Source organism: Pezoporus flaviventris, unplaced genomic scaffold, assembly GCF_033815535.1.
Source record: "Pezoporus flaviventris isolate CSIRO_AGI_PZ_B2104156 unplaced genomic scaffold, CSIRO_AGI_Pfla_v1 ptg000036l, whole genome shotgun sequence".
NCBI classification, from domain to species: Eukaryota; Metazoa; Chordata; class Aves; order Psittaciformes; family Psittacidae; genus Pezoporus; species Pezoporus flaviventris.
This window is the reverse complement of record NW_026892584.1, coordinates 26,139,662-26,365,420: the sequence shown is the minus strand read 5'-3', so window position 1 is coordinate 26,365,420 and position 225,759 is coordinate 26,139,662. Positions and strand designations below refer to the sequence as shown.

The following is a 225,759-nucleotide window of genomic DNA, read 5'->3' as shown; positions in this document are numbered from 1 at the left end:
GGAAGCTGTGAGGTCATTCCCTGTGCAACTACATGTGCCTTAAATTAGCTATGATAATCGCCCTCACATGCACACAACAGTTCAGGCTTTTAGCAGCCGCCAATGTCTGATTTACAACAGCAAGTGACTGTGGCACAGAGAGGAAAAATATCACAGACTTTGGTCATAAAATAGTTCGGAAAAAGGAGATTTTGCTGGGGTGTGAGTGCGTGGAGTTATACGCATTTCCAGCACAGGGAGTTGGTTGGCACTTCAATCACAAACACACAAGTACCATCAGTTCCAGAACTGTCATATTAATATCTACTCTCTATAAGGAATCAGCAAATAAGCTGCATTTATTTTTAGCACTAAAATACTTGCACAGCAAAATGATTCTCTAATTGTAGGTTCGAAAAATTATGGGAAAAAGAAAAAAAAAAGCATTTCAGTTCTGAAGTGCTAAAGCAGCCCTCTTGGCAATGACTTATGTTTACATTATATGCAAACTGCATACACTTCTGGCATCCACAACATAAGAAGGAAGGCCAGAGGAGGGCCACAAGGATAAAGGGCCTTGAGCATCTCCCATACAAAGTCAGGCTGAGAAAATCTGGGCTGCTCAGCCTGGAGAAGAGAAGGCTGCATGGAACAGAACTTCCAGTATCTTAAGGGGGCCTGCAAGGGTTCCAGAGAGGGAATATTCATCAGGAACTGTAGTGACAGGACAAGGGGCAATGAATTCAAACTTACACAGGGAAGATTTAGGTTGGATATAAGGCAGAAGTTCTTTACTGTGACGGTGGTGAGGCACTGGAATGGGTTGCCCAAGGAAGCGGTAAATGTTCAGTCCCTAGGAGTGCTCAAGGCCAGGCTGGACAAAGGCTTGAGCAACCTGGTTTAGTCAAAGGTGCCCCTGCCCATGGCAGGGGTGTGGAACTAAATGACCTTAACATCCTTTCCAACCCAAACCATTCTATGATTCTATATGACAGGTTCATCAAGAAGTTACATTAATCCTGCTCTGCTGTAATGAGCAAAAGTCTTGTGCTCCTGTAGTACCTTTCAACAACAAGGACTAAAGCTACAACAAAATAAGTTTCATTAGGAAAGCAATTACAGGTTCAGGTCTTAACTAAATGCGCTGGGACTAAAAGCCAGAAGACATACTGGGGAGGCATTTACCCTCAGCAGGGTCCCTCAGACCACAGAGATACGCGGAGTATACATAAAATTTTCCTCAAATCAATGTTTCTAATTGGGAACACTCCTTCTGGGGAAGGTAGTCGGTGCGAGCATCATTCTGCAGTCCTAAAAGCTGTGGAAACCATGCCATCAGCTTGCAGTGCTTCTCAGCTCCGCCCCCAGACTGAAACAAAGACCTTGAAGAGAAACAATCAGGTAGAGTAACAAGTTTCCTTATCTGCCATTTCACTGTATGTGTCTCCAATTACAGCTACATATCTACCTTTCTGTGAAAAACATTCATGTTTTCCCTACATCCTCCCACACAATTTCAGGATGACTTGGAGGTAGTTTACCAAACACTGCAGTCATGAGGATTCCTCCTGGAACCTTGCCTTTACAGTGAGGTAAATCCTCTAAGCTGCCAGAGGTCGCTTAGAGTGGTAACACAGGCAGTATCTACAGTACCAAATGAAACAGGGCTGAGAACTGTTCTGTGGCAGAAGGGACAGGCAGTACACTCACCACATCCACACTATACAGTACTTGGCCCGTGCTCACTTCTGAACTACATACAGGTGTCACTGTAGCCCTAAGGCATAACTCTTATTTGAGTGGTCTTATTTCATACACCCAGAATTGAAGACACGAGGGCTGCACTCCAGCCCAGAGGGGAGATTTACAGCATGAAGCAAAAGAACTTGCCATATGCCAAAGCACAGAGGTGCACTGGACAGTCTGAAACATGCTAGGATATTGCTGGATGACCCAGTAGAGTGGAGGGAACCCGGTTTCATGTAGTTTCCCACTGCCCATTAGACACATGCTACCCTCTGAGCTACACCCAAACACCGTCTTGGAGATTATTAGTTGACACAGGCCAAAACTCAGAGACCTGAATTGTTACTGTATAGTAGAGCAGGCTGGAAAATCAGCAGTCCAATGCCCAAACTTGATACCCATCCCCTTCTGTTTAGCAGCACAGGCATAGCCAAAGAACCCAGACTTGTGGCACCTGAAACTTGCTGACAAACAATAGAGAAAAAAGGGGGAGAGGATCTGAGTCTCCCATGAATAAAGCTGTGAAGAGCTGAATTCTTTGAAAGTCTCAGAATAAAATCCTTATCTGTGCCGAAATCCCATTCTTGGCTTTGCACTCAACTCTTATGTAATGCCAGCAAATTACTTTGGTTTCTCTTCCATGGTGTCCTCAAGGTTAGTGACACATCACCATTAGGTTATGTTACTATTTTAATTCAATTGCCATACCACATGCTTAAATGCTGTAACAGAGCTTGTCCTTCTTTCTACTGTGTGCTACTGGCAACTGTCATTTCTCCTACAATTAGAGTTCAAATGCTTCATAGCAGGAATTGCATCATTCTTATGCTGAAGCACCCACTATACTTCAGAGGACTGTCAAAATAGTGTTTTACTTAAAAACCTTAATAACCTGGTAATATTTGAATCCTGTACCTTCCAGATTTCATGCTTTTAAAACTGACACTGCTACTGTATTTCATGGCCTTTGCAATACTGTTACTTATTCAAAACAAATACTTAGTTTTGCAAACAAATCCAGATAAATACTATGTTACCCACTGGTTTCACTTCCCTTATTCCCTCATGAATCATGAAAAGATTCAAGATGGCTATTTAAAAAGAGCTAGATCCTCACCAAATAGAAGATACAATGCAATCAGAATTAAAATGACTCTCTTACTGCTGATGATGATTGTCTTTAACAAACAGGACCAAGTTACAAAACATTTGTATAAAAGGAGAACTCAAACATAATCATACAAGAGGAGCTGAAAATCTGTTGCTCTGCAGACTGAAGATGTGAGGAAGGCGGTGGGGGATGGGACAGCACAGGAGCTCCATAATTGGAAATAATAAAGATACTCTGTCCACATGCTAGTTACGGCCTTCTTTTGTTTTCCCATGATATCCTGTTGATATAATATCCAGGTCCCTTGTGGACATCCGGTGTTTCCAAATGAGAAGAATGAGTTCAGCACCTCATCGGGTCACCAGCCTACCTACTATGCCTGGAAAGCCTACCCAGAAGCAGTGTCAAACCACCTTATCAGCAAAAGATCTGAGCGGGTGAGGAGCACGGACACATGAGGTCACATCTTGTGGCAACTGAAACAAGTTTCAAATACCATTACCATAAGGAAGTACAGAATAAGAGCAATAGTTCAGCTACGTACTTAGAAACCCACACAGTTGTCCACAATAGTCATAGTTGGTCCGATCAAACACATTCTTTTCCCCTCTCTGCTGCCAGCCACAGTCGCCTGACACTGCCTGACAGCGACCACCCAAAGAAGACTGTAGGGACAAAGTCAGAGTGTAGTACTGCCCCCCCCCCCTCCCCCCCCCGCATTCCCCAAGGCCAAAAATCAGGAATTCTGCAGCCAAAGGAAATATTTTTCTATTTAATAGTCCTCATTAGCTTTTTGTTCTGTTGATTTCCTGGACTGCTTTTCAGCTCAAACAACCCAAACCCTCATAGTATCCACAAAATCATGCACGAGTAACCACAATATGGAACGAGCAACCTCATCAAGTTTGGGTTTATCCCGCATTTTCCCCAGGTTTCATTTGATGCACATTATTCTTGTGTTGAAAGAAACCTCCCCTCACTCATGCCTGTGTAAGTCTGGAGAGTCCTAGTTAATTTATCCGTTTCTCGTGCAGGCAGAAGCTGTTCCACACTGCAGAACACCCATTTACTTCTCTGTACCTCTTACAGTGCTCTATGTCCTTCCGAAGGTAAGATCAGAGCCATACAGGGCATTCAAAGCACTGGCACACTGCAGGCTTAATGATGCTCTCTGCTTTGTTCTCTAGCTCTTCTTTCTTACCTCTTAACATTCCAGTTGCTCACTTACCAAGCCTTGAGGTGATATTTTCACAGAACTATTATTATTCCAAGATCTTGCTCCTAAGTCATAAATCAGCTTCCAGGCTGTTTCTGTACATTTGAAGTTCAGATTGCTTATCTCCCACTAAAACACTTTACATTTACGTACATCCAATTGCATCACCTTACTTTGTACTCAAGTTCCTCTCAGGCCACAGGCTCTAATTCAGATCCTTGTGGAACTTCACATATCAACTCCTTCCACTGAGACAATGCTTCTTCTCTGTCTTACAGCAACCTGTCTTGAACTCAGCGTCATATACCCATGCGAGAAGCCCTCCTCTTATTCCATAGATTCTTCAGGAACTTTTGCTGTTAGGTTTTGTTGAGCGGTTTTTAGAAACCCAAGTAGGGGACATCAGCTCGATCTCTCTCATCCACATGCTTTTCCAGCTCCTCACAGGATTCCAAATGAGGTGTGAGGCCACGCTTTCTGTAGAGAAGCTCTTACAGCTCTCCTGGTACACCATTTTCTCCACATACTCACTAGTTCACCTTTTTAAGCAGTTTTCATTAACTTGCTTGGTACAGATGAGAGGTCCATTGTTCAGCAGCTCTCCAGAACTTTACAAGCCACTTTTTTCTAATCAGCATGTTAACCATCTTTCCATTCTCTTTTACCAAAGCACAGTGTTACACAAAACCATTAGTAAGCAGCTCAGCTGGTTAAATCTTGACTTCTCGCAGAACTCCTAGTAAGTATCATGCAGTCCAACCGTTCAACTTTTAACTATTTCTCTCATGACCTTTTCTACAGATACTTCAACTTGAGACACACCCTCTGATAAATCATTCATATAATCAAGCATAAGCATAGGAATCGTCTCAATTCCTCTATAGTGAGCACTGAACAAAACACTAGCTGAAGTGTTTTCTAGAACCTTATCTGCTCTGAACAATCCATTTATTTTTGACTGTCCATTGGCTCTGACGACTTTTTTGGCAGGCTTCCCGTTCTATTTTGACTGAAAGCAGAGGAGTTGGATTTAGGGGCAGAGCAACCACAAAAACGAATGACAAGCAAAGTGGCAGAACATGTGCCTGGTCACCTACCGCACTGCAGTCAGGTTTCACAGGGTAGCTATTTCCTTTCAACTAATTCCGCATGGAAATAAAAGCCGATTGTTACTATGCTTTTGAAGTTAAGCTGAACTGGATTACTTCTGACTCCCCACCATCGCAGGTGAAACTCCTCCAGCCAGGAGCCAATCACCAAAGGGAACGTCCCTACCGTGGACAGCTACAAGCTGTTCCACATGAACCTGCCTGAACTCAGGGTCCAGCGCTGCGGGGCGCCGGGGCACCTTCCCCCCACCGGGGAAGGGGAGAGTGGGAGGAGGCATAACGGAGCCCATCACGAGCATCTTCCCGCGAACAGGAGCTCTGCTCCTTCCCCAGGCCGCGGCAGGCACCAAGCGGCAGAACCCGGAACGCCGGGGCCGCGCTGAGGCACACAGCCAGGCACCGGGCCCCGTTCTTCTGGAACCTTCCTGCCGCAGGGCCGCACGCGCCAACCGACGTACCCACACCCACCCCGGGAAGCTGAGCGCCGCCGCTCTGCCATATATGGGCACGGCCGGAAGTACTTGCGTCATGGCGTTGGCTCGCAGCGTCCCCGCGGGGAGCGGGACGTCACGTCCCTGACGTACCCGCCGCGCGGCGCCCTGGCAACCAAACAGTAAACACAGCGGCGGGGAGCGGCTGCCGGCGCGCAGGCGCGGTGGGGCGCGGGCATGGCGGCAGCCGCGCAGGAGCAGGCGCAGGGACTAAGAATGGCGGCGGAGCCCGGGCGACCCCTCCGGCCGCCTGTGAGGGGAGAGCGGCGGGGCGGGCCCGGGAGCCGCGGCCCCAGCGCAGCGCGGGGGGTCCGGGGAAGGCCCGCCTCAGCGCCGCTCCGCCGCCAGGCCTTCGCCCGGCCCGACGCCGGGAAGCTCGGCCGTGATCTCAGGTACCGGCAGCGGTGCCAGCTCGGGGCCCTCCTCCCGGCTGTCGGGGGCAGGAGCGCTGGAAGCGAGGGGTGGGGGTGGGGGCGCGCACAGGATCGTGCGAGGCCTCTGCCAGCATGGAAGCAGTCCTGGATCCGCAGCACCCTCCCGTGTCTGAGGTTGCTTTGCTGTGGAGCCCTTCTTTATCCTATTGTAAACGCATTTAAGGCTCTTCGTGTTGCTTTACATCTCTACAGTTTGTAATTCACAATAACAATTGCACTGTTCCGTGGCATTATGTTGCAGTTTCATTTCTAAGAGTTAATTACACTGCTGCCCTGGATGGGATCGGGAATATAGGAGGCATCAGTAACACCTGATTGTCTTATCTCATTCCATTGTTTAGTTTCACAAAGCTTTGTACCGATATCTGTGTGATGTATCAGATACAGCTTATAATTGAAGCACATGCATGTAATCCATTACAGAGACTGCTGCATTATTCCCTCTCATGGTTCTGTTGGAGTGAGTGGCAAGATTCCCTCTGATTTAACTGAGATTTCACCACAGACCTCTTCAATGGTAAATAAATCATATTTGTGACATGCTGTAAATTTTACATAGCATATCCTGAATTCTGGATCATCCCAGGGAGTAGGGCTGGGGCCTGGGGTAAAGCACATTGTGTCTCACATAATGCCACCCCTGAGCTGGACATCGTTGTGTAATAAATGCAAAAGCTGACATTCGTGCTTGGCACTTGCTGGCACTCCTGCTAGCAAGGAAAGCCTCAGTTAAGCTTCCTCAGAACTCAGCACTAGTCCTTGCTTCAGCCTGTCCAGTGATCATGAGAGATGATGGGGCCAGGATCACTCCACCTTCTTTGAGGGGACCATATTTTCAGTGACTGTTTTGGGTCTCTGTACACCCCTGCTCCTCCCAGCCTCTCTGCTGAGCATCTGGTGATTTCAGTAGCATGTGTGGGCTCTCTGAGACCCCTGAATTCTCTGGCTTTGAACCTGATGGTGTTTCAGCAGAAGGCGGGTTGTGATTCCAGATTTACAGACTTCACAGGGTTGCTTGTCACATCAGCTTTAAACTCTTGCAGCTACATCTACATGACTGCTTCAGGGGTCAGCACTACCATGCATTTGCAGCGCCTGGGTGTTGCCCTTGTAAACCCGAGCAGCAATGTGAAAGCAGCTGCTTCTCAGTGGGTGGCATCTCAGTAGCAACTGGGGTCATTCTTCATCAGTTGTCAGTGCTGCCTTCAGCTTAGTGTTGAAAGACGGGAAGCCAAGCACGTAATATTTGTTTCTGCACAGGGCAAGCCTTGTTGAGCAAGCTGTAAGCTGCAATACACACTGCTGAGATGAGATACATCCTGTGCATGTTCTGATTAGGGAAGGGGTGAAGAAAGCGGAGCCTGCTGCAGTGACCAGGAAATGTGGAGTTACACAAACCCAGACCTGAATGCCTGCCTTCAGAGATTGCCTGAGAGGACAGTGTCAAGGTGGCCTTCAGCAGGATGTAGGTTTCTATACATGGAGAAAGGGGTTCTCAAGAGCTGAAGCAGTGGGACTGGAGGCCATTAGGGAGGTCTTACTGCTCTGCTGGGCCTCGTCACAAGCAAGCATTATGGAAGGAGCTCTGCACTCAGGGGTAGCCTGGTAGAGGCAGGTGCCATGTCACAAGCAGCAGGAGCAGCAGAGGGTAGCAGCCCCTCTAAAGTAAATCAGAGTAGTAAATCTGCATAGACCCTGGGGAGGGAATATATTCACAGAGCAAGGGGGACATACGCCATATTTTGCATTCAAAGGCATGGACAGCTTTAATAGTAACTAAGAGGCAAGGGAAAGGTCAGCAGTTTGCCTTATACCACTCACCCCAGACTGAGAAGAAAGTACATCAGTATTTTGTCCTCCCCTCATGGCCAAAAGAAGATATCCCATAGCTGCTCCTAGAAGTGTCAGACCAAGTACAGGGTAGTGTCCTCCAATACCCACCCTCCTGAGGCAGGGGGGTCTCATGCTTTTGGGCCTGTGCCAGTGAAGAGGTAGGAGATGACCTCCTTGCTTTGGAGGCATGAACGCACGTGCCCCTTTTACCTCCTTTCCAGGAAAGCCTCCAGCTTGCTGCTGAAAGGCCATAAGCAGGTTACAGAGGGGAGCAGGAGAGGACCAAACCCTGACAGAGAAGTGAGATAAGCCACAAGGATGGGTGGGAACAGTAAAGCCACAGCCAACCTGTACTAGCACCAGGGCAGGGACAGGCCCAGCCTGAAGTAACTCCTGCCCTGACGCACCCTATACCTCGGGCCACTAGCACCAGTCTGCTGTTAATACAGTCCAGCTTGAATTAGAGGTTAGGGAACCCCTTTAAGGTCACAAGGGAGTGATGCAAAAGGTAACACAAGGACAGCTCCAGCAGTCAACTTAAATGCTTTTATTGACAATGTCTCTGAACAATAATAAGCAAACAATGCTTAAGTTTCATCCAAATTCACTTTCCACATGTCAAAAAAGACCTCAAGGTAGAAAAAAATAAAATAAAAATATAAATATCTGAGAATCCATCTTCATAAATAAATTAAAAACACAATAAAAACGTTTTCATGGAAAACTTATGTCAAAACATTCAGACCACCTCAACAATGCATGATCAGTAAAGTTACAATGAACATCAATGTAGAACTACAGTACATGGATATAGCTATTCACCTACCTACTATAAAATAAAATATAGTCTCTTTCCCCCCACGTAAGATGGGTCATTGCTAAGTCATCAGAACACGATATTGCCAGGAACACAGTAGTTATTGTTAATCAGCTGCACTAGATACGAGTTGGAGATACCCAGCACCAGGTTAAATTCCAATTATTTAAAACCAAGAGATTAATTAGTTAATGCTAGTGATACTAAGGAGGGGAGGGAGTCACCTACCCAGCCATGTGGCACATGCTACAGACTACCAGCTCTCATGGATGGGCCATTGGGGACAAGACAAACTCCATGCGATTTGCTACATCTCTGGAAGAGGTACAAGGCCTCGGTGCAGGGTGCTCTGCCAGGCCCCAGGGCACCAGGCCAGGGGGTGGTTGCGACGGGGCCCTCCCCAGGCCCGGGGAGCCCCATGGGGCGCAGCGGTGAGTCCGTGGGGGTGGCAAGGGAGGGGGCCCGGCAGGTCAGTCAGTGCTGGAGCCCCTCACAAGGCCAGGAGGGTGGGGGAGCTGAGAGAGTCGGACGAGGGCTCGTTGCTGCTGCTGCCCTTCCGGTGCGCAGCAGCACAGCTGGGGAAGGCGTCCGCCTCGGGGTAGGTGAAGACGAAGGTGGAGGTGTAGGTGCTGGGGCACGGGGTGCACGTCACCACAGGGGTGCAGAGCGGCTCCAGCTCAGTGCTGGTCCCAGCAGCCAGCGACTCCCAGTCCGAAGCATAGAAGGACGAGGCCCCAGGCAGGTCCATGTCAGGCACGGAGCGGGAGGCCTCCCGCGGCCCCGTGGAGAAAAGCAGCTCGTCAAAGGGCTCAGCCTTGAGCTCCAGCCCACTGCTGCCAGTCTCCTTGGGCGGCACTGCCGGCGGCGCCTCAGCCATCAGCGGCAGGGCAAAGGCAGCCTCCTCAGTCACAGCAGGGCTGGGAGTGCCCAGGTCAAGCGCGGTGGCAGCTGCCAGCTCCTCAGAGAAGCACAGCTCCTCAGGCATCTTGCAGGCGGGCCGGTGAGCCGCCAGGATGAACTCCAGCTTCTCCTTCTCCTTCAGCAGGTTAGCTATCTCTGCCTGCAGCGCAGACTTCTCCTCCTCCAGCTGGTCGGTCTCCTGCAGAGAGAGAGCGCCGGGCTGTCAGCCACGGAGGGCACCACCGCCGGCGGGAGTCCCGCTCTTCTTACCACTACCCCCCCCCCCCCTTCCCGAGTACACACACACCCCACACACACGCCCCCCCATCCCGGCCAGCACTTACCGCCTGCAACGTGTCAGTGAGCTCCCGCCGCCGGTTGCGGCACTTGGCCGCTGCCATCTTGTTCCTTTCCCGGCGGATCCTTCTCTTCTCCTCTTCCTCAGGGGACAGCTGCGGGCAGAGAGAGGCCGCTCAGTATCACCTCCAAGCCCGGTGCCTCCCGGCAGCCCACCGGCCGCGCCCCCCTCCCATACCCCCAGACAACCCCGGTCCCCTCTCACCTGCTCGACTTTACCCCTGCGGCCGATGCTTTGCCCGCGGCCGCCCGGCGCCTTCAGCACGGCGGGGCGGGAGTAAGCAGCGGGGGTGGGTGCCGACACGCCGTAAGGGTGCCCGCGGCTCTGGGAAGGGGCCACTGAGGAGATGAGGGTGGGTTGCACCAGCCACTGCAGGTCGGGACTGGTGGAGATGGCCGTCACCGTGGGCACGAAGCTGGCGCTGGAGACGGCCAGATCGGTGCAGAAGTCCTGCGGGACAAGGATGGAAGGGGCTGCCGTCAGCAGGGCGCCCAAGCCGCTCCCGCGGCCCCCGGGGCCGCGCCGCGCTGCCAACGCCGGCTCCACACGAGAGAGGCTTGTTATAAATATCTCTGACGTCCGCGCTGACGCAGACGCTGCTCCGGAGTCTCCTCAATGAACTCGCGTTTTATCAATGAAGCCGCTTTACACACCCGCCGCAGAGCGCGGCCCGGGCCACGGCTCCCCCCGCCTGCCCCGCCACGGCACCGGAGCCGCTCCCTACGGCCAGTCCCCAGCCTGAAGGAAGCCCGCCGCGGCCTGCCCTCCTCTGAGGGCACCCCCGGGCCCCGCGCTGTCCAGTCCTATCCCGCGGTCCGGTCCCGTCCCGTCCACTCCCCTCCCGGGCGCTGCCGCCCCACGGCGAAGGCGCAGCCGGCGTGCCCAGCACCTCACCTGCGGGTTGACGGGGGAGCCCATGCTGGAGAAGGAGTCCGCCGGGGAGGGGTAGTAGGTGAGGCTGTCCCCAGCCGGGGAAGCGCTGCTGCAGCGGGAAGAGGGCGCCTCGTACTCTCCGGTGAAGCCCTGGTACATCATGCCGGATCGGTGCGTGTAAGCCGGTGGTGCGGAGTGACGCGGCGGTGTCGGAGCGTCCTTGGGGAGGAAGCGAGGAGGGGCCGGCTGCGAGCGTCCCTCTGCCCGGTGCAAGCCTCACGTCCCTCCGCTCCACTGCTGGGGCTGCCTCAGCTGCTGGAGTACCGCGCCGCGCCTCCGTTTTATACCCTCCCGGCGACGTCACTGGGGACGCGGCACCCGCGCCCGTGGGGGGGGGCAAACGCCCTACGCCCGCCCCATGCCGCCTCCAAGCCGCTCCGCGAGCCACCTGCCACTGCCTTCCTCGGAAGAGAGCCGCGACAAGAGGCGGGAGGAGGTTGCTGAGGGGGAAGCTCCACGGGAGGAGCGGAGGGGGGCGGCAGAGGGGATCACCCCCCCGCGCGGAGTGGTACGGCCGGTCTCGGGAACCCACTGACGCAGATATCCTTATATGGGATACATCCTGTGAGAGGGGGCGTGACTGACGGGAAGCGCTCCAGGCTGCAGCCAAGTGCGGCGGGCGGCGCGCGGGACGGGACGGGACGGGACAGCCCCTCCCCCCCTCCTTTTCCCCTCTCTCCCCCACGCCTGGCGAGACCCCGCCGAGGGCCCCAGCTCTGCCCCCGTGGCCGCCGTCCCGCCGCAGGTGACTCCCACCTCGGGGGGGCGGTGGTACCCGGCGCGGCGGGCCCCCACGAAGCCCCACCGCGGAGCAGGGTGCTCGGGAGTACTGCAAGTAAAACTCCCGTCCCCAGCACGGAGCAGGGCCTGCCCGTAACTGGGCACAGGGGCAGGGTGGGCCCTGCCTGCAGAGGGCTTGATCTGCCCCCCTCCCTGCGGCCAGGAACGTGTTACGCTCCTGTGGCACTATTTACTTGTCTATTATGTATGCAGAGGAATAGTCCAGAGCGAGGGTAATGGCACAGGGTGTTGGGAAACCCTGCTAGGGAAGCCTGGGAGGCCGCAGCCCCCCCCAGGAAGGTTGGGAGAGCTCAGGCTCAGGGGTGCTGGGACACCTGCCAAGGGCACAGGCAGGGGGCCACCGGGAAACCACTGGCGAGGAGTGAAGGGTGAGGCTCGTCCTTTCCTCCAGTTTGGGTTTTGTTTTGATCCTTGTTTCAGCGAAGCCCGGAGACACCCACCCACGATGGGGTTGTCAGGCAGCCCTGGCTCGGGTCAGGCTAAGGTGGGAGCCAGACCGCAGACTCGCCTTGCACGGGAGCCAAGAGATCGCGGCTATAGATAGTAACAGGGAAGCTGCAGCAGCGAGCGTGTTTACAGCAACAAACAGAGCCTGCAGCGCAGTCTCCAAGCAGGAGCGTCACCCAGCCATGCTGGGATCCTGCTGGCAGCTTCTCTCGCTGTTTGAGCTCATGGGCTAAATGCAGTGCCTGATGCTGCTGCTGTTGCTGTTGCTGTGCGAGCAACCTCCGTTCTTCGAGATCTGGGCCACGGGGGCGGGAGAACTGGGCCAGCTGCTATTTCTGAGCTGCCCGTCAGAGCGGGGGGGGGACAGCCAAGGACTTGCCGCAGCTCACGGCCTGCACCGCACCCTGGGAAACGACCCTCCGGGGCCAGGCACTGCCTCTGCCCAGCACAGCCCCGGCCCGTGGCAGCCGTCAGCCACCCCAGGTCCCTGTGCTGCCGGGGGCTCCCTGCCCTGGCCAGCACTCCCCCATGCTGGCTGCCTAAGCAGTGGCGTGAGCATCTCCCAGGCTTCGGGCAAGGAGGTTCCCCCTCAGCACTGCACATGGCAGATGTGCCAGCAAATTAGCAAAGACCACCCTGCTGTCTCTGCCAGCAGCCCTTTCCCCAGCAGGGACTGGGTTGACACACTGGTGCCCAGCCTGGGTGAAAGCCTCTAACACAATTTCAAGTCCCAACCATTTGCCAGCACATTTCAGTAAATACCCACTTAGCCCCACTGCTGTCTACAGACTGCCCCAGGGTTCCTCTAGCCAAACTGCCCCCCTCTAGAAAACAGGGTCTGGAAATGAGAGGGACCCGCTTCACCAGAGCCCAAAATATTTTCGTGGTGCCCATGCAACCCATCTGTTGCCATCTCTGCTGGCGACCGAATGCGCTCTGTTTGTACCAAATGGAAAGTGCACAGATGCTGCACATTTCTAACACGTGGAGGCAAGGAAACAGAGAAAGCGAAAACATGACGTGGGTTTGTTTGCTCCGAACGTGGGGTACACACGTTTTACCGCAGCCTGTGTGAGAATAAAATGAAAAGGGAAGCAAGCAGTACCGCAGGGACAAAGCAGAGTCAGAGCACAAACCCTCCTGCCCGAGTGACGGGGCTGCCCTCACCCGTGTGCTGCTGGAGCTTGACAAGGCTCCTTGCCCCCATCACCAGGCAGGAACAAGCAGACGTGTTCAGCCCTTCCAAATTAGCACAACCTGAGGACAGACTATGACTCTATCGAGCACTACATTATTAAACCTGTACATCCAGAGCCAGCAGGGTTTTGCCACGCTCTGGCAGTGCTCAGCTGGGCCTCAGCCATAGGGATGCACCACTTTAGGGACTGGGATTCTCCTCAATCCAGGGGTAGGCATTCCCCATCCCAGCATGATTGGCTCTGCCAGCTCCAGACAAGTCCATATCATGGCTGCATCCTGTGCTGGTGAGGAGGAGGTGGCTGCTGACCGCCCTGGCAGAGAGATGGCTCTTCCCATGTACCTGGGCAGACAGAACAGGCCATGCCCTCTGCACTGCCTGAGTATCGCAATGGTGCTGTCAGGCAGTAGGACAGCACCCATCCAACGAGGATCTTGTATTGGGTACCAATGGGCCCCTCCATTTGCCTGGCCCCCACTTTTCTTCCTGCTAAACAGGGAGGTGGTAAAGCTTGCAGCTCCTGGGCTTACAAGGTTGCAGTGAGCTTCCCAGGCACTGAGTGCAACATGGGAACTTGGCCCTGCTCTCACACACCTCCTTCAGCTGAGATTGTGACTGAGCCTGTGCTTAGAAAACCACAGCAGATAAGTGCCTGAGGCATGTGGGCCAGTGCAATCTGCACAGCCAAAACCCACTCTGGGGGCAGGAGGTGGCTGTGCCTAAATTTGGCCACTCACCAGGGAAAAGTTCATACCAGCAGTGTGGCACTTTGGCAGCGATGTGACAGCCCTGACCCACCCTCTGTCAGTAGCACTGACCACAGCGTGGTTCCATGTTCCCTATTTGGGCACATACTGTGACAGACATGGGCCTCCAGCTAACCAGGGGCTGCTGGTATGGGTGGGAAGGAGACATGGAGGCCAGAGCCTAGCAGCAGGGCTGGCATGCAGGGGACGCTGCTGCAGGGACCAAAAAATAGCTCCTCACTGTAAAATACCCCTCTGCACTGAGAAGCCACCACTGCCTGGCCACACACCACGCCCATACCATCAGAAGATCCATGCAATAGCCTGAACACCCACTGTGGTACAGACTTCACGAGCAGGCACCAGAAGCATTAGTGATATTCCACCTGCACACCTGCTGTTCTCAGTGTCCCCTGCCACGTACACTCCCAGTGCAGAATGAGGGACCCCCTCTGCCTCTCTGGCCCCAGAAAGGCTTGTGAAGCTGGGAGGGAGCAAATGGGATGGAAAAACATGAAAGGGGGCTAATAAACCAGTGGTGCGGCCCTGCCCCCTCTCTTTATGTTGCTGGGGAGCAGGGGCTGGAAGAAGGGCTTTTAGTACATTACCCAGGGGCCTGAGCTCCCCACACCAGGCCTGGGAGCCTCCATGAGGGCAGGGTTCCCACCTCTGCTGGTCTTTAAAATGCAGCGCATAGCCAAAGCAAAATATAAACAGTAATTAATAATCACAGCCGCTGGGTGTGTGACAGGGACATCCTAAAGAATAAACACTGCAAGCAGAGACATCCCGGCATCTCGTGGTCGTGCAGCCGCATGCCATGGGCTGCCAATTACTGCAGATGATGCTGTCGAGCCCTCCAGCCGTTCTCACCACTCTGCCTTCTGCTTTCACCCGCACCATGGTGGATGTAGATCACCAGGCATGGCTGCACCTCACTCCACATGCTCACAAAACCCCATGCCACTCACAGCCAGCAGATCAAAAGGCAGCTTCACCCACTGTGGCACTCTCTCTGTACCCCATTGCCCTGGGGCCAGGCTGGTAGCTGTCACCCCACAAGCAAGGGTTCATAACCCAGAGTAATTCAAGCACAAAGTTCTCCAGCTACAGCTCCTGCTGCTGCCGATGCCATCCCTTCGTGTGGTGCAACAGAGCCAGAGCAATGCCGCTTATCTCCCAGTTGTCTCCAGTGCCATAGGCCCATCCCAGGGCATTGTGCGTGCTCATGGTTATAATCCGAGGGCACCAACCCACCAGGTGGAGAGGGGAGGAGAGGAAAACAACTGACACTAAATGACCCATACATCTGTGGAACCACTAGATATTTAGAAGTGAAATCCCAGAAATGAAAGGCAAGAAGCTTGCACTTGGTGAGAGGTAGCACGTTCAAACCCAGTGACAGACAGGCTGATGCAGGTCTTTTCTGATAATCAAACAAAATCTAAATGAGGCAAGCACAGCTGTGCTTTCCTCACTGGAACCCCACAAGGAGCCTGCAATAAAACCCCACACAATCAAGAGAAAGCTTGGGCTTCTCATTGCACCCAGGAGCTTTCTGGAGGGGGCAGCTGGACACTCCCGTTGCACAGGCTGCTTCCTCCCCACGGGGCTGGGCAGCTGCAGCAATGATTGTGCCATGGCACGGGCTGGGGTCTGGGTAAAGGGGTCCTGCTCCTCCATTGGTGTGGTGGCTCTTGAAGAAAATGGGCCAAGGGTGGCAAAGGAGGAAGTGCTGAGATGAAGGAGGAAAAAGGCCAGTGTGCTTAGCTAAGGAGATTTTGTTACAGGCGGGGAACAAAGCAGCAGAAGTGAAGTGAAGAGACAGGATGTCAAAGACTGTTTGGCTCAGAGCAGAAAGAAACCTTCTAATTATTATGACTGGGGAGTGCTCTGGGGAATGGCTCAAGGGGACGCTGGACAAACAAAGGATCACAAAGCTGACGATAGCCTGGAAGGGAGTGGCACAGTCTGAGGCTCTGCCACTGCCTGGAGAAACAGCCCTGCTTCACTGGAGGTAGTCTCCAGATCACCTTCCTCCTGTACCATTTGGTGTCAGAGACCAGTACACAGGGAAGGCTGCCCCAAAGGACAGCCACTAACCCAAGCAAGGTCTTTTCTTGAGTCCTCAGCTCTCTCACAGTGATGGGGCTGTTGCAGGGACTCACAGAGTCTCAGCCCTGGTCTGGGGAGAGTCACGTTCAGTTGCTGCTGTTGAAAGGAAATGGTGATATTTAAAAGCAAGGTGTTTGCTCCCTGCTCTGGCTGAGCTGTACCTTGGGCTGGACAGTCAGGCTGCACACAAGGCAGAGCCAAAGGAATCTCTGTGGAAAGATGTTGCCACTGCAGGAATAGACACTTCAGTAATGAAAGAGAATAAATGACAAAGCATGGCTACATGGAGAGTTGGCCTCTCTGCCCTAGGAACAAACACTGGGAATACCCCAGGAAACTGAGGTTCCTTAGACGGTATTTAAGAAATGTAATAAATACAAAATTCAATACTATTAAATAGTCTGGGGTTAACAGAATGTGCCATGAATATACATACATGTAAACAGCATGGATCACTGCCAGCCCAGCCCCGAGGCTTTGATCCTCCCCAGGGATCCAGGTCTACCGAGCAATTTGGTTTGGCTGGGGAGAACTGCTGGGAGGGGGAAACATCTTTTGTGTTAACTCATCCCTAAGTATCTGCGCAACTTCAGCAAGAGTTAAGCATATGCTTGCACAGGGAGACCTGGGAAGACTGAGATCTGCAGATCAGGGTGCTCTGCTCTCTCTCTGGGTCCAGAGGAGAGTCTCTCAGTTGCTCACTGCTCCCAGCTCGCAGTTCATTCCAAGTCAAGGAAAGCACCTGCCATTACCCAGGTCCATACCTAAAGACATTGGGCATTTCCTTCCCTGTTGAGATCAGATGGAAAACATGCAGACAATAAACAGGGCAGAGAGTACAGGACTGAAACTCAAGTACCCAACCCCAGAGAAGAGGCACAGCAATCCACTTTGAGACCGGGTTTGACGGGATGGTTGCACATGGAGGGCTTATCCTCCTCTGTACTCCTCTCTCAGAGAGCTGGGCTGCCAGTGGGGAGAGGTTAACTTGCTCTCACCCTGCTTGATTTAGGATCTCAGCAGGGCTCAGTGGGCTGCAAAACTGGCACCTCTCACCTGTATGAAATGCCCTTTGACAGCACTGGCGTCTCCGGGCACCGAGTGTGCCAGCACGGGTGTGGGCCGGCACCGGCTCGGAGAAAAAGGCACCCTGTGCTCCAGCACAAAGCCCCAGTCAGCGGCCAGGAGAGCTGCCCGCCCCCAGTTCCTGCACACAGGGATTCCATCCTGCCTTCCCCAGGCAAGCCCTGTCTCCCGGGGCCTGGAGACAGCCTGGAAAGCGTCCCTGACCTTGGGAGGAAGTGGAGGCTCGAGATGTGGGTTTGGGGTCACGCAGCCGAAACACAGCGCCGGGCACAAGGGGGGCACGGCAGCCTCTCACAGCACACACAGCTCTCTCAGGGCCTACTGCCTCCCTCCGCCTCATCGGCGGGGCTGCCCGGGACCCCTCCGGCCTCCCCCCGCGTTGGCCACTGGAGGCTGGGGCGGCTGCTGAGGCCAACGCTCCACCGGGACAGACACGGGCCCTGACGGGCACGAGCCGCACAGCCGCGGGTTGTGGGAGGGCCACCGGACCCCGCCCCCGCCCCTGCCGGCCAATCGCGGCGCTGTTGCTGGGGCCGGGCGGACCGCCTGACGTTGCCATGGAGACGGCGGGACGTTGAAAACACACAAACCTGTTGACGTCGGTGCGTGGTTTCCGTAGAAACGGGACGGTAACGTCACCGCCCTCCCCCTCCCTCCTCTCCCCGCCGGAGCTCGCGGGCGACGCAGGCGGCGGCGTCAGCCGCGGCGGGAGGGGTGGAGCCCTGTCGCTATGGCAGCGGCAGAGGGTGGTGCCGGGTCGCCATGGCAGCGGGAGCGGCTGTTGTTTGTTTGGGAGCCGCCGGCGACGGCCCCGGACCTGGTCCTCCTCGGGCGTCCTGCCCACGCTCCTGCCGGCACACGGCCCGAGCCTCCGCTGCCCGCCCAGGCCAGGGAGCTCCCACGGGCAGAAGGCAGCAGCCCGGGGTACGGGTTAGCAACAATCCGTCAGCCGGCAGTCCTGGCTGAAGCAGCCGCTCTTCAGGCATCTGGTGTCCAGGAGGGCAGGGGTTTGGTAACTGAGAAGGGCCCGGGGTTACAAGTAACCCTGCTGGAAAGGGGCATTGACTTTTAACCCGGACCAGCTGTGCAGCCCACCGCTCTGGGGAGCCTGACTGTGGGACTAACAGCCTGGCTGGAGTAGAGCTGAGATGAATGGACAGATAGACAGCCAGACTGATGCATGGACAAGACGGATGGACAGATGACTGGCCAGCGGCCACACTGTAGGCACTGCTCTGAGAGGAGCGGGCACAAGCTCTTGCACCTCTGCACGCATGGGCACACGCATGTGCCGCAGGCCTGCCATGTTTATTGCCTGGGGTGCTGAGTGGGGTGTGCATGTGAAGTGTGTGTCCAGCAGTGCTCAGAAATGTGGCTCCAAAACAGAAAGAAGGGAATCAAAAAGTGAACCACAGATGTTGCAGTGTGTTCTGGTCCATCTCTTGACGAGTGGTCGGGTCCATCCCAGCAGCATCCTTTGCAAAGCCTGCTCTGCCAAAACCACCCAGCAGCTGCCTGGTGCCAGTGTGTGCTCCTGAAACCTGCAGCAGCGGTACCCAGCAGAGGCCAGACAGACCAAATTCTCCTCCTGTGTGCCAGGGCAGTACAGGCTGCTCCAGGGAATCCCACTCCCACTGCCCTGCCTCCACCCCAGCTGCCAGCCTTTGGGTGTGCTCTGGGTGTTCTTTCCTCTGACATCAGCTTCCTCCCCTGCAACACACAGGAGCCAAAGCCCTCCCAGGTGAAATGCTGTCGAGGAGAGTGGGGTGGGAGGGCACCCACCCACTGGCATTTCCCCCCACGCCAGGGCTGGGGCTCCCCTCAAACCCAAAGGCTGTCTTCACACCGGGGGTTGCACAAGTGCCGCAGGGAGATGGGAGAGGAGAGAACCTCGGGGCCGCCCTGGCCTTGGCATGGTGTCGGGTGCCTGCGGGGTGGGAACTCCCAGCGCCTGTTCCCGCCGCCGCCATCTGCTGAGGCCAGCAAACTGGAAACCAGCTGCTTGCCCAACCCTCGCCAGCAGCCAGGCTGTTGTCATTGTTGCTTGCTTTACATCAGCTCTGTTTGGTTTGGCAGGCGGAGAGCAGCAGGTTCAATGCGGGCAATTTTATGAGGGCTGGTTCCTGTCCCACACCCCTCACTGGTGAACACGGTGTACATTGAGGATACCCTTGCCCTGCAGCCCCGGGGCAGGAAAGGGTGTGGCTGAAATTAGTGTTTGCTTCTCAAGGGCAAGCCTGAAGTGCCTGTGTTTGGAAAGGTAATCACTGGGCGTGAGAAAAGGCCTTTTGCATGGTCACGGCAGCTCCCCGAGTGCTTTGGGTGCTCGGTCACTGGCACCCAGGGACCGCCGGCCGTGTGGGAAAGGGGTGGGCAGATGTCAAAAGGCAGGGATCACACCTGGCATTTGTCCAGCTGTAGTGCAGTGTGCCCAAAGTTATCTACTGGGGTGACTGAGGCCAGACAGAGGGATGCCCCACCAGGATGTGAACCCTCCCCCAGCCCTTGCCCCAGGCAGCACCTCTACTGACACTGGCACATGGGGTGTTCTCCATTTCCATCTGTGATGCATCTTGTCCAGGCAGACGTCCAGGTACCTATAGTAAGGGGGGTGGTTTCTCCATGTTTTGTGCTGAAGTCAGGAAGAAAAAGTGCAGCTAGTTATTCGTGCTGCTATCCATCCCAGGGAACAGGCAGCAGGGCTGCTGGCATGGGTGCTTACAGCTCCTAGACTGCAGGGAGCCACAGAGGCCAATTAGCCCAGTGTCTTCCTCCTCGCTGACTCCTGCCTTATCTCAGTCAACCAGGTTGCCCCAGTGCTGAATCCTGACAGTCTGTGACCCCGCTGGTGCTGGGGTGTCCATCTGCCTGCTGCAGGCCCTCACCTGAGGGGAAGGCGCGTAAGGGCAGAGGACAGGGAAGGAGCAGTGGGGCAGAGGACAGAGTTCAATGCATGGCAGCAGTTACAGTTACCCAGCCCTGCCCCTTCCCAAACCTGTCCTGCCCGGCAGCACACAGGCCCAGCTGAGCAGTGACACAGCATGAGAGCAAGCGGCTGGAGATCTGGGGTGTAAGGAGGGTGGCCCTGTGTTACCCCTGGTTCCTTCCCACCAGAGCCACCTATTTCTTTCCCTTGTGCTCGCCATAGAGGCACACAAGCCAGTTCAGATAGGTGACCTGGCTGGAAACAGAGCACTATTTCAGAAGGCTGGAGGTCAGCTTGGGCTACTGGCTGCTCAGACTTGCCATGGGTTGAGCTTGCCCCTCCTCACTGGGGACCCCATTCCCTCTCCTTACTGCTGCCCCAGCAGAAAACCTTTTGCTGCTTGCTGTCAATCAGTCATCCACGAGCTCAGCAAGGTGAAATGGCTGGGAGCAAAGTCAGGAGTCAGCAACCGGTGCAGGGCAAAGGCTGGGTGCCGTGCCAGGAGGAGTGGGAAAAGCCAGCCTACGGCAGCTGGGCTCGGACTGTGGCGGAGCTGAAACCTGGGTGGCTGGGCACTTGCTCATCATGTGCCAGCATGATGCAGGGTGTGGTGCTGCTCAGCTCCCTCTAAATCAGCTGATCCAAATCTGGGAGGAACAGGCGGCGCCTCCTGAGCGAGCGATGGTGCATGGTGCTGTTCTGGAGCCCTGTGATGAGCTGTGCTGGCAGACAGCTAACCCCTGCAAAACAAAAGACGTTGGCTTTTCTGTTGGATCAACTCCTGGGTATGATTTGCCAAGCAGCGGTGCATAGTGATGTACTGGCACAGAAGAGAGGATGTGGGCAAGTGCCGAGGAATTGAGATTGCTTGGGCCTCTGAACAGCCCACGGCCACGTAGATGACCTGTCGTGGTTTAAACCCAGTCAGGTAACTCGTTCACTCACTTTCCCCCCTTCTTTCCCTCCCCCTGCTCCCGGAGGGACGGAGAGGAGAATCAAAAAGAATGCAACTCCCATGGGTTGAGATAAGAACAGTTTAGTAACTAAGGTATAACACAAATCACTACTGCTACCACCAGTGATAATAATGATAAAGGAAATAACAAGGGAAGAGAATACAACACCTCACCACTAGCCGACCGATAACTTACCCCCCAGGCCCGACTAAGCACCGACCCATACCTCCTCCAACCCTGCAGTCTCCCAGCCCTTCCGGCTAACTCCCAGTTACATCCTGGGCATGACATGCTGTGGTATGGAATACCTCTTTGGTCAGTTTGGGTCAGGTGTCCTGTCTCTGCTTTCTCCTGGCTTCCCCTCCTCCCTGGCAGAGCATGAGGCTCACAAAGTCCTTGGCCAAACCAAAACATCATTGTTATCAGCTCTGTTCCCAGGCTGAAAGTCAAAACACAGCACTGCAGCAGCTACCAAGAAGGAGAAAAATGACTGCTACTGCTGAACCCAGGACATGACCCCAAGCTAATAGGACTCCAGTTACCTGGAAAGCCTGGCTCCAAGCCTGGGACAAATCTTTACTGAATGGCCTCACTAGGACAGGCTTTAATGAGGTCTGGAGCTGAGTTCGGGGGGGGTGGGGGGGGGTGGGGGTGGGGGGGATGTCACCTGCCCTTTTGCACAATATTTGAATGCATTTGCAATTTCCTGCAGAACTGAGGGGGGGTGGTTGGCTGCTCTCCCATTCCAGTTTATCCTAAGTCTGTAACATTGTCACTCCCTGAAGAGAGTTAGTTTCTTTGTGCATTTCTTTGTTGCTCTGGAGGTAGTTTAGTGGCCTCTGTCCCCCCCCCCCAGGAGCATTCACAGGGCGGTGCATCCACAGCAGTATTGCAGGGGGCTGCATAATAGCATCACACCGTGAACACACGCTGCCTGACCAGCACTACAGGGGCCTATGGAGTGGCTGTGCTCTCTACGCAAATCCTCTCCTTCTACACACCTCAAATCCATCTGCATAATCTTCAAGATTCTCCCCCATATCCCAAGATGGGTAACACTCATCTTCCTGGTGCTGATTGTCCTTTTCCTCCCCAGCAGCAGGAACACTTTGGAGTGAGCCGCTCGCTGTGATCATGACTGTTGTGAAACAGTTTAACATCCTACGGGAGCGGCAGCCCTCGCCTGTCAGCCTGTGCCTAGCGCTCACAACGCCTCCAGCACTCACAGCCCTGCTTCCTTCTCCCTGACGTGCACGCATGCATGCTCCTGCACGCACACCCCATCCCTCCTCCGGCATGCCATTTCCCAAGGGCCTGCCCCGGGGAGTGTGCTGGAAAAGGGGATGTGGTGACGTGCTGTGGGATATGGGACTCCCAGCACCAGTGTGGGATGCATGAGGAAGACGGATATGGGTCCTGCTGGGAAGATGCCAAGGAGGCAGCTCTTTCAGCCCAGCCAGCAGCTCCTTGGGTGGGTGGGTGGTGGTTGTACATGGACCACAGCCCCCTTGCCCTGTGGGTTATCCTGCACTCCAGGAGCGGCCAGGCAGCAGGCACAGCTTTCAGGCAGACACATGCCAATGGGGGGATGTTGGATGCCGTGGCTGCTGCAGAGGCTCGGCAGTGTTCCCAGGAGGTGACTCTTTAGGAAGTGGGTGCGTCCCGCCAGTGCAGCCACGGTAGGCCCAGCGGGAACTGCGTGGGAGCCAGGAGAGCCATGGAGGAGGCTGGGCCCTGGCCTGACCCCCCAGTCACTTGGGAGAAGGCGGCTTTGACATGAGTCAGCAGCAGAGCTGGGCACAGCGTAAGCTGTACATGAAGAGTGGAGCAGCAGGGAGGTGCCAGTCGGCATCGTGGCATGTCCTAATTACTTTAGCTTTCAAATCCACATTGTACTATTAAATTTGCTTGCTTGCACAAGAAACAAAAGCAAGAGGCATTCCCCAAAACTCTCTCCAGGCAGTGAGCTCTAGCATGTTGGCAGACCCTGCCCATGCCAGAGGAAAGAGTCCTAGTCATTCCGCCTCCTGCCAAAAAATTCCCAAACTGGCATGCTGCCATGCCTTGCCAGCCTGGCACCGGAGCACACTGACGAAGCCACAGCATGGGAGGGCCAGGCGTGGAGGAGCCACAGGCCCCACATGTGAGGAGCCCTGTGTAATGCCTCCACTCCCCCCAGTTGGGAAATAGCTATTGCGTGGAGGCTGGGCATTGTGGTCAGCCAGCATGGGACAGGATCACCACTGGCTGCTTACCATGCCACGCGGTATGTGCAGGAGGTCAGCCCCTGGGATCTCACAGGGGCTCAGCCAGTGTCAGAACAAGGTAGCCCAGAGCACCAGGCAGCTCAGGCAGTGAGGGCAGGAGCCCCCCCACATTTCCCCCAGCACACTGCCTGGCTCCCAGCGCCCTGGTGCTGGGCTGGCTGTGTGAGCTTCTTTCATGGCCCCACTGGCCTCCTGCACACCCTCTGAAGTCCCGTAGGGAGAGCAGCCTCTAGCTGCTGCTGCTGCGCCTGCTGTGGCTGCTGCCACCTAATGGAGCTGCTCCTGCGGCCCGGGTGAGATGAGAGCATCAGCGCTCTGCACTGGCAGGCCAAGGCTCGCCCAGCCCTGGGCAGGCTCTGCCTGGGTCCACGTTGGCACAGAGCACATGTGAAGTGCAGGCAGTGGAAAGGGTGAACCCCCTGAGCGCATCCAACACCGCATGGCAAGGAGAAGGTCCATCTCCCGCTATGGATGGTTGCCCTTGGATCTCATTGCCACTCTCCCTCTGTACACAGGGCACAGCGGGCCCATGCAGCCTCCGCGCGTGTGGAGGTGTCGGCTGCTGGGAGCGAGCATCCGAGCCACTGGCTCGTGGTGCCTGAGACAGGGAAAGCGACGCAGCTCCCGCGCGACGCAGGTCATGGCAGGATGCTTTATATAACCCACAGCCACAGAGAAAACCAAAATAGCTGCCTCCCTGCTGCTCAGCTCGTCTCTGCCATCAAACATGGATAAAATTAGAGCAGTCGGTGACGTGCACCTACGTCTGCGCAGGGACTCCAGGGAGACAGGGGGAGCCGGCTCCGGGCTCTGCCATTAGCAGCAGAGCCTGCCGGAGCTTTCAAGTAAAATCCGTCAGTGAGGCTAGTGTGTGGCTGCAGGGGATGGATGTGAGGAAGAGGGGGCGGCGGCGGGGCACGGCTACTGAAGGCGCTCAGGGACCGCTCCACGCCTCGTCCCTGCCTCTTGGGAACACGGGCTGGGTGCTCACACGCAAACCAGCCTTCTGAGCTGCGCTGACCCTCGCCTTGCTGCCGCAGACACCACCGGCGCTGGAGCAGGGCTTCTCCCAAGGCTCAGCTCTCCACTGGCACGTCTCAGAGGGCCAAACCCCAAGCAGGGGAGTGCCGGGGTGGGAAAGCTGCCAGAGCTCTGAGCAAACGTGCCTCCGTGGGCTGGGACCCAGAGCTGCGGCTTTCCCCTGGGAGGCGACCCGCAAGAGCTGGCCAGCCCCCCTCTGCCTCTGCTGACTTTGCATCCCGGTGGAGCCCCAAGCTCAGTAACACTGGAGGGTGAAGAGCTGGTTCAGAAAACACTGCGTGGAGCTCAGAAAGAAATTAACGGGGAAAAAGAGCCCGCAAACAGCCTAGGCTAGGAGCTGGAAAACAGTCACCTACATCCCTGTATAGAGACCCAGATAAGGGCTGAGCCTTTCCTGGATGACACATGCTCAAAGCCTCTGAATACTAGGTAGAAATAATAGTGTCATTGTCCAAAGCACACGCAGATGGAAATGTCTAACTTCAGATCTTTCTTTGTATTCACTGGCTTTGATTTTTATTGTCTGGTTCACAGGTCTGACCAGAGGAGAGGGAGACAGGGATGTGGTTGTCCACTATGCTGTGACATTGACCCGGTCCGTATACTTCCCTGATGTCGTGGTTTAAACCCAGTCAGGTAATTCATTCGCTCACTTCCCCCCCTTTCTTGCCCTCCCCCTGCTCCCGGAGGGACAGAGAGGAGAATCAAAAAGAATGCAACTCCCATGGGTTGAGATAAGAACAGTTTAGTAACTAAGGTATAACACAAATCACTACTGCTACCACCAATGATAATAATGATAAAGGAAATAACAAGGGAAGAGAATACAACACCTCAGCACCAGCCGACTGATAACTTGCCCCCCTCAGCCCGACTAAGCACCGACCGATACCACCTCCAACCCTGCAGTCTCCTAGCCCTTCCGGCTAACTCCCAGTTACATCCTGGGCATGACGTGCTGTGGTATGGAATACCTCTTTGGTCAGTTTGGGTCAGGTGTCCTGTCTCTGCTTCCTCCCGGCTTCCCCTCCTCCCTGGCAGAGCACGAGGCTCACAAAGTCCTTGGCCAAACCAAAACATCATTGTTATCAGCTCTGTTCCCAGGCTGAAAGTCAAAACACAGCACTGCAGCAGCTACCAAGAAGGAGAAAAATGACTGCTACTGCTGAACCCAGGACACCTGATGTCTGTGTGGTTGCTTTGGTGTCCCATCCTCTTCTCTAGGGCTAATGTTCTCCATTTGCATTCAGCTGACAAGGTAAGGATTTGGGAAGATGAGCGAGTCAGACACTGAACATGACAAGAGCCCTGGAGAAAATCTCCTTATTATTCTTTATTAATGGAAAAGCAACTGATAAAATAATAATAAAAAAAAATAATAGAAAAAGGCCAAAAGGTTTAAACCTGCCTTCCTGGTCTGAGGAATATGTGCTCACTTGTGAAGGTAATTTTTGCCCTGTCCCCTGGAGCTCTGCCAGTGTCATGCCACAGTGCTGGATGCCTCTGCTCTTGAAGAGGTGGCTCAGATCCCAGCCAGCTCCTGGAAACAGGAATTGCAGATATATATAGCAGCATGGCAAGAGGTGAGCTAGGCAGCCACAGCAGCAGCTCCTCATGCTGGACTCAACCTCCTTCCCCCAAAACTACACAGAATTCCTGGAGTTGAATAGCTTGATGGGGGAGACATGATCAGATGGGAGAAGGAATCTGTGTCATGCCACGGGTCCCTCCTCACTCAGTCCTGCCCTCAGCCTGCGAGGCCAGCTGGAAGTTGTTCACATTTCCCTGGGGACATTGTTTAGTGAGTATCCATCCCTGCCTGCTATCTTATCTCACTGAGTTCTGAGAAACGGCCCTGCAATCCAGATGTCAGCCATAAGGTGCAGAACAACCAGCATCTTCCTGCATCCTCTATTATCTTCTCCTTTGGCCCATGACAAGGCTGCCGGACGTATGTGCACCCACAGCACACCTGGGTCAAGGGCATCCATCCTGTGATTGCCCAGACGACCAGGTTCCTTTATTTGACTCAGTTTAATAATAGTAGAAAGCTCTGAGGGAGCAGAGAAGACAGAGATGGAAGGGACTAGCAAGGATGGGACAGGCCAGAAGGGCCCACACAGCATATCCCTTCCTTACAAGCCACAAGTCATCCCCTGTCAGACCATGCTGGCTGTTCCTGAAGAGTTAGGAGACCCCAAAGGCAGGTGAGGCAGCCACAGACCAGCTGCTGGGAAAGAAGAGAGAGGGTCGCACAGCTCCATGGCATGGAATATGGAAAGCCTTTGGTGCTTCCACCACACTCACACCCAGCCCATACCCTCTCCTACACGCTCTTAAGGGATGAAAGAATGAACACGAACATCAAGCATCAGACGTATGCATTGCAGACAAGGGCAGGAGAGCACTATGATGCAGTCTGGGATTCCCCTGGGGCTGTTGGAGGACTGGTTTTTACTATCGGGATCTCTGCTGGGATGAGGTGAATGGAGAGCAGGATTAATTTGCAACCCCTCTTACGTCACTTGACAAAAGCTTTAATGACTGGGATTTCCCTCTAGTTATCCTGGGGGAATTGGAGCTCATTTTACAAGCTCTCGGCCAGCGTCAGGCAAGGAGTCATTCTCAGGCTGTTTGAGTCTCTTTAGAAGATGTCAGGAGTGAAAATTGTTTCCTGTGAGCAAGGAGCAGCCTGGCACAACTGTGGTCTGAAAAGGAGACTTACAACAGGAGCATTTTTTTCCTCAGACCCTCCTCACATCGCTCTTTCATAACTGTTCTGTAGCCCTAAATAACCTGTCCTGGCAGCTGGTGTTAGCTGCATAAAGAGGAAGCTGAGGCCCTCTGTGAGGTCAAAGGGAAGAGCACCCTGTCTAGACTAACATCCCTGGGGATTTCAGCCCCAGGCTCCTGGAAACCCCCTTCGTCCAGAATTGCCCTGGTGAGTCAGAGCCACTTGCACAAAGCCAGCACCAAGACAAACTCCAGAGCTATCCCACCACTCTGACACCTCACCTGTGACCTGCTCCTTTAGGGAAGGCTCCTGCATGGCAAAGGAAGTTTCCCCCTTGCTTTGCCTCTTGATAGTTATTATCTCTTCCTAGCCATGCTGCAGGACAGATTAGAACCTGTGTTTGCACATCTTATCCATCTTTGTTGCCTGGTTTTCCATTCTCTCCAGCTAGAAGGCCTTTTTTGTGCTCACCAAATAACACTGTATCAGACTTACATACAGTGGTCAGTTGCCTTTGGTATTCACTAGCCCGGCACTCCGGCAAGGCTCTCAAGGCCCACCAGTCTTTGGTGTGATGCTTAGGAGTGAGTTCTTGCCCGTGGCCAGTACTGAGAAAACCAGAATACCTCTTCCCTGGGTTGTGGGGTGCCTCCTGCACACCCAGCAGTTCAGTTTGCCTTTGCAGAAGGAACTCTGCAATGCAGAAGTTGCCCATCTGCACTGCGTGGCCACAGAGGCTGTGGTTTGGGTGAGCCATCCTGCCCCTCAGAAGCCTTGCTGTAGAGGAGTTATTAATATTCCTGTTGCCCACGTGCCATGCTGACTAGCTTCCAGGGATAAGTGCTCTCCTCATGTGCCTGTGGAGAGAGGGGACTTCCCAGGCCTAATTCAATGCTTCCCATTCCTGCTTTCTTAAACACCAATCTCTGCCGAGGCTATGAATATGTCCTGCTGAATCAGTGCTCATCCAGCCAACTTCCCCTTTTCACAAGGGGAAATATTTATAATCTAGCACTCAAGCCACCACACAGTGCAGCTGGTGGAAGACATCCAATAGACATCCCATCTAACTGCTGCCTTTGCTGCCAAGCCTCCTCCCAAGAGCTGGTGACTTGAGCAGCATTCAGCTGCTCTGTTGTTGATGTATACGAGGTAAGATTCACTAAGCCATTCATTAGATGCTGACCACTCTGAGGAGCTGCACGAAGGAATGTTCTTCGTGTTACTCTCCAAATAATCAGCAAGGCTGCTCTGAACTGGGAAAAAATCCCATCGGTTTGGAAGCATTCATTAATGTTTGGCTTCAGTGGAAAACCTGGCTTGGAACTTTCCATTGCATCTAGCATGAAGATGTCTTAGAAATACATAGTGTCCCTGTGCATAAATGTCCTCAGTATTACCAGGTGATACGAGAATAATATAATTCAGAAACAGTAGCTCCACAGCTACAGCTGAGATTAATTTTGTGTTTAAAATAGGGAATAGCGCTCTCTCTATCTTGGTGTTCCCTCCCCAGCACTCTTGTACTTAATTGCCATGTACAAGAAGGAGAGACCCTGAGAACAGACAGATACAAGTGTTAAATAGCTGAGAAGTTAAGAATAATTAAAATTAGCTCTTGAAGAAATAAAACTTCTAGTAAAAAACCTTTTTGACGTTTAATCATCCCCATAGTAGAATAATAGAAAGACTTCACACTTCCTACACAGTAAAAACTTCCTGGTATCATGTGCAAAGCCTACACAAGAATATGTTTTCTTACTTCTTGGGTATTTTTCCCATTCCTTTCAGCCTGTGGAAGTCTCCCTGCATGGTTACATTGAGAATTTTTCTTTTAAAAATGCAACTGAAGTCACAACTCATTTTAACTAATGGTTGTTTAGAAGAGTTACACTTCAACACACTCATTCACAAGCCTTTTCTCATACCTACTCCTGTATTTCAGTTGCTGTTTTCCCACAGCTGGGGCAGCCATCTTCCTTGATAACAGATTTGGCTGCATTCCCATCAGGTACAACTGAGGACAAGTTTTATGACAGATAAGCTTTCAGTTATTGAAACACAACTGGATTTATGGGAATACCTTCACAGATATTGGACAGCAAGTCTGGAAGGCATTTAGTTCAAGAAATCAGTGGTGTTAAAGAGCATTGTCATGTATATGGCTGATTGGAACATTCAGATTTTTAAAAGGCAGTGTATATTTTATAAGGATAGTGAGTCTTCTTCCAAGGTCCTCTGGCTAGCTCTAACTCATAAAGATTTGATGCTGGAGTAAATATGTCCTGTCTTTCTGCTGTGGGCTTCCCCATTCTCCTCTATCATGTCCATAACTAAATATTACCAGAGACAGGACAGTGGGGGAGGTAGTCTGAGGGGGTATTGGAGCTGATCTGTGGGTAACCAGCAGTTGACAGGGATGAGGTGAGTGAGAACTCCACCTGATCTGCAGGGAGGGAGGGTCATCTCTTACTTAAGGTGCTGTTCATTATAACTCGGCTTTATCTCTCCATTTCATTGATTTGCTTCATGGGTGAGGAGACTGCCCAGTCAGACTTGTACAGAGGAGCAATACACAATGTAATTGCCGATTAGACCTTGATTTCAACATAAATTCAGTTTGAAGAAACATGGTGTGGGATTTACCTCACCAGATTTAGATGTCTGCTTCAGGATAAGATGAGCTTCTTTTCCTCTAGAATAACCTCTTTCTCTCCATTGCTTGGAAGGGGGATGCAGCCCCTAAGACGGATCAGGTGGATCTCAGCTCTAGGCTTTAAGAAAGAATAACCATAAAGTTATGCCCCAAACCTTGAAACATATTCTCTTTTGTGTTGCCCTGAGCTTGCACTGTGTTTCACAACTGGAATTAAAATAATGGTATGACTTGGAGAGTTTGCCTGTTAAGACTTGACAATACCCCAAGCCTCTATATTTTTTTTTTTAGAGCTGTGGCTCAGATAACACAATCGAATGCAACCTTTTGTAGAGCTTCTTGAAAGCCTGTGTACACAGCAGTTTCTTACCCTCCCTGAGCAGAGGCATGTTTCTCACAGAGGTCAGGGGAGGACAGGACAGGGGCTGGGATGCTGAGGGGAGCTAATAAGCCAGGTGCTTCTTGTAGAGGGTGAAATTTTCTAGCTGGACTCTCTATTGGTGTTTGCTGGGAAAGTTCATCCCAATGCAGCTGCTACTGAGACAGGGCAGCCATCAGGACTATGCCAGCCGGGGAGCTCGCATGGTGCACACTGCTGGGCTGTGGGACAAGCAGGGCTTCGGCTGGAGCCCCCTGTTGGGCATGGGAATGGGAACTTTGAGCTCCAGGAAGGCAGTAGGTGGAAGCTGCTGGGAGGTGCAGTGGGAGATTTCCTCAGAAAGCTTGGAGGGAGCCTCGTGAGCCTGCCAGGCTGTTGTTTGAAAGCTGACAACCTGCCTGGCAGCAGGCAGAGTGCTGGGGAGAGACGAGAGAAGCATCGTGAATGCTTGCTTCCTCAAAGTGGTTTGTGTGTGATTGACCCTGGGTTGTCTTTGATGGAGGATGTTTCATTTCCCTAAACCAACTCATGTTGTAGATCTAGCCCCATACACTTCATTTCAAACAAACCCATTCACACTCATGCAAGACTTTTAATTACTTCAGGTACAAATAACTTCAGTCACTGGATGAAATGGAAACAGATACGTATAAATATATTATAACAATAGTTTTTCTCCTCAAAGGAATTACCTTATGCTTCTGATGCCTTAAAGGTTGGGTTTTTTTCCACACCTCTTACACAAACACTATATAGTTTAGCTTGATGGACAGCACACAGTACCTGGGGTCTCTGGGACAGATTACAGGGGAGGCAGAGCAGCACAGTGCTGGTTTATGGCCGTTTAGCCAGTGACTTATTTTTAGTTCACTGAATAACATCCCTATCTGGATTGTGATCACGATGGTGACTGTGATGGTTATATCCCAGCAATGAGTTCAAATATAGCCCCTTAAAAGAAGAGGCCTTGCAATTTCCAGAAGAAGTGGATGAATAATTTTGCATGCTGAGTAAAAACAGCCATTAGCATTGTAAAGCCTGTGTAGTTTTTATAGAAGTTTCCCAGTAGCCTGTAGTGGATTGCCAGGTGCAAGGCAGAAGGCAGAAGGATTATAGCATGAAAGTAAGTCTAGAATAGTTTTTAAGAAGAAAATTGTTTTAACTTTTTATTATCTAAAAGAAGAAAATGCAGAAATGCCACAGCATCTGACGCAGAAACAGCAAAAAAACAGCCTAATTACATCATTCATACACATCCATACACGTTGTTTCATGGAGACAGCAAGTTAGTGTTGTTTTCTGCATTTACCATAGATAAAAGATGCATTTTGGTATGGCAAAAATTGCCTACTGCCAACACTCTGTGGACTTCTTTGCTATTGGAGAAAAAACTATTTATTTGTTGGGAAGGGGCATATTTTTCTCAGTGGCCATTGCTGCCCCAAACTACAGAGATACCCGATGATTTCCAGCACTCCTTTGTTAACACAGGGCTGAAAGCCGAATAATTAATTGCTCTCTCCATAATTTTCAAGACAGCAATGAAACTGCATTAGGGGTGCTTGGAAATGTGAAAGGTGTACACAAACAAAATGGTTTCAATTTTGGCAGTGTTTCATGATTAGCAGATGAAAGGGTAATATTTACTTTGGGGATACACCCATTTGTCTCTGGGTTAGAGGCAGTGAAACGAATACCTGCTCCCAGCTCATTGCGAAGCTCCCACAACACTTAACACAGCAACCAGGCTAAAATAGGTCATCGCTTCATCTGGTCAGTTGTGTAACAAGTTATCAATCTCTCCTTCTCCTCTCTAAGTGTTTCAGAATTACGGGAAGCATTTTGCCAGCCTCCACTATGTGGAAACGTTAAGGCATGTCCCTGCAAGACAGTTATTTCTAAACCCGCAGCTGAAAGGATCTTAGAATGCTCTCCCTCTGCTACAGATTACTTTGCACGCTCAGGGAAGATTGCCCCATTGCATGCTCAAGTGCTTTAAAAAGTGAAAAGCTGGGGACTGTGAAGAGGCTCATAACAGCTCCCTACTATTTTCTTTAACAACACGCTGAAGCATCTCTGATAGGGTTTTATAATTAGATCTGAACTTGTCTGCGCGGCAGTTTCTGGCATAATGCATCCACACGAGAGAAGCTACAACTGATCTAAAAATGTACTGTGACAGAACAGCCACAATGGGAAGCGATTGTAGGCAGTTAAATATTTGCTCTTTGATGGTTGACTTCACACTTTGACTTTAGAAAATCAGGCTACTTCAACATGAACAAGCCACTTGCTCTGATATTTGCCCCAGAAAACAAGGCATCATTGAATATTTTAATTGTGCTAGAAGGCTGGGTATGTATCATTGGCATTAGGAATGTTCTTCACAGAGAGATTTGTGGTGTACGTGTTGCATCAGGAATCTTGTGGTACAACATTACAACATTTCATATCTTTAGATTCTAGTAATCTAGGTTTCTTAAAGCTTATGAAATAATAGCTATTTCTGCCTTAAGTGCTGCAATGGAAAGAATGTTTTCATTGTGCAAATATACTTTGACATATTGCAGAAAGAGCTAAATATTTATTTTGTTAAGTTTCCAAATAATTTAATTGTCCAAGTAAGGAAAAGTTGGTGAACTGATTAGAAAAATAAAGATGTCGTGAAATGTGCAATGAGTGAGCAGCAATCCCATTTCAGACAATAAACCAGAGCTTAATGAACTCAATATTTGAGCACAGTTGACCTTCACTTAAAAGATGCTCACCTGCTCTGCTAAGGAAAACTGTGTTTCCCTAAAATGCCATTTAAATGAAGGGCAAAGGTCTTGTGTTGGAAGGTTTGGGTTTTTTTGTTGAGGGCTCTCTTCATTTCCCCTCAGGCAAAGAGGTCACTCCATCACTGTTCAGTTGGGCTTAGTTTCTGTTCCCTCATACAGAGGGCCTCATCATATTGTCTTGGTAAACACAAGCACAAGGATGTGAAAGCACAGAAGTGTTCTTAAAAATGCTCTGTCCATGATGTGGCCTGTCTGGATCTGCACATGAACATCCAAGCATGAAGTTTGCGGCTTTAAGCCTCTTAAGATTGAAGCTTGTGCTGATTCCTCGAACTGCTTGTCATCAGAGGCATGTTTTGCCCAGAGAGAGAGGACCGGTGATGTTTATGAAATACAAGTGGAACAATGTTGCAACGTTTGTTTTTACTCAATGTAGCAGAAGTGAGAGATCTTTTTGTTTTCCAATGATGATACTGTTTTTTTCTTCCTGCGTTTCCTTACACCTTAGCACACCCAGCTGTTGGCATCTGTTGTGATCATAATTGCGCACCCGGGAAGCCTTGCTCCTCCCTGTCCCTGTGTGAAGCCAGGTTACACCACAACCTAAGTTCCTTCTCCCACTTGTGCACATGCTCCCTGGTGGTGCTGACAGGGGACAGAAGCCAGTGGTGGGTGCCGGGGAAACAGTGGTCCAAAGCTGATTGATGGGTTATTTAATGCTGTGTTCCTAAAGAGTAAAATAGACTAATGGGGAGGGAGTGGGGTGCGTGTGAAGAAGAAAGAGTAGACCTGAGCATATGCTGGAAAAGGAGAGAAAAAAATAAACCTCTGAATATCTTTAAAAATCATCATATTTTTATCTGCTGCCAAAACCACACACATCCCTCTGCCACTGCTGTATGGCATTTTGCAGGGTGCAGATGCAAAGTGAGGCATCTGATAAAACTACTTTTCTTGGCTGACGAAGTCAAGAGGGAGATTCCTCAGAAATTAAAAACAAAACAAAAACAAACCCCAAAGCAACACATAAATTAAGCAGCAATTGCTGAAGGACTTTGTATGGAAGGCTCTATGAAATCCAGGTTGCTCGTCCATCCTCAGCACGCTCCTCTGCCTCACACTACGGTTTATTTCTTCGATCAGAGAATCACAGAATGGTTTGGGTTGGAAGGGGCATTTTAAAGCTCACCTAGTTCCAACCCTGCGACTGGGTTGTCGTAGGAGGTTGTCCCTGAGGCAGGGACACCTCCCACTACACCAGTGATTTAATGAAAGCAACCACTATTCATCATTGTCACCCAGCATTAACGAATTCACCGCATTAATAACTTACTTCACAGCTACACAGACCCATCGGAGCACCAACCTACACCACGGCACCCCGCAGGAGCGCCTCCCGCCTCCCCCTCCGCGCGCACGCCACGCGCCTCGCGCAGCCCGAGCCTCCGTCCCGCCCCCGCCGTGACGCGCTCCGCGGCGCGGGTCACGTGTGCCGGAGGCGGAGGCCCGGCCCGCCGCACCCGGAGCCGCCGCCATGCCGCTGCCGCTTCCCGGCCGCCCCCGCCTCGGGCAGGCCCCGCTCCCGGCGCTGCTGCTGTTGCTGGCGGTGGTGGTGGGCCCGGCGAGGCCCATCTCCTTCCAGCTACCGGGCAAGGCGCGGAAGTGCCTGCGAGAGGAGATCCACCGCGACACGCTAGTCACGGGCGAGTACGAGATCGGCGCCCCGCCGGGCTCCTCCACCGGACCTTCCGCCAACCTCAAGGTGTGACCGCAAGCGGCGCCCGGACGGGCGGGGGGAGGCCGTGGGTGGGGGGAGGCCGTGGCGGGCGGCGTGTCCCCGCCTCCCCGGTCGTGCAGGGGCGGGGCGTGGGGAAGGGTGACGTTCTCACGCGTGACACGGGCCACGCGTGGGTTCGCGGTGGGCCTGACGTGCGGGGAGAGATGGGGCAGGACTCGCTTCGCGCTGGGGCCCGCCTGCTCCCCCGGGGCTCTGCCGCCGGGGTATGGGGTAGCGGGGAGTGAGGCAGGAGTTTGAGTTGAGCCAAAACGTGTTTTTTTTCACCCCAGAGATCTGGTGGCGTCCGTTCAGCGTTCGGATTCTACGGCGTCTGGCAGGCCACGCCGCAGCGATAAACTGCTGGCAGGGTGTGAGGAGGAAGGAGTTACGGTGACGTGGCTTTAAGGGATGGAGCGGCTTGGTGCCAGGGATAGGGCAAGGTGGGGGATTAGAAAGCAGGTTTTGGTACACAAAATGGATGTTCCCATCTTAATTTATCATGTCTCACATGGATTTTAAGGAGGCGGGTGTCTGCTGCAGAGAAGAAAATGATCTTAAGGGATCTTTAGGGAGCATAGGTGGAAGGTAGCAGAATATATGTGACTAATACACCTATGTGACAAGCAGCTTTTAAAGCTTCAATGGCTTCACTTTAATTCTGTCCACAGTTTGCCTTCCCCAGGCTGTCTTCAAATTCCCCACCTAGCTGAGTAAGGGCTTTTTATTTCTCTCTGAGCTCCCAAAGGCTTCCAAAGTGAGCATACAGAGATAAAATAGCATCAGAGGTCTCTAAACTCGGTATTATTGGGATCTGAACTCAAGTTGGCCTTCCAGCATCAGCCTACAGCCACCTGAAGGCCTTGTGTAATTGGCAGTTGTGCTTGGGAATGGCTAGAAAAGTCTGTTTCTGCAGTCTTGCTTTTTAAAAAACCTTGTTCTGCTGCTCTTACATCATTTGTAAGAGAAAACTTGTCTCTATATAGGCAGAGCCAAGCAGCGCTAATGCTTTAACACATTTCTATAGTATTTGCGTGGTAATGTGCATGTATTTCAGATCAAGTACTGTGTTCCCAGCTGCCTCTTACCACCTGGTGATCACGCCTCCTGGTTCTCTGGTTGCCCACTCTTAGATCAACCCATCCCACAGTCTCATCCAAAACCTCACTTTTATGGCAGGACTTGTCTAGGGAGGTGGTGAAGCAATGAATCCCACTCTTGGGTTTTAGTCTGGCTTTGCTGCTGAAGCTGGTATCCAGGTAGGATTGCTCATGGAAGCTCTGTTGTATTCTGCAACATGGAAGCTCTTTATTCTTTCTGCAAAAGAAAAATAGATTAAAAGGAAGTCTTGTACTGGTTTTAAAAGCTGCAAAGGGTAAACAGTAGTTTATGCAATCTTGCTTTTCTTCTTAGTGTTCAGGTGTGCTGTGGCATCCCAGCGTGCTGGGTTTGTTTCAAGTGCTGTAACCCCTCTGCTAGGTGCCTGCTTCCTGTCTGTGCCTGTGTGGGGCAGGTTAGTTCAGGACATCATGACTGCAGGTTGTCTCTCCTTCTGCACCTCATGGCCTGTTCGAGCCACCTGCATCGAGACACCAAATGTAGGAGGCTGGTAGTTAGTTCTGGCTGGGCTTGGTTCGGTTCCTGCCAGTGAGCTCAGTTGTGTACGTGCGACACCCTGCGCTAACAGTGGCACCCTCTGTGCTGGAGGAATCCACAGGCCCTGCCAGCTGGCTGCCAAGGGATGGTGTTGGGGCGGCGGAGGTCCTGCTTGGCCCTGCCACGTGCCCCTGCCCCATTGTCCAGGCGGGTGCTTTGGGGAACTGTCGGGTTGTTTGTCAAGGGCAGACAATGCCCTGTCTGTAGGGGACTGCGTTACCGTAAATAACGTTAGAATAGGATAAAAAATCCCTTTCAGGTCAACTCCCCCACAAGTGTTCTGGCTGGGCTATTCGCAGCATCTCCCTCCCCCGCAGGCCCGCCTGAATGGGCCATGTTTTTGGCTGATTTGGGTAATGCTATTCAGTTCTGATGAAAGCAGCAGAGCTTTTACTGTCCAGAATCCTGTTCATGAGCAGGCTATTGCTAGAGCTGCAAAGGGCAAAAATGGATCAAGCTACGTAATATTCTCTAGCTAAAGATTAGCTCTGGTGTCTACAAAGCCCGAAGGGAATGGTGCTCAAAATAATAGCGACATTTGAGAGCTTTCTTTATTGTGTTCTTATGACCACTTCTTGGGGTGGAGAACCCAGTGTGCAGATGATACGGTATCATACTCATGAAGCTAACATCTCAGTTAATCAGGAATGCCCCATTAAATGGTGTGTGCCATATGGTGGCCAGAACACATGCTTTTGCTCTGTGTTTGTGTGGTCAAATGTGGACAGTCCTGTACTCCAGTGGGGCCTGCTCACTTGAGCTGTGTGCCTCCAAAAGTCTGGTGGTTTCCAGACACGAGGTGGCTTGTGGCAGGGGGATGGCAGCACAGCTGCCTGTGTCTGACCGCGCAGCATGCTTTCATCTGCTCACCGCTTGAACACAGGTAGAGCTCTGAGAGAAACTACAGTGCGGGAGGAGAATGGTGCTCCTCGTTGTTCTCAGATGCTGACAAATACCATATGGTGCAGGGGCAGCTACAGCAAATCCTGCAACAGACAATTACTGGATAATCTACATCTAGAGGAAGCTTGTTCTGGTTTGCTGCCTGCTATGGTTTATATCCTGAGGCACGAGGATTTATATACTTTATTTTTCCTGCCTAATGCAGCCACTCTCATCCATGTGATAGTCTTTACTTGTTCCCAGTCCAGCAGGCTACTGGCATCAGTGGTATTCCATGGCAGGGAGTTAATCTGGTATTCTAATAAAAATAGTGTTTCCTTAGAATAATTTTGTGTACATAGCCCTTTTGTGTGGCCTTTGTACAAGGAAACAAGGCTATTTTTCTGTTGCAAAATTGAGTAAAAGAGAATGTCTTACTTAACCTTCTCCATACCACAAATAAGTTTGTGTACCTCCATCTTTTATACCTTTAACGTTCCCAAGCTTTTTAGTCTCTTCACCTCTAAGACTTTCAAAGACCCCTACTAACATCAACATCCATGTTTTTCCGAACATACCTGTAGAAACATAAAGTTGAGGAGGACTGGGAAGCATTACAGTGGAACACGCACTATTGATTTTCATGCAGTATTGTAATACCTTCACTTTTTACCCCTCTCTGTGGTCAGAACATTTCAATTGGACAGAGCTTTTAATTGAGCACAAAGTGTGCACCATGAAACGTGTCCTTTCGGTGAAGCATTTTTGTAGACCCTCTGCAGTTTTTGCCTGTTCTTGGTAATTTCTCAGATTTAGCACAACACAGTTATTATTCTCTCTGGGTAGTCTGAATTGTTCTCTGAAGTGGCCACTTCTATGGATCTTGGCACTCAAACCTTCCCTGTATAACTCGGGGCCACACTGATGCCTCATTTCTAGAGAATAGATGTGTCCCTCTCCATTTTGTCTTCAGGGGAATTAGTCTTTTTTTGTCCCATAAGGCTTTTCCATATCTCTGTTGCTATGGAAATTTATGAATTTTGTTATAAAATGAAGGCAATGAGTAACTGTATGGTTTAGTGAGAGTTCCTAAATGTGGTCTCTGCTCAAGGGTTACAGGAGGAAGAGGTATTAGTATGGGTTTTTGGTGTTTTATGTTTTTTTTGGTTGGTTGGTTGATTGCTTTTTAGTGGGTTGTTTTGTTTTTTGTATAAGAGTCAATAATCCCCTTAGCGGCACTCTTGACTTTGCCAGCTCCTGGAGTGGGGATGAGGAGGGGAGGAATTGATACGGTTGCAAGGAAGGAGGGAAAATGTTGAAAGGAGAAAGCAGCAGATCCAAAGGGAAGGGTAGGAGAACTCTTCCCATACAGGCAGCGTGAGCCCGCAGCAGTGAAGCACTGTGTTTCTTACCTTCATTGTCTCTCTTGCAGATAACCGATTCAGCTGGACACATCCTGTATGCCAAAGAGGATGCCACTAAGGGCAAGTTTGCATTCACCACTGAAGACTACGATATGTTTGAGGCCTGCTTTGAGAGCAAGCTTCCTGTGGGTAAGTAAGGTGGAAGGTCTGTTGGCTGCTCCTAGCTTCTGATCACCTAGATATGTGGATTTAGGAGTATGAGTAAAGTGATCCTGAGTGCGGTCCACAGAACACTGGTTGACTTTTAAAGCTGATCTTCAGGAGGATGTGAGCAGTCTCACTGCAGAATATTTACTGTCACTGTTGTGTCTGAAGTAATCCTCTGTGGCTGTCATGTAGAGTGCTTGGGTTTTTGCAAGGTGAATCGTGTGCTCCTCCTGCAGAGGTCATCTCAGTTGCAATGAGTGGCAATACCTGGGAGCAAACCAAACCTTGTTTGCCCTTTTCATGCTTCTGCCCATCTTGCAGTCAAGCCAGGATACTCTTTCTCCCCAGCTGGTTGTCACTCCCCATTTGGTGGAATGTAATCTCTCCATAGTGTATACTTGGCAGGAATCCTGTGTTAGGTTAGCAACCATTTTCTGGGGTTGGGGGTGTGTGTACAGAGAATGTGGCCTTGGTGTGCACCCACAACTGCTCTCTAAGTGGTCAATAAAGGGAAGGGGAAATAAGCAGGATGTCAGCCTTGCATTTGCGCTGAGGGATTGTTACCTAATGAGCACCGAGGCTTATTTCCTGTGAGTGACGCATGTGCTGCTTTTGAGTGGCTGGGCTCAACCTCAGGACAAACGTGCTGGAAATGGCAAACGTGGGCTCTAGTCTCATTTGTGGTGGTGTGAGCATGTGCAGGTTTATAGGTGGTCGTATCTTTTCACAATCGTTGTCAAGAGTTCTGCTCCCTGGACCCAGTTTTTCTTAGTTCTTATCCTAAAGATCCCAGAGCCTAAAGATCCCAGAGCAGTTACTAGCAGCGTTCCTCATACCTGTTGAAAGACAGTCTCTGTTTTGTTGTTCTGCTCCATGTACAAGATACAAATAGTTTGTAAGTTGAAGAGAACTTTCCAGAAAGAGAAGGCTATCTTCTCTGCTGGGATTAGGAAGGCTCTTGCTTATAACACCTCTTCTATAGTATTCTACAAATAAGACAGTGACCTCAAATGCTTAGGATTTTGCTTCAAAGGTAGGGCTTCCAAATGCTCTTTAACACATAGAGACATGTAGGCACTAGTGAGTCATCTGGGAGTAACTCATGCTATTTACTGTCCAACACCTGGATATTTGGGAAGTCTCCAGACAGTTCCACAAACCCTTTCATAGCTTCCATGTGATCACACAGCAAAGTGGGAAAGGCTTCTTTCTTTAGTTGTGTCTAGACTCTTTATTTCAGTGCTTGTGACTAGAGGTTTCTCGCCTAGACTGAGTCCCTTATAATTATTTTGATTGTAGCAAATGTTTATTCCCTGGCTCCTTTGTATTGTTGCAAGTTTATTTTAAAACTTTCATTATTGATGAGGATAACGTATTTCTAAATGCAGTTTCTACCTGATGACCAGTGGGATGTTGAGGTGCCAAAATCTAGAGCTGTTCAATTGAGCAGCTGCATCCTGTTCTGGAGGCTTCTCTTTAGGAGCTTCCAAGCTGCCAGTTTCTTTTTGGACCCAGATGCCCTAAACTCATTGCTGAAGAGAGATGCTGTATAGGGAATATCTCCAGATTTTCCATCCCTCTGCTGGAAATCAAGGAAATATTTAGGTAAGGGAGGTGGCACTTTAAGTCTCAATCACCTGCAGGACTTGGTTAAGGTAGGCGGTAGGAAGTAGCCACATCACACATCACAAGAAGTGCCCTGTTTCCTCTATAAGGTCAGCATGGGAATGGGGAAACTGACCAAGTGCTGTTTTATCCCCGTGTTTCTCTTTAAAGGGTTGGATTTTCCTTTTTTTCTTCTTTTACAGTTTTATCAAGAAAGTGGTCAGGACTTGTAGTGCATCAGTCAAGGAGGATGTTGGTGGAGTACTGGAAGTGGAAAAACTGTCGGTAGAGGAAGCCCAGAGCCGTTGGGACCAGAAGGATCTAAGCAACTGGGATTTCTCAATCCTTAACCACAGAAATGAGGAAGGGGAAGTGAGAAGGACTTTTTTGAAGGACTATTTGAAAGGTCTACCTTGTCAGAGTGGAGTTCTTAGGGTGCTTCTTGGAGCTGTGAGTGTTAGCGCAACAGGCTTCTTTCCCCTCTTCCAGGGTAGAAGGGTCCTGTCTCCCTGACCAGTGTTCTGTTCTCAGGCATACTTACTTTCGCACCATATGCTAATCTTGGAGATGAACAGCCTGGCCTTACTACATGCTCCCCTGAAGGACTTTTCTTGTGTGCAGATCTTTAACCTCTTTGACCCTTCTGTAATCCTTCTCTTCCCAAACTTTCTTAAGAGTGTTATGGGTCATTTTCTTCTGGTTGAACTGTCCACCTGGCAGTTCAACTATCCTGGTTTTCCAATGACTTTGCAGACTAGGAGCTCCTCTAATCCCAGGAAACAGTTCTGTGCTCATGTGAAATGACCTCTTGAAGACCACCTGGGGGATATAGGGATCAGTTTAGTTTAAGATCTCTGGGACTTAACTGTTTTTCTCTTTGCTGTTGATCCAGTCTGCTCTGGAGAGCCCAGGCTGCACAAGACGCAGGGAGTTACTGAGGATCTGATAAGTGTGAAGGGAGCTGCCTAGTGCCTTGGGCTTAGTAAGCCTGTAGAAGAGCAACTTGAGTTTTTCCAGGCCAGTCCCTGACAATGTTAACCTCTTGCAGAATGTCTGCTTTCCATCCCTTTGCACCCAGCAGCAGCTCTAAGGTTTCTGCTTTCTTACTGCTTCTTGGTAGCTCTCTCTTCCAGCCTGACGAATTAATCCTTCCAGTTCTGTACGCCTGTCCACCAACTTTTTCATTTTTCTCATCTCTTCCTGGAAGTTCCAGCTTTCCACCCAAGTTGCTGCAATTTAAACAATGCTGAAACAACCCCCTCACTAAACTGTGTGCTTTGAATTTTCCTCTGCAGCTACTGTTGGCTGTCCTACCTGCCAGTCCCTAGGCATGATGATATATGTATGGCCTAAGTGGCCAGAACTTGTGGTTGCAGAAAGGAACATTGGGTGGTTGTACACAGCCTGTCTGTTGAAGAACAGTGCTGGGATTTTAGTTTGTTTTCACAGTAACAAGACTTTTATAAGAAAATAAAAAAATCCATCCTAATCCTAATTTTCCCATTGGGCTCTTACATACCTGGGTTTGAATTTTGAGCTCCTGTATCCCTCAGGAAACTGAAGAAACATTTTGCAGTTGATATGGACCATCTTGTCAGTAGGTTATTCCATGTTCTCCTAGCAGTAGAAGGTGGTGGTGGTGATTCTGCTCTGGTGTGTTGAAGAGCTGTTTGGTGGGTAGAGAGAAAATTTGGGGATATTGTTTTGAAGATCTGGAGTATCTTATTGTTCTGATTGGAGTGACCCAGTGTAACCTGTACACTGAATTTGTTTGTGGACTGAGGGGAATATCCACCTGGCAGCCTCCTAAGGCAAAGTGTGAGTATTGGACATGCTCCTGAATAAAGACTTTGAAATTCGTGGTGTAAGTGAATTCAGACCTTGTGTTTGCTGGCAGCCAGCTGAGGACAACTGTATGCCCCAATGTGCAGGGGTTTCGGAATGTGTTATGTACAGATATTTCTTTGGTGGGTGGTATAGTAGAATACTGTACTCAGCTCTGCTGACATGCTGCATTCTTTAGGGTATATCATATGCGTAGCCTAAATACAGATATATATTTTTTTCCCCTCTTGTGAATGTTCTCAGATGTGACAGTTTGTAGCAGTTAAAAGAAGCTATTAGCTGTAGCTGTCCCTGGCTTGGAGGCTACAGCCTTAAAAGATACCTACTGTGCTGCTGACTGCAGCCCTATCCTCCTTGCTGTTCATGCAGCTCTCGCTGACAGTTCTCTGAAGTGATGCTTTCTCAGCTTCAGAAGCCTCTTCCCATCTCAGGGTTTTCATTAGCAGTGTGGGTCTCAGACTTCTGGGCTGTTCTTTTCCGAAAAGATGTGTTGGTAAAGGAATTGCTTTTGTTTCTGCAGATACTGCAGCATCTGAGGGTCAGTAGTCCCCATATGCCATATTCCTCAATTCAAGCATTTAGCTTCTGCTCCTTTGAATGTAAAACCATTTTACAACCCCGGTAACCTTGACAAGTTGCTGGTGTACTTCCTGCTAGGAGGAATGCGGGCTTCCCAATTGAATATTTGTCCCTCTGGTGACTTGTAGGCTGTCTTGTAGCAACTGGTATTCATCTTCTAATCTCTGCAGTTTTTGCAGTGATTTGCATCCTGTACACACTTAGCACTTTTAGTTACAGCTTGTTCTCATTATCTTTGTGAGGCTCTCCAGCCAGGATTTATTGTGAAGTCTCTGTATTTTTAGGCTGTACTGTGCTGCCTCCGCACTTAGCTGCAGACATGGAGGGAGGGGAGTGATATTGTGAGTTCTTCCTTAGTGGTGGGGAGAGCTGGTGATTTCCTGGCAGGCTGAATGCTCCACACAATGAATCCTTTCATTATGTTTCCAGGAACAGGGAGGATGCCGGACCAGCTCGTGATTCTGGATATGAAGCATGGAGTTGAAGCAAAGAACTATGAGGAGGTATGTCCCCTGGCTGCCTGCACTGCAGGCTCCCTTTTCCCAGCACTCACGTGATGCCATTTGTGGATCTGGGGCTCATGATGGGAAGCTCTTTTCCCAGCGGTGATGAAAGCCGGCTTGCAACCTACAATTCCAGTGAAGCTTTGTGTATTAGGGGAGAACAAAAAAAAAGGACAGACATCAACTAAAATTAATTCTGTACTCTGGGGACTGGAGCCTAATATGTGAATTTCTTTGCTAGAACAGAGTGACCCAGCTTCTGGGCATAGGCATCAGAAGCAAAAAGAGACAGATCTAAAATGCCCAGCAGTGGGGGGCATTTTTGGTTAATATCGGACCATCCTAAAGGTCAGGTTATGTTGTTCTTGCTCTTCCTGACTGTAAGTTGTACTGGCTTAACAGCCCTGAAATAGCACTTGTGCGTTGCTAAGAACTGGCATATGTGTAACTGCATCAATGTAGTGGTGTTTGGCAGAGTAGTAGCTGGTGTGAAATGAGTATTTGATTTGAAGGTATGACATTGCAAGTAGGCATAAAGCCTAAACATTTATGTCCTAGGAGGACATGCCTTTCTTAGACTCAAAAGCCAGCTGTGTGGAATAGCAGTTGCTTTGTGGCTGGGACAGTCCCGGCTGGTTTAGATGATGAATTCTGATAGCTGCTACTAATGCTTTTGGCTCACTAGAACTGGGGTCAGTCACTCCACAGCACAGAGCTTGTGCCTGAGGAAATGAGAGCTGTTGGTGGAGAAAGATTCCTGCAAATGACTGCTGGGTCCACTGCACACAATAGTGTGGTAGATGCCTTGGGGAGGGCACTGAGTGGCAGAGGAGCCTGTGTATGGTGTCAGTTAGGAAAAGAATTTCTGAGATGGTCATGCTGGATTCTTATAAGCTTTTGAGCTTTGGGCTAGCTGGTCCTGTGTGGCTTACATCACTCTAGAGCACATCCTATGTGGAGAGTAAGAAAGTGCTTGGGGTCAGGGAGGAGCAGAGCAATTGTTGCCTAAGTCAGTCTAGAGCACATCCTACATGGAGGGTAAAGCAGCAGTTGGGGTCAGGGCAAAGCAGAGTAATCCTTGGGCCAGCTGTCTGGCCACCAGCTACTGCAGGATTACAAGATGTTGAAATCTCATGGGATGACTCCTGACAGCATAACTGGATTATGATGACTTACAGGTAAAGAATCTCTTTAAATACAACCCCGCAGCATACTCTGAGTTATTTTATTGTAGTGCTACCTAGAAGCATTGTCCCTATGCAGAAAGGTTCTCTTATGCTCATTTATCTGCATACTTACTGCTTGTACTTGTAAAACTTCTTGGAATAAAAGTAATTATCTGTTACCCTTGTCACTGTAGTGAGATGGATGGAAAAGGTCCATGTACAAAAAGAACTTAGACTTTCAGTCCCACCTGATATCAAATGCAGATCTCGGCAGTACTGGCAAGCCTCCTTGGCTTGTGAGGACCTCTCAGAGTGGAAGACTGTTAAGCCTTGTTGAGCAGCGTGTCTCAGACTGGGTTAGTGTTTATACAGCTGCTGTGGATGTTTAGCCACACTGCTTTGGAGTGTGTTTTCTTCTTTTCATCCTCTCTCTCCCAAGGTTGCTCTAGTATTCATGGGTTTTGACTTGACAGGTTGCTATAAGGCCTTGGAGGGCAGGACTGTTGCTTGGTTGTCTTTCCTGGAATTGCTGCATTTTTGAGCCTTTTGCTTGTGATGCTCATCTGTTGTAAGGTACCAGTGACCTGTTGTCCTGGGTTCAGCAGTAGCAGTCATGTTTTTCCTTTGTGTTAACTGGTGCAGTGCTGTGTTTTGACTTCTAGCTTGAGAACAGTGTTGGTGAAGCCAATGTTTTCGGTTGTTGCTAAGTGATGTTTACCCTGACCAAGGACTCTGTGAGGCTCATGCTCTGCCAGGGAGGAGGGGAAGCTGTGAGGAAGCAGAGATGGGGCGCCTGACCCGTGCTAGCCAGGGAGGTATTCCATACCACAGCACGTCATGCCCGGGGTGGGGGGGTAACTGGGAGTTACTCGGAAGGACAGGGGCTTCCGGGTGGAACTCGCTTTCTTGGCCAGTGGTATCGTATTCTCTTCCCTTGTTATTTTCCCTTATCATTGTTTTAGCTGATAGTAGCGGTGGTGATTTGTTGCTGGACTGTTCTTGTCTCAACCCGTAGGAGTTGCACTCTCTCGATCCTCCTCCCCGTTCCTCCGGGAGCGGGGAAGGGGAGAGCCCCCATGCGGGGGGGGGGGGAGACGGACACAGACCTCGATTGTTGTCAGCTCAGCACCACTCACTGGGAGTGAGTGAACAAGTTACCTGACTGGGTTTAAACGACGACACCTGTCTTTTCCACCCAGTTCTTGTTGAGTTACTGCAAGGAGTTGAACAAGGGTCACCGATACTGTCCTGCTTGTGCATGGATACGTGCAGTGAGAAGAGGGCTGGTGTTCAAGTCTGGCTTCGTAAGATTCAGACATTCTTGAGCAAAGCAGCTGGGAGAATGAGCTGGGTTAGAAAACCTAACTGCATGGCAGTGTCATACCTTAGTTCTCTGGGGCAGGGAATGACTTTATCCATTCAGTAAGTGGAAATGAAATTAAGGAAAAGGATAAGACTTTTCAGAAGGCACAAAGAAGGTTTGATGATCTAGGTTCCTTTCCAGATCAGCTACTCCATGTCAGTTCTTGGTTATTGGCTATAGCATGGCAGAGTTAGGCTTTGACAGATCGTTTGAGTTGCCCCTTAGAAGTTTAGTGGCATTTTTGTCTCAGCTGTTCTGGTGGTCCAGATGTTCCTTCTAGGATGATGGTGTTCTTCCATCACAGATGGTGGGCTTTTTACAAAATCCTTTGGAGCAGTTGTGCATATTGGTTTCACTAGGTATGAAAGATGTTCCAGGTATGTCTTGGAGTACAAGTAGGACTAAAAATAGCCATCAGATGTTTCACACCTATTCAGAGCAGCTGAAGGGATGCACGACAGAGCAGACAAGCCTTGTTTTTTCCCAGTGTAACCTTTGTAGCTTTCTGTGAATGTGGAAAAGTGCCCTCCAGGAAGATAATGGAGCCAGTCAGTGGGGGTTAACTTGTCAGTATAGCTGCCTGAGACCTTGTGTGTTACAGATCCCTTGTTCAGGGACTTGTAGAGGCCCCTTGTATCAGCAGTCAGGGCCATAGGCATGCTTACACTGGTGGCAGCAAAGCTCTGAGGGCAGATAGGTGTCCAGACGACAGGACTTACTTAGTGCAACCTGTTGGCTAGAAAGCAGGAGGGGTTTAACTTTGTTTCCTACCCCTCCTCACAAATGCACTCTGAACTGACACTGCTGTGCTGGCAGAGCTGTGACATACAGCTTGCCTCAGCACAAAAGTCCTCAGATGACTGCTTGGTGGCCTGTAGCTTGCCAGGATATGTGTGTCATGTGAAGACCCTTCAGTCAAATGGCTGATGAGCTAGCACTGGTTACAGCATCTCTTCAGATGGGCTCTGATGCCCAGGCAGCTGCCTCTGGAAGTGATGTTTTGGGGATGCCTGCACAGTGAGCACCCTGTTGCCTTCCTGTCAGCATGGACCACTAAGGGATGCCATCCTGCGGCTTACGTCTGAGGAATCCTGTGTGGCTGTGGGACTGGTGGTGAGCTGCATGTGCTCTGTGTGTTTTCTGTAGCTGCATTACTTAGGGACACAGCATCTGACCTTCATGGTGGGGGCCTGTCACATGTTGGTAATGGTGACAAATTCTATCCCAGAACCAGAGTTACCCAAACTCTACGCTGTAGCAGTGGCAGGAATTGCAAGTTAGCTTCCTTTGAGTAACGTCGTTGTCACAGATTTTATGTAACGTAGTCAGGTTACAGCCAGGGCTGGGGAAGGGATATATGTTCAGCTTTCAATAGTTGCTGTTGTGGACTGTGCCTTCTAATTTAATTTCCTCTGGATTCTTACTTTTGGATACAAGTCTGTGACTAGTAGGACTGTGGGTTGCATGTTCTGCACAAAAATGGTGTCCTGTAAAACCCGTTTTTAGGAGGGAAGTATATTTTTTCCTTGACGCTGGCTCAACGGGAGCCTGTCCCATAAGTATTCCAGCAGCGTCACCTGGTGGCTTGAGGCAGATGGAGCACCTCGTAGCTGCGTGAAACCTACCAAGAGGATGTGCTGCCCTTGAGGTTATAAGTCTAAGTGATAAAAGTCCTGAGCTTTTGTGGGTGTAATCAAACAACTGCCTCTGGGAATCAGACTTTCTGGGGCATGTGGCAACTGTTAGCAAAGCGAGTCTCAGTGCTAATATCCTGTGTGCCTATAGAACAATGTCATATGCGTATGTAAGTTAGTCACCTGTATCTCAGTCTCTGACTTGTATTCACTGGAGCTTTAGTCATGTGGCAAGCTCTTCTACCCACTCCTCAGAAGCCAACTGTGAATAAGCTAACATTAGGCCGAATAAGGAAGAAATGTGCTTGTGTGCATACTGTGCTTCTCTGTTGTGTAGGAGGAGTAGTAGGAAAGTGTGTTTCAGAGAACAGGTGGGAGAAGTGATAGTGTTTTATGCAGTGGTAGTTTCTGGCTTGTAGAGGTGTTTCCCTAGGGGAAGGATGCCCCAAATCTGTACTGTGTGAGGAGGAGTGTTTCAAACTGGCAGTAAAAACCCATGTGGGAGCTTTTGGGTTTGGCTCAATGATTGCCTGACTCTTCTGTTTTCTAGATTGCTAAAGTAGAGAAGTTGAAGCCTCTGGAAGTAGAATTGAGGCGCCTGGAAGATCTTTCAGAGTCTATCGTTAATGACTTTGCTTATATGAAGAAACGAGAAGAGGAGATGAGGGATACAAATGGTAAGAGACTGTGTGCCCCTTCAGAGGCATGGAGCTCTCTCTGACTCCTTACTTTTGCTGAATGTATTTTTAGGACAGAATTTGAAGACGAAGCAATTATAATGGTCTTTCCTTGTTCTGTTCCGTAGTAAGGGAAACCTGCTGATATTTCTCCTTCTGAAGCAGTCACTGAGTCTTGTGTGTCCCACCTCTAGAAATAATTTCTTTCTGTCTCCATTCTTAATATGAATTACTCCATGCCATTTAATGTTGCCCATTAACCTCAGTTTCACCTTGTTATCCTCTTTTTGTTTCCTCTGTTTTTATTCTCAAGTATTGCTAGTGCTTCAGTGCCCTTGCCTTCATGCTGTATGATCTAGAATCATAGAATCAACTAGTCTGGAAAAGATCACCAAGTCCAGCCTTTACCCCAGCACTGCCAAGTCCACCACTAACCATGTGACTAAGGGCCTTATCTGCATGGTTTTTGAACACTTCCAGGGATGGTGATTCCACCACTGCCCTGGGCAGCCTGTGCCAGTGCCCAGCTACCCTCTCTGAATAAATTTTTCACAATATCCAATCTGAACCTCCCCTGCCACAGCTTGAGGCCCTTACCTCATATCTTGCCTTTGATGGGTTTGAAGAGAAAATCATGGGAGCTTTGCCCTCTGGAGGCGCATCCTGCAACGTCAGACTCCCGTTAATGGTTTGTTGTCTGTTTCAGAGTCGACGAACACCCGGGTTCTGTACTTCAGCATTTTCTCCATGTGCTGTCTCATTGGACTGGCCACCTGGCAAGTTTTCTACCTGCGCCGCTTCTTCAAGGCCAAGAAACTGATTGAGTAAAGGAGCAAGTCCTCCTCCCCCTCCTCTCAAGACCCAGCTGGACACCGCTGGGACGCAGCTATGGCCCCTGGAGCCATATCACAGATGATACCCACTGATCGGAGCTTTTCTTCAGGAACTTGGACCCTAAAGGGGAGGGGAGCCTAAACATTGGAGGCAGCGGGGGACTTGTGAAATCCTGTTGGATGTTGAGGGTGGGGGAGGTTGTGATGGGTTTGGGTATTCCTGGGGCAGCGATTAAATAATAAAAAAACGATGTTTCCATGACAGCTGCAGTAAGATTTTTGCGCTGTCTGTTCTCCTTTTATAATCTTGGCTTGATGATGTCTCCCATCTCTGTGACTGTAGTGTTATTCTGAGCCACTTGACCCTGCTGAGCTCTTTAGGTGCCATGCAGCTAGCATGGGCAGAATGGGGGATCCCTTGTTCTGACTGGCTGGGATCTAAGCCTCGTGTAAATGGAGGTGAATGCAAAGCAATAGGATTCATCTTTCCAGCAGGGCCTGAGGATAGAGGGAGGTCCAAGGTTTGGTCCCTGTTGTGGACCTCTGTGTTTCTCCCTGTGGGAGCTGGTGTCTTTGTGCTGACAGGTCAGGGCACTTGAGTTATGGTGGTTCAGTCTGGAGGAAGGGGGGAGCCTTGGAAGGAGGGCTTGGGAGCATGTTTGAGTGTGAAAAGGAGAAGCCTGCTTTGCTCAAATATGCTGTCCAGCCTTGGTCCTGCCCTTGCTCCACGTGTTTGTCTTTGATTTGCCTCTTGGTCTGAAATGATACAGCAGCTTTCCTGAAAGCCTTGGTCTGGGATGGTCTTCTTAGCAGACAGGAGGCCTCAGTCAGATACAGTCACAGAGCAAATAGGAGCAGGTTATGCTAGGAAACACGGTCTTTCAATGAACAGGAGACTTTTCCCATCTAACTGGGTAGTTTTTATCCAGCAGGCAGCTGGCTGAATCCTGTTTTCTGAGACCTCAAAGCAAGGTGGGATGCTGCTCATATGAACCCTGAGGACCTGTACCCTGCATTGAGGTCTGAAGGGTGCAAGGTGCTTTGCAGATTGGCAGAGGAGACAGAAGAATGTGGATGAACTCAATGAAGCAGCACAGGGTAGGAATAAGCTAATTCTGCGTTAGGGGAGTCTGAACTGTGCCCTGGACAAAATTGTTCTAATTTTATAATCCTATGCGGTACTACAGAGAGAGCAAGCAACTTGTTGGATCTCAGCTGTCCAAATGGCATGATGTTAAATAAGCCAGGTTGGGAAGAAACAGGCAGGTTCACTTCCTGGACTGATGTGCTGCAGTTTTTAGGCAGTGATTGAAATTCTGTCACCTTCTTTGCATTGCTTCAGAGCAAGTGGTTCAGCAGCAACAGCATTGTGGTGTCCTGTGCCTAAGACACTTCTGGCTGGAGAAGGGGTTGTCATGGCACTGGACCCAGCCTATCATTTTGAAAAATAGCATGGATTTATAATTTCAGATCTGAATATGATCTATTGCTGTGAAGGAAACAGTTGCCCAGGGTGAGGCAATGGGAAAGAGGACGGAAAGATGACCTCTTGTCATCTAAATACATCAGTACTTTGCCTCCCCTTTGCCATTGCCAAGTTCCTGGAGTTTAGTTCCACTGGCAAGTGCTTAGATTGCTTTTAATTTGTTTCTTTTTTGATAAAGCCATATTAAGAACCCAAGCCCACTCCTCTGCCCTTGCATCCATTTTATCCTTGTATGTTTTGAAAGCTGTTACAGTGCAGAACAGCAGCGATGCCACCAGAGTGAATTACAAAAGTCATTTGAAGGTAATTTTAGGTCCTGCAGTTTGAACCCTGAGATCTGTTAAGGTTTTGCTTTTGTTTTTATATAACTTGAAAGGACAGTACAAGAAAGGGACTTTTCCAGTCTTACTGTTTTGATATGCTCTCGCTGTCCTTATCTGAATACAAAGATATCTTTATCTTAAAAATGGTGGTGAGGCCTTAAGTTCCCCAGGTGACTGTTACGCTATCATTGTCCTGGTGTTACATTTTGATCTCCACTGTACCAGTGTGGTTACTGGGGAGCAGGTGAGGGGGCTGGTGTGGATTTATCTGTAATGACTGTAATGGTTGGGGGATTTTTGTCAATTTTCTCAAATAAAGTTTCTTTTGGGAGAACCAACCTGCCTCGGTTGTCTGTGTGAGTCTGTCCTCTTTGTGCACGTTCCTCTGCAAGCTATTGTATTGCAGTATGCAGCCCCCCCTCGCAAGCCTTTGGGTTTCTGTAGCCACAAATTTCAAAGGAGTTTGAGAATTCCAGGCTTTGGAAACCTACTGGCTGTTCCAGCTTTTTTGCTGAGCTGGGACCAGCACAGCAGAGGAGGTGCCTCAGGTTACCATTTGTTGCCTTTCTTTGCCCCTCCTTGTAGTTACATACCTCTATGTGGAGGAATTTAGAGCCTAATAGTGAAACAGGGCTGGTGCTCTAGAGCACAGATCCTGGGTTTCTCCATCAGCTCCTATGTAAAATTCAGCTCATTAAGACAAATGGTATTAACTGTTGGGTTTGTGCTTTAATGGGAATTTTAAGTTGTTGCAAAAATGAGTTGGGTATGCGTGAGGGACAGATGCTCACTGAAGAGTGGCTAAATATTTACTGAACTGCTGTCAGATCTCTGCTGAGCCTGTGAGCCTTTGTCATGCAGTAACCAAGTAACGTATGCCACATAACAGGACTCTGGGCACGTGAGTGCTACGTAACTTGTTAGTATTATCAGGGAGGATTTAAAGAAGGGAAATTCCCAGATCTTTGGATAAGGATTAGCCTTCGCAAGTTCTTTCACGAATGAATGTTTGAGCATGTGAAAACCTACAGCTGTTGTCATGTGGTAGGTTTGTGGTGTGTCTGGGCTGTTTTACAGCACTCTGCATGAAGAGCTAGTGTCTTCGTTCCATTTCACTTCTGGGAAGCAGCTTAAAGTTGAGCAGTTGCAGATACTTGGGTCTGAGCCCATCTTTGTGTGTGACAGATGCATCACTGCTATAACTGCCTGTAGCAAACTGCATCAGATGTTTCCAGCCTCTTCCACCCACTTATCAATGTGACTAACGATGTAATTATCATACTACTTAATACCACAAGTGAGCATTCCTGAGTAAGGCTTATCTCCATGTATTCCCCCTCCCGCTATGCCAGTATAGGCTGTACCCTGTACAAAGTACCTGCTGCAGCTGTCTGTGTGCACGCATGAGGGGATAAGCATTTTACACATTCTGTTGCTCATTTCTTAGAAGCTGCTCAGGTATGTGAGAAACAGCCCACCACCTGTGTTGTTTCCTGACTGGCACATCAGGGACTTAACAACTCAAACTAGTTTGGCAACTGGCTGGTGAGACCATGAGGGGGATTCCTGCCTGTGCACTGCATGGGGTCTTACAGCAGAGGTTTGAAAAAGCAGTGTGGCTTCTCCTCACCCCACAACCCAGTTCATGGGATGTATTTCTGTTTCTCTCATCTCTACCTGTATCCCTCTGCTGTACTTGTCTTTCAGCTGCCGGGGAAGGCCTTGCCTTTAGTGAACAAAGTCTCTTGGAAATTAACTTCCCACACGCTGAAGGTGACTTGTTGGCAAAGAGCGAGCACAAACCCGAAATGGGTATGTTTTTCACAGGAGAAAAATGCAGGGTCTGGTGAAGACTGCAAGAGTTCAGGGTTGGGAGTTTCATCTGCTGCCCCTTCACCTGGAAAATTTGTCAGGCATGTGATTATTCTGCTGTTCCTCCCTCAAATTACTGCAGGCTCTGGCAGGCCTGCCCTTCTCTGAGGAAGGTGGAAGGAGCAGAGGATTTATGGGAAAAATTGCCTATTGGCATTTCTTGGACCTTTTTATTAACTTGAAACGTGTGAGCCCAAGCTTTTGCTGTTAACACTAAAACACTTGCATTTGCCCAGCAGTGTTTGAAGGAAGCCTGTTTTGCTTTGCACTGGCAGGGACAAGGAGTTGCTCTGTTTCAGCTGAAGTGACTCAAATTTTCTCCAAAATGGCTGTTACAGATGCCTGGTTGCTCCTTCTGTTGCGAGAGGTCCGTGTGGTTTATCACCTTAAGGCATTAGCTTCTGCACTTCCAGCTTGCTGACGCAGCCTGCCAGAGGACCTGTGATCTCCAGGTGTGTTCTAGTGATCTTTGCTATGAGGATCATTCCTTTAGCGCATGCTTGGAAAAAGCTGCCATGTCCAGAAGGACCCATCTGATGTTTATTTGTTTTTGCAATAAAATATGCAGATTGAATAACTTCCTTTGGGGGCATGTTACTCAAAAAAGGTAACGACAAAACATGCTCACGTTGCTCTGTCTCATTGCTGTGGTTTCCTGTCACTTAATTTCCTTTCGGGGCTGATATTCCTGAGGTATCTTTTCCCTGAGCTTTTAAGTCAGACACATTATACAATCTTTGCATAAGCTGCACCAGGATGTTCTGTTGGAATTGTAATGAGATGAACTTGGCCTTTCTTGGTTATGTGGGAATGCTGTTCTTACAGCTATCATGCAGGTGAGGCAAGCAGAGAGGAGGGCATGCTGGTGTCTTCCAGCTCCCATTGCAGCTCTGGTCTGATCTGCTGCAGATCTTTACCCTCTAGGGTTTTCTCACCTTGGTGAGCTGCTTGGTCTTTTATTTCCCCCTCAATATACTTTCTTTGTATAATTTTCTCTCAGCTGTAAGGTAGTTGCTATACATACGTAACTGGAATCTCATGGTGGTGTTTCTTAATTATAATTTACCATCTAGATGCCTTGTCACTTCTTACTTTCCAGTGTGGGCTTCTCTTTCCTTGTCTTAGTAATATAATCAATATATTGTCTTAAGTCTGAAAACCATGAATGAGATCTTTGAACTAGGGCAGACAGTTGCTACGATTTAGTTTAAATAACTTTAGTTTAAAGTGTTCCTACCCTTATCCAAATTCATGCTTGAGCAATGATTCTGTAAGAGGCAGAATGGCACACTGCCTCTAGGTGGTGTAATTTCTTTAGATGCTCAGTAAAAACTTCCCTTAGGAAGAATCTTGCTGTGAGAGTTACTGCCTTGCATTTTAAAGTGTAGTAAAGGCAGCACTGTGGGGTGGGTAAACTTGTTTGTAGCTGCTACTGTGATAATTTTATGGAAGTATTTGTGTAGTACTGTAGATAAAATTGGTGAGATGATAACTACTTTTCAAACTGGAAAAATGAAGCTTGACCTTTTTCAATTACTATTCTGGTTTTCTACAACTGGTGCAGATTCCTTAGTCCCATTTCTGTCAGATTTTGCCATCTTGATTACCATGATTATTATTAGCCAGGTACTCCCCTCACAGTGGAGAGAAGTCCTTAGCAGAACATGTCTGAGCTTTTTCATATGTTCCTGCAAACCCCTTCATTCTAAAACTGACATGCTGTCTTTGCTGCTTGGAAGGACATCTTTGTACAGAAATAGTTATGATGCACAGTAAATAAATTTTGATGGGTAAATTACTTTTAAAACAGGATCATATCATGCTGAACAGTTCTTTAACCTTCTCCACACTGTAAGGAACCCTGCCTGTTATTTCATGCTCTGAGCAATAAAGTGTCTTCCTGAGGTAGTGGGATAAAAGCTAGCTGGGCTTTGCTGTACCTGTCCTTAGGGGTTTCTTCTTCAGGTCCTGCCATCTCCTGCAAATGTCAGATCCCGTGTTCTGAAGTGAACATTCTCCATTGTTCCACTCCGCTTTCCCATCTGTGGTTGTGCTGCTGGCCTTTGAAAACAAAATATTGAACTGATGATGATCTCTGAAGAAAATCAGTCGCTCACTGAAGGCTAATGTTGCTGGTACTTCTTTACAACAGAGAAGTTATTGCAGCTCCAGATAGAAAATGTTATTTCTGAAGTTTTCATCTTGGTTAGAGAGAAAAGTCACAAACCATGAGTGTCAAGGTAAGGGACACTGCTACCTTTTATTAATGGTGTGAAATGTCTATCCACTGCAGGTGCCTTCATCTTCCCAGCAGACCTCTGAGCCTGGGATACAGCCGTGGTGTTTGTTGGGGTGTTTCAGTAATGCATATAGTGCGTGGTACAGTTAAGCAACAAGAAAAATTAACATCTGTGTGCTAAGAAACAGTAATGACTTTTTGGATGGAAATCAATTACTTCAGGCAGTTTTCCATAGATACCATAGAATCACAGATTTGGGTTGGAAGGGGCCTTGAAGATCATCCAGTTCCAACCCCCCTGCCATGGGCACAGACACCTTCCACTACACCACGTTACTCAAATCCCCATCCAACCTGACCTTTTTGATTATCGAAATATAAACTGAGAGCGTTTAAGGAAAATAACCTTGAACTCCTGACTTCTAGGGAAGTAAAACAACGTCTCTGTTTAGACCTGAGGTGCTGGTGCAGGCTTCTCGCGGTGGCGGGAAGGGGCAGGAAGAAAAGGTGGAGGAGGCTCCGGCAGCCTGCGCTTCGTTCTGGGTTCCGACGATGCCCCGTGCCCTACTACCGAACACGAGTACCGGACACCCCTCTACCTCCAGCGCATTTTGGAGCCGCTCGCGGCAGGCGGGGCCCGGCGGCCTCGGGAGGCGGGAGCACGGAGGTCGTCGCGGCGGCAGGAAGCGGTTCCGGGTCGTGGTTGGGAGCCAGCATGGAACCTGTCGGGCCTCTCTGAGGGAGAGCCGGGCCGTAGCGGGGCCGCGCCACCGCCATGTCGCTGGGCGAGTACGAGCGGCACTGCGACTCCATCAGCTCTGACTTCGGCAGCGAGTCCTCGGGCAGAGGCGGCTCCCGCGGCGGCGGCGGCTTGCCCGGCGAGCAGGAGGAGCTGCATTACATCCCCATCCGCACCTTGGGCCGCGGCGCCTTCGGCGAGGCCACCCTCTACCGCCGCACCGAGGTAGGCTGCCCCGGGGGCTGGGCGGGCCGGGCCGGGTTGGACCCCCACCGGGCAGCGGGAGAGAGGCCTTCTCGCCCTCTCCACCTTTTCCTTCTCTTTCTCCCCCGAGGAAGGGGTCTCGGGGGCTGCTCCGAGGACCGCTATCAGGGCGAGCGGGGCGGTTTCCGGAGGATGGGTGCTTGGAGGCGCCGGCGTCTGAAGAGTCGCAGAGGGGCTCCCCCCGCGAGTGACAGCCCCGGCAACAGAGCTGATGCGGAGCGGTGACTTCGGCCCTCAGTGTCGAGGGGCACAGGGTTTGGGTTTTGGCATACTTGAGTGCCACCAGTCTCTTGGTCACCTTAAAGTTTCATAGGGACATACGGAGGCTCTTCCGATGCTAATAGATTCCTCATTTTTCTATGTTTTATTCCAGTCACAGAGGACATGGGGGCATCTCATACAGGTAATTCTCTTGCGTGATCAGCATTTCAGCACAGTCAGGGGAAACTGACTGAAAAGCCAGTCCTCCCATTGCTCCCAAGTCCTTTAATCGCATTCAGTTCAATTGTAGTTGTGGTTTTTAGTGGCTGTCAGAGAAGAGCACTTGACTTGATTCCCAAGGGAAGTTCTTCAGGCTTTTTCCTGGGGGAGGGCCACCCTGAGGTGACACAGCTCAAACAGTTGTAGGTGAACACTGTTCCCTGGGCAGATCACTCATAGCGTGTCTGACAGTGTGGATGGGCCCAACAAGGTCAAACTAAATTTGTTCTAGTTTCCTTTTTCTTTCTTTCTTTCTTTTCTTTTTTTTTTTTTTTTTAAAGATTACCTGGGTATTTTGGGGTACTTGTAATGGCTTATGGCCAGGTACAATATCTGCAGATTTGGGATTGGAAATACACTGTTTTCCTTTTATTGAACTGGAGTATGTCTAGTCTTTATTGAAACAAAGAAAACTCTGTGTCTTTCCTTGGAAACCTTGTTATACGGCTTCTATGGTGAATTTCCTCCCCAAAGAAGTGCTGGCCAGTTAGAAAGATGGCTTCAGGCCATTGCTATTCCTAGCAACAAAAAAAACCCTTAAAACTTACTGTTGTGAAGAATCTCTGTCTGAAATCTGTAAGAGGTAAAATCTTTTTGCCTTTCCTGAAATTTGAATGCCCTGCTATAAAGGCACATACTGTTCTTAGTGGCGTGGTTTGAATTAAAAGATGTTTTTGTGTTTCAGGATGACTCACTTGTAGTGTGGAAGGAGGTGGACCTGACGCGGCTGTCAGAAAAGGAGCGTCGCGATGCCTTGAATGAAATTGTGATCCTCGCGCTGTTGCAGCATGAGAACATCATCGCGTACTACAATCACTTCATGGATAACACCACGCTGCTGATTGAGCTGGAATACTGTAATGGTGAGACCCCCTAATCCCACTTACAAACAGGCGACTGCCACATTGCTGTGCCATCCTCCTGCAGAACCTGCAGGGAGTATTCCTGGGGTGTCCTCTAGGGAGCAGAGGAGAATTCTGCTGCATAGCTCCTGAAGATGGGATTGAGAACCCTTCTGACTGATTGGTGCTTCAGGTGCCAAGGAAAGAAGCCCAGTAGTTAGTGCAGGCAGTTCAGGCATTAGCTGATTTCTGGGGTCGGTGCAGTGGAAGAAGTGGGTTATTGGAATATATATTTCTACTGCATCTTGCTGTGTTCTTTTAGGAGGACAGTGGGAAAAGACTCTGAGGGCCATGCCAGTACAGAGTACTGGGTTGAGTAGGGCTGTTTCTCAGTAGCATCACTTAAAAAGACCCCTCCATTTGGCAATTATAAATCAAAGCTTAAAAAAGCTGTAGTCAGGACTTCTTCCTGAGTTGTGGTATCAGCTTCTACATTTACCATAAAAATATATATATAAATCTGGTCCTTCTGGTGGTGGAGAAAACTTTACAATTCCATCCAAGAGTAATTCACATGGTATTGTTTGGAGTTTGCAGCGGAAACAGTGCTAGCTGAGATGGAGAGGTACAAGGATTTGATGTGAAGGTGTGAGTAGCAGCTGCTCTTACACAACTGGAAGAGGAGGTGATATGCAGCTGGTATGGCTGAAACAGAATACCTACCTAGAAATGCAGTATAGTTCCTATTTGGATGAGTGGGACTGAGTATCCTCTGTGTGTTTGGGGGTTATGTTAAGCCTTGGCTCATCAGCAGAACCTTTTTTTTTTGGTGGAAGTGGCTATCATCATGTTGTAATCATTTTGAACAGATTGCTTTCACTGGGAGAGGTTGGAAAGGACAGTGGAGTCGTGCAAGGTATTCTAGAGGGGTGTCAAACACCCTGTTTGGCAGGTTAACCAAAGCCGTTTCTGCTTCTCTGCTTTTTGGTTTTATTCACGGTGCAATCCGGTGCAAGAATAAGGGAATGTTAGCTCTTCAATGCACCATTTATTGTAGGAGTACTCTGTGCGAGTTATTTAGCTGCTTCAAAAAGACTGTATGCTTAGGGCCATTATAAGTTTCTTTGAGGTCGTAGAGAGAAGCTGCATAGTACTGATGTGTGTGCGTGTTTGCTAATGTCTCTAAACAGTTTGTTTTACTCTGGGACAACAACCAAGACGTGTATATGGCCTGCATTGCCTGAATATGCCTAAGTGGTGTAGAACTAGAAACATGAGAAAGAGGGAATCACATTTAGACTTACAGATATTGGTTCTGCCAATGTGTTAATAGTTGTTTACGTGGCTTTTCTTAAGGTGTACAAGTCCAAGATATTTATAAGTCATTTTTAAAGTAAAGCTGAACTAGTCACTGTCAGACACCCTCAGAATCCAGAGTTCTGACTGTTTAATTGGCACATCTGTCTTGGATACTTAGAAAAGACTTTCAAATTTAAGTAGATTTTGTCCCCGTTTTACAGGGGAGAAAGTCAAGTTACTGATTTATTTGCCTATAGTTCTGAATATATATATCATGGTACCATAAGACTTGGATTTATCATGGGATATCATCAGTAAATACATCTGAAATCTATTTGGGAATAAATATCGTACAAAATATGTTTGCTGAAGAGAGAATCATGTGAAAGAAGGTAAGATGTGATTAGACTAAAGAAATAATTGGTTCTTTTTAGTATGTGTGCGTAGACGTATTGGTTATCTGAGTCGAGCTAATTTGCCTCCTTGTGTAAGATTTTGGCAATGTAGTACCTGTTGTTCTGCTCTGGTTCAGAAGAGCTGTGAAAAAGATGGCAAAAAATAATAGATGAGGGACAGGATTCACTGAAAGCCTGAATAGCCTGAATTGCTAGGAAGAGGGTTCAGAAGAAGAGGCAGAAGTGAATACTTTGGTTAAATTGTCACTGTGATTTGTAGATAATTTGCAAATGTGAGCATAAGTCAGAAAAGAGAAATGCTGAGAGGTTATAGCAAGGCTGAATGAGAAGAAATTAAGCAAAGGGAATCTTAACTAGAATATAATAAAAATCTCACTAGTACAGAAAAAAATCCCCTGAAGAGGAAAAGGAGCCATTGCAACCATTGCTTGGATGTTTTCAACTTGACAGGCCCATGGAAATACAGCAGAAAGCTGTCTTGCACCATACCCATGGGAGTAGAAAGGGCCTGGCGGTCTGTTAGTATTAGAATATAATATATGATAATTGGAAAATGGAATAGCAACAGGATGTGATCAGAGATTTGGGGTTTACTGGTAGGATACTAATCTGACAAGGAATCTTGCTGCCTGGAGCTCTCAGCATCATTTCTTTCAGCTCTTTGATATTCAGTCTGCCATCTTGAAATTATGAGGTGCCCCGAAGAGTCTGCTGATTCCAGGCTTCTGTCAGTGATGCTGCTGTTGCCAAGGCCTTCTGAATTCTGCACTGATGTGTTTGACAAGGCAGATGAAGGAGAGAGGCGGGTCAGAGCTGGGCAGTAAGTGGGGAAAGGCAGCAACTTGTGCTTTCAGGGACTATCTGAACTTACAATTATTTTCTTTCTCCTTTTTAATGTATTACATATTTATATATAACGCTGAGCAGGACAATCTCGCATAACTTGGTGAACAGGTTATAAATGTTAATGTATTACAGGAAGCACTTACAGGTAAAAAGTAGGGATTGCTAGCCTGTTTTACAGATTCACTTTTCGCATAGTAATGAATGGTGGTGTTATAAAAGAATCATCTCTGCTTAAGCTTAGATATGCCAGTGAAGTTCTTAAAAAAAATCTTAATTTTGTGAGTGCCTGACCAGTTTAAGTGAGAAGTGCTGAGGAAGAGCTGTTGTGATTCATCAGATCCCTTAGGAGATTTGATTATTCCCAGTAGTACCTGAGCAGAGTAATTGCTGCCATTAATCAAGATGAACCTCTCTGTCTTCTCATTCACTTCTAATTACAGGAGGGAACCTCTATGATAAGATTCTGCGGCAGAAAGACAAGTTATTTGAAGAAGAGGTAATTGGACTTGTTTGAGGGAGCAGTGGGGCTGGACTAATTAATGTTCTGGGGATTTGCCTGGTTATGCAAGTATACAATATCTTTTCCATGGTGCTGGTAGGAAGGAATTTCTGTGTATGTCTCAGACTGGCATCCTTCTCTCCTGTTGAACATTGCAAGCATTTATGGACTAATGAAAGGTTTTTTATTTTCCTTTTTGTCTGTCCATAAGCAGTATAAGCTTGGAAGGGAGGAATAACGAATGAAAGCGCTCAACTGACTTTGGTTAGCTTCTCGTCTTGGCTAACATTTAACTTTAAAACTTCTTCCTGTGTTTGTTCCTAGTTGGTACTCAACTTCTCTCTCTTCTTAAGCATGTTGTAGGTTCTTTTCTGAGTAATTACCTTGAATCTGTCCCACCATAGACATTTATTTATCCTTGTTCCTTTTTCTCTCTATTTTTTTAAACTTATTTTCTGCTATCTGCTTCCACCTCAAACTGAGGTGGTTAATGATTATTCTTATTTATCTTACATAATGACTTTTAAGGCCTTCTGTCTCATGGGGAATATTAAATGGTTACAGTTCATATGCCAGAAAGCCCAACTGTAGATCTTTCCCAGATGGTTGTCGGTTGTCATTCATAAGTCTTTTCACTCACTGAATCCTGTGACGCTTGTCAGGACAGACACTATGAATGGCACTAAGACAATCTACCTTTGGAATGTCTTTTCAGAGATTTCCAAACCAGGAAATTCTGTATTTTCATACTTATGTAGGAGCATCTAAACGGTCCAGTTAGGCCTTTCTGCTGTGACTCTGTGACAGGGACATACGGGGTTTGGTATTTTGTTGGGATTTTGCAAGCCTCAAATAATGCTTTTCTTTCGACCTTTGCAGATGGTTGTTTGGTATCTCTTTCAAATTGCATCAGCTGTGAGCTGCATTCATCGAGCAGGAATTCTTCACAGGTAAGTGTGGCATGCAGTAATGCTAAGGTAATCAGTGCTTTCATTGGAGTAAGTGCAGAAATCCTTTAAGTAGCCTTTGCTTCTCTGTTTAAAGCAAGCACTGGGCATCTCTCCAAAGCATAACTGGACTGCCCAGATGTTAAGTATCCCTTTTGTGAACAAAGAGTTAATACATGCAGGAAGGAAATAAATTGGCCCTTTATTGCCATAGCACATACATGATGTTTGCTAAAGTGGGTAGAAAGAACAGTTATCCCAGGCCAAAGGTACTTCCTACCCTCTCTGCAATAAATAGCTTCAAACCAACATGGATGTCCTTCTGTAATTCCTAGAGGCTAACAGTGATGAAGACTTTGCATTGGTGCATTGCTGTAGTATAATCACAGATTTGTCCTGCATTTGGCTGAATCTCATTTCTTTGGCCTGTTATTTAAGGAAGTAATACATCTTGTTAGCTTGTAATGGTAATTTTGACATTGACTGAGATTTCAATGAGGATGTAATTACCTTTTTCTGTTGCCCTTTTCTGTTTGGGAGGGATAAATTTTATGTCTCATGTGTGCTTCAAGGAGGCCATGATGTTCTGTGGAGTACCACGTGTGGGCAGCTCTTCCCAGCATGGTTGGATTGTGTGCCTCACAACATCCTTCTCTAACTGAGCATAGCCATGTGAGGAAGTTTTCTGTGGGATAACATCCTGGTTGCTGCCATGCTGTATCTTTGCTAGTTGGAAGCCTTCCTAATGGAGGGTTGGTACCCTACACTTGACAAAGTAGTGCCTAAATTTTTGGCCTAAAGCAGATGTTGTGTCTGTCCTGCTTTGCAGTGATTTCCTGCTTACCACATCTGTTGCCCATCTTCACAGCAGGGTTCACAGTCTAGGAACTTGTGTGGCCCCAAATCCTTCCATAATAACAAATTGAACAGTTATTTAAATGTTTGCAGTGATTTCCTTCTGCTGCAGACATTGTCAGAGTGACCCAGGACTTTGCGATGCCCCAAGTGGATGAATGCAAAGTGCTGCTTTACTTGATGTCCTGATCTACACTGGGAAGTTGTTGGTACGTTAGGAAAAGGGGGTGTTATGAGGTGTTGGCCATGGGAAGCATATCATACTGCAGGGGCTTCCTCTCCGTATTTACAGCCTCTTTATTGATCTCTGAAACTACATATAAATTATTCTGGCTGGGAGAAAGTGTTTTCAAGGAGTTTCAGAATTCAGCATTTTTGATCGGTGTTTTGATTTTCTGGGTGTAGTATGTCATGTTGTAAAGAGTTGTTCTTGAGGCTTGAGGTAGAGGGATGTTATGTTTAAGTTCTAGAGTGTCGTCTGTTTCACACTCTCTGTCTTTTATTTGCATACTTACATATTCATGCGTACATTTATGTTTTTGGTGAGCTCAGTGACACCTGGCTTGGGTCTGTTTATAAAACAGGAAAAATAGGACTGCATAATGACCTTCATACAAGATGAGACTGAGAGGGGGGAAAGAGCTATCTTTGATCTGTGGCATTTATATAGGCGTCTGGAGCCTGAGCTGTTTAGAGTGTGTCGAGTTTGTTCAGGGGTTCGATAAAATATGGATAACTACAGTTACTGCGCCAGTACTTGGGATCAAATTGCCTTTGGAGAGCTCTGTGTGTGTGAGAGAAAATAGAGTAGCAAGTGCCTCGTTTTGGGGGGAGGTATAATAATGTGTGGAAAACTGAAATCTGGAGATACATTGGTGTGTCTGCATTTCTTTTTCTTCTTTCAGAGATATAAAGACATTAAATATCTTTCTAACCAAGGCAAACCTGATTAAATTGGGGGACTATGGGTTGGCGAAGAAGCTGAACTCTGAGTACTCTATGGCTGAGACTGTGAGTATCTGCTGCCTTTGTGTGCAAACTTGAGGTGTGTTTTTCCTTCATCTCTGCATGCCTTGCAGAAGATCAGGGATGCTGTACATTCTTGCTGCTTGTTTTCTGTAGTTTTCCTTTCACTCTCCTCTCATTTCCCTCAATGTTACCTCACTAACATTGGCATAATTGCTGGCGTGTTGCAGCCTGAAGTTATCCTTGTTCTCAGGTTGCCATTTGGAGGTTTTTGTCTGTGCAAAGCAGTAGTAGACAAAGATAAGTGCCACTTGTGGGCATGGAATTGTGCCAATATAGCCATGCTAGAGAGCACTGCTTTTCTTTCACTGGTACCTAGGCTTGGTACTTCCAAAGGTGAATCTACATTATATGACGGCAGTGTTGCCAGAGGTGCAGGGAGAGCAGTACAGTCATATCAGTATGGCACTATTCCTCTGGGTGAGTTAAGCCCAACTTAGCAAATTAAATTAATTTGGTCATGCCCCTGTGCTAATAGGAGTATTTTACCTCAGCTGGATCTTGGGTAGTTCAGATGTGCTTGCCTGTCTTTGCACTGTGCCATAGATAGATCTCCTGTCTCTTTTAATATTTGGATTCTGAGCTGAATTACAAAGAAGCAAGCAAGGCAGTTGTGCTTCTTAGAGTAACCACAGATATAGTCTATTGGTAATGCTCTTGGAGGGGGACAAAGCTTTCTTAGGAGAGATTAATTCTACCAGAAGGCTGTCAAGCCTGGCTTTGTTCCAGACCCTTCCAGAAAGTGTTTTTGCAGCCAGAGTTAATAATACAGGATGAACTCTGTTGCAGGCACCTGAAAGGCTTGGCTTGGATTTCCCAGCTCCATAAATTTCTGTGATGAGCTCTAGGCTTAAAAAAGGAGATATTGTCTCAAGCTCCTATCTGCTAGAGGCCTTTATTATAGTTTGGGATGCGAGACAGCTTGCACTTCCTCTTACCAGACCCTATTATTACATTTAAGGCAAGCTATTGGTGTTCTGTTAGGATGTGTAGTTAAATACTTGGCCAACCTCCTTCCAGAACATGCATGCTACTGTATAATTGCACAGTCAGTGGGAACTCAGGGCTACTGCATAAAGCCCTTGCAGCAAAACAACTTATGTTTTGTCATATTTTTCATGGCCACCTGGCTTTGAAAGAAAGTGCGGTCTGTGCTGTGAATTTCCAGGTTTGGTTTTGCCTGGTTTGTGTGTGCATCTGCACATGCAAGCTTTTTTTCCCCCTTTTTCACTTCAGAAAAATTTTGAACGACTGATCTAAATCATCTTTCATTTTGTATGTGCTGGGTGTGCTCTGGGCTAGTTGCTCAATTTGCTATCTAATGGCCAGTGGCAGTCTGGAAGTCTTCTTTTGTGAAATGAGTGCAGGGCATGTTATTGTCCCTATCTGTAACAGTCAGATTATGATTTTGTAAAACGTTTATGTCTTGCTCACTAACTTGGATTTTTCAGTTTATCATTCCTTCTCCCATTTACCAAAAAAGATACAGAAAATATGTGTCAGTCTTACAGAAAGCTTATGTAATGCTTTGCTTAAAACAAGGCTTAGGTGCAGTGTCCTAGTTCTCCATGTTATACTGTGCTTCTAAATGTTCCTGTGGCTAGGACTCCTCTAGCTCTGTGGCTGTCACGCTCTGTAACAGGAAATGGAAGGGAGGTAGCAGATTCTGAATGTACCCATTAGGTATCTAGTGTACTAGAAGAGCCTAATGAAGGGCAAGCTTCCCTCAGAGCTTTGCTGAGAGACTTGAAAAGAGGGCAACTATAAATTTTTCCCCTTCTTCTGAATTCTTTCTCATTTTACTTTGCTGTCTAATTCCTTGCTAGGGAATGAGCTCTGTTCATCCTGCACCTTTATTCTTGCACCTGTCATGTTTGTTCTGTCTCAAGCAACATCCCTATTTCAGTTGTACCTGGGAAGTTTTCAGTATTTAAGTGCCGGATTTGGGGATTTTTTGTGTGGTGGGTGTTGTTTATTTTAAACCAGTGGTTTTGGAAAGCCCACTTCTGAAGCCAAAGCCTTTCAGGTGTGACTCAAGCCATTTTTTAACTTACTGAGCCAAAAGTAACCTCTTTTTCATCAGAGACAGAGTAGCCTTTGTTCTGGCAGTACCTTGTGATCAGGAAGCGTGTCTTCAAATCCATGGTTGGAAGCTTGGAAGCTTTTCTAGATGCTGTTTTCTTCAACCGCTTATGAGGGTTTCCATATGCCTGGTCAGTATGTAAGCCCCTGGTTACCTCTTAAATGTGGTATTTTTAAGAGAGGGGCAAGTCCTTGCTGTGTTCTTAAGACTATTACTTCATTGAGAAATACATAGCACATCAGGAGCTGAGCAGAGATCCAGGATCTTCTTAAGAAACAGAGGCACAGGCTTGTGGATGAGAAGGGAAGAAGTGTGCTTCTTTTTCCCATCACTCAGCATGTTGGTGGGGTGTGTCGTATGTGTCACTTCAGTGCAGTGTCAGGGCTGCATCTAGCTCTGATGTTCATGGGCCTGTGTGAACATGATGGATGCAGAGCTCCTGAATTGAAGGCTGCTGGATCATTTGTAATTTTTGAATGTTTTTGTTTTGTTTTCTTTTCTTAGCTGGTGGGAACTCCATATTACATGTCCCCAGAACTCTGCCAGGGTGTGAAATACAACTTCAAATCAGATATTTGGGCTGTGGGCTGTGTCATCTTTGAGCTTCTTACTCTGAAGAGGACCTTTGATGCTACTGTAAGTCTGCAGCCCAGGATGGACTGCATAACCTCATTGTTTATCAGCCAGAGATTCACACTTGGCTCATAGCTTTCTTAACTCAAGTTTTTCTTTCATTGTTGTTTAAATCTGCTAATTAAGAAGGCAGTGGCCTGGGAGTGCCAGAGAAAATGCCTGCATGATTTCTTTTATCCTGCGCTGCAGGTGCCTCTCTAACTTCTGCCAAACCCACCATAGTCTGCAGCCACAAGCTGTGCTAATCTGTATCATTGGTGTGAGTGAACCATCCTTTTCTTTACAAGGAGGAAGTTTGTGATTGTAGTTGGTTGGTTTGTCTTCCCAGCATTACTAGCAGTGAATTTTCTGTGCAGGGCTCTGTAGCAAAAACTTGCAGCCTTCTGGTATTATAGGATTTAATCCTGTTACCCTTTCTTGAAGTCTGGGTGCAAGAGAAGTGTGGTCAAGCTGGCATCGGGAGGGTGAAAGGAAGCATTGCTGGCTGGTGTATATGATTTGCCAGCTTGTGCCATGAGATGGGAAAAGCTGCTAGCTACCACGGTGCGCGATGTGGTAACCGTTAAAGAGACAACGTGAAAATGCCATCCTTTCCTGGCTTCCTCTCATCATGGCTACCAAGTCCTCTGTAACTTTGCTGCTTGTGGGGCAATACGCTGCATAGGAGATTCGATGCGGAGAGAAACCAATCATCACCCTGCTGTTAGTGAGTCTGGTGAAAAGCTGGACTTTTCCACCGAGTCCCAGCTATCAGAGATACCGTTCCTGCAGGAATTATTATTAGGTTTCTGGAGAACTGCTAGGCAGGGAAGAAGGATGTGTCCAGATCAGAGGAGCAGGAGGAAAATAATAGTGGCCTGTAGCATCTCTTCCCATTGGACACCTTACCCAACTCCATGGTTTCTGCCTAGAATCCCCTGAACCTTTGTGTGAAGATTGTTCAAGGAAATCGTGCCATGGAGGTTGATTCCACTGTCTACTCCCGGGAACTGATCCAGATGGTGAATTCCTGCCTTGATCAGGTCGGTGAAATACTTTTAATTTTCAGACACCCCTTTCCAGCTGCCTGAGCCGTGGTGTTCAGGGTGAGGGGGAGCAACATGCCTATTCCAGCATGAGGGCTGTTGATGCAGGGTAATTTCTGTGAGGCCTGAGGCATCACTAAGGCTTCCTCCCATCCTCTGAGAGCCTTGTCTCCAGATGCCATTCAGTCATGCGGGCTCTGGAGGAGTACTGGGTTTACTCTGATGACAATTACTTAGTGGGCTGGCAGAAGCAATTATTTTGTGATGCAGTGCTGAGGAGGTGGAAGCATCATGTCAGTACAATCTCTTAAGGTTCTGTCATTCTGACTTTGACTCTTGTCTTTCTGAAGGGAATTAATTTCTTGAAAGCAAACACAGTATTGATACCTTCAGAGCCTGGAGGCCCCTCCTGCACATCCCCGGCATTAATTCCTATTCATCCCAAATACTTGAATGAATTCCTTTCTCTTTTGAAAGGAATCAGGGAAGGAGGCCCATGCAGGCCTGAGTGATGTCTTCTGGCCCAAGATTTTGTTGTAGATGATGAGCGTTTCCGAAGGAATGACTTGTTGTTTGCTTCTTTTAGGATCCAGAGAAGAGACCCACTGCAGATGAATTGCTTGACCAACCCCTTCTCAGCAAACGCAGGAGGTAATTAGATGGTCTCATGTGAAACTTGGAACCTGGTGTTGGGGAGAGCAGGAGTGTTTGTGCAGACTAGTGGTGTTTATCCTTCTGTAGCAAAGTCCTGAAGTTAATTTGGCCTGATGTGAGGCAGTTACTGAAGTACACTGCGTCCTCTTTAGGGGAGAAGTGCCTTCTTGCTGTCCTGTCTTCTGGTCCAATGTTCTGTTGGTGCATGGGTATGGTAAGAAAGGTCTCTGCACCCTTTCTCTTAGAAGCTATTGTATTGAGAACCTTGAAGCATCCCTTTCTGAGGCTCCTTTGAGGAATGCTGGTTCCTGCTCTTTAAATCTCTTTGAAAGAAGGGTCACAGAGATCCTCCTATAATCACGGGACAAGGCCTTTCAAAATACACACATCATGCAATACAGAGACACTCGCTTTCCCCCTTTGTTGTCTCCCTCTTCTGGAGAGAGTTGCATTGAAAATGGTCCACTTTAGCTTGGTTTGACCATCAGCCTGCACACAGTGTCTTTTTATGAAAGGTGGAGTGTTTGCATCCCACATTGGTTGCTTTGGGAACCAGCAGACTTAGTCCTTTATGCCAAATTCTTTTACTTAGTGGTCAGCAAAGTTTGAGTTTTGTCTTGCTGTATGCAGGGGTGAAAGCCCAAATCCTGGTAATGTTTAGCCATTTAAGGTCATTCTTGTGCAATCTGGGTATTGGTTGGCACCATTCTGGAATATGTGTAGTTTGTTGTTCTCAGCTCTCTTGGAAGCTTGGTAGCTCTATGGTACATTACTTCTGCCCTATTTACTGTCTATTGCTGTGAGCTGGCAAACAGCTGCCACATTTCCTCCAAGAGGGAGCAGCTTCCCATTGGAAAGGAAAGCAGTCTGTGTGTGCTGCTTGTCAGAAAATTGCTTTGGGCAATGTTACTGTTTCCTAAAACGCTTTTTCTCCTTTGGCAGGGAGATGGAAGAGAAAGTCACACTGCTTAATGGGCCAAATAAGCGACCAAGGTAATTATTTGGGCATGTGTTTGAAAGGAAGTGTGGAGAGAACAGGTCCCCAGAGAGGAACTTTACTGAGAGTGCTAGTCTGTGGCAACCTTAATGGAATAGTGTAGGTTTCTAATTCCTAAACGCTAGGAATTTGACATTGTTGTTACATGGTAATTGTCCCATGTTTTATTCTGTCTTTTATATCCTGCTTATTTGTGTGGCTGGAGCCTTACCTCAGCAGGTCCAATGCAGCTCTGACCTGTCCTACTGAGGTTGTAGTCTTTACAGACTACATACCTGACAGTGTGATGTAGATCCCTCCTTTCATGCAGGTTACCTTCAACAGGAGGGATATGACTGTCTGAATGTTGAATATCAAATGAATATAAATATCTTTCATAAAACCGGATATATGCAGAGGTTGCTCTGTGAAGCAGGTAGCTCCCATGACATGTATAGCTCTTTCTCTGTTGAGCTGTTAGATAGAATTTGTTATTTTTTCCTCATAAACTTGGAAGTAATATCTGAGCACTTTATGTGAAGTGTTCCATTTCATGAGTTGCTTGCAAACAGTCACAGCTTTGGTCACAACTTCCATCTTGCAGTCTGCTTGTGAATTGATTCTTAACTGGATTGAAGAGTTATGGTTTTGCCCTTGGATAGAAGCCTGTCATTTAAATATAGAGGAGAGAGGGAGATTAGAAGCTTTTAGATGCTTCTGTAGTTTGTGCAAGATTTTGTGACTGTTGGTAAAGCTGTCATGTCTCACAAATGAGAACAGCTCCATGGCTATTCCATGGAAGCCCATCATTTTTAAATAACATCAAACTGGATTGTAGGCTTTTTAAAATGCTTCCTGGAGGCTGCTTTCTCTGGTGCTCTGGGGCAGGTTAGATCCTGAGCTCTCTGTATAGCAGTTGAGGCCTCATGGCCACTCAACAAAAAGGAACAGTTGGTGAAGATAAAACCTGTAAATGGTTGTGAAGGGAAAACTGCTGGACAACAGTAGGAAAGTAAGTGATGACAGTGAATGCAAACTCATTATTGCATGTGTGTTCTGGGGGGTCTTGTGCAGGTCAAGTACCGTGAATGAGGCTCCCATTGCAGTCGTGACTTCGCGCACTAGTGAGGTGTATGTCTGGGGGGGTGGGAAGTCCACCCCCCAGAAGCTGGATGCTATCAAAAGTGGCTGCAGTGCACGCCAGGTGTGTGCTGGTAACACTCACTTTGCTGTGGTGACAGTGGAGAAGGAACTCTACACCTGGGTGGTAAGTGAGAGAAATTGCAGGAAGGGGTAAGGGTGGGAGAGTCCAGATCCACTGCTAAGCATTGATGAATTTGTTAGAATCAGATGAGCCAAAAGCTTGGAAAAGGAGCAATTTGATTGCAGTGACACAGTGAGGCCATCTGCTTTAGGACCCGAGTCTCAAGGAAGTTGTGTTTTGGAGAGAAGTTTTCCATCATGACATTTCCATGACCATCCAGTTTTTGAGGATTGTAGACGGTGGAGTGGTAGGCTTAGAGACTGAGTCAAACATCTCTTCCTCCCCTTCCTGACTATTAGAGATGCACCGGAGGCTTTGTGGTGCTCTGTCGGCTTTGTGTATTTTAGAGGAAGGTTGTCAGAGATTAGAACGGATGGGGTGAGTGACCCTGTTGTAATACAAGTCATCTGAGAGGCAGCTTGTGGATGAAACCAGAGATGTCTTACATGAAACAACTCTGTTTTTTTTATGATGAGTGGAAGTTCTGTGATAGTTTAAAGCGAATAAAAAAATGTTGGTATGTAATGCATTTAAAACAGTTGAATCTAGTCTTCTCAGGCTTAGATGATGTGTTACATGGAGGGGTTCTGCACCTCCAGGCTTCCACAGGCTGTTGTATTGATGATACAGAATATGTGAAACCAGATTAGAAAATACTGGTAGGTGGCTGAGAGGAGAAAGAGATCCAAACAGGAGAGCAATTTAAAGTCATTTGGTAGGTGTTACTGCAAGAATGGCCAGTGAAAACTTCCAGCTGGCTATTAATATTTTAGTTTTAGCTTTAACACTACTCAGAGTTGTTTTGGTTTTCCTGTGGAATTGGTAGGTCTGGCCACTTCTGTGGCATTTGTTTCACGTTACGGATTTCTTTGCAGTCGTTAGGATTTAGAAAAGTTGGTCACAAAACTGAGGGATGAATTTCAGTCCTTCCGGCAGGGAATGGGTTCTGTAGCTTGGCAGATGAGAAAGGAGCAGGGATTCCTCACCATCTGGTGACCAGAGATAGGATCACTCCCTGCTAGTGCATAACAGGCTTGAAAGCCTGCGCTGCCATTTAGAATGTTGCCTGCTGTTATCCCACATAGATAGCAGTCTATTCCCTGGAGTACCTAACACGCTTTCTCTTTGCTGTCTTCCGTTGCTTGTTCGAGGTGCTCTAACTTGGGACCACCTCTGGGGTCATGGATACATAATCTTACCAGATGCTTCTGTCTTGCAGAATATGCAGGGGGGCACCAAGTTACACGGGCAGCTGGGACATGGAGACAGAGCCTCCTACCGGCAGCCAAAGCATGTTGAGAAGCTCCAGGGAAAAGCCATTCGCCAAGTGTCCTGTGGAGATGATTTCACAGTGTGCATCACAGGTGAGAGCTGAAGGGCACCGCTGTCCCCTGGCTTTGCTGCATGGTGGAGGTGTTTGCTGTCACAATAACATTAGCAGAGTGCACAAAGGAGATAGTCCCATATGGTTCTCAGCCCTTAGTTTTGAGACTAGTAGGTGCAGGAGTGGAGCTAGATCAATGTTATTATACAGAGGAAGATATTGACTCCCAGGAAGACTGGGTGTTTTACTAAGGATGTGCTCCTTTTTGGTGATGAAGCTGGGTGTTGAGCACAGCTCCCCTGTGGCTGTGCAGAGTCCCTGCTCTTACCAGTGCATGCGTTGCCTCCGCACATGCCTGTATTAAAGAGAGAGGAGCCTGAAGTGAAGGATGTAAATGTGTTTGAAACTCTTTCCAGACTCTGTGGGGAAAGACTCTCTCAGTGATGAAAGATGATGTGTATCTGAGATCTGCTGTTTAATTCAGAAAGCTCGAGACCTGGTAGCGATCTCTATTTCTAACTCTGCTCCTAGACTGAAAGATGTGTTGTCAGTTATGGAAGAATTTGAATCTTGCTTGTCCCATAAAAACAATTCTCAACAAGGTAGTTTCCATATTATTTTGCCAGTGCTAGAAAAGCAGAGGTTTCACAGAGATAAGCTCAGATGCTCAGTGTGCTGGAGGAGCGACTTAGGGAGCCACAGGATAAATTTGTGGGTTTCTGTTGAAAAAAGTGGCAGGTTTAACCCAAGAATTTTTGACACTGGTGGCCTGAAATAGGTGCAGGTTGTAGTGTAATGTCATCCATCTTAACGTGAACAAGAAAGGATTCCACAGTCTCCTGATGACATCTTCTGCACTGAAGAGGAGGATACTTAGAGAAAAGAGGTTGCTCTGGCTGTGTCAGAAGAGGTTAATGTGCAGCCTAATACAGTTTGTGTGTGTGACCAAGCTTCCATTGTGTCCTTCAGATGAGGGCCAGGTGTATGCCTTTGGCTCGGACTATTATGGCTGCGTCGGCGTTGACAAGGCTTATGGCTCTGAAGTGCTTGAGCCTTTGCAGCTGGATTTCTTTCTTACCAACCCTGTGGAGCAGGTCTCTTGTGGAGATAACCACGTGGCAGTGCTGACCAGGAACAGAGAAGTCTATACGTGGGGCTGTGGCGAGTACGGTAGGAACGTAAAGGCACTGGGGCATGCCCGCTTCAGAAAGCGGGTTGGTGCAGGTGTGTTGGTGCAGGTGTGTAATGCAGGGCCTAAGTGGGGGCTGTCTGGTATACTCTGGGGATATATAGCAAAAAACATTGCTTCTTTTGGGCTTTCTTCCCTTGTAAGGATGGGGACCTGAGCCCTTGGAACTTTATTCTGGGAAGTTCTAGGGTGCCACTTGGCTTCTTTGTGGGTAGGGCACTTGTAGTGTGAGTGGGATTGGGTCACCTTGGGACTTGGCAGGCAGTGATGCACGTAGAGGAGCAGGTTTCTAGTTCTGTAGGGAGATTACTTTGGGGCTGTGGAGAGGCAATACCATTTCTTAGGGATGGGCACGTTGTAAGGCCTTTCCTCATTGCAGTGTTTTCATTGATGCAGGGCGCTTGGGCTTGGATTCAGAAGAAGATCATTACACCCCTCAGAAGGTAGGTCTGTGACTAGTTCTTAACATCTGCATGGGCATAAACTCTGATTAATTGCTGACTGTTAATATAAACTGCCTGATGCTCAGGTGTGTTCTTCTGGCACAACTGAGAAATTAGAGTTTGTGAGGGTTTTAACTTTGCTTCCTCATTTCATTTTGCTGCATTTCTTCCTAGACATCATAGCAGAGGGGCATACTGCTCCCAAACAAGCCAGCATCATGACTTGGAGCTTCATTGCTCTGGTCTCCACACTGGAACTGGAAATGCCAAACTTAATGTGGTCAAAATCATAGCAGGAAATACCACATGGCATACCTTAAGTTTGTAGATGAAAGCTGCAGTAGTGCAAACAACTGGGAGTCTTTGAATTTGACATAATGAGTTAAAGATGAGTTGAAAGTAAAATCTTCTTGAAATGCAGTGGTAGGGGTAATGGAGGTAATCTAACCCAGTGGGTGTTAGAAACCACCAAGGATTTGCCAAATACCTGTGGTCACACAGTATCACAGACCCAGCCCTGCTCGGTGGACTGGGGCTGGTGCTTGTAGACCCCAGCTGACCAGGATGCCTGTGCACCACGTTGCTGGTTCCTATGCTGGCTTACTGGTGTCTGCTCACAAGATCTAGAATGCCTGGAATTTCTGCATTGTGACCAGAGTTTCAGAATGCTGTAGACTTTCTGATATTCTTGTGCCTTCATTCAAAATAACTGCATTGGCTGTTGTCAGTGCCCAGACTAGCTAAACCACTGCTCTAACCCCATGTTTCCATGTTCCAGCTTCTATGCAGTAGGTGTTGGGGTTTTGATTTTCTTGGGATATATTTCTTCCACATAGGTGGATGTTCCAAAGACCTTAAACATTGTGTCCGTTCACTGTGGCTGTGATGGAACTTTCCTGCTCACCCAGACAGGCAAAGTACTGGCATGTGGACTCAACGAGTTCAACAAACTGGGCCTGAATCAGTGCACATCAGGGATAATCAACCATGATGTAAGTTCATTTGAGTGCCTGGCTCCAGCTCCCAGCTGTATATCGAGGGAATGGAGGTTCTGTGACAGAGACGAAGCGTTCATTAGCTTTTGTGCCAATTTGGTAGTTCCAGTCCAAGTCAGTGGATACTGGGATTGTGGGAAGGGGAATTTGTTTCTGTTTCCTGTCTGCCCTATGTCATACCTGGTAGTGAAGCAGACAGTGAGCTGCTCCAGGGTGATTTAGCCAGTGACACGGATTCTGGCAGTTCTTTACCATACCTGTGTTGGGACTGTCTAGGTTAATGTTGTGGTCTGCCAAGACATGCTTGAGTAGATTTTAGCTGATGAATGTGTGTATTTTCACTCTGTGTTTACCCACATGTCGTTTCTCAGACATACTGTGAGGTGCCATACGCCACTTCCCTTACTCTGGCCAAGCAGCTGTCCTTCTACAAGATTCGTACCATTTCTCCAGGGAAAACACACACAGCTTCCATTGATGGTGAGCCCTGTATATTAAGAAGTGAATGCTGGTTGCTGGATTACTTTGCATAAACTTAGCCCTTTCAGCCTGGCCCTTGACACGGAGGGTTGTGCTCTTGGTAGCAAGGCTTATGCCTGCTCCAGGAACCCAGGATTCCTGTTTCTCAGTAGTGTGGCCTCTTGGACAGTTGAAGCAACAACATCAGCTTCTGGGCCAGCCTTCCTGTTTCTTTAAAGGGGCAAAAAAGAAGAAAAAAGCTGGGGGCAAGAATCGTGCTGTGGGCTAGTGGAGGAATCATTTATGACTGAGTTAGGCATTGCTCAAGTGACACCAGTGAGAGGGCTGTGAGGAGTCCCAGCGTCAGAAAAGGGGAGCAATGGGAGAGGGAACTGGGCAGGTGTTCCCAGGCTGAAGCCATTCCTCTTGGTTGGCACTGTCCCCTCCCAGCCTGGCAGGCTTCTCCCCAGAGTCCTTCCTGGTCATAGGCTGTTACTGCTGGTTCTGTGCATGCATGGCTGCTTCCAATATTTGCTATGGGCCCTTGCTGTGACTGTCTCCTGGTTCCTCCTCTCAGAGCGAGGCCGCCTGCTGACCTTCGGCTCCAACAAGTGCGGACAGCTTGGTGTTGGGGACTATAAGAAGCACCTGGGAATTAACCTGCTGGGAGGCCCCCTGGGGGGTAAGCAGGTGATCAGGGTTTCATGTGGAGATGAATTCACCATAGCTGCTACTGACGGTGAGTGGGACTTTGCAAAGTTGTGGTGGTTTCTTTGAACTAGATGTGCAGGGTGGTTAACTGACTCCCACTGAGCATTTCCTACACTACCCCTGCGGCACTGCACTGAAATAAAGAAATCTTCTTAGACTGGGGCTGTCTGGCCCTGTTAGTCCCAGTGCAGTGTCAAGCATTTGCTCTCCCTGGGGCTGCAGAGTGCTGGCTTGGTGGCTGCCTTTTAGATTAGTTCCAAGTTTGCTCTCTCACGGGCAAATGGAGCTGGTGGGTTAGATACTTTGGGATAGCAGTTACAGCAGAAAGGTTGTGATCCTTGTAGCAATTCCAGGCCAAGAAAGTGTGGGAATCTCTCTTTCCTCAGACAACCATATCTTTGCCTGGGGTAACGGTGGGAATGGACGTCTGGCAATGACATCAACCGAGAGAGCCCATGGCTCAGATATTTGTACCTCATGGCCTCGGCCAATATTTGGATCGTTGCATCACGTCCCAGACCTGTCGTGTCGTGGCTGGCACACCATCATCATTGTTGGTAAGTGTAAGTTTAGAATGAAATTTTGGGATCTTGTTTATGACAATGTATTGCTTGTCAGGACCTTAACTATAAATCCTGCCTGGGAACAGGCCAAGTTGCTGTGGGAGTACGTGGCAAGCTCTCTTAAGCTCTAGACCTGCAACACTGGCTTTGTTGTGTGCCTTTGGAGGAGTTGTCTCGCTTTCCATATGGCACTCTTAACTGAAAGTGTGCTTCTCTCCTTGCAGAAAAGGTGTTAAACTCGAAAACAATCCGATCCAACAGCAGTGGCCTGTCCATTGGAACTGGTGAGTAACGTGCCCTGGGGAGCTGCAATTTAAGTCCATTCAGTGGTTATTTGGAGGGGGTGTGGTTTGGTGCTACAGCATGGTTTCTCTGCATTTGAAAGGCTTCACAGAAGAGCTGAATGCAGGAAATCTGGTTGGCGCTGTGCATGGGAAGGGATGGACCGAAGCTGGGAAAGAGACAGCTGAAACAGAGGAGAAGAACATGGATACGGAGAGGCCTTTGTAGTTGAGGAACTTCAATTTGACAAGGAAAAGCTGAGAGGAATTCACTGAAGGGAGCTGATAAGGAAAGGGGGGCTATGGGGCAGCTGCTGGAGAAATGGAATCTGGTTTCTTGGACCTGTGGGAGGGCTGGAGCTGAGAAGCTGTAAAAGGCTGCTGCACACAAGCCCTTTTGGGAGGCCTGCAGGTAGTGTTAACGGATAAGCTGTTGAGGGAGATGTGGCTAGCATGTGCTCTCACTGTGGCCATAGCGCCCAAATGTCTGCATTTTCTCTGCTCCAGGTGGTGTTTGGCAACAGGAATAGCAGAGGTGGGAAGAGTATAAAGTTTTCATTCTTGTTTGTTAGTGGCTCAGAGCTGCACAACTGGAGGAGGAGAGGAAGAAGATAATGAACAGGAAGTGGAGACCCCCAATCCCAGTGGAGGCTTTCGGGGAACCATGGAAGCAGATCGTGAGCTGGGGGGCTGGATCAGCACTGCAGAAGCTAAGGGAGGCAACAGTGCTGACAGCAGCTCCTGCCCTGGCTGGCTGCGGAAGGTAATGTAATTTCAGAAATGCCTTAAAATGGGGACCTAGGCTGGGAAAAGCACGTGGCCACTGCCACCTGTAAGAGATGATCTGAAAGGTTCTTAGCAATGTGCTACAAGGGGAGCCCTTTAGTCCTCTCAGCCTTTTTAACCACAAGAGGGGGTTGGTGTGATGATTGAGGAGGTTAAGCCAGCTGCAGGAAGGCAGGCAGGCCTGGCAGTGCTGCTTTTTGTGTACCCAGGAGCTGGAGAACGCTGAATTCATCCCCATGCCTGACAGCCCCTTTCCCTTGAGCATGGCATCTTCAGAGCCAGAGAAGGAGACTCTCCCATACCAGAAACTTCAAGGACTCAAAGTGGCCTCTGAGGAACCCGTTGGATTAAACAAGCCCCAGACGGAGCCCTGGGTAATGTTACCCAAGTGAAGGTGTGCCTGAAGCTCTCAGGGACTGTAAATGGCAATGTCTGAATTATGGGGAGAGCTGAGGAGAGAGTTTTGGATTGGCCTAATTTGTCTGGATGAGGAAGAGAGAGCTGTTGATATCAGTGATGGTGCTGCAGAGAGAACAGTTCACAGGAATCTAGAACACAAAGCTGGGGCTTGGCCAGATTGAAAAGAAGGAGATCAGTTCTTTGGAAAAATGTGGTTAATGAGATTGGAAAAAAAGAAAAAGGAGGAACCTAGGGCCCAGACCCCTAACAGAAGAGAAATATAGAAAGCAGCCATTGCTGTGAGAACTAATAATAGGAAACTGCTGAGAAATTACAACCTGTGACACTATCTTATTCCAGGAGATTTCTGTCCCAAGAGAACAGATCCCCCCCAGCTTAGCAAAAGGGTGGTAAACCAGGTGGGTGTTGGTTGTAGGAGTACAGGAGCAGCTTTCTCAGAAGAAGGAGGACGTTAGTGGCACTCACCACTGGCCTGACTTCCCTCTGTCTCTGCAGCCTACTTGCCTGAGTCCAGCTTTGCCGTGCAGTGAAGGGAAGGCTGCACCTCCTGCTGCGGGCTGCATGTGCAGTGCTCTGCAGGTGGAGGTGACTCACCTCCGAGCCCTGGTCTTACAGTGTCTGGATGAGCAGAAGCAGCTGCAGCAGGAAACCGTTCGTCTAAGTGCCCAGCTCCAGCAGTTCTGCAGCAGGACAGAGGGAATGCAGCAGGTGAGGACTCCTCTGGGCTCACTGCTTGTGCGTAGATTGTGGAGGCTGTGCAGAAGGAAGCAGCTCTTAAGAAATGTCTTTCTTAGAACAGAAAGGGGGGGCTTGAACATGGTGCCCGTCTCTTATTAGAGCTGCTGATGCAAGCTCTGGTAGTAGCTAGAGGAATGAAGTCAAGACCACAGTTTCCTGTGAGGAGAGCCCAGCTCTTGAGGGACTTGGGATCCCCCTTTCTTATTCCACATGAGAAAGGACAAGTAGTCAGATGCGGAGAGTCCCAAATGGCTGTGGAGAACAGTAACTGTGCCATGTATGGCTCCTGGCTTCTTTGCAGCTAGTCCTAGAGCTGTTTGGATAACTGCTGTGTGTTTGGCAGGTGGAGTTTCATTCCAGAGGAACGCAGACAGCCAAAGAGGAGATGGAAGTGGATCCAAAACCTGACTTGGATTCAGATTCCTGGTGTCTCCTGGGAACGGACTCGTGCCGCTCCAGCCTCTAGTCTCCTGAGCCCACTGGGATTCATCTAACTTCACAGCACACTAACCGAATGCAGAGAGCGGCTTTCCTGGCTTCAGGTCACTCGCAGGCAAGGAGCGAGGCTGGAGGCTCCAGGGCAGCACCCATGTACGTCTGATATGAACTAGGACTGAGTTTGAGAGGGGAAAGGCCGCTGAGCTCTAGGCCAGCTCAGTGATTGAAGCAGCAGCAGCTCCTCTTTGTACCTTATCTGTCAACTGCACATGAGGCAAAATGGCCCCATTATGGCGATGGCTCCAGTAGTGGCTTGTGGCCCTTTCGTTGTTTCACTGCTTCCTGGGAGCTGCCTTTGGGACCCCTGTATTCATCACTGCATCTCTAGATGAGAGGAGGAGACATGGTTTGTACTTAAGATGGCTGAACCCTAAGACTTGCCACCTTCGCTTCAGAGGGGTGAAGGACTGGGATCCTCTCCTGACCACATGGTAAGGCCCAGCTGGTGAGACTGCTCCCCTCTGCTGAGGGGCAGAGGGGGCAGAGAACTTCTCATTCTGGAAGCAGTGGAGATCTTCCTCTTAGGGAGATAATGGTAGCCACCGTGTCCCTGGCCATGAGGCACAGCTTCTGGCCATGTGGCTGTTTCTAGTGGCCTGTATAGACAGAGTTTAAAGGCTTTATTCTGGGAGCCTAGAGCTTTCCACCTTCTGGGTAATGCAGCGAGATGTGTGAATCGTGTCGTTTTCAATAGCAGTAACAGGAACTGTCTGAGATGGGATCTCTAGCTCTCAGACTGCCTGCTTCCCAACCAGGTGACAAGTGGCTGGGCCTCAGACGAAGTCATCCCTTTCTTTCTCCAGCTGTTCAGCTTGGTTTGGGTGGCAGAGCATTCTGGTTTCTTGGCCTAAGCCTGTAGCTGCTCCCTGCTTGGCTTCTGTTCTGCTCAGCCGCTGGTGCCCACAGTCTGTGTGGGTGTGGGAAGAATCGGTGTTTGTCCACTCAAGTGTTTTGATGAAGCTGGAATGCAGTTTCTTACCCAGAATAGGTCATTAATGCCGTAGTCACAGGATGCAGCCTACCCCAGTGACCATGAATGATCAAGTCTCTGTCTGGAATTCACCTTCTTTCTAGAAGCGAGAGGGTTTCCCAGGAAACTTGAATATGGGAAGAGCCATGGTCTGATGATCAAGATTTCCTCATTTCTTGATAGAAAATGAGGTTAAGTTTTGCTCCCCTGAAATGTATTAGCAGATTGACTTCGAAGTAAGCTTATGGGCTTAGTAGGATACCTGGGAGCAGCTAGCCTCCCCTGCCTTATGTGGAGCCTCTAAGGAGTCCTGAGTACCTCTCACCTTCGCTGTGAGAGTGGTTTTCATGAGACTGTCCCCATCGGTGACATGTCACTAGAATTGCTTCAGGGCTGTTGCAATTGGATATGCTTTCACCTCTCCAGGACTGCTTCTTTCGGGAGACTGTTCCAGGAATGCCAGCATTCCCCATTTGTCTCTAGAGGTGGATGCCGAGCTATTTGCTTTTAACTTACCCTCCTTAAATACTTCTTTGGTGCCTATTGCTAGTATCTTGAAGCTGAATCAATTGCAGTCTCTCCAATGCAGTGTCCAGAGCAAGGATCGTACCTGTGTGCCCATCCGTTGTTACTGAAGGCAGGGCAGGAGGACAGCCCTCCTGGGGGGTGGTGAACATTGGGTGTCCTTGCCCGGCCATGCCGCTCTGTTGGCCTTGAGACTCTGCTCTCTTTTCTGCTGTGTGCATTGGAGCCAGTTCCCAGGTCAGGGTCCCGGCCTGAGAGTTGTTGAAGTTGGAAATGATGGAGTTGGTCATGTTGTGGCAGTGCCTTTGAGGAATGAAGAGTTGAGCGTGAGCCATGTCCAGTAAGCAAGCATCAAGCTGATGGGAGTCGCTCTCCTGCAAGTGCACTGCTATCCTCATTTCTCAATGCTCTGCAGTTGGGAAGCTAGGTGCACAGACTGGATTCCCTTTGGATCTAGTGGAGGATGAGGGTTCCTGACGGAGGATGCCCTGTGCTCTGCAAGCTCATATGTGCCTTAGAGGATTCACGCTATCCAGGTTGTGCCTGTTACAGACCACAGATTTCACACCAGCCAGCTATGCAACCAAAAAAGCAGTTTAAAGCAGCACCTTTGTCTTGGGCTGGAAATAGAAGGGCAAGTGAGCAGAAGTGCCTTTTGAGCAGTTTCAAACGCTTTTTACTTCTCCCCTTCTTGCAGTGCTAGCTCCCTATATGTTGGTCTCCTGCTAGTATTGCTACTGAGTTGTTTCAGTGGAACACAATTTATGCCTGCTTTGACACTGGCTGAAAACTAGTTTGTCATTGTCGGTTTTTGTTTTGTTTTGTTTTTTAAGGTTAAAGGGTGGAGTGGTTTGGAGTTTCTGTTTAAATAAATGTTTAATCTCATTCTCCTGTGTGCAGGTGTCTTTGCTATGGGAAAAAATGTCAGGTTTTGTGTCCCTTCATTAAAAGCCCAACCAAACAACACAGCAACTCTTTTCTCTTGCTGCAGCATCTCTTCCTAGTGACATCAGGGAGTTCTTGTGTGTGTGTTTATTTCAACAGTGTGAGTGCCAAGTGGGAAATGAATAACAGGAAGAAAGAGCTTCAAAGGGAAAAAGTACCTGTTCTCTCCAACAGCTTCTAGTAAGCATTAAGGCCTACAGAACGGAGAACATGCCTGACACCTACTCAGCCCACTGTTCCTATATTTGATGTCTGTCACTTCTCACTTTTTGTTGGGGCTTCTAATAAGTATTGAAATGTCTTGAGAGGCAAAGCTGGGCTAAAGACTTAAAATTCACCAGAGATTTGGATTGAAAATGCAGCATGTCTATGAGAGGGGGATTGTACTGCAGTAACAGAAGAGGAAGCTGAGCTGGTTTGAACAACATAGGCTGAGTAGTGCCAAGGAACACTAACCATGATGGCTAAGTGGCAGGATAAATATCTGTGCTGAGCCAGTTTGTACTGCTCTCTTGGTTTGTACACTCGTACCTGGCTGGCACAGGGCAGCACTGACCCTTTCTGGGACCTTCACACTTTTCTAGGGTGTGCTAAGGGCACGTATTTATAGGACAGAAGCTCTCCGACTGTTTTCAGGAGTCAGGTCCCTCCACTGAAGGCTGGAGTGTTTCTTCGTGCTCAGCTTCTGGCTAGTCCAGTTTAGTAGTGTTTGATCTTTTCTAGGTTCCCAGGAGCTGCTGCTGCTGCTGCGTGACTGAAGGACTTGCAAATGGAGCTGATGGAATTTTTTTGTTCCAGGTTTGCTTCCTGTTGCAACTTTCTCATACAAAGTGTTCATTTTTACTTTTCCTTGGCTGCATCAAAAGGAGCGTGACCAGCAGGTCGAAGGAGCTGATCTTGCCCCTTTACTCTGCTCTTGTGAGACCTCACCTGGAGTACTGTGTGCAGTTCTGGTGTCCTCAACACAAAAAGGACATGGAACTCTTGGATCAAGTCCAGAGAAAAGGGCCACGAGGATGATCAGGGGACTGGAGAGCACCTCCCGTATGAAGATAGGCTGAGAAAGCTGGGGCTGTTCAGCCTGGAGAAGAGAAGGCTGCGTGGAGACCTCATAGCAGCCTTCCAGTATCTGAAGGGGGCCTATAGGGATGCTGGAGAGGGACCCTTCATTAGGGACTGTAGTGATAGGACAAGGGGTAACGGGCTAAAACTTAAACAGGGGAAGTTTAGATTGGATAGAAAGAGGAAATTCTTTACTGTTAGGGTGGTGAGGCACTGGAATGGGTTGCCCAGGGAGGCTGTGAATGCTCCATCCCTGGCGGTGTTCAAGGCCAGGTTGGACGAGGCCTTGGGTGATATGGTTTAGCGTAAGGTGTCCCTGCCCACAGCAGGGGGGTTGGAACTAGATGGTCTTAAGGTCCTTTCCAACCCTAACTATTCTATGATTCTAAGAATAAACAAACTACTCTTGTGATCATTTGAAAATAACTTTTCCACAACAGAACTAGTTTAATACAGTAAAAAGCAGAATCACCAGATACAAGCAGACAATCAGCATCTACAGTTGGGGCAGGGAAACATAATCTGGGTTTTTGATGGGAGGCAATGGGGGGACTTCAGACATCTCTCTCTTGCCGAGTACTTGTGGCACCTCACACACCTCATGCATGGTCTGGATGAGAACTGCATGCTTCTATTTCCAGCCGTTCTTTCTGGGTGGCTTGCTCTGCAGAAGGGAAAGGCAGTCAGAGCAACTGGCACCACCATCAGCCTCCATTCGCAGTCTTACATTTGGGGCCCAACCCAGGCCACCCATCCCTGGGCATTCCCCGTTGATGTAAAACACTTCCTGAGAAGCTGAGTCCTACACTGGAGAACAAAAAGACCATCACCAAGGAGGATTTGAAGGAAATACTGAGAGAGGCATCAATACTTGGAAAGAGCTTGAGTATAGCCAGAAAAACAAGCAGCAAGGCCAAGGAATCAGAAAGGGTAGCTATAGCTGCTTTGCAGAAACTGAGATGCATGTTTCCGTTGCCTTCCTTTTCACACCCTGTGTTACTACCTGCGTTTTCAGTCAGTTCCGTGCATGCCACAGAGTTTTACTGCAGCAGACCCAGTCTGCATCCTGACTACAGCAAGGAATGAGCCTTATCCGGGAGTACACCTGTGACGCATTACAGAGACAAGTCAGTTAGGACCCCAGCCCCCTATCTGTTAGATTTAAAATGGATTTATTTATCCATTTGGCAAGAACATTTCAATAACTGCATTGTATCCCTTAGCCTTGTGTACATGTGAAGGCACTTGCCTCTCATCAGAATTAGATATGGGGGTAGAAGGAATGTGAGCAGTAGGTGTGGATCAGGGGAGGCAAAAGGACTGCATGTTACCTCAGGCCCTTCCGAGTCCTTCAGCTGCTGTTACTTTTCCAGTTCTGTGCCTTTAGCTCTGACCATGCTGCAGTTAAACACTTTCCTCCTGGAGCCTTGGATTTTGCTGCAGATACTTACATGCTTCTCAAGCCTGGTGCAGAGGAAGTTAGGTTCACAGATGCTGCACTGTCCAAACTTCCCCTGCTCCACAGCACTGCCAGCCTGCATGCATAGCACCTTTGTGGATGGATGGTTACCAGAAACTTGCTCCGAGATGGCAGAGCGAGAAGAGCCACATTTTGGGGCTGGCTTTGAGCAAGAGGCTAAATGCTCCATTGGTATGTGGCCTTGAATTTTGCTGTTGCTGGCTACCAGCCTCTCCTTCTTGTGTTTCCCCATAGCCAGCTCCTAGGGGCAGAGGGTGGTGCCAGGCTTGAGGATAACAGCCTCTGCAGACTGCACCCCATGCAAGACCCCATCGTCCGGCCTGGCTGCACCTCTGAAGACTCTCTTCAGGGTACTTTGCAGCCATTTGCTTATGGGTCCTCTCCACTTCCAGGTACCTTCTCTTCCCTGTCTCAGCAAGCTATTTCTTTCTTTGAATCCTCCTAAGTGACTCCTTTGTTCTCTCCAGCTTCTCTCTGAGGAGGGCCTTTTGCTTTTGGATTTTCTTTTCCAGCTTCCGTCCATCTGCCTCCAACTTTTGAATGTAGGGCAGCTGCCCCCTGTATGGGGACGCTGACTGTTTAGATTCTGCTGGCCAAGGAAAGAGCACTGCAGCTTGTTGATACCCCCCTTCGCTCACTGAGCTAGGGCTGCTGTTTGCAGCTTCCTCCGTGTATGGGGCACTTCCAAACTGTGCTGTGCTGACCACTGGAACTCTCATACCCTGCTGGTGAACAGTTGGTTTCGGGGGATATGCACGGTCCACCCCTTTCCGCCTGGCTACTGATCTAGATGGTGGAGTGCTGGTCTGGCTGGTGTTCTGCAGTTCACCTAAACAGAAATCTCTGTGCTTGGATCTGTATTGACTGTTTTCTGGGGCAAGAGAATAGGAATATTTTTGGCTCTTGCAGGCATAGAGATCCTTTAAACCTTCCTCTTTGCCAGGTACGAGTTTATGCTGAAAGTTGCTCTTCTGGTGTTCCAGCTGGGAAACAGGAACAAGCTTAGTAGCTGCCCTCACAGAATCCACTGGTGGAGACCAAGCTGTTCAGTGCTTGAGAAAGAGCCTGAGGTTAAAAGCAAAGTCATTACAGACTATCTTCTCCAAAACTGGACAATTTTTTCCCCAACAGTCTATACCTGGAAGCTACAATGAGAGGCTATGATAAATATTAGCAAAGGTTTTGTAACTCTTCTGGATTCTGTAAATCTTTACAGTCCTTCCATCTAGCAAGCTCCCATGATGCCAGTCCCAATTGCTTATGCAGCCAGAAATAACGTATGATTGTATTTTACTTTCTGTGTGAGCCCTGCCTTACCCTAGTAGCAGCTGAAGTATGCTGTACCGCCAGAGAAACACCTTCGGGGAGCGTTGCTATTTCCCATAACGCATGCCTTCAGTTCTGGCACTGTAGAGCTGTCAGTGTGGCTCTGACAGGCACTATCGGGTAAAGCTCAGCCCAGTCTTCCTGTGGCTCGTTCTCCCACATCCCCCGGGGAGCATGAGGTGCCCTCACACACCGTGGGGCTGAGCGCTCCGCGGGACCCTCGGCGCTGCCACCCACCCCGCTTAGAGTCCTGACACCACCGCAGGGACCCGGGGAGCCCGCGTCCGGCCCGCACACAGTGCGCGCGGGGACCAGCTCATGGCGCAGCTCTGGCCCGCGGGCGGGCTCCCGATGGCTTCTCGGTTCTGAGAGCTCCGCCTCTACGGCCGAGCAGGAGCGGCTGGCGGGGGAAGGGGGCGGGGCGAGCAGGAGTGCATAATTCATGAGGAGGTTTAAGAAGGGACCGACCCTGGCTCTTTATTGGTCCGAAGGGACAGCGAGGCCACGCCCCCAATGCCGGCCGCTCCGCGCCGGCGCAGAGGATTATGCGGCAGTTGCGGCTGCCGCTGGAGGAGGTGGAGGTTGATGGTGGTGTAGGCGCCATGGCGGATGGCGAGGGCTTGCTCTCCGTGGACTACGAGGTGTTCGGCAAGGTGCAGGGCGTTTTCTTCCGAAAGTACACTCAGGTGCGTGGCGCGGTCTCACGGCCCGCTCCTTCCTGTGCTTGTCAACCGGGTGCTAGTGCACTCCTCTGTCGGGGCCTGGCCGTCGCCACGGTATGGGCCCTGGCTGCTTCTGTGGCGGGGTAAGGAGGCGTTGGGGCTAGGGGCTGTCGTCTGTCAGCGCTGCTGGTAGCCTGTGCTGCGTTATGGAAGCACGACTGAAAAGTGTGTTTCAGCCCCAGCTTTTAATGTGGAATAATATCGTGAGGAGTTGACTGAATGGTCTGCTGCTTCCCTGCAGCCTGAGCTGTAGGAAACTCCTCAGGGGACTGCATCTGTAGCATGAATTCCTGGAGGTGAACGTCCTGTCGCTTTCTCGCAGTTTGGATTAATCTCCTTTTGCTCTGTGTTGTTTTCTCAGGGGGAGGCTAAGAGGCTCGGCCTTGTTGGTTGGGTCCAAAATACCAGCCATGGCACTGTGCACGGGCAAGTTCAGGGCCCAGCTGCCAGGGTGCGGGAGCTGCAGGAATGGCTCAGGAAGACGGGAAGTCCCCAGTCCCGCATCAGCCGAGCAGAGTTCAGGAACGAGAAGAAGATTGAGGCGCTGGAGCACGACAACTTCCAGATCGTGAATTAGGTTTGTCCAGGAAGAAGCAAAATCTGGATCATGAGCTGCTCTCACAACACCTGTACTTATTCAGGCAGTTTTAATCTCTGGAGAACTTTTATTTTATTGAATTTCTAATTTATTGGCTTGTTGTACTCTCAGTCTAACTCTCAGCCTTTCACAAAGCTTTGGCAGGTGGAGGAGAGTGGGCTTTCTTTACTGAAGGGGCTGCCTCATGGCACAACCTCTCGTTCTGTCTTTCCAGTGCTGGTTTTCAGTGGCTGTACCTGGGCAAAATTTACATCTGTGCAGTGTTGTGCTTGCATGAAGGACGGCATGGGAGTTGCTGAAAGATGTTATTTTGTGCTCTGAATGCCTTAGAAAGAATTTACTTTGTTCCAGAGTTTATTTCTTTAGAATAAAGCTGCTTCGAGCATGTTTCCTGTGTGGAATGTGCAGGCTGAGTGGGTCGCAGCCCTTGGATTGTCATCCCGTTGACAGTACCCGGTGTCACGAGCCGCCGCTCTAAGGGGCGTAGGGGGACGGTGCCGTTTCCCTGTCTGCGACCGCGGTGGAACCCGGCAACTACATCTCCCAGCATCCACCGCGCGGCCGGGTCCCAGCTCTCCGCAGCCTTCCGGCTCCGCGGCCGCGCATGCGCTCCCTGGCCCGGACCGTCACTGGCTGTTGGCCTCTTGCAGGACCCGCGTGCGGGAGCCCGGCAGCCCGCGGCGGTTGGTCTCGCGCAGCGGTTCTTGGTGGGGCCGCCCGCCCTCAGGCTGGCGGGAGCTGAGGGGGTGAGAGCGGAGCGGGAGGCTGTGGGAAGGGCAGGGCGGCAGCGGCCGCTACTCCTGCACGCCGCGGGGACAGCGTGTGGTAGCGAGCCGGGCGCGGGGGGTCGTTGCCCTCCCGGGGCCAGGGAATCTGGGTGCTGTCACAGACGGAGCACCAGGTCCCTGGAGAGGGCCTGCAGCACTTGCAAAGCTGCGTGGGGAGCTCTGCGTGAGGGGTGCGAGAAGAGTGGTGTGTCCCTCGAATACCACTAGGAAACCAGTAGGCATCAAGGACTGGAAAATAGCAGGTTCCCTTTCTCATAAACAGCTTGCTCAGCGTCCCGCACCCATTCCCAAGCGCAGTTTGTTGGTATCTTAGACAAGTTGCAGCAGATGCTCCTTCGCCAGAATGAGGCATTGTGGACATTGAGGTACAAATGAGAGGAAGGCAGCTTTCTGCCCAGTTCTTGGTGATGCTTACTCTGTATTTTTGATATAAATGGAAGCAGAAGCCTTTTGCTTGCAGGTTCTTTGAGTTTTGCCTCATCGTGGTTGGAGATTGGGTATATTAAGTTTGAGAATCAAGTATGTTGTTAGTAGGGGGCATAGACATGGTGTTCTGGCCATTGAGCCTGAAGGCACCAGCAGTATGTGGTCAAAGCCTAAACAGGAAAGTAGTCATCAAAAAAGCCTCAAAATACCAGGGAAACTGAGAAAGGTGTATTTATGAGGGCAATGCAAGAAATTAAAGTTTTTTCAGGCTTTTCTATTTTTTGCTTTGTTTTTTTCCCTTCGCAGGTTGTTGTTTTAAGGAACACGGAAGAGTGAGCTCTCTGCAGTTTCTTCAGTTCCTCATCTGTCTGATGTCATGATCGAACGTTTGGTGGAAGATGTGCGAGCCAGGCTGCGCTCTGGAATGACTGTCAGCTCACTGGGGCAGTGTGTTGAGGAGCTTGTCCTCAATAGCATTGATGCCAATGCAACATGCGTAGCTATAAGGGTGGATTTGGAAGCTTTTAAGGTCCAGGTGGTGGACAACGGCTCTGGGATGGGGAGAGAGGACTTAAATGCAATGGGAAAGCGGTACTTCACCAGCAAATGCAAATCAGTGGGAGACTTGGAGAAGCTGACGTTCTACGGCTTTAGAGGGGAGGCTGTGGCAAGCATAGCCAATGTGGCCAGCATAGTGGAAGTTTCATCTAAGACCAGCAGGACAGCAAAAACATTTGTGAAACTCTTTCACAATGGGCAAGCACTGGAAGTCTGTGAAGCTGAATTGAGCAGACCAAGTGGTGGAACTACAGTCACTGTGTGTGATCTGTTCCATCAGTTACCAGTAAGGAGGAAGTGTATGGATCCTGTGTTGGAGTTTGAGAGAGTGAGGCAGAAAGTAGAGGCTATTTCACTGATGCATCCCTCTATTTCACTGTCTTTAAGGAATGACGTTTCTTGTTCTATGGTGCTTCAGCTACCTAAGACAAGAGATGTGTATTCACGGTTTTGTCAAATTTATGGACTTGGCAGATCCCGGAAGTTACGAGAAATAAATCATAAGTCTGTGGGATTTGAGATAAATGGTTATATCAGTACTGAAGGGCATTACAACAAGAATATGCAGTTCTTATATGTGAATAGAAGGCTCGTTTTAAAGACGAGACTCCATAAACTAATTGATTTTTTATTAAGAAAAGAAAGTGTCATTTGCAAGGCAAAAAGTGCCCCTGTAAGCAGACAGGCTAGTCCTAGTTGCCACCGTTGTGGCCCAGAGTTGTATGGGATCTTTGTTCTCAATGTGACCTGTGCGTACAGTGACTATGATGTGTGTCTGGAACCTGGAAAGACTCTAATTGAGTTCCAAAACTGGGATGTTGTTCTAACTTGCATAGAGGAAGGAGTGAAAATATTTTTGAAACGAGAACATTTATTTATTGAACCATGTAGTGAGGACATCAGAGAATTTAATGAAGATAATGACTTTAGTTTGTGTAATGCTCCAGTTCTGAAGCCCTCACTCCCTGATGAGAAGAGCATCCAGGACAGTTTTAAGAAAGCATGTGATGAAATTGTGGATTCCTATGAAATGTGTAACTTGCAATCAAAAGATGTCAAAAGGACATCTTTTACTCGACAAAAATCTTCAAGTCTTATAGAGTCAAATAAAAATCTACAGGAAACTGAAATCACCCCACATCAGAAGATTGATGAACCATCTGATCCATGCAGAAACAATAAAGCAGAGATTCCAGTGCCCAGCAAAGATGACACAGCTTCTGATTTCCTTATATCAGATATCTCAGAGCAGGGGCCAAAACACACTAGCAGTTCCCAGAAAGCACCTGATGCTCATCTGAAACCTTCAGGAAATCTTTGTTCCTCTTTCAGTGAAGGGGCCAGGTCAGAAATAAGAAAAATAGACAGTTGTGATGACCTGCAGCATTGTGCAGAGAATTACATAAAAGACATGGGAAGCCAGCAAGGCAAAGTAGTGCAGAAGAGCAGTAAAGTCTGTACCTTAAATAATGATGTTACTCAGTTGTCATCTGAGAGAGGAGACTCTGCTGAAGTAGCAGTGGGGTCTGGAATTGTCTCTGGAAATTCACTGATGAGGCTCTGCAATGCAAGAAGAGAAGACAGGGAAACAGCGGACTTGACAGATAATGCTGGAAGACAGGCTGTTAGTTCAGTACCATTAAAATTGTGCTCTACAGGCCTGATAACATGTGTTACACAAAAAGAGCCCCCACAAGAATGTGAACAAACAGAAATAAATCTTGCATTGAACATGCAACGTAGACCTGGCTCTGTCAGTGCCAAGGATGTGTTTGGCCAGAAAGTAAATTTGCAGTCTTTAAATTCTAAGGATGCTTCCAGTAATACAAATAAAGAATATGTACCTCTTTACACCAGGGATGTAGGCATAGCTGATGGTAGTGAGTGGTTACAGAACAACACTTTGTCAAAAGAAGGGAGTAAGGAAGCAGCTGTGCCTATTGCCACCAGTAAAATGCATTATGAGACATCAAACATTTCAGAATTGCCACTGGCAACCTCTTCAGGTATTCCTCACAATAAGGTTATAAAAAGCAATAGAAGACAAATAGCTGTGCCAAGATCTCAGCCCTCTGTGAAGCTGAGCTTGTCCACACAGCTAGGTTCGTTGGAAAAGTTCAGGAGATATTATGGGAGGGACAAGTGTACGCTACCAACACCGTTGTCACAGCAGAGTGAATTTGATCTCCCCGTTTTTAATTCACAAGCTAATTGTGACTTTTCAAGGAATGATAATGACCATCATGGTAACTTGGGCACTTGTGAAACTCCAGCTGTGGAAGACACAGATTCTGATAGTAGTAGCGAAGTTGTTTCTTTAGGGTATACTTTATTCTGCAGTGGAGCAACTTCAGAGGACAGACAAGCCCTTTATCAGAGTCCTTTGACATTGTCTGATTACTGTCAGGTTAGTAACAACCACACAAGTTGTAAAAGATCTCCTGGATCATTGTCATCTAAACTGTCCAGAATGAAAGGTGACCACAAGGAATTAGAACAACTTCATGAACAATTCCCAAGAGATTCAAGTAGAAAAGATGACTACTCTTTTGTTCCTGGACCTTCAAATAATGATTTTTCATATAATGCTTGTCAAACATATAAATCCTCAGTGGAAACAATGGGGGACTGTAATTACAGCGTTTCTAAGGCGGATGCATGCTGGCAATCGGACAATACAAGGCTGGAGTCCGTGAAAAGTACTGTCAGTGCATCACCTCTCAGCAGCATAGAAGAGGAGTACACAGTCCCTTCAAGCAGTGTTTTATCATTACCTGCTAAAAAGGATTGTACTGATGCCATCCATAAAGATAAAAGTACATTAGATGTACCCTCCGAACAAAATTTGAAAGATACTGAGGCTCCCCACACAACCTTCCTAAGTAACTTGGAATTCTCTGCATACAACACAAGCACAGGGGATCCCAGGAATGAAGTGTGTTCTGACTGGCTGCAAGATTTTGATGTTTCATTGGGTAAGATGATATACATCAATAAAACAACTGGACTGAGCACCTACAGCACTCCTCCTGTGGCAGGATTTCAAGCTGCCTGCATTCAAGATATAACAACAATGGCTGTGAATGTTGTTTCAGAGAGCGGTAAGAGGGATGGTGGTTGTTGTAAAAGTAGGATGAGGAGAACTGTTTGTGTTATGGAAGGTGCATAAAATATTTTCCTGGCTATAAACCGTCAGGTTTATAGCCACTGCCTTACAGGTAACAGCTGTATGGAAAACAGGAAAATGTTGGGAACTATGGAGACAGTAAAACATTAACCTTCAAGATATTAAATATATTTTTTTATAAAACAGTAAAAAGAAATGTCAGCAACTTGTCAATTAGCAGACAGCTGTCAAGTTTCCACCAGGCATAATGACATTTAGGATCATCACAGTTACATGTAATTGTCATATGGAAAGTGAGAAACATACCTCAAAGTAAGCCTACCGGAAAAATATTGTGGGTTTAACCATTTTGTCCTAACTAAGGACTATGTTATTTTCCTAAGAATCTGTTGTTACAGAGAGCCCCATGTTAAAATGATCTTTTTTTCAACCAGCATTCCAAAATTAAAACAACCCTTGAAAATGAACAAAAATCTGACTCTTTGTTGAGAATGTGTAGGCTCCTTTCTGCAGATTTTGCAAGGCTGTTTCTTCATACTTGGCTTTGTAGGAGCTGTGGTGCAGCATCGTTGGTGGTTCAATGGTGGAGCTTTCCAGGGGTGAGAGGATATTACATTGTATTGTTTTTTCAGGGGTGTGGTGTCCATGAGCCCTCATTGATATATGTCAGGTTTGGATTTCTGTGCCTTCCTGGTCTGGCTCAGCAGAATACTGTCTTTGATAATTTTTCCTTCCATATATGTGCATCTGTGTTCTAAGTTGTTCTTCATTCTGTCTGTAGTGACCGAAGATGCAGTCATTCCACATGTAGACTATATTTTCTACTGCATAGTTTGTTTTGAAAAAGCAGTTTGGACTTCTTTCTAGATGGTTCTTCTGTGACATGTTTGCCTAGTCAGTCATGATAGATGATGATTGCGTTTTGTTCCATTTTTGTCTGACACTTCCTGGTGCAGTAGGTGTTTCAGTTGTTAAGCTATTCCCTTTTAATTACAAGAATTTATGCCAATAATTCTTAATATTTGTTGTGTTCCATTGAAGTAGATTTGTTACAAGGTGAAGACCATCTCTGTTTCAATTAGGTAAAACTACTTGCAAGTGCAAATATACACTCCTTGTTTAACACTTTTAATTTCTGTGGTTTACCAACTTCAGTTGCCCACAGTGCTGTTTAGTAGAGAGCCAAAACACTGAGATGAGGAGCTTGACTTTCTGTACAAAATAGTTTGGATAGTGCCTTCATTTTTATGAAGAGAATACCTCACATACCCTTACAGTTTCAGATGATGTGTGGTCTGTAGTCTTTGAAGATGTATATTGTGTTACATGCCCAATGGCAATATTCTTTCTTAGCCTTATCATTGGTGTTACTCTCCATTGTATCAATGTTGCCACTCTTTCTTAACTCTATCAATGGTGTTATTCTTTGGTGAGATATATGCAGCCTTTTTTCTTTTCTTAGGTTGAAGGTTGGACCTCCCAAACCTTCACACAAGGTGTTTGAACTGTGGCTAGACCCTATAGATCTTAGATTTTCAAAGTTCAACAACTGTGTTCTTTCACGTGTTTCCAAGCAAATTATATTCATTCTTTTATAGCCATAGGAATAAACATAACTGTGTCCTCACACAGCATTCATGTCTCTCGAAGTTGAGCGCTGTTTTGGCCTGCTGTTAAGACCTAGAAGAGGGATCATTTCTTCACTTGCTATTGTATGCTTTCATTTTGCTTTTTAAAGAAGTATCAGTAACCCTATGGTATTGACTTAGAATTTCACAGCTCCATGATTTAGCAATAACAGCATCTCATACACAAGTTTAGGGAAATTACATTTGTTTATGACAGATGAATAATGCATTTTCCGTGTTGATAACGGCCATCTGCCATCTTTTCTAGTCAGAAGCCATGTACTCAACAGAAAAGCTAGATTTTGAAGGTTAGACTCAGGCACCTTTGTACTGGTTAAAATGAGTGCTACAGGAAAATTTATCAAGCTTCATTTCACCATCAGATGCCTTTTTGAATAATCTAATACTATGCATTTGTAGTAGGCTAACATCCCAGTTCCACTTGGTCTTCATTGTTATGCCAGTTGTGTTTGCATTTGTAGTTACCTTTGTTACATTATTGACTGATGTATTGTTACAGTAGTGTGTTTTAATGATCTAATTGGAGCAAGTGAAAATGAATACTCAAATATGGTAATAGTATGTGGTTTGCATGTATAAAGTAGATACATTATTATCCTCAGCACTTTTTCTGATGTTATGTGTTATGTTAGTAACATCTCTGCCAGTTTCAAATCCTCAGTGGCCTTTGGACAAGAGAATCATAGCTTTATGTCCTGAACAAGGATTTTCCCTGCAACAAGAAGCAGGGAGATGACTCTATTACATGTATAAAATACTGGACTTCATATAGACAATAGCTGTTTCTGTGAACTTGTGAGAGGATACCTTTCCGTGACAATATCAAAGTTCTGTTGAAGTCTGAATGCAGCGGCATTCTTCAATTTGCCAGTTTGCTAGGATCCATGTCAGGCCATCTTGACTTCTGTTCTGGGGTTTGTGACAGTGTGATGCTGAGTTACTCTCCCATGCTGGGCTGCCAGTTTGGATTCTGGAAAGGATTCTCGGTCCCCAGGGTACACCATCATTGGTCCTTACTGGAATAGAGCCGACAGTCAACAATCTACGGACCGGTCTAGGATCTCACAGAGCCTTTTTACAGTGAGCTTATCAGCACGCAGCTGGTTTTCTTTGGCCTTATCACTCTGCTGCTTTTCCTGAATGCACACCCTTAATTTCTCAGTAGAAAGGAACTTTATTGATTCATTATTATTTCACAAAGAATAGAAGTCTGAATTGTACCAAAGGAAGGGTGAAATGTTTACCACTGTGCTGGAAATCTGAGCCACTTTGCCTAATAATCTTGATAACAGTGCAAGTTTGTAATATCCTTAAATCATTTCTGGGTGGGTAGGAACGTGCTGTTAGGCAAACACTGGTATCTCATGTGGTCTCACTGACTTGTAATTTTCAGTTTCACAAGATCCTGATAACTGTATTAAGTATCAGTGATAGACTGACAGTTTTACCACTCAACAGAGAGAATTCAAGAGTATTTTGATATCTGAGACTCTTATAGGCCTTCTCTTTCTTTGGGGATAACACTTCTGATTGCACTAATTCTGGAAATAATAGTTACATGTTTAAAGCAGCAGGAAATTTTAAGGACAGTCCTGCAGAAGGCACAGTAACATTTAAAAATACATTTCCTGATGCAGGTGTGTCTGATAATTCTCAGCTTTTTAAGTATGTGCTGTTCTTCCTCAAGGTTAGATTGCAAATTCTGTGGGATTCTCTAATTTGTGCAGGGCTGAGCAGATGCTCGTTTATCAGAATGTAACAATTGTATGACTTTTTGTAATTTTGCGTGCTGTTGAATCTGCAGCAGTAAATTTATATTGTGTTTAGGCATTCAGTTCAGGTGCCATCCGTTTAGAAGTGAGATTGTGCTACCCTTCCTTCCTAGACCTCAAAAAGAGAAGACTCTAGCAAGCCAGGATCTGAGAGGTAGGGCCAGCTTTCCAGGACATGGTGTTCTGTGGTAAAAACAAATCAGAGAATTCTCCCAGATGTCCCAACAGGAACCCAGAATTACTCAAGGTCTGTTAACAATGGGACCGTGTGAGTCATCTCAAATCTAGAACTGGGAAAAAAATCTTTTAGGGTTGAAAGCAGGTTAGGGGATACTTATTTACAGGATGAAATAGCCAGTTCTTTGTTGAATTATGTCAGCAGTTTGAAGAATAATTGCCTACTCCCCTCTTTGTACTCGTTCCAACCTTGGAATGTGAAAAATAGCTTCAATCCTCACTTTTTTTTTTTTTTGTGGTGGAAAGAATGAAATCATCTTTTTGGTATGTGGCTTTGTCCAGAGGAAGTGGGTAGCTAAACAGGTCTTTCTTTCCCTTCCCTTCCCTGCGCACCCCCCCATCCATTTCCAGGGCCTGTTGAAATGTGCTGTAGCATGTTTAGGAGTCAGAAAGCTGCAGTGTCTTTCCTAGTTAAAACAGACTTCCGTTATTTATTTGTACATTCAATCCTTTTTATGAAGAAAAAACCCACATACCAACTTCTGTGAGGTAAAGGTACCCAATGCATCTTTGCACCATCTGTTGACGGATAGTCTCTGTGTTATCCTGTGCTCTTTCCTAGATACTGAAGGGGAGTCTCTCCAGTCATTGCTTTCAGAATGGGATAATCCTGTTTTTGTTCCCTGCCCAGAGGTAAGTGTTAGCTCGCATCTCATGCTAAAATAGCGATTGTTTTAGCCTTCTGTTATATTCTGACATGGGGATCAAAATTGCAGATATTGTAATTGTTGCATGTAAGTCATTCACTGATATCTTAGACTGTAGACCTTCTAGTTATATTTTTATATATTGTTTATATGTAAGTCATTGTCCTGATTTATTCAAAGTCAGAGAAGCAGATATAAGCCTAACCTTTTGCCTTATGTCATTTCAAACACAAAACATTATTGTAAGATGTCTTTCCCTCTACAGAGATAATAATCTCTAAATTAAAAGTTTTTGAATGGCAAAATTGCAATATAGTGTCTGTCATCTTTGTGGACAGAGCTTTCTCATCTGGGATGCAATGAGTCTTAAAAGTGCATTTTACTATAGTTGGTTTTATAGCTTGGCAGGATTATAGCATGTGAGAGGGACACAATGTTTGAGCTTTTACAAAAAATTCCTTTGTTGTCATGAGGCAGCATTATCTTCAATCAGCATGTTGTGTGTGTGTAAACATACGGATGTAACCATGTCCACCTGCAAACAATAGGGATGGAGTAGCAAACCACCTGCTGGTGAGTTTCTGAAAAGGAGCCATTCTATTCAGTTGTTGCTGTGACGTGTACTTTGACTCATTTCAGGGTAATACATCTTTGTAGTGCAATCCGTTGAGACCCCATGTAAGGTGAGAATTAACTTCAGCTTTTGTGATAAGTACTTGAAATCAGCTGGATGCATTGAAGTTAGTAGGTAATACCCAGGTGGGAAGGTATGTGGGAAGGAAAACAGGGATTGCTGAATGTTATCTTTAGCTAGTGCTGTTCTTGTGGAAGCTTGGTTTGTCAAAATTCAATTATTTCCAGTTTTTCTTAAAGCTGGTTTGTTTGGGGTATTTTGTGTTTGTCTGGGGGTTTTACAAAATCCTTTATAGCTTGCTTGATCCATAATTCTGTTTTTACAGATAGCCATTGATGTGACCAGCAGTCAGGCTGACCATCTGGCTGTGAAAATTCACAACATCTTATATCCTTATCGTTTCACCAAAGACATGGTTCATTCAATGCAGGTACAATATGATCTATTGCTACTTTTCACGTGCAATTTCCCACTCAGGAGATGTGATTTACTAATGTTTCTGACTGGTGGGAAAGAGGTACCTAGGGAAATAGTATCCTTAATTTTCACAAGCACAAACGGCAATTTTTGTTGCTGTGTGATAGCAGCAGGCACATATCATGTCAGATCTTAGTATCATCTCATGGTTGATGACTTCCTATCTGCAAGTGACTCTAAAATTCCTTGACTGTAGGGTTAAATCAGATCAAGAGGCAGCCCTGTTGCCACTGCTTAGAAACAATGTTAACTAAATGATATTTCAGTGGGCAGTTTTTTATATTTAATGTAGGCATTTGCATAGTTTGTATTCTTCTGAAATCTGTCTTCTGTATCCTCCACTTTTATTGACCTTAGAAATTTAATTCTTCAGCAGAGTGATTTCAAAAGCAAATCCCAGATTTCATGGAAAGACTTGAAACTCTACTTTAAGATTTATGTCTGCCCTCAAAAGTGATTCTTAAAAATGGCATCAGAATATCAAGTTTAACTGTTTTAAGTGCTTCTTTATAAAATGCTTTAAATGTTACCTTAAAAGTTGATGTAAACGTATAGCTTCAACTTACATTCTTTGATGGTTTGCCTGGATAGAAATGCTGAAGTGGATTCTTCCCGTCTTGCATCCCAATGACAGAAGGCCTGCAGGCCCCAGGCAGCATTATTGACTTGCAGTCAGGCTGCTGACCTTGAGATTGCAGGTTCTGACTGTGTGGGGTATGGTAATGTTGATCGCCAGGGTGAACATGGATCCAAATGATTCCCTTACTTATGTTGTGTGTGTAAGAATAACAGGAATAAATAATGTTATTACAGTAAACAGGTTATGTTTCACAAAGACAGAAGAGGAAAACTAGGAAATAGAAGGTACCATTTTTCTGTGCACTCATAAGAACTGTTTTTTAAAACTTACTGAGTGGTTCTGTGATTAACTTTACTTTGTGTAATGTTTTCCTTTGTATGTTTTTAAGAAAGTAAAGCTAGAAGAAATTACCACTTCCCTTCTCTGAAGAAGCTAAATACTGCCTCCAATACCCTATAGCAATTTTGAGAATCTCTCAAAAGATCAAAAGCAAAAAATGTTGCATCATGCTACAGGAAAAGAATAAAAATAATCATTAGCATCTTCCATCCCTGCAAAGAAATAGGATCATCTATTCATTTTTACCTAGAAGGTGAACAATACACATGTTGTAAGACAGAGAATTCAGAGTGAGCTCTAACTATGTGACTCGAGGAGAAATTCCTCCCACATCTATTGATTTAAATCTAGCAATAAGATACTGAAAGCATTGTGCATCCCTGCTCAGTATTCCCTGTAGCTCTGGTTTATTTCTGATGCTTGAGGGGAAGGAGGAATCAAGTCACAGGGGTAAATTCTACATCAGAAAATGAGGGGGATTGAGAAATGCTTCCTGGCTCCTGCAGATGATTAGTCCAAGTCCTTAAAGACATATCAGGTTAAAAAGATTATTTACATTCTCTTTTGGTGATACCAGCAAATCAGATACTCGGAGTCATTTTGCACGGCTTTAACTCTCAAATCAAGGAGGCTTCTACATGAGCACTTAATCTGTTCTGTGAATTTCCAGCTCTACCTTAGAATTATTAGAGTGCTTTCCTTTATGATTCTCTTTGGGGAAAAAAAAAATAAATCCAAAATTATTTTACTGCATATTTTGAAACTTTCTTTTAGCTCCGGACTAAACTGTTTCATGACCAATTTATCATCATTTGACTGTCTGCCAGTATTGTCTTTTAACTTAAATAATTACTGCCTTTTCCATATTTTTTCCCCTCACTGTTTATGAAGAATAATTACATACCTTCTCAGTCTCAGTTTTGCTAGGCCAAATTCTTTAAGCCTTTGTGATTAGAAAAGCTGTGGTTTCCACTCTCTTAATCATCCTATTAGCACTTCGTTGCACTTCATCCCTTTTGATTGTCATCTTCTTTTGTTTATCTTCATTTAAAAAATGGTTTACCATTGGATAATGATTTTTCTGAGTGTCTTACAGGTTCTTCAGCAAGTGGACAATAAATTTATTGCTTGTTTAATCAACACTAGAAATGAAATGGATAAAGAGGCAGGTGAGAATGGTTATTGACATGAAGTTGAGGTTTCTGTCAAGCACAGTTAGATTGCAGAGAGAACCCTGTCCTTGTTTCTGTTCTCTTCTTGCCTTGGGATGATATTATGAGTAGAGAAAATGTTAGTCTTCCTTTGAAATTTCCTGGATCTTCTTTATCTTTATTTTGGACATTGTTGAATGTTCCTAGTGCCTTCAGATTAGTGTTATAAAAATAGATTGTACCTGAATCATGGATATCTTTCAGACTGCTCACAGTATCTGGATATATTCATTGTTGAAGCTTACTGAAGCTGTACAAAAAAGGTATTCAAAACCAGTAGGTTTTGTAACATTTTTAAAGATTGTATTAAACAGACCCATTTGTGGGTAACCTCAGGTCTCATTCTGACGTTAGATGAACATGTCAATAGACAAGAGTTCCTGACTCAATCTAATTACCTTAATTTAAATGCCAGTTTGGATCACTGCATTTCTATTCTGTAGTGAGTGATTTTATGTTCTGCCAACTCACCTTCCTCCTCACTTTATTTCTGGAAAACTGGCTGATAGTTGTCTTCTAAATGTGCCCTCTAGGGAGCAATTAACTCTTCCTGATCTGTGCAGTTGTCTGGTATGAAGTTGCCTATTTCTCATCTGTTGTGGTGCATTTTTAGATGGAAACCTCTTGATTTTGGTGGACCAACATGCAGCTCATGAACGGATCCGCTTGGAGCAGCTTATTGCAGGTGAGGATTCAGATTGTCTTAGGAAAAAAAAATAAATCAGTGCACAGAAAAGTACATATGAGCCATCTGGAATATATGGAACCAATAGGATATTCATTTGTCATCTTTATCCTGATCCCTAGGAGCATGCAGGCATTCAGTATCTGTAGCAGTCATAGTATTGGCAGCTGAGAATTGTTACAGTGTTTCCAGAATTAGAAGGTACCCTTCTTACCCACAGAACTATCAAACTAAAATAGTCCTGACGTAATGAAAGAGCAGGAAGACTGATAGGAAAAACAATGAAGAGGAAATAGAGCAACATCAATAAGATTATGTGGTTATGCTGTGAAGAATAAGACATGGTATGCAGAGTAAAGAGCATAGTTCATTTGGTTCCTTTTTAGCTGAATACTGTGCTCAAAGCCTAAAATTTCCACAATCTGAAACTGTTTGCAAAGGGATAATAGTCTTCTCTGTGAGCTCATTAGCCATTGGTTTCAGTGTTAAAAAGCACAATAGTCATCCATCAAGTACTTAAAAATCATTGACCTTCTGTTTCATCAACAAATACTGCACAGTTCCTGCAGAGAGGGTTCCCAGAACTCTGCTCCTTTTGGTCAGGTACTGAGAAAAACTTAAAGACTAAAGGGAGAAATGCTTAATGAATAGTATTTTAATGCCATTTATATCAGATTTTTCTGTGGAAAAATTGCTCACTGTGAGTTGGGCTAAATATATCAGTAGTTTTTTTGCTATTTAGGGTCACTGTTTTTTGGAACTGGTGGGAAAAAGCAAAGTGGCATTAACCAGCCCTTCCCCAGAGACTAGATGTCTAGTTTGTGACATTCCCAGTCCTCCGCAAGTTTCAGGAGAAGGCATTCTGTGGTCACTTTTTAATCCAAACAGAGGATTACTGCCAAACTGTAGGGTCATTAAGGGTAATGCCTGTGTAAATATTCTAAGAGGGGATACTTCTAAACAATTCATTCACAGATTCCTATGAGAAGGAAGCTGCAGCATGTGGTAAGAAGAAATTACTGTCTTCCTCCATCTCTCCCCCTTTGGAGATCAAAGTTACAGAAGAGCAAAGAAGAGTTCTACGGTTAGTAATGGCCAGTGGCTCTAAAGTTTTGGGGATGGTCTCTTGACCAGGAAGATCTCTCTATGTTGCTAAGTTAACATAAAGCTGTTGGAAAAGTAGCTGTTGACTCTTTCCTGAGCTGAGACCAGTTAGTTTTATCTGTGCTGGGGAAAAGAGATATGCTTCTCAGGCACACTGTTACAACATCTCATGACAAAACCATGTGGTGCACCATTTCTGTACCTCAATATGCTGTGGTTTCCCTGGGAAAGGAAACCTTCACATGTGGGCCAGAAGAGGGCCAAAGCTGTCTCCAGTAGATGCTGCTGTCTGGGGCTCATGACTTGGGAGTGTGTGCTGGAATGCAGTGCCCATAGTGACAGTCTAGTCCACTGATTTAACAGGCACTCTTTGAGAAAAGAAGGATGTGGTATGGAAAGTTTGTATTGTGAATCCTTCGAAAATGCATTCCTTAATCCTAGGTACCTGCCAAGAGTAACTAATGAACACTGTTTCCCAAATGTTTCAGAATGGTGGCCTGGCAACTGTTAAGATACTTAACTTCTGTACTGAAAGAGTTTAGATACAGTTTGTTGTTGGATTATGGCAGACCTGTTGGATACTAATCAAACTTTTTTCCCCAAATCCCTGTCTCATCTGTCACATGAATTTGTGAGGGTATTTTTTTCCTTGCATTATTCTTCATTTTCAGGTGAGGCTCCATCATAATGTTCACAGGACTACTTCATTATTCTAAACCTGCTCTTGTTTGTTATGCCTGTGGCAAACTCGGCAGCTTTTAACTCACTCCTTGTTAAGATTGTTGCCTCTTATAGGGAATACACTTGTTTGTGTAAAGCCTATTTTGGGTGTATTCCAATCATAATAGTATCACTTCTGTATCCATTTGGTGTATTTGTGTGAGAGTGACCAATGCCAGAAATTCCAAAGGAAAGTGTAAAGCACCAATATGTTCCACCTGCCCTAGGGAAAAATGTAAGAATGTATGTATTGCTGTTCATAGTAATATTTGAATGCCTTTGTTGCTCCCACCTCTTAATCATCTTCTTGCTAACATCACAAAATTTGTAATGCCTCTTGTTCATGAATTATTTTTGCACTCATCTTTGAATGTCTCATTTCTGATATCTGTGCTTGAGACTGGATGGCCAAAATTTAATTCAGTATACCAAGTGAGGGCATCCCATTGATTTGCATCGGAGCTTTGCAGTTGTGCCCGTATTTTCTGTCTATAATATTAACACCTGATATTTTGACTGCTTTTTTGGTTACTGCTGCTTGCATGAGCTGCTTGTTTATTGAATGGTCATGACAATTAAAGAGGTTTTTTTTTTTATTATTATTATTGCTGTTTATGTAGAAGCCAACAAAATATATAAAGAAATTAAATTATTCCTAATAGTTTACATTTATTTGTCTTTGGGAGCAGTGAATTCAGTTTTCCTATTTTTCATTATAGCTTTTTCATTTGTTCTACTGGTTTCCTTCACCTTTTTTCTACTTGTTTTAAGTTCTGATTGAGTTCAGTGTTGGCTTTAGTCTCAGCTGACCTAAGTAATTTTCTGCTTGACCATGTCCCTTCTTTTCCACATCATTAATAAACAATTATGGAGATACAGATCAGGACTCATGTCATGTTGAACACTGACCATCTGTTGCCAGTATACCTTTTTCTTCTGTAGTCTCATGACAAATGTTACTTCTCTATCCATGATAACTTTTTGCATTTGCATTTCTAGCCGCTTTTAAGAGGTCTTTATTTGAAAGACCAAATAGTTTGTGTGAGCTAATTTTCTTCATCAGCTAAATCACAAACATACTATGAAAATCAGTACTATAAGGAAAATGAGAGACATGGATTTCTTTTAAGGACACTGCTTAAATTATTCAGCACAGTGGATGCTGCTTGTGATTTTCAGTTATCACCCAAGGTGATGCAAGAGCATTACTGGTGCTCCCATATACTGATGTTGGCTTACTGGTGCTTTAAATGTGCTGCTCTTCAATTTGTCAGTGTTATTGGCAGCTCATTTCTTTGCAATCACTTTGTGAGATTATCCTTACTAAAAAGTTGAGAAGTACTGTGTAAAAATAGGAATTCTGTTATTGTGTTGGCAGAGCATGATTGTATTCTGTGGTAAAGTTGGATGTAATGAGATAAATTAACTTCCCCAAAAGACCTTTCTCTTCAGCTATACTTGCTGTTTAATAGGTCAGCTGAACCTCTGGTTCACCTGCAGCTTTGCTTCTGTTGTCTGCTAAGCATTGTAGTAATGCATTGTTCTGGTGACTCTCTTGAACTTCCTTTCTTTAACCTCTTAAAAAGAGAAAAAAAAAAGCCTGTTTGACTTGAATGGCTGCTTGGATTCTGTCATTTCACCACGATGGGCTTTTTCTGCCTTTCTCTGCTCTTGCTGAAGGCTCTACATTTCTTCTTTTTTGGGGTGGAATTGCACAAGTCATCTCCATATGGAGTCTAATAATTGTATTATTCTCATGACTGACTTTAGTAAGTGTAGATTAGCTTCTTTTTTATTTAATGAATCTGTTCTCTGAGATTGACCTGCAGCACCTTCAATTTAAGTGACTATTCCCTGAGTTAATAAACTATGTAGTGTTACAGTTGTTTTCATTTTGAAGGCAAGTTCTCATCTGACAGTGAAGTCCTGTTTTTGTGTGTATTTTTCCATCCACAGGATGATATGTCAGGTTAAGTAAAGGTCATTCTTTCCTGGGTTCTCTTTGCTTAATGGGATGTAAAGTTCATTAAAATTTCTTACAATACTTTTTTCATTGTAAGTATTTGTTATTGAATTGATGTAAGAATTTGTTATTGATGTCAGTTGAAATCGCAAATTTTTAGGTTAGGCTTAAAGGAATTTTTTTGCTGTGTAATTTCAGTGTCTGGAATGTTTGTGTATTGAACCAGACCCCTTGTGCATCTTTAGAAAAGATAGATTTATAAATTTAGACATAAAGTTTCTCTTCACATAACACAGGAAATCTTAGATCTTGTGGTTGTGGAATACAAAATATACCAGTTGACTGGAGTGAAAAAATGTGGCTGCATGTAGGCTAAAAGGGCAGAATTACTAGAACCTCATGATGCATGGATTTTGAGATTGGGAACTGTTACAAAAAGAAACATGTATGTGGAGTACGGAAATGTACGCCATGGAGACAGAGCTACGGTGGTTGATGTCTCTTTCCTGATTTTTTTTTTTTTTTTTCCCTCAGATGCTGCTACAAAAATCTGGAGGACTTGGGTCTTGAATTATCATTTCCTGAGACCAACAGGTCCTTGATTCTAGTGATGAAAGTGCCACTGTGTTTTATAGAAAGAGAAGCCAATGAATTACGACGGAAAAGACAGCCTGTCACTAAAAGCATTGTAGAGGTCAGTTGTTGATATGAGTGAAATTGTGTTACTGGGTCTTGTTCTGTATTAATGGCCCAAGGTATTAGAGTATCTCTGTTATGAGGGAGACAGTGGATGAAATCCCTTGGCAAATGTGGGTGCCATCCCTTTTAAGTAGCTAAACAGTCCTTCAACTGAAATCCCTGAACTCTAAAGAAGCAATAGGAAGCTGTTCCAGACTTGGACAGTGGAGAAGCTGAGAAAAAGAGTATCTAGTACAGATGTTTCAACAGTTCACAGCTCATGAATGCTTGAATGAACAGTGTAATGATTAATATTGCTGATACAGAAATGTTGTTTATTAGGGTTTAAAGTTGTTTTCCTGAAATCTCTACATTCACAGTACAGCTTTCTAAAAGCTCTGTTCCAGATGTTCTGAAGTTGGAGGAAGAAATTGCTGAACTGATTACTTGCAGTTTCCACTGCAAACAGTTCTCCACAATCATAACTGCTTCAAGGACTGCTTAAAAATTGTTTCTGGAGTACCATAATCAGCCACCAGGCTGAGCCACTGTGAACCAGGCCAGTCTTGCCATACATCTCTTTTAATATGAAAAGAAGAAACAAAAGAAGATGCTTCATCAGATGACATTTTCTTTTCCAACCTTGTTACAATTGGGAAGAACTCAAAATTCACTCTTTTGGTGTGATTTAGGAGCCAAGAGCACTAGAAGTGGTGGAGGAGGGGATCAGGTCTGTGCCTCACGAGCATTCATTCTTAGCTGATGCCTCAAGATCTCCTGAGCATTTTGGCAGATCTATTCTGCAGTCTGTTTTATTTTAATTAGGACTAGTAGGGCATATTCATGATTGATTATGAATTCATTGCATGTTAGACACCAGAAATTAGATCCACATAGACTATTATACAAAGGAGAAAGTGCAGCTATTCAAAGATAACAAATTCATTGCATTAAGAGTTCCATTATACCCATTCTACAGATAGGGAACTTGTGCAGAGAGGAACCAAGTGATTAGTGTAAAGTCTGATAAGATACTTGTGAGAGGTCAGGACTTGCACCTAGATCTTTCACACTGTGGTCAGTGTACTCTCAACAGCATATTTTTTCCTGGTTCTGGCAGCTACACAGTAAATTACACACAGATGAGGACAAAGCAGGGTATGGGTAATGAAAGAGAGAAATAGCAACTGATGATACTACTTTTTTCTTTCCAGGAGCTTATTCAAGAGCAAGTTGAGGTGAGTTGCCATTCTCTTTTCAAGTTGACTATAATAATGCAAAGTTTACTGCATGAACCAAAGGGACCAAGTGTGTTAAAACTCAAATGAGAGAGATGGAATCCACTAGCTTTTCCTCAATTTTAATTTCCTTTGTGTTATGGTTCTTCCTTTTTCTTATATTAAATGGAAAGTAAGATGATGTTCCCTTACTGCTTTTAGCTAGTGCAGAGCACAGGAGGAAGAACACGAGGGACACTGCCTCTGACATTTCTGAAGGTGTTAGCTTCCCAGGCCTGTCATGGTAGGGAAACTATACTTTTCTTTTTTTCTTTTAACCCTTTTTTTTCTCTACACAATATCCTCCCTGGGGAAGTGGTTTCAAATGTCTTTGCAGGAATTCCAGGACTACAGACTGTGTAGGGATGTCTACATAGTGATGAAGAGAGAATGTTATGGTCAGCACTGTGAGGGACAAGCAGTACTGCTTTGATTTATCCATGTATGGGCCTAATGTGATTTCCAGCCCTCACATGAAACACAAATAAAGTTCTGAGATACACTCATCCATGTGAGTTCTGAACCCTTCCAATAACAGCTCTGTGAAGGGGCAAGGGGAGGTGTTAGAATCTGCTTGAAAGCAAGCAGGAAAGAAGACTTAGACACTCTACCCAAAAAATATTTTTTATTTCATATAAGTATCAAAAGTACTAGTTTAAGTGTGCCTGGGATCTTTAAAATATTTTTGGAAGGAGTGCAGTAAGAATTTACATCTTCTAAGGGACTATGCCTTTCCAGCACCTGGAAGTGAGCACTTCTTACAGGTATAGACTGCAGTAGCTCTAGCCTCTTGTGGCAGTTCCTGTGCCATATAAAGTATTAACAAGATTATGCTGAAGGGGTAAACATAAGCCAAAAGCGTCTATTTTCAATGCATCCTACAAATGGCAGGTAATTTATAAAATATTAAATATATTAATGTTTTTATCTAAGGAAGTCCCATGGCTGAAAGGCAGATGGTCTTGTGTGTCAGCAAAGGCTAAAGATTGCAAAACCATCTGAAATTACTCTTTAATATTCTGTTTGGATTTCCTCTGTATGCCATTAATTGCTCACATGTAAGAAAGGATTTATTGGCAGGGCTGGCATTCGATCTTGGAACTGATTCCTGTCAGGAGCTGGCCCATTGAACCAGTAAAACCTATGGAACTGACGTTAGCCATCCTCTTGGTTTCATACTTAAATTTGTGAACTGGTTGTGTCTTCAGCCATAACACACACACAATTAAAAACAAAACGAAAAAAAATTTTACCATCCATCAGACTTGGGTTAGGTGAAAGTTTAGGCCATAGCAAGCTGATACTTACACAGCAGGCTGGTTTAATTTTGCTAAGCCAGAAGTCTGCCATACTGCAGCTTCCCAGGTAATCTTTGGGAGCTGCCTTGTTTTCTATGAAGAGCACAGTGTGGAGGGAAGGCTGCTGGAGGCTTGCATCCTCTTTGGCAGCGCCTGCAAGAATTTGTATCTTTTTTTCAGGCGCTATCAAGTTCAATGAGCATTTGACTTTGGAGGAGAGCTGCAGGCTTATTGAAGCTTTATCATCTTGCCAGCTTCCCTTCCAGTGTGCTCACGGAAGACCTTCCATGATGCCTCTTGCAGACACAGAACATCTACAGCAGGACAAGCAGGTACTATGCAGGACACAGATATACCTCTGATAATCCACACTCTGGATTAGCAGAGGCATGTCATGTATGCACCTGTTGAAACTAGAATGGGCCAGTTTGAAACCATCACCACTGGCTTTATCTTACTTGAATATTTTACACAGCTGTTATCTGTAAGATAAAACTTCAGGACATAAAACCTCTGTCCTGCAAATACTTTAGCAAGGATCTTACCGTATTGCATTTGAATAGTACATTGACTTAAATGGCATCCACTAATCTTAATCAAATACTTAAAAGTGTTAGCAGATTTTAAGTGTAAAACCTGGAAAACATAAATTCTGATACTCTACTAGTGGCAAACAAAGATGCTAATTAAACAAACACCTACTTCCTCAAAGTTTAAGATGCTATGATATGGGGGAAAAAAAAGAAAAAAATAGCAACATTAAAAAAAAAGTCATTACTCCTTCCCTTTTGCTATTACTGTGCTGTAATAAGTTATGAAATTGAATTCTTTTGAAAGTCAGGTGGGACTTTGAATTAGATATTAAAACCCTCAGAAATTACGCTATTAGGGCAAAGAGTATGAAAGCATTGAAGCTCATTTACTTGGTTATGATTTAATGCTTCTTAATTTTCCTCCCTCCAGCCCAAGCCCAACCTGGCTAGACTGCGGAAGATGGCCCGAGCATGGCACCTCTTTGGAAAAAAAAGAGCCTAATCAAAAAAAGCAGACTGTAAGCTGCAACCACCTGGTATTGCTGTTGGTATGAGCCAGGCCCCCTGTTGTTAGACCTCAATGCCCTGTGTGGAGCCAAGTTTCTGAGCCACTGCAGTCACTGAAGTTCTGCTCCAAGTACTGACCTAAGCAGCAGAGACCAGCCAGGAGAACATGACAGGAGGAGCCCACCCTTGTAGCTTGAAGAAGTGTCTTCACATCGAGGAACTGCATCATAAGCCGGCACCTTATTATCAGTGCCATTCACAGTTACTAAAGTGCTTTTTTTTTTGTCTGCAAATGCAGCACGATTCTGTATAAGAGAGACTTTAATTTATTTTATAGTGCTTTGAAAATGGGGAGGTATTTATTAATAAAATTAACACAAAGCTCTTTCCTTGGGCTCATGGCAGTAGTTGGAATGAAGACTGACCAGCTTCATAGTATGTGTAGGCCACCTCAGGAGCAGAAAACATTCTTTTTATTTAACTAGGCAATGAATGACACACCCAGCCATTTTCTCCAGCTCCTTGCTGTTTGCATTCTTGAGTAAGAGATTTCTAAATCCTAGCACAGCCCCATCTTCTGAGGGTACAGAAACTTACCCCACAGAAGTAACTAAATAGCCCATGGCATTTTTCACAATAGGCAGACATTTTTTTTTACAGGTTCAGTTCTTTTTACTGTCTCAGTCTAAGGTAGAGGAGTAGAGTTCATTTCAAAATGGAAAAAGATGATGTCTTTGTTTAATCACAAACATCCAACTTAAAACCAAATCAGAGATATACTGACACCTGCTCAATCAAAAGCAAAACAAGGAGTGGAAACTGCTTTCATCTGATGCCTTAACTGTCATGTAGTGTATCGCCATGCACTGATAAAAGGGACTAAGGAAAAGTGATCTGACTGACCTGCAAGAGCCTGATATTTCTAAGAAAGATGTTCCATGCTGCCTATCACAAAAATAAAAAACTTCCCAAGTAAGACCAGATGCCCACCTAGGAAGATTAATCGCAGTCACCCAATTAGTACAGGAGAGGAAAGACCCCCAGACTACAATCAGTGAATCAAGAGCTTGAGCTCCGCCTTCCAACATAGAGGTGAACGCGCTGGCTGATGGAACTTCTCAAGGTCTGCCTTTCATCAAGAATGGAATTTCCGTTCCAGCATTTACAAAAAAGCTGGTATTTCAGCAACTCACCAAAAATTGTCAGAAAACTCTACCCAAAACATCCCTTTTCAAGACAATTGCCAATGAATTCATATCTCACTCGTATGTGAAAGCACACTTTAAAGCCTGCTACTGCATCATGGGTGCAGGCAACTCACTACACTGGTAAAATGCCTGTTTGTTAGTTAAAGAAACAAATAGGGAAAATATGCTAAACACTGTAAACAACCTTTATCACGGCATATTTTGAAGTAACAGGTTAGATGCTCCAGTTACACGTAGGCCTTGCTGTTTCAAAATGGAAGTGGGTTTTCAGAGCTCCACATGGCTTTTAACACAGCACAGATCAAAATCTGTGTAAGAGTTCTGCCTTTGTTGCTTTTGGGTAGGAAGGACATTGCTGAGCAAATTCCTCACAGCAACACGTCTTTGCAACGTACACTTTAATTAGCTGTTGTATCTTTCTAAAGAGAAAGGAAGAGTCTGGAGACTGACATGCTTTATGGCATTAGAGTTCATAGTCATCTGGATGGTAGAGCTCACTCATGAGGCGGTAGATGTAGGAAGGTGCATTACCCCCAATGTTAGAAATGAAGAGAGTAATGAGCTCTGGAGGGACGTAGTCAAACACTGGGCAGTGAACGTTTATCTTTGCCAGGATCTCCCCTGTAAAGTGAACAGCAGCAACATTAGGCAGAACAACTCAAAGGAGCATTCAGTCTTCTGCACATCTTCCCGAGTCCCTGAAGAAACTGGCTATGCATATGCCACCCTGCCGTCAGTGATGGAATTTCCTGAATACTTTCCAACTTCCTCACTGATGTCACTGAATTACAGGTACACAGCAACCTTGGGTGGATGGCAGCACTTCTTTTGATAGGTTTTACTGATAAAAACTCCAGATCCTCCCAATTTACTAACTGCCAAAAGAAATGCCAGTATGTAATCAGAACGCAAGAATCCCAATGCTGCAAAAGTTATTCTTTAAAGAAAAGCTCAGAAGTCTGAACCAAAAAACCTTTGTCAAACCTGGTATCTTAATTTCAGAAGTCTCTGTCACATAGAAATGGGGCTCTGAAAGAGACTGCTGTCTGAAAACAGGCTTGGGAGCTGATGCCTTTCTAAATACGGTGCTTGTGTGGAAGCCCACTGCAAAGATACTGGGTTTCAACCCAGTACCTCATAACCAAGTTTCTCATAACCAACTTTCAAGAAGTTAGCATGAGTTGTAGGAAGGAACAGAAACCTTCATTGTTGGGCATCTGTTCTGTCCCACAGGAAACTGCCTGGCACCATTGTGACAATCCTATAATAAACCACTATTTCAGAGCAGAAGCAAAAGTGCAAAGATAGTGTTCAAAGGAAATCCTTTTTCTGTACTTTCTGTAATGGAAAGTTACATATAAAACAGAATGGTTCCCAACATCTTTTTTTCCTGTGTAAGAAAATAGGAAAGGATTTTCTGTCTTGGGCTACAGGACAGTCTCACGTTTAAATTTGTGTGAGGGTCTAGTGGAGAGTGTCCCTGCCAACGGCAGGAGGGTTAGAACTAGATAAGGTCCCTTCCAACCCACACCATTCCTTGATCTTATTACAGAAAAAAAAATAAATAAAAGTTATAGTACCTTCTGTGAATGGCAGCACTTCCTGTGGTGACACAAACTTGTAGAATGAATCTTCTTCATTAGGGAACTGAAGGAGAAAGAGTACAGAAAGGTCATGAAAAGGAGACCACTTCGTTATCCTAGTGAAAACATATCCTGGGTGCTGGAAGGAACTAAAGCAGAGGAAGATGACTTGCCAGGTGACACTACATCTGTCTACAATGATTACACAGCTCCTGTGCCTAGAACCTCTGTAACATCTACAAGTGAAAGGTTTTTCCTCAGGGCTTTTAGAGCCTTCTATGACCTGGCTGCCCTTCTGCAAAGCCTAGGGAACTGGAGCAAAGAAGTGACTTCCTCATCTGCAATTTCACCTGACAATACTGAGAAAGTACTGAGTGTAAGAAACAGTTTAGAGCATTTCTATCTCTACCACCTCTGTCAGTACACAGGGTCTTTCAATGCTGAACATGGAAACTGAAATCCATTGTGGCTGAACAGTAAGTATAGTGATGTCAGTCTCTACTAGGCAGTGGTCTACATCCTTATACCCAATGCACTGCTTACTCAACATGTGTGGCAGAGGAGGGTGCTTCAAGGAGATCCTGAGGTGTGCCAGATATGGGTGACAATCTCCTCTCTGAAGCAGCAGCACTCCATGTGGGAGATGGCACGTTTACCAACCTCACCTTGGGACAGATTGTGCTCTCCAATGTAATATCCCATAAGCATAAAATCACCCCCATCTCTATGTAGAGCAGGTGCAGTCCTGCGGAGCTGCTGTACATACCTGTGGTGAAAGCTTGAACATGGGGGCACACACGATGAGCGGAGTGGAATGGTGCTTAGCTGCCAGTGCCAGAGTGTGTGTCCCACTCACAGCAATCAGGGCGCCGTTGGCCAGGATTGTCTTTGTACCAATGATGACCTTAAAAGGCAAATCAGCATTAGCTAACATGTTCCACAGCAAACTGGGGAAGGAAAGCTTCCTGGCTTGGATGCTGCCGGATGAGCTGGAGGAGGAGTCTGTCAGAACAGCCAGCCAGCCAGCGGCTGGAGTTACAGGGCAGCTGGATGCCTCATCTGTTTCATCTGGCACTGGCTCTGCACCGAGGTGTTCCCCTCTAACAACAGCATGACTCCAGCATGGTGAGGCCAGCACAGAAAACTTGAGAGGACAAATGTATGTTCTACTGCAGGGAACACCAAGCAGAAACTGGGTTGTGTTCCCTCCTGTTTTACAAGCCTGCAAAAGTAAGCTTTGTGCAAGTAACTTGACTGCTGGCTGCAATCTCAATGTAAAATGGTGTGGCTGGATTTTATTATGTTACAAGTACCTTTTTGGTTGGTGGTGATTGGCAGGTTTGGGTTTTTTTCTTTGTTTTTTCTTTCTTTGTTTTGTTTTAGTTTGGGGTGCCAAGTTTTCATCTCTAAAAGTACAGAAGAGAGGTCTGTTCAAAAAGGCACACTTTGGTGATTCCCTTCACCACCCATCTTGTGTTCCAGGCAATGGGTTTCTCCCCTTTGGAAATGCTGCTTCTTGTTCTATTTTCTTTAAAAACTGAGGCTAATCCTTTGAGGGTTTTGTGGCTTAGTGTCTTGTAACTGTGCTGCCTGTTAGCCACTAAGGCAGAAAAATCTACCAGCATGCAGTTAGTCACCATCATACTGACTCAGGCTTCCACACTGAATCTCCACCTCAGCTGTAAGCAGGGCCTATTACAATTTTGAGTCTTCAGTGAAGAAATGCATCCATCACTGCTGGGACCTGCAGCTGGTTTGGGATTCCCAAGCACCAAGCCTGCTGTGAACTCCCTCCTCCAATGGAGCGCTTCTTACCTTATTGACTCGGGACATGACAGCAAAAATAGCTGCATCACTCATGACAGTAGTTTCAATGTTCTCTTTAGACAGTCGGACAGCCATTTCATGACCCTAAAAAGAGGAATAATCCAATTGGTCCCCTGGACACAGCTCCTGCAGCGCAGCTGTAGAGACATTAGCACTCAATTCTTGTCAGAACTGCAAAAATAGTGAGTGACAGCACAAACAGAGCCCTTTCCCTGATGGACATGGGGTAGGCCAACGAGTGGTCTTCAGTCTCTCAACTGCAGAAGAATTTCCATAATGCTCAGCTTGCCTCCAGAGACAAGAGCTCAGTAAGATCACATGGCACAGCGGAGCACCTGAAGACAGCCAGCCTGGGCCTTACCTGGCAAAACGGTGCACACTCCGCTACAATGACCTGGAACTTCCTCTTGCGAGCAGCTTCCTTCAGGAACGCCTCAACAGTGCGTGAGTAGCCAATAGTCATGATCACCTCATTGGAGTGGATGTGCTCCAGCGCCTGCATAGCAATGTTATCAGTGGTGCCCTCTGTAACAGAATTAAGCCATAGATGGAAAAGCAACACTGGTGCTGCTAGACCTGTCCTGCAAGATCATTTTTTACTAAAGCAATGCTATAAGCACTGGTAGAGCCAGAGCAGCTTTTCTCCTTGTTCTTTTTACCAGTGGAGAGGGACCACAAAGCTGGCCCTTCAATGCCCCATGCTCCCTAGCTATTCATAGAAATAGCTGTACTGAATGAGGGGGGTGGACTGTGTCAGCGTTGCTCCAGACAGCACCATGCCCGCACAACTAGTGGCAGAAACTCAGTGATTTTACAGTTCAGTAGCACCAGAACCACATAGAAAGGAGAAGCAGAGCAACCTAGGCCTCCCCAGAAGAAGGGTCAAGTGCCTGATCTATCACAGGATCACAGAAGAACGTATCGCCATGCTTTGTGACAAGGGCCAGGTCACATGCCCATGGATTAAGTCCAACCTTGGCATATTTTTGATACTCTTTTTCAGAGAAGTCAATTTAAGACTTCCCAGAAGACCAAGAGCACATGCTAACTTACCCTCCACAATGTCCCACCCATCTCCCTGCAAGCCAAAGAGGATTTAGTATTAGTCCAGGGAGCAGCAGGACTTCTATTTCTTAGTTCCTTCAGATTAAGCCTCCCAGAACCTTGCTGTTTAACTTCCACCTAAGAGGAGGTGGAAGCATCAGTCCTATCCCACAGAAACTCCACTCCTGGGGCAGTTCAGACCCATCCCTACCTAGCTCTATTAGTAGCTCGTTAATAGCTTCAATAACATTAGCTCTGAGGGGGGGATAAGGGGTGCTGAAATCCTCGCTCAGTCCTCCAGAGGTCAGGAGCTTGTGTAGGGATTCTTGCTGGTCGCTTTCCTCACTGCGCCCATGAAGCCTGCGGGGAGAAGCAGCCCTTGAGCCTTGGGAGAGAGCACAGGGGCATGGCCAGATGGAGTACCATCCCCACAGCACACCTGGATGTGACCAGAGAGGAAGGAAAACCAGGCACAGCAGGCACATCACACCACAGAGCTTCCCTAGCTGTCTCTGGCAGACAGGCACTGAAGATCTGCCAGAAAGCACCTTCCTAAACTGTGTGCAAACACTGCAGCCCATAGGTAAGGAGCAGGATCAAAGCTGCTGCTCCAGTAGGATGGACCCTCCCAAGGTCAGGGCACATACTGTTCTCATGCACTCGCAACACACATGCCAAGCAGAGTTTCACTAGAGGAAGTGTCATCTGCTACGCTGAGAATGACTGGTTTCCTTTGATGTCAAACTCACCGAACCCCCCTACAGGAGAGTTGGAAAAGGGAGTGATGGAAACCAAAGGGGTCTCACAGAAGCAGCAGAACACTGCACGGAAGGGCTGTTCTGAGCTCCTTGGAGGGGTACAGGCAGCAAGAGAAGGGTGCTTCACCTGCCATACTCCTCTCGAATAACCTTCAGCACTCGCCGCACCATGTTGCCCACAGTTGTCTCAGATGGCTGGGCTGCTGTCATCCTCTGGCCCTCTGTCCGGATCAGTTCCATGAGCTCCCCTGAAAGAGGGGAGGGCCTTGGTTACTGCTACCCAGAGCAAGTGTCAAACCAGCGCACCCACCCCACAACAGCCCAATGGCTGCGGCTGGCTCTGGTGCTGGGAACACAACCCCCAGAGAGAGCACGGAGGCAGGAGCAAGAAGCCACCTGCAGAGCAGCTCGTTCCGCTGGGTTTTCTGCCCATGAGTCACATGGACGCGACACAGCCTCTGAACTTACAGAAGCCCATAAGCAGGAAGGTCAGTGAAAGGAAACTGACGGCTGCTGGAACAGCCAGCGCTGGGGCGGACACTCCTCAGGGGAGCGCACGGCTGTTCCAGTGGCCCAGTTCCTCGCCCAACGCCGCCGGGAAGCGAGGCAGGCTGCAGACGGCTGCGGTGCGGCAGGACAAGCACTGGGAACCCAGACCCCGCTTCCCCGGGCCGCTCCGCTTTGCTGCTCCCTCGCAGCTGACGGCCGCGACCGGCGCGCCGGGCTCTGCAGCAGCGCGGCTCGACGGCCTCGAGGCCTCCCCACCCTCCAAAGCCCATCCCCGCCGCCGGCCTCTGCCTCCGCGCTGCTCCCGCTGCCGGGGAGAAGCGCGCGCCGCAGCGCGGCCCTCACCGGCCCGGCTCCATCGCCCGTGAGCGACGATCTTCCGTAGCAGCGACAGCGTCTGCCGTGCAGTGTCCTCGGAGCGCGGCCGCTCCCCGCCGCCCCGCAGCCGCGCCACGAAGGCCTCGATCTGCTCGGACAGCTCCGAGCCGCGCTCAGAGGCACCCGGCATGGCGGCAGCTCTACGAGAAAGCTCCGCTCCGCTCCGCCGAGCTGTACCGCTTCCGCCGCGCCGCTTCCCCATTGGCGGAGCCTCCGACGTGCTCCCACCCTCCGGAGGCAGCACTGCCAATGAGAAGTGCGGTCGGCTGCGGGCCGCGGCTCGGCGGGGCTGGCGGTGGCCGCGCTCGGAGCTGGGTCTGTCGGGGCGCGGGCGCGGATGGGCGCGGGCGGCTTCCCCAGGGACGTGCCCCCGGGGTGGGCGCCGGGCCCGGCGTGACTCCGGGCACAGCTCGGGAGGCGTGTGCCGGGCCGCTCACCTCCGCGCGCCTAGCCTGCACGCCGCCGGTGACGCCTCCCTGCAGGACAACGCTGCGGGCCGGCGCCACGGCGAGTCTGCGGCAGGGAACGCAGCGTCAGTATGCTGGGCAGTACGGGAGGAGCCAGCCGGCTCTGCGGAGCAGCAGGGAGAGCCCGTCCTTGTGCAGTAATTTACTTTGGACCGTGCGGTGTTCTAGACACAAAGAGCCAAAGCAAATGGGGTGGGAAAGGCGCAGTTCCTGGCAGTCCAATTGTTCATGCTGGCAGAGCCAGAACCGGCCCTGGATAAGGCAGGAATGTAGCTCCTTTGTATCTAGTTCCTGGAGCTCTGTGTTCAGGGAGCAGGCAGGAGCCACGGAATTCTCACTGCGGTGCTGCTTTGCTCCGTGTCTCTGCTCTGTGTCCTGTTGTTTTAGATTAGGAAATCAAAGCAGACTGGTTTATGCTGGAAGCTTTCAGTGGGTGCTTCACGCAGGGGCCTGTAGAGCCTTGGGTGCTCATCGCATCCTTTTTGTACTTTGCCTGATGCTCTGGGGACTTGCCCTGCAGGCAGCTGCCACCCAGGGCCTACTGGGTCTCAGCAAGATACCAAGATACCCTGGTGCACAGGGTCTCAAGGATGCACTGATGTGATTCGTCACCCAAAGCCTGGGCTGGACTGAGAGCCCTTCCACACGTCTCTTCTCCTGCCACTTCCCCAAGTGCCACTGCATGCCTGGAAGTCAGAGACCCTGACAGCCTGGGAAAGAAAGCTCATTGCATCCCTCTAACACCTGGTGAAAAGCCACTTGTCTGGGCTTGCCTGGGTGTGATTTGGGGGTTGCTGCTGCCCTGGCTGGAAGTCAGTTTCCCTCCTTCGTGAGCTTGTCTCGTCCTTTGCCTTTGGAGAGACTCAGAGGGTTACAGCATTTGACCTGCTGGTGGTTTGGCTGTGCTGGGCCCCACTGTGGTGACCAGACACATCCTTGTTCCCTGCTGCCTTCTCTTCCCGCTTCTCCCCAGCTTTAGGGATCTGTCTTCTTCCATCTTGCGTGAATTGGAGGCTCCCTGGAGCAAGGTCTGCCCAACCCTGCATTTGAGCAGGGTAACACAGTTTCCCCTTTGCTCCTCTGTGCAGCTCATTGCAGGCAAGGCAGGGGTGTGCTTCCTGCGTCCACTGCCGGCTCTGCCTGTGCGTGGCTGTGTGCCGGCTGCCATGGGGTGCCGAGCCTGGTCCCACTCTGGGGGACCCGCCCTGGGATCGGGGCATGCAGTCAACTGGCAAAATAAAATAAATTAAAAATCATTGCTTCAGAGCTTTCCTTTGCTTGTTTACTTGTCTGGGTAGTAAACAGAGCAGCTCCGGGAGATTAGGCAGGAGGGAGAAGAGGAAGGGAAACCGGACTCTGAGGTTATGACCTCCTTGTGGATGCTGGGCTGTTTACATTCCCTGCTCTGGTCCCAGTAACTAATGCAGGCCAGTTTCTTCTCAGGGCCTGGCCTGACTGCAGAGATTTTTCCCTGCTCACACTGTTCCTGCCCTGTCCCCACAGCACTTTCTGCTGGGCACTGCTGCCACAGCCAGCCAAAGACAGCTGGCAGTCCGATGTCCCTCGGGGCAGAGTCCTGCACTCGGTCTGCTGCCTTGTATTTCATGAATGAAAGCTTCTGAATGGGGATTTCAGGCGCTATTAGCCCTGTCTAACTGAGCTGAGCCAGAACCTGTGGCTCTCTCAGAGCTGAAAGGCAAATTCCAGGCTCTGGCTGCTCGGAGGGACTGTGGTTACAAGACATCTGGTTGTTACTAGCCAGCAGCTGCCACCAGAACCCAGTGAGCTAAGCAAGGAGTGCCCAAGAGGGCTCAAGAGGAGTGAGGACGAGGAGTGGTACTGTGGGGAGCATGGGGCAAGTGGGGAAGGCAGCTGGAAAGATGCATGTTGGTGTCCTGAGCTGAAATCTTGCCTGGAGTGCTGACATGGTCGCTGTGGCAGAGGCAATGGGGTGGGGGGGGGGTATGTGTGTGTGCACCATTGGGCAGCTGGAAGGAGACTCACCTGGTGGTCCTCAGCTGCTTGGTGTTACGGAGTGCGACCCCCCTCTCCTGCAGTGGCCACAGGCAGCTGACTCCTGCACAGCATGCTTCCCTTCCCTTCTCGGGTATATCCGGGTCCCCTGGGGCAGAGTTGGCCTCTGTGGCTTCCCAGCTGGTGTGTGAGCAAGCGAGGAGGCTGACACACTGCAGCCGGTGCTGGCGCTGTGGGCAAAAGAGCTGAGCAGGGATGAGCTGGCTGGCCGAGCAAGGCAGCACGTTTTCTGGGCCTGCAGAGGAGCTGAAGTCTGGCTCGTCTCCTCGGAGAGCTGCCAGCCTGGCCAGGACAGTGTCCTGCTCTGTGCCAGCAGGGATGACTGCTGGAGACACTGCTTCCCTCCACCCAGTGAATTCTGCATCCCCAGGGGCTGAATGTTATCCTTCCAAGTGCTTGTGTGAGGGAGGAAAAGGCAGGATGGAGGCTGGGTAGAGCCTGGGAGCACAGGAACATCGTGTGCTGGGAGGCTGTTTGGATTAGAAACTCTCGGTGGATAAGTGGGCTGGATGAAATGCCAAGGAATGGAATCAAAGTTTGCTGAACTCTAGTAATTGGACTTGTCTGCAACACCCGGGTAAGCAGTGAGCTGCTCACACTCAGTGCAGGCGAAGGGAAGGAGCCATCAGGAGAGAGCCAGCAGAGAGAGGAGCAACAGCAGGCTGTCAGGACAGCATAGGCTGTGAGGACTGGGTAGGTGCCGTGGACAGAGGCACCGTAGGGTTGTCGCTGTGTGCCTAAGCCACTTGTTGAGCATGAGTGACTGAGATGAGGATGGCATGGTGCATGGCAGGAGGGGGCACATGACCACAATCTTAAGGAGGAAGATGCACCAAAGGTATCTTTGGTGTGACTGGCTGCTCTTAGAAAGTCTATGCTAAAAGACCTGAAACAAAATTGGAGGGGTCAACTCAAGCCCAAAACTCTTAGAGCCCTTGTGTGGAGGCTGGGCTGTAAGGGGGCAGGAGTGAATCTGCTGAAGGGCTGAGGGAGCCCAAACCAGTGCTTTCTGTGTGCTACAGGGGAGAAAGTAGGTCACTTAGTAAGTGAAGGTGATGGAAGTGGTGGGCTGAGCTGCGTGCTGAATGCACAAGCTGAAAACTCAAGCTTCTAGGGAAAGAAGACAAAAAACTCAAACAAACAGCTGGTGATCAAAAGCAGGTATGTGAATAGTTGGACAGCTCAGCTCTGTGGGTCTGGAGGCGCACGCACACATTGCCTGAGTCATCGGCAGTTTTAGCATGCTTAAAATTCACAGCTGACACTGCAGGTATCAGGGCACGTGTTCTGCTGGTCTTTGCTGATGACCCTGGTAACAACTGTCCCCTAAACTGGTCATCCTCAGGGAAGCATGGCTACTGCAACTGCCTGGGTGGCCAAGGGCTTGCTATGGGGAGTTATAGGATGGATTCAGCACCTCAGGTTAGTGAAGGATTTGATGCAGCTCCTTGCTCAGCAGCCCGCATGTACGTGTGCCTGTCTGCCTGGAGAGCGGCTGCTGGCTCATCCTCATGTCAGCACAGCACCCACAGGCAGCCTGAGCCCATAGCCAGACCCTTGCAGTACTGACAGAGTCCACGCTCCCTACGGGAAACGAGTAGGTGGTTCTGAATCTGGCTCAGGACCATCTTCTGACAGCAAGTTTGCCATTCATGCCCCCCTCCTTTATGGAGCCTCAAAAATAGAGACCAAGGCTTGGAAGCAGGAGGGGTTTTCTAGGGCTCACTGTGGAAGCAGCCCAGGCTGGGGGGTCCCTCACCCTTCCTGGCCCCTGGGAGAGGCATGGGAAGCTGGTGTTCATCACCTCCCCTGGATATGGAGCTTCACTTGTTGCTTCGTTCATCTATGGCAGTTCCCCAGGTCTCCTCTCGGGATGCAAGCAGCTGGAGAAGCCGGTTCAAAGGCCAGGCTGGTCAGGAAGAGGCGAGGGAAGTGTGGGAAGTCGCTGCGTGTCATGTAGGAAAACAAGCCCCAGCGAGGGACGAGGCAGTGCAGTGTGGGGCTGGACAGGAGGTGCCAGCCCCAGCATTGCTAATGGTGTGTTGGGCCTGCATACATGGGAAAGGTGTTGGCTTTGCTTAGTGCCACCAAAGGCACCGGTGGTTCGGAAAGCTCAGTGGCACCGCACCGGTGTTGGCTGTGACACTGTCACCGCTCAGAGGGCATGTGGCATGCTGGCCGGTGATGCCGGGGCCCGTCCCTCTAGGCCGGCTTCAGAGAAGCCGCTGAGCAAAGCTGGTGTGGCTGCAGGAAGCCAGGTCCTTGGGGCAAGACAAAGCACGGCCAGCCGCTTTATGGTTACCAAGGGGTCCATGACACCAGCAGTCTGGGCTGCTTCCTGGTCACCGGCCAGCTCCCTGCAGTTCCTCTGCCTCCCGGTGCTGCAGCTGGCCCCGGGCTCGCTTTGCTCATTGTCTGCTGCGGGTGATGGCATCTATTCAGCGGCTGCCAGGTTTCATGGAAAGGGAGAGATGAGCCACTCCTCCGCCCACATTCTGGGAAAGCCTTTGGGGAGAAGCCCTGCCGATGCACACGTTCGCTCCTCGAAGAGGGGAGCGTGCTGCAGAGCCTCCATTCCCCCGAATCCCGAATCCCAAATCTGCCCCCCCTTATTAGGCATGATGCTGGGAAGCAGTTTGGAAGCAGCCCGGGCTGCTGGCTCTTTCCATACAAAAGTGGAGCCTGCTGCTCCCTGTCTCCTCACTTGTTTGCCTTCCAGATGCAGGCAGAGTCTCGCCATCACTATTATTTTGCTTTGTGTCAATATTATGACAGCTAAAAGCAGGAGCACTGCATCCACACGATAAGCAGCCAGAAGCTCTGGACTGGGTGTGGAGCGGGTTCGAGTTTGGCAGGGGAGAAAAGTGCCTGGCAGCCCCTGCCCACCGGCTGGCTGGGCCAGGAGAGCTGGGAGGCGAGGGGCAGTGGCAGAGCAGCGGGTGATCCGTGCCCAGGCCTCTCTGCTCTCTGTTCAATGCCTTTTTTCCCGGGGAGATGAAATATGGTAGATGTGCAGAGTATGTTTGGTTCTCCAGTGGAAAAGTAACCTCTGCCTCTTCCCTGGGGAGAGGGGCTGCTCTGCTGGGAGAACCCCATCTATCCCAGAGCTCTCATACCCCATCCCTCCTGCCCCGTGTGGGCCTGAGGTGTTTCATCTCTGCTAGTAGTAGAGGGTCACAGAGACTGCTGCACCAGCCTGTCCTGGCCACAGCTTGTTTGGGCTTTCCCAAGCAGAGAGCTCTGCAGCTGCCAGAAGGAAATTCCCATAGGTTTCCTGGGGCCTCTGCTCCCACACAGGGCTCCAGGCGAGGAGCTCATACTGAGCCGTGCCATGGGTGCTGCATGTCCACCCCAGACTCTCAGCACCTTGTGCGCACGGGGCTGTTTTGGCACAGTACCTGCCTGCCCTCAGGAGCCCGCTGACAAGACGTTTACCTGTAGGCACCCACGTATGCTTGGGGCTGCGGTTCAGCTCCCAGTGCCTCACCCTGCTGCCGGGCTCTGCTCCCCTGCAAACTACCTTGACCTGGATGGTCCCTGCCACATGGGGCTGCCCATGTGGCCACTGAGCATTGTGCCCAGCAGCGTGTGCTCTCTGTCACCTCCCCACTGGGCAGCGCTGACTGAGGGCTGGTCATTATTAACCCTCCCATCTGCTGCTGGCACCTACCCGCAGCTTTGCCCTGGTGGGGAAGCCACTGCCCCAGGCGCAGGCTCAGCCTCAACACTAAACTAGCCCTGCACTGAAAGATGGAGCGTTAGGCTGAGCAGCACTGGGTCAGCCAGCCATCAGCGTGTTTCTGGAGCACAGGCTGGCTGTTGAGGGCTGCGGCTTCCCAGGGCTTGGGTCTGGTGGTCTCAAGGACTTCCTCCTTGGTGCCATTGTCCCTGTGTCGCTGGGGATTTAAGCTGTGCCTGGGAGTAGCAGCCAGGCCTTGCCACAGGTTCCTCTTGCTCAGGTCTCCTGCTTTGAGCCCTCCTGGGCAGTGCTGGTGCCTGTCCCATGTTCTCCAAACCTTGTGCCTGACCCGGGCCAGCCCTGGTGCCTGGAATCCAGGGAGTGCAGATCCCAGTCTCCCCAACACGGGGCCGTGCCGTGCTGTCAGGTGCCTGTGGTGTTGGTCACCGGCCCCTGGGGAGGCCGAACTCCCCTCCTGAGGAACCAAAACAAACAGCAGAGTTCCTGCCACGTGCGGCAAGGGCTGACTAAGGCCGGACGCTTCCTCCTGCTGCGGGCAGCAGCGGCCGGGGCTGCAAGCCACCATCATCGGAGTGAGCAGCATGGCCCATTTCCCCCTATTGTCAGCCTGCCCCTCGACAAACACATCCCCCTGCGCACCTGGGCCGGGAGGAGGCTCTGACCCCACAGCCACCAGGAGCAAAGGATGTGCTGCCACCACAGCTTGGCTCCGGGAGCTCTTCAGGCCCCGGTGTCATGCAGGTTGTTTGGAGGTTGTTTCCTTGAGGAGCAGTGCTGACCATTCAGGATCACTGGTGCAGCCCTGCGTGCCTGCAAGGGTGCTGGTGAGCCCCGAGTTTCCTGGAAGAAATCAGCATCAATCCGCTGGCAGAAAGGCCTGGGTTTCCCGGTGCGGAGAGGCTGGTGCCAGGAGAGCCCCTCCCAGACCATGCTCATCCCCATTCCCATGTGCAGGTACACCCAGCTCCAAGCAGCCAGTCTCCAGCCCTCTGCCTTTTGCCTTCCATTCCCACTGCAGAGACACAGCCTGCAGAAGACTGAGCTGGTTTATCTCAGCCTGAGCTACAGACCAAGTCCTCAGTGCTCACTTACTGGGGAGCTTAGGAGAGTCTAAGGGCTGGGGAAAGCAATCAAATGAAACAGTGGGTGTGAAACACAGGCATTTTGGGACGAAAGGCATGCATGGGAAGCCCAGTGCTTTACGTATTAATGCTGCTTTGACCCTCGGATTCCCATCACAGTGCAAGATGTAGGCAGCTGTAGGTGGGACTCTGTCTTGCTGGGCAGGAGTGGCAGCAGAAGCCTGAGGGGGTGGCTGTGCCCTGCAATGGAGCACAGGGATACAGCACTTTTCCTGGCAGAAGCCTCTGGGCTTCTGACCAGATTCCGGTGTCCTAAATAACAGCAGCACAGAAATAATGCCCAGAGGATCTCAGGGGTTTTCCCTAAAACCTTTAGGGGTGTCATAGGAGGTCCTGGCTACAGTTGGCTTAAGAGCGATGCAGGGATGAGGTTTTGTTGGGCTCTTTTCATCTGAGATGCTGAGCGTGGGATTTTGCAGGGAAGAAGGTGCCTGTGATGGGATTTTGCTGCTCAAATATGGCAGATTAATGGAAAAGAGGACTTAGAGGGACCTCACCCGTGGTGAGCAGGATGAGGTTTCGTGGGGCAGAGCAGCTGCCTGTGTGGGGCTCCTTCAGGGCTTATGGGCAGCCCAGGGCCCTCACTCAGAAGGTGCAGAAGACACAGAGGTGAGCCCGTGCCCTGGCAGGGCTGTGCCACGGTGAGGTTCTAGCTAGCTGGGTGTCTGTCCCCACAGGACTGCCAGTACTCACCCAGAGCAAGGACACCCATCCTTCCCCACTCGCTGCCCTTGCAGCACTGCAGGAAGGTGGCACAGGCTAGCAGTGGCATATTCGAGGTGATGCTCTCAGCCCGCAGCTGCCACACGGGGCTCACCACGGGGGAGGCATCTGCCCTTTAAGGGAATGTCTCTATTTGCCTTATGTCCCTTGAGCCTCCTCTGTCCCTTGTTCCCAAAGTGCGTAGCTCTGCTCCCCAGGGCCAGGTGGGAGGCAGTGCGAGGGACGCGCTGGTGCATTTATAGCGCTGACCTCCAGCCTCGTCCTGCAGCTGCGGAAGGGTGGGCTCAGCCCCCGGGGAAGGAGCATGGCGGAGGGGAAAGCGAGCAGCCATGGCCCCGGCCAGCTGGGTGTTTCTCCCATTTGCAGGAGGATGTTGCTGGTCACAGGTTACCAGTTTCCAAATATTATTTCTCTGCTCCTGTCTCTGCTGCGTGCTGCCTAGAAAGGGGATGCTCATCCCAGGAATGTAAACTCTATCCATGGCCTCTGAGGAAATAGCTTCAGACCAGGAACAGGATTGCATTCAACAATTAAGGGCTGGTCTCCCCAACCACACGGCTCCCAGGGGAGAGCCCTTTGCTCCAGCGCCAGAGGCTGGCCTTGTGTCTGAGAGGTGGCCCCGAGGGACCTTTCAGCAAGGACAGGCGTGAGGCCCCGTGTGGTCACGGTCTTCACAATAACAGGATTCTGTCTGTCCAGTGAGTTGGCAGCAGCTGCTGCTCAGGGCAGCCTCTGGTCCGGGCTCTCGAGTGGAAGGAAATGCTCTGTTCGTCCTCCATCTCAAAACCATCCCTGGGGAGGTGGTGGTGGGGTCCCTTGGCCCAGGTGGGTCCATGGGGTGGCAGAAGGAAAGCACAGGTACGCTCCAGCCCTTGTGGTGAGGCTGTTACCTGCTCCTCGCTGTCCAGCCAGGGGCAAGAGCGTGAACAGGCGCCGAACGCCTCCCCGGCAGCGCTGTGTTGTTGGCGCTGAGTGATGAACTGCAGCGCTCCCGGACCCCCGGCGGGGCCGGCGTGTCTGTGCGCTTATCTCCACTGCATCTCCCTGCTAATTTGCCAGGCCCCGCTCCAGCAGCTTTCTCACACACTCAGCGCTCTTATCCAGAGCCGAGCTCCCGCTGACGCCTGAGCTGCTGCCACCTGCATGGCTCGGCGGGGCTGGGGACAGGCAGCTGGCGCGTCCCGCGTTCCCTGGGGACAGACCCCACAGGGCTGGGGACAAGCCACTGGCGTCCTCATGCTGCAGGGACAGACCTTACACAGAGGTGGGCACGGAAGTCCTGGAGCAGCCTCCCTGCTCTCCCAGAGCAGAAACGTGAATCCTGGCAGGGACACACATCCCGTTATTTCCCTGGGACCCGCTGGCACTTCTCTTCCCACCTCTCATAGCTCCAGCTTCCCTGGCCTTTGGGACTTAAAAATAGAACAGAAAAGGCCATAGAGTTCCTTTGGGTTTACCCTTGGCGGCAGGGTTTGGACCTGATCTGCTCCAGGGAACCACTGTGCCCCCTTTTCCCCCAAGAGAGAGGGACACCCCATGGCAGACAGGACGGGGATGTTGTCCCTCGGGCTGAGGGGCCGGAACCCCCTGCTAGGGCTTCGACGAGCTGGCTAGGCAGGTGCAGGGCACCCTGGGGGGAATGGGGCGGCTGGAGGGACAGGGGGCTGCTGGGTGGGCAGGGGTGGACCGACCGGCATGGGGCAGCGCACGCTGAACCTGGGAGAGGCAAACAGGGTCCGGGGAACCCAGCGAGCGGCGAAGCCCCGACAGAGCGCCGGTGCTTCCCGCCCTCCGGGATTGCCCCTGTCACAGGCCAATCCATACAAGCGCCGGGACAGCCCCCTGGGCCAATGTCCGGTGCCGGGCACTGGCGGCAGGGGCTCCACTGCGTCGGGGGGCACTGGCCGTCCCCGGGGCCGGGCACCTGCTCCCGCCCCGCGGCGGGGCCGGGGCGGGCGGGGGCGGGGCGGCAGCGGTGAAATAGGGCGGCTGAGGGGAGCGCGCTCCTATGGCCCGGCGGCGGCGGAGGCGGCACGGTGGGGCCGGTGGCCCGGCGGCGGGGCGGCATGCCGGGGGCGGCGGGGCGGTAGCGGCGGCGCGGAGTCGTTGCCGGAGCGGCGATGCGGCTGCTCGGTGCCTTCCTGAGGCTGCTGGTGGCCGCGACGCTGGGGGCGCCTCCTGCCCCGGTGAGAGCCGGGATGAGGGAGTGGGGTCGGGGCGGTAGCAGCCTGGCTCGGCCCGTGCCGCTGCCCGCGGCGTCGGTGGTCGCCGGTGCAACGGCTCTCGGCGCTGGGCGGGGGGGTGGCGGTGGGTTCCCCCGTGCAGCCCAGCCAGCGCCCGCCTTTCCCTCCCTGCAGGCCCCGGAGGCGCTGGGGACCGCCAGCGCGGAGCCGGCCGGTGAGTCGACAGCGGACGGCAGCCCGTGACCCGGCAGCGGGGGGCGGGGGGGGGGGGGGGGGGGGGCTGCGTGCAGGGCTGGGGCGGGTTTCGGTACCGCGTGGGGCTGTTATCCCTCGTGGAGCCCCGCGGCAGCGCCCGGGCGGGCAGCGGGCAGCTCTGCCGGGGCTCGGATCAGCCCGCGCTCCCCGCTTTCGGCACTCGGCACCGCCGCGGGAGCCGAAGAGGAGTGTTCCTGCCCAGGAAAACACCCTGGGCGCCGGGAGGCGGCAAGTCTGGCGTAGGGCTGCGCTCTGCTTCGGCTCCCCTCTGCTCTTCCCTCTGGGAAGCCGAAGGGACGGTTCTCTGCCGCGCTGCTGGGCAGGGAGGCGAGGGGGTAGAGCGGAGAAGGAGGAGGCAGAGCTGGAGGGCAGGTGAAGACCGAGCCCATGGCTGTGGCTGTGTCCCCGCCAGTGAGGTGGTGGACTTTCTTGGAGCACAAGGGGGTCCTCTTCATCCCTGGGTGCCCGTGATGGAAGGACCCCACCGCGGCTGCTGCACCTGCCCCGGCAGCGACCGGCTGGGCTCAGCCTCTCTGGGTCTCTCCTTACAGCCCCTCACCCCGGTCTCTTGCAGTCCTGACCTTTCGGGAGATCTGGAACCGTAGTTTCTGCCGGCCCCTGGAGCAGCTTGTGGACGTCATCAGCGAGTTCCCCAACGAGGTGGAGTACATTTTCAGACCCTCCTGCGTCTCCCTGCAGCGCTGTGGAGGCTGCTGTGGGGATGAGGGTCTCCGCTGTGTCCCTGTGGAAACAAGCACGGTCACCATGCAGGTAAATGTTGCTGCTGTAGCTCTGTGGCTGCACCAGGGATGTGGTGGCCTCCTGGCCAATAACTGGGAGGGTGAACTTGCAGCTTCACATCCTCCAGGCATCGTAGCAGCATGGATAGCAGGGGCAAGGCTTATTCACAACATGCCAAACCAGGAGGGTCCCACTGCCTGCTCTTTGGGCTTCTCCCTGAGGCCAGATGACATCCCTGGTGGCACTGGCCTTGCTTCCTGCTTCCTTGCCCTCAGTGTGGTCCCTCTTGCTGACTGTTGTCACCTTTCCAACCTTCCCTATCCTGCAGTGGGGTTGCGAGTGTCCCAGGTACCCATGACTCTGCCTGGTGAGGTAAAGCAGATGCTGCCCCTGAATCACAGAGAGAAGCAAGGGTCTATGTGTCAGGAGATGTCTGTGGTGGTGCTGACAGAGAGTGTGTGCTGGGGGCATGGTGAGCATGAAGGGCTGCACCAGCCACGTTTACAGCCCCCACTGTGCGAGCTGTGTGAAGTGGGGTGGGAGATCCTGGACTGCAAACATGCTGCTAGTCACCTTTTCCCAGCGTGCCAGCAGCCATTGCCCTCACACTTCAGTCCTTGCGTTGTGCTGCCAGGGATCAACCCACTCCTGCTTCAGGTAGCAGAGAAAAGCTCTGCTCTGCCCATGGATGATGGACTAGAGAGTGCCTGCAATAAATCACCAGTGAATTTGGCCCCTTGGAGGCTGAAAGAGTGTTTGAAGGAAGGTTGGAGTCTCCAAAAAGTCTCCACTGAAGTGGCGCAAGAGCCTGGCATAAACGGAGGCAGCTCCCCATGCACAGGTCTCCCTCCATGGAGATGGCTGTGTGAGGGATGGCAAGGCCAGGTACTTCCACAAGAGCTACCATAGATCACAGCACTGATGAGCATACCCTGTGAAGCTCCTAGATGTCCAACCCAAACTCTGGGCTGGGTCATGGACTGACATGTAACAGGGCAAACACTGCAGCCCTGGGCTGGGAAGGCATTGTGGTAATGATTCCAGGCTTGGTGCTGTGGTAAGGAGGGGCAGGGGAAGGAGGCAACAGCAATGGGAATGGTCTGGAAAACATGGGTGTTCCCATCGGAGAAGGGACATGTGCAAAGTGGTCAAATGCGTGAAAGCTCTCCACAAAGGCAGGGACACAGAAATCTCTTCTAAAGCTGAGAAATCCCAAAAACATAAGGCTTAAATTACAGCCCTGAAGACACGGGGCAACACCAGCAGAGCTTCCTAAGCTGCAGGGGCGGCTGGGCCTGGCCGGTGCTGCCTGCATGTAGAGGTGGAGCCTCTGCTGCCGGAGGTGCCGGGGAACAGGTTAGACATGCGTCTGCCCGAGAGGCTGCGGTGATGAGGCAGCGCCGTGGGAGCCCTTCCAGCCCCCTCCTGCCGCTGGCTGGGAAGTAACCTTTGCTCCTCTTTCAGCTCCTGAAGATAAAGCCGAATGGGGAGGCTCCCTACGTGGAGATGGCGTTCACCGAGCACAAGCAGTGCGAGTGCAGGTAGGAACCCCCCTGGCTGGTTTTGCACCCCTGTGCCCCTCCAGCGAGAGCAACCCTGCCAGCTCACCCTGTGTGAGCTGAGGGGGGCACCCTGGCTCTGCTGGAACCCCCTTCTCCCTGCTGTCTGTGTTTCCTGGTGCTTTTGGCCCTTGCTCAGGTGCAGCCTGCACTGAACTTCTGCAGCAGCCTCCCTCCACCATGCTCTGCCTGAAGGCCAAAGCTGCTGGTGCACCTTGGCTCTGTGAGCAGCAGTGTCTGTGCCTTCCAACCCCATGGCTGCCTTGGTGTGCTTGGCATGTAATCCTCTGGCCTGTGGGTAACAGAAAGGCTGGTGGCTCTGAGGCAGGTGCCTGGTGGTGGCTCAGCAGAGACCTCCATGGCTTGCCATACCTAAGCATGACTGTGGCCCAAAGAGAAAGCTGAAGAGCTGGCTGCCCCATCCATCCATCCATCCATCCAGGGAGGCAGAGCAGTGGCTTACATCCAAACTAACAAATGAAAGCTTGAAATGTGCAGTGCCAGCCTGGTATGGATGTGCAGCACCAACCTGCCACAGACACCACCTTGGGGTGCTCACTGTTCCCAGAAGCGGTGAGAGCTTGGGCAGGATGGGGCCCCTGCCTGGGGTCTGCAGTGATTTGGGAGCCAGGAGCAGCTCCGGGGCTGCTCACAGATGGTCGCTGCCACAAGTATGCTTCAACCCCACCTCCATGGGGGGGTCCTGGCTCTTGCTCTCCATCATGACCCCAGGGTGATCCAGTATTGCGAAAACTGGGGATTGAGTGTCCTGCTGGGCAGCTGTTAGACACAAGATGCTTGCCTGGAAGAAGAGCCTGAGGATCCCAGGGCTGGTATTCCCCTGCAGCTGTAAAAGCGGCTGTGCTGGAGTAGACCCAAGGCTTGTCCATTTCTACTCTGTCTCTGAAGCATCTGCTGGTGGATGCAGAAGGGAGAGTAGGAAAAGGCACATATGTTACTTCCCCCCTCTTGCTCTGCTTCCAGCTATTTTCCATGCAGGGAATTTCCTGAGCCTGTTGTGGTTTTCCTACCTAGGGTAACTCCCAGGGGATCTCCTACAAGCACTCGTGCAGGCTGCCTTTGAATCTCTGTAAACTTCTTGCTTCTGCAGCACCTTTTGGCTTCTCCCTAAGCTGCCTTCCATGCCTTTATAGTGCTTCCCTTTGAAATGCAGTGTGGGTGCAGTGGATGTCCTGGCCTTGGCCATCTATATTGAATGCTTAAGCCAAGTATGTTGTGGCTGTTGTCTGAGAACCACTACTGAGGCTTTGCAGCAAATCCCACATGTTACTCAGGACGTTGCATGTTGTTTAACCAGCTGAGCTATGAAAGCTGTCACTGAGAGCAGCTGAAACTGAATCTGTGCTTCCCAACTTCATGGGCAGAATGTCACTTCCCTGGGGGAGCTGCCAAAGCTGACCATCCCCCTGCCCCTCTGCTGTCTTTGTCTTCTCTCTGTCTACTGCAGTCAGTTCCTGTCTGAGGGGATGATAACATGAAAGGAAGTTGTATTTGGTCTGGTTCAAGCATGAATGATAACAGGTAGATTGTGCTGCACACTGGGGAAGCAGCCTGACAGCCAGCATTGCCCTAGTAACTGCTTCACTGTCCTTTTCCTATCCCACAGGCCCCGTCAGGACCTGATGAGGCTGGGAAGGTAAGTGATGTCAGGGGCAGTGTTACGGGCTGGGGTTGTGTGTCTCATCACACATCAGCCTTTCTTGTGGTCCTTTCCTTTCAAAGGAGAAGACCTAAGGGCCGAGGTAAGAGAAGACAAGAGAGGACGAGACGTAAAGGCTGTGAACTGTAAGTGAGCATGGGCAGGTATGGGTGGTGTCTTGTGGGTTTGTTTCTTTGGGATGAACAGTTTCATTAAGCCTTTAGGTCTTTACTGACACTGTAAGCAGTGAGGAGTTTGTGAAGAGCAGGCACAGGAGAAAGCAGTACAGCAGGGACAATGAGTGGCTGCAGGGAAATGGGCCTCTTACTGAAGGCTCAGTAGTTTCCAGGCTCAGCTGCTCAAAGTTGGCCAGTCCCATCCAGGGTGGGGATGGATGGATGGAGTTACTTGCTGGTATGTGGCTCTATCACTATCACAGACCACACTGGATTTCCTGGATCCCTAAATTTCCAGTTTTAGCCTCATCCTGCTGTCAGCTGTGTCCTTCCTGCTGTCCTTGGCTGGTCATTGTTTGGGTTACTCTGCCCTTTCCCTCCTTACATTTAGCTGACTCTTCAAACCACTTGCTGTAACAAAGCAGGCTGGACTCTCACTGCATACATTTTTGGGGTGTGGTACCTATGGCTGACACTTCTACGTTGTATTTCCCTGTTGTTTTTTTTTCTGAAGCCTGCTGCTCAGGTCTCAGCCAGCACCTACAGCCCCATTCCCCTTGCTCTTCCCTGTTAAGGGGCTGCCTGTGGTCCCTGCTGCTTTGGTTTGGTGCAGGAGGTGCTCAGCACAGAGAAGGGGGAACCTGGGGCACAGCGGGTGAGCCCAGAGGTCCTGGCGTTCCTCAGTCCCAGCAGTGCTCACCTGTGCCATGCTCTCTTTACAGATGTGGCACACCACGCAGGTAGCCTCCGCTCTGCCCCTGGCCTTGCCCCTGTTGCTTGGGTTTGAGCCAGCAGTGTCTTCCCCTGGTGTGAGGAACTTGTGGAGCTGTGTCCTGCCATGCAGCAGTGGGGAGCAGGACTCCAGCAGGGAAAAGCTAACTGGACTCTTGCCTGGCCCTGGCTGGAATGCAGCCTACAACTGAGGACCCGCTCACCCCATCTGCACCATCAGCAGCAGGACAAAAGGACCTGTGACCAGGCCTGGGGCTGAAGATGAGGAGCTCAAGCAGCATCTTGGTGTTTGAGGGCATCCTGCGGGCAATGAGGAGTGGAGCTGGTGGATGTGCTGCTGGAGCTGGCTGGGGACAGCATCATGGGGATGGGTGGAGGAGGCTTGGAGGGCTGCAGCTGCAGAACTGCTCTGTCCTGCCAGTGCCCTGCAGCTGGGGAGGAAGGAAACCCGGGGCAGTCAAGACTGCAGGGCTGTATCCGTCTGAGCCTTGGCATGGGGCAGCTCAGGAGGGTGCCTGGAAAGCCCTCTTGGAGGGGAAGGAATGGGAATTGGGCTTGCCAGGGCTCCTCACATACTTGCAGCCACATCCTAGCCTTGCCCTGCTCAATAAAACCTGGTGGGGGGATGCAGGCGCTGGAATTGTGAGCACTCCTGACTGCTTCTCAGCAACTGCCTGCAGGCAGGGCTCTGTCCCAGGCTGGAGGAGGGCAGTCCTGCCATGGCCCAGGGCTTGTCCCCAGCAGCAACTCCTGCAGCATCCAAGAGGCTGCCCTTGTTGGAGATGGGCAATCAGTGGGTCCAGGACCAGGCTGCTTCCCAGGCTGGGGGATACCCAAGTGCTGGAGCTCAGGTGGGTACTGGGAGACCCTTGGGGGAAATACCCTTCACCACACTGTAACGTGGAGATAGTACCTCTTATTCATCATACCTCACTTGCTGTCCTGTGGCTTTCCTTCTCCCTTGTTGGGCTGATGGAAGGTTAGGGTAGGGGGTGCAGGCTGCTGTGGGCCTTCCCACCCAAGAAACATCCCACCAGGTCTCATTCACTTGGCCTGGGGGAAAGGATCATTCTGGGGTTTGGAGAGGGCTGGTGGCCCTCACCGAGGTGGCTGTGGCTGCTGCCATTTACTGCTTTCCCCACTCTGCCTGGGTCTGGCCAGCCCCTGTTTCCGTGTGCCTCTAGCAGTGCTCCTGGGGATCCTCTTATCCCCTTTCATGTTCCTACAGGGAACTGGTGCTGGCTGCCAAATGCATCCTGTGCTGCTCCTTGCAAGTTGCACCTGGGCAGTGCCCATAGCTGGAAACCCTAAGGGCAAGCTGGACATCAGCATGCTTGTGAAGCACCCCTAGCATGGGGTTAAAACAAAATCAAGGGTTATTATTGAAAGCTTCAAGCAGAGGGCAGGAGGGCAAGATGTGCAAAGGCTTCAGCATTACCATCAAACAAGGTGACCCATAGTCTATCCTGCGCTGAGGAACAAGGGAGCCTGATGCAGCAGGTGTTAGGATCCAAGGCAGCTCTTCTCCGCTTCTCACACAGCAGCCTGTAGTCAGGGCAGTCTCCCTCAGAGCTGTAATGCTGGTGCTGCTTGTGGCTGGCACAGGGCACAGGGATGTGGGGTCTGGGGCAGTGATACCCTGGGAGGAAAAGGGTGAGTGTTGAGGTGATGTGAACCTCTGTGCTGCCAGCATGCATAGACTGGATAAGTTGTGCCTGTGCAGCTGGGCGTATCTTCCAGGAAGCTTCTCCTTGGCTGCTTCATGGATGAGGGGAACTTGCTGTTCCCCTTCCTATGCCACTCAGGGGCCATGTGGCATCCAACTGCAATGGCCAGTCCTGGTCTGTGCAGGCTCTCCCCACACTCGCATGCTGTTTCAGCCTGGCTGGTTGCACTTTGAGGCTAAGGAGAAGTGTGCAGCGCTTGGGGGATTTACATGATGGTTTCTGCATTGGTTTTAACAGTAAAAGTTTTACCACAGTAGTATTAAACCTTTAAAAGAGAAGTTACATAAACCCGAGGATGTTAATTAATAAAAGTAAGCTTGTCAAGAGTAGTGATTAAGGTTAAAAAATAATTCAAATGAACTCCTGCCCAACAGCTTCTGGTATTTGGCATCACTTCTTTGGCTGCTGCTTGGCAGTGAGCGTTTTCAGGCATGGAGTGTTGGGGTGCACACTAAGGACGTGGATGCCTGGGAGGGATGTGGCTGTCCTGCTGCAGCAGTGATGAAAGGATCAGCTCTGGCAGGGCAGGAGCAGGAGAAGTTACTGCCAGCATGGGAGGTTTGGGAGCTGCATCTCCAGGTGTTGGGGCTCCCTCCAGCTCCAGGGGGTGTTTCAATGTGGCTTCACTGGCAAGTGAAGGCCCCTGTGTGTCCCTGATGGAGGGGAGAGGGCTGGCACCCTCCTAGTCCCAGGGACTTCCAGTCAGGCATTGCAGGCATTGTTGACATGAGGGTCAGGTTGAGGCCCTGCTGCTCTGAGGAGGAGAATGGGGCTCCTGGCCCTTGAGTCTTGTGGCCACCACCCATTCACCCTCCTGAGCGGACCAGCAACTGTCTTGCCTGTCCTTGCTCTGTGCTGCTAGAGAGGGGGATAATTACACCCTTTGACCTGCTGGCCACACTTCTTTTGATGCAACACAGCATACAGTTGGCTTTCTGGGCTGTGAGTGCACATTGCCAGGTCATGTTGAGTTTCTCATCAGCAATACCCCCAAGTCCTTCTCCTCAGGGCTGCTCTCAATCCATTCTCAGTTCCAGGTGCACGATCTTGCACTTGGCCTTGTTGGACTTCATGAGGCTCACACGGTCCTACCAGCCTGTCAATGCCCTTCTCTTTGGCATCCCTTCTCTCCCCAGCATGTCAACCACACCACACAGCTCGATGTCATTGGTAAACCTGTCGATGGTGCACTCAATCCCACTGCCTGTGTTACTGACAAGCAGTGCTGGTTCCAATACCGACCCTTGAGGAAAACTACCCGTCACTGATCGCTTAGGCATTAGTGCATTTGTGCTAGCTCTCCCCCCTCCATAGATCTGAAATAAGTATGTAAAACTGAATGGGCCTGCGGGAGTTGGTACAATGGACAGCCAAGAGCCCAGGGCTTTGGAACAATGACACCCACCTGCAGGATGCAGGTCAAAAAGAATCACCCGTGGCCTGGGATGGGAAATGATGGGTGGGTCAGCAGGGAGCTGCTGAAACAGGCGCACCAGGTAAAGGCAAAGCCTATTTAAAGCGCAACTAATTACGTGTTACGGGAGGAAGGAAATACGGTGGCAACGGCAGTGCTGAATGAACAACGGGAGCTTTGTTAATTAAGGACAATTAACGGTGAATAACGACGGCAATGGAGCAAGCGGAGCGGCGGCGCTCACCGCACCTCAACCCAACGGCGAGGGCCCGGCCTCGGGGCGGTACAGCAGCGGGACCCCCCCGGTCCGGTCCGGGACCCCAGGTGCCGCGCCGGGAGGGTGGGGGGTGATGACATCATCCGCAGCGAATCAGCGCCGTTCCGGGGCCGCGGCCCCGCCCCTCCCTCCCTCCCCGCCCGCCGGAGGATGCTGCCGGTCCCTGTCTCCGGTGCGGGACCATGAGCCGGGCGGAGGCCGAGCCCTGCTCCCGGGCGCTGGCGCAGGCCCGCGTCTACCTGGGCCAGCTGCGGAGCCGCGTCTCGCCGGCGGGCCCGGAGGGCGGCGGGCGCCGGGATTACCTGGTGGAGGCGGCGCGGCAGCTGCGGCTGGCGCTGGAGCGCGACGTCAGTGAGGACTACGAGGAGGCCTTCAACCACTACCAGAACGGTGTGGACGTGCTGCTCCGCGGGGTGCAGGGTGCGTGAGGCCTCCCCGGAGGGGAACTGGGGCATCCATCCGGGGAGAGCAGCCAGGGACCGGGGCATCCCTCCAGGGATTGCGGCCATGGGGGCCAGCGATCCCTACTGGGAGAAGGCTGGGGGGACCACGGCATTTCTCCGGGGAATGTGTCAATGGGACCAGGGCATCCCTCCTGGAAGCGTGTCAATGGGACCAGGGCATCCCTCCTGGAAGCATAGCAATGGGACAGGGCGTCCTTCTGGGGAGCGTGACCACCGGGGCATCCCTCTGGGGAGCGTGGCCAGGGGACCAGGGCACACCTCTGGGGAGCATGCAGCCTCTCATGCCCGCCCTCTGCACTGCCCGCAGTTGACCCCAACAAGGAGCGCCGGGAGGCCGTGAAGCGGAAGATCACGCAGTACCTGAGGCGTGCAGAGGAAATCTTCAACTGTCACCTCCAGCGGGCTGCAGAGGGCAGCAACCCCGCCGCCACGGTGAGGGGCTGGCTTGGGGTGGAGTTGGGTGGGATGACAGCGGATCTGTGGCACTGGGGCACCTGGGACACACACACACATAAAGCAGCCCCAGTGAGCCTCTTTGACTGCCTCTGCCAGATGCCACCATAAAGTGGTGTAGATAAAATGGCAGACATGTCAGCTGCAGTGTCCTGGCATGCTGGTGGCTGTGAGGGAACTGACAGCCCTTCACCCTGCCTGGGTCAAAGAGCTGAGGTGTGCCTAGCTTGTCTGGGGTGCTCCCAGGACCCCCACCCTCTGGGGTGTACGTTTAGCTTGTTGCCACCATAATGAAAATGACCATTTTTGGTTGGACTGAAGCTGCCGGGGGGAACCACCTTGTAATGTATTAAAAATATTGTCTTTCCCATCGTTGTTCCCTTCTGGATGGAAACTAAAGAGGGCTCCTTGCTGCACCGTGGAAGGAGGTGGTTAATGAAGTGAGAAGGCAGTGAGGCAGGTAGAGTTGGGGCCTGGTGAGAAGGACGAGGGGAGAAAGGCAATTTCCTTCTATATCCATACAGATCCCCTTAGTGCTGAAGCAGTCTCTGTCCAGGCCCAAATTTTGGAGTGATTTTACATCTGCTGCAGGTGCAAGCTTTCCCTGGAAACTTCAGAAATCCAGGAGCTGGCCAGGAAAATGGTCCAGCTGATGTTAGGGATCAACCATGGCCATGGGAGCATTGCCTCTGAATGTTGACCAGCCTGGCAGTATTGCTACCTTCCCTGGAAAATGCAGGGACTTCTCCTACCCGCTGCCACAGACAGTAACATTTCTATGTCCCTCATGCTCTTCTCTCACTGCCTGCAGGGTTACAGCAGCCTGCGCTTCCGGCCCATCAGGACCCTGAGCTCAGCAGTGGAGAACCTGAGACGGTGCAAAGTTGTGGGAGTGATCGATAAGGTAACGACTCAACCTGGAACTGGGGAGGTGAGGCTGGGCCTGCCCCAGTGTGAGCTGGATCGTCCTGGCAGCTGGGGTGGGGGTGCTGAGACCCTGCACACCCACCAAGGAGCATGAGGGTATACATCCACACCATTCCCACCAAGGAAAATTGGCAGGCAAGGATGCAAGACCCTTTAGGAGTTAGCTGGAAAATCTGTTAATGTTCCCATTACTTTTGCTTACCAGAGCTCCCAAGATATTCACAAGGAGATTAATGCACCCAGTTCTTTCCCATGTATGGAATTGTGCTTGATGCCTAGGTACCTCAATGGTGGACTCCTATGGACAATTTAGACTTCCACAGAATACAAGCTATTTGCATGAATAAACTAATGCTCTTGGAGCAAAGATGCCAGGCTTACCATCTCCATACACATACTGACACACTGCTCTGCTCTGCGTTTACACATCTCAGTTTGTGAGGGCTGATGTGGTCCTCCTGTCCTGTCCTGTCCAGATCCAGGTGGGTAGCTTAGCACACCTCACAGAACCCACCAGGAGCAGCATGAAGCCCTCCTTTGTGAAGGAAGCAAAAGTGGTATGGGAGCCACCTCTTGGTTTTATTAACTTTCTGCTGCATGGCTGCCTCATTGCTGCCAACCTGTGGTTTGTCTTTCAAGAGTAGGGGTTTGAGCACACCAAACTTCTCTAGCTGGGTAGGAGTTTGTTTCAGTTCCAGAGCTGAGTCCCTTAGGCCATTCCTGTAGGCTGTGTGCTGGGGTGGGAGCAGTCACTGTTTCCGACCACCATTGTATATACCACTCCCAGGTGCAGATCGTCCAGGATCCTGCCACTGGTGCGACCTTTATACTTAAGGTAGGTGCTTTCAGTTTCATCTGCCTGCTTGTCCCTGTCCTGCCAGCGCCTCCTTGCCCAAGTAGATGCCTGAGGCGGGTGGGATGACCAAAAAATAGCAGCTCAGAGAGGTGGTGAAGGAAGTTCATGTTCATAAAGCTTCCATAAGTGAAGTGGTTCTCCTCAGTCATCTGTTTCTCTGCCTTGTAATGCTGCCAACCAAGCCTTATGACCATGTGAATCTGGGCCAGTCCCTGAAACAGATCATGGGTGAGGTGGGCAAGGTGTGCTTAGTACAAGTCATAGGGCATGCTACCTTTTCGGCTGGCCTCCTGCCCTGCCATGTGCTAGGTTGCAGGGAGTCCCTACCATCTACTTGTACCTCCTCAGAGCCTCCCCAAATCCCATATTGAGACCCGTGAGCGACAGACCATCATCCCTCATGGGGTCCCCTTCATGGTCAAGCTGTTGTGCTACTCTGTGAGCGAGGACTCCATCTTCCTCCACCTGGAGCACGTGCAGGGTGAGTGGGGACAGCATTGCTTTCCGTCCGTTGAGGCATCCTGCTCTTGCCCCCAATCTCCCTTTCTTTAAAATCTCAAATATATTTCTCCTGCTGCTTTGGGGCTGGTTTTATAGTGACAGCACAAGCTGTCTTATTCATAGATAGGTGGTGGGTATCAGGGCTTGGAGACATCGGGGAAGGAGCTGCTCTGCTGTACTGGGGATTTTGGGGGGTTGGTAAGAGCTGACTGGGGAAGTGAACTAGAAATGGGCCTGTAGAGACCTACAAGGAGAAAGGGGGTGGCGTGTTATATGGAAACTAGCCTTAAGGACAACTGACTCCCATGGGAGGGAAAGGTCATGCATTGAAGTAAAGGGGTTCATGGGGACCAGAGTCTTAAAAAGAAAAACGTCTTCATTTTACTGGCATTGTTTGACCATGACAGGAGGGTGATAGAGGAGAGCCAAATGAGGTGATTCACTGGGCTGGTGTAGAACAAAACAATCTTTTTCTAAGAGCTTTATAAAACTTTTTTGTTTTGTTATAAGAGGTCACACTGGCTTTTGAGTTCACACCAAAGAGAGGAAATGGAGAACTGGGGCATAAAGGGGTTCTGGTACAACATGGAGGTAAAGTTGAGGCTTGTCCCAGATCCTCGTAAAGAAGTTTGATCATGTGGAGGTTTGTCCCAAGAAGCTGCTTCACTCTCTGCTGGTTCAATGGATGTGTAGAGAGCAGCAGCTGGAGTCCAGCAATGACAAATGCAGGCTGATGTGCTGGAGAACAGCCTCAATCCTTGTGCACTCCTGTAGGATGAATTTGCAGACAGCAGCTGAGTGTAGTGAGGTTGGGAAGCCCTGGCACGGTGCTGCGGGCTCAGGGTTCGCTGCTCTCTGGCTCATCGCTGACCCATGGACTCTGTGCCGTGTGGTGGGAGCTCTCTGGCACCTCTGTCACACAGGAGGAAAGTGGGGATGGCAGTGGGGTCAAGGGCATGTATTAACATGTGGTGGAAGTGGTAGAGCTGGAATCAAGGAGACTGTGTAGGATGGGCAGCAGGGCTGCTACAGTGGTATGCTAGGTCCCAGGGGAGGTTGAGCATGGTGTGTGCGTGTATTCTGCATGGACTTGAGCTCTGCTGCAAGGGAGATTAATGATGCTTGACCATGTCCCCAGTGTGTGGACCATGGCCTGTCCCTGTCCCTGAACTGGCTGTGTCTGCAGAGGGGGAACCAGGGATGCTTTCTGACTGTTACTTGTTCTCCTCTCTGCTTTCCAGGAGAGACGTTGTGGTCTCACCTTCGCTCCAAGTACCATGTCCAGCAGGGCTCTGCAGATTCAAGCACTGCTCAAGCCCTCAGGGACCTCGGCAGGGAGGACGGCGTGGGAAGCTCCCAGAGCAGCAGCCAAGTCTCCATCTTCTCTGCTCGGACAGGCAGTGGTTTCCCAGGCTCCACAACCCACCGAGTACCGGGAAACGCTGACGCTTCGCCCCCTCGGGAGCAGACTCCCATCCCCACGGACCGTGTTGCAGCAGCACCAGCCAAAGGCCCCAGCCACCTCACCAGCCAGGGCCCGGTCGTCTACCCCTGGGACTCCCTAACCAGCAGCACCGGCTGTGTGTCAGAGAGCGCGGCCTCCCAGCCAGGCCCCCGGCTCCCCCAGCCCGTATTGAACACTGCGAGAGAGGCCCAGCCGCCACCTCAGCAAGTGCCTGAGGTCCCTGGGGCTCGGTCCCTCCTGACCTCGGGTCGGAGGCAGCTTCGTGCAGGATTTGCTCCGCCCGGCTCTGTGCAGCCCCGCGGGCCTGGCCCGGTGGCGCGGGAGCCCTCGCGGGAAGCCTACGGAGGGCTGGGCCAGCAGCCGCCATCAGAACAGTGCCGGGCTTTGGCTTCCTGGGGGCAGGGGCGCAGGGCATGGGCCGTGCGGGAGGAGCAGGTGCGGCTCTGGGCAGCTGAAATCCTCCTGGCCCTGGAGGGGCTTCACCAGCAGGGCGTGCTGTGCCGAGACCTCAACCCCAGGAACCTGCTGCTCGATGCGGCGGGTAGGTAGTGCGAGGCTGCTGCCTGGAGGAGGAGGTTGGCTTCCCCGCTGGGAGACTGCCGTTTGCTCCATTTCCAGGGCACATGGGCTTCCTTCAGTTTGCCTTGTGGGAGGCGGGGAGCCTGGGGAGGTTTGGGTGTTTCCGAGCCTGGAAATGTGGTCGTGGTTGGGATTTCCAAGCAGTTACAAGACTTGGCTCTGCAGTGAGAGAGTCGGGGGCCGTAGCCACAGGCATGCATTGCCCCTGCGCCCAATTAGGGGCTGGCTGCTGGGAAATCCCAGCATGGGCAAGACAGATGAAATCGGCTGAACTGTGCCTGAGGTTAGTGGAACTGCAGTTCTTCCCTGCTTGTAGTTACGATGGGGTGTTTTGGAGCTGTCTCATCACTGGGAGCCACGGGTACCACTGTCAGAGCAAGTTCCTGCTCAGCTGGTAACACCTGGGGCAAACTGCAGAGGCACAAATTGCTTGAGAAAAGAAAAATGCAGGAAGCTTTGCAAGGGTCAAGTTATCCCCTCACCCCCGTAAGAGATGACTCTTTCCTCACTACAGCCTGTACTGAGGTCTGTGGGCTTGCTTGGGCAAGCACTGGGAGTCCAGGGGATGTGCAGTGCCAGGGGATGTGCAGTGCCTCTGTGCTCAGGGCATGGCAGGGGCCCTGCCTGTTCCCAGTTGCTGGGATAGTGCTTAGCTTTGTGCTCCAACCAAAGTCCCTGGCTTTGTGCTAATTGCCCTGCTTTTGCCTCTGGTGCTGCCTTGTAGGTCACATCCGTCTCACCTTCTTTGGCCAGTGGACAGAGGTGGAGCCCCAGTGCTGCAGCCAGGCCCGGGAACAGCTGTACAGTGCCCCAGGTAAGGGCAGCAGGAGGTGCCCTGCACAGTGCAGCCACTGGTGCTCCCTGCCTCCAGCTCTAACGCCTCTCTGGCTCTTTCTGCAGAAGTTGGGGGGATTGCAGAGCCCACTGAAGCAGCTGACTGCTGGAGCTTTGGCTCTCTCTTGTATGAGTTGCTGACAGGAGTGGTAAGAGGCAGAGGAGCTGTGCAAGGAGAGGGGAGGAGGAGGTGATGCTGTAGCTCAAGGGCTCCCTGCCATGCAGGTACCGGGAGGGTGCCAGGTTGCTTCAGGCATGAGATTCCAAGTGCCTGTGCCTGGTCTCGGGGTGTTCAGGGCCCTGGGTTTTAAATCCTGCTGTGTAGGACTGGGGATGCATGGCCATGAGGGTACTCCTACCCTCCTCAGTGCCTCTGCTCACCATCACCCTCTGTTTCCTGCAGCCGCTGTCCCAAAACCACCCTTCAGGGATTCAACCTCACACCCAGTTGCATGTGCCAGAGGGGCTCAGCCTGGCTGCTACCTCACTGCTCACAGAGGTGAAGGGCTTGAGTGGCTGGGAGGGAGGACAGGGCTACTAGCTAGTGTCCAGCCTGGGTCACTTTTCCAGAGTCCCCTCTCTCCTCATCCTGCTGTCCCATCCTCTTTCTCTGCAGCTCCTGCAGTACAACCCAAAGCAGCGCCTGGGCTCTGGAGGAGGTGGCATGGCAAAGCTGAAGTCCCACTCCTTCTTCAGCACTATCCTGTGGAACAAGCTGGTGGGCTAGGCAGGCCGTCCCTCCTGTGGAGAGCTGCGCACAGCCACTGTCCCTGGTGGCACCGGGAGCTCTGTCTGCAGGGGCTGCCCTGGGGAGGGCTACACATAAGGTTTTGCAGCCTTACATGTTGTCTCTGCCTGTGTTTGTTGGTGTCTCCAAGGAGGCTGTGGTCTGGGCCTGGCTGTCTTCTCCTCCAGGTCCTCCCTGGTGGAAAAGGGAGCCCAGGTGCTCACCCCTGGAGAAAGGCCATGTGCCCTTTTTCTGGGGCACCCCTTGCTCAGCTTAGCACCGTGCCCCAGGGCGCCTCACTACAATTTTTATCTCTGCTCCTACCACAGTGACCCCCCCCCTTGCCCTGTTATATTTTGTGGCTTCCACGTGCATCACCTCTGGGCCCTGCTGGCTGGAGCCCAAGCCCGGGGCCTGCCCATCCCTGACTGCATGTGCGTGTGGGTGGTGCCTGCTGTGGGAGGGAGTCTCTGCACTTCTCCTCCAGCCCTCTGAGGAAAATAAACCACTTGTTATTGCTTGCAGAAGTGTCCTTTTGTTTCTGACCTAGATGAGCCAGGCCTGGGCCCAGTGTGCTGACTGAGGGAGAGCCCCAGATCTGTTCTCAAACCTACTCTGAGCCCTGGGTTGGTGTTGCCTACTGGCTGTCAGCACCCTGCAGCCACAATGCAGAAGATGGCATCAAGTGCCTGTCCAGCTTCCCCTCGTGCCCCTTCCTACCCATGGCCTCTGGGGTCTGCATAGCCATGCAGCTGCAGCTTGGAGCTGGGAAAATGGCACAGAGTACCTGTATCTTCTTCCAGCCTTGATTTTTGTCTTCATCACCCATGCTAGCTCCAGTTAGCACTTGTGCCCAAGTGCTCCTCTCTGCTGGCAGGATAGCAGTCCCACTGCCCTCCTTGCTCTGTTTTCAGTGTGGTCATCCATGTGATGGTTTAAAGGGATGATGAACTATTGAGAGCCAGCACAGATGGGAGGAAGATAAGAGTAAATACAAACTGTGACAGAAGAAGCAGCAGCATGAACAAAAGGTGTCCGCTAACAGCCCAAAGCAGGGGAGGCTGTGCTCATCAGTGCAAATCAAAACTGTAGGCTGCAGGATGAGCTAGCAATGGCAGTGGTGTAGTTCTGGCCCTCCCAGCACTCACTCATCCCCAGTAAGTAGTAAGGAATAGTGTAATGCACGGGTGCCAGTAACAGTGAGGAATTACTGGCACCAGTGAAACTCTTCTGTGGCTAGCTGATTCCAGCACCCGCTTGCCACAACCACCAGCAGAACCACTCTGCTCCTGGCTGACTCGGCCTGGCTCTCAAGCAGCACCAGGAGCGCTTGTCCACCAGAGGGAAGCAGAGCCTGGTCGAAACTCATCTCCACCCAGCAAAGGCAGGGGACACCTCAAGGGACGTGCAGAAGCAAGTGGGCTAACCAGGAAGCTGAGCACTTATGCCTCAGCAGGAGCAGCTAAGCCTGGGGCCTCCCCTCTCTAGTGCAGCATGCAGCGGCTGAACCCTCGAGCAGCAAACCTGCACCTTCGGCCACCAGCCACCTCATCCTGTGATTCAGGGGAGGTTCAGTAGAAAGCACACCTGCCTCCTTGCAACACAGTGGCATCAGTGTCACCCAGAAAGGCCAAAACCAATGAAGCTCCAAGCATGGCAGCTGCATGACCCTCCTACAGCAAGCAAGCCCCAGCACTGCAGAGTAAATAAAGCTGTTTGTTAGGCTGCATCATTTTAAGAGCTTGACTGTACATTCACTCTCCGGGTAAAGACCTCATTTAGTGCAGCTCCAGACAGAATAGAGGCATTGCCCTTCCCCAGGCTCATATGCAGTCAAAATGGGCCCTCTGTACCCTAAACCGGCATGGAGGGCTGGGTGTTAATAGCGTTCTTAATCAGAACATTCTCTTTCACTCCATTCATTCATGCAAGAGCATCTAGAGTCTTTGTCCTTCCTTTTCAGCAGAGGGGTTTTTCCTCTCCTCCCAACCTACTTCAACCAGGGACAATTGGAGGAAAGCTGGCTCCACACACAGTTTCGTCCATAGCTGCCAGGAAGATGCAGGAACCAGTCCTAGGCACTACTCTCCCTTTGGCCAGCTTGCCAGCTGTGAGTGCAATCATTTTCTGTTACAAGGGGCTGCTTTCTTCACTCGTAGCTGGAAAGGGCAAACCACCCTTCAAAGTTCATGTCAGAGCTGGAAAAATCCTGCTATGAACCAGGAACAATTTCATACTGTTCCAACAGGGACAGCTCCTTGGGGAAACACTCTCAGCACCACAGACAGCTTTTGCTTTACAGTTCTTAGATATTCCCTCCTTCCTCCCTCTGCAACCCAAACAGCCTTTTTCACCATTTGCATGATTTACAAGTCTCCTGTTGTAGCAGGGAAAAAAACTGGCTCCATACCTGCACTTTAAAGAGCCTATCCCAGGTCTCCCTCTTGGCCACCATGCTATTTAGCAAACACTGGGATTTCCTAACCATCTGTAACAGTTCTGTTGCTAGACCAAGAAAAGGTTGATTTCCAGCCCTGAAAACCTCATCTATGCTGGGAAGAGCCAATTCTGTGCCAAAGAGGGTTTGAGGACAGTAGAGTTCACAGCCAGAGAAGCCTCAATTTAGTACTACTAGTGATGGGCCCAGCCCCAATTTTCTCTTTTCTCACACCACCAGGTAACAGGCTTCTTACATCACACTAGGGATGCAGCTGGTGCCCCTCACCCAGGAGCTGCTGCTCACACCACCCCCCTCCAAACACACCCCACCTCGCAGTCATTGCCCAGTTTTATTTCATTTAAAATCCGCTGTGTTAAATATTTTAGTTACAAGTTTTGTGTAGAGGGTAATAGACTCTGCAGGCACTAGCAACTCCCTCAATCCCCCATACATGTGTGCGCTATCAGATTAAGGACTGCCCCCCTCCCCCCAAACCAGCATCCTCGGGCTGGGATATACATTACAGTTAAAGCCCAAGCCCTCCCCAGCGCTTTCTGTGCTGGTAGCAGGCCAAGCCCTTGCACACAGGAAGCCAGCAGTCGAATCCACCATCAGTGCGCTGTGATTCAAGGACAGCTGCTGGGGGCTGGTTCTTACCCCCGTGTCAGGCATGTAATGGTGAAAGTGTTGTCCCCCCACAGGGAACAGTGCTACCTCCACAGAGGTCATGGGCTCTGCCCACCTGGACATGAACATTCATGCCACAGTGACTGGGCTGGAGAGAGACAATCAATCTCCAAGGGAAAACAGGGGAGCTGCCACCACTGCGTGCCTGTCTGCAGAGGGCACTGCCAGAGGCAAGACACCTACCTCAAGCCCAGCTCTGATCAAACTCTCTGCTGCAAGCAGCAGCCTGCCGGTCCCCAGACTGCCCTTGCAAGACCCATGAGTGTGAAATATTTTAAAGCAAAACAGGGACATAAGATCAGCCTTTCCTCTCCTCTCCCCCCCAGGAACCTCAGTGCTAGGAAATACAGCTGAACCCACGTTGGGGTGGCAGGGAAGGGTACCCTAGCACAGCAGCAGCGAGCAGTTTCCAGTGGTACAGGACAAGCCAGAGGTGAGAGTTTGGTGCTGTGAGGGAGAGGAAGCCATACAGACAGCTCTGGAAAGGCAGTGCCAAACAGCGGTCGGCCCACTGCATAGCAACCCTCATGAGAAAATGAACCTTTGCTAAACAAAATAGGAAAGGAGGTAGGAGCTATCCCCACAATTCCCTCTGGGACAGCTCCAATCACAGCGGAGGGAGGGAGACTGGAATGACCCCTGCCAGTTCCTGAATGCCCTGCATTGGCCCTGCTGGTGCTGCGGCCCTGCCCTGGGTGAGTTGCGTGGGGGTGAGGCTGCTCTACAGGTCGAGCAGCAGCACGCGGGGATCCTCCACCGCTGCCTTGATCTTGCGCAGGAAAGTCACTGCCTCTCTGCCATCAATGAGCCGGTGATCATACGTCAGCGCCACGTACATCATGGGCCGCACCTCGATCTGAAAGGGAGGAATTAGACATCAGTGAGCTCAGCCCTACCGCAGACACGATGCCCTCCACAGGCTTTTTCCTACCCTGAATCCAGATCTCAGACCCTCTTGGAGGTATCCTGCTTGGCAGGATTACCTATCCACTCACCCAGGCACTGACCATCACCCAGCCTGGGTCCACAGCATACAAGACTAGGTCCCTTTCTGGAGCTGTTCTCTGTCACAAAGGCTACAGCATCCTCCTCGCACCTAAGCAGATTATCCAGTTCTCCACATCACAGACAGGATAAGCACACCCTGCACACCTCAGGCAAGTACTTGTGCCAGCAAAGCTGCCCTACATCCATTAGTCTCTGCTCCTCGTTCACAGTACAGGCTTTCAGAAGTTGACAACAACCCCCTAGAAAAAGCATGCGGGCTACAGTCCTTATACCACTGAGCCTTCTCTGTTCACTGACGCCTCATGTGCAGTTCCACCTACCTTGCCTCCCACAGCCACAGGCCTGTCAAAGATGGCATGCATGCCTAATATGGCAGACTGGGGTGGGTTAATGATAGGTGTCCCAAAGAGTGACCCAAAAACCCCTCCGTTGCTGATTGTGAAAGTGCCACCATCCATGTCTTCAATGGCCAGTTCGTTCTTCCGTGCCTAGAAGAAAAAGTAAGGTCTTAGAAAGCCACACAAATCACAGAAGGCAAAGCATGAGCGTTTGGACATTCACTCTCTCCAGGAATAAATGCTGATGGCAAGAGCTTCACTTATTGATCTGTTCAGATGAAAACTAGAACCAATTACTTGAAAATGTATCCTGTTGTTAGGTCTGAATATTTACTGGCTTTGGGGAAAGATTCTCTCCTTCCAACTCCTGCTTTTGCAGGAGACAGACACAGAGACTTCTACCCCAGGGCAGTTCAGCCACGGCCTCTAAAGACAGATATGAAGACACTAATGCATAGTTTGCGGTCTTCTGGAAGGGCAACAAGTAAATAGGCCTGTCCTGTGAGGCACGGGCACAGCTACAGATGTAACTGGATCACTCCCCACAGCACAAGTCAGTGTGTCAGAGGTCAGAGATGACGACAACAGAGGGAGCGAATCAATTCATGCCTATCCAGCACCCTCAATTCTTCCCACTCCTCTCCACCATTTTCAGAAAAAGCTCCAACTTTCCTTACCTTCTCCCCCAGCTCGTAGATGGCACGCTCAATGTCAGCATAGTTCATGTTTTCTACATTCCTAACAACAGGGACCACAAGACCCTACAGAGAAGCAAAGTGCATAATCAGCTAATTCACTGTGGTGCCACACAGACAACTGGCCTCAGTCCAGCAGCATTCCTGCCTCCTCCTCAGCACACAGCAGGTAGTTGGCAGAGCTGCCTTGCACCCTGGCAGCTGGCTGGGAAACTGGGCATGACACACACCAAGGGCTGACTCCATAAATGAGACTTCATCTTTGCCTTGTAAGCCTGTCCCGTAAAATCAATCAGGTCTGTCTGGATCCAGCTCCATGTCCACAAACGCAGGTGAGGCTCTGGGCAGAATTCAGCTGCCACCTCTTTCTCTGTGAGAAGAGTGGAATCCCTTTATGCTGGTACTTCTCTAGACTTCAGGAGCAGTGACAGTTTCAGTCCGGGCCAAACCTGGCCAAAGCCTCACAAAAGAACTAATTAATTCAGTACCTGCATCTCCATCCCATACTCTACCTGGACAGGAACATCTCTGAATCAGCAACTTCATTTACAGAAAAGGGGGAACAGCACAGCAGCATTAGCCTTTGGACAGGACATGCAAAGCTTTTACTGTCTATTTCACATCCTCATTAGTCCATGAAAAAAAAACAGTTTCCCTAACTTGGCCCTACTCATAAGCCACTGAGATCTTTATTGACCTTGTTACTATATCTCCTACTACAGTGGAAGAGTATTCTTGGTCCTCCATCTTCTCCCAAAACCCATCTCAGCAGTCCACAATGTCTCAGATGCATCATTTAGAAAATCAGCCTGCCTCATCAGTAAATTTCTGCTGCAGCAGAGCTCAAACTGAATTGGCTCAAACTACATGACCAACCTAGACCTGAGGCTGCAGGAAGCACAGCCAAAGCAGCCAAGGTACCTACCCGGGGAGTTGCTACAGCAACACTGATGTCCACATAGTCCCTGTACACAATCTCTTTGGTTGTGTCATCAATCACTAGAAGAAGAAAAAAAGATGTGTCACACATGCAGTACACAAGATCAAGGGCTCAACAGGCCAGAAGCAGCCATGAAACCATAACTCATCTCTAGCTCTAGTTACGTTTAGCTCTAGCGAAACGTATCTCCAGAGAAGCATGAGCCCTCACTGCCTGTGGGAGAAACATCAGGACAGGCAGAAAGGAAACACAGTCACAGAATCCAAGAATTGCCAGGTTTGGAAGGGACCTTTGAAGGTCACCTTGTTCAACACCCCTGTCCAAGGCAGGGTCACCTACAGCAGGTTACACAGGAATGCATCCATGTGGGTTTTGAATGTCTCCAGGCAGGGAGACTCCACAACCCTATTTGGCAGTCTGTTCCAGTGCTCTGCACCCTCAGACATCCCCTTGATTATTCTCTTCTGTGTTGAGGAAGTCCCTCGACACCTCCCAGGAACTGCACTGCACCTGCAGCAGGTACCTCTGCACCAACCAACAGAGTCTGCTGGCTCTGCCTTCTGCAGGCTGCACATGCACAGCCCCAGCCTGACTCCAGGCAATCCCTATCTAATAGAGCCCCTCTTGGCAAGCTGTGTTCCCCCTACATAAATGGCTTTAGCAACATCAGCTGCAGCAAGTAAGACTGTCCTCCTTTTTCCTGTCTATCTGACTTGCTTGTCCAAACTACTGGCTTCACCATGGACTTGGTTACCTGCTTTCCCCCACTCTGCCATGTTCACTGGTGAGATAGGCAACTCACCTGCATTCACAATGGGCTGGTCCTGCAGAGCAAAAGCTGCAGCTTTCACAAAAGCTGACATGAAACCTAGCTTCAGGTTGTGCTTTTTCAGGAAGGGATCCCTGTGTATAGCTCTCATCTCCCGGATGTTGCTGTAAAACACATGGTAACGCTGGATAGCAGGGAGTCCAAGAAAACACTGTTCCCTTGCTCTGTAGTAAGATTTTCAGTGCCATCCCCAAGGACTGCAAACCTCCACCAACCAGCAAACCTCAGTCTGCAGAAATATCCTTCAAGTATCATAGCTGAAGTGGGCTGAAGGTGGCTCTAAAGCCCCTGCCAAAGGATCTAACAGGAACTGGACCTGGACCACAAACTCAACAGGACAGGGTTAGCCTGCATGGCCCACATTCCTGAGCACAAAAGCAAGATGAGACATGGCCTATTTCCTGCTTAGGCCTGATATTGCCACCGATTCTCTGGAGACACCAGTGCTGATAGTGTGGCACCACAGACAGCAACTGCAGCTGTGGCTGTGCCAGCCCCAGAAGGGTGAAAAACCAGGAAATGCCAAGAGCAGAGAAGACACACACGGTGACTGAGTGAAAGGACTTCAGTCATCATTCAAGTCCAGCACCAGCCAGAACAATGATGCCTCCATACCCAACTCTCTGGCTTTGGGAGTTGAGTGAACATGAAAGAATCTTTCCAGCTGCTACGGCAGTGGGTGCCAGCCAACTCACAGCCCTTAACCAGACTAACTGTGGTTCCCCACTGTTTTATTTATGAGAACTGAGGCCATTTACAGAAAGTCAACCAATCTATGGCTACAACCTCTGTCTATTCCGGGCTAGTGCCAGATGCTTTGGAATTGCATGGTCCCTCCCCCCTCTAGAGACCTCAAGTCTTTGAAGAGACAATTTCAGCTAGGGGCAGGGTTCTTCATGGTCTAGAGTGTTTGTTTTCCTGCACCTAACCTTGTTTAGGGCTAGGATTACCACCCAAAGACATTAGTGCCTCCCAAGACACAAGGACTGCAGCAATGGGGATGAGGTTTGCTACAAAACTGGCTCATTATGGCTTCCTTCTTTCAGACACTGACCCCCAAGGGAAGCAGAAGGCCCCAGCACAGGTCCTCACGAGTCAGCCTCACAGCAATCAATCCAAACCAGATTACCAGATGCAATGAGAGCCCGAGGCCAGCGTAAAGTGACACCTCAATGAGCCTCTGAGAGGAGATAAAGCTGCAGCACTTCCCCTCCAATCAAGACTATTTTGCCAACCTTATTGTTCTGAGACACAAATATTTACATGTTTTGTCTTAAGGAGCAGAATAGGATTTCACAAGGCAATTTGATTTGGGCACAATTTCCCCTTAATGCACTGTAACATAAGCTGCCCACCCTCCAAATCCATTAGTGCATTCAGTCCATGCAAGCACTTGAGTCAGGAGACCCCCCACCTGCCCAGAGGGGATGTGGAAGGATGCTAGCCTGCCTCTGGAAACCTGCACCGTCTGACAGCAAAGGCCTCAGACCTATGTAATGCTCACCCAAAAGGCTGATGAGACCTGGGGAATCACTTTATTGGAACCTAAATATGCCCACCTCCAAAAGCAGTAATCTGGTGGGGTGGCAGAAAGCAGATGCTACATCTTGATGACTTCTAACAGCCACTACACAAGTGATACCAGTCACTCCTGCTGTTCTGCTCCACATTCACCAGTTCTTAACCAAGAAGCACGTAGATAAGGAACCAGACTGCCCCTTCACAATCAGTGGATGACTCCCAAGGAATGAAAGGCCATTAGGAAGTTATGCATTCCTCATACCACAACCCCAGCATAGCCCTGATGAAGTTGTGCAGACAGTGGTACACACCTAAGAAAGAGGTCCCAAAAGACCGGTTGTTAGTCTTTCCAAAGAGAATCAGCAAGGTCTTGACTGCTAGGTAAAGATGACTGCCTACATCTATTTCTACTCATAAAGGGAAAGAGGTCTGCTCCTCACCTCATATCAATCTCATTGAAAGTGGTCAGCATGGCACAAGTATTCTGAGCCTCCTTCAGCCGCTGAGCGATACGCTGGCGCATCCTGTTCATTTTCACCTGAAAATTAAAAAGATATAAGCAGAAGCTGCCTCAAGCTCATCCAAGGGGGATAATGCACAAGAAACTCAAAAGACTCTTGTTCTTGCCATTTTGTTGACTAGTAATAGATGTCTAGGACCAAGGTTTTCACTCCAGGTCTCCATGAGGAGCATGACAGGCTGAGGAGTCGATTTCACTATGGAGCTGCCCAGCTCAACTTACAGTTCATTTGAAAAGCAGTGCTGAAATGCATCACAGTGTAACTACTTCTGACCTACATGCTCCTCAGGACCTCCAAGCATTCATGGGTTTCCAGCACGAGGTTAACATTAGAAGAGCAAAGCCGCTAAGAAAGCGGGCTGCCCAACCATGTTCTCTTAACCATGCACAAGGCAGGTGCAGCAGCCTCAGCCCTTTGCTGAGGGCTTGTGGACAGACCAACCAGATCACACAGAGCCTTCTGTGCTTGATCAGCAGAGCTCACGACAAGACTTTTGACTGCGTCAGACTGGACCTGCCTCTTCCTCCACCCTACGTGGTGCCCTCACGTAGAGAACTTCCCCACCTGTCACAGCCCCACTGAGCTGGGTGTGAACAGGTAGACATGGACACATCTGGGGCAGCTCAAGGCTTATGCCAGAACAGACTGTCACCCAGCAACAGAAGCACTGGCCAGGCCACTATTCCCATAGCTTACCCTATGCTCTGATCTGGCACCTTTGCTGGGCGCTGCCTCCCCAGAAGGGACTGCCGCAGGGGCTGCAGCCGGCTTCACCGCGGACACTGAGGGTAAAGAACACATCAGTCAAAAACGGAAGTCAGGGCTTGATCACAAAATGCCCTGAGGTAAAAAGCCCGTTTGAGCTCCTTGCTCAAGCAACACGGTGTGGAAGCAATCTTGAACTGGGCTGGGCAGGCTTCAGGCATAGCTGAGCTCTGCAAATGGAGCATGCAGGACAATAGTGCAGGGCGGGGCTTCACCATAAATGCCAGACTATTTGCTGTCTTTAACCTTACATACGCTCCTTAAGGAAGAGAGGCTTGAAAATAGGAGAAAACAGCTGCTGCCTCACCTGGTTTGCTGTCGATGGGCTGAGCTGGTGTAGGCGGCACTGGTGGCATTGTAGTGGGAATTGGTGCTGCAGCAGGAGGAGGAGCAGATGTAGCTACAGGTTCAGGGGCTGCAGGAGGAGGAGGGGCTGCTGCTGGTTTGGCCTTGGCAGGAGCAGCTGAAAAACAAGAAGGAACCATGGTAAGGGCAATGATGACTTCCACTGTCAGGTGTCCCTGAGTCCAACCAACGTGATAAAAGTTAACCTTCTGGCAGAGTGCTTTACAGTTCTCAGCACTATTGAATTGACAGAGGTCACCACAAGAGCATCCCATGGTGAACGTGTTTTACTCGACACCCTAGATCTCCTCACTGTGCAGGAGACTGGATGCTAAAGAGAAGAGGATGGAGAAGGGAGTTATACAGGAGAATTCTCACCTAATTTTAGCTTAGAGTTGCAGTCTCCTACAGAAGGAGCAAAAGGAAAGTTCCCCCTCAGAGGGACTACAATTACGCTTGGACAACAGAAGTATTTTCTTCCAACTGCAGAGGCAGATGGAGAAAACATTTACTGTCTCTCAGGATCCCTTTCAATGCCTTGCTTCTATCTTAAGAAAAAAGATGGGTGGAAACAGGAAGAACTGTGCAATAACTTGCATGACTCACCTCCAGTTTTCCTGAGTTTGAACAGAGGTGTCCCCCCTTCCACTTTGCCACCATCAGGTACTAGAAGGGCTTCAATCACACCAGCTGCTGGAGCTGGAACTTGCACTGATGTCTGCAAAAAGGAAAACCAGTGAAATTTCCCCAACCACTGGATGGAGAACTAGTGCCCAAGAGCAGATGACAATATGTGCAGTTACACATTTTATGTGGCAAAGACAGCAGCTCTGTCTTGCACCATTTGCACAAGTTTTCACACCCTCCACCAGAATTTTGTGCCAATACATAGAAGTTTTAGGAGATGGTGGCAGTGTAATGTACAGCCTGATCTTCCTGCTTCAGCATACAATCAAGAACTGACCTGCTGTCAGCATCTTCTTGACAGCAGCAATGGAAGCAGAACTTGGCAGGCAGTTTCAGCAAGAACATCAAAGCTTAAGATTCTTTTAAGGAGTGAGTAAATTTAAAGGCTAAATTTACAGTCATGTGAAGACATCCTATGGCTCTGCAGATTTCTCCTTTGTTTAAACACAAACAGGTTTCAAAGCTTAGAGCACCAAAATTGGAAGGAGCAGGGGAACTGCAGCTCCAACAAATATCAGTACCACTGATGCTTAATCAAATATATGAGAAATGAAGAGCTGACAAAGAATTCTCACTTAAGACACAGTCAGCTTTCATGCTAGATGAGAAAAGCTTTTCTCTATGAAGGGAGCAGGAGACACAGGCAGGGCTTGCAGGCTCTAGGAGCTCTTAGCACTAGAGGAGCCATACAGAGTACCTATTATGAAACTAGAAAAAGGTTTGGTCCAAAAGTTGCGGCTTTGAGCAACCTGGTCTAGTGGAAGGTGTCCCTGCCCATGGCAGGGGGGTAGAACTAGATGATCTTTAAGTGTCTTTCCAACCCAAACCATTCTGCGATTTTATGGAAACTCTTACCTTGTCTGTTTCAATTTCACATACCACTTCATCTTCTGCCACTGTGTCTCCAACAGCTGAATGACAGATATGAAGACCACTGTGAGGAGGGAGTCATGCTCTGGCCATGCTCTTAACTCGCAGCTACCTCCCCCACTAAACCAGACTTTTCTCACTCCAGTTCTTTGTGACTTGTAAAGAAAAGTCCAGATCAAACAATCAATATACTGCATAGTCAGTCCAATTCCAGTTGAGACATCACCCATGACAGAGAAGTACTGAGATAGTAACTTCAATCTTTACTCCTTAGGAGAGCTGCAATTAACTGCCCCTTTTGTCACAGACTGAAAGGCAAAAAGCAGGCTGTCAGCCAGTGAACCCAATCTGTCTAGTGCAGCAGCACCAGTGCTGAGAATTTCAGAGGCAGCTGCTTACCTTTCTCCCACCTGACATCTCCTTCTGTGACTGACTCTGCAAAGGCTGGTGTGTTCACTGTAACCACGTCATCCCCTGCGAGAGAAAGAGACAGACTTGAACGCACTCAGAGCTCAAAACTTATGCCATTGCTTCACTCTTGTCATCAGGACTCTAGCAGAGGGGGTAGGTCAACAGACCTTCTTCTTGCTTCAATAATGAGTAACATTTAAACACAAGAGAATAAACCCCCATCTAACTGAAAGGCACACTGTGACAGGAACACCAGACAAAAAGTCTTTAGGGCCCTGGAACGTAAACCCTCAGCCAACCATCAAGGTGGGAGAGCAGTGGGCCTAGGACAGAAGAGCTTCAGCTGTTGCCAGGACAGCAACAGGTAGCACAAGAGATATCCCACTGACTCCTGACTCTGTACTTACTATGTACTGCAGTGGTTCTGAAGTAACGGACAGTGAAGACACTGGAGCTATTTACTCTGCAGAAAAAGAGAGAGATGTGAACACAGAAGCATGCTTCTTTGCAGGCTGCAGGCAACAAGCTCAAGCTCAGAATTTACATTTGCTTAACTGATCTGAAAGGCTGCTCAGCAGTTCTGATCTATTTGTTCCAAAGGACTCCTACTTACTGTTCAAGGTGCAACAATCCCACTACGAAACATTACAGCTTACCATAACTAGTGCTCTCTGAAACTCTGTCAGAACTGACATTCATGGAATTAGAATTTAGGGGAGAGAACCCCTAAGAACCCCTGTGGTTTAAACACTGACCCAGCCAGCCTGCCCTATGCCCAAGACTAGCACAATAACCGTTTTTTGCCTCCACATCAAGACTGTCATCTCTACAGAACTTGCTAGATTGCTCCAAAGAAAGAGAAAGCACCACACATTGCCAATGGTAACACATCAGAGACACCTATTTCTTTCCATCATGTCCCTTCACAGGAAGATGGCAATCCCAAGCGTTTCAAAGGACGTTTTTAATACCTACTGACACCTTGTTTAGAAACGTGAAGCAAATGTGATTCAGCATTTCCTCTAACATAGGGTACTTGGTGCAAACAGATCAGCTTTGTAAGCTTTTATGGATATGCTTCAAAGTTATTTCTCCAAATACATTTTTACAAGACCACCTCAGCAATGCAAACCGTGCCATATGAACAACAGCTCCTTGGACCACCCCACTTCTCCTGACAGAAATCCTACCAGGAGGCTACCATAGAGCAAACAAAACTTCTAGTCAGATAATCAAAGTGTAAAGATCCATTTATCACGAATCTCCTCATTCCTGTCCCTTCCTAGCATCAGTATCTGGTTCCAAACAAAGCTTATTTTCTTTAAGCATACCACAGATCCTGACCTGAAAACCCTAAACTTTCTTAGGGCTAACTCCAAGCTCCTATAATGTGCATAGGGATTTTAGGAAAGCCAACCATATTCTGCCTCCCAGCCCCTGATCTTACCAGGGCTAGAGCAGTCCCAGCCTCTCCCCATCACAGCTTTCCTGGAGATACTTACACAAGCTTCCTGCTGTTTGTGTAAGCCAGTCCCTGGCTCCCAGCCACACCTGTGAATGAAAATGGTGTTACCCCACAGGAATGTTATCCAGCCTGTGAGTGTTCTTGTCAGGTACAAGAGTGCAGAGGACATCACTGTCCACCCTGAAAGAAGCTTGTGACTACGTGGGCCATATAGCCACCTCAGTGCCTTCAAACCTGCCCAGAGCTTGTCAGGAACAGTAGTCTTGCCTTCATCTAGATTTACAGAGATGGGAAAAACAGTTATATCTTGATCTCAAAGCTAATAAAGATAACTTTGGAAAGGGCAAACAAAGCAGCAGCTGCTCCAGTCAAATCAACCCAGGAAACAGCTACAAAGGACTGCTAAAACCTCAGTTGCTGCCGAGTTATCCTAATACAAAGGGGCTCCTAATAGGAACAAAGCATCAGTCACCTATGAGGCACCCCAGGAAGCCTCACAGTTGTATGGACAGAAGTAAGGAGTCAAAAAAGAACTTAATATAGGGTTTAGGGCAGACCACCATCATCCCTATTCTCTGCCCACCCCTGTCTCAAGAACTTCCTTTTCCAAAACCCAGAGCAGGTACTTGCACGCATAGCTTCTTGGTTTCACGCACCGCACTGCCCTTTCCCACACTGCTCACATGCCCTGACACTGCAATTTTAATTACAAACTGATCTCCTGTCCTTTATCTCTTTCAGGGCACTGAGCAGTTTTCCAGACTGATCTTAAAGTGAGTCAGCACAGCAAGTGGGGAACGCAGTTATTCCAATCACACGCCAGAAGGAAGAACCATTTCCCCACTTGATTTTCTTAAAAAAGCTACACAATTTTGACACCATCCCCTCCTAAAGAGCTGATATTGGAGCTCTAGAAACCAGAAAAGGTAAGCAGATGAAACTGGTTTCTCAAAGTGCAATCAGAAGTGAGTGATGTCATGTTCTATAAACACAGTACAGCTAGTCAAAAAAAAAAGCAGAGCTCTGGGAAAATCCAGTTTAAGCACTGAAGAGGAGTTCACAGGCGTGCTAGATGTGACATGTTACTTCACATTCACCCATCATTTTCAAAGGAGTTTATTTGAGAGCTAGGCTCTGCAACAGTATATGTTTCAAGCACTGCAATGCTTGAAACACACTGTGCTGCTGCTGTGAAGTCATCACCAGAGTCAAATGGATCAGGCAGCATGTATATTCAGCAAGGGAGGCACTCACATGGAAACACATCTCATTTCACCAACTGCTTTTTCATTACATGATTGACAATCAAACCTATTACCCATTTCCATCATCAGCTCTGGTTTGTCTAGGCAGTTTGAAATGAAATAAAAGCTTAAGACTCACCAGACAGAGAGCATCTTGCCAGAGTGCAGCTCCCCTGTCAGAGAGAAGAGGAACTATCAGTATTGTAAAAAAGACAGACCCACCCTAGAACAACTTTGGCTTTCCCACAAGACCCAGATGAGAGACAGGTCCCATCATTCCCATACTCCAGACTGCAGGCATGCTTCTACACCATAGCGCGCAAGAATGGGAGATGGTGAGAGAATCTACATCCTTCTCTTTGCTTTGTCTCCCTTCCAGGATTCCTTCCTGCAGAGTGATGTTAAACCCGATACACTTGGCTTTCAGTTGTGGCTCCAGCTGTTTTGACTTTCTCATACACATTTTCCTCTTAAAGAAGGAACAGATTTCTAAAGACCAATTCACTAAAATTTGCTATGAATGAGAGGGTCAAAGGTAGCTACTGGATAGGATGACAAAACATCCCATGATGTTTGCTCCTGCAGTCATGAATGCAGAATCTGGTTCTTGTTTGTTTGTTTGCTTTAAGGCTATGGAGCCTTTGAACTCCAGAAGGCCAGGACTGCCATCAAAGGCAAAATTTATACTGCTTTCAGTGAGCCAGGAATTCCACCTTCTGGCAATGTTTCATTTCATACACATGCCATCGTTGACTGCACTCCTAGCTCAGCATAACATTCCTCAAAAGACATTTCAAGATATTCCAGTTACTTTCCCTACTGTTATCATGCATTTCTCTGGCATCAAACTAGCAGATCTGGAGAATCTAAGAACTCTTTAAAAGCTACAGGAAAACATCACAGTAACCATGACAAAAATGCAGTTGATGGTTTGGAACAATAGCTTGGAACAGCAGCTACTCAACAGGTCAAAGCACCCTTATTCAGCAGCTAAGGTGAGAGGTAAAAAAATCACATCTTCAGTGTCTGGAGGGAAGTTTGCATGTAAGCCCTGATTTCAGCTTAATCAGAGCAAGCAGGATGGGATATAACTGACTTTGAGTATCAAAATAATTTGTGGAGGTGTGTGTGATAAGGCAACACACAGATCAAGAATCAAAGAGATACTTCAGCTGGTCACACTGTCTACAGGACTAAGTGCTGTAGACAGTGCATGTAGAATGCAAAAATACATTTAATGAACACTTCATACCATCAAAATCACTGGCAGGCCTGGAACTGGCCTTCACAGTTTAATTATCCAAACTTACTGATGGATTTGGCTTCTGGAATTTTAACGCACAGTCAACTAGATGACAGATGGGCAGTTCAACAAGGTTCTGATCAGCTGTGCTTCGGACTCAGGCAACTCGGCTGACCTGCTGCTACAGGAGCCTTGGTCTGGCAGAACTGAGGAGATCCAGCACAGCAGGGACCAACAATCCTGGAGACACAGTCCTGAAAACCTGGCTGGGCCCACTGCATCCCCTGCCCCAGGTCTGGCTGGGGAAGGGAAAACAGGGAACACTGCGCAGACTCTGCACAGTCATCATGAACACTTAATCTTGGTGAAGCACTGGCCCCCTTCTAGCTCTGATCTGGTTTGTGTAGAGCCAGCCCTGAGCTGTGATCAGTAAAACAAACTTCAACTTAACTCTGCTTGGCTAAGTGTCTAAAGCACCACAATGTTCAGCACATATGTCAGTACCTGTATTGATCAAATTCTTTCCAGTTTCCACAGTGCCCCAGACAATATGAAGTCAATCACAGATAAAATATCAAGTAACCTGAGCTCCTGTATGCCCATGGATGTTTTCCTGGGTGTTATATAAAAAAGCGGTTAAAGGTATTCCTAGCATCCCAGACAATAACTTACTAATAAACAGGATCAGCCTCAGACTGAAGCACAAATAGGCAATTTTATTTGCTCAGGACCAGTTCAGTGTAAGTTTAAAAAAGTTTAGAAGGCCTGTCCCTAAATAAATTATTGTGAGAAAACACATCTGTAGCTCTGTTCCATGAGAGATGCCAAGTCTGTGTTCCACAAGTCCTGCAAAACTAAGGAAAAAAAATGGTATCACTCTATGCTGTCTTTTAGGTTAAGAAATGAGGGCAAGAGCTCTAACGTGTGGAGGAAGCCACTAGTAAAAGACACTGTGTTCTGTTCTGCAGAACTGCTGTGTGTCCATCTCTTAACTATGGTACCTTGAAGATGCACAGTGCAGCTCTGGGAGATGGCTGACAGCACTGTTTCCTGTTCCCTGTTTCTGTGAAGGGATTGCTGTGATTGCACCTGTTCATGATTATCACCTGGCTAAATCTACCCTCTGCCTGATCTTGGCACTTCTTCAGTGAAAATGGACACATTTAGATTTTCTAGCTAACATTTGCACTTTGGGTCGCTTTAAAGAGCCAGCCTTCACTTGGAGAAGTCTTGGTCTAATTAGATAGTGACTCATGTACCAAGTGATTAACTTTTCTCCCATGTTTCACATGACTTCTCAGAATTGTTTTTACAACTGATGTCAAAGTGACCCTGGCACACAGAGCCCCAGGCCATACCTTTCAAGGAGACGTGTAGTGAACTACCGGAAGGTGACATGGAAATGAATTATGTAATGCATCAGCTAAAGCAACAGCCTGTATACCTACAGATTTGTTCTCCAACAGTGGGAACAGGGACCACTTCAGCTAAGGACACTAACAGAACAGGAGTTAATTTCTACCAGAAGCCCAGTGCTGAGCAGCTCTGGTTGACAGACAAAGGAGCAATCGGTTCTCCTGCCCAAGCTTCTTCAAAGCAAAGCAGCTCCTGTTTTTAGCAACAATGATGAGCACAAACCACTGCTGCACACACAAACCAACTGCACATCTTCCATGGATTTTAACGCAATTATATATAGCCTGGCAGGGCAGATGCTAAGATGGGATGGAGATAACAATGCTGAGTGGTAAAGGATACTGTTACTAAGACAAGAGGCTTAGAACTCCTCCAGCATGTGGAGAGGATCAAGCAGGGAGGAAAAAGTTTTTTACAAACTCTTCTTCAGATAAAAAGAATGACTTGATTCTCCAAGCACTGAGTGCAGCTCCTGATCAAGCCATCCTTTATCAGGCTAGCTCTAGGACCCCATCCATTCTTTATAATTACACAGAACCACTGAGCGATAACAAAGGTTAAATATTGTTAAAATGCCTATCAAATAAGCTTGTTTTAAACTGCACAATAACCAATTTGTATCTATATATATAACAAAATATAACTATATAATTATAAAGGCTTTATAGTGCAGTTTTATGTGTCTATATACACACATTTATGAAGACATACCTGTCTGTGGAGCCCAGAGACAAGCATTTAACATAGAACAGTTCTATGAATAGCATAACATATTTAAATGTTCAACATTACAATTAGCTGTCAACACTTGCTCACCTACATTTACACAATGGGCAAAATGAAATCTCATGTTGTAAGGCTTCAGCTGGTCAGCTGGAGGACAAGTAACATTCTTCCTCCTGTAGGTAGGTGGATGTACGTACGCATATGCATGCGTTTACACACGTATCTACATAGAGCTATGTATGTTTAGTATTTAGATGGAAGATGTGACCAACAGTCAGGAAACGGTAGGAGCGCCGGTGCTGATGTGAGTAGCAGACTCTGGCCGTTAGACTCTGCAAGCCCAAGCTTCCACCAGCACAGGTTACTGCCACTGCATCGGTTCAACGCCTGCTTCGAAAACCGAGCACAGAATTAAATCAGCAAGCAGCGACAGGCGGTGACGGTGGAGCCCGAGAGCAGCGGTTCTGGGCAGCTCCGTCGCCAGTCAGCTCTGCCGGGTGCGCAGGCGAGCCGACGCCCTCCGCGGCGGGGCCCTGCCCGGGCGGGGCGGCAGGGGTAGCGGCACACGCTCTGGCGCGCCGAGCGCGGGAAGGGCACTGCTGCTCACCCCGGCCCCTCGCGGGGGTCAGCCCCGCCGCCCGGCCCAGGCCGCCCCTCTCTGTATGTGCGTGTCCCCGGCGCGGCGGTGCTCCGCGGGCGGGGGGGGGGGGGGGAGTGGGGGACGCGTCCCGGTGTCCTTGGCGCCGCCGTCCCCGCCCGCCCAACCGCCGCCCTCTCTCGTTCCCCCCTCCCCGCGGCCGATGCGGGTCCCCGCGGCGGGCAGTACCTGCCGGAGGGCGCGCAGCGAGCGGCCCACCACCCGGCCGAGGCAGCGGGACCGCCACAGCAGCAGCATCACGGCAGCGGGAGCGGCCGGAGGGCGGACACCGGAAGCAGGCCCGGCGCGAGCCGGAAGTGCGCAGGGCCGGACCAAGCTCTCCGGGACGGGGGGAGAGGAGCCAGAGGGACGGTACCATCGCGGGCGGGGTGGGGGGGGGGGGGGGACAGGGACAGGCTGTGGTACCTCAGGAACCGCCTCTTGAAGCACACCTAAGGTGCCCCCACGACCCCATGCGTGGCTGGTGGCAGACAGACGGTTCAGCTGTATTCTACCAGGCGGTGCCGTTATAACACTCTTCACTGAACAGTTTGGGATTGCTTCAGGACAGCAGTACCAGTGGTTTTCCTGCTCACCTTGACAGGATGGGGCTCGTGTAGGTTGATTTGCTGCAAGCATCAGCCAGTGGGGTGTTGTGTGCTTAGAAATGGGCAAGGAGGTCACCTCACCATGGCAAACAGGCAAATGAGTTCCCAGGCAAGCCCTGTTGCTCAGACGTGGTTTTTATGTTGAAAATGCTTGTGAATCCTCCAGTTAGTTTCCATTTTCTGCCTGTTGATGTGTGGGGGACCACGGGCGGAAGAAAACGCAAGGAAGCCGTTTGCACAATCTTAGAATTAGCTTGGGGTATTCATAAAAGGCTGTCTGGCAGCAAAAGTGGCTGAAGGAGCCAAGTCCAGGTTATGCACGTGTCCTTAATTTAGCCATTGCTTAATAATACATGAATGGTAAACTGCAGCCTTCAAAATAGCCTCCTAATACAAATTCACAACAAACATCCTTGGGATCGATTTCAAAGAAAAGAAAAGAAGTTGAATAAAGCCCAACAGGGGATAAACTGAGGCTTTGAGAATGTGCTGACTGCTTTAATGAAAGGCAACAGTGCTGGAAAGGCCCTTTGCCAGGGACTTCTCCGTGATCTGCCTTTCAAAAGCTAATATCCTTGAATGAGACCATTGGTGTCAACTGCTTTTAACCACAGCCTTTTGCCTGCCAACTGAATATGGCAAACATTGTCATGTTCAGTAAGCATGTGGAGGCCAAGCAGATGAAGCCCTAGGAGTAGCACACATGGCTAGGCCTTGCCCACCTGCCCCATAGCTCCACGGCCGTGTCTCTAAAGCACCCTGCAATAAACAAGAGACTCAGTGTTGCTGCTTTTCCTGTGTGATTCCATTTCCCGGCCATGTCCTGCACCACAGACCTCCAGGCCAGCCAAAATGCCTCCATGTCCCCACGGTGGGGAATGCTGGAAGTGCTTGGGTGCTTTCTGTGGGAGCTGGGCAGCACCTGGAGCTTTGGGCTGACTCCTTCCTTGCCTCTAGCACAGGTGTATTTGCATTATCTCACCACTGATTCTCTATCCTGGGTCCTGGATGGGATTCTTAGGCCAAATTGTAGGGGGGAATTGTCTGCCTGGCCCTCTGCCCACCTGTGCAGCCAGGGTCTGGGCACTGGCCCCTGCCTGTCTGAGCCCAGAGGCTATGAGCCTGGGAGATGGCCAAGAGGTGGTGTAGGCATATAGTTAAGAAAAATGGGAACTTAGGTAGGCACATAATTAAAAATGGAAACTTCTGTTGCTATGGAAAAGCCTGGACAAATACTAAGTGCCTCCTAAAAGGTCAGGATGACCTGGGAACAGCACTGACTAATGAAGAGAATTAATAGCTGGGGAGGCGGCCTTGCCTGCTAAGGAATCCCTTATGAGAAAAGACCATCCTTGAGGACTGGCACATTCTGAAAATCCATCGACATTGTCAAGATATGACTTCAGTGTGTCAGCAAGATATGATTAGGGTGTCCTTCAGGGGCTAAGGAACCTCTTACTGGAAAAGGCTATCCTTGAAGACTGATGCATCCTGAAAACCCATTGACATCCGCAAAATATAACTCTGATGTGTCAGCAAGATACGATGAGTCTGTCCTTTAGATGAACTATCCTCATTATAATATTAAAAATCACTACCAGAGGTCAAAAGACCCCTGGCCCAGGTTAAAGACCCTTCCCTGAGCATGCGTGGTGAGAAGTCAATGATGTAACCTCATGTAAATCAAGTGACCAATTGGTACGTGGTGGGAGGGTTACAAGGAGTCACCAACCTGAACTGAACTGTATAAACACATGAATTCTGCATGGGGTGGTGTGCTAGCTCTGTGGGATGCCACCCAGCACCCCATTTTGCACAAACTTGGAATGAACAAATACATTAGCTCTGTCTGTGGGAATTGGCTATTGCGCACCAGGCTACAGACCCTGTTTTGGGGACAACACAGCCACCCAACAGCTCCTGCATGAAGCATCTCACAAGCATGTGTGCCCCTGTGGCAGGTAGGTTTGTCCTGGGCTGTGGTCAGGGCATGCTCATCTGAGAGCAGTGCTGGTTCTGCTGGCTGCTGCAGTGTCTCTAAAGCACCCTGCGATAAGAGAGGGACTCAGTGTTGCTGCTTTTCCTGTGTGGTTCCATTTCCTGGCCATGTCCTGCACCACAGACTTCCAGGCCAGCCAGAACGCCTCTATGTCTCCATGGCAGGGAATGCTGGAAGTGCTTGGGTGCTTTCTGTGGGAGCTGAGCAGCACCTGGAGCTTTGGGCTGACTCCTTCCTTGCCTCTTCCTTACACAGCACAGGTGTATTTGTATCATCTCACCACTGATTCACTATCCTGGGTCCTGGATGGGATTTCCAGGCAAAATCATAGGAGGGAATTGCTCACCTGGGCCTCTGCCCACCTGTGCAGCCAGCAGCTCGGCATCGGCCCCTGCCTGCCTGAGCCCCGGGGTCTATGAGCCTGGGAGATGGCCAAATAACAGGGGAGATGGTTGGGTGCAGACACTGGACCCGACCTCCTTGAGGTCCATCTGCATATTCAGAAGCCGTTCCCAGCCGGTTGGCTGCCTCTGGCCTCCTCACTCCCTCTTTAAAGGAGCTGAGCACAGTGGGAGGACACACAGGCACTGCCTCTGTGCATCCCACAGCTCCGGATGCCTGTCCTTGGGGCACCGTGCTCCTTGCAGCCCTGGAGCTGAGCTGAGCTGAGGTGAGGTGAGTGGGGCAGAGAAGTGCAAGTGGCTCAGGATGGGGATCATGTGTTGAAGACGGAGGGATGCAGTGGCTGGGGAGGGCTCAGGGGGGGGATTGCAGTGCTGGGGAAGTGGCAAGCTGCTCCATGCACGGCTCTCCTACCAAGGAGCATCTGAGGAACATGTGGGGGATGACTCCCATTTTTGGAGAGGACATGCTTGCCTTTTCTTCTGAGCATCTTCATTTTGTCCCTCAGTCTTTTTCATCAGGTAAGAGGAGTCTCAGCTGATTTTTGGTGTTTTGGAAGGTGATACTGATGCAGGCTGGCAGTAAGAGTAGGAACCAAAGCATGCATCTGCTAACTCAGCAGGGAAGGGGCTGCATCAGCGGGAAGTTTGCTTGGGGCAGCACCTCCTGGTTCTCCAGTGCTGGGGAAGCTGTAGGTGGGAAGAGAGCCAAGGCCATGGCCTGACACCATAGGCTCTGCTCCCTCCCTCCAAATGTCTGGCAAAAACATGTTGATGCTGGAAGCCTTATACAAGCAGAGGGCTTCTCACCAGCTCTGAGCAGATCTTAGGAGGGATGTATGGCCCTAAGTTTCTGGGGCTGGGAAGTCTCAGCGCAGGGGACAGGTAAGATCCCTGACCTTGCTGCTGAGCACAGACGAGGTGAGAAATTGTGAGCAAGCGCCAAAAGAAGGTGTTTCTGTAACAGATGGAGTGAGGTGGCAGGACCGGCTGCCTCCTGCCAATGCCATGCGGAAAGGCTTAAGGGTGGATGAAATCTCTGACTGCATTGCGTTTGCTGTGTGTCTTTGTTGGAAGCGGCTGGCAGGCAGAGGCAGCCACAGGCGATGGTGCAGCTTGTTACACAAGAGCAGGGGTGATGCTGAGAGCTCCTGGCACACCAACCTAACCCTGGCCAGGGGTAAACTATGGTGGCCTGTTAGGAAAATAAAACCCTAATGGTTGGGAGCGGGGAGACAGCATGGGAGAGCAACAAGTGGTGTAAGACAACCCAGAAAACACTTGGTTTGTCAAGACTAGAGCTCTGCAAAAGGTGAAGCTCTCCCAGATGCCTGCCTGGAACAGTAGGCTGTTCAAAGAACGGTGACCTGCTAAAAAACAGTGAGAAGAACTCATTTCCTACACTGCTCATTTCCCTCAGGGGCCTGCCATGGAGCAGAAAATCACGGGGACAGGAGACTGATGGTGTTGAAAATGTTCAGATTTTTCTGGGTATAGCAAAAGAATCTCAGACACTTTAAAGGTGTCTGGGAAAGACACAAACTGTCCTACTTCAGGGATGCAAAGCTCCTGCTAATTAATGTGAATGAGTAAGAAGCATCCCACAGGGACGGTTATTCTGTAATTGCTCAGGGTATGAGCTTTTGTGCCTTCTTGTGCAAAGCTGTTTGAGTGATCTAACGAGCGGAGGGGGTGGATCCCTGCCTGGGGTCAGCATGACAATTTTAAGCTCAGGGATGCTGGCTCAGTAGTTTTTCTCTTCTTTGGTAATCCCCATCCCTTTTATTCAGGTTTATTGTTATTTATTTGTATTTGTTTTGCCCAGTGCCTAGGAGCCCTGTGCTGTATTAGCCTGAACATCCCGGTGTGTCTCGCTTGCAGCAGATCACATCCCATTTTTATCCTCGCTGTGCCCCTTTCCACTAGCCTGTTTGTGCTGCCCTGGACCCATAGCCCATCACTGTGCCCTTGGGGCCCTGGTGGCAGGTGCTTGGTGCCGGCAGAAGCAGGCAGCAGCCATGCCTTGGCCCAGCTGCTGTGTGCCATGAATGCCTCGCCAGGGCTGTTACTGCTGCGCAGCACAAGGAGCACCCAAAGCCACCTTTGTCCAGGTGTGCGTGGCAGAGGGCTCCGTTGGGTGCTCACCACCCTTGTACCTGAGTCCACAGCCCACAGGGGAGCTCCCACAGGTGCCTGCAGTGCGAATGCAGCTGGCAGCGTGGGCAGTCTGCACTGCTGGGTACATCCAGGGCACAAACCATGTGAAGCGTACTCCAGGCACCAGGATTGCCTGGCTGGTAGGTGGGAGCTGTGACAGTGTCCAAGCTGTTGCTGCTGTCATGTGTCACCCAACAGCCTGCTCGTGGGTTTTGCAGTGCCTGGGTTGTTCCCTGGTGAAATAGGCTTTGCAGGGGATCAGGGATGCCCTGGAAATCTGGGAGGAAAAAACTCTGGCCATGTGTCTAAACAGCTGTGGTGTAAGGTCCTGCCCACTGATGTTTCTTGCTCTTTCTCCAGCTCCATGGTGCTAGCAGGCTGAAACATCAGACACCTGGGGAAACTGCCTGTCTGTCACTGGAAATGATCCTCAACTAGCCGAGGATCAGCTCTGGTGTCCTGGCAGGAAGAAGAGACAATGGATGGCAGGACTGGCCCTGAGCAGGAGAGAGACTGTGCTACTTCAGGGCACAGCCAGCAGCTGAAGTTGGAGCCCTGCTTCCAGAGTGACTCTCTCTTGCCTTCCCTCAGCACACCCCTGATATCTCAGCTTCTCAGCCACCCGATACTTGGCAGGAGCCTGGATCCCACCATCCTTTTCCCCTCCTCTCAGGCAGTGACCCTGCCTCAGGAATACGAGTGTGGCGCATCTCCTGGAGAAGGAGCACAAACCCTGGCTTTCCCCAGGACCTGTGCCCCAGCTCCCATGCCCTGTGCCAGCGACAGGGACCAGCTCTCTGACCAGCACCTATGGGACCAGATCTCTGACCAGCACCTACAAGCCAAGCGGGCCAGGGTGGAGAGCATCATCCAAGGCATGAGCCTCCCACCAACCCCTCAGGCATTTGGCACTAGCCTCGAGGCAGCTTTTCAGCAGGAGAGGGAGAGTGGTAGTGAGCTGCCCTGGGAGAGCAAGAGGAAGCCAAGGGTGTCCCAGCAGGGTGCAGGGGCAGCCAATCGAGTGGCCTCCTCGGGGGGCAGCCCCCATGCTGAGGGCTGCCAGCAGCTGAAGGAGCAGCTCTGCTTCTTGGAGCAGCAGCTGAGAAGGCTTCAGGAGAAGTTCTCCCAGGTCTGTGACTCTGCGGACACTGCCCAAACCCAGGAAGGTTCCAAGAAAGCGCATCCATTGCCTGGAAATCCTGGAGACAGACTGGACAAGGACAGTGCCACCGCCACCAGTGACCCATGCAAAGCGCCTCTTTGGAGGAGCATCCTGGAGGCGCAGGGGCCAGAGAAGGATGAGGACAGAGATGACACAGGTGGGCTGCCCTCTGCAGCAAGGGCTCTATCACAGGCACTGAAGAATGAACTGGCTGAGACGATGTCCCGGGTAGTGGACTCTGTTCTGCAGACTGCCTGGCCAAAGGCAGCCAGCCACTTACTGCAGCAGCACCACAGACTCCCAGTGCCAGGGTCAGATGCCAGGAGAGAGCATTTTGCTGCTGCGAGATGCAGGAAGCCACTTGCTAAACCATCTCCCAGAAACATACCAGGCGCGCTGGGTTCACCCGAGGCTGAGGCCCCATCAGGAGCTCCAGCGAAGAGCCTGGGCTCACACACTGGCTCCTTCAGTTCAAAAGGGGTGAGAAAAAACCCTCGGGCTCCCAGCATGAGCTATCCACTGGGCTTGGCTGCCCCCATCCAGGACAGCCAGCTGCTGAGCCAGCTGCTGGGCTATGGCCAGCATGGCCTCTGGAGAAGTGGCTCTCATGTGAGCCCCTCTTCTCTGGAAAGGGGTCCTCTGGAGCCCCTCAACCTGCACTGGGGAACTGTCAAACTGAGGTCATCGGTCATGAGACGGCAGCAGCCCCTGAGCCCTGCTGGCATGGAGGGCCTGGCACTGCTGCCGGCTGGCAGGGATGGCCGTAGAGAGCTGCAGGCTGCGGTGGACAGGGCACCCTTCATCTCCACACATATATCCTTTGGGGGCAGCTGGAGAGGTCCCTGGGCTTGGGCATGCTCCCCTTGTCCTCCACACCCAGAGCTCAGCACAAACCCGGCTAGACTCCCTAGGGCCAGTGTCCCTGCTGCTCCATACTGGGGGCTAAAACAGGGTGGGCAGGAAAGGGATCCTGAGCCATGAAGGGGCATCACAGCTCCTCAGGGCTGGTTGGATGCTGTAGCATAGCTGAGTCAGGTGCTCCCAAACCTGCTCTTGGGCCATCCTGGTGGTCTCGTAATTTTACGCCAAGAGTCTCATGGAAAGATCTTCTCCCACCAGCCTGGGAAGAGCTGCTGGGAGTGGCAGCTTCCCCCGGGAGGCCGAAAGGAAAAAACAGTGGCTGCCCATCCAGGGATGAACCCCTTTCATCCTGCTGCCAGGCCTTGGGGAGAGATTATCCAAGGCACGTGTGTCCTCAGGGACATGCTGAGCCGGTCGGGCTGCTGCATGCAGGCTTTCCTTGACCCCAAGGCAGATGCAGGAGGCGCTGACCCCTGGCCACCTGAAGAAGGCCAAGCTGATGTTTTTCTTCACCCGCTACCCCAGCTCCAGTCTGCTGAAGACCTACTTCCTCGATGTGCAGGTAAAATGGATGTGGAACTCAGTGGGGAGTGGCACTGTGGAGACCCCCATGTCACCCTCCCCTGGGGCAGGGCTGGGTTTGGGGCCAGGCCACTGGTATGTGACTGGACTTACGGGGGCTCATGGGTCAGGAGGCTCCAAGCTGGATAAATACCTGTCCTCTGGCTCTTCCCCTGGCAGTTCAGCCGCTGCATCACCTCCCAGCTCATCAAGTGGTTCAGCAACTTCCGTGAGTTTTATTACATCCAGGTGGAGAAGTCTGCCCGGCAGGCGCTGCTGGAAGGTGTTGTGGATGCTGGCACCCTCCAGGTCTCCCGGGACTCAGAGCTTTTCCGCACCCTCAACATGCACTATAACAAGGGGAACGACTTTGAGGTGAGGATGGGAGCTGGGGTAAGGCGTGGCAGGGTGGTGGGGCTTGCTGGCCAAGAGGGACCCGGTGGTGCCGTGGGTGATGCCTGTCTCGCTGCAGGTGCCAGGCCGGTTCCTGGAGGTGGCCAGCCTGACGCTGCAGGAGTTCTTCAGTGCCGTCAAGGCGGGCAAGGATGCCGACCCCTCCTGGAAGAAACCCATTTACAAAATCATTTCCAAGCTGGACAGCAACATCCCGGAAGGGTTCAAGGCTGTCAGATGCTCCCAGGAACTGCTCTGCAGCTGAGTCTCTGTGACACACGGCAGCCCTGGGGCCTGTGTGCAGCCATCATGTGCTAAGTACTTCATGGGTGCTCTGTTATTCTGAGTGTTTTCTCTCTGGCCTGACAGACAGCTCCCTCGGTGAGCAGTGTCGCTTGCCTCGGGTGTTGGGATTTTATGCTGTGTGTTTTATTCCTGTGCTCAAAACTGGTAAGGTCTTGCCAGAGACCTCGGAGGGGAGGGACAGAGATGAAGCCATCGGGTTAGAGCCTGGGAAATTACTCTCCTGTAGCTCTGCCCCTGCCCCTAGGCCAGCTGCCTTCCTTCTCTTCTCCAGAGGGCCACAGGTCAGGGCAAACAGCCTGTTTATGAAGCAGGCAGGTTTTATACTGGGCAAAGTTTTCTTGGCACAGCAGGCCAGTGGATGTGCTCAGTCCAACAGCATGCTTCAGTTTCTGTCCAGATATAGCACACCGGTGTCCAAAGAAAACAGCTGGTGAATTCCAGCATTTCAAGCACCTCGTGGGGATAGCTGACCCTGTCTGGGAGATGTAAAAACAGTGATGTTTTTTTTTGTAGCCAGCATGAACAACACTCCCCCTGCCTCCCTTGTGCTGTTTGGCAAGAGCCCCCCAGGCAGCTGCATTCTGCAACCAAGCAGGTGAGTGTGTGCTGGTGGAAGCAGCCCAGGAGGGACCACTCACCATCAGTACTATCTGTGATGCTGGAGAAGAGCAGGGTGCACAACCAGCTCCCATCAGCCCATCACCTGAGAGGAGAGCATCATGTTAAACTCCACCTGCCTCCTCTTACACCATGCTTCTGCTGGCAAAATTGCCCCAAACATCTCGGCCCTGCAACCTGCCCTTGGTGAAAGAGGAGCACATCATCTGGGACCTCTCAGTCCCTGTGGGTTTTAACATAAGTTGGTGAGGAGCTGAGCCCTGAGGTCTGCAGCCCCACTGTGGTAGGGGTATAAACCTAAGGAGATTTCTTTTCCCTGTGACCAGGACTTGGTGACCCGTTTTGAACCGGATGGAGCATAACAGAACATTGTGTGTTGAGGGTTCTCTTGTCATGGGAGAAGTGGTGGTGAGGGGGAAAGTCTGTGAAGAGGAGGGAGGTACCCGGAGAGGCATGGTAGGAGGGCTCTGGGAGGGCAGTGATGCCTGTGTTCATTTCTTGAGGTTTGTATATTTTACAACCCTAAAACCAAATTTACTGGATCCATTTTAAAATAAAGAGTTACTCCTTTGTATCTATACGGACCTCTGAAAACTTCTGCTCTGAAGCATTACGCTGGGAATTTCTTACCTTTCACTGTGAAAAGAATCACACTGCAGCTAAAGGGCTTATGCCTTCTGCCACATCCCTGTGGAGCTGAGCAGCTCCCTCTAACCGATGGTCTGGTTTAAACCTAATGCCAGTGCCTCAGGGTCAGTCTGATCCTTGTTGGGGGGATCAGGAAGGAGGGGTTGGAGGCTCATGAAGGTACATCCCAAAGCCTACAGGTGAAAGACTCAAAGATACAGCGTCTGAGCAGTGCTGCTGGTGGCATCATGAAGGACAGGATGGAGCTGTTCCTGAAGGCAAGAACTACCTCAGAGCTTAAGTAATGCATTGGTTAGGCAAAACTGATGCTGCTGGAAAAGGAAATGGTGGCCTGGCACAGAGAAGGGGTTAGTAAATTCTTTTGGTCATAGGTAAACAATTAGAGGACACAGATACAGGTTTAGTGAAGACATCCTGCTGGAACAAAACCCGGGAGGCAGTTTCTTGCTTCTTATATGTTTCTGCTAACATACAGGTTCGTGGGTGTCAGTAAAGTGGCAGGTGAGGGGCTGAGGGCAAAGCAATGTCCCACATCAGAGTGACGGGGTGACTGAGGTTGGAAGGGACCTTTGGAGGTCAGCTAGTCCAACTCCCTGCTCAAGCAGGGCCATCAAGAGCCGCTCGCCCAGGACCATGTCCAGATGGCTTCTGAGTATCTCCAAGGAGAGCGACTCCACAACCTGATCAATAGTGATGTTGAACTGGACTGTACCCGGTATTTGGAGCAATATTTTCACTCTAGTGTTTGCCACAAAACTACAAGGAAACAGGAACTGCAGAGCTCTGTTTTACTCTGGCTTTTTTTTGTCATGACTGGCACTGTCAGGCCAGGCTGTATGAGGCCTTGAGCAACCTGGTCCAGTGGAGGGTGTCCCTGCCCATAGGATATATCCCTGCTGCATGTGACCCCCATCATAGCAGGGTGAGCTGAATCACAGCCCGACACTCCCATGAGGGCCTTGGAAAGCAGCAGCCTGGAAGAGAAGGAAGGGGGCATTCAAATGGCCTTCCGTCCATCTAGGTCATAGGAGCACTGGTACAGAGAAGGCTGGGATGGGGGGAATGCTGGAGTCACTCTAGAGCCTGAAGCGTAATGGAAATAGGGTGTGAGTTCTTAAGAAATGAGGGTTTCGCTCATTGTGCTGTGCAGGGTATGGTTGTAATTTCATTTACATTCTAGCAGTGCCCAAGATGCAGCAGCTGGTTTTCAAACAAAGACTAATGGGTGCCTGTCACAGGGAGATTTCCACTGACAAAGTGTGTCTGCCGGCGGGGGGCTGGGGGAGAAGGGAGAGCCACTGCCCACGCAGTGACCCTCTGGCCTGGGTGGGCTCTTGCTTTACCATTTCCCACTAACGACCCGAGGAAACAATGGGGGTAGGCACTCACCTACTGCTGACTCAGCTTCCTCTTTAAAAGCATACATCCTTTCCTTCCCTCTATTCGCGTTTCTGTAGTGCATGCAAAAATCCCACCCGTAACTGTCTCCTCCGGGAACGATTCCTCGGGGCTATCCTTTTACATTTCCAACCGCAGTCATACCCCATCCACAGAAATGCAACCAGTGCACGCTTTGCTGCTGAACCGCAACAAAGCACTGAACGGCGCTGCCTGCAGGCCGCTGCTGTCCTGAACAGGGAGATGCAACCACGCCAACTAAGCTGGCGAGGCTCCGAGAGCCCTTACGAGCTCACCTGTGTTATTACTTCCCAAAAGAGCCCTTATGACTCGTGTACAGCTAATTAGACCTTGAAGTTACTAGTGAGTGTTCATCCCCTTTGCCAAAATAGCTCGGGGAGAAACTCTGACAAGCAATAAAACATAGAATCATAGAATAGTTAGGGTTGGAAAGGACCTTAAGATCATCTAGTTCCAACCCCCCTGCCGTGGGCAGGAACACTTTACGCTCTGGTTTCTCTTTGCTCCTGCTTGACTCGGATCTGTTTGCAGTGACTGAACCAGCCCTAGAAGATCCCAGCTCAAGGTGTTTTTAAAAGTCATCTTCCCTCAAATACACACCCATCTTGGACGTGTATTTGGCATCAGGGCAGCTCTCTCCAGCTAAGCACCCTCTGGTGAGCCCGTGTTCAGTAACATTTGCTGACCCATTATATGCGCTGGAAGGACTAATTACACAGGTTACAGCAGACAACTACTACAGCTCCTGTGGCACAGATCCAGCACTGCTTTTCAGCCAGCCTGGAAGATGCCCTTCCTCTGACCACACAGATCTTCAGACACAGCGCCACTCCAGGGGAAGCTGAAGCGATGCACAGGGAGACTGCAGGTTAGCCTCAAGGATAAAGCTCCGTGCGGGCCCCCAGGACAGACTGGTAGGTCTAGCTCAGAGCAAAAGCTTTTTCTTCTTGCATACCACGAAATTTCATATAAGCATGATGGATGGCGCAGGGGATGGAAACTGGGGAGCGGGGCTCTGCCAGCTTCAAAGCTGCAGCTGGTTGAGCTGTTCTTCCCTTGACTTCAGCAATAAAAAGCTGTTTTGATGAGACAGTGGCAAAGAGCCCCACAGATAGGGCTGCACTCTCCCCTTCTGGGGTGCCCCAGCTGACCAGCCTGCTCGCGGCAGCTCAGGTGCAACCACTAAAGGTTGGGTGCAGAGACGAGCAGGGTGGAGAATCATGGAATCAACTAGGTTGGGAAAGACATTTAAGATCAAGCCTGGCAATTACCCTAGGACTGGCAAAGCCACCACTAAACCATGTCACTGAGGGCCTTGTCTGCATGGATTCTGGACACTCTCAGGGACAGTGGTTCCACCCCTTCCCCAAGCAGCCTGTTCCAATGCATGATCACCCTCTCAGTGAAGAGATTTTTCCCAACATCCAGTCTAAACCTCCCCTGGCGCAGCTTGAGGCTGTTACCTCTTGTCCTATCGCTTGTTATTTGGGAGATCAGCCACCTCCTGGCTCCATCCTGTTTCAGGTACTTGCAGAGAGCAGTAAGGCAAGGTCCCCCCTGAGCCTCCTCTTCTCCAGACTGAACAACCCCAGTTCCCTCAGCCTCAGAAGACTTGTGCTCCAGGCCCTTCATCAGCTTTGTTGCTGACAGAAGGGAGATGTCTCACTGGGAGCTATGACCACACAGGGTAAGCACAAGTGGGCACCATGACAGGGAGACCATTGTGTATCCCAGGGGCTTTTGAGGGACATAGTTACTCTAAGCAAGGGTGCACAAAGGAGGCAGATGATAGTCAGCCTCTGCTGGAAAGTGAGTGCAGACTCGCCTCCACCACCCAAACCCAGCAGCTTGGGTGGGGACAATGATGTTCATCTTGGAGGGGAGGCAGCTTTGGTGGGAGATGGGAGAGGCAGGCTGCCAGGAAACAAGCACATGTGTCTGTGCACAGGCAAATATCAAACAAGTAAATCTGTTTTTGAAAGGGGTTTGATCTGGAACATTTGAGAATGGCTGTTCAAGTAATGCCAGTGAGAGCTGCGCTGTCAACCTCAAGGGCAGGCAGATTTAGGTCAACCCTTAACACACGTGAGGATACGGTCCATATTTATACACTAATTCCTTCTCAGCTAACTGCCCAGGCTGCTGAGCAGCAGGTGAAGGCCCATGTCATTAAGTCCCTTGTCATGAACAACTCTTTTATTGGTAACATACAAACATTCTAAAGACCTAACATTTGAGATATTTTGTATTTTCTCCTTTTGAGACGACTTTCAGCATTGTTACAGTAAGCAATCACACCTGTCATCAGCCTCTGCACTACACAGATCATAAATACGCTTTCCAAAACTAGTAATTATTTTTTTTTTATCACTAAGCTTTTGGTTAAAAGCTCTTAGGGTAATTTGTATTTTGTGCATTAGGGTCAAGCACCATTCTTGGTTTTGCTATTCCAATAAAATGGGCACTATAGACATTTTTTGTGGCTATTTCCCATTACCTACTAGGCAACTCTTAATGATACAGCATTAAGTCCAATTGGCGTGAGGCACATGGCAGGTTCCCTGCTGGTGTTTATTGCTCAGGCTTTTATTGTTTTCTCCCCTGTTGTTCTACTGGATCAACAAGGGTTGCTCTTAAAAGCACCAGCTTGTACCCAGCAGAACCAATCTTTTTGTCTTATGGCAATCATGGAAAATATGCAGCTAAAAGCAAGTGGTGAAGTGAAAAGCTGGGAGTACAGAAGACACAAGATAGAGGAAAGAAACCTGAAAGTTCAAGGAAAATATTTTACTGGATTTCCCAAAGCACGTATGTGTCATCCGTAACTTTACACAAAAAACAGAAATTGTAAAAAAATACTTTGTATTATTTTAAAAACTCTAAGTGAAATACCTGACAACATGTATGTATATATACATATCGATACATCTCTACATAAAACCCATCCTCATTTGGTTCTCAGAGAGCAAGCACAGAATGTCCATCAGCTTAAGTAATTATTTTCCATTTCTAATTTCCAGGCCGGAGACTAAGAAACAGTAGAAATAAGGTTGACTTTTGAAAACACCATGAATCCATGCTCAAGGGAAAAGTTAGGCCAGTCCTACCTATCCCTGCATCTACTGAGTGTCCATGATTGGCTGCGCAACCTGCGTCAAATAAAAACAATTACAAAGGCTGTTTTCAAATAACACATCTTAGGAAGAGCAGCTAGCTACAAAAAGACAATGTTTAGAAACAGTATTTGTAAGAGCCACAGTGCTCTCCTCTCTGGAGCAATCATTACAAAGCAGAGTATCATCTACCTATGCTTAGAAATGCTCTGGGCTGCAGCTGTGAGCACTGTGCCAAGCAGCAGAAAGCTGTATCTTCCCAGCTCTGACAGCTGGCAAGCCAGAGACTTCTTAGTTTCTTTTGTGGAGGGCCATGCCCATAGCATGACATTTCCAAGTGAGCACAGAACAGCGGGGGCTTCTTACTCGGCAATGCACTCTTCAAGTGACTTCTGTGCAGAGCACAAGCCCCTGTGCAGCGCCCAGAGCCCCCGCTGCTGTTGGAGCTTAGGTACAGCTCTTCACTATGTTTCATTTCGTCATGCTGTGATGTCAAACAGACCATTTATTCTGCAGCTATTTCTCATCCCTGAGCTTCAAAGCATTCTCATCTTTGTTTCTGACCAGATTTTTAATGAGCAATGCTACCCCAAAGACCTGAGCAATCTTTGCAGGAACTGGCAGCACCTGGAACTTGGAAACACCGTCCCTGTAACAGCCTAGTCAGTGAAGGTCTCCGTATCCATGACACATGATTATGGCTTCCCAAGGCTGTAACGCGCCAAGCAAAGCCAAGGCAGGAAACAAAATCCTTGCAACCCTTCAGCTTACTCATAAAGATGACTGTATTTAATTTTTTAGAAGTAATTATTTTTGGACCAGTGGTTTTTTAGCAGCTACTGCAGGGAAGACTGCAATGGCACAAAGCATGTTTGGTGCCAAACAAATTGCTGCTGTGTGAACTCTTGAGCAGCTGACACAAGACTCAAGTCCTTTCTCTCGAGTTGTTGCAAGCTGGTTTCCATACAACTGCACTGCGTACAAAAAGATAGTAAATTCTTTCCTTTACTCACTCAGGAAGACCAGTAGCCACCCTTTAGGCCAACAGCCTACGGTCTGCCTGCATCAACACACTCATACTGAAGCCCACCATTTCCTCACAGTATTGATTTACTCAGACGACCAGAACACCACCATTTACCCCCAGATTTACTGGTTATGCAAAAGCAAGTTTAGCTTTTGACTGCATCATAAACCACAGGACAACATTTATGTGGGAATACCCTAACTTCAATTCCCAAGATCTGTTTCTTAACAAACAATAAATATTAAGGCCTCAGTTAGCCAGTGGACTGGCAGTTACCACTCAAAGATCTCACCTCTCAGTACTACTGTATGGCCTGTTATGTCAGCCACAGCCAACCATCAGCCTCAGAGCCATCCAGCTGTTCTTTCTGCGGAAGTTGTTCTCTGGGAATTAGTGCAATTGCAGCAGCAATCCTTTGCAGAGCAGCTCCTCTCTTTGCAAACGATGCTGGGAAGCGTGCAGGTGTTCCCCAGGAGCACAGCACTGGCATCGCCCAAAAGCAGCATGTAATGTCCCGAAAGTCCCTTCAGAAAAGTTTACGGGCCCTTGCATAGTCCCTGCGGGATGCTCCAGTGATCCGAGGATCTTGCTAGCTCAGCAGTTTGCAAAACTCAGTTCACTGTCTCACAATGCTTCTCCTGAAAGCCTTCTGGTGCTAGTTTTATTGTCTTTATTCAGTATAATATTGAATGGCCATGTGTTTGCAAGCATTCAGTGGCTTTTCCACTGGGTATAAACCATAGAGTTAAAAGCCCCAGGCCCAGAATACAACAATGCACACTGGAAGCTAAAGTTGAGAAAGGATTCTCAAACATATAACAAGAGAGCTGGGGGAAGACGAAGGCAGAGAAGCTAGACAAATGCGAAGTACTGTAGATATAACTGATAGCATGCAGGTGTAAAACAGAAACCCATAGAAGTAATGGAGTAATGATAAGGCATGGTGTTACCAAAGAAAAATACATAATCAGGGCCTACATGTGAAAGATCTACATACAACAGCCCTAAATCCTGGTACAAATAAAGGAGCACTAAGATTAATAGGGATGAAGGTTTTACACAGATTCCTTTCCAATGTGTATTTTCTTCATAAGCCATTTAAACAGAACTCCCTGCCGTAAGAACTCATTTCTGCACTCTTAAGACTTAGCACACAGCATACATATGACCATAGCACTGCTTTGGACATTGACCATGACCCAGCATATGAATCCGTACCATAGGCAGTTAAAAATGACATGCGATTCGTCCACCATCCCAAATTAAGTGTAGTATCCCTCTAGCCCACCTGCAAAATGGAAGAGGACTGACTCATGAGGGCAAACCACTAGATAAAAATCAAGTTAATTAGTCTACGAGAAGTCGTAAGGTGATTTCTGAGAAACTTCACTGAAGACATGCATCTTTGTGCCATTCCCTCTCTGGTAACAGGGCTTATCTGCTTCACATTAACCGTCCAGAGCTTGGCTCAGACGCATCCCGGGTGCAGGACGGAATCCCTGTGTGTATAAGGTTCAAGGGCAATATGTCAGAGATGCTGCTGGAGGTAGGCTGCTGCTTCCAAAAGCAAAACAGCTCTTAAAATAAACCAAACCCTGTGACAAAGACATCACAAAGAAAACACCCCAGCTGAACAACAAAACCCCAGTTGGTAACAGTGTAAGTCAAAAAATGGTACCTAATTGCTACTGAACATCTTTTCCCCAAGATCACCAAAAGCAGCATTTTAAATATTGTCCTGTTTTCAAAACCTTTGTCTTATCACAGTTAGAAAGTCAGAAAAAAAATTAGAATAACCGGACAGTGAAAGCTGAATTCCAATTCTTACTTTTTCACATGCATTTCTACCTTTTTAGAGTTTCCAAAATTTCCTAGAACACTGTCCAGTCTTGATTCTGCTGCCAATTTATATCCTGTTTGCCAGGGAAGATGCTGACTGGATGTGTATTTGTAAAATCTTTTACTAACATTAATGAATTTAAACTCAGTGCCATTTCAGCGCCATTCATCTCAGAGGTTTTCCTTCTCCACAGCTCGTGTATCAAAGGTAGGGAACAACAAGACGAGTAATACTGAAAAATAAAAGCAACCTACATATTGCAGAAGGTTAATGTCTCTACAACACACAGACTTGATCTGTGCATTCTGCTGTCCTGAACTCTGTACTCACCAGGTCTATATAACTTGACACAAACATAGAGGAAAAGAAACAATCACAGCAAAGACTGTAACCTGAAAAATCGCAGTGCAGAAGGCTCTGGAGGCCACATACAGGTCTTAAATCCCTGCTGGGCTGGACTAATCCAGCTGGAGAACTCAATGTAAAGGAAATTGATTTCAGCATTGCACATTTATTTAAGTTTTATATAACATATATATGAGGTGCATTACACATTTATTTGTGATCTGCGCTAGAAAATGCAGAAAAAAAAGATGCCCATTTAGGTTAATTATCACAAGGAGAGAGAGGAGCACATTATTTGTCTCTCCTGTATATCAAGGCTAACAAGTAGCTTCCACTCTTGATGCCAGTTCCCTCATCTTGATGCATGTAGCCAAGGATAAATCAAGCTAAAAGGAAATGCCACAATATTCCTGAAAAAAGAAAATCAATGTGTGCTACGAGAGAAGCTATATGTCTTTATCTTAGAAAGGTAAATCTCCTAATCTGGAAGAACCAATATACTGAAGTCTCAACTGATATCAAACTGCTGCAGAAAGAGTATGTTCCAAGGCAATGACACTTGAAATCAATCCCTGTGTGAATAAAAACACCCAGATAAAGAACATACACCAATAACACTCCTGCAAAAAATGTAGTGACCTCACCACCAACCCAGGACGTCAGCTATGCAGATTTGTAAGTAATGTGTCTTTTTGAAGTCCTGTTTCCCTAGGCATGGTAAAAAACTGTCCATGAACAAGAACACAGCTTCCATATTTCCTATTTACAGAACTTAGCACCAAAAAGGTCAGACAAAGAGAAGAAATGTCTGAGTGGAGAGAAATTTTGCAATACTCCTTGAGAAAGACAATATCTATGAGATTGCTCAGCTGTAACAGACACTGTCGAGGAACTTGTCTCCAAAACTCTGACTGCACCAGATGCTGCTGCATCAGAGAACGTGGTGGAGAACAGCTCTTGAGAATTCTCTTGAGAGCCATGGCTTTTCAACTGAAATTCAAGACTATGATTTAAGTACAGAATCCAAGAAACTCTCAAAGCAGAGTGCAAAGTGACAACATGATACAGTCAGCACTTTGGCGTTCAGCAAAACATAAAATGTGCCAGTCAACTTTTAGACAGTCCTTTTCTTCAACATAGCAGCACATTGTAAGTCTAACTTAGGAACAAGAGAAGGATGTAAAACCACAGGATTGAGACAATCTCCTACAAACCAGTACTGGACGCAAGTGACAAAAAAGGAGGAGATGGAGAAATACTTATCAGTGAAGGTCATGGGTTTTATCAGTTCCTCAAACTGACCCAAAGCCACACAGTCACTTCTGGTTTTACTGAGGTAAATATAGCTTTTTAGTCAGATTTTTATGCTGCACCAAGTTCATCGTCAAGTAGCTGGTACAGTTGTGCACTGTTAGCTTACTACTAGCAATGCAGCATACTCACCATGTTAGTGTCTCTCCACAACAGATTTGTAGACAAATTGCCTAAAGGGTATTTGAATATTCTTCTCAAGCAACATCTGGAACGTACGTACTGCAATGGGGCTATAACAGACAGACTTCTAAGTACAAATGAGGAAGTTTATACCCAAGTTTATGTTAGGGCCATCTCTTCAGCATTACAGCAGATTCTTTCTGCCTTCTGGGAGAAGGGAAAGGAGATACCAATCATTATATTCCTAACAAAGGAATATGTAGATTGTAAACACCTTGAAAATGGTATTCACATTCCTCCTTAACTATGAAGTATCTACCGCAAAATGTGCAGTAATCATATCATACATTGCGCAAACCTGTTCAAACCATTCCCATTAGAGCTTGAAGTACGTTTCTTTGTGAGAGCATCTCTGATCAAGCTGAAGTTCTGAGATTTCTTAGCCAGAGTGAAGTTAGTGGGTTATTCTATCAGAAGTATCTTTAGTGCTTTGGTTTGGGTATTATGTTTCTTCATTCCAAGAGGAAAAGGCAAGACATTCAATAAGAAACCATGGAAGGTTTCAGAAGAATTATTTCTTGCTATAATATATTTAAAGACTCTACAATCCAAAAGCAGCTACTATCACCTTAAATCCCATTTTCCATTAGACGTCAGCAGTTGTCAAGCTTTTTAGCAGGATATAAAAAGACCGTTTAATTTTGATGCCCCTCCTTAAGGCAGAAGATCTGGATTGGTATTTATGCAGCATGTAAGTTCAATGGGGCACAAAACCTTGACTGTGGGCCGCAAGTGATACACTACACAGTAATGCAATGCTGATCCATGGAAAATTTTTCCACAGAAAAGTGGGCACACTTTCTTTCACAAAGTAGAAGTTAATGGTTTAAAACTGTACCAGGCAACATAAAAGAAAAAATAATAAAAATTAATTACAGTGGAAACAATTTCAAGCTTTTTTCTCCAGTACGATCCGAAGTGAAATCAAAACTTTAGTGCTATATGGTTGTCATTACCTGAAAAATCTTGATTTCTGTGCCACTCTAATTGAAGAACACAATGAGATCTGCTATTGGACAAGTTAATCTGTCCACACCTTCTTCAAAGAAAGGAATTTGGCAACTTCAGCTCAAAGGAAATGGAAAATCAAAGCCTCAAAGAATAGCAGTGAATACTCATTGTTTACACAAGAGTTCTGAGCACCCACAGATGAATAAGTTGAAACAGTGTAGGTGTCTGCTGGTAAAGCTGTGTTTTCTGTGATTCAAACAATAATACAGTATTCTCCAAAAACAGAAGCTACATGTTGAAAGGCCAGTACCTGGATCAGCAAGAGTGATCAAAGGGAAGTTTTACTACCTGCATCAGACTTACCAAACAGACTAAAAAGATAACTTTAAATGTTGCTTAAGATACCTTGGTGTTCACATAAAGTGTTGTGCCAAATTGAAGTCACTGTCTGTATTACCTACCTGTCACAACAAACATTGTTTTTTTATGTTTTAAGGCCATTTACACACTGAAGCAGTGAAGAACTGCCGCTCTGTTCCCTTTCTGTGCTGATCCCAGAGAAATAAAATGTACTTTTAAATCACCCTTAACAGACATTTTCAAGATGAACTGCTTTCTAAATCTGCTTGCTCAACTGTACTTTTGACTTGCAGACAAAAATGGTTTTTGCAAGGAGCACTGCAATTGTAATTTCTCTCCAAAGACAGCAACATGACAGGAACTGGTGAAGTGATAATAACCTTGCAGTCTTCAAGTATTCCCCTGACAGTACTAACTGTTCAAACACAGCAAATTCATATATCAATATACTGGCCACAGCAGACAGTTCACATGCCATCCAAACAAAAAGCATCAGGGATTTCTTGCATAAAGCTGAACACCCAATCATGCATCTGTATCTTGACTAGTTAAGGAAACAAACTTTTTCTTTGAACACACATACAAGGGAAGCAGTATGGAGAAATATTTGAATGACTGACATGCCAGAGCATAAGCCCTAGGGAAAGGCCTCCCTCCCAAAGAGATTCCAAGAGTTCCACAAGTCAGAAAAATATTAGGAAAAGAAAAACCCAACCTGTGTTATTTCCACTTAGGCAGCTTTAAGGTTTTGCATATTCAAACCTTAAATCCTACAATTCAAAAGAGACCAGAGTCTCCTGACTAGAAACCTAACACAGAATGGAAAACATAAGCAACTTCAAAACACTCTTGTCTATTCATTTCCAGTTAACTTGCTGTACTCTTTTGGTAACAGTACTTGTGCTTACCTGGTTTACACAAAACCATGAATAAAAGAGCACATTCTGCTTCCAAACAGTATTAATCAGCTACAAAGTGAAAATCTACTTGAATGAACTATGGTCATTACCAATTTTCCAACCTACATGCATGAGGAAGAGTTAAGGCTCCAGGCTGCAGATCCAATACCATGCAAATCTGGAAGTGGTAGAAAAAGACATTGCAATTACTGGGACACTCCACAGGTAAGAAAAAAAACCAGCTTCACTGTGAAGAGAGTAACCTTGAGCAGAAATCAGAAGAGGTAGTCTGCATTCCTTTAGTTGGTTGGAGGATTCTGACTCACATCTGTAGTAACAAATGAGCAGAAGAGGGGAAAAAAAAAAACAAACCCCAACTTTGATTCAAGTTTTATGAGAATAAAGATGATTGCCATAGAGACTCAAAATAGAGAATTGTACCATTCATATTTTAAACTCTAGGAAATTTCTGTTCTTTCTCCTCTAATTTCTACTATGAGAGGCATAATAAAAAGGAACCATGTATGCATCAGGCTTCCTGAGGATTCAGACCATGTGAATGTACCACAGGCAATGAAAACTTTCAGTACTGTTTCCCCCTTCCAGCCCATGTACCTGGAGTTAACAATACTCCAAGGGAGTTTGTTCCTGGGTTTCAGTTCAGTCAGCTCACAGTTAGCTAGCTGTATGCTGACAGAGAAATTAGGACCTTCACAGCAAAAAGCACAATTTGCCTCCAACCCAGATCAACATTTTCTTCAAGTCCTGAGGTATGGCCAGTACTATGTGGCCTTCCAAAATTTTGTGGCAGCAATATTAAGAACTAAAGGCCACAATCTGCTAAAGGAAGTTGCGTTCAAAGGGCATGAAAAGATTCATCACAAAAGCTGCATTAAATAAATGGTCAAAGAATAATTTTTCTTCTGGCAACAAAAAAATTTGTATAGGTGGCAACAAGCTGCCACACAGGCTGAATTACTTCATTCCTTTGAAAAGGATTCTCAGAGTGTTCCAATGATGTTGAACTCTCAAACTGAGAAAAACTGATTTTGGCTGGTAAGGTCATGTTCTCTCTCATTTAAAACCACACTGGTGACAGTATTCTTCCGCAGAAAGCATACTTTATAGTGTGATTTGTGAACCACGATTCTTCATAATTTTTAAAAATTCAACTGGATTAGATGTGGCCTTTCTTGGGACGGGTTACGATATTAGATTCAGAGTAATCTTACAACTGTACTTTTCCAATTCAATCTCTCATAAAGAGTTAGCACAACTGCACGCATAGTGACAAACTGATCATTACCTGAGAATGCTGGATGCATATTTTCCTGTTTAGCCTTCAATGAAATGTGTGTATTCATTCTGTTCAGCGCTGTGAAATACTCTACTGTCAATATCACTGAACAGATGATGAGTAAGAACTAAATCAGAATCAAAACTTACTGGATTCTGTAGCAAAGGATTTTCCAGACAAGCAAAACTACTAATCACCAACCTGACCACAAACCAAACACAGGGTTACCTAGCTATTCTCAGTCTTGTCAGCGGCAATGATGAATTTTTCCTTTTTGCTCCATTTCTTCATTCACTGAAGGTCTACAGTATGTAGAATCTGTTACAGGTTGTAGTTTTGGCATCAGTTATTTTCTTTGAGAGGCACTCCCCATCAAGCAGATGAAGACTAACCTGCTAAACATTCAAACCAACTGAAAGAAACAGCATGATGTTTCTGTGCTACAGAAATGGAAACAAGTTCTGAACTTCAGTAAGCCAGGAAAACAACAACAGAATGCAAGCCCTTCGGCCTGTTCTGATCAAACAGCCAGCTACAGTATGTTTTCGTAACAGAAATTTTGCCCCAAACTTGAAGATTCATGCATTTTCAGTCTGCTCTCATCAGAATAAAGCATAACTTCATGTGTGTTCTCTGTTCATCTCTAATTCTACATGCACCACAGAACAAGCAGTGTGAACCCTGTGGGTGTTGTTTGCTAAAATAATTTTCAAAATTGTTAAAACCAGTAAACAATATGATCAGTTCTGTCACACACCTTCTATTTGCATGCTCCAGAAGTATCATTTAGCCTGGAAAGGAAAATGTTAGAAAAAGATCTGGTTCTGTTGTATATCAAAAATACACACACACAAAAAAATTGGTTCTTAGGAGTCAAGAAACAGCATCAACTCGTAACAATGGCATGCCACAAGAACTCCAGTTTTGTTACAGACAACTGAGGATAGACTGAAACCCATTTTACACGTACCTGAGAAAGTAAATTCTCCAAAGTGAAGCTTGCCTGATTTCCACAGCAATACACAATACTGATTTTTTTTGTTAACTAAGTGTCCTTTTGTCAACAATTCTCAGCCAGAATTCATTTAAACATTTAAAAAGAAAGCATATATGCTACATAATACTATGTATACACTGAAAATGCAAATTTTTAAAACACTGCATTCAGGGAGCTTGATTTCTTGTATTTAACACACTCAGGGCATAACACAAGATCAGCTACTCCCCTCATTTACTGAAAAGCTTTCAATCATGCACCAGACAAGGCTGAGAAATATCCAATAAATCAAAACATCAGAATGGCAAACAAAACCATCTACTAGCACCATAGCTCTCCTCTAACAGCATGAACTACCACCACGCCAGAGCGAATTGATTTACCAACCTAAATGCAAAACACAATGTAATCACTCAGCAGAGCAACAAGGAATAACACAGAAGGTAATTCAGGACTTCATTTTCTTCCCTCATAAAGATCACGAGAAAAAATTCAAATATGTTTGGATTTAAACACCTTGCCTGATTACAACATTGTTTACACAGAGCGTTTGCTTCAAAACCTGAGAGGACAAAAAGTTTTCATCAGCAAACCTGATGCTGTGCGGAGGTGATATACCAGAATCTATGAAGAGTCTGTACCACTTCTAATAGCAGGGACTGCTATTCATTTATCCTTTTTAGCTAAACACATTTATTAAAGGAATAGAAGGGTATAACTTCTGATCTTTGTTGCTTCTTTTAACGATGTTTCTCTATGAGACAGGAGACTCGTGAATGGAATGAAATACCCTGATAGGGATCAATGCTGACTAAAAGACACAGTAAGATCAAAACGAATTTTCTAGACTGCCCTCCAGAGAACTCAGTAGCACCTGTTTTTAAGTTGAGCATTAAAGAAATGTTTCTCATACATTACTACCTTGAGTATTTCAGAGCCATCCAATATAATTTATTCTCATACAACAATAGAAATTTGATGTAATTGAGAAACTAGGATCCAAAAAATAATGATCATTCCAGCTCTCCAAGAAGAACAAGAAGGGTATGGCTCCTAAAGGCCAGCAAAACCTGGGCCTTAATGGAGCTATGAGAAGGAAGAGCAGGTGATAAACCTAGAAGACCATGCACATTCCAGAATATAAGCAGAGCACTTCTTCCAGGTGAGGACGATTCTGAGCACTGTCAACATGTGAACACAGACCACATGTAAAATGTCAAACAAAAACCATGCTATATGGTCCACCCAGAACACCAAGTTTATAGTGAAATTTATTGTTCTGCTTCCTAATACAATAAGCTACAAGGTACATACAGTATAAAACGAGAACAGCCACAAAGCAAAGGTGATAAACATTCTGTGATGGTACAGTGAAGGTAATGTCTGTCTAACCCTTCCATTTTATTCCACAAACAGCAGCTAAAACTACTGGCCCTCCCCCTCCCTCCCCTCCAAAAATATTAAAAAGTAAACTGTCTCTCTCACTTAGGAGCAGTGGGATGCGCTGTTTTTTTTTGAGGGCACTGGTTATCTGCCAATATCTCAAGAAAAACTGATGAAACTAAAGTAACGAAGACAAACTGTGAAGGTGGGAGTGACATGACCCATGCAAGATGCTCATGACACCTTGGTTCACCTCTCCTCAGAGCAAAAGGCCTGCAAAGAAAGCAAAATTTTGTTACACCAAGTGAAACAGCAATGAATGCAGTCAGTGTTAAGATACAGCAAGCCAAATCTGAATTGGACAGGACAGGACTTGACTTAGACACACAGCTAAACTACTCTTCTAATGAAAACATAATCTTCCTGCTGTTAAGGTTTGGAGACTGACAGCTGACAACCCTTTTATGTTTAGGTGCTGTACAAAAGGGTGCAGATTGACATGGCCACAGCTGACATCTACTATAATCAATAATCTTGTCTGGGAGAACTCTAACAATGACACGAACTACAACCTCATCTCTTAAAAAAAAAACCCTAAAACCCATCAAGGCTATGAACAAGCAGGAAGACTGAATACTTACCTCAAAGGCACAAAATTCATTTAACCACTTTTTCATATATACTTGGTGCGGTTGAGGGCTCTCTCAGCAAGATGACCGCTTTCATCTGTTATCTTCTCCCAATCTGTTTGTCCAACAACAAAACCAATGGCTCTTTTCCTGTCTGCATCTTTTTTTTCTTCTAGATCTGCCCACCGCACCTATGGAGAACAGACTATCAGTAGGACAATCTCTTAAGAAATCCTGAGACAAGACTAGGTTTTCCACTGCAGATAAGAGTACAAGAATTCTAATTTGTACTCATTTTCCTTCAAACATGTAAGTATTAACTTGTTTTCCAATGGGTAAAGGTGGAAACTACACCAGTAACATTATTGTTAATTGAGTATCCCAGGTGTTCCATGGAGTAGAAAAAAAGGTACAGTTAATGAGTCTTTTAAATTTCAATGCTATAATTCTGAGAGCTGAAGTGTAATTATTACAATTATTTCTTTGTTCAAAGCAATGCTTTCTGCAGGAAGAATGATTGAAGATTCATTTAGCATCTTCATCTTCTGTACAACCTGTCTTTCAATTGCACAATGGAAACATCTAGAAGATAACTATAAAACTACAGAACAGTGTTAAAGAGCAACTCGGCAATGAATGAGGGACAGCTTTCTTCTCTACCTCCTGTGATACATTTCTTTACACTAAACTTCTTTCTTTACACTAAACTCCTTCATTCATATGTTATTTCTCATTTTTTACAGCTGCAGCCATCTCCTCTGTGGCTCTTCATGATAATGCAGATCACTTGCATGCATTCTGTTCAAACATATACGGCCACTCCTTCACCCACAGAGCCATACACCAATGGGAGGGAACGCAACAAGGAGAAGGAGTGAGGAAGGTACGTATGATGAAGGGCTAAGGTGCTGACACTCAACTGGAACACACTCTTGCAGGACAAGAAAAAATAGTAAGTGAAGGAGGTCTTCCTTGACATCCTGATTAGTCCCATGCCAATTTGTTACTTGTTGTTACAGCCTTACCACCTTTCTGCCAGCACTCTCCTATTCCACAGATTGGATTTCTCCAGGCGTTCCTGCTGATAAGCCATGTCTGCTTTCCTCCACCATTACTTCCTCTGCCTTAGCACCTCCGTTTTTCCCATGCGCACTGTCCAATACTACCTATGTTTTCTATTTGACATTACAGCACAATAAAAAAGCCCAAACACGGGCACTGAACTCGAATTACTTCTAGTGGCAAAAGCTGCTTTGCCTATTTTGGAGGGGAAAAAAAAAAAGAAAGAAGTACTACCTTTTCCTATTATGTTACCATCTTCCGCTATGTTTTTTTCCCTTTTTTTTCACAATGATATTTGAAGATGTAATATTTTGTGTTCAGAACAGAAGTACATTTAAAGTGGTTGAAGCCAATTTCTAACACGCCATCTCCCAAGCTTTATGAAGGAGGTAACATCTACAAGACTTAATTACTTTAAAACCTACATAGCTGATACTTTCTTCAGTTGAAGAGCAACGTACTGTGCCTACTTATTACAAAACCTAACTAAAACACAAAAAAGCTTAATAAAAACCATCATTTTGTCTTAGAATCTGCACTGTATATTACACCTTTATCACAAAACATACAGCATATGAAAAGGACTCTACAGATTGCTCTGAAGCAAAGTGCATCATCTTCCCCAGCAAGAAATGGGATTTACAACTCAAACAAAGTGTGTCATCTTCCCCAGCAAGAAAAGGGATTTACAACTCCTCACTTCCTTGTAATTAATCTGTTTACCTCTGGAAGACCCTAATCTCAAGAATATTCCCTTACAGAATCTAAGGCAACAGCAAAATGAAAAGTGACTCACTGAAACTGCCATATTTATAGATCCTGAATGACTTGATAAAAACCCTTTTTCACAAAGACTGTTAAGTGATCATATACAGACAGTAAGTAATTTGAAATTTTATTACCCTTTTCTTTCCAGGTTCAGAAGCACGTGTATCATAGTCATCTGGAAGCTGTAGATAATCTTCCATTCTGCTGGCAATTGCTTCCCAATCACGTTTCCTTTTAGTGCCAGTCCGCAAACCATCCAGCTTGTCTGAGAACAAACACAGAGCCTCAGAGTTAAAGGAGAATTTTTTCTATTATTCACACAAACAAGACGAAAGTGGAACACTTTTCAAACGAATGAGCAGAACTTGTATATCCAGCTTGTCTTGACAGGTAGAATGATGAGAGTTGAAATAAACTAGAGAAGACTCAACATCATTTTCAAGTTTTATTGATATTTCACATTAAATGTGTGGCAATAACACTCAGGCTCATTATTTGTATGAGAGAGAAAAGCTTGCTTCTGGATGTTCACACTGTATGGAGTCTGTCCTTACAGGTACAACATAGCCGATAGCTAGGAACCACAGATCCACCTTTCTGTATTTGAACACAATACTAAAGCTGTAGCAGTTTTCCCAAATTTGGGGTTTAATACTGTGTCAAACATGGCATACATGCAGTATCAGGGAACAAGTGACGATCATATAATTTAATGCCATAACAAGTTTTTGAGCTACTGGCTTTGCTAAACAAAAAGCTCCTTGGAAACCTTGATTCTTCCCCCTCCCATCTTTCTTATTCTCTCCACACAACGAAAAACACGCTCAAAAAAAATAATCATCCAGGACTGGAAAAAATAATCTTAGAATCTTTTGTTTCATGGTGTAAGAGGTCAGTCATGAATATCTGAGCAGTACATTTGTCCAACAGTCATCATTTTCTTCCTTTTCTCATTGAACCGATAAGGCATGAGGAGAAACAATTCCATTCCTAGGTTCTAAAATTTTGTTCCTCTTTGGACACTTATTTTCAGTGAAAAAACAACACCTTCTTGAAATTATGCGGCAAACTGCTTTTGGAAAGGAGATGAAGTATTCACTGTAAGATTACAAACAACAAAGCATGAAAATGAAAAAACGGCTTTACAAGTCAAAGAAAATCCTAGGTTTTCTGTCGACGTACCATTTTATAAGTCAACAATTCAAGTATATGTAGAAAGAATACTAAGCTTGGCAGTTACGTTCTGTAAACCATTACCACTGATGACAATAACATTGCTCCAGAAGTCACTGATATAATAATATTCCCCCACAAAAGGCTTCAGGAATAAAGCAAAGCAGTGTATTTTCTGGACAGAAGAGGATGCTCAAAGGTATGTATCTAAAGAAGCTCAATTCAGAGATGAGTTTTTCTACTTAATATGTGAGAAAAAAGAGTAACAACGGAGATAATGTAAGGCAATGACGATGTAGAAATGCTAGCGTAATTTAAATACCATAAATGAATGAAGTAATTTCTCCCTCACACAACTCTAAAATTTTAAAAGCCTTCGCCTTTGCCCTGTTTTCCTGTAACGGATACAGAATTTTTTCTAAGAAGACATTTTAAACCACCTCTGCCTCTTAAAAAACCCAACATTTAAGAAAACTCTGCAGAATATTTGTATGTGTGATATGATATCTCCTTACACGATTCAGTTAAAGGTTTTTGTGCTCTAAGCAAATCTGCCAAGTTTAAAGCTCAATCTCCACAGAAAGACGGCACTCCTAGAAGATAAATTGATCATACAACATTCCTCTGTGACTCCAGCTTGTAATGTACGTGCACTGTTCCTCTGTATTACTCTCAGATCAATCAGTATAGATCACTCGGAGCATAAGGGTTTTCAGAAAAAGTAACATTGAAAAGATGAGCAACAAATGCATCGAGGAGCATTTAGGAACACAAAACCCTGAAACTTCAGGAGCTCTCTATTGGCAGGTATCTGTACAGCAAGGCAACATGCTATGATGCGTTACCATCATTAAGAAATGCGCAACTCTCAAACATCAATTCAGGAGTTCAGGAGGCATTCAGAGTATAATGTTCCCCTCTGCCCCTTTTTGTCACTGCTACACAGAACTTGTTTTAAAATGTCATCTCCTTCCATGTTTAAAGATTGCCTTTCCAGAGGCATCTGCTTCCACCCATATTATTGTGGTTCAAGGTTTGTATGCCTTGCAGTAGACACACTACAGAAACGTCAAAAGCCTACTACAAAGCATTATTTCAGAATATTCTTTTCTGAAAATGAGACAAGGTGTCATTTTGTAACAATGGTGCTCGTGAATATTTATGGCAGATAATTATTCTGTGTTAAAACCACCAAACATCATTTTACCATTTCAATTTTAAAACCAATGAAGCAGCAGCATTTCTGAAAACCAGCAGAACTTAACAACTCACCTTTGGAATTTTAATAATAAAGAATGTAGCTGACTTAATGAGCTCCTTCAAAAACTAAATGAATCAATCAGGTAAATTTTTTGCTCTTCTTATACAAAAGTCACCAAGTTTTATGTGAAAAGTTATTTGCATTCTAGAGCAAATTTTACAATGGTATCAGAACTTGATCTATGCCACAGCTCATTTCTCCTATCCTGCAAGTTTGTAGAACTTGCCACTAAGCTGCACCTTGAAACAGAGCATTAGGCTAAACACTTGGAATATAGTCAAATTTTTAAAATGTGAGTCCATTTCTGTAAATTTAAATACAAGAACTGATGTGCACTATGCCCTGAGACAGACCAGTGATTTGCAGACCAGGTTTAGAATAATAGCATGTCTGTGCAGCCACAACACATAAGGAAACGATATACCACACACACACTCGGAGGAATACATCACCCCTGCCAAAGGAAATCGAACTAAAGCAAGAGCTCCGGGGTGTACAGTATGGTGACTACCATAAGTCAGCATTGCAGCTGAAGAACTGAAAATTTGCAGACCTTTTCTGAAGCTTATTACAATCAGTAAGATCTTATTGTGCTTTCCTGTAACAACATCTACACAGAAAGAAAACAAAAAGGCAAAACAAGACTTAGTGTTGTTTTTGGATTCTGCACTTGTATCATCTCTGCAAATGTGTGCCCTCTGGAGCTAACGCAATAGACCTAATGGCAAGGCCAGTTCCCGAGAAATAACTCAACTTTGGAATAACAAATGCATACCACAGTTTACATGCCTTTCAGGAAATAATTTTAATTGGTCATCTACAACAAAGCCTTATTGTGAATTAAATATAATAATTCTTACTCAGACCGCAAGTGCTTATAATGCATACCTTGGGCTAAAAGTTGCCTGCCCTTGCAGAGCAATTTTTTGAAGAAACAGCATTCATTACATAGGAACACACCTGGCTCTTTTAAAATGCATCTTCTGTCAGAATTTACTTTTAATCTATAGTTCTATATATTTATAAAAATTAATCTAGAGGGTAGCTATAAAAGTAAAATTGTGAAGACTGATGTAATAAAAAGACCTTCTCAGCACCTGTATCTGTGTCTTGGCAGCATGCTAACATCCAGTTGGTTAATGGAGTTTGATTGTTAAAGGATTATTGCAACAGCCTTGCAAGTAACTTACTTTAGCAAAAATTCACTCTGCTGCTCGCTCCCCATTTTATATTTAAGTGTAGACCACATAAAAATCCTGTCTTTTATATTATGCAGTTTTCATACGGAAAAAAACGCAACACAGTTCTTTATTTGTTAGCAGTATTTAATCATGAGAGAGGTAAATTTTGAAAGCTATCTGTAAATTTCTGCTGCAGTCACAGTCTCCCCATTGCTAGAAACTACACATAAAACTTAAAATCTTTTTAGAACACATCTGAATCCCTGTGATATTTGTACAGCGGATGGGGATGACTTAAGGTTCACCATATGCAGTGTAACACATCTGCTCCTACTACTCAGTATTTAAAGGAGTCCGTGTTATCTGGAATACAACACAATGTATCAGAGCATTCTTCAACAATGCAGTTTTCCAGTACTGTGATTTCATACATAACTGGAGGGATGAGGGGTGTGTGAGGGGGGAATCATTATAAACTTAAGAAATAATTTTAAGATATTAAAACAATCAACACTTAAAACAAGAATGCAGAGCAATCCTGAATTAATTCTAACTGCCTAGCTGTTTGATATACTGAATCACTGAGTACAAGGTTCCTCTAGTTGTAATGCAGGTGCCACAATGTCAGTGTATCCCACAAATATTTAAAGGACTTAAAAGAGAGCACAGCAGCAGAAAAGATGGTGCAACTACGCAGCTAACGGTAAAAGATGAAAGGCTGCTTTATGCAAGCCAGAACTTCTGATGATATTTCTATGGTGCAGTTATGATTTTGGTTATTAAAAGCAGTGATAGACAGTGCTGTGCCACACATGCAGAAACAAACCTCAAAATGTTAAGACATGCTGCATTCCATTCAGATATTTGTTACTTCTCATGGACAAGACAGAAAATAACAGTTTTAATCAGATTTAATTTTAATTGGTAAAATCTTCACTTGGAATCATTACTGCTCAGAGAAACAAACAAACAAACAAACAAAACCCCAAACCGAACCTGATCATACTGACTAGAAACCCTTTTCCTTGTGCACACCTTCCACCACAGCCATGGTTCATGCACTTCTGTCTGAAAGCCGCTTTTGACTTTGACAGAATCCTAATAATAGTGTGTGTAACACAACCAGCAACACTAATCAGAGCAAAAAGTGCAGCAAAAATAGTGCCCTTCTGCTCCTGGAAAGTCCATTTTGCATCCTCCTAAGAAGAATTCTAGTACTCTCCTGGAACTGAAAAGCATAACAAAGTTTAACTTTCCAATACCAAGGCCTAATCATTCAGAACCAACTTCAAAGCACTAGTTCATCCTCACACCCATCAATTTTGCAGAGTGAGAAGCATCTTCAATATATGTCTTCAAGAAAGTAAAAAGTTGCTGATGACATTTAGGCTTGAAGAAAGGGATGCAGTGTGAACAGGAATACAGTGCAATGTAAGTTGACTTTGTATTTCATAATACAGAAGAGATGAACAAGGAATAGAAATACTGCTTTTTAAAGACAAAGTACTTTCCTTGAACAAATGGAAGAACATTGAGTATATAAACCAGCAATGGTTAGAAAGTCATAATTCCTTTTCCTCTGGCAGAAGACAAATTCCTTTTCTGTATAGATGCTTTTGCATTTTCAAACACATGTATGAGATCAACACATTTATTTGTCTTTGGTAATGAGGCACAATAAAAACAAAAATTCAGGTTTTGCAAACATCATCAGATACCAACTAGAAGAAACAGGAAAAAATAAATACCCACCTAGCTTTGCCTCAGAAGTGTCCATCTCCCATTTGCTTTTCGGAATGTAACCCTAAATCATACACAGAGAGAAGCTCGGAGGATTAGAGAGAGACACACATGCATATCACTTTTGAACTGGAAACAGCATTATAATGGGAGCTTAAGGTATTTCTTTCTGTAAGGCACAATTCTTGTTATCAGATGAAGGAAACAAATTACTCAGTATTTCAGAACTTCTGCATCCACTTCCCATTCAATGATTTTAGCAGCCCTTGCAAATCATTGAAAAAGTGCTGCCCTCTGCAAACAGAGAACTCTGGAATGAGTCTAACAGACGCCAATGGCACTGGGCGCACAGTTACTATATGATATTATCCCAGGTGGCAAAGTTACTGCAACACAACTTATCAAGCACAAAGTATATTCAAAGCTCTACAAACACAAATGAAAAGGTTACCGTGGTCACCAGTATTTAAGAATATATTCCCAGATCTATTACACACAAGCTTCACTGAATCCTTTTGAAGAGACATGCTGAATTCCTGTATCAGTGGTTAGCCCACAACTACACAATATTCTTTTTTCTTTAATTAGTTTAAATAAGAGCACCTGCTGAAACACTAAGATTTAATTATAATTTTTTTATTTTAAAATAACCTTCTTAGCTCAATGATTCCTTTAAAAAACTTTTTCCCTACAAATAATGTCATCATGGTCTTTAGGCAGTTTATTCCTTGTCGATTAGCATAACGATATTAAATTTGGCAAAAAGGTATTTATTTAAGACAGGTTCTTGTTACGTTCTAATTTTATACTCTTGGACAAGTAAATCCTTACTGAGCAACCCCATATAACTCATTTCAGCTGTTCAAATTTGGTATAAAAGTATGTTTCTCTACAAACACATAAAAAGCTCAGCGTAATGAAATGAAATCCTTGTCAGAATTTCATTATTTTAAGAATGGTTTTTAATAGAGGGTGAAAAACTACTCTAGAAAATTTCAACAATAAAACAAACAATCCACAGACCAGCTTTATTACACTAACTTCTTTTCTGCTCTACTTATTTGCCTCCAATGTGGTAAATACATACGTGTACTTGTTAATCCTAAATCAGAGTGTACTGTTCCAGACATCTTCACTGCTTGAGATTATGTTCAGCATTACTTTTCCAAAATCCTTGAAAAACCTTTTTTCTATCAAGTATGTATCAGTGACTTGAGATTATCAGATTTCTGTATTTTATTGGTTTTAATCAAGTCTGTAATTAATACAAAGATGGTTTGTGCTGTAATATTTCCTTGTAACAAATAAAAAACCTTCATGTATATATGCATACCTATACTTTTAAACCAAGTTGCCCATTAAAATTTGCCCAGAAAGTTTACACCACAGCTAGAAGCCTGTATTGAACAAAGTGATGTGTGATACACTGGTGAGAACACTAAGTTAAATGCATCAATAATTCATACCATCAAGCACAGAAAAGCAAGAATTGTCTGAATGCTAGAAGCAACACCATGGGAGTTGATAATAGCAAGAAGAGTGACTTTGATGGTGTGAAATAGCCTACTGTGTGCTGAACCTGTAAAATTCTGGTCCTCAGATAGGATAAGAAAAAATTCAGACTTCATCCTTTGGTACAAGACTCCAATAAACAGGAAGTAAACAAAAATGTCTGAGATGAGCAAAGTCCTTTTTGTTGATGGAAATTTACTATTCCTCAGGAATGGCAGTTTAGAAAGCAGCTGAAATACCTGGTTGTGGGAACCAGGGTTTGACACATTCAACTCATCATGCATTGACCAGCTGCAGCTCCAGCACATACCAAGAATCCTTTGGAAGCCTTCCATAGCCTTTTAGATACATACCTAAAACCACCAGCCTTCAGGGCAATTCTCTAACCATCATTTATCCATGCAACCTAATCTCTCATCTTGGAAACACCTACTGACAAAGTCAGTGAGCCTCGGCAGAGAAAGCATTCTTCTTCATAACTGTTGTCATATATTGTGACAGTCTCGAAGAGCTCTTCAGACATGTGAAAGGAAATAAGCTAAATTTATCTTTGCCCATTCTTCCCATCCCTCACTTAAGTGTAATTCTTGAATAACCTGGAAGACAGCACTAGAGTGTACTGCAATTTATAAATGTCTGTAAGAGGCATACTGCTGCACTCCACTGATAATCCTGTTTGTGGCATATATGCACAGATTAGTAAAAAATTCAGTTAAGAATAACATAATTTAACATTAAAGTTCTCCTAGAGATTTTTAAGGAACAAGTGACTAGAAATGTGTGCATTAAGATTGCACTGCTAAGAGTGGCAATGGGTTGGCATTTATAAAACTGAGATTCTCCCTCAGACACATTGACAAACATTTCATTAGAGATGGCTGATGTATTTCCTACCAGTTCACTTTCTTCCTCCTCTGTTGTATCCTTCTTGTCTTCTTCTTTCTGGTCTTCAATATTTGCATCAAAATCCTCCATCTCCACCTGTTCCGAAGCATAAGCACAGACTTACAAGGTGGTGTTTGAGTTCTAAGTATTAAATTTTTAGATTAATATCTAAAATTAATAATAGAATAACTAGAAAATTCCAAGTTCAACTAGAAGAGAGAAAAAAAAAAAGAAAACAATTCATCTTGGAAAGTATGATGATGCAATATATATGAATATTGCCTCCATTTTGGCTTCCCTCAGAGGCAGGCTCCCCTCTAGCTACAGTGTGTCAAACTGTGTGGGAAAGTAGCAACTGTTTATTTTCTTCCTTCACATGCGTTCTTTGTGCTGCCAGCATACATAACAGTAAGATACTTCTCCTGCTTCCCACACAGTCACATTTCAAAACCTGGAATCTCAGAAAAGAATCCTAAGCTTGCCATTTACACATTGTTGGAATGGCCCCCTAATATCCCTAAGACTTCACCTTTAATATATTTAAATATTACAGCAAAGAATAATAAGCAGAGTTTAGCATAATAAAGAAAACGGATGCTTTAAGATAACACATCTAACCCTGCCCAATTAATATAACACCTTCTGGGATCCACGTCTCTGATGGAGATTCATGTGTATACTGTGGAATACCTAAAACTCTTCAAGTATATACAGTTCTTCATACAGTTAGTAATACCTTGATGCACAAAGTAAATCCAAAATCTGACTTTCTCTGAGTCTGCTTAAGATCTGAGCTTTTTGCTGTTCCCTTAAATATTGCCATATTCCATCATATAGAATTTGGAGATTCAAAAATAACCTGCTGTCATCATGACAAATTGCAAGAGTAAACTCTCTTCCTACTTCAGCAGTTCATTAGTTCCTATGGCTATGGCACGAGCTGTTCTGACAGCTACTTGCAGCTATGGTACATTCATGGTAACATATGATTAACATGCTAATTTATTCCCAGAGCTCCTGAAACATCTGCCAAAGAAGAATGCAACAATACAGAAAACTGACACACCAAAGACACACATCACAGAAAACTCCAAATGGAATTAAATGGCAGCATACTTCTACAGCATCATCTTCTGCTACATGTTATTTCTTTCTTCATTCTCTGCTACAGGTCCATATTTCTCAAAGCAGGGACCAAAAGGAAGTCAAACCTATTAATCTCCTTATTTTATCTAACTAATACCTCAAATTATGATCCAATTAATCCAGTAACCTGAAAAGAAGTACTGAGTTTCATCTGAGAGAGCAAAGATCCTCTTTTAATTCATACTAAACAGTTGCTAAGATCAAAGTGGCTTCAACTCTTGCTCAGATGCCTAATCCTGGGCTTCATAAAGGTGATAAAAAAATAACATGTACCTTCATATTTAGGTAGTTAATAAGAATAATGGAATACACTTGTCTGACACACAGATTCTGGCTTTCTACAAAGCCAAGTATAACTGTCTTGTTGCAATCGTACCTTTCACTGCTCTGTATTTTCTGTATGGTCACATCTACATAATTTATAATTTTAACAAACACAGAGATTCTCACCTCTTCAATAGCAGCATCCTGCAATAGAGAACGAATGTCAAGACGCATCATATGACGTGGTGCTGCCTCCCAGTGATCAGACATCTAACAAGAAACAAACAAAACTGAAGCATCTCTAAAAATGTAACACATTCAGTGGACAATCTGGTTTCTGATCATGAACAAGATGTATCTGTACTTCAGTAATTTCAATCAATCCCATGAAATAACTATGAGCTCTTCTTAGAGGAAAAGTCTAACCATTTACATAGTCTAAAGGAGGTTTGCAAACAACAGCCAGCCTGAAAGCACAATGAAACCTATCATTAATCCAACAACTCTGTATGTATACAGTTACCCTGCTGATATCCTTTAGCTTGCGTCCATGAATATTCCTCTTGGAACATGTCTGGTTATCTGCACTCATTTCAGCTAAGTACACCTAGAGAGAGAAAACCAGTATTAGCTCTTTTTTATTTACCTGGTGATAGGCTCTGCAATTGTACATTCTAAGAGAGTTAAATTTGTAAATGCAGACTACAGAATTTTTCCTGAATGTGGGAGGGACTCTGCATTCAGAAGTTTAGAAATACCAGAATATGGGTGCTAGCAAGTTCAAATGCTTTATAGGCTCCATTACCTCAAAACCCTTGGTTTTTGCAGCACTCCAGAATTGTTCAAAGTGTCTCACTCTATCATTGATAGCATCAAGGATTATGAAGGGGAAGAAGCCATCATCCAAGGTCTTTTTGAAAGTTTTAAACATGCTGGTACGATAGGTCTCTTCCATATCAGCTTCATATTCATACTCCATCACCTTTATCGAGGACAAAAGCATTTAAGAAAGAGGACACTTATGTTCAACTGCTGAATGTCATAACCACCAAATACACTGGTATGCAAAAAATACCTTCTGGGTCAACTTTTCAGAATACTGCCCTTAGGTTACATTGAACTGTTCTGAAAAAACAGGCCACCAACCTCTGCACTCATCCAGAGCCACATACTGTAATTCTTACTGCCACTGTGCTGTTCCAGAATGTCTTATTTCTTTGTCACGATAAGCAAGCAAATTAAAAGTACCTTCTTTTTCACTTTTTTCCCTGTATCTGGGTCTCTCTCTTCTTTTTCCACTTCAGTGATAAAATAGTCATCCAGGCTGAGTACTCTTGGTGCAGGCCCTCCACACTCTACTTCTTTATCCTGGGAAGAAAGCAAAAAGAAAACATATATTATTGTTGAAATATTCCATTATGCTACAGAGGATCTTCAAAACACTTTTAGCATACAGCAGTTCCCTGCTCTACATTCAAAACAAGAAAAGAACAGTTTTCGCCATGCTTGCTAATAGAGGAGGGGACTCACACGCCATATTAAGACACGTGCATGTGAAATTCCAGCCAAACAGAAAGAAAACAGCAGAGGAATCACACATAAAAGACAAGCAGCACTACCCAGTGGGTGGCTGTTTACATACCCTGATGAGTTTTGCGACATGTGTCTTTCCACTGCCGGGCAACCCTCTCATTATGATTACAATCTGAAAAATAGATCATGTTAAGAAGAGAGGATACTGTGCTACACTTAACATAATGTCTTCTGCAAAATCTTCCTTCTAGAAAAATATGTGCTCTGGGCTCACACTTTTGCATACATATCTTGCCCTTCCTTATTTTATATGGTGTGTTGCAAAATCTCTGACTGTGTAAAGCCAAGTCTTTCCTCTGATACACCAAAATCCAAGTGAAGATCTCAGAAGAGTCTAAAATACATTACTGTTACTCACAAACAAGAACTTACTCTTAGCATTCCCAGGAAGTTTACATCTCCTGTGGATTCCTAACAGCTGTGCTACAACACCTAGGTATTTGCAAAAGAACCACAAGAATTTCTCAAGCTTCCTCAAATGTAAGCTTGTTCTCAACATACTACACTCATGCACATTTTATCTAAATACAGACCCAATAGGAACTGATTGCTGCTTTCAGAATGCATACTCACCCTCTCTGGCCTGCTATCCCGTCCTGGTGGCTTCAAAATATCATCTACATTTTTAGATTCTGGCTTTCTTTCCACTCGTGGAGCAGGTGGTGGCTGACGAGGTATTGATGGAGCAGAAATAGGAATCCTTTCCTCAGGATAGTTTCTACGATCACCTTCAAATTCCAGTGTTTGGACAGAAGAGTTTTCTTAGTTCAGTAAAATAAAAAAATTAAGATGTTCATACCCAGTTGAGCTGATTTAAGCAGACCTTCATTATTTTAGGATAAATTCACAGATTTGTACCCCAGATAGTTCAAATGTCTAATCTTGAGCCTATTGCAATTGAAGGCATTTTTTAGCAGAGAAGATAACTGTTGCATTCCTGATCTCACCACCACTGACAAAACTACATGACACCACCCAGATAAATCTTCCTAAATTATATATTCTGACCAAAGAAATACTGCCAGTGAACTAATCATCTCCCAATTAATCCTCACCTCTGCAAGTCTGTACTTATGCTAATATTCTAGCATGGGTTCAAGATCGAGAAACTGTACCTCCAAACACGGAAGGCCCATGATCATATGCTGGACGATCTGTCTTTCGTTCATATGGTGGTCTTTCAAAACCACCCCGCCTGGAGGAGGGATGGTCTTTCTTGTCACGGTAAGACTGAGTCCTTGAAGCTGTAGTGGGAAGGACCCTGCCAAAAGAGTATCTTGCATGTTTCTGGAATTTCTACTACAGATTCCAAAGAGAAGTGAACATGCACCTCAAATGCAAAATGGACAGCCTGATACTCAATACAGCCTGAACTGTATTCATTCCAACAGTGTTCTAAAAATATGTACCTATCATCTCGGGGATGCCGGTCTTTTTCAAATCTCTCTCGTTCATAATCCACAGAACCACGGTCCCTGTGCAATTCCCGCTCTCTCTTGAAATCCCGATGATCTGTGTTCGAATTACCTTGACGCTCAAAATAAGGTTCACGATCTCTTTCTCTGTTGTAACGACCTGGGTGCTCTGAAAGGAGAAACCCATGGAAATCCAAACTACTAAAATATACTCTATTTTTTTCATAATTTCTAAAGGAAAAGCAACAAACAAAAGTGCCAGAAAAGTCTATAGAAATATCTTATGTGAGGGCTAGAACTGAGTCACTCAGCCATTGAATCTTTTCCAAACTGTAACAGACAACTATACCATGCAATCCTATTTAAAACCACAAAATTAAGTTTTTAAAGTGGCTAGGACATTGACTACACTACTCCTCTGAAATTCTTATGGGCCTCTGAAGAAAATAAAATGGTTCTAATGTAAACAAGAGCTACTGAGTTTGAGGTATGTTTTTAGTGCCTTAAAACTTTTCTTAAGAGCTGTCTGAGAGCTAGCCAACTGCTCCATACCTTTTTGAAATGTTTGCCTCTCTGGTAGAGGTTCTGGACGCAGGGTTACCCTCTCCCCATATGGAATCTGTTCCACTTTACTGGTGGTTATATCTGATTAAAAATAATAAAATAATTAGGATCTTAAAATACCCCTCTCCCATTTCCTTGCTGTTGTCATGAAAAGCAATCAGTCAGTGGCATTAAAAGTGGCTGGAATAACTTACCAAAATTTCTGTTAATGGATAATGTCAAAATAGCTATACATGAATACACATCACTATGGCTTTGGAAGTCTGAAGTGGATTTATCTGTAACTATGTGTACCACTTCGTCTTCAGAATGGAACTTCTGCTTTTTCAGAAGAGTTCAGGTAGCGTGCACAGCCAGAAAATTATAAATATTAAAATGCTCTGAAAGTTTAAAAAACTCATGGAAGTACCGTAATGTCAAGAATAGTAACTGTGAATTCCTAACAGTGATAATTTTCTAACAGCTTTTAGTGAAACATCTACTTAATGGATTCAATATGGCTTCAATTCATGTTCTGGTACCTTAGAGAGAGAAAAAAACCTCTTCAAACAGCAATCTACAGTTTAAGAACTTTGTTAAGACATGATTCCACTCCTGTTAACTAAGAATGAGGGAAATTAATTCTATTTAAAAACTAGTGTTGAATTTTAGCTTTGATAAGCTTAGTACTAAAAATCAGAGCCCTTTGCTGTTCATGTGTTAAATGTCTGTTTAGGGTGCACACCCTTCAGAAATACCAGGACTTTCTCTCACTCCCTGTTTAGAGGGTACCTCACACAAATTAAACAGTATATAAATAATGCAAACATGAGTCACATTTTGCTTTAAGTTACTAAATCATACCAAGAGCTGTAGCAATTCAAAATACCTTCCAGAACAGTTATTTCCATACTCAGCTACAAAGGGATTAAGGGAAAGTATCAGTATCAATCTAAATATAACACATTGATGTAATTGCATCAGTTGGTGTTTATATTAGAGGCAGGCATGAACCAAATGGTGTATAGCCACATGAAATAACTCATTATTACAGCACTGAAGAAAATATTAAACTCAAGGCTGGAGGTTACAGACTCTTTAGAATTGCATTGCTTCGCATTAGATTGCAATGTATGTGGCCTACAGGTCAACTGCAGAACATCTACAGTTTGGTGTGGCACATTCCTGTAGAAAGACACTAAGAGGTCTATTAGCTCTCCACTACAATCAAACAAATACACTCACCTCGCCCATGGCCATAATCCACAGTTTGCTGAATTACAGGTGCTTTAGGAACTGGTGGAATAACTGGAGGAAGGGCCACTGGTACAGCTGACGCAACAGAGGTGTGAACAGCAGGTACTTTCACAGGCGAGGAGACAGGTGGAGGCATCATTGACTCCTGTTTACACAACTCATACTCCATATTTGCTCCTTTATCCTCATTTGTGTCCCACAGTCCATGGAAAGAATCCTCATCCCAGCGTTCCTGTTCCATAGTAGAAGGTGATGGTTTTAAAGACTGACCATGACTTGGGGTTGCAGTTGGAGTAGAAACTGGAGCATGTGGCCTTGTCATAGGTGTAGCAGGCCTTGTCAGTGGGGCACTTGGTCTTGTCACAAGGGTGGGCTGTCTGAGCAACACGGGAGGCTTTATAATTACAGCAGGAGAAGTTTTAATAGCTTGGGCTTCTATTGGTGCCTCTGAAGATAGCTGAGAGGAGACCTAGATGCAGAAAGCACTTTTAATGTAGCTCTGTAAACTAACCTTCCCTCATCCTCTGTAAGTCAGTAAGCACAATGGCAATCGGTAATCAAATCATAAGCATTTCCTAGTACCTCCATCAAGGTGCTGCAGGTAGGAGGACAGTATTTCAAGAACTGGTGGCCTGAAGTAATTTGGTGTTTGTTCACTATGTGAAGGCTTAAATATTATTTTCTCCTTCAAAATAACCTTACCAATTTAAGCTCCAGTAGGCCTATCTCTGTTTAAAAGTGTCTGCAGTTTTATTCCCAAAGACTCCTGCTGTCTGCAAAGATTCCTACTGTCTGTGGGGAGGCTGAAAAGGTCTGAATGCAGGGAGCTTGGTGAGGCACAAGAGGATTAATAAAGCCAGCTTCTTTCTGGAAGTCACTGGAAAAAAATCCCAGATAGCAGAAACACCTGGAACCCCCTTAATGAAATCAAGATCAGATCACCATAAGAAATGGGGAGGTCTTGTGCAGTGGAATAAACCAAACCAAACCCTTCATGAACGAAACATGAAACTCCACATGCTGTGTCACAAAAAGTCTTTTTAGCACCACAGCAGATGCCGAGTTACAAACAGCCTTATTAGCAACATGCAACAAAACTTTCAGAATGGTTGTAGATACAAAGCTGAACTTTGTAATAGCAGTTCAAACTCATACGAAATGTGAAGGCAGAAATTCCAAGACAGATAAGAGTTGTTTGAAGAGCTATAGGCAGATGGGTGAAGTAGTCTGAGATAGAAAATAGAGTAAAGTCACTTCCTAAAGGCATCAGCCTACCTGTACTTCCTGGTAGCAAATCTGTTCCATTATTTTACCTTATAGACACTGTAAACAAGGAAGAAGATATGGGCTAAAAGAAAACTTGCAGTGTCTCATTCACTACATAACACTTCTCTCAAGTGAGGGGGAAAACAAAGCTTGGTCTGCCTAAATGTCAGACTCAGAGGTCATAATGTCTAAATTTATTGGTATGGTACCAGCAACTCTGGAGTTAAGATGTGATGAAGAATAAAGCCAGCATCAACTCAGGTATCTCCTTCAACATACATTTAACAAAATTTTTTATTTGTTCTAGGAGAGATTTATAAACCTGAGTTAACACGAGTATAGAAGTTCATTTGATTTCTGACTGGGTATGAAATACCGAAAACCCCAAATATAAGCAGCTGAGAAGAGTTTCCAGAACCAACCAGGAGGTTAAGCAGCAGAGGAATAATTTGCATTGCAACAGGAGATGCAGTCATGGAAATATGTAAACGTAAGCTTCCATGCACCTTATATTACAAAGGGTAATGGGAATTCCCAATAAAGACAGCAAACAGAAAGCTAATGCCCACTACCCTGAAGTATCTGTTTCTGATAGACCTATCCTCAAGTTTCTCTAACTTCAAAGATGAGAGAGCTCTTACAGTAGTAAAAGCAGAGCAAGATATCAGAATTTAGGCAAGGAAAAGGAGGGTCTTCTCATGAGCCTTATGCCTGTGTTTTGGAAGAGCTCACCTCTCCTTGTACATCATCCCATAGCAATCTAGGCTGTTGAACCTCATGTGCTACTGTCCCCAGTGGGTAATGCTGAGAAGACATCATGGACTGAAAGAGTAGAAAAGGCTTTGGAAAATCTAAAGAAACTAAGAAATTGCTTTGCCTCAGCAGAAGATTGATGAGATTGTAAGGGCTGTTAGACATGCATTCCACAGAGAAGTTTGACCATTAGAGTGTAGAACTAATCTGACTTACACATTAATAGTAATTACTACCAGCATGTTATAAGTTAACATAAGATTAATTTACCTGAAAGGTACCTGGCCTTGTGCTTGTATTCTGTGATCTTGGAGAGTCCTGTGTGGAAATGTCAGGCTTAAATTCTTTCAACTTCTGTAGCTGTTCTTTTTGCTCTCTGCACATGAATTACAAGGAAGTGTTATCAGCCTGTAACTTAAATGAAAAACTGAAGAAATCAACACTCATGGTGAAACCCACATATTACATATACTAGCATCAGGGGCCAAGTCCAAAGAAGAAAAGGGCACAGCAGGTTTTACATGGTCAACACTACGATTCAGAAATCACTGTTTCATATCCACCTAATCACGGAGGCTGGGTTTAGTGTATTAGCTGCATCCTTTCCTGAGCGTAAGTTTCCTGAGACGTGCAGTTATGCTATTGTGCCTGGCCAGAACCACTCCACTTCAACAGTAAAGAGCAAAGCTGTTTTTTTAGCTTCTGCCAACACCTTCTGCAAACAAGAAGCCCGTTGGAAACGTGTGCATAGTGGCTCAGTGACTTGCTTTGGTTCACATGCTAACAGGATTGAGGCCAACAAAGTGTAACAGAGATTCCAATATTAAAAAAAAACCAACAACAAAACAGTGATTTTAACTTTAGTTTCCTTGTTAGGTATATCAAAATGCTATTTAATACACAACCAATACATAGTCTATGGACCAGCAGTGAAAACTACAACCACTGGATTACAAAGTTGCATTCAATATGGTTTCCTTTCAGTTTTTGTTTGCATGTTTTTATCTAGGTTTTTTTTTTATTGCTGGTAACTCTTTGTTCATATTAATTGTGTGTATTAAAGTAGTTCCCAAAGAACAATGAAGAATGCTATCCCTCTGTAGTAGGCACAACATCCTTACTTGCAATGCATCTGGTTCAGTGTCTAGCTCAAGGAGAACTCTGCTCATAGAAAGGGATCCCAAATGTGTTAATACAAAGAGTAAACTGAGCAATTGCTAGCACTTGGCTTCTTCACACCTGGCTTAGAAAAAAATACACCAGATGACAAATACAGAACAGTATACAGGTCAGAGTATGCTGGTTTATACTTAGTAAAAGCAAAGTCAGATGAGGGCTTTAGGAGATGAAAGCAGTTATGCATCGCACTACTGGTATAACTCCTCATAAGCAAATGATTTGTGATTCTCCTAATAGTCTCCTTAAAGTTGTTGCTACTCTTCAGACTGAGGTCATCTGCTTATTAGAACCTGATGAGAAGTACCAATGTAATTAATTTTTAGATATTCAAATAAAATAAGATACTCAAATAAAATCAGTATCAGCAGTATCATGATTCTATTTCCCCTTTTTACTGACTTAGCAACGGGTATATGTATCTACCTTCCTGGATGTTTTAGTTCCAGTGTTTCAATGCAAATTATTTACTTAGGTAGTGACTCCCAAACTATGGTCTTTAAGATAAGTCTGTAAGTCCCTAAGTCCACTGGCTTGCAGTCAAGAGCAAAACATGCTTGGCAACCTGAGGCAATGCGAAAGTCAGGAAGCTGAAAATGCTTGATCTGTTGATCCAAACTTTTGGCAATACTGCTTTATCACACAGATTTCACAGCTACTAACACCTGTTGAATTAATCTAACTAACTGCACTGAAAGACCAAATTATTCAGAATAGAAGTTCTCCCGTTTAAAAATTGTTTTCCTTGCATTTTGGCTTGCAACTAAGGCCTTCCACATGGGACAGATGCTTAGCAGCAGTTTTACGAGTGAAAAATCAGCTTCAGGAAAAGTGCAAAAAGTCTCTGCATGTTTCAACATTGTTTAATGCAAATGTAATAATGATAACCAAACATTCCTTTTAATTGCCCATTATTTTAGCATAAGATCTTGTTTATTAAATTAAAGCCCTGTCTTTACTAGGCACCAATCCTTAGCTCTCTCTCAGTAACTCATGCATAAAATGAACCATATGAACCTCTGACTCTAAAATGTTTCCTCTTTTTCCCAGAATTTCCTCTGGAAAATCTCATTCACTGAAAATAAAGAAACTATTTTTTTTGTTTGTTTTCCTATGTGTGGATTGTTTTTTTGTGTTTGTTTGATGGTTTTTGTTGTGGCTTGTTTGTGGGTTTGTTGGTTTGGTTTGTTTTTTTGTCCAAATACATTTAATGCACCTAAACCCAGGCAACAAATCATGTAAGTAACATTTGGATAGCGAGTACATGCTCCATTCATTCTGATATTACTAAATTTACTGAGCCTGGGAATGTTTCTGATTTTTAAGAGGATATTTTATTACTTATTCTGACATAAAAACACCAACTAAAGCCTTAGGGAGTCTGGTAGCTGCTTTCTAAAAGAAGGTTTTGGTGAACTCTTGCATTCATATCCTTCTGATTGTTATCACTGCTGTTATGATGATCCTCAGAACTAAGATCAACCAAACTTGATAAAACTGCTGATGATGCTGGATTTCAAATGAGGGACCATTGTAAAAAGAAAAAACTCACATATGCTTTAATTAAAAAGTAAGCAGTATCCAAAAATTAAATAGGTCCCAGTGTGTGAATTAAGAATCACATTAATGCAGATCTTGACAGATAAGTATTAAAAGCAATTACCAGTGAGCTCATCTGACAGTAATGAAAAGGTTGAAAAGCAATTATCTACAAGCTCATTTGAGGATAACAAAAAGATTTGTCAAGTGAAGGGACAGATTCTTCCCAGAAAGTAACAAGCAGGGAATGCCATACTCACAGGTAAAGGCACAACCATCTATGTAAGAAAAAAAAAAACAGTCCATCCACAAAAGCTGTGATGGAGATACTCCAAATAACTTGTTCCACATGAGCTTCTACTATCTATCACGCTGTGGTAAAAAGAAATGAAGCCATTACAGTGTAAATAAAGGAATGAATTAGGAAAGAAGCACCATCTCCACAGAATGGGATTCCCATATGAAGTGGCACAACCAGGCAACTCACCGAAGCATTTTGAGCTCTTGAGCTGCCTTCAGAATTATTTCATGCTGTCTTTGACTAAGGACCATCACTCCTCCCAAGGACTGGTCAGAGTCCAGGTTTGAATCTGCTCCCAGCATATCAGAGGAATGTGAAGGTGGAGGAAGGGATGAATCTGAGTGATCATCCAAAGACCGCAGTCTGTCTCCATCATCTGGATACCACCTATCTGACAGCCGTTCTCTCTCCCAGTCAGTCCTTTCAGGAATGTAGTCTTGCTTCTCCCGCCATGTGTCATATCTCTCCGGATATTCTCGAATCCTCAGCTCTCCCCTTTCTCGGAGGTCTCTGTCATAATGATCTCTGCTCCTATCCTCCCTCCACCTGTCTTCACGGTATCTGTCCAGGGGTGGAAGAGGTGGTAATGGTGGTAGAGGGGGGATATCCATGTCATGATTCCCCATTTCTCTGTCATCCATAGGTCTCATGTCCCAGTCTCTATCCCATTCTCTGCCTACATCTTGTTCATAAATATCTGAGGATCTTCCAGTTCTATCTAGATCTCTCTCTAGTTCCCTCTCTCTTGGCCTTTTCCAGTCATCCCACCATGAATCTCGTCTGTCACGATCGGATGATAAAGGAGGTAGTGGTGGTAGAGGAGACAGTGGAGGCAATGAGTGGTGGGACTGCAACCTGTCATCTCTATCATATGCATCTACAGAATCATCCTGATAATCAGAATTGTGATCTCTCCAGTATCGTTCTCTTTCCCAGTCATCCAATTGCTCGTGCTCCAAAGAAGGGTCATCTTGACTATCTAAAGGAAATTCCTCCTGCATTCTGTCATCTTCATGACCCCAAGAACCCCCAAGTGTCTCATCTCGATGGTATGGAGGCAGTTTGTCAGGGTCATCTCCTAGGTGAATGGGTTTACCCATATTGCCTGTTTCAGATCTTCCTGCTTCCCTCTCACGGCTACCTGCCCTCCTGACAGGACCCCTCTCGTGGCTACCTACCTGCCTGACTGGGCCCCTCTCGTGGCTACCTGCCTGCCTCATTGGAACCCTCTCTCGACTGCCCCCCCGCCTGACAGGGACCCTTTCTCTGCTACCCGCCCGCCTCATGGGCTCCCTCTCCCGGCTACCTGCCCGCCGCATGGGCTCTCTCTCCCGGCTACCTGCCCGCCTGACCAAGCCTCTCTCCCGGCTACCTGCCCGTCCCCTGTCCCGGCTGCCTGGCCGTCCAGGTAGCTCTCTGTCTCGGCTAGAGAACACCCTCTCGTGGCTATCAGACCGTCCACTCAGGCCCCTTTCTCGGCTGCCAGACTGTCCATCTGGCATCCTCTCCCTGCTGCCTGACCGCCTATCTGGCATCCTTTCCCTGCTGCCTGCCCTCCTGAACATCCCCCTGCCACGGATGGATGCTTGCCTAGCTTGCCCTCTGCCTCTGTATACATACCCTCTGCCACGGCCATCATCCATCCTGCCCATTCCCCGGCCATGGCCATCATCCATCCTGCCCATTCCCCAACCACTGTCCATCCTTCCCATCCCTCGGCCACCATCCATCCTTCCCATTCCTCGTCCACCTCGTCCACGGCCCATTCCCCAGCCACGGCCATCCCCCTGCCCTCTGCCACGGCCATCATCCAGTCTGCCCTGGCCCCTGCCTCTGTTTACTGGTCCCTTGCCTCTATCTTCATGCATAAATGGCCCTTTCCCCCGGTCTTCTGGTCCAGGTGGACCCTGGGTGCTATCTGAAGCAATCAGCTGGCCATCTGGTGAATCCAAATCTTGATTTCCTGTAACAGGAGTAACTGCACCGCCTGTTCTTGCAATACCTGATTGCAAAGCTACAGGGTTACTAGAAAGGGATGGTGATTTCTGGTTCTGAATAGGTGGAGTAGGTGCTTTGGACTCTTCTACTTGCTGGTTAGGATCATGTGAACTCCACGTCCACTTTTTAGGAGGGTCTGAAACAGTTTCTTTGACTTCAGGTTTGGATGGCTCCTGTTGAGTATTTGTCAGGTCCTCATCTGGCTCGATGGAACCTGCACTCTGTGCATCAGAAGTCGTCTGTGTTCTGCCTACAGTTTGCTGATTGCCAGCTACATCTGTAAAAGGTTCTTTGTTTTCTGACTGTGAATCTGTCTGTGACTGCTGCTGCTGCTGTCCCAGATGAGGCCTGGGCCCCATCCACCGTGAACCACCAGGTCGGGAACCATGTCCATGTGATGAATTTGTTGAAGTATAAAACTGTGCTGCTGGTCCTCGTGGGATACTCCCCCATCTACTTGAAGACTGTCCATCTGTATTCTGTCTGTCAAAACGTGACCTATATCCTTCTGAGCGCTGAGAGTCAAAACGAGGCCCCCTCTGTCTTGAGCCTTCAAATTTGTCATATCCTCTTCCTCGAGGTCCATCAAATCTATGGACAACATAATGGCAATTTTATTCAAATGGACATGTCAAATTAAAATCCCCTAAAAGAGAATTTCACACACATCCTTAAGTCACTTCTAACTGATGAATTCTAGTGTGCCTTAGGATCAGTCCCTACTGAACCAGTGCAGAAGGACAGAGACATGTTCTTCAATACAATATTGTTCACTGAAGACCAGTTTTAAGCTACTTGCAGATTAAGTAACCCTAAAAAGAAATTTGGCTTAAATCTCTCAGGACTGAAACTTGACTGACAAAGATAGCAAACTCATTTGAAAAAAGCTTTCAACTTTTGTTTAATGGAACAATCAACAATTCTTGTTAAACTTTTGTTTTGATAGTATGCAAAAAGCCTACCTACCTATGGTGATGAATGACATCTAGAAAAAACCTTTAAATACAGATCCTTTTAGAAAGGGCAACAAACTGTGATATCACCCCGTTCCATGAAAGATAATATGCCTAAACAAATTATATTCTTATTGCATCACTTTTAAAATTCCTTTTGAGAACACCTACAACTGTTATTGCTTGAATATTGGGAAACAGGTCAGGCAAACTAATGAAGAACAATTCATGCAATCGTATTTAGCAAGGTTGATCTAGTAAAAAAGAACAATCTTTAAGCATATGCTCAAATACTAACATACATGATAGATCAGAACTAATCAAATTACACAAAATAGGAACCCCTGTCTGAAGTCAGGTTGCTTGGATAATTGAGATTCATAGTTCTGTCTCACTGGTTGGGGTCAGGGAGACCAAAACATGACTGGAGCTGGACTTTGCAAGGGTGGTGAGAAGGGCTTCTATAAGTACATCAGCCAGAAAATGAAGGTCAAAGAAAGCATGCCTCACCCTCGATGAACACGACTGGCAAACTGGTAACAACGGACAAGAAGGCTGAGGTATTCAACCACTTTTTTTTGCCTCAGTCTTCACCGGCAACCTCTCCTCCCCTTCCTCATGAATGGATGGACCACAAGACAGGGACTGGGGGAGCAAAGTCCCTCTCACTGAAAGTGAAGATCAGGTCTGTGACCATCTGAGGAATCTGAACATGCATATGTCCACAGGATCTGAGGGGATGCATACTAGAGACCTGAGGGAATTGGCTGATGTAGTAGCCAAGCTGCTCACCACGATACCTGAAAAGTCATGGCACTCAGTAAAATCCCCAGTCAATGACTGGAAAAGGGGAAATATTGCACCCATTTTTAAAAATGGAAAAAAGAAAGACCTGAGGAACTACTGACCTGTCAGTCTCACCTCTACGTCTGGGAAGATCCTCACAGAAGCTAAGCTAAGGGACACAGAGGACAGAGAGGTGATCTGAGAAAACCAGCATGGCTTCATGAAGGGGAAGTCCTGCCTGGCCAACCTAGTGGCCTTCCATGATGGCATGATTACATCAGTGGACAAGGGAAGAGTTACGGATGTCATCTATCTGAACTTCTGTAAAGCCCTGGATATGGTCCACCATAACATCCTTCTCTTTAAATTGGAAAGATATGGATTTGATAGATAGGACTGTTTGGTGGATAAGAAATTGGCTGAATGGTTGCATCCACAGGGTAGCAGTGGATGCAATGTCCAGATGGAGATTGGTGACAAGTAGTATTCCTTCAGGGTCTGTATTAGGACCAGTACTGTTCAATAAATTCATTGATTACATGAGTGGATTGAGTGCACCCTCAGAAAGTTTGCCAATGACACCAAGCTGAGTGGTGCAGCTGACATACCTGAAGGATGGGATGCCACCCAGAAAGACCTGGACAGGCTCAAGAAGTAAGCCTATGTGTAACTCATGAGGTACAACAAGTCCAAGTGCAAGGCAAGGCCAAGTCCTGCACCTGGGTTGGGGCAACTCCTGGATCAATACAAGCTGGGGGGATGAAGGAATTGAAAGCAGCCCTGCAGAGAAGGATTTGGGGGGTGCTGGTGGATGAAAAGAGGGACATGAGCTAGCAGTGTGCGCTCATAACCCAGAAAGCCAATCCCTATCATGGGCTACATCAGAAGAAGCATGAACAGCAAGCCAAGGGAGGCGATTCTCCCCCTCTACCCTGTTCTGGCAAGACCTCACCTGGAGTACCGTATCCAGATCTGGAGTCCTCAGTACAGGAAAGATACGGACCTGTTTTAGCAGGTCCAGAGGAGGGCCACGAAGATGACAAGATGGATGGAGCAACTCTCCTATGAGAAGAGGCTGAGAGAGTTGGGATCGGTCAGTCTGGAGAAGAGAAAGCCCTGGAGAAACGTTGTTGCAGCTTTTCAATACTTAAAGCATGGGGAGCTACAAGAAAGCTAGGAACAGACTTCTTAGTATGTCTTCCTGAGATAGTTTAAAACCATTAGCCCTTGTCCTAAAAGAGGAGATTCATACTAGATAAAAGGAAGAAATTTTTTACTATCAGGGTGGTAAAATGCTGGACCAGATTGCCCAGAGAGGTGGTAGATGTGCCACCCCTGGAAACGGTCAAGTCAGGTTGGGGCTCTGAGCAACCTCATCCAGATGAAGATGTCCCCGCTCACTGCAAGGAGGGGTTAGACTAGATGACCTTTGAAAGACCCTTCCATCTCAAACTATTCTATCATTCTATGGATGTTCACTACCACTTATTTAGCAACAGTGGTTGACTTGTTGCAGAATGTACTGTTTCAATAAGCAATTTACAAAACAGGATCATTTATACAACCTCAAATAATTTTAATAATCCTGATAAGTTATCACAGCAAACTCCCTTTTTGTGGGGTGGGAGCATGTCAAGATGAACAGGAAGAAAATAAAAAAAAGAAGAAATTACCAAGGGCAGTGGCAAGAATACTTACACTGGAAGGATCAACCTTTACAGGGAAGGTATAGCTAGAAGGTTGTGTGTAAAACACACTTCATCCCCAAAACTCTGAAAATTAGTTTAAGCCAGTTCTTTGGAATTTCTTGAGAAAAGTTAATTGCTGAAAAGAGGTAAAGGATGTGTGTGTCTTTTTATAGGTCTAGTCATTACCTGGTACTTTTTAGCTGGGATGGCAGCATGTAACATACATTTTTACCTTATCCCAAATTCATTAAAAATTTATTAGGATTCTCTGTTCTACTAACTACACTAAGAGACTGCAAACAGATTTTTGGGAAATCCTTGATAAAACCCTAGAACAGTCATGCAATCACAATATAGGAATGCACAAAGGTTACAGTTTTAATGAAATACCGTTAAGTACCAGAGCTCTTGTACATGCACTCTGTAATTTTTTTTTTATTATCCATAGCCTATCATTGCACACCACTAAGTAAGGCACATAAAAGACATCCAATTAATCTTGAAAGCAGTCTGATCAGAACTTTACATCCATCCATTCTCCAGGACCAGAAACAACACTTAACCCCCCCCAAAATATTAGAAGGTAGAAAATTATTCAAAGTTTTATATATATATATATAAATAAATTACATTACTAGAAGTTAATGAATAATAATTCATGAATGATCACTTTGGAAGCAAAGAGAAGGGAAATAAAGATGAAGGTATGATTGTAAAGATTAGTAGAGCATACAAGGATAGAAACAATTGAAAAGAACAACACTGATTCAGTAAGCATCACATCAACTTGTCTTGAACTAATGACGAGATTGAACAGATGTTTTTGCAACCTGATATGATATCAAGTATGAAAGAAAAACATTCCAAAACCAAGAACCTGGATTAAACTATATAGCAGGCATCAAACCATAAAACACCTGCAGAACACTGGCTTTCAGAGTAGCTTTACATTAAGGCAACAGGCCATCCATCTGATAAAATGCAGACTTAATTTAGAACAAACTGAATCTTACCAAAAGATAAAGACAGCAACCTTCAAAACCAAGACCATCATGATGTAATGCAAAATTAAAACTGGCAAAGAATCCTAATGGTAGGATCTTAAGGCTCAAATCTTTACCTCTTTCCCTCTCTCTTGTTTATAGTTTTTTGAATGAAAAGTAATGCTACATGTGTAGAAACCCACTGATTTGCACTAAAGACCTCTCTTATCAAACAGCCTATGGAAAAGTGCACTAAATAGGACAATCATATAGCTGCAGAATTCTCACACTAGAAGTTAATGTACTAATGAACAACTTTGAATTTTCATTTCTTTCTGCAATAAATGTTGGTTTACAAACAGTATTTTTTTATTGTTTCTAAAATATAAGTAGCATCTTAATTCCCAGTAATTAGCTATGTTAGTACATTCAACTGAATATATGTATGAATACTTTCCTGAATCCCTTTTGTAAGGCCTACATTAAAGTGCTACCATATAAAAACAATTCTTTAACAGTTTTGCTTTAGATTTTCCTAAACTGTGTTCCAAATATCACAGATAAAATGCTGGAAACTTAGATCACTTTTCATTTGGGATCATTCTTTCAAGTGTGAGTTATCACACCTTCTATTACTAGAAAAAAGTATTCTGCTCCAGATAATGTTCAAGTGAAAGGCATCAGTCCTTGCTTTAATAAGATAAATACAGAGCATGGTGTGTATGCATTAAAGAACAAAACCTCCACCAACCAACCACACTTCATAAAACCTCAGGGAGTTGAGAGTAAGATATATGCTTCATTTTTTAACATATCACTGAATGTCTGGTAGCCTGGAACACGTATAAGTCAACAAAACCACCCTTACCTAGGGCCTCTGGGGCCTTCAAAACGTGCTGATCTGGGAGGATCTGGAAGCAATCCACCTGATCTCACAGGTTTATCCTGCATGGTAGGTGCATGCGTTGAAGACGCTGAAGTGGCTTTTGGTTCCCCACATCCTTGCTCAGATGAAATAGAAACAGTTTGTTTACTAAGATGAGGTTGAGGCTTTCCGTGGTCTGAAGAGCCAAAGGATGAACTTACTTGAGAATGATAAGGTGAATAGACAGTTGAACTAGCCATTTTTGATGCATAGGTACCCGGGGTGGGAAGCAGAGCTGGCCTTGGTGTCTCAGTGGATTGACTGCTTTGAGAACTGGATCCAGAAGGGACAGCGGAATTAGATAACTGAGAAACAGAAGAGAGAGGTGGGGGGACCAGTGGAGGCGTAGTTGAAGGTAAAGTTGGAGGCATAATAGGAATGCCACCTTGACTGGTTTGTGAATATGGAACAAATGGAGGCGGCAGTGAAACATTTGCTGGATACTGATTCTTCAGATTTTGAAGTGAGCTCACTTTCTCTTGCAGATGGGACTGAGTGACCTTCATCTGTTCATCCCATGCCTTCCACTGTTTCTCATATTCTTGAAGCTGGTCTTTGTGAGGGTAGGTTTGAAGTTGATGCTGCCACTGTTGGTTCATTGATCGCTCCCAATCTTTATGAAGCTGCTGGAACTGTTTTTGCTGTGCCTCATAATGTCGCAGCTGCATATCCACTGACATTGTCTGCAACAGCAAGAAAAGAATAGCTTCAAAATACCATCTTAGTTATTTTCAGAGCCACATACTTCAGTATCATTTGTAATCACAATTTCTGACCTGGGCAGAAGCTTGAAAAAGAACTAGACTGAAACAAAAGCGAACACCAGCTGTGATGTCTAATGTCATTGTGACCATTTATACATTTTATGACTAGAGGACATTTATACACAGAAGGCACTTTTTGTTTTTTTTAAACAGGACAGCTGAAGAAAGCTATAATCAAAACGTTCCAAGCTCTATTATTACTGGATGCTAACAACGGCTAAAGCACAAATCAATCTTCACACTTTCAGTATACACAGTATGTGGCTATTTCTCAAGATTTCAGTTTCTGCTATTGATCCCCTCATAGTTGCTTCCACTGTATTTTTCCCTAAGCCTTTGCCAGATGTTCTTATTTGCACAATGAAGCTTCTTTCAATGAGGTACCATCTTTCACTATGTTTAGATACAGGTCCTAATATCTACAGCTTAATCTTGTCTGAGATTTTTAAGGTTCACACTTAATAGTTTTTTTTGTTTTTAAACAAGCAGATGCTTTTTTAAGCAGATGTTTTAGCAGATGCTACAAAGAAATGCTTAATGTACAAACTCTGCTAACCCAGGAAAAGCTGACTCAATTCTCTAATACAGTAACCAACTTCTAGTTACAAGCTTAAAGTTGCAACACTGATATAATGATATACATAATGTGAGATAGTGATTTCCTTAATTACTTTAACTGCGTATTTTTGGCATCTAAGTTTACTCCATCATATTTATTTTTGTACTGCACAGTGTTGTAAAAGAGAAGTACTTCATGCAGTCGTCTGTTTACCTTTCCTTTCTTCTGGACTGTTTCTCCAGCAGTAAAACATTCAGAACTAAGTAAATTCAATACCGTGTTCAGCTTTGCTCCTGTATCACCCAGTATGTCAGAAAAACCTTATGACAAATGTAAAGCCTTGTATTTCTCGTCCTACTGAAACTTCATTTCCATCTGCTAATTACTTTTTCATTCTGAAGCCAACCGACAGTAGGAAAAGGGGATACAGACTTCTATCCAAGCAGCAAAAGTAGCTAGACAAATGAGCCAACCATGACAAATTGTTCAAATATTTGTTTCCCAGCAGACCACAAGTACTAGGTTACCCAGGAAGTATACTAAACACCATCTCCTTAGTGTTTCACCTGTAAGTGTGGAGGCTGTTGCATGATTTGTTGATACTGCTGTACCATCTGCTGCAGCTGGGCATGCTTCTGCATTATTCTTTGATATTGAAATCCAACCCGCTGATGTGGCTGCTGCTGCCATTGAGCTGCTGCTGCTTGCAACTGCTGCAATCTCAAATCTTCCTCAGGGTCATCGGGAGGTTCAATATTGAGCTATGGAAAAAGACAAATGCTATAAGTAAAGGAAAGCTCCTTCTGTCAGAAGAAAAGCACACTTGGTCACTACCCAGTTTACAAGAACTTTCTCAGTATTCGTTATTTTATCACTCTGTATTTCAGAGTTTTAGCCACCCACAGCTTCTAGAAGGCTGATTTTTATTTTATTTATTCTTAATGTGATTAATCTAAAGGTTAGGTTGATGGCAATTAGGGTATTAATTCTTACAGAAACTACCTACAGGAAAGTGATTAACGCAGATCTGTTATTTGTTGCTCACAACAAATACAATGAGACAACAGTGCTTTTTCATGATGAAGTAAAGTAACTCTGAGTGCATTATTTTTGCCACTTGGTAGGAACCCACACACTGTAAGTTAAAGAAGAGCACATGCTGCAGGGTCATCTATTACCCTACAATAATCTGTTCAAAACATCAATTATGACTTACATTCATTCTGTAGTAACTGTTATTAGGCATGCTGACAAAAATATTCTGCACATAGTTCTTAGCTTTCAGACAAACTATAACACATAGAGAGGAGGAGAGTCAGAATTGACTAACTGCCAGAAAGGAATTAAGAAACAGTGTCTTAAAGATAGCATTCGTCACTTACTGAGTACTTGATTTTGCACTTAGGTATCACAAAGTGTTTCTCACAAAGATGAGGACACTGGTAAGGTGTCAGTGAGTCAAGCTTGGACTTGCTCGCTGCATGTGTGGGTGACTATGTAAGTCTACATACAAGGCATGTATTTTTACTTTTTAAAATTGATGCAGCCTTAGCAAATGTTCTCTTAAGATTGCTGTACCATATTTAATTATTGTTACATAGTATACATAAGAATTTTATGGTATTATTTTCCTATTTCTTTATCCCATCTAGCACAACAAATGGAGCGGCATCACTTTACAAAGTCTACCTGAGTTTCAGTGGATGTAAGAGAAGACTCATCTTCTTTGGAAGCTGGAGGCAGGGATTCATTAAGCGGAGAAGGTTCAGACTGCTGAGTTGAAGCACTCATTTTCCCTTCTTCAGACTTTGCTCTCTGCTCAGATGCATCCTTCCCTACTGGACCTTTCATTTGCTGCTGTCCCTGAGCATGGGCCTTTGCCCTTTGCTGCAGGCTAAGCAAGTGCTGCTGGTACCAGTATTGCTGCTGTTCCTACAATAGACAGAAAATTTCTAAAATGGCTTTTGGGGAAAAACCATGAAAATTAATTCATGATAGTCAATAGAATTATACTCTAGAAAAGTTTTAGAATATGCTTTGAAGGAAAATTCACTTCATCATCAACAGTATTACAATGGATGTCAGGAGACTGACTCAGAATTCAGAAACCACTATGTAAGGCATAGTATCCACAGGACAATTTACTTCCTACCTCAAAGTGCTTACAGCTAAGGAGAACAATAATGAAAAGCAGAAAGGTGGCCAATAATAAGTCAAATTATTGACATGTGGTAAGTACCATACTTACTATTTTTAGTGCTTTTTACTCCTAACAACAGGAGTGTTATATTATTAATATATAACTCCTACAACAATACATTAATAATTAATAATAGGATAACTCATATATTAATTAATGATATCTATTATATTAATATGATAGTGTATTACTGCATTAATATAATTTCTATATTAACTAATATAGGAGTTATTATCTCGTTAACAATAATAGGTACTTATTATAAAACTAATAGATAAAATTAAGGGAAAACGTAGGGCAAGTATGAATAAGGAAGCAATAAAAAGGAGGAAATGTACAAGAAAAATGAAGAGGACCAAGAGAAAACACAGACATCAAGCAGAGTGACAACTACTGCTGAGAAATGATGGCAGAGACATTTGAATAAAGACCATGGAAAGGAGAAAGAACAACCAGAACCAGCATATAGTAAGAATTATTTATCATCTGGATTCCCATTAATTTTGATTCCTTCAGTAGCTGAAGAGGTAAATAGATATGACTGCACCCAAAAAATTATCCATTTAAGAAGTGATTGAGCTTTCAGTTTTAAATATTTCAGGCTAGAATGTGGCCAGATGACAGTAGCTTCAAAGTAATGTAAGCTGCCAGCAATAGAAAGAACAAAAGACTAAAGTATTTCAACATATATAACAGAAGACTAAAGGTAAGTATTTCAACACTTAACTGGTTGTGTATCTTAGAGAACTGAATAGGAACCAACAGTTCTGTATCTCTTCCAATACAAGAAATATCAGGCATCAAATTGGACTAGCCTTGTGCTAGGAGAGTCCCTGCCGCAGACCACTGCAGGGGCTAAAACTTTGTGGATCCCAGACACACCTCCATAAACTCCTAGAAGAAAAATCTACAGATTTTAAAAATAATGATACCAGCTGCAGCTAAGGGAGCTCCTATATTTTAGGGAAGTAAGTTTTTCTCTTAGCATCTGCTTTTAGTCACTGTCAAAGACAGAATGACAAAATACTGTACTTCTGGTCTGACCTAGTATAACCATTTCTCTCATGCCAACCCCACTAGCTCTGAGAATCTGTAACTGCTCTACAACTTTCATATCCTCTGTTCTTCACTTCCATCCAAGAAAACACACCTATATAAAGCCCACTCAGAACACAAAAGAATCCAAAATATGCAGGTATTTTAAAACAGAAGTGTGACAACACCACAGTAGTAGGTGCTGTCTGACAAGATTTCTCAAAACTGAAGCACTCTGCCTATCTTAAAACAGGTTTAAAAGAAGCACAACCTTCCTCCAAAAGCCTACCTCACTGTGGTCGTGCACCCTCCCACCCAACCCCTCCGGTCCCATTCGATGGGCTGCTCCACAGTCTCAGGAATTCCCATCAGGCCTTGGCCTTTGTGTAATGAGTTTGGTGGTGAAGTGTCTCTTAACTACACCAGAAACTCTTGCATGGCTAAGAAGGGAGGCACTGATCATTCCCTGGGACTCCTGTTTCCTGGCTAAGGTGGGAAACAAGATCATGGATAATGAGTCATCCTCTGACAGCTTTACAACGCTCCTTCCCTGATTACAGGCTGAATGGAATGGTACCACTGCTCCTGGATTTCTGCTTCTAGTAACTTCCAACTTGACTGTGGCCAGGATGCAAATTTACTAAGGATTAAAGACAATCATCCTGTGACACTATAAATAGTGGTCCTAAGTGAGGCCCTGTGAGCAATCCTGCTGAGTGCGATGTCCCTCAGAGGTTGCAGACTCTAAGTTTGCGATTATCAGAAGTCAAAAGACAGAACCTGGGCTGAAGGCCCCCACTCCTTGAGACTCAACCCTCACCCACTGAGAAATGCTAATACATTAGATGTGAACATTTCACTGACTCAAGGAGGATTTTAACAGGTATACCTTTATATGTCTCTACATATGCACGTGCATATATGTGTGTATAGATTGTTATGCAGATTGTAGTAAATTCCATTGACTCACTTTATAACATCCACCTTATAACTGCAAACTGCTGCTAAACAACACTTGTAACCCTTTAGATGTATACTATTGACTAAGTCTGAGACTAAGACTAGATCCAGCTGTACCTAAACTCCATTAGGAGTTTATAAAGGAAGGGGGTCTATTCTGAACCTCATGACTCAACGGGAGTTTGATCTCTACGCAAATCTTTCTAGCTTGACTCTACTTTGGGTTTCCTTTATATATTCCATTAGACACAAACCACTGACCAAGCCCGAGACTAAGACTAGATACAACCGCATGTAAGCTCCATCTGGAGTTCTGAAAGCAAGGTGGTCTATTCTTAACCTCATGACACCATGGAAGGGTCTCCCTTACCCTTAGTTCTTTCAGTCTCTATCAATCATCTTTAGCTCAATTTTACCTCATCTTTCCTTTGTATGCTTCATCCATATAATAAGTAAAACAGTGAAACTTGCCACTGAACTCTGTTAAGTTGTGCCTTTACAAATCATTTTAAAAATGCTCTTGTCAAGTACCTTTTATGGTCATTCATTGAGTGACCCTAGACAACTCATTTCACAATACATGCTCAAGTGTGTAGCAATGTTTTGTATTGGTAGCAATCTATCAGACACAATTAAACATGGAGCTGTATTTAAAAAAAATACTTCTGCAAACCTGTAACTTGGAGATGAGGTCAATGAAAGGAGAAGCCATGCTTCTTGGGCATTATGTTGATCCTGCAATAACTCTTGCCAAGAACCTTTAACAAGAATCTGACTCAGAAAAGACGTCATGGCTTTGGGTGGAAGATGCGCACACACACTCCAGCATGGACAGTCTCAGAAACCTTCAACAACATGCTATAGTAATTGTAACTTCCAACCCCAGGGAGGAGCAGACATCCCCAGCTATGCAAAAGCTTAATCAATTATTCCAGGGATTATAAGGTGACTTACCATGACAGTGCTGGATGCTATGCTTGGTGAGCTCTGCTCTGCTGCCACAAAACTGCTGCCTCCATGGATCTATGTTGTTACCTCCTCATTCTACCAATTGGACAAAGGGCTAAAACTCATAATATGACCAGAAGTTCACACACAGAGCTATGGTAATACCCTGTCACTCTTTTTTTTTTTTTTTTTTCTTTTTTTGCAGCAGAAGAAGTCAGTGACACAGGTATTTGTGGGTTCTATATGAAAAGCATGAGAAAGTGGAAAGGTAGATTTCTGAGCGCAGTCAGAGCACAACAGATGTGTTACTGTAGAAAATTCCTGATGGCAAAAAGTTCAGTTATTTGAGTGCTCATCTCCTCACAATGACTGTCATACTTTAAGTTCAGTTACAATCCTTAAGTCCAAGGAACACGCCAGCGTCAACATATGCCTTTTTTCCACCTTTGGCTGACCAAAAGACTCAGCCTGTTACGTAGTACAGGGAATACTGAAACCAGCACCATAAGCTCCTGACCACAGGACATATCACCAAAAATGTTACTGTCCAGCCAATGACACAAGACTACTTCAAAATGAATTTAGGTGACCCTACACAGTAACATAATGCCTATTTTGGTTCTTTTTTTGTAAAGTTAGAAGAATTCTTTAGGACCCTATATAAAACAAAGGGGGATTTTAAAGACTGAATTAGTCTGCTAAATGTGAAATGATAAAGCAAAGGTAGCTTTAACAGATGTAGACAAGTGCATATTTAAGGGTACAAGTCCACTCATACATACTTTTTTATGTCAATAAAAATTGCAGCATATGGTACCCAAATATCAGATGAAGCATTATTTAAACACTACAGGTATTTTAACAGGACTTGACAGAAGATGCCTCTGATAGTATAAAAACACAAGAATCCAGCAATTTAATCCAACTGTACAGCCATATATGATGCTACTACACTATATTTGTTATATTATCAAGGCAAAGAGCGGTATGCTATTTTTAGACAGGAAAGGGAAACAATAAAACACGAACTCAAGGCAAATTGCATAGTATTTTCTGTTAAGAGAAAAACACTGATCTATTTGGCTGCAACCACTGTTACTGTGGGCTGAGAAGAGAAAGAATTGTTTTCAATTAGCAGTTTAAACAAAGGTGTAATAGGATCTTATAAATGACAAATTACAGTATTTCTCTACTTGGCTTTTAATATCATTAGCAAGAAAGCATCACTATGCTTTGTTTTTCCTATTCCTATTGTGTAAGGACTTGTTGCGCCAAATCCTGTCCCACGTTACAGCCTAAAATAGCCAAAATGGTATCAGTTATAACAAATTTCTGACCAGCAATGTACCAGATTCCTTTTGAATTAATGCTGAATTGTGCATGAGAGTAAACATACTACTCAAGACACAAGCAGTTGTATAAACACTCATAAACCAGACCACGGAAACTTCAGCAGTGTTTTGCTTCTTTATGTGTGTACCACAATACTACATTACTTATGACTTTTGGAAAGAAAGAGAGTGGCTGAGGAACAATTCAATGACATGAATGAAACTTCAGGCTACATAAGGCGAGAGGAGTTACAGTTCACTGCTCAATCTTGAGTTCAGTAATTTAAGAAGTCAGCCAGCAGCCTTAGTACCGAATGAACATCTCTTTCTACAACTTGACTTTTTATGGTTTTGGCATTAAAAAATTTAATAAGTCCCACCCCATCACTATAAGAGATCAACTAGCACTGTACAAAACCTTTGTAAGATTAAATTAATGAACTGAAAGCATTACTTTGTTAGGCAGTGATCAGTTACATAGTGCTAACTTAAAAAATCCCAAACCTATTCAGGTACTGGCATGAAGCTTTAATGGAAACAATTAAAAAGGTGTCCCAATAACTAAGAAATGTAAAGTGTCAGTGACTTCAACATAACAAAAAGGGATTTCTGCAAACTTAGTTTCAAATCAGATCAATTTGCCAAAAAATAGAGGTCTTTAAATCAAGTCAACTTGAAGCATGCACTTCAGCTTTGTTCTTGCAGCTGGATCTCTACAAGCTGATCCTAAAATCATGCAAGACTCAATGAATCTCAGCGACCTGTACATGTAGCTAAGGGTCATTTTGTGCATGCTTAAGCAACGTGATTGTCCCTATCTTAATGCATATAAATGGTCACATCACATTCACCGGCACTGCTTGCATTTAGGAAGTGAAGCATGGTAACATTTTGCAGGCATTTTGGCTCTAGTGTACATGTAAGAAGCACACAGCATTAGCAACAAGAATATTCTTCACCTCAAAAAAATTTCAGACCATCTTCCTCCAACGTCCCATACAATTTCATACTGGAAGATCGAGCACGTGTAGGACAAAACGTGTAAGGGGCAACTATGTACTATGACAGAAAAACTTTTGCAGCTTTAACTGCATGTGGAAAGGTTACAATAGTCACAATTCTGCACTGATCAGACAGACAACTGAAAGACAACCCCACGAGAAAACTAAATGAAGAAATCACTGACAAGAGACACTGATCCTGCAACATGCCATAAGCAGACTGCTGCATCTCGCAATGGGCTAGATGAAGTCAACAGAGGTTTGATGCAGGTCATCTACAGGCTGTGCTTTGGAAAACAATTCTCCAGGGACCAATAAACTACCCAAGAAAACTGAATTCAGCCAGGAGTCAGACTTTTCCCTTCTTTTCTAGGGAAAAGACCTTTCCCTAGACTCATTTGCTCTTGAAGAATGATGGTTTCTTACATCCAAACCACCACCACCGGATTAAGAAGCATTTACAGAGCACCTGATGTGCCATTCCCGGAGTTCCAAGGGTAGCATTCAAGCCTTTCAAGTATTACGCAAATACTTTATTAACTGCCCTTACTCGGACACATTTGCAGCACTCTGTACCCGCCAGCGATTAATAGGACCGCTGCCCTGCCGACTCCCCGCTGCAAGCCGGGGCCGCAAGGGCGAGCGCGGCGGGGGTGATGCCTTACCTGGGGAGTCATGGTGGAGGGATCCGGCTGCTCGGTGCCACCGGTCTCCTTGGCGGCGGCCGGCGCTGCCTCCGGCTGGGCGGGAGCGGGCAGAGGCAGGGACGTCTGGGGTGGGGGGAAATGGGCCGGCGGTGGCTTGGCCGGCGGAGGGATGGAGGGGACCTGGCCGGACTGCCCCGTCTGAGATGGGGAGGCCTGGGAGGGGAGCAGGTAGGGCTGGGGGTGCGCCATGTATCCCTGGGAGGGAGGCGGCAGGTAGGGCTGAGAGGCGGAGGACGGCGGGGGCTCCAGGTAGGAAGGAGGGGGCTCGGAGAAGGAGGGGGGCGGCTGGGAGGCCTGCGCCCGGGACAGGTAGGGCTGGAGCGGCGGGGACTGGGCCGGGGGTAGCTGTGCGGGGGGCAGGTACGGCTCCGCCTGAGGGTGCGGCAGGTAGGTCTGGGCGGGGGGCAGGTAGGCCTGGGCGGTGGGCTGTGGGGACTGAGGCGGCGAGGACAGCTCCATGTCCATGGGCACCGGCGAGGAGGGCACTGGCTCGCCCCAGTCGCCGTGCCCGCCCGGCGCTTCCTGGACATCGCGCTCCCGGCCGGCAGCGGGCGGCTTGCGAGTCGACGGCGGCGGGTCGCGGTGGGCGAACTGCTTCTGGTAGCTGCGGACCGGAGGTGGCACGGGCGGCGGCGGCTGCTGCCAGTCGCTGAAGGAGCCGGGCAGCGGCGGCGGCGGCAGCCCCGGAGGGGGCGGCCCCGGCGGCGGCGGCGGCCCCAGCAGCACGGACTGCAGCTGCTTCTGGTGCATCTGCTGAAGCTGCTGCAGCTGCGCCAGGTGCTGCTCCTGCAGGCTCAGGAACCCCGAGGTACCGGCGGGCGGAGGCGGAGGGGCGGCGGCGGCAGGCGCGGGGCCCGGCGGCGGGTAGCTGGGCAGCGGCATCGGTGGGACGGTGGGAGGCGGCACGCTGGGAGGAGGGATGGGCAGCGGCGGGGGCGGGATGGAGGTAGGCGGCGGCGGGTAATGCCCCGCCGCCCCGTACAAGCCCCAGGCCGGGTACATGGCGGGGCCGCGGCGGAGGGACCGGAGCGCGGCGCTTCCACAGGCCGCGGCGGCGGCGGCGCGTGCAGCCCACGGCGCCTGCGCGGAGAGGCGCACCGCCCTCCTGGACAGTAGAGCACGAGAGAGGAGACAGAGTGTCGAACAGCGCCCTTGCCCGGGGAGCTCGGCGCCTGCAGCGCGCCGCCTAGCGGGCAGCTGCTGTCCTGGCGGGAAGTCTTCTGTCACTGTCGGGAGGACTCGAACCGTGCGGCGGGGCGTAGAGAGACGGGAGGGGGGGGTGGAGCCTAGCGCGCCGCTCTCCGCCTGGCCCGGTAGGCTCGCACGAGAGCAGGCAGACAACGCAGGGAGCGGAGCCCGGGCGGGGGGTCCTTTTTGTGTAGGGGAACGATTAGCTGGCGGGTGCCGCCGGGTCCTGCCACGGACCCGCAAGCAAGGCTGCGGTGTACGGGTGATCCGGACGCGGTGGCATCCCGCAGGCCGTGGTGCTGCCGGGCAGCGCCGCCGCTGTCCTCGGTTACCCGGGCGGCGCTGGCGGCCATGTTTCCGCGCCTGCCCGCCACTCCCGTCAGCGGTTGTACCTCTGCCTGCGGGCAGCGATGACCCGAAACAGAGGTGGTTCATTGTGGTGATCGAAGGGTGATGTGAGGGCAAGCGAAAGTCCAGCCGCGCTAGGCCTGGGGAAAGGCGCACAAAGAGGCAACCTGGTTTAGTGGAAGGTGGCCAAGGGGGTTAGGACTAGATGAGCTTTAAGGTCCCTTTCAGCCCAAGCCATTCTATGGTTCTATGAAACTACCTCACACATTACAGAAGTAACTGCACTGAGGAGCAGGAAAGGTTGCTTTTTTCCTCCCTTGTGTTTCTCTCTTCCCACACTGAAGTGTAAATTAAACATACAAGTATGTTCTGTAGCCAGTCAGCAAAGATTGATGCAAAGTGCTTAATTCCCATTGCTGAATAAAGACACAATGTCTTGTGCGTGTGAATTCTAGTTGCTGGGCAGCAAAGCCTAGTGGCTACTGTTCTGGTCAGCAGTTCACCGGCACTGGTGGTGTGCCACTGCTTGCCCTCATTACCACATACAGAAAACCTCAGCAATTTTTGTCATGTTCAATCTCTAGTTCATGGCTGGTGAATCACGCAGCCATGGCTGGTGGAGAAAGACAGGTATTGAGGAAAAGTCCACAGCCTTTTCAGTCAGGAGAAAAGTCAGAAAAACACACATGCAAAAAAAGTTAGGTAAAGCAAAAGCTTTGTCCTCTCCATTGGAAAAGCTGGAGCTTGTGTTAATTTGTTGATAAATTCCAGGGAATCCACAGCGATGGATTAAACCATAAACCTGTAAGAAGAAGTTTGAGTAGAGTGTGAACTCAAGTTATGAGATGCTAATCTTTAAGAAAAAAAATAATACATAGAATTTTCCTTCAGTATCCTTTCCTTTCTCCTAGAGGTGATTATTTATCTGTTTCTGTCTGGGGTGGTGCTCCTCTAAGATTTTTCTTGCAGTGAACATGACTTGCAGATAGCGTAAGCACTTTAGCTTCCATCTCCTCCACATTGTACACATACTTAACATTTATATCTCTGAACTCTTTGGGTCAATTTACTCACTCACTAAGCTTTCAAAAGTCTGTTGTTCCAAAATAGGGAATTCCTGTTGAAAACATCCTTTGATTTACCCTTCTGATCACCTCACTTGGAGTTCTTATGTAATTGGTTTACTCAAGGTTACTTCCTGCAGGCGGGTCTCTCCCAATATTCCTGCTGTTTGTTGTGGTTACTCAATATTGTGAAGAAACCCGTTATTCGCCATATGAAGAAACACATGTACTCAATCATCTTCAGTAGCAATTGTTTTCCAGCCTACATCAAGGAGGTCAAAGTGTAACTTCCAAGTAACTTCACGGATGCTGTTGCCAATACCTGGATCTGGTTAGGGCAGCAGCAGACTTGACTCCTGCCAGCCAAGATACTTTGTCTTTCCCAATGTTACTTTGTCCTAAAGCAACCCTGTCAAGTTCACATTACGCCTTCTTATTCTTTTACAGTGTAACATTAATGTACATCATCATGCTGGGTTTAGCTCCCATTTTTAATAGCTCGTGCTATTTCTGCTTCTAAATGCTATTCTACCACATTTCAGTTATCCCTTTACTAGTGTCACACCTTGGATCAGCAGCTTAAGTTTCTTCACGTCATTTGGTGGTAACACTGCAGTATGTTTCTTCACGTCATTTGGTGGTAACACTGCAGTATCTTGGGCTTTCTGGTGGCCCCCAGAAAGGAGCAGAAACTATTTTCTCCCATTCTTTGCGTAACTTCAGACCTCCTTTTGTGGCTTTTCTGTTTGTTCTCTGTCTTCTGGAAATATGGAAACTGGCTACAGCAAGAGACAGGATGTTAGGGAGGAGGCTGGATTCCCTAGAGTTACTGAGAAACATTGCAGGCATCTGTTTGATATCTAACTTGTACGCAGGTTTAAAACAACTGCCAAAGTTAGGTCAGGAAGGAATTTTCTTCTGGTTTGGACTGGCAGAGTTTTGCATTCATAGGAACATGAAAACATTCTTGCTTACAATAGTCTTTCCTGTCATAATGATCTTTTCTCCTTTAACACACTGTAAACTGGATCTGAGGTTGGGATGCCATGGTGTGTATGGCGTAAACATTTTCCTCTGAACCAAGTGTCTGGTACATAGGTTCCCTGAGACTGCAGGGGCTGCAGCTGATTACTCAGATGGTCCTTTCCTGTTCTGACTAAGCTCTTTCA

The 225,759-nt window shown here is 47.4% G+C and overlaps 12 protein-coding genes across 26 annotated transcripts; 7 read left to right on the top strand and 5 right to left on the bottom strand.

The window, feature by feature from the left end:
* Nucleotides 1-8,451: 8,451 nt before the first annotated feature.
* On the bottom strand, nt 8,452-11,206 carry FOS (Fos proto-oncogene, AP-1 transcription factor subunit). Its single transcript, XM_061463619.1, has 4 exons — nt 10,889-11,206; nt 10,199-10,444; nt 9,981-10,088; nt 8,452-9,835 (listed from the first exon to the last, which is right to left on the bottom strand). Exons 1-4 carry the CDS (start codon nt 11,027-11,029, stop codon nt 9,227-9,229), a joined length of 1,104 nt encoding a protein of 367 aa, XP_061319603.1. The 5' UTR covers nt 11,030-11,206; the 3' UTR covers nt 8,452-9,226.
* A 23,330-nt stretch (nt 11,207-34,536) lies between these two features.
* TMED10 (transmembrane p24 trafficking protein 10) lies at nt 34,537-49,409 on the top strand. Its single transcript, XM_061463618.1, has 5 exons — nt 34,537-34,821; nt 38,804-38,924; nt 43,401-43,474; nt 48,188-48,314; nt 49,021-49,409. The coding sequence occupies exons 1-5, from the start codon at nt 34,594-34,596 to the stop codon at nt 49,140-49,142; spliced, it is 672 nt and encodes a 223-aa protein (XP_061319602.1). The 5' UTR covers nt 34,537-34,593; the 3' UTR covers nt 49,143-49,409.
* A 6,301-nt stretch (nt 49,410-55,710) lies between these two features.
* NEK9 (NIMA related kinase 9) lies at nt 55,711-80,702 on the top strand. Of its 2 annotated transcripts, XM_061463616.1 has the most exons (23): nt 55,711-56,031; nt 56,444-56,473; nt 57,236-57,413; nt 60,394-60,449; nt 61,332-61,402; nt 63,160-63,265; nt 65,868-65,999; nt 66,908-67,018; nt 67,608-67,672; nt 68,618-68,668; nt 69,726-69,918; nt 71,135-71,279; nt 72,209-72,409; nt 72,825-72,871; nt 73,708-73,863; nt 74,238-74,346; nt 74,903-75,064; nt 75,423-75,593; nt 75,824-75,883; nt 76,453-76,643; nt 76,876-77,040; nt 77,582-77,794; nt 78,168-80,702. In XM_061463616.1, exons 1-23 carry the CDS (start codon nt 55,843-55,845, stop codon nt 78,288-78,290), a joined length of 2,925 nt encoding a protein of 974 aa, XP_061319600.1. In that variant the 5' UTR covers nt 55,711-55,842; the 3' UTR covers nt 78,291-80,702. The 2 variants fall into 2 exon arrangements, with proteins under 2 accessions (XP_061319600.1, XP_061319601.1); XM_061463617.1 differs by lacking the exon at nt 56,444-56,473 and having other exon boundaries at nt 55,714-56,031.
* A 1,618-nt stretch (nt 80,703-82,320) lies between these two features.
* ZC2HC1C (zinc finger C2HC-type containing 1C) lies at nt 82,321-84,350 on the bottom strand (the record flags this gene model as incomplete). The annotated part of the gene is given in 3 exon segments (XM_061464251.1): nt 82,321-82,488; nt 83,156-83,645; nt 83,647-84,350. Coding segments are annotated over 3 exon segments (1,362 nt in total), but the record flags the coding sequence as incomplete, so codon positions are not given.
* Nucleotides 84,351-84,545: 195 nt separating this feature from the next.
* On the top strand, nt 84,546-86,054 carry ACYP1 (acylphosphatase 1). The gene is made up of 3 exons (XM_061464250.1): nt 84,546-84,581; nt 85,122-85,316; nt 85,714-86,054. Exons 1-3 carry the CDS (start codon nt 84,546-84,548, stop codon nt 85,927-85,929), a joined length of 447 nt encoding a protein of 148 aa, XP_061320234.1. The 3' UTR covers nt 85,930-86,054.
* A 550-nt stretch (nt 86,055-86,604) lies between these two features.
* Nucleotides 86,605-107,404, top strand: MLH3 (mutL homolog 3). Of its 5 annotated transcripts, XM_061463612.1 has the most exons (13): nt 86,606-86,696; nt 87,471-90,823; nt 94,326-94,424; nt 95,070-95,140; nt 96,114-96,218; nt 98,281-98,353; nt 99,009-99,080; nt 100,056-100,164; nt 103,402-103,561; nt 104,760-104,783; nt 104,985-105,066; nt 106,301-106,452; nt 107,084-107,404. In XM_061463612.1, exons 2-13 carry the CDS (start codon nt 87,541-87,543, stop codon nt 107,153-107,155), a joined length of 4,302 nt encoding a protein of 1,433 aa, XP_061319596.1. In that variant the 5' UTR covers nt 86,606-86,696; nt 87,471-87,540; the 3' UTR covers nt 107,156-107,404. The 5 variants fall into 5 exon arrangements, 3 of the variants coding, with proteins under 3 accessions (XP_061319599.1, XP_061319596.1, XP_061319597.1); XR_009745143.1 differs by lacking the exon at nt 104,985-105,066 and having other exon boundaries at nt 86,605-86,696; XM_061463613.1 differs by lacking the exon at nt 94,326-94,424.
* A 1,131-nt stretch (nt 107,405-108,535) lies between these two features.
* On the bottom strand, nt 108,536-114,633 carry EIF2B2 (eukaryotic translation initiation factor 2B subunit beta). The gene is made up of 8 exons (XM_061463611.1): nt 114,433-114,633; nt 113,708-113,828; nt 113,034-113,182; nt 112,140-112,303; nt 111,767-111,862; nt 110,718-110,855; nt 109,949-110,015; nt 108,536-108,989 (listed from the first exon to the last, which is right to left on the bottom strand). The coding sequence occupies exons 1-8, from the start codon at nt 114,593-114,595 to the stop codon at nt 108,832-108,834; spliced, it is 1,056 nt and encodes a 351-aa protein (XP_061319595.1). The 5' UTR covers nt 114,596-114,633; the 3' UTR covers nt 108,536-108,831.
* A 9,921-nt stretch (nt 114,634-124,554) lies between these two features.
* PGF (placental growth factor) lies at nt 124,555-130,477 on the top strand. The gene is made up of 7 exons (XM_061463610.1): nt 124,555-124,717; nt 124,889-124,928; nt 125,544-125,740; nt 127,175-127,251; nt 128,897-128,926; nt 129,013-129,075; nt 129,828-130,477. Exons 1-7 carry the CDS (start codon nt 124,652-124,654, stop codon nt 129,847-129,849), a joined length of 495 nt encoding a protein of 164 aa, XP_061319594.1. The 5' UTR covers nt 124,555-124,651; the 3' UTR covers nt 129,850-130,477.
* A 2,888-nt stretch (nt 130,478-133,365) lies between these two features.
* RPS6KL1 (ribosomal protein S6 kinase like 1) lies at nt 133,366-140,516 on the top strand. 4 transcript variants are annotated; one of them, XM_061463607.1, is made up of 10 exons: nt 133,366-133,675; nt 134,027-134,151; nt 134,984-135,076; nt 135,887-135,934; nt 136,304-136,436; nt 137,698-138,462; nt 139,225-139,314; nt 139,401-139,483; nt 139,738-139,833; nt 139,951-140,203. In XM_061463607.1, the coding sequence occupies exons 1-10, from the start codon at nt 133,438-133,440 to the stop codon at nt 140,059-140,061; spliced, it is 1,782 nt and encodes a 593-aa protein (XP_061319591.1). In that variant the 5' UTR covers nt 133,366-133,437; the 3' UTR covers nt 140,062-140,203. The 4 variants fall into 4 exon arrangements, with proteins under 4 accessions (XP_061319591.1, XP_061319590.1, XP_061319593.1 ...); XM_061463606.1 differs by lacking the exon at nt 139,401-139,483 and having other exon boundaries at nt 139,951-140,516; XM_061463609.1 differs by lacking the exons at nt 133,366-133,675; nt 134,027-134,151; nt 134,984-135,076; nt 135,887-135,934; nt 139,401-139,483 and adding an exon at nt 135,944-136,183 and having other exon boundaries at nt 139,951-140,516.
* A 1,311-nt stretch (nt 140,517-141,827) lies between these two features.
* DLST (dihydrolipoamide S-succinyltransferase) lies at nt 141,828-159,169 on the bottom strand. 2 transcript variants are annotated; one of them, XM_061463604.1, is made up of 15 exons: nt 159,039-159,169; nt 154,967-155,000; nt 153,621-153,669; nt 152,526-152,581; nt 152,107-152,181; nt 151,693-151,748; nt 150,757-150,868; nt 150,113-150,268; nt 149,737-149,822; nt 148,960-149,057; nt 146,972-147,102; nt 146,155-146,228; nt 145,212-145,295; nt 144,517-144,684; nt 141,828-144,044 (listed from the first exon to the last, which is right to left on the bottom strand). In XM_061463604.1, the coding sequence occupies exons 1-15, from the start codon at nt 159,105-159,107 to the stop codon at nt 143,910-143,912; spliced, it is 1,383 nt and encodes a 460-aa protein (XP_061319588.1). In that variant the 5' UTR covers nt 159,108-159,169; the 3' UTR covers nt 141,828-143,909. The 2 variants fall into 2 exon arrangements, with proteins under 2 accessions (XP_061319588.1, XP_061319589.1); XM_061463605.1 differs by lacking the exon at nt 159,039-159,169 and adding an exon at nt 158,307-158,685.
* Nucleotides 159,170-162,692: 3,523 nt separating this feature from the next.
* PROX2 (prospero homeobox 2) lies at nt 162,693-167,589 on the top strand. The gene is made up of 5 exons (XM_061464249.1): nt 162,693-162,742; nt 164,453-165,992; nt 166,495-166,599; nt 166,779-166,973; nt 167,071-167,589. Exons 1-5 carry the CDS (start codon nt 162,693-162,695, stop codon nt 167,254-167,256), a joined length of 2,076 nt encoding a protein of 691 aa, XP_061320233.1. The 3' UTR covers nt 167,257-167,589.
* A 15,969-nt stretch (nt 167,590-183,558) lies between these two features.
* On the bottom strand, nt 183,559-223,063 carry YLPM1 (YLP motif containing 1). 6 transcript variants are annotated; one of them, XM_061463598.1, is made up of 21 exons: nt 221,949-223,063; nt 215,498-215,740; nt 214,375-214,569; nt 212,429-213,168; nt 205,339-207,741; nt 202,407-202,512; nt 200,106-200,586; nt 198,870-198,962; nt 198,312-198,486; nt 198,018-198,163; nt 197,476-197,663; nt 196,952-197,014; nt 196,558-196,677; nt 196,115-196,291; nt 195,833-195,916; nt 195,496-195,579; nt 193,909-193,995; nt 191,515-191,566; nt 186,282-186,412; nt 184,330-184,508; nt 183,559-183,961 (listed from the first exon to the last, which is right to left on the bottom strand). In XM_061463598.1, the coding sequence occupies exons 1-20, from the start codon at nt 222,990-222,992 to the stop codon at nt 184,362-184,364; spliced, it is 6,759 nt and encodes a 2,252-aa protein (XP_061319582.1). In that variant the 5' UTR covers nt 222,993-223,063; the 3' UTR covers nt 183,559-183,961; nt 184,330-184,361. The 6 variants fall into 6 exon arrangements, with proteins under 6 accessions (XP_061319582.1, XP_061319583.1, XP_061319585.1 ...); XM_061463599.1 differs by having other exon boundaries at nt 197,476-197,630; XM_061463601.1 differs by having other exon boundaries at nt 200,106-200,349; nt 221,949-223,062.
* Between the last annotated feature and the right edge of the window lie 2,696 nt (nt 223,064-225,759).

Coding starts and splice junctions, on each gene's coding strand:
- DLST (XM_061463604.1), bottom strand. CDS start 159,107: ATGCTGCTGCTGTGGCGGTCCCGCTGCCTCGGCCGGGTGGTGGGCCGC. Junction 151,749..152,106: donor AGATGTCAGGTGGGAGAAAG/GTAAGCAGCTGC, acceptor TCTGTCATTCAG/CTGTTGGAGACACAGTGGCA. Junction 144,045..144,516: donor CTGTGGCTGTGGGAGGCAAG/GTAGGTGGAACT, acceptor CCTCCCTTTCAG/ATCGAGGTGCGGCCCATGAT.
- NEK9 (XM_061463616.1), top strand. CDS start 55,843: ATGTCGCTGGGCGAGTACGAGCGGCACTGCGACTCCATCAGCTCTGAC. Junction 61,403..63,159: donor CGAGCAGGAATTCTTCACAG/GTAAGTGTGGCA, acceptor TTCTTCTTTCAG/AGATATAAAGACATTAAATA. Junction 76,644..76,875: donor GCCCTGGCTGGCTGCGGAAG/GTAATGTAATTT, acceptor TTGTGTACCCAG/GAGCTGGAGAACGCTGAATT.
- EIF2B2 (XM_061463611.1), bottom strand. CDS start 114,595: ATGCCGGGTGCCTCTGAGCGCGGCTCGGAGCTGTCCGAGCAGATCGAG. Junction 111,863..112,139: donor AGTGTGCACCGTTTTGCCAG/GTAAGGCCCAGG, acceptor TCCTCTTTTTAG/GGTCATGAAATGGCTGTCCG. Junction 110,016..110,717: donor TGTTCAAGCTTTCACCACAG/GTATGTACAGCA, acceptor TTTCTCCTTCAG/TTCCCTAATGAAGAAGATTC.
- RPS6KL1 (XM_061463606.1), top strand. CDS start 133,438: ATGAGCCGGGCGGAGGCCGAGCCCTGCTCCCGGGCGCTGGCGCAGGCC. Junction 135,077..135,886: donor TTGTGGGAGTGATCGATAAG/GTAACGACTCAA, acceptor TACCACTCCCAG/GTGCAGATCGTCCAGGATCC. Junction 139,315..139,737: donor ACAGCTGTACAGTGCCCCAG/GTAAGGGCAGCA, acceptor TGTTTCCTGCAG/CCGCTGTCCCAAAACCACCC.
- MLH3 (XM_061463612.1), top strand. CDS start 87,541: ATGATCGAACGTTTGGTGGAAGATGTGCGAGCCAGGCTGCGCTCTGGA. Junction 98,354..99,008: donor TGAAATGGATAAAGAGGCAG/GTGAGAATGGTT, acceptor GTGCATTTTTAG/ATGGAAACCTCTTGATTTTG. Junction 99,081..100,055: donor CTTGGAGCAGCTTATTGCAG/GTGAGGATTCAG, acceptor ATTCATTCACAG/ATTCCTATGAGAAGGAAGCT.
- ACYP1 (XM_061464250.1), top strand. CDS start 84,546: ATGCCAGTCCCAATTGCTTATGCAGCCAGAAATAAC. Junction 84,582..85,121: donor CTTATGCAGCCAGAAATAAC/GTATGATTGTAT, acceptor ATTGGTCCGAAG/GGACAGCGAGGCCACGCCCC. Junction 85,317..85,713: donor TCTTCCGAAAGTACACTCAG/GTGCGTGGCGCG, acceptor TTGTTTTCTCAG/GGGGAGGCTAAGAGGCTCGG.
- TMED10 (XM_061463618.1), top strand. CDS start 34,594: ATGCCGCTGCCGCTTCCCGGCCGCCCCCGCCTCGGGCAGGCCCCGCTC. Junction 34,822..38,803: donor GACCTTCCGCCAACCTCAAG/GTGTGACCGCAA, acceptor TCTCTCTTGCAG/ATAACCGATTCAGCTGGACA. Junction 38,925..43,400: donor TGAGAGCAAGCTTCCTGTGG/GTAAGTAAGGTG, acceptor TTATGTTTCCAG/GAACAGGGAGGATGCCGGAC.
- PROX2 (XM_061464249.1), top strand. CDS start 162,693: ATGTATGGCCCTAAGTTTCTGGGGCTGGGAAGTCTCAGCGCAGGGGAC. Junction 166,600..166,778: donor CCTACTTCCTCGATGTGCAG/GTAAAATGGATG, acceptor TTCCCCTGGCAG/TTCAGCCGCTGCATCACCTC. Junction 166,974..167,070: donor ACAAGGGGAACGACTTTGAG/GTGAGGATGGGA, acceptor GTCTCGCTGCAG/GTGCCAGGCCGGTTCCTGGA.
- PGF (XM_061463610.1), top strand. CDS start 124,652: ATGCGGCTGCTCGGTGCCTTCCTGAGGCTGCTGGTGGCCGCGACGCTG. Junction 127,252..128,896: donor CACAAGCAGTGCGAGTGCAG/GTAGGAACCCCC, acceptor CCTATCCCACAG/GCCCCGTCAGGACCTGATGA. Junction 128,927..129,012: donor GACCTGATGAGGCTGGGAAG/GTAAGTGATGTC, acceptor TTCCTTTCAAAG/GAGAAGACCTAAGGGCCGAG.
- YLPM1 (XM_061463598.1), bottom strand. CDS start 222,992: ATGTACCCGGCCTGGGGCTTGTACGGGGCGGCGGGGCATTACCCGCCG. Junction 200,587..202,406: donor CAAGGCCAGGTACCTTTCAG/GTAAATTAATCT, acceptor TTCTGCATCTAG/GTCTCCTCTCAGCTATCTTC. Junction 184,509..186,281: donor CTGAACCTGGAAAGAAAAGG/GTAATAAAATTT, acceptor TGTTCTCCATAG/GTGCGGTGGGCAGATCTAGA.
- FOS (XM_061463619.1), bottom strand. CDS start 11,029: ATGATGTACCAGGGCTTCACCGGAGAGTACGAGGCGCCCTCTTCCCGC. Junction 10,089..10,198: donor GCAGGGGTAAAGTCGAGCAG/GTGAGAGGGGAC, acceptor CTCTGCCCGCAG/CTGTCCCCTGAGGAAGAGGA. Junction 9,836..9,980: donor TCACTGACACGTTGCAGGCG/GTAAGTGCTGGC, acceptor CTCTCTCTGCAG/GAGACCGACCAGCTGGAGGA.